Source organism: Vipera berus (genome assembly GCF_964194415.1).
Source record: "Vipera berus genome assembly, chromosome: 1".
Taxonomy (NCBI): domain Eukaryota; kingdom Metazoa; phylum Chordata; class Lepidosauria; order Squamata; family Viperidae; genus Vipera; species Vipera berus.
Window position 1 is genome coordinate 247,584,739 of NC_138202.1, and position 288,358 is coordinate 247,873,096.

Below are 288,358 nucleotides of genomic sequence, written 5' to 3' on the forward strand. Positions count from 1 at the left end.
CCAATAATCTCATTTCTAAAAAGGGTCATTTTTTAGGGTTAGGGTTTTGCTGGTATTTATGTGATTTGTGCAAGCACGCACAAACACCCATGGATGTATGAACGTGTGTGCAGCACACATAGCTTGTGTGAAGGTGTTGAGGAACAAATTGAAATAACAGGGTTTATGAATTTCATAGTGAATTCTAGTCCATTTCAGGAAATAATTGTGCAGTTTTGAAATTAACAGTCTATTACTCAAAAAACTTTCATGAATTTCTTTTTTCTCCCTTAATCTGCAACCAATTCCTGCTCCCAGACAGAGCATAACAGCCCCAATCATCTGAAGAAACATTTCTTGCCTGTACAATATGGAGACTTTGACTTGCCATCAGGAAGCAGCAGGATTCAGCAGAGGAGCAGTGAGCAATACTGCTTCACCATTATTTTGCCAAAACAAATTGGCACAGTGTAGTTCTGTTCAGTCTTACAGAGTTGTCTTTCTCATGGCTACCTAGCCAAATCTAATGATGATAAATTCATTTTGTTGTGCACCCATTAAAACATAGTGCACTAGAAGAACACAGAAGCGTCCCACCACCTGCACAGTTTCAGCGGAAATGTACCTACTGTAATGTCTACTCTAAAAAGCCTTTTTTTAATGTGGCAGTTTAGGAAACTGTTTAGAAATGTTTTCCTGAAAGCTGTCAGTCATCTGAGGTGTGAGAAACATTTCTAATCACTATCATTGCTGTTAGTTAAAGCATGCCCTAGATATATGAAGGCCTTTTGAGTGGGAGTATAAAGCTTTATCCTCGATTGAACATATTATATTTCTTAGAGAAATATTTTAAGTAGCTGCAATAAACTCCAGGGAATGCAGTTGAATGCGGCTATTACATTGTATGACGGCATTAATAATAATAGTCTGTGGACATAAATCAGCAATGTTAGCCATGTCATCAGCTGAAGTGGAGTCAGGGTTTCCGAATGTAAATTTGCAGAAATGTTGACCTTGAACTAATAGAAGTTTTGGGCAATTTTGAAATTGCCTGTGAAGAAATTGCAGCTGATTAGGAGATATTGTTGAGTCCTCACGATGAAATATGCATTCTGCCAGCTTTCAAGTCAAAAACCATAATTTTCAAAAGCTGTGGTCCCTTCTACTAGGCTTTGCTTAATAAAAGGATCTTTGTAGCAACACTAATTTTTAAATTCTTTATGGATCCTTCAAGAGGGAGCAGAACGGTGCTGGAGAAAAGAAGGTTCTTTAAAAAAAAAAACACACCAACCCCAGAAAATTCAATCAAGCCATGGCAGTATTTCAGGATGCGATAAGAAATAGCAGTTCTATAGAGGGACAGGGGAGAAGAGTGGGATGGTGAGCTTGTGAAGTTTAAACTGTTTGAAGGAGTGAATATAAAATTAAGCTTAATTATTTCCTTTCTGAGCAGCACTGTGTCTGCTTGGAAACCATGGTAACTGGGATGGCAAATGCTGGTACCTATTTCCTGAGAGATAACACTGACTATACAGTAGGCATTGCTCTTGACAACAGAGCCATGCCAGTCAGAGTTCATAGGCAGCTCCCAAGCCCAAAGCATCTGTCTTTCTCATCCTGTGCCAGAGAAGTACACAATTCAGTTTACAACCAGGGCACTCTTCTGTGTCCCCTCACAAAGCCTTGGATTTGCGCTCCTGAAGTGAAATGAAGTGGCATTTTTAACACTTAAACGCATGGCAAGTATTCCTACTAATTATAACCTATTAGTTTTGGCTTGTTGCAAGTAATCAAGGCCCCAATACACACAAGAGAAAGCACATGTTTCATTTGATTTTTACTTCAGTAACACAATAGATGAGATAGGCACTGAAGACAGAGGACATTAACATCCATCCTTTGTTGCAACCAGTACATGGAAATAAAACATTAGTTCTTCTCCATGGTTGTTATATCTGCCGATTCACGCCCAACAGTCTTGCCGAAGTATCTTGAATCCTTTTAGGAAAACATTAGCTGAAGTTTGTGAAGGCACACCAGATTATTTTATGGGTTGCTTATTGCTTCAAGTTACTTGTGTATACTCTGGGTTGAACACCTGTTTGGCACAATCTACAGTGCTGAATGAGACACACTTTGAGGTTTTCCACTGCGATTTTTTTAAACTTGTAGAACCTAAGGAAATGGATAAGTGTTCTTTGTAGTTTGAGCTTGATCCATATCCCTCTTGACTTTTGGGGGTAGCTAAGCAGGATGTGTGAGTGAGTGGATTTGGGACATAATAAACTCTTCTTTGAGAGATGAATTAGATATATAGCAATAGTGTCTGTTTTGAAGAAAGTAACACATTCCTTGTTGAAGATGTTTTCCCTAAAAGTGGCTATTTTTGATATTTTTCACTCAGGTCACCAAGTTTCCTTTTCTCCAGGAACTCAAGGTAGATTACATAAGGATTCTCAGTTTTTTTTTCAGCGTAGTGTTTTATTTTTCATTTTATACTTTTACCAAAAGAGCAATGAGAATATTGGATTGACAGGAAGGAAGTAGCCCCAATTTACCTTCTGAGGTTCTGTGGATGGATTTGAACTTGTGTGTCTAAAGTCCTAGCTGATCACAATGTCACACCGAATCTCAAATATGAGGTAAATTCTTCCTCAAACTGAGTTTGGATCTACGTAGGTTACTATATTAACACATCCTAGCTACTTTCTTGGCAACAATATAGAAATGGTTGCCATTCTTCCAGATAGTTTTTCAACTTCTCACTGTAGGTTTTGATGGTCTTTCATCTAAGTCCTAGCACGCAGACCTAGAAAATGGGATATTTTATCTATTTAAACTAAAAAAAATTCAAAAGTGTTTGTACAAATCAAATTAAAAACAAAACTAAACTTTATTGTCTCTGGATGAGCTACAGGAAAAAAAGATTCAAAGGAATAGTGCCTTACTTCGGTTTTTCATGAATGTCTCATTTGATGTCTAGCTGAAAGAATGAATAATTTTATTCAGTTTTTAAAAGGAAATTTAAAAGTGCCAGCGTGATCTCATGATTAAGACACCAAGGTAGAAGTTCAGGAGACTTGAGTTCTAATCCCGCCTTAGACATGAAGGCTGGCTGGGTGACATTGGCCCAGTCATTCTCTGGGTTGTGTTTTGGGGGAAAATAAGATGAGGAAGGAGTATTAGGCATGCTTGCTTTCTTGAGTTATTTATAAAAATAATAAAGGTGAGAAATAAATAAACAACAAATGATAAAATGAAAATAATAAAATAATAAGTATGCCAAAAAGCATTTCATGAAAATGACAGGCATGACTATCACAAAGGTACATCCATGGAAATACATTATACGGATCAAAACGCCCTGGGTCAATTCAAACTGAAGAAAAATAGAAATGCCCATAGATTGCAAAAGAGCAGAAAGAAAATTCATTAAGTGATCATAAGCATTCACACACACACACACACAGCAGCTCCAAGCCTTTAACAGCTTTGGTAATAATTAACGAGCTTTTCTATTGGAACTATTAAGATGGAAATGTATGCAAGTTCATAGCAGCTATTAAAAAAATCTGCACAAACATTAGCCCTCAAAAACAAGCATTCTGCCAGCACCATTTTGATGGGCAATTACTGAGCCCTTTAGGAAAACATGCCAAGAAATGAACAAAAGGAGTGACTAAGAGTAAAATTATGGCATTCTCCTTAGAGGGATTTAGACAATTAGAGTTTGATATCAAAGGAGAAATAGCAATTCAGCTAAATACTTCTCCAAACTCCTGTTTTTCAGCTTGCTCAACATACAGTACACGCTCTGTGTGATGTTTGAAATCCTTCCGTTGAAAGCACAGTTTTGCTCTAAATCACTAATTCCAGAAAGATATGGGACTGCCAGCAGGTGTCTGTATTCTGATTCAGATACAGAAATTGTCTTTGTAGAAGGAGAGCCATGTTAGACTACTGTACGGTGACAAAAAGAAAAAATCAGGAGGAGTCTAATAGCCCCTTTTCTAATTTGCAATTTTTAACATTTTTAACAATTTAACATAGAACGTCTACACTGATGTAAACTGAACTCGCATCCATCGAAAAGTTTCAGGCAGCCTCAGAAACTGTAATTAACACATTACAGTTAAACGGATAAGGTACTGGTAATCTGTCTCTCAGGTAATTTGTATCTGCATAACTAATCTTTCTTTCCCTTTTTCCCTCCCAGTTTACATCTGCCATCAGTCTAGCCACTGTGAATCAGATGAAGAAAATGTCTTGAACCAGCACTGCTATGTCTTAATTTTCACCAAGATGTCTTACCTCAAAAAATAAATAAATCACAGTTTATTCAGTTTATTTAGTCTACCTCTGCGAAAATCTGACCTGGAAATTACAACCCAGGTGGCCAGAAAGGCCCAACAGAGGCTTCACTTTTTCAGGGCCTTGCGGAAGAACAGGGTAGAACAACGGCTTATGACCCTCTTTTACCGGTCTACTATAGAGAGCGTCCTCTCGTATGGTATTGTGGTTTGGTATGCTGGTCTGACAGCCACGGATAGGAAGGCATTACAGAGGGTGGTGAGCACAGCACAAGACATTGTGGGCTGTCCCCTGACACCACTGGATGACCTCGCCAGGGCTCGCTGCCTTGGAAGAGTGAGGAAAATTCTCAGGGATGACTCACACCCTGGACGGTATCCACTCTCCTACCATCGGGTAGGAGATATAGGAGTATAGCCAGCCGCACCAACAGGCTGAAAAACAGCTCTTATCCATGGGCTGTTAGGCTTTTGAACAGAAAATATTTTTTATAAGCTTTATACATAATTGACTTGCAAGGCCGGTGCGTTGTGCAATTAGTTCACATGGTGTAATAAGATGGAGGGTTTGTGTCACTGTAAGTTGGGGTGGGGGCACGAAGGGAGGCTCAGCCAATCTCAATGTATACATCGTTGTACTTTGACAATAAAGGTTCATTCATTCATTCATTCCTTTTAGCGCTAATTGTGCTTCTATTTCAATAAGCTGAACAGGAAAAGCATGCTTTCTTTCATTTTGTAAATTATCGTTTTTAACAAAAGGGTTGTGGGAGATAGGTGAAGATTAAACCAGGCTTGGAAGACAGCTTGGTTTATAAAGCTATCCTGGTCTCTGTGGACTGAAGTGCCCTTATTGTTTGTGAGGACAGGAGGACCCCTACAATTTTAGGAGGGCAGGGATGATTGCACAGTCCTCAGCCTGCCCTTAGGCTGCTGGGAAGGTGACTGCCACCTGAGTTTTCATTCTCTGAATCAAAAGTAGCATTTTGCCTTTCCCCTGTCTAGTCCACCTGGTGTGCTTCATCCTGGCTTCCTCTGTTGACTCCATGCCAACTGGCTGATGTGTGCTCTGGTGTGTACACCGACAGCATCAGTTTTTGCTCTCTTCTTTTAATAGCTATTTTGATTTGGGAGGCTGGCCATGAAAGTTGTGGGGAGGGTTGTTGTTGTTGTTTTCAGATTCAGGAGCTGGCAGTTCTTTGTTGTTGTTTTTAATACATTTGTCAAAAAGGAGAGTAAAATTTTAGTCTCTTCTTTTCTTAAATTTTAACTGTGAAATTGGTAGGAACTCTGCCAAGTTTCCCATCCAGCCCAAGGGTATAAGCTATAAAACTCTGTGGTGTGTGTGTGTGTGTGTGCGTGTGTGTGTGTGCGCGCATGCACCTGTGCCTTAAAGCCAATGTTGACATCTGGCAACTTGTTTCCTAGGGGTGAGACTGTGAGACAGTGACTACTCTGAGGTTAAGTGATACCAAGCCTTAATTGCTACACCAAACTGGCTCTCTGTAAAACTATTATCATTTGTTATGATATTTGGATGATGAAGAAAGGGAATCCACCAACAGGTGGCATGTTAATCACATCCAGACATACACGGACAACCCTATGACCAAACTAGAGAGGGAAGTTGAAATCTAGAATATCAGAAATCACAAAACCTTTCTACCAACATTTCCAATAAAATTTCTGCAATTTTCAGTGTTCTCCTCTATGTATATCATGCAACCATTTCTTCTCTTTTCTCTATCATGGACAACAGCCTCGAAACTTGGTGTAAACATTTTAAAGATTCATGTAATGAAATTTAATGAGAACCAGTTTGGTCGAGTGGTGAAGGCACCGGGCTAGAAAACGGGAGACTGTGAGTTGAAATCCTACCTTAGCTATGAAAGCCAACTGGGTGGCCTTGGGCCAGTCACTCTCTCTCAGCCCAACCCACCTCAGAGGGTTGTTGTTGTGGGGAAAATAGAAGGAGGAAGGTGTGTTTTGTATGTACACCACCTTTGTAAAAACAATAAAGGTGGAATATAAATAAATAAAATAGATAAAAATGTAAACATTTTCAGATTCATACAATCTGTTTCATTATACAACCTAGCTCACATTTGCTGCGAGTCGTTTGGGTTTTTAGCTAAGAACACAGCAGCCAAAGGTATGCACATGTTCTGTGTCCAAATACATTCATATGCCCCAAAGGCTCATCTCTAACATTATCACAAACATTCCTCTCATATTCCATAGATATATTAAACAACCAAGGGCATAATATTAGAATAGAATAGAATAGAATAGAATAGAATAGAATAGAATAGAATAGAATAGAATAGAATAGAATAGAATAGAATAGAATAGAATAGAATAGAATAGAATAGAATAGAATAGAATAGAATCATAGTGCTGGAAGGGATCTTGAAGGTCGGCTAGTCCAGGGGTCAGCAACCTGAAACAGTGAAAGAGCCACTCGGAACCGGTTCCCTCACAAAAGGAAAAACTGGGAGCCGCAAAAAAAATGTGTGTGCATGCGCGTACATGCGTGCATGTGCAGAACAGGGTTTGACTGAAGAGTGGAGCCAAGGCAAGATATGCACCTACCCTGCATATTTGAATTGATTGGTTGAACTTTTTTAGTCCCACTTTTTTTTTTGGACTACACATAGCAAAGGACTGGGAGCCGCAGGAGACGGCTGAAAGAGCCGCATGCGGCTCTGGAGCTGCGGGTTGCAGACCTGTGGTCTAGTCCAAGCCCATGCCCAAGGCATATACCTTCCGGACAAATGGTTGTCCAATCTTTTCTTGAAAACCTCCAGTGATGAAGTATCCACAGCTCCAGGAGGTAAGCTGTGTTCTATTGATTAATTATTTCACTGATAGGAAATTTCTCCTTAGTTCCAGGTTAGATCTCTCCTTAACGATTTTCCACCCATTGCTTCTTGTCCTACTGTCAAGCATAGGAAATCAGAAGCCCAGGCAGTTCAAATGAATATAAAAGTTTACTGCAAACTCAAGTTCTCTACAAGAAACTGAACAACGACAATCTTTCACATTCATGAGGAATCTATTGAAAGCCAGCACTTTCCAAAGTTTTGTTTGTTATTATCTTTATAGCCTTTCAATCAGAACTCTGACAAAGAAACTCCACAGGCAACTTAGTCAATTAATCATTTTGTACTTTTTGTTGTTATCTTTCCGTTTGTTTAGTGCAGGGGTGTCAAACTCGCAACATCACGTGACGTGTCGTGAGGTATCACAACTTTTTCCCCCATTGTCAGCAATGGGGTGGGCGCAGCTTCGCTATGATGCATCTGGCCCTGGTTTAGTGGAACCTCTGGTTTAGTGGAACAACATTCTTCCAATAATTAGGCACCTGTGTGATCTTCCCATCCATGTGACACAACTACTCCTTAGCAAAGCCCATGCACGTTGCAAGGTTTCTCCAGCTATATTCTCTGTACATGCAACCATTTCATTTTTCAACATTTCCACATTTGTATGATTTCCTTTTAATCATTTTTTTCCCCTTAGACACAAACATTTACAGCAATCATTTCATTTCATTTCAGTCTTTGGCATATGACAATCATTGCTATATAAATCATTAAATTCTTTCTTCCCGGAATTGCTTCACTTCAGTTTCATCACTTTTATTCTCAGTCTCATTCACTCAACACCTGCGGCCGGCGTCAACTTCCCTCCGTCCAGTGCGCTCCCACAGAGAGGGCCTCCGATCAAAGAATGTCGATTGGTGGCCCCTAGGGGGAGGGCGTTCTCTGTGGGCACGCCAGACCTGTGGAACCGCTTGCCGGTCGAGCTCCGGATGGCCCCCGACCTTCACTCCTTCCGGCGGGATCTAAAAACGTATTTATTTGAGCAATCCGGCCTGGTTTGATGGGTTAGGGGTTGGGGTTTTAACTTGGTTTTTAATTACTGTATATATCGGGCGTAATATTTAATTGATTTTTAACTTTTGTACTTCGTTTCTAATATTTATTGCCCTGTACACCGCCCTGAGTCCTTCGGGAGAAGGGCGGTATAAAAATTTAATAAATATAAATATAAATATGGTAGAGGCTCCTTTCTGATCCCTTTCTACTTACGTTCAAGACAGTATTTGCTTTCATCAGCATTGCTCTGCATACTTACTTTTAATTTGAACTGCTCGTTCCTCTCTTTGACTACATTCTTTCCAAGTAGCCTTTTCTTTATATTCACATTATAATGTCTGTCAGGATATCTATGTCATCCTTACTTCTCTTGTATGCATTTTCTTCATACTTTGTCCTTTTGAACATTACTTCAGCTAGTATCATTTTTTTTATATACTCTCATTTTTTCTGTGGCACTCAGGAATGTAGCTCTTTTTAACAGTTTTCTGTTCTTTCTTTACATCCAGTTTCTATCCATTTTGTTGAGAGATCAATTCATCTAATATGTTTTTTTGTCTGGGTTTGTATTTTCTTTTCCTACAGTTCCTTTATTTCGGTTTTCAAAACTTTTACTTCTTTCTTTTCTCCCATGTATATTTCTTTTTCTCAGTGAACCTTGGTGGCACAGTGATTAAAGTGCAGTATTGCAGGCAAACTCTGCCCACAGCCTGGAGTTCAATGAGACTCCAGGTTGACTCAGACTTCCATCCTTCCAAGGTCAGTATAATGAGGACTCAAATTGTTGGGGCAATATGCTATTAATGCTTCTAAATTGTAAATCTCCCAGAGAGTGCTGTAAAATGCTATGCGGGTGAAACATAAGCCTAACTGCTGTTGCTATGGCTATCCACTTTTAACTGGACCAAATAACGTCTTCTCTCACATTCAGCACCTCATGGTAGCCTTTTATTCTTTATTAATGTAATGTTCTAAAGCTTTTATAATAAACATTAAACTTGATCATGCCTTTGGATTTATATTCATTTGTTTGCTATACATGTGTATAAAGTTTTCCACAGTGCTTCTTACTGCTGTGAGGGTATGAGGTAACATTTTAGCTTATAATAGGTATCCACCCATCTGCCAGATGACTTCTAAATAGGAAGAGAGGATGAAGGAGGAATGAGGTTGCCTTCCACTTTCTTAGTTCTTTGTAAAAAAAAATTGAACTCCACAAACAAAATAAAATCACTTTTAAGCAAGCAGCATTACTTTCTCTGTTATGGGCATTGTTGTGTGTCTGGTTCCTATTTATTTTTTTCCAATGGACTTGTAATTTATGCTCATTATGTGCATCCATGCTTCAACTGCACGATAAATCAACCTTCCCCTTTGTCCATAGCCAGTAAAACATCAATAAAATAGTATTAAAAGGTTTAGCAGATGGTACACCCTTATAGACAGGCAGCAGAAGATAAGACCATTCTGGGGGTTTTTTGAGCACAGTAGATTGTTGTGGACTTACTGTCTCCATGAAAACAAGGTAAGAAAAAAAATAGTATTTTCCCAGGGCAGGAGAGTGTATAACTGACAAATGCTCTATTATCTAGTATATGTGTAGAAGATGAATTATATAAATATATAAATATAAATCACCACATGTGTGCAGTATTTTGTATTTGTTAGGAAGAATATATCCATTTAATTTTTCTTCTCCTTTTATAGCATAAAAATAAAGCCTACAATGATTAGTCACATTAATGTCAGATGAAGACATGCAAAATTGGGCAGTAAATTATATTTTTCTTACAGCTTTCATTCATTTGTTAATCCTTAAACACAGTAGCATCAAAACAAAGACATCTTTGGGGGGATATTGTGCTGCTTAGATGCTTTTGCATTATAATGCCATATCTTAAATTGGGTGGGTTTCTTATTCCCAAAGAACAAGTTTCCAGTCCTTAAAGATACTAACCTTTAGAAGAACACGGACACCACCATACTCAGGAGCTTCACCTGAACGATGAAAGTAGTGTCACAAGCAGTGTGACAATGCAAGCTCTACCTCTTATAGATGCATGTGACGTGTATAACCAGGGCTTTTTTTGTCACAGAATGCTCAGAACGGAGTTCCGGCACCTTTTTTGGATGGAACCTTGTAGGGTAGGCAAGGTGGGGTGTATGACATGTGTGAGTTCTGGCACCTTTTTCTTTTAGAAAAATAGCACAGTGTATAACACATGTATAAAGGGGGCAATGTAGGGAAGTTATAGCATGCAAGTACTATTAGCTCTATAAATGTATACATTAAGCTTTACTAGGCAGTTGTAATATGCTTTGACATCTGCTAGGAAAAATGCAGAACTTTACTACAAGGATTTGGAAAAGGGATTAATAAAGATTATTTCCTTTGATACAAAGCAATGACCCCCAAATTCCTATAAAATCAATGGGCATCAAGGAAATGTAGCATTCTCATGGTAGTTAGGCAAAATAAACAAGTAAATACATACACAAGAAACAAGTAAAAGAAACCCTATCTATGGCACTTCCCCTGCTTGCCTAATTCTGAAGTCTGGCTTGTTAGAATATTTATTAAATAGGTTAGTTAAGGAAAGTGTTGTCACTTCTCCTTTCAAAAGTGATCTCCTGTCTCATTTTATTATCATTTGTTCCTCTTATCAGCTGTATAATTTGTTATGTACTGGGCTTATAGTAATACCACCTAACGGCTCTTCAGCAACCCAGACTACAAGTCTCCAGCACTACAATTGGCTATTCCCTAGGCAGCAATGGTTGTTTCAAACCTATTGGCTGCCGCCTAGGGGCTAGACTATATATTGCGGCTGGTTGCAGCCATTTGCTCAGTATAGATTCTGCACGAAATAAAATATGAGTTTCCCTGTACTCAGCTAACTCGTCTTCATTCCTGCGCCAAAGAACTCGCTATTTAACATAATTATTATCAGGCCCTTTGGTTTTCATATCCATTAGGCATATTATGCCCATGCATAGCTTACCTTTTCTTACAGTCTTACTCTATGTAAGAACTTTGAAATCCTGTGGCTCTTTTCCCTCTAAATCAGGACTCTCCAACCTTGGCAACTTTAAAATTTGTGGACTTCAACTCCCAGAATTCCTCAGCCAGCTCTTTTCCTGGCTAAAGAATTCTGGGAGTTGAAGTCCACAAGACCTAAGGTTGTCAGGTTGGAGATCCCTGCTCTAAATCCAGGAGACATAACTGTAACCTGCTAGCTTTGGAAATAATAATAAAGGATCAACAGATCCTTTTCAGTTGATGGTTTTTCATGGTTGAGTTCTCCATCATAATGGGCCTGGTGTCAGGGCACCAGTTTCTTGTGTTCTTATGTGTCTTATGATAAATTGGGCTTTTCTGACTGGCTGTTCTCATAATGGAAGCCGTTTATGAAGGCATGGAAGTAATTGCTACTGGTTTATGGCTTCCAGCACTGCTGCAAGGTGTTGCCATTTTTCCATGCTGCTTGGAAATGAACTGCCTGCAGAGAGAGACACGAATGAAACTATAGTTACCATCTATGAATCCTCTGGCTTTACTATAGACACCATGCAGCAAGGAGGTTGTTACAGTATTCATTCCATTGTTTCAGGACACAAATAGATGATTAAACACACAGAGAAACAGGCCTTCTTTCAGTTGCAAATCATACTTGCCTATGGTTATAACTCTTTCTTAAAACTTATAATAGATCTCACATATAGTAGATGTCAAGAAGGTGAAAGGTGAATGTGATTTTTAAATCAGGTTGTTTAGAGTCTTGGCATTTGCATTTCAGATACTTTCAACACAAGATATAGACAGGATCCCCACTGAATTCCACTAAACCTACTTCTGGGAAAAGAACTTAATTTTCAGTCCAAACCTAAAAAAAAGTCACTGCCACTATTTTTATCATTTCTGGGGCAGCTGTTGTTTGGAACTGCATATGCTGCAGCATTCTCTTCTTCACATTTCCAATTATAGAAACAGTTCACCCAGGAAAAATGTCCAATTATTGCCAACCCAATTTGAGAGGGATTAGAGCTTTTGGATTGTCTCTCACACACATTATTTACTTTTGAGAATTTCAGCTTCATTTCCGAACTCTTAGAGTAGTGGTCCTCAACCTATGGGCCACAACTGACTAGCACACACACATTCTCACTTGTGAGAGCAGCGGGCAAACGTGTGCATATGCGTTCTATTTGCGTGAGCGGCAGGCACACATGCACATCGTTTGTGCAAATGGAGCTGTCTGCGCATGTGCATTACCGGCCGCTCACGCAGAATGATTCCCCTCCCCCCAATGCTGATCTGCAAAGCCTGAAACGTCGGGGAACACTATTTTAAAACTCCGTCTACAGATTCTGAATGTTTTCCATTTCCAAGAACTTCAACATAAACACCCTATTTGCACCAGGGCTCTTGGAAACAAATAATATTACAGTGGATAACTGGCCATAAAAACATCACTGCAAATAATTATTTTTTCTTCCGTTCAGTCATTTCCAGTTTTGGAATACTGCCTGGACAAGTCCATGCAGTGTTCTTGGCCAGATTTTCCAGAATTGGTTTGCCATTGTCTCATTCCTTGGGCTGAGAGAAAGTGACTGGCCCAGGGTCACCCAGTTGGGAGGGTCACAAATAGCGATCACATGATCCTGGGTTGTTGCATCTGTCACAAATACATGCTGGTTGCCAAGCACACGAATGTGACCCTAGAGATGCTACAATGGTCATAAGTGTGGGGACTGGTCCTACCAGCCAGGTTTCTTTCTTTGTAAGAAACCTGACTCAAAACGGCAGGAAACCATATTCCTGATTTTTAGTAAATGAGGCTGTAGGATCCCCAAAAGGCACAAAGGCTTGGAACCTGGGCACAAGGCTGCAGAGTACACCATTCTGAAACTGAAACAAGAGGTTAAATCAGCCATGTCCCTTGGAAAGCTTTTGTGGCTGTTTTGACAATCCTTTGCCTGGAAGGCAGTCTCGGTGGAAATATTCCCTGCAATAGATGCAGAGACAACTGGGAACAGCTTTTGAATTGGCCAGATGAGCCTTGCAAGACACAGGATTTCATTTGTGCTAACTTGCCTTGCAAAATGCTTCTTTCAACTGTTTTGCACAGCCTGGTTATCTATCAAGACCATATGGGGGAATCAGCATGTTCCTCACTGATTTTTCCAACCCTGATTCTTTGTTTTTTTAGGTCTCCTACTGACCATCACTGAAGACTACAGAGAGCCACCATCAGAATACAGGTAATCCCCGAGTTATGAGCATTCGCTTAACGCTCGTTCTAAGTTATGCGATCAGTGCCCCCTAGTGTTTATGAGCAAGTCCCAAAATTACAAAAATTGCAGCACCACGGCAGTCCATGCTATGAGAGATTGAAAGATCCATGTGACTGCCAGGTGGGGGCTTCAGAAATGTAAAGAAATACTCCATTTCTGAAGCCGCCCCCCCCATTGGCAATCACACAAACTTTCAAATCTCTTTCAGGTCTCCTTTGGATAAAAAGTGTTTGTGCAAGGATTAGCTGCATTTTGAATAGCCCCACAGGTGCACAAACACTTTTTATCTGAAGAGAGACTTGAGAGAGATTGAAAGGTCAGTGTGACTGCCATAGAGGGACCTTCAGAAATGGAAAGGGACGCAAATCTCTTTCAGGTCTCCTTTGGATAAAAAGTGTTTGAGCGGCAGCCGGCTTGAGTTTCTCCACTCTGTCCAAATGGAAAGAAGCGGAGGCACAGAGTGGGATTGCTCTCAATAAGGCTGGCGCATGTGAGCGAGCAGCACACCTGCATCCTCTTGACAGCAATCCTACTCTGCACCTCTTTTTTCTTTTCAGAGGAAGCAGAGAAACTCAAGCTTCATTCCTGTCCTCAAACTAAGGCTGGCACACGCAAGCGAGAAGCGTACCCGGGCCACGGACGGCATTGGTTCCTGCGTTCGGCCGACTCCAATTCCATGGTTTGCCCCATAGGCGTGCAAACAAAGAAACACTTCCCCTCCCCCCCGGAATGGAAGCTTCCAGGGGCCCTGACCTCTTGCAGAGAATTTGTGTTTGAACTCACGCGATGTTACAACACCCAGGACCTTCCGTTGTCGACACCAAAAGCATATCTAAGCCGACTCTCCTCTCCCTCAAAGAGAAAGAAACTGTGGCAAAGAGGAGACAGATTTTGCAAGGCAAGTCTGGCATGGCAGGAAGGGAAGGGGAAGCAGTTGTGGGGAGTGGTGGTGGGGAATAGGGTGAATGTTGCAGAGCCTCTGCGGTCGTTCGCGAGGGGGAACGATTGCCGTGGTGCTGCAATATTCGTAATTTTGGGACTTGCTTGTAAACACTAGGGGGTGCTGATCGCGTAACTTCGAACAAGCGTTAAGCGAACGCTTGCAACTCGGGGATTACCTGTATATGATCCAGTGATGTTTGCATGAATTGTACCTATGTACTGGGTTTATATCCCACTTTGCTTTAAAGAGCTTATGAATTCAGCTTTTTAGCTCATTGCCATCCAGTTACTGATAATTAAAGTTAAAATATTTAGTCTAACCTACAGCCCTGGTATTGCTAGTGTCGCCTGTTCCAAGCTAGGCAAATCTGATCCTGCTTAGATTAGTGCGATATGATTAAATTATATTTTAAGACATTCAGTTGTAAGTTACCTGTAGTCTCTAACAGTGTCCTTGGCATTTTTAAGATGTGTGGACTTCAACCTCTGGCTGGCTGGGGAATTCTGGGTATTGAAGTCCATATACTATCAGTACTAGAAGTTGCCAAAGTTGAGAAACACTGGTCTATGGGCTCAACTAAGACAATGGCCCATTCTAAGTTGAAATTAACATTATCATCAGGCAGAGCTTTTATTGTAGATGTTTGTAATTTATCATTGTAGCTGTATTTTATATTAAGTTTTAAACTTCAACGAAGCTATTCTGCTGCTGGGTTTTGTGTAGAATTTCTAATTTCATTCTTCTTCATTCCATACTGCTACTAATTCAGGATAACACTATTTCATCTGAAGAAACAGATTCTATTCAATATTCGTCTATGCCATAATGAAATTGAAGGAGCTGCTTGGTGCTTTTTGGGTTTGGCTGCAACAGGATAACACAATATAGAAAATTGCCATTAGAAATCAGGGTTTTATGTATCAGTTCTAATGTGTATCTGTTTTTATTTTATTTATTTATTTTTATTTTAATTCCATTTATATCCCGCCCTTCTCCAAAGACTCAGGGCGGCTTACAAGCTTAGCAGATTAACTTACAAGATTAACTTACAAGATTAACTTGCGTGCTACACCAGAGGTGCTAATGAAAAAAGTCACAAGTTGTATGAGCAGAAACTGGGTCTTTATGTTTGGTATCCATAAATAGCATCTTAATCTGCTTTCACTCAAAGTATACCTATCTAGATTTGGGTTTCAGTTTCTCGGAGTATTTTAACCGATCTAGCTTTTTCTTTTTTCCAGATTCTTCTAGACAAAAGATTTGTCTTCGTCTTCCACACCTGATGAACTCTTCCTCCTCAAGAGAACCTCCAAAAGCAACTCACTAGTCAGTTTAGAGCTAATGTTGTGATAAAGGGTATCTTTGTTTGCAAATAGTAGCCTCTGAGAAAGTATCCCCAGGGACACACAAGTCAAAACAGAGAGGTGATACTTTCCAAATACTCCCCTATGGACTGAGAAAACTCATCAACCTTCCATCTCTGTTGCTAGTAGGGACAAATGACAAATAATGTGTATAAGTCCAGGAAAGGTTTGGATTCAGATCCCATTATCTTCCTATAGAAAAAAAATACATCTATACCAGAACTGGGGATAGTATACAATAGGTGGCTCAAATAACCAATTCTGTCTCCTTCTCTCTAAGTCTCACCAGGAGGTTTGCTCCAATTATAAACAACAGCCCAAAAAAGTAAGTAAAGGTAAAGGTTCCCCCGCACGTGTGTGCTAGTCATTTCTGACTCTAGGGGCCGGTGCTCATCTCTGTTTCAAAGCTGAAGAGCCAGCGCTTGTCCAAGGATGTCTCCGTGGTCATGTGGCCGGCATGACTAGACGCCAAAGGCGCATGGAACGCTGTTACCTTCCCACCGTAGTGGTCCCTATTTTTCTACTTGCATTTTTTACGTGCTTTTGAACTGCTAGGTTGGCAGAAGCTGGGACGAGTAACAGGTGCTCACTCTGTTACGCGGCACTCGGGATTCGACCCGCCAAACTGCAGACCTTCTGATCGACAAGCTCAGCGTCCTAACCCACTGAGCCACTAAAACAAAAGTACTGGAACTGAAAGGAGAAAAGCTGTATCTCGACTGTTATTTCCACACCGTCATAAAATACAGAACCTCCCCTCTTATCAAATACAGGCCCTGACTGAGAGGCTGAAATAATCTCGGCAGCCAAGGCAGATTTCATGGGTAGGATGCCAATAATTAACAATTGGATGTTAAGCTGAACAAGGTAGTTAAATAATTCAGAAGGAAAAAATACCTAGAATTAGGATCCAAAATTACCAAAACAGAGGGAAAAGGGCATTTGAGTCAAACTCTTAAACTCAAAATTAAAAGAACGCCATCCCTAACTTTAATCTTCCCCATTTGTATGCCTTCTCCTTTGTTGACCAAATACAAGAACTACCGATAGGCACTGGCAATTTTTCAGAAGGAAGATACAAATCTGTTTGGAAAGCTATTTGCAGAATGCTATTAGGGCAAAAGCTTCTACAGAGCTTCAGCTGAAAAAGATCAGGTACAAAGAGCCTGCATTTTTATTGTCTAATTCTGAGTAATGAACACGTGCTTTGCAACACATCATCCGCGAGGCAGCCAACATTTTTAGAATATTTAAGAAAAATTGCATGAGTTGGTGTGGGCACACCTCCCCCACTTCAGAGCTCCATGATCTGGTTGGTTTGCTGATATAGACGTGCCAAAGAAAATGCAGACACTACTGACACTGCATAAGTTTGGTTGATGGGGCTGGAAGAATTATTGTAGGTGTATAATTATGGCTGAACACTGACAAACTCTCTCAAGTTCTGTTTGAAATTTTTATTTGGAGTCCAGGGTTTTCTGGTCTTTGTAAGGAAGGAAATCCATAACGAATGGGATGAAGAATGTTAAAAGGTTATTCACATCCTTCAGTTCTAAAGAATATTTCTCTGCTATTTTCTCAGCAGTCCATGTCTCTGGAGAGCGCTGATGGTTGTTGAGAAGAGTCAAGGCTTCCTCTATCAAGATTTTGCCTTTGGGAACAGTCTGAATGTCCTGATAATTGAACTGTCCATCTATTACTGGCCTGTAATCCACCTGCTTATGTGGGAGATTTCTCCCTTTTTTTTCCCTCTAGAAAATGGAGAGAGAAAAAACAGTCACAAAAAATCTGTTAGAAATATGTTAGTCAATGTTCTATTTCTATACTAAAGAACTTATTTTTCATATAACCACCTGTAATGAAGTTATGAACTACAAGTAATCCTTGGGTTACAATGGCAATTGGAAGTGGACTTTCCACTGCTAAGTGATGCGGTCATAAAGAAGAATGTCACATGACTGCAATGGCCATTGTCATTGTTAAGCAAGGACTCACATTATCTAAACAGAAGTCTTTAGATGCAGGAACCAATGCCAATTATAGCCACCCTACTTATTTTCATGGTATCTAAATGCAAGCCTCCTTACTTTTACATTTCACCCAATTGGTTTTGGCCAAATGTTCCAGCCTGTCAAAAAAGCCTCAGTACCTTATTTCTATTTATAATTGATTATTCATGAAAATATTCCCAATCAAGATTTGTGCTTTGGGTAACCTAAATGACAAGAGGCCTTACCCATTAACACACAGGATAAGAGACATAACCTCAGAGGTGCATCTTTTCTGAAAAATAAAATGGCCAGTAACACCACCTAATCATGAGGGAAAAATTTTTTTACACCCCTCGTTATTTTTTAAAGAATTTTAGAAAACTTTAAGTCTTAGTTTGGGTAACTGAGGCCAAGCAATTAATTGTTGGGCAAAAGATGCAACTGGAAATCCTATAGCCTAGTGTTTTTCAAACTTGGCAAGTTTAAAATGTGTGGATTTCAACTTCAGGACTTCAGCAAGCTGGGCTGGGGAATTCTGGGAATTGAAGTCCTGACATCTTAAGAGTCACCAAGGTTAAGAAACACTGCAGCCCCTGTAAGACAGTGCCCCTTGCAAGTCATCAGTTAAAATTGCAGGCTGGGGACCAGCAAGGAAAGTGATCCTTCTTTCTCTTATCGCCACCTAGTGGGCTGCCAGAAGAAAGACTGTTTTTTCCCCGAAACGGATCCTTTGCAGTGAAATTAGGCTGAGCCGATGACCTATTTTATAGCATCCAAACACAAAGAATTTATAAACTGATATGCTAAGAGCTGTTCTTGCTTGAGAGTTTTAATTGCCGTGAAAAAGCTAAGCACAGGGTCTGCTTGCAGGAGTCTGCTGAAAAAGACCAGCTATGAATGTCTTATATATTACTGGACAACTGGTTTATCAGAATCAACAGATCATTCTTTGCTCTGCTACCATTTATTTTCCTTACTGGGTTTTACATTCTGACACTTCCAAATAGCCATTGAATTTTAAAATAATCAATGCTAGGAGAGTGAGGGGTTACCCTTTAAGATTTTTTTTTTCATTTCTCAAAGTTGCCACCAAACTCCCCAGAAATCTCTTTATAGATTGATGCAGGATTGATTTCTCTTTAAATACTGTAAAAAGATAGTGGAGGACAGCAGCGATAGCAAACACAGCCATGGTCTTTTTTCCATATAACCTCATGAAATATTAAAATTCAGACTAAAAATAACTACAGTGAGTGAGGGAGAAATGAACAGAAACAAGACAAATAAAGATCTAGGACAGAAAGTAGAGCAAGCTGCCAGAGGCACAATGAAGGCCAAAAAAAAAGGAATGGCATCTCCCAAGCAGGATATTCTTCAGCATTTCTTTCTAACTTCTAAACTCTGAGAATAAGCTGTCTATAGGGCCTGAACTTCGCTCATTCTCCAAATGCATAAGAGTTCTCTCCCAGGCCCAGTTATCTCTCTGATATAAAAGTCAACATCAATTATCTTAGAAATTAAGAGAAAGCCCTGTTAAATATAGATAACGTTATTCCTGAATAAACTTCCAGATATTTGGTCATCTATGAGCACTTTAATGTCAAATCCCAAATATAGGTAAGTTGTTCAGAGGCTCTTACTTTTGAATACAAGTAGTCACCAACTTATGACTACAATTGGGATCAGGATTTCCTTTGCTATGCAAAGGGTTATTTAAGTGAGTCCCATCCAATTTTAGGCCCCCTTTTTACCATGGTTGTTAAGTCAATCACTGCAATTGTCAAGAGAATCCAGCTTCCTACATTTATTTTGCTTGTTGGACTCTGGCTGGAAAGATTACAAATGGCGATCACATGATCACCATTTGTAACCTAGGTGCCCTGGTGGCGCAGTGGTTAGAATGCAGTATTGCAAGCTAAGTCTGCCCAGTGTGGAGTTTGATCCTGACGGGGCTCGAGGTTGGCTCAGCCTTCCAAGGTTGGTTAAATGTGAACCTAGATTGTTGGGGGTAATATGCTGACATTGTAAACCACTCAGAGAGCACTGTAAAGCACAATGGAGCAGCATATAAATCTAAGTGCTATTGCTACCCCAGGATGCTGCAACCATCATAAATACATGCCAACTTCCAAGAGCTCAAATGTTGATCACATGACTGTGGGGATGCTACAACAGTGTACATGGAAAGAGAGGTCATAAGTCACTTTTTTCAGCACTTTTGTACTTTCAAATGGTTGCTAAATAAATGTCTGTAAGTCAAGAATTACCCACGAGCATCTTTACATGCACTTCAAATTACCAGGAATTCTGATGCATTTGCAGTGCATTGCCAAAATAAGGGCAAAACAGAATTTTGAGCAGGTGAAATAAAAAAGACATTTGGGAAATCTGTGAAAGAGATTTACACTGACAGATCCTTGCATTTATTAGATAGATAAATGTCACTGAGAATGGGAAATATATGAGGTTAATTGCATTCATAAACTGAAAGAAATATCATGCACCGGCTTGTACTGATATAGATAACAAATCAATATAAGAATGCAACGACTGTATCATGAAAAACCCTGAAACTTCTTTTGCCCCCAGTTTTGATTTGTAAAGCTGAATTATCAGTGTGTGTGTGTGTGTGTGTGTGTGTGTGTGCAATTCAAGACTCTGTAACTCACTTGCAAGCCTGGATCACTGGAATCAACATAGATGTCCTTCAAGAAAGTAAGAAGTTTTTCATCTTTTTTCTTTATCTCTTCTTGGAAACTGGCAGACCCTGAAGAAAATAAACATACGAACCATAACTTTCTGTTTTTAAGAACAAAATAGCACAGTTCCAATAGAAGAGAATCTTTGTAGCTCAGGGCTGAACACTGAAGTCTTTTGGTGCTCTCTAACCTTGGCTGTTTCCTTGCAGAAGTTTCATGATCCAACTAGGTAACTCATCTAGTAAGTGTGGGGTTTGCTCCTCATTTATATATAGTAGCTTATCTTGCCAGTGTTAGTGGGGGTGTGGTTTTCTCCTTGGTAGCTTCTTGAATAGAATATTGTTTTCTAATTGTCTCCTTAATAATTCCTTTCAACAAAAAAGACCAGAACACATCCTCTTCAGCAGCCAACATCCAGATAAGCAGAGATCAACACCTAACAAACAACCAAGCAAGCATAAAAGAATACATCCCCACCAATACTGGTGGGGCAAGCTACTGTATATAAATAGAAAACAAACACCACTCTCAATAGCACTGATAATGTTACCTAGTAGATTAATGAAATGTCTGAAAGCAAACTAAGCTCAGAAAGCACCATGGACTCCACAGTACTGTTCTAAATGAAATCATAAAGTTTGTATGTGCATTTACTAACACAGACACCCCACATACACAGAGAGAGACAAATTCAGGCTGCTGAACTGCCTTTGAAATAGCCTATATTCTTAAAACCTGAAAACAATTATTCCTCTAACTTGGGTCAGAACCATGTAACGTGTGCTGAGCTCTGTCACTGTACGATATAATGGAGACATGGAAGACAAGGGGCAAAGAGGATTTTCTATGAAGTTAAATAGGCCTGTCACCTTAGGAGAGAAAGTTTATTTCTAACTCCTTGTCGGAAGGTGACAAAAGGTGATCGCGTGACCCTCGGGGAGACTGCAACTGTCATAAATATGAGTCGCTCGCCAAGAGGCTGGATTTTGATCACATGACCATGGAGATGCTTCAACGGTCATAAGTGTGAAAAAACGATCCTAAGTTGTTTTTTTCAGTGCCGTTGCAACTTTGAATGCTCACTAAACGAACTGTTGTTAAGGACTACCTGTGCCTGCTTCCTTACAGGGGCTATAAATTCGTTCTTTTGCAAACAGGGCTACTTCGGGTAAAGAACGGCAGACAGAAAAAAAAGGAGATATTCTTCAATCATTTGTATAGTTACATCTCCAGTGATGGCACAGAACCTCCATATCCACACGCTCTGTCTCGGCATCCTTGCACCTCAACTGCCTCCTAGACCTAGACTACCGTTCCCAGCCTGCTCATGGCTGCAGAGGCGCAGGCGGATGCTACTAAAAGTCCAACAAGTCGATCCCTCGAAAGGTGGGATCCAGATACTTGGGAAAAGATTTGGGTGAGAAATGTAAAATTTACGCAAGCCCAAAATTTAAGAGAGAATTTTTATAAAATGTTTTATAGATGGCATTTAGATCCCAAAAAATTAGCAAGTATGTATCCGAACTACCAGCCTAAATGTTGGAGGTGTGGTGGTGAAGATGCAACGTATTTTCATATATGGTGGACCTGTAAAAAGGTTAAAGCTTTCTGGATCAAAATTTGGTGGAATATGCAGAAGATATTTAAGAGAAGGATAAAGTTTTCTCCGCAATCGTTCTTACTGGGTATTATTACTGACACTACTGTTGTGGACACTAAGTTGATGTTGAATTTAATTACGGCAGCAAGACTTTTAGTAGGGCAATATTGGAAGAAGGAAGAACTGCCGACTATAGAAGAATGGACTCTAAAAGTTTCCAACCTGGCGGAAATGGCAAAGATCTCAGCGTACTTGAAAGACCATTCGCAACAGAGATATATTGTGGAGTGGAAAAAATGGATTGATTACATCCAGAATAAATATGAGACTAAAAAGTTTCATTTAGCATTTGAATAAGTATTGATGTGATATTTATATTGCTTGTAGTCATTTTACAAGAGTTAAAGTGCGATAGACTTAATAACTCATTGTTGTTAGCATATGGTAGATTATGATTGTTTTTACTTTTATACCTTGTATTTAGCTCTGGGAAGTCGGGGAGGGAGGGAGGGTTGGGCTGGGTCGGGAAGGGGTGGGTGGGTTGGGAGGGGTTGTTTTGTTAAAGATAAAATGTATTGAAAAACTTTTCAATAAAAAAAAAGCCGGGATCCAGAGTTAACGCACGCACGCACGCGGTTTTCCAAAACTTGGGAGCGAAAGGACGGTCGCTTCAATGTCACCAATGACACCGTGCCCTCGAAATCGTGGCCGCTTTTGTTTATGCAGCCCCAGACCGGACTCTGCCGTGCTGATCATTTAAAGGACAACGCCTGACCCAAGTCAATCTTCCCTTCCTCTGCAACAGGCCGGGCTCCCGTAGATGCAAAGGGAAGGAACCTTTTTGAACGCAGTGACAACAGTCCTTCCCTGCCGGGAGGGGGTGGAGATTGCCCAGGGAGATTCCCTGCCGGGACAGCGCCTGGTTCCCCCCCCCTCCCCCAAATGCTTTTAATCCAGCCCCTCCGTAGTAGAAACCAAAGGAAGCGGCGCAGGGCGTTTGCGCCCGCTGAACTCACAATCCGGCGCGGCAACGGCTGCGGCGGGGTGGCGCGGGGCGGGCCTGGGTTTCTTCTTGCTGATTTCCCGGTGCGCTCGGTTCTCCACGTTAAACTTGCTAAGCACGCGGGTCAGCCTGACGCCCATCGCACCGGCTCACGAACCCACCTCCGAACGCGTCGGGGAAGGTGTCCGTCTGGCGTTTGCGCAGAAGGCCGGCAGTCGGCGCACAGGCCGCGGCTGAGGGCGCCGCCCAGTGGAGCGGAGGTCGGCTTGTTCTAAAAGAGAAAGTCGAACTCGCTTGTTCGGAAATCCGAAGTTGACGCTCGTTCTTATTGTGAACTCGAGCCCGAGCCTTCTGGAATTTTTTTTTTCCCCCGTGTGAATCAAGGAAGGTGTGTGAGGTTGTGGAAAATAACTGGAAGTAGTGAGGAAGTTTAAAAAATAAAAAAGATATATGCTTTTAGTATTATCCTGTAATCATATTTTATATTAATCATTTTATAATCAATTGCTTGAGTAGATGCTTTGAGAATATGGGGGAAAATCCAGGACTCAAATGGAGGGAGGGGGAGAACAGGAGTTACCATGGGGCCCAAATGTGAGTCACTATCTAGGAATTGTTTTTAAGGACCTTCTGGTGCCTGGTACCCCTGGCAGGTGTAGAAGATGGGAGATATCTCTCATCTAGAATTGATAGTAGGGGAGGGATCTTATTAGTATAATGCAGGGGTAGGCAACCTCGGCTCTTTTATGACTCATGGACTTCAACTCCCAGAATTCCTGAGCCAGCCAAGCTGGCTCAGGAATTCTGGGAGTTGAAGTCCATGAGTCATAAAAGAGCCGAGGTTGCCTACCCCTGGTATAATGTAAGCAAACAGGGGCAGAGATAATGTATTCTGTTTAGGCGCTTCTGATAGATTGTAACCTCCAAAGCCTAAGCCCATGGGGCCATGGGGGGAGGGAATGGGGTGTCGCGATAGGATGTATAATAATATGTGATTTTGGAATTTGGGGTGTGGTTCAGTGTTTGGCTACATTGTTTGCCTTCCTGAATCCACCAGGCTTTGCAAACCGTTACTTTTTAGACTTTGTTGTGAAGTCTAATAAACTTCTTTTCTATTTGTAACACAAACAGAGTGAATTTCAATTTGTGACTATTTTTGTGTCTAACAAGGTGGACTCTGCGATCCACCTAGGGTTGGGAGGACCCAGACAATTGGGAAAAGAGGACACACCCTTTAACCTTCTTGGCGTCCGTGAGAAATATTACAGCGGAAAACTGCCCGGGGGGGGGAAAGGAGCTACACTTTTAGTATCCGAAAGAACAGTTTTTCAATTGCTGTATTTTTCCTACAAATCTTTATTGTCAAAAACGTGTCAATGATAATATAGAATCGACGATGACGCTCTTCAGATTTCACCACAGGAACCTATGAGAATCATGTCATCATTCCAAAGACTACAGTGATTTGAAGTTATGAAGGAGATGGACTGAAATTAATTGGAACCGCGCGTGCATCAGGAAATAAATAATGTCAGTCTCTAGGCTGTTGAATCTGTCACAGATGAAAGAAAGAAGCAGGCATTTTCACGATATCTCAAAGCTTTAATGACTACATACGAAAAACGTATGCTCTGGTTCTAAAAATTGATGCCCATTGAAATTAAAATATTGTGGAAAATAGTGTATTTTTTAAAAAAAATGGTAAAGAGTTGGACATTTAATTTTAAGACTATGCCTGCTAGACAGAGAACATGAGGACATCCCTTCCTTTTATTAGACATATGGTAACCTTAAATCCAAGGCTACCTACTCAGGAGTAATTCAGTTGGGCTTGGTGAGAGTGCATTGTTGGATAGAATTAAATTATGTAAACAATTGTAGAGAATTGGTGGTCTTTTAATCTGGAAGATTTATACTTTTTAATTTTTAATTTTAAATCTTTTTAATTTTCCCTAAATGATTTTGCTGACCGAGGACAATGGGGGTTGCAGCCCAAGAGATCTGAAGAACACCAGATAAGGCTGCAATGTCAAATCAGCTACATCAGGGCTCTCAACCTTGGCAACTTTACAATGTGTGGACTTCAACTCACAGAATTCATCAGCCAGCCATGTCCAAAAGCTCTAAAGTTGCCGAGATTGGAGAGCCCTGAGCTACATAATGTTTTCCAGAGGCTTTGGATTTCAGCATCTATAAGCCTCAGTTTTGTCTAAAGTTACGGCAATATAGGAATTGTAATTTTAAACGTTTGGAGACCAATGTTAGCAACCTAATCCCTTTGCAAGTGCAATTATTATTTTCCATTCCCAGTAAATACTGTATCATTGAATGTTATCCCAAAGATGCTTTTTCGCGAGGCAACTGGTCTTTCTTGTTTTTCTTTGAAGACGTTTTACGTCTTCAAGAAAGTCCAGTTGCCTCGTGAAAAAGCATCTTTGGGACAACTATGACCTGGATGACTGAGAATCTCCATAGACATACAATGTTATGATTTTAAACTACTGTACTGCTTATAGGTACATAGTATTACATGCTTTTATAAAATGGGTGGGGTTTTTTGTCCAGGTGTAACATCTTATAGGATAATTTAGGTACTAATCATTTTACCCTCTATTCAGCAAAAAGAAACTTCCAGAAAAATTTTCGAATATAGATAGGAATATCAATACATGCAAATGTGTAGATTTGTAGAAGTAAGACTCCTTTTAGTCAAGTTCATCTGAAAACTACAGCACTAGGTTCAATTGCCCATATAGTTTTCTTGGCAATAGTATGATAGTAGCTTCTGTGCCCTTGTTAGATTTATTTTCTTAAAAAAACCCATTTTAATTCACAGTCTGGGATTTCTTGGTGATCTCTATCTAAATTCTAATCAGTTCCATCCCTCTAAAAATGTCAGAATTAGCAGAGATGGCAAAATTGACTAGTCTTATTAGAAAAAGGACAGTGGTGAGATTCAAATATGCAAACGACTGGTTGTCTGTGTGGACTTCCAGAAGTCCATTCTGGGCCTGGGCAACAAAAAATTAGCTACCGGTTCTGCCGAAGTGGTGCGAACTGGATGAATCCCACCATTGAGAAAGGATGATAACCACCTTTATAAATGACTAGAGACACTTTGTGGACTTTTTGCTGTAAAAAAGAAAAAAATGAACTCGTGAAATATGAGTTTGATTATTAAAAAGGCTCAGACTATGGCAGGGGTAGGCAACCTCGGCTCTTTTATGACTCATGGACTTCAACTCCCAGAATTCCTGAGTCAGCTGACTCAGGAATTCTGGGAGTTGAAGTCCATGAGTCATAAAAGAGCCGAGGTTGCCTACCCGTGGACTATGGAAATAAGGAAATTATGTTGTAACCTTAGAGAGAGTAAAATATAAATGCATTTATACCTGCTGTCAAAAAGATTGGAAGCCACTTCTTCAAAACTTTTTTTCTTTTTTTCCTTTTCTTTTGTTATACCTTTTAAACTTACCTAATACTTTTACTTTCTTTACCCCCCCACCCACCCAAATTTGCATTGTATTTAATCTCTTAAAATTTTCTTTAATAAAAATTACATGTAATACATAAACAAATGAATAATCAGATCTATCCCTATTTACCTTTTTTTTTTAGATAAAGCAAGGTTGGTTAAATGCTGTTGCCTAACAAAATGGGATTTGGAAAAAGAAAAAAAATATGCAAACATATGTAGTTTCTTAGTGTAATATGAAGAATAATAATCTTAATGATGTCTGGAATAGAAAAACACTGGAAAAAGATACAAAAATTGAGAGGTGGCAGCTAATAGAAAGAAACATCTGATGGAGCTGACAGTGGCAGGCTTCCTTTCACTTCTATTGCTTCTCTCTCTGTCTGTCTCACACACAAACACACACACAAAAACACATATACAAAGAAGACAAACCACAAAAGGACTGTGATGCTTTAAGATTAGCTTACAGAGCAGTGTGAAAACGTATTAGATATAGCAAAACCTATTGTTAGCTTCTCATCATGACATATTTTCATTGAAAACCATTTCAAGCATCTTTGAGGGCTAGATTGCCTGATAAATGCAATAAATTAGAGAACATTTAATCTTGAACTAATTACTCAGCAATCTAACTCACCAAAATATAGTGTGGTTTGGCTTGCATGTCTTTGCTCCAGATATTTGTCCTTTGAATCAAAACTGGTTGTACAGTCCAAGAAATAATAATAATAATAATAATAATAATAATAATAATAATAATAATAATAATGGTGATGATGATGATGATGATGATGTTGGAAGGGTCATCTAGTCCAACCCTCTGCTCAGGCAGGAAACCCTATACCATTTCAGACAAATAGCTGTCCAGTTATGTTTCTTATAGTAGAGTACTCAGATTGAAAAGTTCTTTTCCATGTGTGGAGAAAGATTTCAGGCCTCATAAACAATTAACATTTTTGTTTCCTTTGTTTTTACCTGTAAAATAGTAAGTTTTTAAAGAGAAAACTGCCAAAGCTAAGCACTTTTGTCCATTTTAATACTAAAATGAATGAACCTTTATTGTCAAAGTACAACCATGTATACACTGAGATTGGCTAAGCCTCCCTTCATGCCCCCACCCCCAACTTACAGTGACACAAACCCTCCATCTTATTACACCATGTGAACTAATTGCACAATGCACCGGCCTCACAAGTCAATCATGCATAAAAGCTTATAAAATTATTTCCCGTTCAAAAGCCTAACAGCCCATGGATAAAAGCTATTTTTCAGCCTGTTGGTGCGGCTGGCTATACTCTTATATCTCCTACCCGATGGTAGGAGAGTAAAGAGATACCGTCCAGGGTGTGAGTCGTCCCTGAGAATTTTCCTCACTCTTCCAAGGCAGCGAGCCCTGGCGATGTCATCCAGTGGTATCAGGGGACAGCCCACAATGTCTTGTGCTGTGCTCACCACCCTCTGTAATGCCTTCCTATCCACGGCTGTCAGACCAGCATACCAAACCACAATACCATACAAGAGGACGCTCTCTATAGTAGACCGGTAAAAGAGGGTCATAAGCCGTTGTTCTACGCTGTTCTTTCTCAAGACCCTGAGGAAGTGAAGCCTCTGTTGGGCCTTTCTGGCCACCTGGGTTGTATTAACTTTCCAGGTCAGATCTTTGCAGAGGTAGACTCCCAGAAATTTAAAGGAGGAAACTCTCCACACAGTCCTCCCCGATGTAAAGTGGGGCAGGTTCCTCCTTTTTCCTCTGGAAGTCTAGCACCATCTCTTTCATCTTGCCGATGTTCAGGTGCAAGTTGTTGTTACAACACCATATGGATAGTTTTTGTACCTCCGCCCTGTATGCTGTCTCATCCCCACCTGTAATAAGACCCACCACGGTAGTATCTGCGAACTTAATTATCACAGTAGATGGGTCGGATGATACGTATGCAGTCATATGTATACAAAGAGTACAGGTAGGGGCTAAGCACGCAGCCCTGTGGTGAGCCGGTGCAAAGCTTCAGGGGAGTGGACAAAGCAGACCCAACCCTCACTGTTTGTAACCAGTCCCTAAGAAAGTCTTGAATCCAATTGCAGATGGAGGGGGAAAATTTCAAGTCAGTCAGCTTCTCGATGAGAATGCTCCGCAAAATGGTGTTGAAAGCCGAGCTATAATCAACAAAAAGCATCCTGACATAACTTCCAGGTTTCTCAAGATGACTTGCTACAGAGTGTAAAACAGTAGCTATGGCATTATCTGTCGACTTGTTCCCCCTGTAGGCAAATTGAAGTTTATCGAAATCCAGTGGAAGGCATGTCCTGAGATGTTGGAGAACCAGTCTTTTGAAGCATTTCATGACTACAGACGTTAATGCAACAGGTCTGTAGTCATTCAGGCACTCAACTGCAGTTTGCTTGGGGTCTGGGACAATGGTAGCTGCTTTCAAGCACGATGGTACACATGCCGTTTGCAAGGAGATGTTAAAAATCCTTGTCAGGACCCCTGCTAATTGGTCGGCACAATTTTTAACCACTATCCCCAGTACCCCATCTGGGCCTGTGGCTTTGCTGGGATTCACAGCCTTTAATACAGTTCTCACTTGGTCTTCAGATAGAGTGAGTTGCTGAAAATCAGAAGGCCGGCCAGCATAGGCTACGGGATCTGGTCTTTTTACCTCGTAGCGAGTGAAGAAGATATTCAGCTCCTCAGCCAACAAGGCATCGGTGTTAACCATGCTCCTCATACTGCCCTTGTGGTTGGTTAAGTGCTACAGTCCCTGCCACACTTGCCTTGGATTGTTGTCTGCTAAGTGGTTCTCCACCTTGTGTTTATATTGCTGTTTCACCATCCTAATGCCTCTTCTAAGATTTGCCCTGGCCTCTCTGTATGTGTCCCTGTCCCCTGCCTTAAAGGCAGAATCCCGGGCTCTCAGGAGTGTTCGTATCTCTGCAGTCATCCAGGGTTTACAGTTCCCGTAAACTCTAATGCACTTTTCTGTTGTTACACTATCAGTGCATGTTTTAATATAAGAGAGTACGGCATCTGTGTATGCATTCAGGTCTTGGTCTTCGAATACACTCCAGTCAGTGGTTTCAAAGCAGTCTTGCAACTGGCTGAGAGCACCCACTGGCCAGGTTTTGACACTTTTTGTGACTGCCTGAGTTCTTTTCCTGAGAGGAACATACTTTGGGCACAACAGGAGTGAAAGATGGTCAGATGTACCCAGGTGGGGGAGAGGGAAAGCTGTGTATGCTTGTTTCAGATTAGAATACACGTGGTCTAAAGTGTTCTTCCCTCCGGTGTGAACTTGCACATACTGTACAAACTTGGGGAGAACTGTCTTCAGACAAGCTTGATTGAAGTCCCCAGCCGCGACAAGAGCGCCCTCTGGGTGAGTTTGCTGCTGCCTGATGATGACATCATACAGCTTGGAAAGTGCCGTGCTGACATTGGCATCAGGTGGAACATAAACAGCTGTAATAATTACCACAGTAATTTCTCTAGGCAGATAAAAAGGCCTACATATAACAGTCATCAGTTTCACATCTGGGGAGCAATACGTGTACACTAATGTGCTGTTGACACACCAGTCACAATGTATATGCACACAGAGTCCTCCTCCTTTGCTCTTACCGGAGCCTTTATCTCTGTCAGAACGGTGAATGACTCAGCTTGTCAGCTCCACTGCTGCATTCGGTACATCTGGATGCAGCCAGGTCTCTGTGACAACCATCATACAACATTCACAGAGAAGCCTGCTTACTGCCAACTGTAGCTGTAATTCGTCAGTTTTATGGACAAGGGATCTGGCATTGTTCAGAAGAAGACTCGGTAATGCTGGTCTATGAGGCTGCTTTCTGAGTCGAATCAGTATCCCAGCCCTGCAGCCACGTTTTTGCTTTTGCTCCTTTCTCTTTCGCTTACGTCGTCTCCTCCCCAGCCTGAAGACAATCCATGGAGATCCTGGAGGCCTCGCTATGCAGTTCGGTATGTTATGGGACTGCTGAAAATCGCTGGTAATTCCAGATTGCCTTGCAAGCCTGATGTTTAGCAGCTCTATACGTGTGTAGGCTATTTAGCCCCTTGCACTACACTGTGCACACTCATCCATACACACACTAATCCAATCACCACACACCAGTACCAGGAGCTCAGGGCCGCTACGTGTGAACATGCCGCCATCTTGTGGGAAAAAAAAAGGAGATACAGGTAGTTTTCATTTAACCACAGTAATAAGTACTGGAATTTCTATTACTAAGCAACACAGTTGTAAAATGTGACATTGTGTGCTCATCTTTTGGGACCTGCTGACTTTCCCTTTGTTTGCTGAAAACCAAAAAAGGCTGCAAATGGCAATCATGTGACCATGGGATGCTTCCACATCATAATTGTGAGCTGTTTGCCAAGTGGATGCTGCAATCTCATAAGTATGACTGGTCATAAATATTTGTTCAGCATTGTAGTAAATTTGAATGGTTGTTTAACAAATAGTTAAGCAAAGACCACCTGTAGTGGTAATACCGTAGCTATCCAAATGATAATTGTTCATTTAATTAAATTTATGCATATATAGAAATTAAATTTATGCATATATAGAAAAACAGTGGGCAAATGGAAAAGAAGCAGCAGCTGTTATGCCTTTTTAATTGTTGCATAAGAGGTTGGCCAGCTCTACAACAGTTGTTATTGATCAGTTATGGAATATATAAGGACCCTGTTTTCTCTTGTGTGTGGCCCTAATAAATAATCAATAGGACATGTAGGCAAATAAATGGGGACTCCAATCTCCGATGGCACCTTTTCTGTTTATCTACTAATAAATGTGAGCCACAGATAATGCATAATTTTGATCTGGATTTGCTTGTTGCAAAAGTCACTTTTTTATTATATGTCGGGAAAACACAATGACTTTTCATAACACTTCTTCAATGTGATAAGTTGTTATACTAGTACCTAGCCTCAAGCACTTAACTGTTGGTCCTGCCAAGTGCACATCCTTACAGTATGTTTTTGCTGCATTTTTTTCTCTAGCCAATGGACGTTTTTCACATAGATGGTTCTTCAAAGAAAGAAAACCACTTTTTAAAAAGATACATAGTTACAGAATTTTGTCTTGGAATTTGCCTGAGGCTGCTTGCCCCATGTGAATAGAATAATACGACTAGTCATCAAAAATGACTAGCTTTCTGCCGGTTCTACAAGAAAAACATCTGGTGATATTCCAGCATATTACAGCTTTGTAAGAAGCAGTACAGTACTCAAGTTAGGAATATAACCTTTGTAAGAGAGTATTCTTGAGGTCAGTGGTTTCATGAAAGAAAATAAAGGTAAGCTTTATTCAGAAAACAATCTGGTGATACGAAGCCCAAGTAAAATTTATCTTCAAGTTACCTTTATCTTCAGCAAGGAGCTTATTTCTTTGATGGAGAGAGAGAACACGGTTTCTAAGTTTAGGTATCAACCTGGTATGCTAGCTTTCCAACATCCCCTTGCTGAACAAGAAAGATGTTTGAGGACACAGAGGGTAAATAAATTAAAACTGTTGTATAAAAAGGGTTTGGGGTCCAGTTTTGGTGCCTAAACTGCTTTGGTCCCCTTATTCATCTTTCAATAAGGAGAAAAAGAGAAAGAGAGAGAGAGAGAGAGAGAGAGAGAGAGAGAGAGAGAGAGAGAGAGAGAGAGAGAGAGAGAGAGGGAGGGAGGGAGGGAGGGGGAGGGGAGGGAGGGGGAGGGAGGGAGGGGGAGAGAGAGAGAGAGAGAGGAGTACATTCTGTTGGTTCTGTATATCTCTGCAATTTTGGATACCATATGCGCCATAGTATCCTGAAGAGGTTGTTCCAGCCACATGTAGATGGGGGGAAAGTTAAGTGATTACCTGAGTTTATCCACAATCAAAAGGGTACCAGCACCTATTTGTAGTTCACAATTATTTTCCCTCTAAGAGCAAATAACCATCATAATGTGACTTTAATTTAGCGATTTATCAACATTAGCACATGCATATGTTGATTATTTATTGGACCCTACCCAATAGTGAATGTGTTATCATAGTTTTAATAGCTGCTAGTCCAAATCTTAAGTGATGTGGCAATTACTGGATAAAATAAATGTCAATCCTGTGCTAGTTGGTATCTCTTGTTTGTAGTATTTCTCTTTTTAATGATTTCAGACAAACCTCAGGGGTGGGGATCCTTAGCATAAGTGTAGAGATCTAGCTGAAAGTGAAATTGTGGCAATTTCTAAACTGAAAAAGGAGATAGGCAGGATGCAATTTCAGCTGCATAGCTTCAGCTTCACACACAATACTAAAGCAAAGACAAGCAAATCACAATGTCTTTGTACAGTGTGTAATCTAACTAGCCATTACAAGTGGATCCCAAAGACATGATAGAAGGATGTTTATTAATTGGAGAACTGATCTATCTTTGGAGTATATATAATGGGCTAAGGCAGCAGCCCCCAACCTTTTTGGGCACCAGGGACTGGTTCCGTGGAGAGAGTTTTTTTCCGCAGACTGGAGAGGGTGTGGTTTCGTGTGCTGCCTGCATCCTGCAGATGGGGCTTCACTTATTTGCATGGCCCAGTTTCTAGCATGCCACGGACTGGTGCCGGTCCATGGACCAGGGGTTCAGGACCCCTGGACTAATGTGTTCAGACTGCATTACTCCACTATATTAGGGAATATAGGAAAAAGTAGCAATGAAGTCCTTAATGATCTCAGGAAATGTTTCTACACTGTATTTCAATTTAATATTAAGAGATGATTCACAAATGTGTAATCAGTGTGTAAGAAGAGCCTTAGTATCATTTCATCATTTGCTAAACATTGGCCAAAGCAATCCATCAAGGAAGCTGACAAGCAGAATATGAACTGGGGGGAAATTGGGAGACGGAAAAAAAAATCCAGCCTTGCCAAACACATGGTGCCTCCATCCCTAATTTGACCATCCCTCTTTTATATGTTGGGTTTGAAAAATATTAAAAAAGAGTGACCAAGGTTACAAATCTTATATGTTACCAATACGGTAAAAGGAGAAACTGACTGATGTTTCTTTGCTAGGCATTTTAAACATGGTTGATCTATGTTATGAACTACAAATACATTTCATTGGCTGCATTCATGCATTGTCTAAACAATATCCAAACCACAGTTAATCTTTGAATTACAACCACAATGGAGCCTAGCATTTTGGACATACTGTAAATTGTTTTGGTTATAAGTTGAGAAACTGTGTGACCAGACTCAATTGTATGACCATTTTTACAACAGTTGTAAAGGGTGACACTTCAGTCTAAACCCAAACAACAAATCTCATTTTGTAGTGTAAGGTACATCATCAATGTTGATGTATGGAATTAGATTATTACAAGAGTAATGTATGTGATAGTTATATCATATTACCAAAGCAGAAGAGGAGAGGCTATAATGATGGAAGAAGTCAACTAGTATATTTTCCAGATAATTAAATTGGCTAGGAACATGAGGTCCAATATGTTTTCAACCTCTTTTATTAGAAATGTCATTTTTCAAAAGAAAGCAGAAACTGTAAGGTTAGTTTTCCTGGACATATTCCTAACCAACAGAGAGGAATTAGGTTGAGGGACTAAAGCAGGTATTTGGGGGAACCGTGGCCATGTCATGTTGGATATCAAACCAAGGAAGATCAAACCAATGAGAGAAGTCAGTCATACATCATGAATTTCAGGAAAGCAAATTTTAATGAATTAAAACAATAGGTGGGCAGTATGCCATAACTTGAAATTTTAAATTTTGTCCTTGAAAAATTGTTATAGGGGAAAATATTGATTTAAGAGACCTGGATGCAATGGACATTTATATTGTTTGTATTATGTTATTATGCAAATAATCAAAAGATACAAGTATTATTTGTATAATACTGCTGTAAGTCATTATTCTCCAATTTAATGAACAATTAGGAGTAACAGATACCTTTTCCAGACAAATGGTCCATTAAAGTGCTGAAAGCACAAGCATCCCATAAAAAGGGCAAATGCAAAAAGCTTAAGAGGTATATGATTAACTTATAAATCAGCTGAGATGGAAAAAAGAATTGGAAAGGGAATGGAAGCAGGACTGCTAGATATGGAGGAGTACAAGCTGGTAACTCCAACCAAAGAGTAATAATGCAAAATATAAGGATTTGGGGTGTGTGTGTTATATTTGGATTCAATTAGAAAGATGGGGAAAGGAATAATGGTACCTGGGGGAGGAAAGGACTCAATAACACTATCTTCTCTCAACCACAATAGTGCCAAAATAGAACATTTCTGTACCTTATTTACAGTTGTTGTATATCAAGAAAACTTATTTTTACATGATTGAAAATGACCAATGGCAGATTTAAATAAGATTATCTAGGTTTATTCCTGGTTAGCACTGAGGACAGGGGAGAGCACCAAGAAATCTCAGAGCCACAGAAATAACAAAAGAACGCTTTTCCTGTTGTTGCCAAGAATACTACACTGATGTGCCCATATCATTCTTAAGAGTCCAGATTAATTTGACCCAAATCCAGAAAGCAGCCAAGAACCATATACAGTACGTATCTATGCAGAGTGAATGAAGCAGGTCTTCTGATCCCTTCTTTTCCTCTATTACTATCTAGTGGAGTGGCTGTTGCTAAACAGTTATTAAAGGAGAGGAGGATTAACATGAATCAGGGCTTTTTTTCTCATAGAACGCCCAGAACGGAGTTCCGGCACCTTTTTTGGATGGAGCCTTGTAGGGTAGGCAAGGTGGGTTGTATGACATGTGTGAGTTCCGGCACCTTTTTCTTTTACAAAAAAAGCACTGACATGAATTACTGACTGTTAGTAGTAGTGTAATGTGGCAACTAAAGCAAGAAACAAAAGAGGTAAAGGAAAGCCTTCCCCCCAAAAGCACTTTTGTCTAAGTGGTGATTCATAGTCATGGATTTAAGACATCAAACTACATATTAAATAAAACATATTAAGTATTGCTGATCAGAAGAAGCATTAGCAGTAAATTAAGAATACACCTATTATTTAACAGTGTGTTCCTGAAATGTCTTGTGTGAGTGAGTCTCAAATGTTTTGTCCCTATCAGATTATTTGGGATGCAATTATTTTTAATTGGTGACATTAATCTGAAAAAAATGTTATATAAGCTTATTTCAAATTCTCCAGAGAAATTTAGAAGTGCTGAATCTATTATGCTTGTGTTTTATCTGTTCACTACAATTGATTCTACCAATGAAAGGGAACAAATTTGTAAAGCTCTTCAGAGTTTGACAAGTAGGAGGTCCATGCTTGTAAGAATGAAGGAATGCTTGCAGTAAAGATATAGCAGCAGTCAGTAAATGCATTCTTTTTATAGCTGGGTGACAGTGGTGTCAGGCCTTAAAGTAATTGGTATTTGATGTAAGAGAATGTCCTTTAGGAATCAGGTCTCAAAAGCAATGAATCAGACTATAAAATCTGGGGAGTATATTTAAATAAATGTTGTATAACATTTTGTTTCTTTACAGCCTACCTGAAACACACACTCAATATACAAAATCTGCTTCTCCTTGAATGCACATTTTCAGTGTTCTCCTGTCTTCAATATTTATGTCAGATATGGGGAATCTATTTTTATAATCTGCCCAATATCAAATAATATGTCACTAATGATTTCATTTTGTTGACCACAGCTAAAAACTGCTCTATAATTTGTACAGTATGCCATAGTACCTTCTCCATTTTTTCTTAAATATTTTAGCATTTTAAGTTTCTCATCTTGTGGTTTTTGTCTTATTTTTGTCTTCTGGCCCATAATCAGAAGATTATTTTGTATATAAGTTTCTCTCCACTGATTGTTTTCAAAATTTTAAAATAAAACATTAGAATAGAATCCTAAGACATGACCTGATCACATCAAGCTGATATATGAATACATTACAGAAATGTGGACTATGATCTCTGTTGAAATCTACCAGATTATTTACTATTTCCTTTCCAAAAGTTATATATTTTTGAAAGTGATGATAGTGGTTGTTTTAGCAAGGACTTCTTACCAGTTTGCTACTTTCTAAAACTATCCATAAATAAGCAATAGAAGCAGTCTGTTTTCTATTATGGCTTATTGTTTTTCAATGTTTGTAAGAAACATCATAGGGGGCTAAAATATTGTAAAGATAACTAAAAGAGGTCATTATATCTAAAAAGTGATAAAATAGTTGAATTGGGAAAAAATATTATGAGCTTGAAACCTAGACCAAAATTGTGATGGAGAGAAAGATAGGATGAGGTTTAAAACTGTCTTCTCTTTTGCAGCTCAGAGAACATCACATATTGTCAGGACCCACCCTAAACCACGTCTTAGGAAGACAAAACTCTTGGAGCCAAATCTTAGTCCAAAAGGAATCTTTACTATGACATGCTTGGTTGTAGGAGGCGAGACAGGACTTAATATTTCCACGAAGTAAACCCTTATAAAGAGTTCCCGGTTTAACCCCCCTTAATCCCCATTTGGTCAGTCCCCCATCCTTCCTCTCGTATCATCCATCTCGTGGGAAAAAGGAAGTTAGGACCCTTTTGTTTATTGCTGTCTTCCGTGACAAAAGCCAGATGCTAGCCCCCCCTTTTGTTTCCCCAGTTCAAAAGGCTTCTCCTTTCCTTTGAAATGCCTATTGCCAGTTCAATCCACATCTATCCTCTTCTCTTCGGGAGATGGCAGAATCCATGGGATAATGTTTGAAACATTCCATTTATGAATATGATATAAATGGATTCTGACACATATACACTTTCAGTTCTGAGCTACATATATTTATACTTTTGGAATCTTTAACATTGGCAAGAACAGAACTGCACCTGAAGGTACCAGGCTAACTTAGAGAGGAAAGGGAAACTGTTCTTGCTGCCACAAGTCTTGTTCCAGGAAACACTTTCCTTTACTGGATTATATTACACACTGCTCTGTGGCTGGCTTGTACATTGTACTGGGTCATAGTTTTACTCTGGTTACCACACTGGGTGAAAAAGTTAAGATGGCAAATGCAACAACATGATCATGGACACTATGCTTTCATACACATCCTCCCTTGCAGATCATTCCTGGTTGATTAAATGAGTTGAGCTCACCTAATTCGTAAACCCTCTGCTACAAATAATAGCTAGGCCCACACTTTTCCTGTCTCTTTAGGGCAATCATTCTTAGTTCAGCCTCATCACAAAGTCTCTACTGAGATTCTCAGTCATCCAGGTCGTGCCTGTCCCAAAGGTTCTTTTTCAAAAGGCAACTGGACTTTTGTTTTTCCTTGAGGACAGTTTCACTTCTCACCCAACTGAAGAAGCAGCTTCAAGGAAAAACAAAGAAAAAGCCCCTTTTGAAAACTCACTTTTGGGTCATCACAGAATGATTTACTGAACGCTGAAGAAAAGTATGGGGATTGTCTTTTAAAGGAGAGCAGAGAAGTCAAACTTGATTCTCCGTGTGAATATGGGCAACAAACATCGATGTGGTTTTGTTTAAACAATATGAAAATGCTTTGCAACTGAACTTTTTTTTTAAAAAAAAAAGATTCTATAAATCCTTTTACTAAAACAAAGCCAGACACAACTCCTTGGTGTAGCCTGCAACAGATCTAAGACTTTTCATCTGAAGCTTCTCCCAACAAGGTCAGGTAGCAGGTGCGATTATCTGCTGAGTCTCCTGGAGAAAAGGTAGGGCAGGGGTCTTCAAACTTGGCCCTTTTATGACTTGTGGACTTCAACTCCCAGAATTCCTCAGCCAGCAAAGCTGGCTGAGGAATTCTGGGAGTTGAAGTCCACAAGTCATAAAAGGGCCAAGTTTGAAGACCCCTGAGGTAGGGTATACATCCAAAGAATGAATAAAAACACGTTATGGTCCACGGCCAAAGGAAAAAAAATTGTCGTCTGCCAGGTAGATTTCAATAAAAGGGTGTGGCGGGGGAACGAAACGCTATGCTTCTTTCCACCTTCCGCTGTCAAAAATGTCTCGGGCCGGTCCCGCCATCCTGGAAAAGGCCTTTGAATCCGCCTGCGGCGAGGCTTGTTTAATACAACCCGCCGGCCGACAAGCAGCGAAGGCAATTGCCGTTTGATCCGCCGTTTCTCTTGCGCTCCAAGCGGCCTCCAGACTCCGACTCCTCCTCCTTCTCCTTCTCCTCCTCCGCCTGCAGGTGAATTAAGACGACCTCCTCCGGCTTTCGCGGTTGCTAACAATGCGTTGTCGCCTCTGCCGCCGCTCCTGCGCACTGGAAAAAAGGGGAGCAATACTACTACGAGGAGGAGGAGGAGGAGGAGGAGGAGGAGGGAGAAAAAGAAACGAAAAAGGAAAAAAAAAAAAAGAGAGAGAGAGAGAGAGAGAGAGAGAGAGAGAGAGAAAGCGGGAGCGGATCTACTCCATCCTCCTGCCCCTGCAGCAGCAGCAGCCCGCCGTGTGCATTCAGCGCCGCTTACCCACAGAAGCCAGCTTCCCTTCTTCTCTCTGCTGCCTTCGGTCTCTTCGGCCCAACGAGATCGGAAGGAAAGGCCGGACCGATCCGGCTTGCAACGGGACGCGGGGGCTGCCCAGCAGTCTTGCTGCTCCCTTCTTTGGAGAGGTGAGACTGGGCGACGAGGACGGACTCCCCGCCCGCGCCGCCGAATAGACTTTCCCCGGGAAAAGCTCGCTCTTTTCAGCTTCCTAGGGAAACCAGGAGCCGCTTTTCCCAGGGAGCGGAGAGGGGGAAGGCGCGGGAGGCAGGACGGAGCCCCGTAAAAAGAAGGCCTGGTGGCCGAGCGGCTGCCGCAGCCCTCCACCACCAAACGCCGTCATTGCCCCGCCGCCGCATCAGAGAAAAGTCTACTTAGTTCCCCGGTTATTAAGCGGGCCGGGAGGTTTGTGTGTGTGTGGGGGGGGGGGGAGAGGTGACTTGCCCCTCAGCCAATAACGAAAGGCTTTGCCTCGGTTGCCGGGGCAACCTTCAACGGCGCCTGTGGGATACGTCGCCCTGCAACAGCCCTTTCAGTTCGTTTCACAACTGACTTCAGATTGCCCCCTTCACCACCCCCAAACACCACCCCCCTTTTTTGGGGGGGGGCATTGTAGCATTTCTTGGGAGGACTACTGGGGCGAGGTGTGTGTGTGTGTGTGTGTGTGTGTGTGTGTGTGTGTGTGGTGGTCTGGGGAAGGATATCCGGGCTGGGGCTCTTTGGGTGTCTCTTGACCCTGATTTTTTGAACATGGAATATCAAATGGCAGACTTGGCTTTTGGTGACTGGCCCCTTAGAGCAGGGGTCTTCAAACTTAGCCCTTTTATGACTTGTGAACTTCAACTCCCAGAATTCCTCAGCCAGAGTGCCTGGGTGAGGAATTCTGGGAGTTGAAGTCCACAAGTCATAAAAGGGCCAAGTTTGAAGACCCCTGCCTTAGAGAGCAGCGCTTTGCCCAGTTGAGTGGCGGGGAGATGCATTTGCGTGCTGTGCCTTTCCCAGCACAAGTGTTCAATTTGCCCCTGACGATTTCCATCATCTCAGCAATCTTCCCCCCCACACCTTCCTGGTCAAAAGGAAGGCCAAAACCCAAACCCCCCCTCCCCAACCCCCCCCCCCCAAAACGCACTTCTGGGGGAAATACCCTTTAAGAGAAAGAGAGTACAAGCTGAGGTTGCCAGGACTTGTTTTTCTGAAGCCCTGGTCTTTTGAGGAAAAATCTCTTAAGGTGTGGTTTGTGGTCTCAGGCCAGGTGAGAGGGAAGGAGGTGTCCTTGTTCGAGATGCCTTTCACATGGTTGTCATCTGGAAATGCGGATGCTGTTGAGCGGTGGTTCTCCTCTTGGATGACTGTTATTGTTTTAACAATATATAAAATACAAAAAGAAATAAAAATAGGAAATTAAGGGAAGGAAGAAAAGTGGGGTATGTGTGTGAAGAAAATATGAGGTACAAGGGAAGAAAGGGGGAAAAAGTGTATTCATTTTAGCACAGTGCTAGATAACAACATTCCAGCCTCAACCTTTTATGCATTAGTATATGACTAGCCATTTCTGTCACAACAAATTTATTTAATCGGCGAAACTAAAGTTTCATTTTTTTTCATCACAAGCACAAAATCCAGAAGTGATAGCCAAGTAAAAAAAAACATAATTAAATATATTGAATAAAACAATGTAACTATTTCTGCTTTATCTTCCTTGCTGTGGAAATATGTATTTCTATTTGCACTTTATAAACTATCACCATTTATATCAGGGGTGTCAAACTCGCTGCATCACATGACATGATGTATCCTTACTTTTTCTCCCTTGCTGGAGATGGGATAGGTGGAGCTGGGATGGGCTGGGATGGGTGTGGCTTCCCAGGATGCATCCAGCCAGTGGGCTGGCAGCTTGACATTCCTGATTTATACTAACAAAAGTCACTGTTATTTCAGATTCTTTAATCTTAAAGGGAAAAATACATTTTAAAACACTAAACTTTTCTTTAAAAACATTTCTGCAATCAAGACTTTCTAATGCATCTTTTTTTACTTCCCCTTAACATGCATACTTTAAAGTTCACTATTAAATTTAGATCACTCCTTCCAAGTTACCCTCATAGAATATTTTTTTCTTCTTGTATACATCCTTTTAAAAACTCTAAACTTTTCTTTAAACTAATACATCTTTTTCTTTAACTTTCTCTTAACACAGACACTCTCAAATACACTTTCAATAATATTTTACAAACTTTAGGAATTACTTAAGCATTATATATGCTGTAAAGGAAAAGTACATTTTCAAACTTAAAACATTAAGACTTCCTTTCAATTACAAATATCAAACTGATGAAAATCCATCCTAATTCCAATTGAGTCATTAAATTTAAGTCACTCCTTCCAGCTTGCCTTCATGGAGTAAAGTCTTTTTGTTCTCTGGAATGTTTGTCAAGTAATTTTTCAAGGATTTCTCAACCTTGTTAATGTCCATAAGGAAAAAGTCCCAAACTTGTCCTTTTAAAAGTTGCAGATTTTCTTGGAGCTCTTCTTTCAGTTGTGCTGGGAGGTTTATATTTAAACCATCGTAATAAGAGTTGGTGTCAGGTTTATATTCCAAAATTGCAGTTCAGTCCTCTACATTGTCAGCTACTTGTGAAATTGCCTCAGTGGTTTGGTAACTTTCTACACATACTTGCATCTCTGAAGTAGTTTGAGAAGTTTTTTTAAAAATCCTTGGAACATAGCTGATCTATGAACTGATGTTTTTCATTTAAAGATTTTTCAAATCTCTAATAATTTCTTCCTCCATTTTCTTATGTAGAGCAATGGTTCTCAATCTTTTCTTCAACATGGATCCCCTTTAAATACCTTTTGGGGCCAAGACCATGGCCACAGATCACCAATTCTTAACTCAAGATTTAAAACATAAAATTTCTTCAAGATTTTGTGGACCCCCCCCCCCCGTGAGAACATCACGGACCCCCAGGAGGTTGAGAACCACTGCTTTAGAGCTTTTCATATTGTAAAAAGCAGTATGATAACCTGTGCTGTTAGCTACATCAAACCAGTTTGAAGAATAGGCTTGATTTGACTGTTAATGGAAAGGAATCACATCCATAAAGTATATTCTTAAAAACTACTTTGTTCCCCCCTCCCCATGCTATTCTGGGGGAATGTACATAATTCTTGGGCTGCTTCCTTTATATCCAAATACGGATCATATCCAGATATTCTGGACTTTCAGATCATGTTCTGAAATGGGGGTTTCCCCTTTTTTTTCTTTCCCATTTGCCCTTTTAAAAACTTCATTATGGTACTATTTCCTGTTAGTTTCTCCTGCCTTTTTCCCTTATATTGATTGATCTGTGATGTACTTGGATGAGGAAACGTTCATGGAAGGCCATTTTGACTGGATTCGCATACAGTTATACATTAGGCTAAAGTGCAGTTGACTAATTTGTGTTTCAGTGTGTTGTGAATTGAAGCAAGAGAGTTAACTCAGTAAAGCTTGGTTTTGTTAATACATGCAATCAAATTCTTTGTGACGTTGCCAGTGCGTTGTTAATATGTCCAATCAACGTCTTTTGAGAAGTTGCCAATGCATATCGCGATGCATGTTGACAACTTCTCTTGTTTTGGGTGGTATTTATTTATAATGAGCTTTGGAACAGGAAGTTGGGGGATAACATTTCTTGAAGATCTAGAACTGGGGTTTAGGTCTTGGGTTGCTGACACCAGATAAAGAGATTACTGCTGCTGGTGGTGTTTTTATACAATACATTATAGTAGTGTATTGAACAGCGGTCATCTCCTGGGAGATTATAAAAGTTTTCTAAAAAAAATATGAGTGAGTTGGGGAAAAATGATGTTTAAACTTTTGTTTTCGAATAGTGCAGAAAGTCTACTGGAAAATGTAACAATCATTTATGCAATCCTAAGCAGTTCTTTGACTTGGGTCCAATTTTTACCATGTAATTTATGAAAACCTTTCAGGCTGAAACTCTAGAGTAAATATTAGAAATAAATATAGAAATAAACAAACATAGGGAAACAGCTTTGCACCCACCTAAAATTCTATGTATTCCAACATCCTGTTTCTATAGTGAGCCTGCCAAATTTGGAAAAATTGCTACGGGGACAAATAAGAACTCCTTTGCACTAATGCTCATCAGCCTTTATCCTGAGAGCCCTGTTGTACTTACTGGAGAAAATGTATAGCTATCACGATTAGTAGCTATTAATAACTTATTCTCTATGAATAAGCCTAACAATCTTTGAAAGCTGTCCAGCTTTAGGCTTATCACTTGGAATAGTAAATTCCATGGCTTAAGCATGCAGTATATAAAGGAGTCCTTGTTTTATTTATCCTGTTTGAAAAGATTGTTATAGATCTTCTGTTCATCTGCTTTCTTCACAAAATGCCTGATTTTAATGCTTCTTGTTGCTTCTCCATAAACCATATTTAGTTTTTGTTAGTAGCTACCGTAGTAGTAGTAGAATCTGGTTGTAAGGGTATTTTGAAATTTGGAATGACATGGATGCATAAAGCTCCAAAATTATGGAATAGATGTGGGTTTGGGGAAAGAAACAGAAAAAAATGAACAGGAATGGAGGTTATGGCAAAGTAGCAAAACTTTTGCTTTTGTCCTCCGGGAGAATTAGCCCACCATTTCTGCCACATGTTTTATTTTGGGGAAATTGGGGAATATAGGCTAAGGAGCAAAATGAGTATTTAAACACTCATATTATTTCTTAAAATTCCAAATACCACCCCCCCAAAAAAAATTCAGGCCTCAGACCCTTCACTTTCATAACAGGTTCATCCTCAACAGAATTCATCAAGTCTTTAAGCCAACAAAAGTAATAAATCTTTATATTATGGTATTCCTTTGGGTGTATTGTTTATGCAGTTTAAGCTTATTGATGAGAGAGAAGACCTAAGATGGCAATTCTTTGCCATTTTATCATTGTAATTTCTAGATAAAGCTTTCTTGTAAATAAACCCAGAGAATTGTTTACTGACTAGTACTAGTTTGGAAAGGCAGATTATTTACCTGTTGCTAGGCTGGTAAAAGCAACTGGCCTATTATTAGCTGTCTACCTTTTGTTTCCATGCCGGGTCATGGAAGAATACACTTCCAGGTTCCCTTAGATAATACGAAACCACATAGGTGATTGGGTAGGGACATAATCAACCCACTCACTTCTCTTGTCAGCCTGCTTATTTTACCCATATGGAATTAATGGGAACCATACATTGCCAGTGAAGCTGTGCATTTCAAGGGAAATGAAATAGCTGACCTTTCCAAACTTGTGTTTTTCTCTACCTTGAGAGTTATCAGCCTCTAATGTGAATGACACCTTGGCAATATGCAGAAGGGAATGAACAAGGATACCAAAATGGAAGATAGCTTCGGTACTTCCTTCTGATGATTATTAGATATACTTTATTCAGGTATACCAGCAAGTACAGAGCACATTTTCATTCTGTTTCCAGTGTAATGAGAAATTCCTGGGGGGAAAATACACAATAATCATCCAGGAGCAGTTCTCCAAGGATTAGAGTTGCTGAAAATTCGAGTTCCAGCATCACTGTGGTATTGTGTCTCGAAAGAATACCAGGGTTGATATCTAAATCTGTGGAGGGTTTGGGGTTTTTTTGCCTCTTAAAGAATCAGCTGCAATAGTTTGAAGTGCTAAAGCCAGACTGAAATCCTGGCTCAAATTTCTGCTCTACTGTATTTAGTTGTTTCGCGTACTGAAATACGACCTCAACTTTTTTGTTTTTGTTTTGATATTTATTTTGCTTTTATTTAAAAAGTGAAACAATTGATTTTTTTCAAATTGGGCTACAGTATTTTGGAAAGGATTTGAGCTGGTTTCTATCAAGATAATGAGAATCCTGAAGGAGGATTCTAGGGATTGAGGGGGCCATACCTTCGTTTCCCCCTCCCATACCAGAAAGCTAGTAAGAACTGATAGGAAATATTTTCGTATTGTTCATATTAGTAGTCTAATACTATCGGTTTGGATACTATCTTTTCTAAATTTTACCCTCATTAGTCTTTATATAGAAGATATATTTGCAAGAACAGGAATTAAAGATGTATTAACAAGAATAAGTTACAAAGTAATTTACTCCATATTCCTAATTTATCCTAATGTCATGACCCTGATACCAGGGAGAGGTTCATAAGTGGTGATTTGTTGTTTCCACCTGATCTAACAGCATATATTTTTGGTTGATTCTGTCTGACGCTTGTTTTGTTATTGGTTGATTTTAATTTTATTTATTAATAATATTACTTTACTTTTTGACATAATAGCCATTCAGATTGAGGCACTTGTCATAATGTCTCACAAGGCTTGAAATACCTAGTAGTAGTCGCTTGGTGCCAAATCTGGGCTACAGGGGGGTGATCAAAAACATCCCAATGGAACTGCTTCAAAAGTTCTTGGGTGCATCTAGCGGTGTGCGGGCGAGCATTATCATGAACAAACACCACACCGGAAGTCAGCATGCCCCGACGCTTGTTATGGAGGGCTCATCTGAGTTTTCGTAACATTTCACAGTAGACTTCTGAATTGATGGTCGAACCACGCTCCACGATTTTCACTAGTAGTACTCCTTTGGCATCTTCATATTTGGCAGGATTTTCTATGGCACCACTTCCGGTGTGGTGTTGGTTCACGATAATGCTCGCCCGCACACTGCTAGATGCACCCAAGAACGTTTGAAGCAGTTCTGTTGGGATGTTTTTGGTCACCTCCCCTATAGCCAAGTTTTGGTGCCGAGCAACTACAATTAAGGAATTTCAAACCTTGTAAGACGTTATGACAAGTGCCTCAGTTTGAATGGCGATTATGTCAAAAAATAATGTAATGTAGTTTTCTAATGTGTATAATAAAAATTCTGTATCTGCAAGTATCTGTCATTGATAACCAAATGGAAGTTTATTTCCGAATTGCCCTCATACTAATGAACCAGGGTAGACAGCAAAATCTGATGTTTCTCCCAATGCTCTCTCCTAAAACCATTTTTTATTTTCAAAGTTGTTATTTAAAAGTTAAGAAGATAGGAGTTTATTTAGCACTACATAGAAGAGAATGCAAAAATGATCCTGCTCCCCAATTCTCTTTCCACATTTGAAAACCGTTTGGGTCTGTAATTTGTTATACATATTTCTGTATTTCTGAAAATTATACTGGAATTTCTCATGTTTTTATAGGAATTCCTGATAGTTGCAAATAGAGTTAATACCCTCATTACCTCTGAAACATTTTCCATTATAGTCTGCATCATATGGAATCAGTGTAGATAAACTCTTTGCTGATATGTATAACAGTAAACCATAAACTCTCTATATAAACCAGAATAAACAGAAGGGATTCAGATAACATCAAACCACAAGTTTTATAGGCTGTGACATATGAATCTAGCCAATCTGATTGATACACTTTACAATAAAATGCAATTATTTAATATCATATTACCGTAGTTTCTTTCCAGCCTCAATAATTAGTTTTTTTCTATTATTTTGTCCTGTATTACTTTAATGAACAACATAATTCAAGGAAAGAATAATAAAATCAATGTTTTAACATTATGTGTTTTTTCTTTCTTTCACAAATAATAGAAACATTTTCGTAGTCTTAATATACTCTAGCTCTAAATGATTTTGAAACTGGAATTTTTATGTATTGCTTCATGGGTTCTGCTTTTATTTCATAGAATTGTAGCTTTAATCTGGTCGTAATGTTCTTCCTGGAGTGGAATGTACTTTTCAAGTCAGCGTCCCTTTTCCAAGTCATTGTTGTTCACTGCTGTGCAATAGATCAAAGCAGCTGGAATCAAATTTCCTACTCAGCAATGTCTACATTTATTAAGGCAATAATTGTTGGTTCAAGTGATGCTACCAATGGTAAAGAGGAGAACGTAAAAAATACTTTCTCTGTGAATGTCCAAGGTTTTTAAAAAGCCAGCATGTAGAACAAAAAGCAGGTTTTCAGAGTAAAATGGATGGTCTCTGCTTTTTTGTATAATATTTTACTAGAATATTCTAACCAATAAATCTAAAGCTGATGGAGTAATGGGTGGAGAACCATAAAATTATTGAATAATTGGATAGAGTAGTCATGTTTCCAGACAACCAATTCTGTGGAAAAAAAATCAAGGTCATACAAGCTTCTTGATACTGTATCAAGTTAGTGTTCTGATCCATCTAGTTCAGGGGTGTCAAACTCAATTTCATTGAGGGCCGCATCAGCATTGCAGTTGCCCTCAGGGGGCCGGGTGGGTATGGCCAGGGTGGGCGTGGCCTACTGGGTGGGCGTGACTAAAGTGCATATGGACTATGGGTGCCTATGGGGGCCTGGGCATGAGTGGGACAGATCTGAGGGTCTCTGGCAGGAGGAGGGTCTCTGGGCCAGGGCCAAGGCAGTGTGGGCCGTTCCCTCACTGTTTCCAGGATGGCTTCGCGGGCCGCATGAAACCACTTCGCGGGCCGGATCTGGCCCCCGGGCCTTGTGTTTGACATGTCTGATCTAGTTCAACGGTTCCCAACCTTCTCTATATCCCGCACCCCTAGAACACTTCTGATATATTCTCGCACTCCTTACAAAAGTTTGAAATAATGGCAACGAATTATGCACATACAGTATAATTTTGAAACTTCTAATTTAAACCCAGGTTTTCACATCCCCTGGAATATCGTCTCGCACGGTTGGGAACCCCTAATCTAGTTTAAGGCTGCCTTTGGTGAAGAGATTTCGCAAAGTTTCTAGCAGGAATTTTTTAAATGCTATCTGGAGAATCTAGAGATTGATCTCCTCCTTTGCTGAGTCTTTAGTAGCAGCATTGTTCTCCTCTTTACCAACTCCAATCAGAGAGGGATCTATACCTGTAGTAAATATTTTAGCATAATACCAATAGCAGCATAAGTTGCACTCGTAAGGTGCAACTTAGTTTGAATACTGTTTGAATACTGCCCTATGAAACCAATAGTATAATTTGCCCTCTGAAATTGTTTATGATCTTATATTGAATTTGTACATCATCCTTCAGATACATCTAACATAAATTCAGATTACGGTATTTTTGAAAACAGCTAAGTTTTAAGATAAGTTTCCTTCAGTCCTGCTGGTGAATACTTCACTTAAGCATCTATGTCATTTTCTTGGTTTAGACTGTTTGCACCATTCTCTGCTTTGGGAATGTTTCTAGACTTTTCAGTTAGCCTACTAGCCTGGTATAACCTACCAGTTACCAGGTATGGCCCTGTTTAATTTCTGAACCCTGATAATTTCAGCCAAGTGCTCTTAGCTGTTGTTTTCTTATTCACAGGTTGTTTGATTTCTATTCAGTTTGAGTCTTCTCTCTCAGGGCTTTTCAACCAGTGGTACGGGTATCACCTGTGGTACATTGGCACCTGGCAGGCGGTACGCAGCCATCCTAGAAAAGTAGCGGGGGAGGGGAATGAGCTGAACCGGTGGCAGCACCGCACAAGCCTGAGCGAGAGATGACTGGATCTGCAGGGCTGTCAGGGCTCAGTGGAGGCGCCAGGATCAGTGCCGCTTTCCAGCTGATTGGCGCTTCTTTGGGGCTGTCAGGGCTCAGTGGAACTGCCAGGATCAGTGCCAGGCTCCAGCTGGAGCTCGGTGCTGATCCTGGCGCTTCTGCTGAGCCCAGAAGAAGCGCAGATCATCTGGAAAGCAGGACTGATCCCGGTGTGTCTGCTGAGCACAGAAGAAGCGCCAATCAGCTGGAATGTTGCAGCATCTCCAGAGTCTTGTGATTTACATTCAGATGTTTGGCAACTGATTCATATTTATGATGGTCACAGTGTCCCAGGGTCATGTGAAGTGACCAAAACCTTCTGCAACCACCGAGCAGATGGGGGGGAATAAAAACCAACCCCCCCTCCCCCCGCCAATCCTCAAAAGAAATGCTCACAACAATGAAAACCTTGGACAGGAGAAAGAGCGCTGCCGGGCAGGCAGGCAGGCAGGCAGGTGTCTTGCTCAGCTGTGGCTTGGGGGGCACTTTTTTCAGTGCCATTGTAACTTTGAACAGTCACTAAGCAAACTGTTGTAAGTCGAGGACTACCTGTACTTTATAATTTTTTTCCTTTTTTTTTTGGTCATTTTTGACACCTTGCTAGGCTATTGGTGGTACTTGGATGTTGCCATATCCTAAAAGTGGTACAATGGGTGAAAAGGTTGAAAAGCCCTGTTCTATCTTCTTCAAATACCATTTTCCTTGAAACATCTAAGATGTTGTTCCATAGTCAGCTATTAACATAAAAGACTTTTCAGACTTTGTAAACCCATCAAAATATTGGGCTACATCTATATAAGAATTGAAAGATTAACTTTTTAAAATGAAAGCTACCATAATAAAATATGTAAGTTTGCTCTGATATAGAGTTGTACTAGAATAATTGGAGTCAGTTCTTGTATCTCCTGCATTTATGGCAATTTGATCCTATTCGTATGACCATGTGTGTGTTTCCATTCCTATAATTACTCATAGAACTAACAAAATATGTGATGTTCATTGTATTCATCATGACAAAAATGATGATAAAGGATAGATTTTGAAAGATTTTTACCGTGTAGTAAATGAGTGCTGAATTATGCCTTGAATCTGTGCATGGAATTTCCAGAGATGATGTTTTCTTTGATGTGGAAAGTTATGTGTTCTGGAATGTGCAAAAATAAAATTGCATTACCTTCACATGAAATGCACCTTCAAAATAACATGTGCAGATGTGTACTTAGATTAGTAAGAGTCATGGGGGAACAATTAGTGGTAAACTTGCATCATTCTGCTCTAGTTCTATTTCACATTCTTGCTGTCCTGGCAGATAGGATACAAATATCAATCAGTCAATGAAAAACCTCTTTAATTGTATTTCTACTGCTGTTTGAACTTTTCATGCTGCAATAACAAGGTTAAAGATGAAGTAGAATGGGGGTGGAGTTAATGACATTCAAGGGACTGGGGGGGTTGATATAGGAAGAAAAACAGTAATGCTCAACTCTTCTTTTTTGTATCTGTTGCTTTGTAGGATATTCTTAATGAATCAGTCATGAAGTTGAATGTTGTACTGTAAGCATCATTTTTTATGCCTCAAAGGTTTTACAGCAAGTGGAAGCAAGTATAGTTTGTGGGAGCTTCAGCAGAAAAGATGCATTGAAGATACGGCTCAAAATACGTACTGAATGTATACTGTGCTAAACTGGTTATGCTTTTTAGATTTTAACTAAAGAGAAGAAAACAGTTCTTAGAGATCAGGGTTTTGTCTTGCAAAAACATATTCTTTTAGCTTGCTACTAGACACCTATATGGTAAGTGGAAAGTATATAAATACAGTAGACCAAATTTTTATATTTCTACATCCAATTTTTATATTCAATTTGCAGTTTCAAAAAAGTATATGTGTGTTGTTGTTAGCTGCGAAGTCGTATCCGACCCATCATGACCCTATGGACAACGTTCCTCCAGGCCTTCCTGTCCTCTACCATCTTCTGGAGTCCATTTAGGCTCACGCCTACTGCTTCAGTGACTCCATCCAGCCACCTCATTCTCTGTCGTCCCCTTCTTCTCTTGCCCTCAACCTTTCCCAGCATTAGGCTCTTCTCCAGTGAGTCCTTCCTTCTCATTAGGTGGCCAAAGTATTTGAGTTTTAGCTTCAGGATCTGGCTTTCTAAAGAGCAGTCAGGGTTGATCTCCTCTAGGACTGACCCGTTTGATCGCCTTGCAGACGAAGGGATTCGCAGGAGTCTTCTCCAGCACCATAGTTCAAAAGGCCTCAATTCTTTGGCGCTCAGCCTTTTTTATGGTCCAGCTTTCACTGCCATACATTGCAACTGGGAAGACCATAGCCTTGACTATACACACTTTTGTTGACAGGGTGATGTCTCTGCTTTTTAGTGTGCTGTCTGGATTTGCCATGGCTTTCCTCCCGAGGAACAAGCATCTTTTAATTTTTTGGCTACAGTCCCCATCTGCAGTGATCTTGGAGCCCAGGAAAATAAAATCTGTCACTACCTCCATTTCTTCCCCATCTATTTGCCAGGAATTGAGAGGGCCGGATGCCATGATCTTGATTTTCTTAATGTTAAGTTTCAGCCCAAGTTTTGTACTCTCCTTCTTTACCTGCAACAAGAGGCTCTTTAGTTCTTCTTCACTTTCTGACATTACAGTGGTATCATCTGCATATCTTAGGTTGTTGATATTTCTTCCGGCAATCTTAATTCCAACTTTTGATTCATCTAGCCCTGCCTTTCTCATGATGTACTCTGCATATAAGTTAAATAGGCAGGGCAACAGTATACAGCCTTGCCGGACTCCTTTCCCAATTTTGAACCAATCAGTGGTTCCGTGTCCAGTTCTCACTGTTGCTTCTTGGCCTACATATAGGTTTCTCAAGAGACAGATAAGATGGTCTGGTATGCCCATCTCTTTAAAAACTTGCCACAGTTTGTTATGATCCACACAATCAAAGGCTTTAGCATAGTCAATGAAGTAGAAGTAGATGTTTTTCTGGAACTCCCTAGCTTTCTCCATGATCCAGCGTATGTTGGCAATTTGATCTCTAGTTCCTCTGCCTCTTCGAAATCCTGCCTGTACTTTTGGTAGTTCTCGATCCACATACTGCTGGAGTCTAGCTTGTAGGATTTTAAGCATAACTTTACTACCATGAGAAATGAGTGCAATGGTGCAATAGTTTGAACATTCTTTGGCACTGCCTTTCTTTGGAATTGGAATGTAAACTGATCTTTTTCAATCTTGTGGCCACTGTTGAATTTTCCAAATTTGCTGGCAAATTGAGTGTAGCACTTTTACTGCATCATCTTTTAAGATTTTGAATAGCTCAGCTGGAATACTGTCACCTCCACTAGCTTTGTTGTTGCTCAGCTTTTCTAAGGCCTACTTCACTTCACATTCTAGGATGTCTGGCTCGAGGTCAGTGACTACCTCATTGTGATTATCAGGGATGTTAAGCTCATTCTTGTATAGTTCTTCTGTGTAATTTTGCCACCTCTTCTTAATCTCTTCTGCCTCTGTTAGGTCCCTGCCATTTTGGTCCTTTATCATGCCCATTTTTGCATGAAACGTTCCCTTCATCTCTCCAATTTTCTTGAAAAGATCTCTGGTCCTCCTGATTCTATTGTTTTCTTCTATTTCTTTGCACTGTTCATTTAGGAAGGCATTCTTATCTCTTCTAGCTATTCTCTGGAATTCTGCATTCAATTGGGTGTATCTTTCTTTTTCTCCCTTGCCTTTCGTTTCCCTCCTTTCCTCAGCTATTTGCAAAGCTTCCTCAGACAGCCATTTTGCTTTCTTGCATTTCTTTTTCTTTGGGATGGTTTTGGTTGCTACCTGTTGTACAATGTTGCGAACCTCTGTCCATAGTTCTTCAGAAAACAGTTCTTAGAGATCAGGGTTTTGTCTTGCAAAAACATATTCTTTTAGCTTGCTACTAGACACCTATATGGTAAGTGGAAAGTATATAAATACAGTAGACCAAATTTTTATATTTCTACATCCAATTTTTATATTCAATTTGCAGTTTCAAAAAAGTATACATGTAACGTGATACTAAATGTTGGCAGATAATATCTCCCATTGGGCATTGATAGTGGCGTTCACTATTTGGCGTGAATATTTAGCCTAATTGCTTTTTGTAGCGATTGCAATATTCTCTGCAAGGGAGAGAACAGAAAGTCATTTTAATTCTAACCGTTTTTTTCTTTCCTTTCAGTTGGAATGAGTAGTGCATTTTTGTAAATTATTAAGAAGCAAGGGATTCCAAACAGTAAAGCTGAAAGATGCCATCTGAAGTGTGCCTCAGGTATAGTTCACAGTATCTGCCTCAGCCAATTTTCATTTTACAGTATATGTGTTCATGTTACCTACTAAAGGATGACAATACCACCATCTGGATGTGTGCATATCCCATCAAAATTACCCTGTCAACAAAGGTTTGTTTGGTAATGTGATAGGCTCCCTTGAATTTTCATGATAACTTTTCTCACAAAAAATCTTGATGTAAAAAAATGTTTGCTCTTTTCACTTTGTCAGCTTATTTGCATGTTGTGCATTCCAGCCTAAAATAAGAACTTGCAAATCATGGAGAGAGAAAGAAGGAAGAGAATAGCATTGTGGTGATCCTTATAGATCAGTCCTCAAAATTATTTTTTAAAAAAACATATATAAGCTAAAGTAGAAAGGATAATAAGATTTTTCACTCCTCCAAATTTGATTCGGTTAAACAATATTTTTACAATAGTACTAATAATTTTCCCCAGCTAGTTGGACTCTGTGTTGTTTACATATTGCATATGTGAATCTAATTATGCATGGTAAAAATGAAATGTGAACTTTGAATTCTGTACCTCTTTAGGTTTAAATTTGTGTCCAAAACTCTAGAACAAATGATTTACCACAGGAATTGCCTTAGATTTAAACTTTTGGGAAATTTTAGACATGCAGTTTTAATAAATTATTATTATGCTTAAACATACAACATGAAAACTTTTGTGAACTTTGGTTCACTTTACCAGAGTTGCATTTAATGAAAAAGCATGCTTTCTAATGATTTTTTTAAGTTGGAAAGATGTTACTAGATTAATTTTTTGCTTCCACGGACCAGCATGGTTTTCCTCTGTCAGTATTCCTAAGGGCTACAGTGCCTGGGAATTCTGGGAGATACAGGTATAGACCTAACATGACCAAAGAGTATCAGAGTACTGTAGGAATGGCCAACCCTGAGAAATCCAAAATGCATTTTTAGTATTACTGTCTCTTTATTCTGTAGCAAATTATTCTTTGTGATTTGTTAAAATATTTTTTCTAGCGTGTGTTTATTTTTGTTGTAGCAAAAAGTGTTGACAGGAACTGGTAGTGATACATAAATTATCTCAAGAAACGAGCGCTATATTTAGTAATACATTTCAGTACTGTCTGCCACTTTGCCCTCTCAAAAAGTGCATTATATAAAGTTGAACATTTCTAGAGTGTTGGAAAGAATGGGATATATTACCGTTTCTAGTGGCAATGACAATTGAATTACTTATATTCAGGGAAATTGGGGGAAATTGCTCACAAACATGCTGTTGGTTGACACTGTACAATTCTTATGCAACGTAAGAATTGCAGTTCCGTTGATCTGAGCCTGGTAATGATAATTTATGTATGGGCACATTGTGGATGTTTAGAACAGCTTTATTTGGTATAGAAGAATGAAATCTATTTTTGTCTAATGAACTATGGTAATATTTCTGTAGGGACACGGTGGCTCAGTGGGTTAGGACGCTGAGCTTGTCGATCAGAAGATCGGCAGTTTGGCGGGTCGAATCCTGAGTGCCGCATAGCAGAGTGAGCACCTGTTACTTGTCCCAGCTTCTACCAACCTAGCAGTTCAAAAGCATGTAAAAATGCAAGTAGAAAAATAGGAACCACTACGGTGGGAAGGTAACAGCGTTCCGTGCGCCTTTGGCATCTAGTCATGCCGGCCACATGACCACGGAGACGTCGTCAGACAAGCGCTGGCTCTTCGGCTTTGAAATGGAGATGAGCACCGGCCCCTAGAGTTGGAAATGACTAGCACGCATGTGCGGGGGAACCTTTACCTTTACCTTTAATATTTCTGATAGACCATAATATTGCAAATCTGTTGATTCTGTGCAGAAATAGAAAAAAATTAAAAATACTTTTATTTTTAATTGTCAGAAATAGTAGTAGTAGTAGTAGTAATTGAAGTGAAAAGATTATGGCATAAATAGACTGTTATTGTCCCAGTAATATTGACACAGTGGATGCCAAATAAAAAAAAAGTTTTTTACAGCACCTAAAAAATCTGTGCATTGACAAAATTTACATCTGTCAATTACAAAAGATTACAATACTTGCACCCGTACATTCATTGCAACAATAAATTATGACATCCTAGGTTCTTGGGAAGTACTTGATGTGTGTGAAGGCCATCACCAGCTAATGAAGTGGCAGCTATGATTTCAGATGTTGTGTATATAATAATAACAAAACATCTCCCTACTCCAGGCCCTTGAGAAGGGCTTGATATGTAGACAGAAATATCAAATCCAGTCTAAACATCTGCTTGACTGTCCCTCCAACCATAATAATGAATTCCTGTGTAATTTCACTTTACAGGGGAATTCTCAGGCACTTTTTTACATACATAAATAGATTACATATGTGGTAATTAAAAATCAGATAATTTAAAGCACATGAGTATATTTCATAGACTTTATTTTGATCCTCATGGTCCTAATTACTGTTTCATCTTTTGCAGTATTCAAGATATGCTGACTGGTCAGAGACTTTGCCAATCCAGTTCTCACAATGATGCTGTCCTGGCGGCTCTGAACCAACAAAGAAATGATGGGATACTCTGTGATATAACTCTAATTGCTGAAGAACAGAAATTCCCTGCTCACAAGGCTGTACTAGCAGCATGCAGTGACTATTTCAGAGTAAGTTAACATATGTTTGTATAGTATACGCAGTATAGTTATATTTTCATATAATTGTTACTTCTAGATTATTATAATAAATGTAAATTCCTTTTTCTTTAAACGACCATGTTGCTTAGTGTCAGTATAGTTCCGGTCCCAAGTTAAGGACTTTCTGTATAGTTGAACTAGATTTTCCCTTGCCCATAAATAAATGCGGTTCAACTCTTGGAGATCACTTTCAAATTAACTGCGTGATTGTATCATACTAGATCAGTCCAATGATAAGGGTTTTTTTCAAGATTTTCTATTATTCTATTTGTATTTTGTATATTGAGTTTGAAGTTTGCTTTTTTGATACATGTGATATACATAAGCATATGCATATGCATATACCTATTTCAAATGCAATAAAAAGCACACTGTGTGTGTGTGTATGGTATATGAATTAAATAAGTAATAATCACTTTGAGGCATTCATGAGCCAGAAAAGAATTTTCCCTGTTTGTGGTGATTAGAATGATTTTGGATAAAATGAAGGACCGAAGATCGGGATAAGATTGTAGCCTATTAGGGTTTGCAATATTTTTGAAATATTAGTTTTGTACTAGGAGGTATCCCTGGATTGGGGTAATTTACTGTATGGCTATTAGCAGGATTAGTCTTCTGTCAGCTAAATCCTTTTGTGAGCAGACCTGACATAACCTTAGTTATTTATTCTCTTTTAATTCTCAGCCTACACTGCACTTATATTACACACTCTCCTTACATTTTACAGACTGGTTTAGCAAGCTTCAATTTGATCAAAATGCAGCTGCCAGAATACATTTGACAGCACTTCCTTAATGAGAGAGGAATGACCATCTAAGCTTAATCACCTGCAATCATTGTTACTTGATTTTTCAATGCATTATAATTTCATTTGAATGGCATTATTATTCTACCTCTTGAACTTACAGGTAGTCTTCAGGTTATCACCCTAATTGGGACTGGAATTCCCATTGCTAAGCAAAACACTTATTAAGTGTTAAATGTCAGTTTAAAATGTTAAGGGTGTTGTTGTTGTTTTTTGGAAAATTTAAAATTTAAGTTTTTTTAAAAAAAAAACATTAAGTTGTTAAACATCGTGTCGACTGCACCGCTTAGCCACAGCAGTTCCAGACAGTGTTGTTATTAGGTGAGGACATCAGGTGATTGCAGTGTGCAACCTCCTGCCTCTTTTCCCATTGACTTTGCTTATTGTAAAGTTGGAGATGCCGATCATGTCTCCTGTCACTTGAAAGCTCCCACACCAATCCACGACATTCCCGACTTGGTCCCTCTGAGCCCTGAGCCTTGGTTCTTCCAAGGCAAGGGATGCTTTCTGGGAATCAGCCCATTTCTCCTGCCTTGCGGGAACTACCTCTGCTTCAACTCCCTCCACCCGCCCTCTACAGCATGGCCAAGATGGGGATGCCACTGCATTATATCACCCACTTTCCTTGTCTTTAATTTAATAATAATTTAATAATTTAATTTGTATACCGCCCTTCTCCCGAGGGACTCAGGGCGGTGAACAGGGCAATACATAGTAAAAAACCGAATACAAAAATTAAAAGCGATTAAACCATTATGCCCATAATAATTAATACATCTTAAAATTAGAGCTATTTATAAAAACCCAACCCCATCCCATCAGACCAGGCCAGCTTGTTCAAAAAAGAAGGTTTTAAGATCGCGCCGGAAGGACCGAAGGTCGGGGGCCATCCGGAGCTCAACCGGTAAGCGGTTCCAAAGGTCTGGCGCGCCCACAGAGAACGCTCTCCCCCTGGGGGTCACCAATCGGCATTCTTTGATCGGCATTCTTTTATCGTCTTCACCTTCCTTCCCGTTTTTTGGGCTCATTGACACCAGCTGTCCTCAAGCCCCGTGGTTTGGGGGCTCTGTGGGAGCTCATCTCTGCTCTTTTGATCACCCCGATGAAGATACCACTGTAGTCTGCTGCCGCCTCTGGGTCTAGCAGTGACAGAGCCCCTATGCTGTGGGGCTTCAGGCCATCTAGAGACCATTCAGCGGAGGGGAGGGGAGGCAAAGAAGATTACATAGGTAAACCAGGACAGTGGAACATAGCAGCATCACCATGCTGTGCAGGGCAGCTAAAAGGACAAACATTGGGCCGGGAAGATTGATGAGGGGATTTGAAGGAGAGGCAGTTCATGCAGGGCAAGAGAATGGAAGTGCAGATCGCTGCGATGGTTGTAAGTGTGGGGTAGTTGCCATGTGCCCAAATTTTGTTCACAAGAATACTACGATTGTTCTAAGTGCAAGGACAGGTATAAGTCCAGTTTTCAGTGCCATTCTAACTTTGAAAAGTTATTGAATACATGGTCACAAATAACCCAAAGGCTATCTGTATTGAGTCAGTTTTAGTCTGATGCTACTACGTTGTGTTTTGCTTTATTTTATTGACTGCATGGTTGAAAAGTGAAATGAAAGTTATACTATCTCTTGGAAAAATATACAACATTAAGTTGGATTAGGGTGTAGTGAGCCCATAATCTTGTGAAGAAGTTGTGGTATGCCAGAGCATTCAAATGACTAGTCATTGTGGTGCCAGAAGTAGCATATGTTGCTTTCCTGATATCCAACAGCATTATCAATGTTTGCAAAAACACAGCTTGTCCTTCAGTGCGAGGCTTTCACTTATGCGCAGTGTTGTGGGAGTAGTTTCCTATGGCTTTTTCACAAGCTGGAACACCTTATGTGCATGAAAAAGCCCTGTGGGTATAGATTAAGGCTGTGTGCAGACATTGCTTAGCCAGGAAAAAAAGAATTCTGTTTAGGAAGGAAATGTGCAGTTGTACATTTATGCCTGGCCAGCAGAGACCTTGCAGTTCAGGAGCCCCTCATAGCAGTTGCTACAATATTGTTTTTTATTTGGTTAAAAGTCCTTTTGTACTTGTATAGATGCATGAATATGCCACCGCGAGCAAAGGTAGATATTTAAGTTTAGATTGCTAGGCTCAGTAAGATTTTTAAAACAAAAGAGATGCTGCCAACACCCATCTTCCAGGAGTGCCTCAACCGGTAGGCATCCTACTACCCTGATATAGGAGAGGTAGCGTGCTCTCATGCCTCCTTTCTGATGATTAAAAAAAGTAAAATTGCAAACAAAAACAAAAACAAAAAAACCTTAATACTTTCAATAGCGCAATCTTCTGGCCATGTACAGTGAAACCAATGTCAGGTTAGGACTGGGGACACTCAGATTCAGCAAATTGAGTATTTAGATGGAAAGTCATCATCTTTCTGCCTAACTTTATAGGCTTAATGACAGATTAAAATGTAAGACGATCGTGTCTATGGTTTTAAGCTCCTACAGAAATGGAAGAATATCAATGTAATCATAAAACAAAATGTAACTCCAAAATTTGACTCCCTTGAAGCTATAGAATTATTATAGAATTGATTAGTAACTTCATTGGATTAGATCCAGATTGAAGGGAACTGTTCCTTTGTTTTATAAAAGGCACCACAAATTCTGCTCTAAGCTTTTTATCGTCGTTGTTTTTTTCATACAGTGTCCTGTGTATTTTTCCAGCCTTCCAAAGCAACTTTCCAAAAGACACAGAGGTTTATTGTGTAGGAGAAAAGAAAAATTACAGAAATAATCTCTTTGCCACGTGAATATTATTATTATTATTATTATTATTATTATTATTTATTTGATTTGTATACCGCCCTTCTCCCTAAGGACTCAGGGCGGTTAACAGTGACATAAATAACAGAATGCACAAATACAGATATTGAAAACAAATTAAACCCTAATTTTGCCCAAATGCAGAAGATAGTTAGAATAGAAACCTCTGTGCTATTTGGGAACCGGTCCATGTTTAACAAAAGTCTTTTTTTAAGGACTAGCAAGAGGGCAACCATTGTTTTCTGATTCTTAACATGAACATTATGCATAACAGTTTTAATGAATAAATATTTTATTTCTTCCCTTAGGCAATGTTCAGTCTTTGTATGGTTGAAAGTTGCGCGGATGAAGTGAATTTACATGGCATCACAGGAATAGGTTTAAAGCAAGCTCTGGACTTCGCGTACACCGGACAGGTATAATATTACAGTCCTTAATCAGTCTATAAAAGTTATACGAACCCCTTTTTCCAAATAACTTCACTCATAATATTGAAGAGATCAGTTGGGATAGGGAAACAATAAAGAGCAGGGCTTATGGAATTCCTTCAGACCCCTTAATAGTAGCTCTCTTCTGGGCCACATGTGTAGAAAGGATATGCTTGTCGTAGAATGGCGAATTGGAAAATTCTGATTCACTGTCCAACTGCCTTGCCCATAGGGATATACTGTCCTGGGGAGAAAAATGTGGACTTTCTTTCTTCCATAGTTCCCAACCCAGTCCAACTCAACCTTCTATCCTCTCCAATCTTGTGTTAATGCGGTTTTAAGAAGTATTCCAGTATATATCATTTAGCGATTTAAAAACTTTCCTTCTTAAGGGCAGAGCCAGTGACCATGTGTGGCTTTTGGGCACAAAAATGTAGCTCATGGTTTATTTATTTATTTATTTATTTATTTATTTATTTATTTATTTATTTTTGGGACTTATATGCCGCCCTATCTCCCGAAGGACTCAGGGCGGCTAACAACAATAAAAACAACAATACAAAAGTTAAAAGAAATTAAATAAACAGCCCCAATAAATAAGTTAAACTAAACAATTAAAATTTTAAAAACATTTTAAAAACCCTGTCGTCAGTCCAGGTCGGCCTGATGAAAAAGGAATGTTTTAAGGCCGCGGCGAAAGGACCGGAGATCCGGGGCCATCCGGAGCTCAAGGGGGAGTTGGTTCCACAAGGCTGGCACTCCCACAGAGAAGGCCCTCCCCCTGGGGGTCGCCAGCCGACATTGTCTAGCCGACAGCACCCTGAGGAGGCCCTCTCTGTGTGAGCGCACTGGGCGATGGGAAGTCGTTCCCGGCAGCAGACGGTCCTGCAAATATCCCGGGCCTAGGCCATGTAGGGCTTTAAAGGTAAGTACCAGCACCTTAAATCTCACCCGGAAGACAACCGGTAACCAATGCAGCTCACGTAGCTTGCATGCTGTTCCTGCCAAACTACTGATTAAACCAGCTTTTTTGTATAGAATCGTTGTGGATTCTAGTCCCTTTCCCAGTAAAACTAATAAGCAGCTATCTACAAGGAATGTTGATAGTGGCTATTAGGCCCATCTTGTAATCTTATAAGATGATGCAGTTAAAATGCTATTTGTGAATTATAAGCAGATACGAATAACAAATGGCCAAGGGAATGAAAAGAGCAGTTTATATTTCTTTGTTGTACCTCACCCACAGCCTGTTTGTAGCAGGCTGTAAATATTGCAAAATAAATAAATATTCAAACTCCATAAATGACCCTATTAGAAAATGTTCAAATTATCAAACAATTGCTCTTATTTCACACACTCATAAGATAAGGCTCTAAGTTCTGCAGTCTAGACCTCAACAATATGTGAACTGCCCGGATGTATAAGCTGGATCCATAGGTTAAAGGACAGAAAATAGAAAAGGCAAGGTAATTCCTGTAAGATATCTATTTTTGTTGCATTATATTAAAGCTTTTGAGTGAAAAATCACGACAATCTGTGGATAGTCCTTAAAACATGGGTGTACTAGACACCCCAACTGCTTATTGAAGATTTTGAATGATGACCAGGAAGTAACAGTTGGATTGGGATATGGAGCAACTGAATGGTTGAAAAGAAAGCAGTCCTCCATGGTGGTATATTTCCCCATTATTAATTTAAAAGCAGAAAGCAACAAAGGTTACTGGATTAAGAATAGAAATGGGAATTAAAACTTCTGGGAAAAACCTCAGCAACCTGAAATGGAGTGGTATGCCACTTTGATGTCTGGAAGAAGTTACAGCTGAATTTATCTTCAGAGTGTAGTCGCAAAAATTCACAGAGCTGTTAATTGCAACCATGAGGTAAAGATAAATCTTGGAGAAAGAGTACAATAATTCTGGACAAAATATTAGAATACCAAGGCGTCACACTTTGGATTTCTGAACTAAGAATCAGTTAAAAGCAAGCTGCCTGTTTCCAAATTAGATTCTAACTGGATTCTGCAGTTTATGACTATCCTAATGTTAACCATATATATATGAAAAAGACTGTTTTGTTTGCTTGCTTTTCCTGGAATGTTTTCCTGAGAGACCTATTTTCAAATGATATAAGCCACGGGTTAAACACAGTGAGATGTTTCTGTGCCCATGTGATAATTCAGTGCTAGAGTAACCCTCAAGGTACCACACAGGTGTAATTCAAAATACTTGTTAGCAAATGTGTGGTTTTGTCCATTCTCTTCTCCATACTTCTCTGAGGGCACAGCCATATACCATCTTTATCCTGCTGCCAAAATTTTTATCATTTGTGGAGGAGATGTCCTCACAAGAGATATGACCTCCCGTAAGTTATTCCCATTGAGAAAATGTTATCAGTTTGGAGCGGACCATTTGACCTACTAGAAAGTAAGGCATCCTGAACAATTGTAGGGAGGAGAAGGAAGTTGTGGAGAGCTGCTCAAGAAAGAAAAACTGATATTTTTCCTTCTTGGTTTAAAGGAAGCCATCTTTCTATAGTGTTGGGGTTTTATGTTTGTGGCTGCTTAGATTTACCTCTCTCTTAAAATCTGGATGAAACAAATGAACGGTTGCAAGAAAAACCTGGTAGAACTTAATTTGTCTTAGCTTCATTTGTCTGCAAATAAGAGAGCAGGGGCAGATTCCTGGGCTCACTTCTTTCAGGTCCTTCTCTCCTCCCGTCAGTCTCTTTGCCTCTACCATTCATCACTTCCAGCAGCCTGGTTTATTTACCTAGCTGCAAAGACAAGGCATGGATAGCTATTGGTTTACAACCACTCATTCAACTGTTTGAAGTTACAGCAGCACTGAACAAAGGGACTTATGATCTGTGTCTAAAGTTAAGGGTCGTTGCATCTCCCCCACAGTCATGTAATCAAAGTTGGGATGCTTGGCAGCCTGCACATACAATTGCAAGTCTTCAATTTTCCCTCCCCTTTTGGTCTCCTGCACTTCATGGCTCCTGATACCCTAACTGACCTTCACCATCTTCTTTCTCCCATTGCTGACCAAGCACGCCTGGCCAAGTCCTTCAATAGGCCCCTATGGGTTGCTGTCCTACAAACAGGTGGCTTCTTATTTCTTCTAAACTAATTCTGAACTAATCTTGCTTAAAGGAGTTTTGAAATTAAAACCCTAGGGTTGTAAGTGGCCAAATCCTGATTTATCTAATCCTGTCGTGAAACTCATGTAACATGTCAAAGAGGTCTTTTATGTTTTGTGTTATAAACATTATCTGCTGTATAAACAGTGCAAGGGGAGGAAGGGTTCAGCAAAGCAATATAACAGGTGTCCTGCTCAAATTCTTTTTATTATTATTATTTTTAATTTTTTTAAAATTTTTTTATTGAAAGGCTTTACAGTACATTTTTTAAATTCCCCCCCTTCCCCCCAACCCCCCCTACCCTCCCCTCCCCGACTTCCCAGAGCTGAATACAGGGTATAAACTTACAAACTTAAGCTAAAATATGCTAACAACAAAAATAAGATATTAAATTCTATCGCACTTTAACTCTCCATAAACATAACTATATTACTAACAAATAACAAATAACTAATAACACATCATATAAAACCACTACTTATTCAAATGCTAAATGAAACTTTTTAGTCCCATTGCTCAAATTCTTACATAGTTGTGAAGTTCATCCAATAAACCTCAGCTGATTACTTTCCCCAGAGTGGCATTTATTTTACAGAATTTATGGAAGGATAAAATTTCTAGCATGTGAAACATACATATAATGTGAGCTTCTTGTAGAAAACATGCCATGTAGATCGTGCACAATTGTTATATGATGCGGTGCACACTTTATTAAAATATGAAACTATGCTATAAACAATCAATTTACATTCTTCAAGCTGTTAGCCAAAAATAGTGCAGGTAGAGTTAACTGAAACAAAATAAAATAAAAATAAAACATTAATCCCATCTTAATTTTTTTGTCAATCATTGCTTAAGTATTTCTCCTTTTCTTGAAATATTTGAGATTATTGGTTATATTTATTTAAATAGTTTGATTTTTTTCATTGATCTCTCGATTTTTTTTCTTAAAAGCATACTGTATTCCAAATGTTTAAACCTGTCTTTGAAATGTAAAGCAGCCATAGCTGTTTGAATTTAGTTAAGTTTCTATTATGAATATATGCAGACTTTTTTTTGGTAATACAGCATATTCTGTTTTGGGTCTTTCTTTCCTATATAGTTGCCAAAATTTCACTTTTCCAATGTTGTGGTCCTATCATTTTAAATCCTAGTAGATTGTGATACTTTTTTACTATGCTCTCTTTTCTTTTAGTATAATCTCTGATTATACTAAACATATTTATGGTTTCAATTCAATTTTTATTTTTAAGATGCAATGCACACTTGATTGTTCATGAGAAGCTGATCCTACTGTGTTGTATTGACAGGTGTCTGGTGTCCTGTGCTGCATATAAAATATTTAATTAAACTTACTTTACTTAAGCTTAAGTATTTAATTACGCTTATTTCACACAAAACCCTATATCATTCTTTTACTTACTTGCTTATATATTTTGGATAGTATGAAATTAAACATTTCTTTTCTGGAGAAGGTGGATATCTTGAGACCTCTAGTGAAAACATTGGGTGTTGCAGGGATTTAGTATTAAAAATGTGAATTGGAAGGTATCTGATGAAGATTAAATACTTCCTGTTCATTAAAGGCTGGATTCATGATTCATGAGAATTTATAAATGATTTAGGCAGCTTCATAGGAAAATCACTCTATTGAGAAAGAATTATATTGAAATGCAGTCTTCATATGTAGCACTAATATTGCAAAGATGTGTAACATTTCAACATCACTGTGTATTTTTTGTTGTTTGATTAACCTTTATTTAATCTTTTTGTCAGCCTGGTTTTACAACTTTGTTTCAGAAGCATGCAGCTAGTAATGTAGTTTTCGGGAGGTAGCTGGGAATATAGAAAACCGCTATATACCCAACTTTGTCTATCGAATGGCAGTCACACAACAAAAATATTTTCTTGTGCTGATGTTTACCTTAAAATTATTTGGGAATTCTGATTGCCCTAACCTTTTCCCTGAAAATCCATACTTATGGCAAGTATGAATTTTTACTAATTAAAGCTGGTGCAGTGGCTACAGTTGCTCTTAACTGAGATAAAAATTGGCCATACCTAATAAATTCTGAATTACTGCATTGTCTTGTTAAGTCTCAGAAATCTTTTTTAGTAGCATATTTTGCCTAACACTGCTGGAGCACTTTTTAAAGTCTGTTTCATGTACCATGCATGAAAGACGCTGAAACTATGCACTGAAATTATTATAATAGACAATTTCTTAAGTTAGGTTGTGATAGGTTAATAAAAATAACTTTCTTTTTTTTATTGAAAAGTTTTACAGTACATTTTATCTTTAACAATCCCCCCCTCCCCCCACCCCTACCTAACCCTCCCTATCCCTCCCCCCCATTCCCCCTCCCCCCCCCACTTCCCAGAGCTAAGTACAAGGTATAAAAACAAAGAACAATCATAAACATCCATATGCTAAAAACAATAAACTATTAACTCTATCGCCCTCTAGCTCATATAAAATGACTACAAGCAATACTAATGTTACATATAAAAAGAAAAAAAAAGGAAAAAAGAAAAGGAAACTTATTCAAATGCTAAATGAAACTTTTTAGTCCCATATTTGTTCTGAATATAATCAATCCACTTTTTCCACTCCATAATATAACGTTCTTGCGAATGATCTTTCAAGTAAGCCGAAATCTTTGCCATTTCCGCCAGGTCAGAAACCTTTAGAGTCCATTCTTCTATAGTCGGCAGTTCCTTCTTTTTCCAATATTGACCTATTAATAGTCTTGCTGCTGTAATTAAATTCAACATCAACTTAATGTCCACAACAGTAGCATCTGTAATTATGCCCAGCAAAAACAATTGCGGACAAAACTTTATCCTTTGCTTGAAGATCTTCTGCATATTCCACCAAATTTTTATCCAAAAAGCCTTAACCTTTTTGCAGGTCCACCATATATGAAAATACGTTGCATAATAAAAATAACTTTCTTAACCATTTCCAATCTCCCATTGACATGATTTCCCAAAAAGATTCACACACATGATGGCAAATATACATGTCCCAAGGTAATATTTCAGAACCCAATCTAGGTCAGTCACGGGGACCAGAGGTTTAGACCAGTGGTTTGGGCTCCAGCACGAGTACGCAAGCTTGGAAGACTAAACCTCTGGTTCTGATGACCAGTCCAGATTGGATTCTGTCACACCACATGATATTCACCTCACACTAAAATATGTAACGTGAAACCATTTTCTTTCCCTCGGATCTCTATAAACCAGACTTGATTTATTCATTGGAACTTCATGAATATTTTTTAAGATGTTCCTCTGCTTTTAAAAGCTTTTGACATAAAACAGAGCCTGTCTGCTATGATATGATCAAGCAGTCCAATGCCGTAATTAGATTAATTGGATTGATTTTAAAATTAAAAAGATAAAATGTGGTTAATTTAAAAAGCTTTTTATTTTTCTTTATTTTTTTAATACTGCCTCATATGTTTTTGCACATGGATCTGAGAGATCCAGCCATGCATGGTAATATTACATCTCCATATTGTATTGACCCCCATTAATAACTAGAACCTATGAAATTTTGGGCCTTTATTGCCTCAGTATTGGTCTTCATTACTTCTTTTTTCAAAATAATAATACCAAATTAAAACCAGAGAGGGTACCGCAGTAATATTGCATATTTTTGGGGGGATTAGCTTTCTCATTAGGCAAAATGAGACTGTTTTTGTATATCATAAGACAGCAAACTGATGTGATCATCTTCTTTTACATAGATCATCTTTTTTTTCTGCTGCCACACACTGCTGGCTCATATTTAAGTGATTGTCCACTAGGACTCCAAGGTCCTTCTCACAGTTACTGTTTTTGAGCCATATTTCGTCGAATCTGTACTTGTACCTTGGTTTTTCCTGGCTGTGTAAAACCTTGCTTTTCTCCACATTAAACTTCATGTTGTTGGATAGGGCCCATTTGTGATCACCCAGAGCACAGCACAGAGGCAAAACAGTCAACTGGCAGTTCAAACTCCTTTATTTGCTCCAATTTTCCCCAAATGTTCCCACATTTCTGGCAAGCTGCAGAACAAAGTAAGTTACACACACCTTCAGCAGCCTCTGGCTGCAAGTAGTTTCACAAGTTTTTAACTCTTCAGGCAGGGAAAGTGTGTGTATGGAACAGCAGTCCTCCTTCAGGTTTTGACTCTCACACAGTTAGATTAGAAGAGTAATTTACTCAAGGCCACGTAGATAACAAGGAAAGAAACATACATCCAAAATCTTAACAAGTCTGTGGAAATACAAGCTTGCCTGAGCAGTTTCAGAAGAGAAGCCAAAGTTCAATCCGAGGTCTTTGAACACTAAATCAAGTTTGTCAGCCAGTCCAACAGTAAGAGTTTCAGGGTTTCCAAGCAGAAATCACAACACAGAACAAGAGATCAGAGAGTTGTTTCCAAGATCAGCAACGGCACACAAAACTCCAAGCATTCAGCATTTGTTCCCGACAAATGCCCCTCCCCACAGTGTCTCCTTAAGTCTCAGTCTCCAGGTGTGCCTTGTGGAGAGGGGCGGGGAGCTCTCCTCTTGAGTCGTTGAGCCTGTCTGCATTGTTCCCTCCTTCTCTCCACTCTTTGTGCTCTAGGATCAGGAGGGGGTGGCCCTTGCTCATCACCTGAGTTCAGTCTCTTATGTTCATTCTGTCCCAATCCTGAAAGCCCCTGGCCTGCCTCAGCCTGCTCTTCCCCACATTACTCTGAAGCTACAGACACCCCTCCCTCGACCTCCATCGGCTCTGGTTCCAGCTCATTTTCCTCAGCAGACTCAGTCTCCGACCGGAGCATGACACCATTGTTAAAGTCTGTCAAGATCTTTTTGGATTCTGAGCTTGTCTTCTGGGTTGTTGGCTATTCCTGCCAGTTTAGTGTCATCTGCGAATTTCATGAGATCCCCTTCTATTCCCTCATCTAAGTCATTTATGAAGATATTGAAGAGTACTGGGCCTAAGACAGAACCTTGTGGTATTGGTGTTAGGCTGGTTGGTCTGTAGTTTCCTTTTTTGAAGATGGGAACCACATCAGCTCTTTTCCAGTCCTCAGGTAATTCCCCGATGTTCCAGGATTTTTGAAAGATATAGTACAATGGTTCTGAGATGACATCTGCCAACTCCTTTAGAACTCTGGGATGTAAACCATCAGGTCTCAATGATGTATATTTGTCACGATCAGATAAGTGCTCTCTAACCATTTTCTTGTTTATTTTAATTTTTATTTCTAGTCTGTCTTTTATAGTTAGGTTTTTGGTAGATTGGACTATAGTTTCTTTTTGCGTGAAGGCTGATGTAAAGAATGAGTTAAGCAACTCTGCTTTCTCTCTACTGCCTGTTATTTCCTTGCCATCATCTCTCTTAAGTGGACCTACTGTTTCCTTGACTTTTTTCTTGTTATTTATATCTTTAAAGAAACTTTTTAATATTATTTTTGACTTTTGTTGTAAGTCTTTTGTTCATTCTGAGCCTTAGCTTTCCTGACTTCATCTTTGCAGATTCGGGCTATATGCTGATATTCTGCCTTAGTTTGTGCTCTTTCCATTTTTGCACTCGTCACTTTTATCTTTCAGTTTATCAGACAGATCTTTGTGCAACCATGCTGGTTTTTTCTTGGTTTTCTTGGTTTTCTTTTTCAATGATATTGTGCTGGATTTTGTGATCATATTTTCCAGAGTTTCCCACACTTCTTGAGTTGTTTTCCTCTTCAGGATTTTCATCCATGAAATTTTTTTAGGCTCTCTCTGAGATTGTTAAAATCAGTAAAGTTTAAGACACTGGCTGTATTATGTTCTATTGCTTGTGTTTGCATTATATTGAATTCCAATATGACGTGGTCACTCTCGCCCAAAGTTCCAGCTATTTCAACTCCTCTATCACTTCTTCTCTGTTAGTGAGAATTAGGTCTAGTATAGCTTTTCCTCTAGTTCCCCCCTCTATCTTTTGGATGACAGAGTTGTCAGCTAGGTTGGTTAGGAATCTGTTTGATCTCCCACTTGTTGCAGAGTCTGTCTCCCACATGATATCAGGGTAGTTAAAGTCTCTCATTATTACTGCGGTATATTTCCTCTATACATTCAACTCGGAATGAAAAAAAATGATTATAAGTTTAAGAATGTAAAGAATTTGAGGTAAACAGTGAAAAGCTAAATATGTTTTTTGATCTAAGAAACTTATAAATGGATTAATGGTCCAGATAAATTTGGAATATTGACTTTTACTAAGTGTTTGGAATTAACTAAAATAGTTTCTTATGGGAAACAGGCTTATTTTGGCTATCCTGGCTATTGTAAATCACAACAAAGGTAAGTTATTTTATGATTTTAGAAACTGAACACTAGAGGGGACTAAAGATTCTAAGCAGAAGAGAGAGAAAATGCAAGCCTGTTCTTGATGTTAGTTAATACTGGAACTTACAAAATGCTACAAATATTATCAGAAACGTTAAAGGAAATCTTTAAAGAATGGAGCCAGAAACTAGTAACTACAATATCAATAGTCAGTAATGTCTGCTTCTGTGGATAGACTACTGTATGTCCAAAATATATTAATGAAGAAATGACAGATGTGAACAAATTTCGTCTGAAAAGACAGAGAAAGTACAAAGTGTAGAACTACAAATGACTGTTCTAGAGCAGGGGTCTTCAAACTTGGCCCCTTTATGACTTGTGGACTTCAACTCCCAGAATTCCTCAGCCAGCGTGCCTGGCTGAGGAATTCTGGGAGTTGAAGTCCACAAGTCATAAAGGGGCCAAGTTTGAAGACCCCTGTTCTAGAGAATAATTTGGAAAAGGACCCTTTACTAGATACATAAAAGAAACTGGCTGAAATTTTAAAAACTAAATGGAAATACAGACTAAGTCAGCCTCTAAGTGTTCTCTTATTGGATCTACAAAAGAGGCTTGTTCCATCCTTGAAGAAATCTGCAGTGGGATAAAGAAGATTAACGATAAATTAAATCCCATGACAATATTTGAATTAAAGATTAAGGTTCTTAGAAGTAAAGGAAAGAAATAAAATTGATTTATTTAATCAAGGTTAAAATAACACATTGTTTTGCACAGCTGCGGTAACCTTTCATGGACTTTTTGTTGATACCAGGATTGAAAAATTGATGCTTTATGGATCTGCTTATTAAATTATCAATTAATAACAGATGTTTAACAATTTATGTGTAATCTTGTAAGGGCGAATAGTTACTAAATTTGTTTATTTATCTGATGAAGCTTAGAAGTCATTTTTTATGTATTTTCTTTTATTATATTTCTTTTTTTCCTTCATCTTTTACTGCACTTTTTATTCCTTTTTCCATTCTTTTCTCTATTACTTATTTATTATGCCATTTGAGTTTAGTTGTATTCATATTTACTGTTGTAATAATTTTTTTTATTAAAAATTACATTAAAAAATAAGAAATGATACTTTGCATGTTTTCCAGAACATTTTTACAGAGAAATTTTAAAGCTTTGATTTTGTTTTCTTTGCTTAAAGGTTCTGCTGGAGCCAGGTGTGATTCAGGATGTGCTTGCTGCAGGTAGCCATCTCCAGCTGCTGGAAATGCTTAGTTTATGTTCACACTATCTTATCCAGGTAAGGATAATAACATGGATATTTTTCTTTGTTTTGCTGAGAGTTCAAATGCTATATAAGGATGAATTTCAAAGTACAGTACTTGTAGCTCAACGTGATAATTACCATGAATTAGCATGTATTTGTCAAAGACAAATCTTGCTAGACTAAGATTTAATAGATAATGAGTAAGGTGTATCTTTAATAATAGATTTAATAGATTGTGAGTAAGATATATCTTTACCTCAGTAACCCATTTGACAAAGTTGTAATTGGTAACAATTAAGTATGGGCTTGGTGGTATGATAATGAAGATAGTCTGCCTTGAAAATGTGCTCAAAAACTATATATGTGGTTGGAGGAAATACTTACCAAATTGAAACATGGAAGGAAATTGGGCAAAATAGCTAATATACTAGAAGGGAGAATTAAATTCAAATACTCTAGAAGACAGCAATAAAATTCAAATCTGTCTTGATAGGTTAAAGAAAGAGGCTGAAGAACCACATGACATTTAACAATTTAGTTATTCTTAATTAAAGATATTTCCTATAATAAATACTGACTTTCATTAGTCCTACAACTTGAAATGAAAAGCATTCACAATTAAATTCTTTTTGTTAAGCTACAGTGGTGGTGATGCATTCAGGCTTATCTAATCCATTTTTTAAGAATTTCATTACTAGCATTTTAGTACAATTTCCTGCTCCATGCAGAGATCCAAATTACATGATTCACAATAAATGAAAAAAATAGCCTCTCAGGGAATTTTTACAACTATTACTCGTAATGTTTTGATTTTTTCCTTAATATTAAACTATAATAAGTTTCATAAAGCTTAACTAGATTGTTCCATGTCTTGACATAGTTGATGCAGAACATATTTTTTCTTTGTGACATCTTTTTAGGTACTTATAGAAGAGTTACTGTTATTCATCCATCACCACTATCAATTCTATTCACATATCTTTTAATTTCTTTTATAGGATTTATTTTCAAGTCTTCTAATCGTACACATTGTTCTACCTGGCCTAAATCCTCTTTAAAGAGTGGTGGTCTCAGGTGGACAAAATACTTAATGTGCAGTATGACCACTGAAAAATAAAACATGATCAATACTTCTATTTGGTAACTATACTTTTAAAATTTGGCCGAAAATTGATTGATGTATTTTACATCCATAATACCTTGCTGATTTAAGGTCAGTTAATAATTACTTTTCTAATACCTTTTTTACAAATATATATATATATATATAATTAATATATAGAGAATTGATATCACTTTCACTTTATTATATAACTAAGGTTACAAATATGCCAATGATATTCTTAAAATGAGGAAAATTAAAACCATGATCAAAATATCAAAGTTATAACTTTGATATATAATCCAGGGAAATCATGGATATTTGTTTCTTCCTTTAAATTTAATTTGTTAATCTGTTTAAAATATTTAACTAGGACCACCTAAATATTTAATCTGTTTAAAATATTTAAACGGAACCACCTAAAAGAGCAATTATTCCTTTTCATGGGGATAGTTTCAACCATGTCTTAATATCTTATTTCCTCTGGACAATACATAAATATTTTTGTCAACTAAATATTTTCCATTGATTTTCCTAGAGGTAATTATCTTCATCCATTAGGACCTTCTTTACAATTAATATATCATAGTATTTGATTTATTCCTATTGATTATATAAACAGAACATTTACCCTATAACTATGGAGTCCTTAGTGCTGTACAAGGTTGTTTGTTCGCTTGGAGATCTTTCCTTATCAGACTAGATAATATCTTCAACACTGAAATATTATGTAGTCTGCTAAGGAAAGATCTGCAAGCAAACAGCCAAACTCAAGGAACACTAGGAACTTCACAGTTCAACCCTGAGCTACAGCATTAACTGTTTAATTTCTGCAAATTTACAGAAAGAATGTGGATACTCATTAAAGATACTATTATCCATATATATACAATAACAGCAAGTTACATTCAAATTTGGGTAATGAATTTCTTGAATTTCCCCAGTTTGTCTTATTAAGCATAGTAAGGGTTTAACATGAAATTTAAGGGAGATAAAGGAATCCTTGATACATGCCACTTTGCAATTTAAGTACCAGTGAGATAATCCCATTATTAATTACTTGAGCAGAGGGATTAGAATAATAAACTGCTATGTATGAAATAATTTTTGTAGGAAATCAAAACTTTTACCTTTCTTGAACTAAAAACATAATTTGCAGGACTGTATATTGAAACCTTTTTCTGCATTCAACAAAGCTAAAAGTGATGCTAAGTGTTTACTAACAAAGCTAGTATGTAAACTAAGTTTAATTTTATCTGGGTCATGATGTATTTATAGAATCAGATTGTGTAATATTGTTTATTATAGGTAAATAAACTTCTCTAATCTTCTTGCAATGCATCTGTTAAAATCTTAGCAACAGCACTTAATAGAGATAGCAGGCAATACTGTGCAGTGTTCGGGTCCTTATCAGCTTTCAAACTTTCAGTTACTTAAGCTTCATAATAAGAAAATGACAGGGCCTTCCCTCCCACCCCCAATAAAATATTTAATATATTTTCAAAAGCATAGAGATTCCTTTTTTTATCACATTCTGTAGATTCTCCATCTGGCCCAGAAGTCTTTTTGGGTATTGTTATGTCAATAGTATCATAGATTTTCTGCAGTGTTATAGATGCAACTAAATTCTCGGAATTAGGATTTCTGGATAATTTATTGCATTTTTAAAAAAAAATCCTTGTTGCCTATAACTCTATTAGGGCAGCGCAGTGGCTCAATAGTTAAGATGCTGGGCTTGTTGCCTGGAAAGCTGGCACCCCAAGTTCAAGACCGGAGTGTCACATGATGGGGGGAGTTCTCGTACTCACCCCAGCTCCTGCCAACCTAGCAGTTTGAAAGCATGCAAATACAAGTAGATAAATAGGTACCACCTTGGTGGAAGATAACAGCGCTCCATGATGTCATGCTGACCATATGACCCCAGAAATGTCTATGGACAGTGTTGACTCAATGACTTTGACACCGAGATGAGCACTGCTCTTTATAGTCGGCAACGACTCGCAGAGTGAAATCTACAGGAACTCCTTTTTTATAACTCCATTTGCTGAAATATAAAACGTAAAACTTGAAAATTAATTTCATTATAATTTCTATGAATTGAATCTTTTTAGCAGACATTATGTTACCTTTTTTCAGATGTTTTCGATGAAAAACCAATAACTCTCTGTTCCAATATGTTTGTTTCATTGGTTTTTATGAAATACTCATTTCCAATGCATATAATTGATCTGGCTGTAACTTAAAGAATCTAAAACATAATATACATTCTGAGTTTGATTTGTAGAATACAGTTTCAGGGCTTCTTTTAATTGCAGTTTTCATATTCTATGCTGCAGCGCACACATCTTTTTCCTCCAGGAGGTGTAGGCTATTATCTCACCATAAATATATGCTTATCCCAATCTGCCCTCTCTATTTATTTGAGGGGAAAAAAGAGTAAAAAAAACCTGCACTATATCTTTTTTTGCAGTTGTTCAACAAATTGAGAGTCTTCCAGCAAAGAATTATTAAAATATCATCCAATGAGATTCTACTTTTCAAAACCAATGATAATACTACTGGTGTGTGATCAGAAATGAGCTTGTTTAATTTAGTTTGTTATGGTTGTAGATCAGAGTAACTTCAAATAATAAAATAGGTACATCAAAATTGAAACAGAAGTAAAATAATATATCAGAACTCGTATGAAAATTACATTAACTTAAATTACTTGCATGTACGCTATCTGAAGCAACTGTTTACATTCCATCATTGCCAGTATAGAGAAACTGACTGTATTTCCTGACATTTCTACCTCCTGATCAGCTCACAGGAGACTGAGAGACCATTGTTAATCCTGCTTAAATACTGGGTTGTGATGGGAGAAATGCATACAGACACACAGTAAATTTCTCTATAAAAGAATACAGTGCAACACTGCGTGATCTACAATTTGATCTTCCCCTATCTAAAAGTTAAGAATAGATGCTATTCTTTAGGAACATTGCAAGATCTGTTCTGTAAAAGAGCAGACAGAAGAGTGGGGCAATGTAAAAGCTCTTCTTATAAATTACGTTAAAATTAATTTTAAATGAATAGATAACACATGCTACGTGTGCTTGAGTTTCAATGAATGCTACTCCAGTCTCTGCTGAAAGGACTGGGTTTGGGATGCATTGTGGAACCAGAAATAAATCCTTTTGAAAACCTAATCAGACAACTTCTAAAAAACTTCTTGTAGTCACATGTTTGAAAGGCACAAGATAGCTACTGTATACTTCCAACTTTGACTTCCAACCCTTTCTTTTTTTTATTAAAGAGTTTTACAAAAAATTTTTTTACAATACATATCCCCAAAACCCACCCACCCCAAACCACCCCCCTTCCCCCCCCCACTTCCCAGAGCTGAATACAGGGTTATAGATATAATAATCATATTCTAACTAATATTATCCATTATAAAATTAACCAAATTCATAATGTGCTTTAACTCCCCTTTAACATAGATACATTCAAATTATTAAGAACATAATAATAATAACTTAAACAAAAATATAATCAATACTAATACTAAAATTAATAACAATCTAAAATCTACTCATAAGCTAAATGGAACTTTTTAGTCCCATATTTATTCTGAATATAATCTATCCATCTCCTCCAAACTGAAATATATCTTTCTTGTGAGTGATCCTTCAAATAAGCAGAAATCTTAGACATTTCTGCAAGGTTCGATACCTTAAGTACCCATTCTTCTGTAGTAGGCAAACTATCCTTCCAATATTGTCCCACCAGTAACCGTGCTGCTGTTATCAAGTTCAACATCAAATTAATTTCTTTAGTATCATAATCTACAACAATACCCAATAAAAACAATTGTGGAGAAAACTTTATCTTTCTCTTAAAAATCTTTTGAATGTTCCACCAAATTTTAATCCAAAAAGCTTTTATATTTCTACGTCCACCACCACATATGAAAATAAGTAGCATCTAAACTACCACATCTCCAGCATTTAGACTGTAGGTTAGGATACATGTTAGACAACTTTTTGAAATCCAAATGCCATCTATAAAACATTTTATAAAAATTTTCTCTTAAATATTGAGCCTGAGTAAATTTAACATTTCTGACCCAGATTACCTCCCAAATATCCAACGGAATTGGTTCCTGTATGTTTTGTGCCCACTTTATCATACAATCTTTAACCAATTCCGTTTCCAAGTCCAATTCAATTAAAACATTATATATCCTCTTTATATGCGCACGATTTAAATCTCTAATTCGTTTTGCTAAATTTTCATCTGTAATTGTGGACTTCCAACCCTTTCTGTTCACTGGATGTATAAGTTACCTCCTTTCATATGAAAAAGACTTAAAATGTCCACTCTCCATTAATCCTGTTGGGAAATTAATACATATTGTAATTGTTTTTCCATGCAGGATTCATACTAATTGTTCCTGCATTTTAAACTAGTTTCATTTAAAAGTTGCTTTTTCTTTCATGACTATTTTCCCCCCAAGATTAATTGTTGAAGCATCAACTTTTGTCCCACATTCAGAATTCTCATTTATCTTTTTTCATTCACTAATTTCTCAGTTTTCATCATAAACAAATCAGTCGTGCTTTTTGGTTCATTCCTTTTTTCATATGTATGTCTAAAATAGAGGTCTTCTTAAACTCTGTATCTGAAATGTATCATTTTCTCAGAAGATGCTCATCTCTCCTCATTCTCATTCATTCTTAGGCTCCAAATGGCCTAGGTTTTTTTGTATTCAGTTCACATTTACTCAGGATGCTATGTGTTTTTTCTCCAGACTCACTCCCTGTTCTTCCATTTTCATCATTCACTAGAACGCAACAAGTAGTTATCTTTAATCTAAGGTTTCATACTTCATCAATACCAAACTGGATGATAACAATACATACTTTCTATTACATATTATATAATCTTTTTTCATTTAATTTATGCTTTCCCTGCATGTATTCTTCAATTCTATTTCGTAAAACCAAACTATCTTCATGTATACCTATGGTATTATTTGTCTTTTTATTTTACAAAACCACAACATATCTATTTTGCTTGTCTGTTTTCCTTTATTCATTAATTTATGAGGGAGTCCTTGGTGCTCTCTGAGCTTGGCTGTTTTCTTGCAGACATTTTGTTACCCAAACTAGGTAACATCATCAGTGCTGATGATGTTACCTAGTTTGGGTAACAAAATGTTTGCAAGAAAACAGCCAAGCTTAGAGAGCAACAAGAACTCCTCATTTCAACCTGGAGCTACAAATATTTTCCTTTTTTGGTATCATTAATTTATGCCTTTTGTTAGATACAAATTACAATATGTTCCATATGCCTTACTCATCAGTGGATAGCTAATTGCCTTCTAGCTAATGATGATGATAATGCTAAAAGGGAATATAATGGTTAGTTTGGGCATCTTTTATCCAAAAGCCATGGTTAACCCGAGTCAGGGTCTCATTCTTCTATGCAGGATAAGCTCTATAATGTTGAAACTACTTTGCAAACAACAATATAATATTGTTTTCTCCATTTCATTGCTTAGGAGGTACATGCACTGTCCTGATACTGAAGGTGTAGTCAAAGCTGAACCATTCCAATGCCTTGGACTGGCCAGTCCTTTGCACAAAATTTGGACCATATGGTTCTTTCTATTTAATCTCTTAAGTTAAGTTCTGTTTGAATTCATTTTTTTAAAAAAACAATTTAATAATTTTTAAAAAATAATTATAAAAAGTAATTAAAATTTAATAAAGCAAAACAAGAAAATTCTAACAGTGTAATGTTAATTTCCACCAAATAAAAAAGTCCTAATTTACAACTGTCTGCAGGCTTTGCGTTCAAGCAGTTACTTTAACTAATAGATTTCACAGGGTGGACAATTCTTTTCCTTTAAAAAAAAGTCAAATAGGACATAGGAGTCATTGGATAAAGCAACCTCCGTATGGATATGCATCAAGAACTTGCATTTGAATATTCCTTGTTTCTGGTATGATGAGATGATATTGAACTGTACATTTTTCATGCAATATATGCTTTAATTTATATTTCTTGATAAGGAGAACTGAGCAATATATTAAGAGGTATCCCATAACTGCCATCACATTTCAACTAAGAGAAGTTGCTTGCTTGAAGAGCAGCATCAGATTATAAAGAGTTCCTGAATACCCAAGAACTCTTTTTTTTTAAGAGAAATCCCTGTTATTATTACCAATGAACAGTAGATGGCAGTATGAGCCTACTAGTCTGAATAAATTAAGGCATTAGAAAGGGGGGGAAATGAAAAGAAATTATTTATTTTGCTCCATATTAGTCTTGTGACCTAATCAGTAAAAAAGTCATTATTCACACAACACTGGGCAATATGCATTGTAATTTTTAACAAATAATGGGGAACTGTTAACGGTTTCACAGGAAATACAGCCCTGTCTTGTGCAGCAGTGGTCATTTATCATTGCACTTTGTGAAATCTCTCATTTGTTCTAATTTGAATGTAAATGACTCTAAGGTTTTACAAATAAGGTGACAGACTCACATAAATGTAATTGCAGGGTTCATCTCTCTCTTTTTATATATCACTCATTAAGTTATGAATTAAATACATCGTATTAAACCAGGGGCATGTCCAATGATGATATTGTAATGGCAAATTACTCCATGCTATTAGAGGTGTATTTTTTATTCATGGACATTAATTTGTCATTAAACGGCATTAGTTTAGCACTTTTATGTGGGAGACGTGACCTGAAAGAGGAGACCTGCTGCTGTAATGCAAGAGAAGAGAAATATGAATACCGGATACATGTCACTCTTTAAGCTCTTCAAATGAAATGGAGGAAAATTTATATCAGCTTCTCTAGGCCTATCCACCCACATGAACAAATTCTTTTTTAAATTGGTTTTTATCCATGTTCAGAGACACCTCTGAAGAACGAGTGGCCTTCATTTTTAAAATCCCGTTTCCCATTCGAAAGATACAGAGAGAGGTTAAGATGGGGAAAACATTAAGTTCATCTCCACAAGTCTCCCAGATCTTTGCTGAGTTTTGACTGATTACTCCTTTCAGCAATCAAAAATAGAGAGAATAATCTATTTTGCTTTTAGTAAGGAAAAGTAACTTATTTGGTGGGCTATTGTTGTATTCTATAACAATACTGTATACCTGAATAGAAAACAAAAAATCCAAAGCATTGCCTTCAATTTTTTTTTTAAAAAAACACCTATTTGGATTTAATTGATTCTTTCAGAAATATTTAAGCAAAAGTTAAATTCAGGGCTTTTTTCCTCATAGAATGCTCAGAACGGAGTTCCGGCACCTTTTTTGGATGGAACCTTGTAGGGTAGGCAAGGTGGGTTGTATGACATGTGTGAGTTCCGGCACCTTTTTCTTTTACAAAAAAGGCACTGGTTAAATTGATAGGAGAAAGGAAGACTTTTGGCATAAGGTACTAACGTTTAAACTCTGTCCACCCTTCCTTCTCCTCAGTTCTGCCACTGAAGAAGGATTCACAATATATTTGGTGGGATCTGTATGCACCAATAATTAGTTGCATATCAATGGTTTGTGATGGGCGTATACTAAACGTGAAGAAAGATATTATAAGTGGGAGGAAAATGAACCCTCAAGTCCTAAGGTTTTTCAGTCTCTAACCATGATAAAAAAAAGAGAGAGCTTCCTTTTTCTAGCATTCTTGAGGCACTGAAGGAGACAAGGTGGATCAAGGTTAAAAGCACTTGGGAGTGCGTAAATTAAAGCAAAGTATAGTTAGTACCGAAGTGACAACAGGCCAAATACTGAAAAGAGAAGCAAAAGCAAAATGGAGAAAAAGAAATCAAGAGAGGGAATACGGGAACGCAAGGGATGCATCTGAATCCTTAACTGCACTCATGGGATAATAATACCATTATATTTGCCATTGTCTCTAAGATTAAGTCTTTCAGGACATTTACTCAAATACCAATGGTAATGAATTGAAGATGCCAGAAAACACTTAACATTTGGTCTAATTCCTTTTTGTGTCCGTGGGTTTGCGCCCTGCAAAGCATTTCTATTCATAGAGGTAAAATGACATTTAAGACTTTGAAGAGTTGATATAGCTGTAATGTTTCAATTCCTATTTTCACTAAGACTGACTGATTCTCTGAAGCATCTCTATGAAATCTTAAAAAAAAATCATAGAGAATCTTAAATGGCTTCTGTGAAATCAGTTGTAGGCTTAAATTTCTTTTTACCGCATTTCGCATTTAGTAAATCTAAAAAATGCTATGTTCTTCCTCTCTTATCTTCAAGCATGCGTATATGTATTTGGGACAGAGGGAAAAATTATATATATTTTATGTATGATTTCCACATAATTTTAGTAAAATTGTCCACTGAATTACATGTGTTTATATGTACCGTATATTGGAAATGGAGCAGTAATACCTTGACATACAATTGTTCTCTAATCCAAAAATAAAGCAGGTGGAGTAACAACTGCCTTGGATATTAATGGCTTGGAGCAGCAATGGAATTCTAAAGCTGTATACACTTTTTCTGTCTTAATTATGCATTCATTAGAAGCTTTTATACCCAACAGAATAAAGTAAATATTTTTTGATCTCTGTAGTGTGCTCCCAGATTGTAGATTTGCACAGCAGGATCTTGATAATCTGAATAAATTGTATTTCCCCAAGGAGTTTATCTTTCAAATAAGGTCATAAAGAAGTACAGCCTCTCCCCATAGTTCTCCTTGTGTTTTTCTTTCCTTTTTATAGAACAGCACACAGGAACAGAGGTATATTGTACTCAGTTCAGTTGTGTGTGTGGTTGTCATTAACTTTCATTTATCAGCCTGTTATTGATATACATCCTTTTCTGTAGCATATGCAGTGATTAAAAAAACAAAGGAAAAACAAATGTGAAATAATGCTATAAGAGAAAGCTCATTTGTTGTTATCTTGTGTGGTGTTTTACATCCCTCTTACTGTGTGTGTGTATGTTTATGTCTGTGTGAATGTACACATTTCTACTGTAAGGGGCATACCTATTTCGACCTGCATGTCATGTAAATGTATAAAACACGTACAGCATTATGAAATATGAGAAACAATTGAAAAATATTATGGTAGTTAATTCATATTGCCAATCGAATATGAGAAAATTATTTATCAATTGTTAAATTGCTCAGCAAACTATTCTTATGCATGTTTAGTCATAGCTAAGGCTCCATGAATTCAATAGTATTTCCAGAAAAATGTTATATTAACATTGATAAGTGTATGTTTTATTGTTTATGGTAAACCTGTAAGACATATTGGTGGTTGGCACTACACAAAGTCTAATCAATAATAATACTGTATTGTAATTATAGTACAGCCATTGTCAGTTTTAATTATTATGTAATCTTTGCACACTGAATACATGTTAATTTGTATAATAAATAAATGAGCAATGTGTACATGATTTAAGCAGGGAGAATAATATCCCTCCTTGGAATTTGTTACATTTAGTAGGCATAGTTGGGATTGTACCATGAAAACATAAGGACAGCAATTTCAGTTTAGTTGCATGCTCTGTTTTAATTATAAGCAAAGTAAGCAAGGTAATTATAACACAAACTTGTTTATTTATTACTGCTCTTTGTATGCTGCCTGCTAGTGTGAGTGTTGAAAAGTGCAATAGCCTGTTTTCAGTAGTGACTGTGATGGATGATTAGCAGTGGGCTTGTTTACATGTCAGACTTAAGAGTGAGCCTAAAGACTAGTGATTCTGTGTAAGATTTGAAAACTGAATGGGGAAAATTGGTGTTTCCTGAAGTTTTCTGTGGTATTACAGTCCTACCTAAAAGCAACAGAAGATCAACATAAGGGAATAGAAATTGGAATGCTGGCTGTTTAGTTGGAGAAAGAGGATGGTGCAAGAATGTTGAGGTGGTTCAATGTAGAAGATTAAGGGAACAATGGAATGTGCTTGGGAATCTCTAAAATAAGTTACCTGAATGGGTGCAGAAAATTGTACAGTTGCAAGAAACTGCTGTGACTTGATTACAGACTGGGTTTTTGGAACATATGATCATTAGATTTGGGCAATGCTTGAAATTTGATTCAAATTACGTTTTATAAAATACTCCTTTTGAAACAACATTTTGAAACAATTTCTAGCATTGAATCAAGTATCTTTTAATCTTTTCAGAAAAAAAATCAGGAATGATTGGGATTTGATGGCATTTTGATTTTGTAAAGTCTCAAACATTGTAAGTGTGGACTAAGTACAGGGGTGGGCTGTGTGATGTCTGACACTAACACGACAATTTGGAGGCTGGTGTGCTGTCTTTTTCTCATCCTTGCAATTTCTAATTTATAAGTGGTGGAAGGGCAATATTCCAAAAATGTATTGTGATGATGATACCTTTGAACATATCCAACTGAAACTGTGGAAGGATTAATTTCCTCAGAAAGGTTTACCATCCCTGTTATTTTCACTCAGTTATGCCTAAAAAGAAGATTCTTCAGGCATTTTGATGTTTCCTCAATACAACTTAACATTCTTTTATCAAATAGAAATTTGAAATGTGAATCAGTCTGAATCAAGTCAGATTTCAGATTTTAAATTCAAACTGGAACTTGTCTGATTTAGATACTCCAAATTGTTGCTAGTTTTCACTGGTTACAACCCATGTCACTTAAATAGTGTAATTGTACAATAGTTTAACATATGTAGGAGATTGCACTTCTTGTATGAATATCCTTGGTCCACAGGAACATAGGCAAGGATAAGAACCATTCTGGTTAATAACTTGAACTTTCATTTATGAATAGTAACGTACAAAACTTTGGGCATTCATTGTAACATACAGAACAAATAATATCTTTAAAAGAACTATCACAAATTTTGGGCATTCATTTCAATGTACAGAACACATCTGTCTAAAAGAACTATCACAAATAAATACATTCATAGAATTGGAAGGAGCCGTTCAGTCCATTGAATTTAATCTTCATAAATAGTATGATCCAGATTGAAGTGATCCAAACAGATCTTCTAGCCTCCAGTTGAACACATTCCAATATAAATTAGCTCATCGTGTTTCTTGGTATTTGGTTCCATTATCAAATTGCTCTTACTACTAGGACTTGTTTTTTAATTTTTATAATCAGCCAGAATCTGACTTCTTTTAACTTAGCAGATGCAATAAAAAAGCAAGTTGGAATTGGTTTGCTGGTGTGGGGAGGTCCTGAGTGAGAAGGGTCTTCAAAGATGTTAACATGGCAACATTTCATGGCGAATGTGAAAGTCAACCATGAGCAAAGCCCTTTGGATGATTTTGCGGTTCAGTGTAGGCTGCTTGGCTGTCTAGAATTGGTTGTGAACCAGCATTGGAATAACTGCAGTTAAAGACTTCTGATCAGCTGTTTGGTGGTATGCAGCGATAAGTGGAGGCAATGCCATTCATCTAATGAACACTTGTCAGTAGTGTGCTGGCAACAGTGATGGAACTGACTGTGTTCTTCAGGTGATGGTGGCTAGTTTAGTTGGGTTAGCTTTTCCATTTCTACTTGTGGCGGTGGTGATAGCAAGTCCAGGGCTACCTCCTTAGAATTTTGATGGGCGTGAGCACCCAATGACAGTTTTGAGTAACACTGGGAGCATGAATAGTATGGCATACTGACTACAGGATTTATTTGTGTTTTGTGTTGCTACAAGGCCCACCACATTGGCTGTAGCTATCTTATCTTTTAACAGAACTCAAAGGCATTGATAGGTTTGTTGACTGTTCTATTGTACAGGGGCACCATAGTTTTCCATTTTCTAGTACCGAAAACTGATTGAAGATAAGAATAGGACCTGTGATCCACATTGAAAGTGGGCATTGTTGGACAGTGTTGAATGGTTGTGTCTGGGCTACATTTGTTTCCCTTAGTGAGAGACATAGAGAATGATAGTGATTCCCTCAGTACTTCAGGTAGGCATTTCTGAATATAATGTAGTACTCTAGCTATCTTGAAGAGAGAAAGGGTAGAGAATGATGTTGTATCTCGAAAACCTGGTGAAACAACCAGTTGAATGTTTGTGGCGTTAAGGGGGTCCTTTGTTCAATAGGAAAAAGGATAAGAATTGGGGGAGCTAACGTACTGCAAAGAGGAGCCAGGCAGTAACACAGTGGGTGGGAAATGTGGTGGAATATTCAGCTGATGAAGCTGCATGCCAAAAAATGGTATGCCAAGTTGGCATGATGCATACAGCTGATTGGATAATCTACTTTTCAACCAGCAATAAGCCTTTTGGAAACATAATGATATAATAACAATTAATCATTGGCGTTAACTGAAGCATGGCTTAACGTGATTACCTGAAAGGGTTAGAATTTGGTGGTCCTGAAGAAGTGAATAGGGTCCTTGTGACTGAAATGCAGCCGCCTGTGTATTAGACTTATCCCTCCTAGTTGAATAAGGTTTCCCAGGATATATTTGTAGTTGCCTTAAAGTACATCCAGGTGGTGTTGATTATTTCCTTGAGGGATGGACTGGTTTCTCCAGCTCTTAAAAAGTAGCAGTCTGTCCTGTTCTCAACATTAATAATAATAAAAAATCCCTCCATCAAGCAGTCCTGGACAATTTTAATCCTAAAAAGATAGACAGTTTGCATCTCCACTGGCTATAAAGGAATGAGATTATGCAGATGTTTTTCAGTTGGAATTACAGTACTGGGCTAGTATTGATTGCACTTGTAGATGACCTGTACAGATGGATTATAAAGCTAGATAGCTCAAGGTGGGGAGAGAGGAATTTTGAGCTCTGTGCCTGCTTGGATTTTGGCAGTGGAGATCCAAGCAGGCACAGATCAGCAGGGAGCTCTTTCAGCTAGCCCCGAGAGATGAGAAGGAGTCCTCTCGGCAGGCAGCAGGAGCTTGTAAGCTTCCCTGCTGGCTTCCCCATTAACTTTCTGGGGAAGCCTGCAGAGAAAATTGCAGATGACAATCACATGATCATGATCATAGGGCACTTGGCAGCTGGCTGAAAGTGAAAAAGCACTCAGATTGTGATCATGTGTCTGCAAGGGAGGATTGTAACATTTTGTGATGGTCATAAGTGTTTTACAGGCCCCAAAGCCCCCTTGTGAGGCTGTCGTAACTTTGAATAGTCATTAAGCAAGGATTACCTATATGCTTGTGGCTTGCCTTCACGTGTGCTGTATTTTTGTTGCAGTGTGTGTGTTGTTTTGTTATTTGTCATTTTGTTTTATCCTTTTAAGCCTACTGTATGTCAGCACCCAGAGTTGCTGTTCATTAGTTCAGTGGCAGTGGCTATATAAATCATTTTAAAAAAGACCTTAAATCCATTATTCTATATTCTGTTCTCTGATATGAAAGAAAACATGCCTCAACTGTCTTCTGTGTAATACGATAGTGAAAGGGGCCTATCATGTCTCCCTTCACTCATTTTTTTTTCAAGGCTGAACATACCCAGTTCCCTCAATGCCTCTTTATTAGGGTTAGTTTCTAATCTCTTGATAATTTTTGTGGCTGGAAATTTGCTTCATTTTACAGTATTATTATTGAAATAAATTACTTTTGGGGGGTCCTTAAAAAAACAAATATATATCTCATATATATTAAAATGTGATGTGAAGAGGCAGATCGCGAGGTCACGTTTCAAGCAATGGATTTAATATACTATTGGTATGAGAATGCTAAAGAAAGTTAATCTTTTCAAAACTTTCTATACTGTTATCGTTATGTTTCCAGAAATCTTATCGCTGATTGGAAAGTAGGTTATCTGATCAGCTTTATGCATCTGACCAATTGGCATGCCACTTTTGGCATGCAGCTTCATCAGCTGGATAGCAGGGCATCGCAGTGTATAATTTTAAGCTGAACAAGTGATTGGTATTACAGTGACAGTAATTCTGTTATAACAGACTGATCGTTTCCAGGGTTTAGAATTCAGAAGTATCATTTTTAGTGTTCAAAGGACAAGGATACATTCTAATATGAAATCATCATCCCCATCAATCATTGTCATCACCATGTGAGGGAAAAACTTTTTTTGTTTATTTTTATTGCTTTTAAAATAATAACAAAAAAAGAAAACACATAGGTAATTATAATACAAAACCATGTGTTCCCAAAGAAAAAAATGCATATAAAGTGCTTACAAAGAAAAAAAGGAAAAATTAAAGTATAATATATATCATTATTACAGTTAACAATTATATTTTATATATACATGTCTAATGTAAATATGATTCAAATACACACACACACACACACACACACACACACACACACACACACAGAGTAGGTTTTTAATATATGTAGCCCTTGACTTGCAACCACAATTGGGACCAGAATTTCCATTTGCTAAGCAAGGTGTTAAATGTCTATTCTATTCTATTCTATTCTATTCTATTCTGTTCTGTTCTGTTCTGTTCTGTTCTGTTCTGTTCTGTTCTGTTCTGTTCTATTCTATTCTATTCTATTCTATTCTATTCTATTCTATTCTATTCTATTCTATTCTATTTCCAGTGTTACAATGTCAGACTTTTAGCTGCACTAAGGGCACAGAATACATTTATGTTGCCCAGTTGTCAAATTCCATTGTATACAGGTATGTAATTCAAGAGAATATTATTCTCTGAAAATGTTAACTTTTGTCACACAAATATATAACATACACATATACATATGCATACATACATACATTCCACTACTTTCCCCCTAAAATCGAATAAGTATACAGCATTGCAAAAGCATGTTTTAAAGATGTATTGGCCTTATTTCATCCACACACACACACCCCAAATGCTCTTAGACAATCCTTTTCTATCACACATAATGGAGTCTAACAATTTTAAATATTATTTTTTGTGGCATAAATTGTAGTTTAAGATCCACTGTAGAAGGAAGTTCTGGGAATTGAAGTCCACATATCTTAAAGTTGACTGATTTGGGCACTCCTGGTGTAGGCACTATAGGAATCTCTAATCCTTTATTCTGCAGATTTCTTAGCATCTTCTTATCAAATTGATTTATTGATAACAAATATCTATAAAAAGCTAATAGCAGATTTTTTAATTTTAAGGTATTTAACAAATTCTAGTATCTCAAGTGGCTTAGAAGTTGAAGATGCTGCTGGTCCAAATAATTTGTTAAAAGAGTTCTAGCTGTAAATATTGCCATTGGCTTACATCTTATAAATGATATTTATCTCTTAATATGTTAGACTTAATCTTCATTGTCTATCAGTTGATCCAAAGTCAATATCTCCACTTCTATCCACTTCTTACATATTAACATCTTTTTCCCAATTTTTAAAATTGGGTTTTCTCATAAGGTTAATTTAGAATGGAAAAGGGAGTCAAATCTTCTTTTAAGCATTACATTCCAGATTTTTCTAACTGACATATTTTTTTCCAGAAATACTAGACTTCTAATATATTTAGACCCTAATCCTGTCCATCTAACCAGAGGTGCTGTATATATGTATATTCCAAAGTTGTCCAAATTGGAATATTAATATCAATTATTGGCTTTGAGGTTTTAATACTTGAGAATAGGTAAGCAGGATGATATGGCTCCAGACTTGGAAAAATGAATCTTCCCTCATTAATTGGTAATTGCATTTTTTGTAAAGATATTCTTGGGATTGAAGAGTACCTTAGAAATTTTGTAAGCAAACAATTTATTTTGTGAAAATATTTTCCAGATACTTGAACTGGTATTCCTCTCAGAATATAAATTAATCTGGGAATAATATTCATTTTGAAAGTGTTCATTTTTCCCCAAAGGGTGAGGTTTAATGACTCCCTTCTATCGATATTTGAAGAAAATTCTACATTTTATTTATATTACTGTACTTGTTACTAATTTAGTTGTGTCTTTTAGTATACACCTAGGTAGACCACATGGGGCAAAAATGATAAATGATAACAGTTGAGAGTGCTTTTTTAAAAAAGACAAATATGGTAATTCCTGTTAATAATATAGCTGTTCACATTGACCAGGATTGGAAAGCTATTCTAGTTGTTTGTATTTTGAAAAATAATAATAATGTTATTAATGTCATTGACAATGTTATGTGCCATATCACACTCTGCTCCTGAAAACTTTGAATTTTGTAAATGCGTGATGTGCTATGTAAGATATAAACCCCAAAGATCCTGTTTGGGTCTGATTGCGTTAGTATTAGCCTTTGATAAGGAGTGCCAAAACAAACAAACTAACTCAGGTTAGTTGTTGTTCTTCTTTATATTCTTTTTGGTTTTGGTGCTGAGTAGAAAAGAACAGCAAATGTTCTCATAAAGGACACAAAAGAGATTTATTTTGTAGAAGAAATCAGAGCATTTAGCAATGTTGATTTGAATATTTTGGAAATGCATTTCCATCTGTTGTTATCCCCAATATAGCCAACATTTAATCCATAGAAACAAATTCTTTCACATCTCTATCTGTAGTTGTGTTGTGAGATGTAGATAGTGATGATATAAAATTGCAGTAGTAGTTTACTCTAGGTTTAGTATGCTAAAATATGTTTATTTGTGGAAGGGCAACTTTTTAAGTAGAAGGGTAGTTCAATCTGAAGTTACCTTCTACTATAATTCTTTAAGATTTTACTAAATCCTCATTCCTTCTTAACAAGGTGTGTATTTTGTTTTATCTGCCCAGGAATTAAATAGCTTTAATTACTTGGACCTTTATAAACTTGCTGATCTCTTCAACCTCAATCTGCTGGAGAAAGCCGTGGTTGATTTTTTAGTGAAACATCTCTCAGAACTACTAAATAATCACCCTGACGAAGTCCTGGCACTGCCATATTGTCTCATCCAAGAAGTTTTGAAAAGCGATCAACTCACGTCACTCAGCGAAGAACAAATATGGCAGGTAATGTACAAAGAATGATTAAACTATTGAAAGACCAGTATTGTATATCCATAGCTAGGGAACTAATTATTGATTGACTAATCTTATGACCATATCAAATCAAATCAAATAAAGTAGAATATAATGTCTATTTCCAGAATAAAACAGGTAAAAGAAAATGCAATACTATGTATTGTTATTATTATTATTATTAGTAGTAGTAGTAGAAGTAGTAGTAGTAGTATTTAATTAGGACATGTACTAAACACAAAGAATGTATACTGTATATCCATAAGCATTTCTGAAAATCAAAATGCTACAGCAAATGACAAGAAACAATAAAAGAAAAACATTAGGAATTAATTATTAGTGTAATATTAATTAATTATTGCCCCGAGGAAGCACTAGGGGGCATTCTGAAGTCTGCTTCACCCCTTTGACAAGAATGCAAGTAGAACTTTACTGTTCCAGAAGGGAAGGGAGGGGTTGATAATACTGAAAACCTTCATATGCCAAGAAGGGGCTCTAAAATGGAGCAGGGGTTAACAAATACAGCTAATTGGTTGTGGGGGGTTATATTCTCAGCTTTTGCTGCATAGCTTGTCTCTTTACATTCTTAGCATAAGAGGCTCTTGGTATTCAATACAGTCTACGTTACAGTTAGAAAAATATGCAGGGATAAGCTGAAGTACTGTATGTTTTGCCACAACCAAAAGTAGAGATTCAGTTCATTTCTCTTATATTTAGTAATATTTGTGTATGATAACTTATCAATAGCAGTTTCCTTGAAGAGCTAGATATATATCCCTGATAATTAATTTTTGATGAAGTTGATGTTGGAGGAAGTGGCTGATAAATGGGCATGTCGACATGATCCCTTAAATCCCATAACTCTCACAGTGGAGATTCTCTGGAATGTCCAAATTTCTGAACTGGGCTAAAAACATAAATAGGCTCTGTCTGACTAAATTGAGTTTCTTAGTAAGAAATCTTTGTTGTATGTATTGGGCTTTTCAGGACTCCAAATTCAAAGTAAAAAAAAGATGCTTTGGAGCATCTGGGAATATGCAGGTAGTACCTCTCTGTAGACGTAGCACCTAAAGGCAGGACAAGAAGCAAGGGATGGAGGCTAATCCAGGTGAGAACCAACCTAGGAGAAATTTCCTGACAGAACAATTAATCAGTGGAACGGTTTGCCTCCTGAAGTTGTGGGTGCTCCAACACTGGAGGCTTTTAAGAATAGATGACAACCACTTGTTTGAAATGTCATAGTTTCCTGTTTGAGCAGGAGGTTGGACTAGAAGAACTCCAAGGTCCCTTCCAACTCTCTTATTGCAGGTACTCAAACTAAACACATTGTTTTTCCAGGATTGTGCTGAAGCTGCGGAGGCCAGCTGCATAATCCTGGCGGGAAAGGGCAGCTTCTTTCAGAAGTTGCAGACAGGTGCTATGCATGAGCGCCCCGTGCACTCTGAAGCACCTTTTTTACCTTTGAATCTGAAGTGTTGCACGGCACTACTAAGTAGTATATGAGGATCCTCATCTCTCTGCCCTGGAAGCATCTTATAACAGAAGCAGAAACTGCTTATGAATGGTGGACTCTGGCTGGAGATCTGCTTGCAGCAGAGTTTTAGTTCAGTGCCATTGTTTTGGAGCCATTCAGCAGTTCAGATTTTCTCCTTCTTCCCTTACTTCGAGCAGGAGGGCAAAATTCACATCTCCAGGGGACAAAAAATTGAGTTTACCACGTGGGAAATTCAAGCGTGGGATTGTCAGAAAATACGTCTTATACTGAAATGCAGTAGCAAGACCGTTTCCCCAAGTCATGAAGCATTGTGAGAACCTTGTCTGTTTCTCCTCCACATGCTGCATGTTCCCGACATGTCTGTTTTTGCAGTTGTGCTCCTCTGCTGCATCGCATTTAGTACTGCGAACAGGGCGTTTGGTTATGACAAAAGTGCTGCTTTCCGAGTAACAGCAAATGCTGCACTGGCCATTCTAGGTGTTATTTTAATTGCCTTACTAATGTTGTTACCTAGAATCTTTAAGCTGTTCTATTGCTGTGGGCAAAATGAATGAAACCAGAATTTCATTCCCGGACCTCTAGAATGAATTAAGACACACATAAATATTTGCCAATTTAGGCAGTAAGTAACTGTTTTTGTTTTATCTTAGTAAATAAGCAATTCCTTCGCAGTCAACCCAATACATGAAAATCAAATCAGGGCTGCTCTGTTGCCTCGAGTGTAGTTAAGTTCATCATTTTTGTTAAGGTTATACTGGTAAAGCAATATACCATGGAAGAATCTAATATTCAGCCCAGGGTGAAGATTGGGTATGCCAGAGGATTAGTGTCAGGGTGCTTTAGAGAAGTGAAACTTGATATACAGGCTGGAGCCAGAGCTACAGAATCTCATTAAATTGCTGAATTGTTCATTACTGAGCACTCTCCCTTTAATAAAGTGCTCATTGACTTTGACAAATCCCCATCCTGTCTCTTAAAGGACAACAACAGGGTAAGAGGCATTGGTGAGGAAGGGGGCTACTGGCTTAAATTTGGGTGGGGACAGTGATGGAAAAGCAGTAGAAAAGCTGATGAATACTTCTCTCGTGTGTTAAATCGGTGAGGTGTTGGTAAAAGCCAGCTGCAGCCATGTTGTGTATGCACATACATGAACAGGAGGAACTCTGATTTAGTATTCCCCCCCAAGGCATCATCCACTAGTTCTGCTTCCAGTTAGCATCAACCACAAATTTAATGGTGTCTCTGCACGTTCCTTTTCCCAAGGGCAGGGCGCTTGGAGTGGATAGCAATATTGCCTAGGCATAAATAATTCCTACACTCTTGTCACTGAAATGATAACTCATATTCAGTATACAGGCTGAATAATTTAGAAGAAAAATATTTATCTTGAATACTGGTAAGGCCAGGCTATAAACAGATAGGATTGTGGCTAACGTGGAGTTGTGGTCACATGATCCTTGTGTAGATAGTTTCATGGTTTATTTATTTATTTATTATTTGGATTTATATACCGCCCATTTCCCGAAGGACTCAGGGCGGTTTACAGGGCAATTAAAACAATACAATATACAAAGTTAAAATAGAATTAAATTAAATAGCCCCGAAAATTAAAACTAAAACCCCAAACCCTCAGTCTAGGCCGGCAAGCTCGAATAGCCAGGTTTTTAGGTCCCGGCGAAACGAGCAAAGGTTGGGGGCCATCCGGAGTTCCACAGGCAGCTGATTCCAAAGGGCAGGTGCGCCCACCGAGAATGCCCTCCCCCTGGGAGCCGCCAGCCGGCACTCCCTGACCGGTTCTTAGATTGCCAGGGAATGTCCCTTGTCTGTGAGGGCCAGTAAACAAGTGCTAATGCTGAAAAATTTGGTAATTGTTGAAATAACATTTTTTAAAAAACAAATTCTGGGTAGAATTTGAATGTAAGAAAATGTTACTATGCCAGCATTAGCATACTTGAATTCTTATATGCTAATGGTTTTGTTTCTGATGAGAACACAAATGCCTTGTTTTCAAAATCAGACATCAGTGGCATATCACCTTGCAGACTATGACCCAATAAAGGTCACATCTTTTTATAAAAGTATTTTAGGACTTGCTGTGTTTAACATCACAGTTAGAGAACACAGTGTAGAAAATTACAACATATATATATGTTTTCCTTTGTTAATTTTCAAAGTCTTGATCAGGAAGTAAGATAACTTAAGAAGAAAAAGACAATCTTAAGAGCTATTGCAATTTCACAGCACTTAGATGGACTATAACAAGGATTGTCTGTTGCAAAAACCTCAGGACAGACAAGAACTGATGGGTATCAACTGTGCTCTAGATGTTTTGGAATTCTGGCTAATAAATTTCTGCAAGCCTAAAATATTATTAATATTGTTGCTTGGTTGCATAATTATCCAGATGTTTAGCCTGGATTTGGGATTTTTATCTACCTATTGAATCCTTCTCAAGGACGTAGGATAAGCAGATGTTGTTGTTAAAGATACCATAGCAGGATGTAAGCTGTTCCAAGTAGAGCTGCCTTTTACAATGTACTGATAATTTTGACAATGCGAATGGTATTCAAATGGTACTTCAGTTGTTTTGGGATTGCACCCAAGGTGCCTATTACTATTGGTAGTATCTTTGCTTTCTTTTGCTCCAGTTGTTCTACTTCCTATCTGCAGTCTTTGTATTTTGTTATTTTCTCCCTTTCTTTGTCTTCTCTTCTGCTGTCTCCAGGTATTACAGTGTCCATTATCCATTATTATAATTTTTTGTCTTTCTTATCAACAGCTGTTAAATCTAGGGCATTATGTGGTGCAGACACAGACACAGAGACCCACTTCAATTGAAAAGTATGGCTTTATACGCAGGGCTTTTTTTGTCATAAAACGCTTAGAACGGAGTTCCGGCACCTTTTTTGGGTGGAACCTTGTAGGGTAGGCAAGGCGGGTTGTACGACATGTGTGAGTTCCGGCACCTTTTTCTTTTACAAAAAAAGCACTGTTTATACGATATTCACAGAGGTTGAGGTGGCAAAAAATAGTTCCTCTTGTGGTTTCTTGCTTTGTGGCTTATGTGATGTGATTTTTTTAAAAAAATTCTCACAATCTAATAGCCGTACTTCAGAGACCATCCTAGATGAGGAAAGTTTAGTTTGGGAGCAAGACATTTCTCTCTCCTCTGCTTCCTCCTTTCTCTGTTGGAAATATACTTTGTTAGAATAGGTTATGCGTTCACAGTTCTTGATTCTGTTGAATAGAAAATATTAGGAAGAGAGTGAAATAGAAGGAAGTAACAGCACAGCAAGCAAGTAACACTGAAAGACTGAAGCACAGAGGTTTGTAGGAAGACAAGAAGTCAAATCATGAAGACACTCTGTGTGGGTGTTCAGAATCGTGGGAGTTCTGGTCCAAAATACTTGAAAGACCTTAGATCACTTATTCCTTACTTTATTGAATATGTATTATTGTGTTGACATAAAACATTATATCTTTTGGTTTAGACAGCTAATTTGAAGGATAGTACTCCAAGGAATGATGAGTTTGGAAATAGGAACTTAAAAGGACAAGATTTGAATTTGATTCAGATGTTAACTGTATGTTTGGCTATTTTGAATTTAGAATAGATCCAGATATGTCATAGTGTGAAATCCTTATTTTCAGAAAGTGTCTTTATTCTGCAATTCTGTGGTAGGTCTACATTCTTTGCTTCCACTTTTATTTTTAGATTGTAGAAAAACCATAAAAATGGAACAAATTGTTCAGTGTCTTCTGTCTGGTTGCACCAGAAACTGTTGGCCTGCATACATTCTTAATATGTACTTTGATTGATTCTAGGTGATTAATTCTTGGTGTTTTTAAATTGAATGCAGAATTCCAGAGAATAGCTAGAAGAGATAAGAATGCCTTCTTAAATGAACAGTGCAAAGAAATAGAAAAAAACAATAGAATAGGGAGGACCAGAGATCTCTTCAAGAAAATTGGAGAGATGAAGGGAACGTTTCATGCAAAAATGGGCATGATAAAGGACCAAAATGGCAGGGGCCTAACAGAGGCAGAAGAGATTAAGAAGAGGTGGCAAAATTACACAGAAGAACTATACAAGAACGAGCTTAACATCCCAGATAACCACGATAAGGTGGTCACTGACCTCGAGCCAGACATCCTAGAATGTGAAGTGAAATGGACCTTAGGAAAGCTGAGCAACAACAAAGCTAGTGGAGGTGATAGTATTCCAGCTGAGCTATTCAAAATCTTAAAAGACGATGCAGTAAAAGTGTTATACTCAATTTGCCAGCAAATTTGGAAAACTCAACAGTGGCCACAGGATTGGAAAAGATCAGTTTACATTCCAATTCCAAAGAAAGGCAGTGCCAAAGAATGTTCAAACTATTGCACCATTGCATTCATTTCACATGCTAGTAAAGTTATGCTTAAAATCCTACAAGCTAGACTCCAGCAGTATGTGGATCAAGAACTACCAGAAGTACAGGCAGGATTTCGAAGAGGCAGAGGAACTAGAGATCAAATTGCCAACATATGCTGGATCATAGAAAAAGCTAGGGAGTTCCAGAAAAACATCTACTTCTGCTTCATTGACTATGCTAAAGCATTTGATTGTGTGGATCACAATAAACTGTGGCAAGTTCTTAAAGAGATGGGAGTACCAGACCATCTTATTTGTCTCTTGAGAAACCTATATGCGGGTCAAGAAACAACAGTGAGAACGACACGGAACCACTGACTGGTTCAAAATTGGGAAAGGAGTCCGGCAAGGCTGTATACTGTCACCCTGCCTGTTTAACTTATATGCAGAACACATCATGAGAAAGGCAGGGCTAGATGAATCAAAAGTTGGAACTAAGGTTACCGGGAGAAATATCAACAACCTAAGATATGCAGATGATACCACTGTAATGGCAGAAAGTGAAGAAGAACTAAAGAGCCTCTTGTTGCAAGTGAAGAAGGAGAGTGCAAAAGTTGGGTTGAAACTGAACATTAAGAAAACCAAGATCATGGCATCTGGCCCTCTCAATTCCTGGCAAATAGATGGGGAAGAAATGGAGGTAGTGACAGATTTTATTTTCCTGGGCTCCAAGATCACTGCAGATGGGGACTGCAGCCAAGAAATTAAAAGACGCTTGCTCCTGGGGAGGAAAGCCATGGCAACCCTAGACAGCACACTAAAAAGCAGAGACATCACCCTACCAACAAAAGTGTGTATAGTCAAGGCTATGGTCTTCCCAGTTGCAATGTATGGCAGTGAAAGTTGGACCATAAGAAAGGCTGAGCGCCAAAGAATTGAAGCCTTTGAACTATGGTGCTGGAGAAGACTCCTGCGAGTCCCTTGGACTGCAAGGCTATCAAACCGGTCAGTCTTAGAGGAGATCAACCCTGACTGATCCTTAGAAGGCCAGAACCTGAAGTTGAAACTCAAATACTTTGGCCGCCTTATGAGAAGGAAGGACTCACTGGAGAAGAGCCTAATGCTGGGAAAGGTTGAGGGCAAGTGAAGAAGGGGACGACAGAGAAGGAGGTGGCTGGATGGAGTCACTGAAGCAGTAGGTGTGAGCCTAAATGGACTCCAGAGGATGGTAGAGGACAGGAAAGCCTGGAGGAACGTTGTCCATGGGGTCGCGATGGGTCAGACACGACTTCGCAACTAAGAACAACAAAGGTGATTCTGACATAATAAATTACAGTATGTTCTGCTGATTTTAGATAGTAATCCTATAATCCTAAACATACAGATAGTAGTTAAAATATTAGCACAATGGCTACATTTGAATATGTCTTCTAAAGCAGAGATCCCCAACCTTTTGGGCACCAGGGTCCGGTTCTGTGGAGAAAGGTTTTTCTGCGGAAAGGAGAGTGTGTGGTTTTGTGTGCTGCCTGCATCCCACGGATTGGACTTTGCTTGTTTGTGTAGACCGGTTGCTGGCATGGCGTAGCCCAGTACCGGTCCACGGACCAGGGGTTGGGGATCCCTATTCTAGAGGTCTCCCTGTTTGTTTTCTACAGCACTGAAGGAAAAAGAGTAGCTCAGCTTCAACGTAAGATATTCAAGGTATTTTTAAAAAGTCTTTGATTTCATTAGGATTTAGTTGCATCTAACCTCTCAAGGCACCACTTCTTGAAACCTCTTAAAACTGGTAGAACTTAATTTTTTGTCTCATGGATTTGGGAGCATGCATACAGTTTATGCAATCGCCTTTAACCTTTTTCACAGATAAAATTGTTTTATATCTTTTATAATGATTTTTTAAAAATTATTTCACCAGTGTTTTCCTACTTAAACTGACATAATAGGATATTCTTTCCAGGTTCTTCATAAATTTATTTTTGAACACATACACCCTTATAACCAAGTGATAGTTAAAAGAAAATCTGCCCCCCCCCCTTTTGATTTTTATTGTCTGTTTTATAGATCAAGCAAGCATTGCTGAAATGCACTGTTTTGCTTCATTTAGATAACTACCATATTTAAATGGTCATTGCCAGGATTCAGAAATGTCCCTATTTTGGTGTGCTTCCTCTATCCTGCAAGTTTGAATATCAGAGTGTAACTAACATATGTTGTGTGGTTTTATACTTTGGTCTGGTGTTCTGAATGTACATACATGTAAATAAAAATTCATTAAAATCAAAGGGTTGATTTCAAAAGGAATATTTTTTAGAATTTGAGGTGGAGTTTTTTTTTTAAAAAAATTAGGTGCTTCAAAAGGACAGTGGCTTAATTTAGCTCTTGATCAGATTGTCTCTTTTTCATCTCATGTTGAGAGTTCCCCCCCCCCGCATTCTGGATGGGGTGATTGGTTCAAGATCAATCCTAGCAAAATCAATCAAGTAGCTGTGGTTGCGGGGGACCATCTGGAATCAGGAAGTTTCCATCTTTGGCTCTAAATGAGACTGCACTGATCCAGGCAGACCTAATGCATAATTTTGAAGTCCCCCCCTACTTCCTGAAGAACAGGTGGCATTTGGGGGTTCAGAGAACCTTTGTACAAATCTATCTTTAACACCAGTTGCATCCATTGCAGTGTCACTCATGCCTTAGTCACCTCTCATCTCTATTACCTGAAAATTTTCAACCTGGAGCTGCCCTTCAACTACTTACATGGTCTAGATTAGAATGCAGCAACCTGAGCAGTTACAGTGATACTCATCAAATTTGCAGACAACACCAAGCTGGCAGGAATAGCCGATACTCCAGAAGATAGGCTTAAAATACAGGAGGATCTAGACAGACTCGAACACTGGGCGCTATCTAACAAAACGAAATTCAGTGGTGAAAAAAGTAAGGTTCTACATTTAGGCAGGAAAAATCAAATGAACAGGTATAGCATAGGTGGTACCTTGCTCAATAGTAGTAACTGTGAGAGAGATCTCAGAGTCCTAGTGGACAATCACTTAAATATGAGCCAGCAGTGTGCTGCAGCTGCCAAAAAAGCCAACACAGTGCTAGGATGCATTAACAGAGGGATAGAATCAAGATCAAGTGAAGTACTAATACCACACTTGGAATACTGCATCCAGTTTTGGTCACCACAGTGTAAAAAAGATGTTGAGACTCTAGAAAGGGTACAGAGAAGAGCAACAAAGATGATTGGGGGACTGGAGGCTAAAACATATAGGGAATGTGTAATGTATTGATGTAACGTTAAAGTATAAAGTTAATAGTTCATGTTAATCTTGTGAGGTAAATAACCGTGAGAGGAATACACGCAGCAGCTTTTGACAGCTGTCAAAAGCTGCCGCTAGCGAATGCGCAAGCGCGACAGCTGACAGCTCTCAGCTGTCAGCTCAGCCACCTAATACGCAAGCGCAGCCGCCACGAGGAGTCCGAGCTGTCAAAGACCTGACGCAGCCGATTGGGGCAGCAGTTCAGGCGGGAGGAGAACGAACTGCTGATTGGTCTAGCCAGCTGGTGGCTAGCTATAAAAGGGCAGGAGCGGAGCAGATGATTGTCCGGTACCTCAATAAACAGTTGACTTAAGCCTGCTGTCTCTGAGTGGTCCCTGAGCGAGTCACTTCAGAATGGTTGCTGGAATTGGGTATGTGTAGTTTAATGAAGAGAAGGGTGAGGGGTGACATGATAGCAGTGTTCCAATATCTCAGGGGCTGCCACAAAGAAGAGGGAGTCAAGCTATTCTCCAAAGCACCTGAAAGCAGGACAAGAAGCAATGGATGGAAACTAGCCAAGGAGAGAAGCAACCTAGAACTAAGGAGAAACTTCCTGACAGTTAGAACAATTAACCAGTGGAACAACCTGCCTCCAGAAGTGGTGAATGCTCCAACACTGGAAGTTTTTAAGAAGAGACTGGACAGCCATTTGTCTGAAATGGTATAGGGTTTCCTGCCTGAGCAGGGGGTTGGACTAGATGACCTCCAAGGTCCCTTCCAACATCATCATCATCATCATCATCATCATCATCATCATCATCATCATCATCATCATTATTATTATTATTATTATTATTATTATTATTATTATTATTATTATTATTATTATTATTATTATATGCTTTAGTGTTCCCATGAAACCCCACTCTTTTGCAGAGGGTATTGGTTACTCCTGACCTTCCAGGTGCAATACAACGTGCTGCTTATTTGTGAGATCACTTGTCTCCGATTATTTCTGCCCATCTGATAAGATCTGACAAGATGGGCATGATCCAGATTTCTGCTGTGAAAGAGTGCCATCTGAATGAATAAATGAATTTCAGATATTCTGGCTAAACTTTAAGATTAGCCCAGGGATGAGATACTAAGCTTTTAACTTTGTAGAGTCTCATTCAAAGCATTTTATTTTGGACTGTAATGCAATCTGTTGTCGGAACCTTAGAACATAGGAACATATTTTTCTACCAAAAGGAATATTTTATTATAGCCTTGTGATAATCATCTTGTGTGTTGAAATTTTAAGGAAAACAGATCCCCCAATTGGCTATTGCAGCTGTATGATTAGAAAATTAAAGCAATGTAATTGTAGCTGCATAATCTCCTCTGATGCTGAGCTTTAGTCCTTGACTGGGCAATTCATAAAGTGCCCTATTATTTTCTGTCAGCTCTTTGATGATGTTTTTGTTCTGATTGGAGAAGGAAAAATAATTCTTATTTGTAGTGTTCTGTCTCCTTTCCTTTCTGCAAAAGTTGAGCCCATTCCATTTTTTTTAACCTCACAACAAGCTTATGAGATAAGTCTGAGAAATAAGTGTACTTGGTGGTTTTTAAATGGACTGATCTCCATCTTTGAATGCAATTTGTCTTTTGTTGATTTCTCCAACCACACAAATTTTGTCTCCTTTGTTCACTTGAAAAGTAGCCTCCCGAGGAGGAGATGGACAGACTGTCAGACTGGCAAGAGTTCTGAGACTCCTGACGTTATTTCTTTCCAAACTTCTATTGCTTTGGAAAGAATAGGAAGGACTCAGGGGATATACAAGTAAAGTACAATAAAAAGTTGCTGTTTCGCCAAACAGCATTGGTTGCTTTCCCTTCACTTTTAGCTTGGAGAGGTGAAGAGCGCCACAGAAAGCTTTTAAATATAGAACACAAGTCAGACTTGAAACAAAATTGTTCGTGGTATTATAGCTTCATTGTATTATGCTGTCTTTCCCATAACACTACAGCTAGTGTTCACTGCAAGAATTTCAAACGGTTGGTACATGGAATACAATGCAAAGCAGGTCAGTAATACTGCTGAAGGATGATCTTCTGCTCTTCAGCTATATACAGCTGCTTATTGCTACTGCTGTTTCTGCTGTAAGTCAGTGATCTGTTAAGCATCTTTGATCATGGGATTTTTTTTACATGCTACACAATGATTTCCTCTAGAGTCTAGACACAATCAAATCAAAGTTAAGCATCTTTAAGTCCCATTGATTTCAGTGGGAAAGAGTGAATTGCACACTAAATGGCTTCCCATGGAAACTAATGGGACTCAAGCATATTTAAATTAGACTGGATCATGCCCACTCAACATTGCTACATTTACATATCTTCCAGTAGTTAATAAGCCTGGAGGCACGCTAATATTGCTGTAGCTACAATTAAGGGTAGGTGCGTGTAAAAGGACATGGAAATAAATTCAGTTTGCCGGGTAGGTACAAACTAAGTAAATTTATAAAATATGAGGCTCTTTGAATTAGCTTCACCCTTCTTTCTCTGCTTTGCCTTTCTTCAGATACAAATTAATCTCCTCTGCTAAGCCTCTTGTTTTGCTGCAGTGTCCTGAATGCTGATGTACTGTGGGGATATACGATTGGCTAGATGTATGTGATGCAGCTCAGGAACATAAAGGTGTCTTGCAGTTTTCCACTTAAAACACCTACTTGGCTCAGTGATAAAATGAGGTTGCCTTTGGCCCTTTTATTTTAATTGTTACTAGAATCTTGAGAAACAATGTGGTAGAATTATGCAAAGCTAGCTGAGAGAGTTTAGGAGCTGGAGTATGGGGTTAGTTACTCTACTCTACAATGCTTGGAATATTCCCTTCTCCTTTCCTCATAATTAAGAGCATCACTTAGTCTGTTGGCTTTAATTCATAACAGATTAAGTAAGAATGTAGTTCTGAAATCAGCAGCCCCAATAAAAATATGGGTATGTTTGTCTCTGTGCGTGTGTATTCCAGAAATGTTCTCGGCTTTGATTATTTTTTCCCCCGAGAAGAGAAAAAAAACATCATAAATGTATCACTTTAACACTGAGAATGGCAATACATTTATTGTTGAAGAAAATGTTTTGCAGCACTCTTTGCACATTCATTCTGGTTGCTATTGCTCCCTTTCCATTTTCCAAACTTTCCTGACATTGTGAAAACTGTTGTCTGAAATAAACTGCCTGGTTAATCAAACATCACGGCAAGGTGAGGTCACTGGAAGTCAGTTATCTTGTGACTGGGTTTTGCTGAAATTATGCTGAAGGCGCACTTAAAGCCTGCACTTGGAGCAAGGGGAGGAGGCAGAATCCTACCTGTGTTTTTATAACTCTGCACTGTCAGAACTCATAATAAGTCAAATATTCTTTCTGAGGTACTCGAGGAGGAGGGGAGGGTGGGGGAAAACCTGTAAATTTAAGAGTAATTTCAGATTGTAAATGAAAAAGAGAGGCACGGCTGTTCATTTGCACCAATCATGCCTTCCTTTCATCTGCTCTGATTAGGCCTGGTGCGGTTTCATCAGACTACTCCATCACGGAGCTGTCACTCCAGCCGTCTGTTGATTGAAAACAATCAGGGCTCTGATGGCACAATTATTCTGACCCTTTAACTAGAGGCTGCTGTGATAATGAAAGGTTGATTATGATAGTTTGTGCCTCTTTCAGTTTGCCAAGAAGGTTAATTTGGGCATCAGACGGATGTTTAATGGGCGCTTGCTGGCTACACTGAGGTAAATGAGAACGTGCAGCCTTCGATATTGCATGGATATAGTTTGGCTGCCAATCATTGTCATTTTGAGTTTGTGCCTTGCACTCTGGAAATCACTTTTTTTTCTTTGGGATTTAATTTATTCTGTGCCCTGAGGAAGTTCTTTCACTCCCTGACCTTCACTGTGGCTTCCTCTGCTCTTAATTTTTTTTTTATTTCCTTGCTTCCCTTCTTGGGCTCCGTAGATTATATTTAAAGCCACAGCAGATCTAGTGAAACCCTGCTTCCCTCCTCCCCTTTTTAATCCCCCCCCCTTCCATGGTTGTTTATCATCTGTGTCTGGCACAGTCTTATTTTGCTTTTTGTTTCATGCTGTAGAATAAGAATGTCAAAAATTATTGTGGAAGGTATTTTGCTTTAAATAATGGTATGCTTCCCGGAATATTGCCAGGGATCTTTGTGAGGTGGTAGACTTGTATCTGTAATATAAAAACTGGGACAGCAGTAGAAAAAAAAATGAAAAGTTTTCACACAATTGCTCCTGCGAGCCACATGGTTGTTTTTTTCCCCCTCTGTAGTGGTGAAACTCGGGTGTGGGTGAGAGGAAGAGAGAGAGAAATTCTGCCCATCTGATCCTATATCACATTCAGAGAGGCAAATAAGTAGTTATTAAGAATGAAATCAGGCAAAAAAAACAATAAATAAAGACCTTGCTCTTTGAGAAAAAAAAGCCTCTATTAAAGCGTGCTCTTTTGTTTTCATCAGGTAGGTCTTCACCAGAGAGAGCTTCAGGTGTAGAAAATGGGAAACTGAAAGACTTGTTTCTGTTAGTGGTGCTCCTCTGTAAAACGGTTTGGAGGCTTCAGCTGGTTCCAGATGCCACCACCTAGTCTTTGAAGGGTTGGTTATTCTGCATAGAGTTTCAGCTCTCTTGCTAGTACTGTGGCTTGCCTCCAAACCCCTTGATACAGCACTTCATTCCCATTGGAATCAGTGGAACAAAATCCCAGTGGATTTTTCCCCATTGGTTTCAGTGGGGTATGTCAAGTTCAAATATTATCCAGTGCTTTCTTCTTATACAACCGTATTTATCATAGCTATACGGCACTATCAATGTCCAGCAAAAGCATGTATATGCCAGAAAACAAATCCTGAGCGTGCTTCATTCTACTACCTGTGATTGCTAGCGCTCAAATAATTTATTGCATCTAATTCATCGTCGTCGTGTTCATTTTGATCTTTTTAGCATGCTTTGTACAGTATACCTCAGTGGTGTACCTGTCATTCAGGAGTTAGAAAGTTACCTATATGCATTAACAATGACTCCAGCCTAAAAATAAGGGAATGTAAAATCATCAAGAATGAACAAGGGTCTTATATATAGTATGGCCAATGGAACATAGAATAATAGAATTAGAAGGCACCTTGGAAGTCCTCTAGTCCAACCCGCTGCTCGAGCAGGAGACCCAATACCTCAGTAGATAGGTACATATCTCAGTAGCGATGTGGTTCTTGACATTTTTTTATCTTGCTTTCCCAAGCTTTTTGTGCTGTTCAAGGAAATTGTAACTATAATCCCCAAAACATCCAGTGACCATGAATAATGTGTACACCTCCCAGAGAAGCTTTCTTCAATCTGGTGGCATGCAAAAACGTTGAGATAATAACTCCCATAATGCTCAGTGAATGTCAACACTGGACACTATTGAATGTATGGGAACTTTAGAGACAAGTTGTTCAAACACAGACCCAAATTGGAGAAGGCTGCTCTGGTCGATTGATTACCAATATAAGGTACATTAGTCATTATGGGAAAAACTCCCATGTTGCCATGTGTTGTTTCTTCTTGTTTATGCAGGGCACCCATTATCTGAATGTTTTCTAAGACAAGACGGCCCTGTTATCATACATTAATTCTACACAGAGTCATCGTTATTTTAGGGGTGATGAAGGGATGTTTTTATATATGCAGCAAGATTAAATTTGGGAGTATAATTTTTTGTTGATAAGTTGAATAATTCAAATATGTATTTCTCACACCGAATGGTGAATAATGTAGATAAGATCATTTTTTAAAATGTTTTTCCTCCCTTCTAGCTAGCTTTGAGATGGCTGGAACACAACTGCCGATATCAGTACATGGATGAACTTCTACAGTACGTTCGATTTGGGCTTATGGATGTGGATACACTGCATACGGTTGCCCTCTCACACCCTCTTGTCCAGACTAGTGAAACTGCAACAGCACTGATCAATGAGGCTTTGATCTATCATCAAAGTATCTATGCACAGCCAATATGGCAGACCAGAAGGACAAAACCTCGCTTCCAGTCAGACACTCTTTACATCATTGGTGGGAAAAAACGGGAAATATGCAGAGTTAAAGAGCTACGATACTTCAATCCTGTGGACCAAGAAAATGTTCACATTGCGGGGATTGCAAACTGGAGTGAGCTGGCTCCCATGCCAGTAGGAAGAAGCCACCACTGCGTGGCTGTAATGGGAGATTTCCTCTTTGTAGCAGGTGGTGAAGTTGAACAAGCTACTGGCCGCACATGTGCAGTACGGACTGCTTGTAGATATGATCCCCGTAATAATTCCTGGGCAGAAATAGCTCCAATGAAGAATTGCAGGGAGCATTTTGTACTTGGGACTGTGGATGAATTTCTCTATGCTGTGGGAGGCAGAAATGAGCTACGTCAAGTTTTGCCAACTGTTGAACGATACTGTCCCAAGAAGAACAAATGGACTTTTGTTCTGTCCTTTGATAGGTCCCTTTCCTGTCACGCAGGATGTGTTGTGGATGGTCTTCTTTGGATATCAGGTAGAAAATGTTTCACCCGCAACTTTGAAGATTAAAAGCATGACAAAACATGTTTGTATCAGTGGCATTAGTTTGGGGCCACATGCCTTGGAAAGGTTTCCTTTTGTTTGCTGGAAATTGAGTTTTAAGACAAGGGACAAGTGGTATAATATTTCTGAGCTACAGATACTCAGCAGTAGGTATTCAGCACAAAGCAGAGGAGTTGTACGGCCAGAGAATTGCATACAGGGATAATGAAAGTGCAGTGGCTGCTGAACAAAGAAATTGCAATTTAAATAGAAGTGTCCCCAGCAATTTATTTTAAACATTTTTGTATTGGCCCATTAAGAGGAAGATGCATGTATCCTTATCTCTTGATGCCAATAAACACACTGATTCTTTTTCACAAAATTGTTGGATTTAGTACACCTATCCTACCAGTAGTTGAAGTAACATTTTTAAGGCATGACCCTAAAGCAAATATAGTTGCCTGTCAGTGTTCTTCCAGAGGTACAGAATTGGTCATCATGGCTTATTTGCAAATAATAATAATAATAATAATAATAATAATAATAATAATAATAATAATAATAATAATAATAATAATAATAATTTATTATTATTTAATAAAAATTCACCATTAGTCAATTGCAAAAGGCAGCCTTACTAGGAACTGCTTCCATCCTGCGACAATATCTATAATACTATCAAACATCCACATCTGCCTATCCCAGGTCCTTGGTAAGGACTCGATAGGTAGACAAAAATGCCAAATCCAGTCTGAACATCTGGCTGACTGTGCGATGATTAATAATAATAATAATAATAATAATAATAATAATAAAAAATTTGTAAGCCACCTGATTGTGAACAGCTCAAAAGAACAATTGCATTTGCTACCATTTAAAAATGGTAAAATGAGAATAAGGTAATGAAAATGAACTAAATATAAGGGAGAAGAGTACTGAACCTAGGAATAAGTGTCCTATTTTCAAAAAGGAAGATTGAATAGAAACAGAATGGACAGAACCCTTGTAATCCATAAAAAATAGCTGCTCAAAATGATTTAAATTAGAATTCCTGTGAATGTTTGAAGAATGTCCATCCTCTCTTACCCTCAAAGAATATTGAAGCCTTCTTGTGTAACGGTGGTGATGATTAAATATACAGTTTGTTCCTCATCAGAGAATAGCAGAGGTTGTAAACTACACAAACACAGAACATGCCCCTCCCTTTTTATAGTGTAGTATGGCAACAGGAGTATGCCAGCATTGCTCTCAGCAGTGATGCACGTTGTGAGTATAAATTTTGACCTAGATTTCTCCCAAAGAATACTCAAAAAGAGGAAAGCATCTATGTTGGTCAAATTTTAAAAAGGGCAACAAGGTCTTCCATTTACCTAAAGAAAAAGTCAGATTGCAGGCAAGACCAGGAGCAGCATGATTAAATGAATTTTTTTACAAAAATATTGCTGGTAAGCAAGAGTATTTCTTATGGAGAGGGGGTTGAGAGGGATTGAATTTGAGCAGAATTGGCTCAATTAAAATACTGCCAAGCTAGTTCATTTTAAGATAATTCAACTGAAAAATTTCCTAAGCACCCCAAGGCTCGCTCCTACAGCATTGATAAGTCACTTTATGCCATTGTATACGATACCAAAGGCCTCTTTCAAAGAGCAATAACCAGAGGGCATTTTGGTCTATAATTTCTTGATGGTATATTTAGAAGACCTGGTGAGCCCGTGTAGTCTAAGCACATAACCGACCCATCAATCCTCCTGGCATACAAATGGCCTGCAATATAGTTATGTATACCATGGTACAAGCCAGGCCTTTTTGATCCAATATTGCTTGTTTTCCTTAGCTTTTCTTTCCCGCACTTACATAATATTTACCCCCCACCCCCATCCCCAGTTGTCGGAGGCAGCAGCAAGAGGAAGCGCTGCTGCTTTCTGCTTGTGGGGAATCTGCTTAGCTGTCATAAAGCACAAGTTGGGTAACCAGATGCTTGAGAAAGCCCACAAGTGTTCTTTATTTCCTCCGGCTATGGCCTCCCTGCAATAAGCATTCAGCAGTAGGCTTTAAACTGTGTGACTTTCCACGCCCTGCTAATGTGTATTTATTCTCATTGTTTTTATTGGCTTGGAGCATTGGGGATATGAGCAGAGGCACATACCGATGCTTCTTTTGTCTTAAGACACATATTGATCAAATGTATCTACTGCTCATCAGAGAACTTCAGAACAGACAAGATTTCTGCATTTTGTTTTATATGCGTCGCTCGTTAAATGCTCCCAAGACATTCCTATTTGTGTTTATTATCTGGCTATATGTTTTATAGATGGTTGGTTGGTTGGTTGGTTTGGTTTTTTAATGGATCTTAAAACCTTGTTAAAAAGGTTCCCCCGCACATGCGTGCTAGTCGTTTCCGACTCTAGGAGCCAGTGCTCATCTCCGTTTCAAAGCCGAAGAGCCAGCGCTTGTCTGAGGACGTCTCCGTGGTCATGTGGCCGGCATGACTAGACGCCAAAGGCGCACGGAACGCTGTTACCTTCCCACCATAGTGGTCCCTATTTTTCTACTTGCATTTTTACGTGCTTTCGAACTGCTAGGTTGGCAGAAGCTGGGACGAGTAACAGGTGCTCACTCTGTTACGCGGCACTTGGGATTCGACCCGCCAAACTGCCAACCTTCTGATCGACAAGCTCAGCGTCCTAACCCACTGAGCCACCTTAAAACCTTGTTACCTCCTAGAATTCCTTGACAAGAATAAGCCAGAAAACTATCACATGTCTGCTCCACAATATCACTTCCCCTTTCTACCATTCTCTTTCAATAATCCACTGTCTATGGTTTTGGCATTATTTTTGTGGAGGTCTTAAAGTAGAAGGGAAACTTTTAACTCTTCAGATTTCCTTTTTTTAATTGAATACTGTCTAATTAAATAGCTACTATGATATACAGGTGAAACTCGAAAAATTAGAATATCGTGCAAAAGTTCATTTATTTCAGTAATGCAACTTAAAAGGGGAAACTAATATAAGAGATAGACTCATTACATGCAAAGCAAGATAGTTCAAGCTGTGATTTGTCACAATTGTGATGATTATGGCATACAGCTCATGAAAACCCGAAATCCACAATCTCAGAAAATTAGAATATTGTGAAAAGGTGCAATATTCTAGGCTCAAACTGTCCCACTCTAAGCAGCTAATTAAGCCATAACACCTGCAAAGGGTTCCTGAGCCTTTAAATGGTCTCTCAGTCTGGTTCAGTAGGAATCACAATCATGGGGAAGACTGCTGACCTGACAGTTGTGCAGAAAACCATCATTGACACCCTCCATAAGGAGGAAAAGCCTCAAAAGGTAATTGCAAAAGAAGTTGGATGTTCCCAAAGTGCTGTATCAAAGCACATTAATAGAAAGTTATGTGGAAGGGAAAAGTGTGGAAGAAAAAGGTGCACAAGCAGCAAGGATGACCACAGCCCTGAGAGGATTGTCAGGAAAAGGCCATTCAAAAGTGTTGGGGACTTTCACAAGGAGTGGACTGAGGCTGGAGTCAGTGCATCAAGAGCCACCACACAGAGAGGGATCCTGGAGATGGGCTTCAAATGTCGTATTCCTCTTGTCAAGCCGCTCCTGAACAACAAACAACGTCAGAAGCGTCTTACCTGGGCTAAAGAAAAACAGACCTGGTCTGTTGCTCAGTGGTCCAAAGTCCTCTTTTCTGATGAGAGCAACTTTTGCATCTCATCTGGAAACCAAGGACCCAGAGTCTGGAGGAAGAATGGAGAGGCACACACTGCAAGATGCTTAAAGTCCAGTGTGAAGTTTCCACAGTCTGTGTTGATTTGGGGAACCATGTCATTTGCTGGTGTTGGTCCACTGTGCTTCATTAAGTCCAGGGTCAACGCAGCCGTCTACCAGGAGATTTTGGAGCACTTCATGCTTCTTTCCGCAGACGAGCTTTATGGGGATGCTGACTTCATTTCCCAGCAGGACCTGGCACCTGCCCATACTGCCAAAAGCACCAAAACCTGGTTCAATGACCGTGGGATTATTGTGCTTGATTGGCCAGCAAACTAGCCTGACCTGAACCCCATAGAGAATCTATGGGGTATTGCCAAGAGAAAGATGAGAGACATGAGACCGAACAATGCAGAAGAGCTGAAGGCTGCTATTGAAGCATCCTGGTCTTCCATAACACCTCAGCAGTGCCACAGGCTGATAGCTTCCATGCCACGCCGCATTGAGGCAGTAATTGCTGCAAAAGGGGCCCAAACCAAGTACTGAGTACATATGCATGCTTATACTTTTCAGAAGTCCGATGTTGTTCTATGTACACTCCTTGTTTTATTGATTGCATGTAATATTCTAATTTTCTTAGATTGTGGATTTGAGGTTTTCATGAGCTGTACGCCATAATCATCACAGTTATGACAAATCACAGCTTGAACTATCTTGCTTTGCATGTAATGAGTCTATCTCATATAATAGTTTCCCCTTTTAAGGTGCATTACTGAAATAAATGAACTTTTGCACGATATTCTAATTTTTCGAGTTTCACCTGTAATGGAAAAGATGTTAGACTAGAGCAGGGCTAGGCAACCTTGGCTCTTTTATGACTCGTGGACTTGAACTCCCAGAATTCCTGAGCCAGCTGGCTCAGGAATTCTGGGAGTTGAAGCCCACAAGTCATAAAAGAGCCAAGGTTGCCTAGCCCTGGACTAGAGTAAGGGAGACACACAACCGTAGCCATGAAAACACACTGGGTGAATGTGGGACAGTCACTTTTTTTCATCCCTAACTCAAGGATTGTGTCCTAGGGAACATAGGAGGTGGAAGGACTGCAGATGCCTTTGTGAACTCTTGAATAACAGGTGGAATTTGTGTGTAATAAATAAATCCAATACAAATATCTCCCTTTACGAATAGTGAAGAATAAAAAAAGTGTCAGCACTGAACCTTCCTTTTTTAATATACTTGGTTAAATTTCTATAAAAATAAAACACATTAGAAGGGAAAAGATGGGGGAAGGGAAGGTGCAAAGGAATAAAAGAAAAACAAAAATAAAGGAAAGCTTCTAACTTTCTTTATCACTGTTACAAATATAACCTTCAATAACTTTTTGATCTAAAATTCAATAATCACCAATATTTTCTATAATGACAGACATTTCTAATTATCAGTTCCCAAAACTCCCTCTTTATGACCCTATATCAAATCCTAATATGTAATATTTTTTTTGGTTTCCAGCAAAAAAAAAATCCCTTTACCAACTAGAAGCAAAGTTAGACAAAATCTTTTCCTTAATCAAAGTAGCTAATTTCACCATCTCAATCAGGTTCATTAACTTCACCATCCATTCTTCCATTGTGGGAGTCTGTAAGTCTTTTCATCTGTGGGCTTTACAAAAGTCTCACTGCAGTTATAATCTGTAGAAACAAAGTCCCATTTTTTCCCCTCTAAACTGCTTACCTATCAAACCTAAATCTCTGGTTTCAACTGTACCTTTGTTTTTAAAATTCTCTGAATTAAGTATGTATTTGATCCAGATAACTCTTAGCCTCCTTATATGATCACCAAAGGTGATAAAAGGTGCCTTCAGAATGATTATATTTCTGACTTATGTTTGACACACCATTTTTATATATATTTGACAATTTAAGGTGTTAAATACCAACGATATACCATATAGAAATTCTCTTTCAAATTATAGTTCAAAGTGAATTTCAATAGCAATAGCACTTAGACTTATATACTGCTTCACAGTGCCTTGCAGCCCTCTCTAAGCACTTTACAGAGCCAGCATATTGCCCCCAACAATTTGGGTCCTCATTTTACCGACCTTGGAAAGGAATGGAAGGCTGAGTCAATCTTGAGCTGGTCAGGATCAAACTGCCAAACTGTTGGCAGCCGGCAGTCAGCAGAATTAGTCTGCAATACTGCATTCTAACCACTACGCCACTACGGCTCAGTCCATACACCACATGTTTTCCCATTGATCTAGTATTATGACATATCCATTTTTTTGTTCTGCTTAATCAGTCTTTAATATATTCATCTTGTATATTTATTTTCCATTATCAATAAACGTTTATACATCCTAGCAACTATGTGCTCATTATTAGTACTCAAATCTAGTTCAAATTCAGTTTTCTTATTTGTAAACCAAAATTATACTTATCCAAGTTAAATCTTTCTAATCATTGGACATAAAAAAAAACATTGACATGTAAAATCCTCCCTTTCAGCACTGAATCTTTGTGATCCTTTAACCTAAACCCTACTTACCATCCTGGCTATCATAGTTGCAAGCAGATACTTGTGGCAGAGTGAAATATCTAGGGAGCAATAGCTTGCCAAACACGTTCTAGGTTACCAAGTATCTGATTTATGCCATAGAGATTTTTTGAATGAAATCTAGATATGTAGAACCAACACATAGCACTTCGCAGCTATCCAATTCTGCTTTGTATGATTGCTTATTTCTGGGGCAAGGCTGACCTCTTTATTCCCACATGGAATCTCCTACTTTGTCAATATTCTTACAAAAAAGGAGAAATGGGAACCTTTATCATGTGAAAGGGATCATGGGGGGGGGGTTTCAATGATTTTCTGAAATTGAAAGAAGACATAGCGGGTCTCCCAAGAAGGTTAAATTCTTGAATATTAAAGGAATTTGCTGATAGTTTGACTGAATCTAGCTATCTTTGACCTTCACAAACCACTAAAAATGAGAGCCTGGAGAGCTGTAGAATAATCAGTTTAACATCAGTTAGGAAGAGTCCAGAATAGATTGTTTTCTAAATGTTTAGAGATTGTTTTTCAATATAGTACTTAATTGAAGTCAGCATGTATTTGTCAGAACTTTTTTTTTCATTTTTTGATTGGGCCACTTCCTTCTTGGAGATTATAGCCATTTGAAGCATATAATCTATATAAAGGTAAAGGTAAAGGTTCCCCCGCACATGCGTGCTAGTCGTTTCCGACTCTAGGGGCCGGTGCTCATCTCCATTTCAAAGCCGAAGAGCCAGCGCTTGTCCGAGGACGTCTCCGTGGTCATGTGGCCGGCATGACTAGACGGCAAAGGCGCATGGAACGCTGTTACCTTCCCACCGTAGTGGTCCCTCTTTTTCTACTTGCAGTTTTATGTGCTTTCGAACTGCTAGGTTGGCAGAAGCTAGGACGAGTAACAGGTGCTCACTCTGTTACGCGGCACTCGGGATTCGACCTGCCAAACTGCCGATCTTCTGATCGACAAGCTCAGCGTCCTAACCCACTGAACCCCCGCGTCCCTATAATATATATACTCCAACTTAATTTCAGCAAAACAAGGTAGTTCAGTAAGGGCTGGATGGCATCCCTATTTGGTAAATCTACTTCTTACTTAAAAACTGTACTCAGTAAAAGCTCATCAATATTTTTTCATCAAACTTCAGGAAAGTGTTGAATGTACTATATGGTCCTCTTCAACTTTGTTCTTAATAATTTGGATGAAGTGGTAGGACCAACGCTTACCTTATTTGGACTGGACAGCTAATATGCTGTATTAGATGTATAAATCAGGGTTGCCCAAGATCTTTTTGCTATCCTCAGAGCCACTTTATCTTTGTTGTTGTTGTTAGCTGCAAAGTCATGTCCGGCCCATCGCGACCCCATGGACAACGTTCCTCCAGGCCTTCCTGTCCTCTACCTTCTTCTGGAGTCCATTTAAGCTCACGCCTACTGCTTCAGTGACTCCATCCAGCCACCTCATTCTCTGTCGTCCCCTTCTTCTCTTGCCCTCAACCTTTCCCAGCATTAGACTCTTCTCCAGTGAGTCCTTCTTTCTCATTAGGTGGCCAAAGTATTTGAGTTTTAGCTTCAGGATCTGGCCTTTTAAAGAGCAGTCAGGGTTGATCTCCTCTAGGACTGACCGGTTTGATTGCCTTGCAGTCCAAGGGACTCGCAGGAATCTTCTCCAGCACCACAGTTCAAAGGCCTCAATTCTTTGGCGCTCAGCCTTTTTTATGGTCCAACTTTCACTGCCATACATTGCAACTGGGAAGACCATAGCCTTGACTATACACACTTTTGTTGACAGGGTGATGTCTCTGCTTTTTAGTGTGCTGTCTAGATTTGCCATGGCTTTCCTCCCCAGGAGCAAGCGTCTTTTAATTTCTTGGCTACAGTCCCCATCTGCAGTGATCTTGGAGCCCAGGAAAATAAAATCTGTCACTACCTCCATTTCTTCCCCATCTATTTACCAGGAATTGAGAGGGCCGGATGCCATGATCTTGGTTTTTTTAATGTTAAGTTTCAACCCAAGTTTTGCACTCCACTTTAGGTTAGGTAGAGCCAAAGCCTTGAGTTCCTTTTTTAATTTCTTATGAAGCTTAAAAGAGTGAAATGAGCAACAAACCATGAAGTAAGGCATCCATTTAAATCCATAACCTCACCTTCCCATAAGTAATGCTCATTGTTAGATTTATATCTGGCTCTTCCTGAAGGATTCATAGCAACCTATATAGAGATCTCCATTTCCCCCCCCCCCCAATAACCACCTAAGTAGATTGGCCTTGAAGAGATTGAACCAAAAGCTAAGGACAATCCATGTCTCTCCAGCTTACATTTTGTGATGATACCTTAAACATCAACAAACAACATCTGCCTATCCCAGGTCCTTGGGAAGGACTCGATAGGTGGATGAAAATGCCACATCCAGTCTAAACATCTGACTGGCTGTGAACCAACCGTATTAATAATGCTACTCTTAGTTACAAGAAAGTTGCTGCCTTTTGTAGAAGATACAAAGTACAATTATATTTTGATACCTTTTTGTGCTGTCATATTTGGAGAGTTATGAATTATTTATTTGTATGTATTTGTCAAATTGGCACTGCCCATCTTTCTCTCAGAGCAGCGCTGGGCAGTGTATAGCTAAATGTGTAAAAACCATATAAAAATAGAGGAGTGTGGTAAGAACAAAATTAAAATATCTTATAAGGCAGGAGGAGGACCTTAAGGCAGGGGTCTACAACCTTGACAACTTTTAAGACTTGTGGACTTCAGCTCCCAGAATTCCTCAGCCAGCTGCTGGCTAAGGAATTCTGGGAGCTGAAATCCACAAGTCTTAAAGTTGTCAAGGTTGCAGACCCCTGCCTTAAGGCACCGAACACCCTCAGGGTTGCGTGCTGCTCTGTGATCCCCAGGCAAGCGGGCAGAGCCAGGTCTTCAAAGTCTTTTGAAAGGCCAGGAGAGAGCAGCGTGTTCTACAGAAGCCGTCCTCAGCCTTTGCAGCTTGGCAGCCCAGCTGGAGGAAGGCAGTGGGGAACTGGGTGCCCCAAGTGGCAGGCCGGCACACACGTGCATGCAGCGCTTACACGAGTGGCAGGCTGGCGCAAGCAGCAGGCTGGCGTGCTCATGTAACTTGAGCTGTGTGTGTGTGTGTGTGTGTGCGCGTATGATCCATCCAGCCACTCATGGTCCAGTAGTGGGCTGTGGCACAGGGGTTGGGGACCGCTATTCTATAGGGCGGGGAGAGTAGCAGAGAAAGCTTTCTCTGCAGCTCACCTGACTGTTATAGTTTATTTCTAAAAGTATCTTGATAGCATAGCATCATTGTTCCCTTTCTTCCTTTCAGAAAGTTGCATGAAGAAATTAAAGCAATTGCTCTTTTTATTGTCCCAACCTACAATGGGAAAATACTTCTTTTTCTGGTACAATTTATACATTTTCTATTTACTACTGATCTTCTTTCCTTCCTTCCTTCCTTCTTTATTTTCATTTGGTGTGGCCTACAGTATTCTGCAAGTGTGGCCATCCAAAAGGTTATTATAGGCTTGTTAAATAAGAATGGGGGAAATTGAATTTTCCACTTTTTTTTTGGGGGGGGGGGAATGGAACTTTTTAAAAAAAAAAAACACAAAACTTTTGCTCTAGCACTTAGGATAAACCTAAGTGTTGAAAATGGATGCTGATAGGAAATTGTAACATGAATGTCAGACAAATCTGTAGAAAACTGTTAAGATGCATATTATCCTCCCAGGGAGAGGGTGGAGGGAGACAGAAGGAGCAGAAGCAGCAGAAAGCAAGGCTACCAATCTATTAAATATACTTGTTGGCAGGGAAGGCATGGGATGTCTCTCTGCAAATGCAGTGATTGCAGGGGGCAATGTAGCAGCATGTGGCAGCCTAGCTTGCGAGCAGACAAATCAGCTTGATGACTTTCAAAGCCAGGGATTCTGCTGCAGGCAAGGGTATTTGATCTAATGGGTGGGGGATTAAAACATATAGAGTGTGCTACTCATTTCACTCCTATTTTGTGTAGTCAAATCTGTATGCAAATCCATAGCATCTCATTTTGCTAGATTTTTTTTTAAAAGGATGCTAAATAAGTATCAGTTTTAGGCATGCATGTGTATGTGAAAAAACTAAACCTCCAGAACAAGAGTGTTCCAATTATAAATAAATGTATACCATATACTCTGAAGAAAATATTTTAACTGCACCCAGTCTGACAATTATGCTTGTTACAAAAGCACAGCGGGGATTTGTCGGATTTTCATTCCCCAAAAGCTTGTTTTAAGAAAATGTAGAGCCCATTTTTAATCTTAGTTTAAAATACTATATGCCCTTTGCTCATGTTCTCTGCAATTACTTATCTTCCAGCTTTTCTGGCCCTGTGCTGCCTACCCCACTCCTCTACACGCATACGTAGATATACCACTATCTCTGTTTCAACCAACAGCAATAATTTCAGTCTTGTCTATAACTTCCGTGTGCTTGCTGATCTTTTAACCATCTTTATATTGAATTTTTATGCCCTGCTTATATTTTATTTTATTTATTTATTTTATTTTAATTCCATTTATATCCCGCCTTTCTCCGAAGACTCAGGGCGGCTTACAAGCTTAGCAGTAGCCTTCATTCTATGTATATGCCTGCTTATTAGGGCTTTCACACACACCCCAAGCGGCATTATTACAAAGTCAGCTTAATTGCCCCCAACAATCTGGGTCCTCATTTTACCTACCTCGGAAGGATGGAAGGCTGAGTCAACCTTGAGCCTGGTGGGATGCGAACCTGCACTAATTGCAGGCAGCTGGTGTTACTTAAGGAGGCATTAGCCCAGTGCTCCACCAATGCTCTCAGGACACAATGGCTATGCTGACTAACAATTTAGGAATATATAGTCCCAATATATTCTGAATGCCAGTATACCATGTGTATTAGCTTGCAGGATTATAGATTGTGCCCTTACATAGTAGAGCTTGGCCATACTTGGAGTAAAACTATATTTTGATTATATTTGTGGTACATGGGCCAAAATGTGCCAGAATTAATTGATACTGCCTTTATTATAGTGAAGGAATATTGAATATGATGCTTGTATGATTTAAGCTACTAAATCTATTTATTCCGTCTTTTTTAAACTAAAAATGTTAGGTTAGAATCTCAGTTGACTGTCAAGATGAGTTTCTGTGAGCCCATTTGGGGACCCCCCTGACAAATTTTATTTATTTTATTTTAATTCCATTTATATCCCGCCCTTCTCCGAAGACTCAGGGCGGCTTTACAAACTTAGCAGTAGCCTTCATTCTATGTATAAGCCTGCTTATTAGGGCTTTCACACACACCCCAAGCGGCATTATTACAAAGTCAGCTTAATTGCCCCCAACAATCTGGGACCTCATTTTACCTACCTCGGAAGGATGGAAGGCTGAGTCAACCTTGAGCCTGGTGGGACTCGAACCTGCACTAATTGCAGGCAGCTGGTGTTACTTAAGGAGTTGAACTTTGCAACTTCGAAAATGGGAATAAATAATAAACAGCCCAGATTATACATCAAAATAAAAGGCATGTTCTATGTTTGTGACACGAAAAGAAATGAGAGAAATGTTGCAGGATTGATGAAATACAAGTATAACAGTAGATCTGTAGATTTAATTGTGGATGAAAGGGATAAATGTGTGTCAGTCAGAAACTGGTTTTTCTAGATTGTTAGATAATGTTCTAGCCTCGTGTCGTGCTTCAGTGAATGATGATAATGAAAAATAGGATAAATTTTAGGAAAAATAGCATATCATTCTGAATGAATGTGATCTTTGGCAAAAAGTCGCTCCATTAGGTGAGACAAATTGATGGGTATTAATGAGATGAGAGTACAAAAAGAAGATGGGACCGGTCAGTCACTCAAGGTGAATCAGAATGGTTACTCAGAATATTTGCTTAGGAGATTTATTTTCAATGCATAGTTTAAACAAAAGCAATAGATATGAATCTTAGAAGCATAATTGGTTAATTCTTTACGATGTAAGGCAGAATCAGTGAAGGATGGGGGTGACGAAAAAGAAAACAAATTACAGGGAAAGCACAACTCACAAAGTACAAGGCTTGTCTGAGAAAGTATTACAAAATACATTAATCTCTCAATGGAATGTATGGAAAATGGATGTAAGAAAGGAATGTTTGGAAACTGCTTTGAACAGAGTGAAAAGAATTACGTTACAGAATGCCAGAGATGTATCTGCAGTTCTGCTAATGAGAAGCATGAGAAAGGATGCTTACAGTGCAATGATGAAGTGAAATAAACTGTGGATGATACCTATAAGATAATGATTGCTGGGAAAAATAGGACAAAGGAAACATGTGAATTGTGTAGAATTTTTTTTAAAAAGCTGCAAAGATTTTAAAAAGGCCGAGAGTATGTAAAGCAGTTTTGAGGGAATAACTTAAAAACATGTTTTGGAACTGGATGAAAAGGACCAAGCAATAAGCCTCTAGCAGAGTGAATGGAAACAAAAATAATGAAATTATTTAAAATGAAATTGAAGTAGGGGGATGCCAAAAGAGGATTTTCGAGATTTGTAAAGGAATGAGAGTGATTCATCAGAACTGAATAGAAGTAATGCTATAAATGTTAGTGTTGGGGGTGGAGGGAATAACTGTATGCTTTGAGACTATTGAAAAATAGTAAGACCACTGGTATTTATGGAGAAATACTAAAATGATTTTTGATTTTTTAAAAAGCTGTACTCATGACTGAGAGTAGAATGACTCTCTCATACAAGGCGAAAGGTAACAAGAGTGAAATGTATATACATGTTTGACAGAATTTGGGGACATCAGAAGATCCTCTTGCTGGCATTTGTAAGGAATTTGTTAAGTACTTTGAGGAGAAAAATTACTCATTTTTATTCTGACCTAGATATTACATTGGCCAAGTGTTCTATGAGGTGACAGAAGTCTTCTGAGGTTCTTCTGAGCCCTTAATGCTTAATTTTCCTGAGGAAAATCAACAGAATAATCTATGGCACGCTGGCTGAGGAATTCTGGGAGTTGAAGTCCACAAGTCATAAAAGGGCCCTGCCTTAGAGTTTTAAAATAGACTTTAACCATATTCCGTTGCATTCCATTATTTGAAAGGTAGTATGTTTCTAACACCAGACTGAATTATTTTTCAAGTGTAATAGTACCTATTTGTGACTAATAGGGGAGTTATTTCCAAAGACATTATGGTTCTCCTAAAATAACCTAGATTGTCAACGTTCTGGAAATGAATCTTTATTTTAGCAATTGAGTCATTAACATTTTGTGGCATCGCAGAACAGTCAGTAATGGAAAAGAAATGGTTGATAGGGACTGACTGATCAGTTTATAGTTGATATAGTTTAACATTGCCATATATATTCATGAATAAACCCACCCACATATATAAATCAATCCTTGCATTTTTAATAACAACAACAACAACAACATGACAAATGCACCAGCCATGAATAAGCCAACCCATTACATGTTCATACACTTTAATTTTCACATTAGGCTTATCTAACAGTGGGACATTTTTCTTGATATTTTAATTGGAAATTTGAGGGCAGATTTATCCATATTTAGGTTTTTCTATGAGTATTTACAGGTTATATGGGTATTTAAAAAAACTAAGGGAAAAACCTATTGTATATATTCATGGAGAAGACAAACCCATTTTTCCCCATTAATTAATTAATTCCATTAATCTAAAATTCTTGGCTTATTCACAAGTAAATATGGTATATGTAATAAATCTTAAACTTTAAAAAAGATTTTTAAGGTTTATTTACCATTAAGGTAAAGGTAAAGGTTCCCCCGCACATGCGTGCTAGTCGTTTCCGACTCTAGGGGCCGGTGCTCATCTCCATTTCAAAGCCGAAGAGCCAGCGCTTGTCCGAGGACGTCTCCGTGGTCACGTGGCCGGCATGACTAGACGCCAAAGGCGCACGGAACGCTGTTACCTTCCCACCGGAGTGGTCCCTATTTTTCTACTTGCATTTTTACGTGCTTTCGAACTGCTAGGTTGGCAGAAGCTGGGACGAGTAACAGGCGCTCACTCTGTTACGCGGCACTCGGGATTCGACCCGCCAAACTGCCGACCTTCTGATCGACAAGCTCAGCGTCCTAACCCACTGAGCCACCACGTCCCTTATTTACCATTACACATTAGAAAAAAATGCTGCATATTTTTATGAGTTGGCTTATATAAGAGATCCTTCTGTAGCATATATACATACAAATACTCTCCCCCCACACACATCTCCATACCCCCACAAAATGCACTGGTTGACCATATTCTTAAGTTTTAAAATGTGTGTTGTTATACCGGGCAATGATTTGAGCCAATCAAATCCGCATAAGTATATTATTAACTCACAAATAGAAGAATAAATAGGCCGGAAAGACTTCTGAACTCAGCAATTTTCTTTTCTGCATTAGCATGTTTTCTTATTAGTAAATAATTTGCCATGAAGCCTTCCCAACTGGGTTTAATGTTTGTGTAACCCTATAAATGTTTGTTACAGGAGGAGTAACAAACACGGCGCAGTATCAGAACAGGCTAATGGTGTATGATCCAACCCAAGTAAGTTTATTTGCATTATGTTAGTCAGCCTCTGCTTCTCTTCTGCACCATAGTTTGTGTGAATTCATGTGAGAGCCCAAATGCCAAAAGACATACAGCTTTTCCATCTTACATGCTGACTTCATGTTTCGTGTGCTTTAAGGTGGTGGCAGGGGAAAATATCTTATTTAATTGTGCAGAATCCCCCTGCAGCCAGGTGCTGTCCATCCTTGTTTGCTGAAAGAATCATGTTCTTGAGCTTTATTTTTTTATAAATTAGTGGTGGTAAATATAAAGTTTCGGCTGAGATTAGCATCCTGTATAGGCCCGGCCCTGCTCAGTTTCTTTTGTTTTTTGTTTTTACATGGAATTCCTGAGACTGAATCTTATCGATTAGCTAAAGTCCCCAGATTAAGAATGAGTTCGGTTCCTAACTTTATCTTTAGCCCAAAATTGTATGTGAGTCTGAATTTACACTCAAAACTGGAATGCCTATTACTAAAAAGGGCAAATGTTCTTGTCCTCAGTTGAGCCATCAAACCGCTAAAGCCATGCAATGCACTCAGGAACTGCTGAAAACCACTGAAAACAGGCTTTATATAAAAATGTATGGTTTCAGTGGTTTGTCAGGAAGAAGAGGAAGGAGAATGCCATTCACCATTTTTTTTTAGAAACAGACCAGGTTACCATGTTATCCAGAAGAAAGGATAACAGGCCCTTCATATAGCGACCACTGGCGAGAGTGTTGGACAGAATTCCAAAACCTGTGCTCTGCTTTTTCATATTATAATAATAAACCTTTATTGTCAAAGTACAACATGTGTACATTGAGATTAGCTGAGCCTCCCCCTGTGCTCTCTCCCCCCAACACACAGTGACAACAAACCCTCCATCCCACCACACTATGTGAACCAACTACACCACACACCGGCCTCCCAAGTCAACTCTGCATAAGATTACATCCCATTCAAAAGCCTAACAGCCCACGGATAAAAGCTGTTCTTCAGCCTGTTGGTACGGCTGGCTATATTCCTATATCTCCTACCGGATGGTAGGAGAGTAAAGAGATATACAGTAGTAAGCATTTCTCCTGCCGAACTGCTTCCCTTTGGCCTCAATTGGACATGTACAGCCAGAATGCTTACTTTGTATGCAAAGACTTGTTCGTGTGGTAAATGTTGCCCCTGCTTTGAATAAAGGCTATCTCTGTTTAAACATTAAAATGTCAAATGCTCCCCTTTTTCATGTGTGTGTGTGTGTGTGTGTGTGTGTGTCTTTCTTTTTTTTTTTTGTCTGCCACGCTCTCCCATGGGCTGCCACGTTTTGGCTGCTCCCAAACTCCATCCCCACAGGCTGCGCTAACAATGAAAAGGCAGTGAGTCTGTGCTAGCATTCCTACAGTGAGGGTTGCTTCGTGGTTCTACACACATACGTTTTTTGTTTTTTTTAAAAAAAGATTCTGCTGGCAGATTGTCTGGTGGGCGCTCAAAGCTCCTTGCATCTGCGTGCGTCTTGCACGGAATCTCAATAACTCTATCTCGTTGGGTGCTTGTGCCTGTTTCTGCTCAAGGCCTTTGTGGTGTGCTGATAATGTCTACCATCTGCCACTGAGCACATCGCTACCTGCCAACAGGCAAGCTGGGGTGACCTCTGCTTCTTCACTGCTGATTAGTATTCACACGCTGACTTATTAGGAATGACCCCACCAGCCCCCTCCCCTATTTCTTTACCTTTGCAGTGCTTGGCGGCTTACCTGGCAGTCACTGCTGTGAAGGAAGCTAAAATATAATCAGGGGATGCAGGCAGGCTTTGCAAAGCAGATGGTGTCTATGGTCCTGTGTCAAGGGAATGGACTGTAAATGCAAATATTAATTTCTCCCAATCAGGTGCTGCATAGTAGAATGGATAGCTATACATTTGGAAGGGCTACGTAGAACAATTGTTTTCTGACTTCTGCTCTTTGACACTCAACAGACAGCTCAAAATAGTTTCCATGCTGGCCTTAAATATTGCTTCTCATCAAAATGATGCAGTATTTTAGAAATAATAGAAAATTGGTCTTTTTTCGGTCCGGGATGGAATGTCATTAAACTTGCATTTTTCAGCGGCAAACAAAAAAAGCATTTTTTTTGTTTCTTTTCTTTAAAAGAAATGATGCAGTTTTATGCAAGATGTATTTGGATAGCAGGTGTTATGAGTGTGCTTCAGCGTGCTAGTCAATGGAAAATCAACACATCTAAAATGTTCATTGTGTGTAGGAATTAAAGTTTTCTTTTGTCTGCTTTTGCAGAATAAATGGCTCAGTCGCAGCCCCATGTTGCAGAGGAGAGTCTACCATTCCATGGCTGCAGTTCAAAGGAAACTCTATGTTTTAGGTGGAAATGATCTGGATTACAACAATGACAGAATTCTTGTCCGCCACATAGACTGCTACAGCATAGATGCTGACCAGTGGACCCGGTGTAATTTCAGCATGTTGACAGGCAAGTGTTCTTAGCAGAATGTGTCAAAGCTATAGGAGAAATCCTATTTTTAATTTGATGTACATTAAAAAAAGGCTAGATCTGATTAATAATTAGAGAGATAGCAGGAAGTATCAAGGCTGTTGGCTAGATTGTGAAGCTGAAACAACATATATGATATCTACGAAGGTGGCAGTAACAAAGCATTTCCAGATTGTTTTGAGGAAAATTACATGTCCATGTCCATTAAACCAGGGCTTTTCAATCTTTTCACAGATTGTACCACTTTTAGGACATGACAATATTTGAGTACCACCAGTGCTTAGCAAGGTGTCAAAAACTGGATGCCCCCGCCCCCTCAAAAAAAGGAAAAAAAGTACTGGTTTTAATTCTTCAGTGGCGGTTCCTTTGCTCAATCACTTTCCCTTTGCACTGACAAACGTATGACAAATTTATCCATATTTATTAATATGCACCACTACCTTGGTGGTCAGGTGGCTGGTCGGCCCTTCTTCCTTTCTCCTCTATTTTTCATAGCCGCTACTCCTTCATTGAGCTCTTTGCTTGTCTCACAGAAGCCACTCTTCTCTCTTCTCTCTCTCTCTTTCCCCTCACTGCTTGTCTCACAAAAGCCTCTCTTCTCTCTTCTCTCTTTCCCCTCACTGTTTGTCTCACAAAAGCCTCTCCTCCCTCTCTTTCTCCATCCCCTTCTTTCCCCGTTGTCTTTTTTTGTTCCCTCCTCCTTTTATATCCCCTCCTCTCTCCTCTCTCCCCCCTCCCCCTCTGCTCTTCCAGCTGTGCCACTCTCTGGGGTTCAGGGAGAGCTCCAGCATTGGTCATCCACTCCCTGGCTGGCCATTGTACACAGCACTGATCAGCTGGAGCTGCACACATCAATCCTGGGGCCTCTGCAGCTCCAACTGACTCTCTCACTCCAAGGCCTGTCTGTTGCTCCGAGTGACAGCAGAGGCTGCCGGAAACGCCGAAAAGCTGGAGCTGTGCATGCTGATCCTGGGCCCTCAGCAGAGACCCAGCAACACCGCAGCTCCAGCTGACTCTCTCCCAGGCCTGTGCAGTGCTGCCACCACTTCAGCTCATCCCGCCCTGCTACACTTGTCTACTTGGCATACCACCTGCCAGGTGCTGAAGTACCACCAGTGGTATGCATACCACCAGTTCAAAAGCCCTTCATTAAACCATCAGTTGAGCTTGATTTGGAACTTTGTTCTTCTTTCTCTGAAAAGAGAGCTCTGTCTTCATGACCACTGCAGTGTCTTGCACCTTATATAGAATACTTAACATTACAAACATAGTGTCAAGTTCTCGATAGATATGTTGTGATTCAAGGTCAGCCTGTGGGTTCGGCAGTTGGGTCGGACGATTCAGAGGAGGAGGAGGGGGGTGTTGGAGAGCCTCCAGAGGATAGCCCTGAAGCTCCGCAGAGCCCTCAGCCAGGCCCCTCCCATCTGGTTACGACGCAGACCCAGCTGTGTGAGCCTGACAGCGTGGATGAAGATGACCCACAGCTGGCCCTGTTCAAGGACGCCCGACGCAGGAGGCAGTCAATCAGGAGTAAACAGAGGAAGGCAATGGGGCACCTCGGAAGTAGGCAGAGAGAAGCCACGCCTTGAACTGTTTAAAAGGGGAATGTGTGGGAGGGCTGGTTTGCTGAAGGCAACCGTTTGAATAGCTCCTGTTTCATGGTTCGTGTTTCTGTTTGCTCTGTTTGCTCTGTTTTATGTTAATAAATTTGGCAGGCTTAGTTCCAGCCTTGCCGTTTTGTAAAGGGGTTGTCCCTGCCTTTTCTGCAAGGCTGGTACAGAACAGTTTGCCTTCAGCCTTCCACCCCTTATTATTATTATGGAGCAGCTATGTGCTGAGAATGCCCAGCTCACCCAGCAACTCGCTTTGTTGGCAGCTCAGGTGGCTCAATTGCAAGCTCAGGTCCATGCTGCACCCCCACCATCACCCCCACCCAGGAGAAAATGCCAAGTTGCGATGCCGGATAAATTTACTGGCAATCCAGAACTGTTTCCTGCTTTCCTGGGACAATGCCAGCTCTTTATCAGCGTGAGAGCAGCTGATTTCCCCACTGACCGGGATAAGGTGGCGTTTGTGTTAAGCCTTCTTTCTGGTGATGCAGCTCATAGCGGCACGCCTCTGCTGGCTCAACCTAGTCCATTGTTGGACAACTTTGTGGGGTTTTGTGATCATATGCGTCTGATGTATGAGGACCCTATAAAGACGCAGACTGCTACTTGACGCTTGAAAGCTCTGAGGCAGGGTCAACGCCCCCTACAGGGCTATATCAGCGATTTTCGGCTGCTTAGCCAGGATTCTGCCTGGAATGAGGCTGCGCTTGTGGATCCCTTCCAGGATGGATTGTCGGAGGAGATGTTGGATAAGCTGGCCCGTGTGGATATTCCCTCAGACCTCAATGGGCTGATCCATCTCTGCCTGCGGCTTGATGCTCGGTTGCAGCAGCGAAGGAGTCGCCGTGCCACCCCACAGACCCCTGCAGCCCCTGTTGTGTGTGAGACCCCAGTTCAAAGGGAGGAGCCAATGGAGCTGGGTGCCGCCAGGTCTCGTCTATCGGTGACTGAAATGAACAGACGACGATCGGGGGGGTTGTGTTTTTACTGCGGGGACCCTGGGCATTTGGCTGCTTTTTGCCCAAAGAAGCGACAGCGGGCATCAGTGACCGAGTCTGCCCCGAGAAAGTCCCTACTTTTCTGTCGGGAAACGCCCCGAGCCCGATCTAGACGGTGTGATAGATCGGGCGTCCCACAACAACACTGAGCGACGTCTTTCCGATGCTGCCTGTGGACCTCCACGGCATCTGATATTGGAGGCACGTCTGATCCTTCCTGGCAAGCCAAAGGGGATTCCAGTCCATGCCTTAAGTGACTCTGGGGCCACCACAAATTTTATGGACTCAGCATTTGTGGCCAAATGGGCTGTTCCCCAGTGCCTGGTGGATCTGCCTATGTTAGTGGAGACTATCGATGGTCGAGTGCTCCTGTCTGGGCCAATTACGGCCGCCATGCAACCATTATGTATGGCCATCAGTTCCCATGTGGAGGCCATCCAGTTCTATATCACCTCAGATCTGCATTTCCCCGTAGTCTTGGGACTGGCGTGGCTTCGGGTGCATGATCCACAGATCTATTGGTCACAGAACTTGGTCACCTTCCCAAGCTTGCATTGCGTGGACCACACCCGCCATATCTGTGCCGGCCAGGTGGAGGGTTCCCCAGGGGTTTCCTTGCCTCCCGAACTGTCCAACTTTGCTGATGTGTTCATCGAGATAGAGGTGGATCAATTACCCCCACACAGGCCCTATGACTGCCCCATTGATTTAGTCCCTGATGCGCCTCTCCCAGTGGGGCGTTTGTACTCCATGTCGGACCCCGGGTTGGCTGCATTGCGGGACTTTCTGGAGAAGAATTTGGCTCACGGTTTCATCCGGCCCTCGTCCTCGCCAGTGTCTGCACCCGTGCTCTTTGTTAAAAAGAAGTCCGGTGAATTGCGGCTTTGCTGCGATTATAGGAAACTCAACGCCATCATGGTGCACAATCGTTACCTGCTGCCCCTCATCCCCGAACTCTTGGACCGACTCCGGGAGGCTAAGATCTTCACGAAACTGGGTGGAGCTTACAACCTCGTCAGGGTTCGACCGGGTGATGAGTGGAAGACGGCGTTTGGTACTCATTATGGACATTTTGAGTACACGGTGATGCCGTTTGGCCTGACCAACGCCCCCGCCGTGTTTCAGCATTTTATGAACGACATTTTCTGGGATTTGTTGGATCAGTTTGTCGTGATCTACTTGGACGACATCCTGATCTACTCCCCGTCGCGTGAGGTGCACCATCAACATCTCCATCAGGTCCTGCAGCGACTCCGAGAACATCGGCTGTTTGCCAAGTTGGAGAAGTGCCAGTTCTACCGGGTGACCATCGATTTCCTGGGTCACCGCATTTCTCCTGAGGGCATCGCAATGGAGCCGAGTAAGGTTGAGTCTTTGCAGAGTTGGCAACCCCCACGTCGCGTGAAGGATGTTCAGCAACTTCTTGGGTTTGCCAACTATTACCGAGCTTTCATCCCTGGGTTTGCTGCCTTGACAGCCCCTTTCACCCGGCTCCTGCAGAAGAAGACTCGGTTTCAGTGGAACGCTCCAGAACAACGGGCTTTCCAGACTTTGAAGGAAGCCTTCATGAAGGAGCCCATCTTGAAGCATCCTGACCCTCAACGGCTGTTTGTCGTGGAGGCGGACGCCTCCGACATTGCCATTGGGGCGGTGTTACTCCAGGCAACGACGCCCAGCGGTACCCTCTTCCCTTGCACGTACCATTCACGAAAACTGAACCCTTCGGAGCGCAATTATATAATCTGGGAGAAGGAGCTGCTGGCCATCAAAGTGGCATTCGAGGCCTGGAGGCATCATCTGGAGGGAGCGCGGCATCAAATCGAGGTCTGGACGGACCATAAATTTGGAAAGCCTGCAGACCGCTCGGAATTTGAACCAACGCCAGGTCCGGTGGTCTCTTATCTTTGCGAGGTTCGACTTCCGAGTTTGGTACATACCTAGCGGGCACAATCAAAGAGCGGATGCTCTGTCCAGGAAGCCCGAATATTCCCGAGTGGAAGACAAGCTTCTACCCAGGACAGTGATCCCCGTTGAGTCTTTTGCTGCGGTGCGGGAGCCGGTTGATATATGGGCTCAGATCCGGGAGGCACAGCAGCAGGAGGTGTGGGTGGCTCAGCGGAAGGAGGAGGTGGGGCCAGATTCTCCTTGGACGGTCACAGATGGACTCTTGTATTATCGTGACCGGTTCTACGTTGCAGAAGGGCCACTCAGGGGACTCATCCTCAGCCAGTGTCACGATAACCTGGCGGCGGGGCATTTTGGCCTGTTCAAGACCCTGAACCTGGTCTCCCGTACCTTCTGTTGGCCCTGAGTCTGACACGACGTCCAGTCCTATGTCACTTCCTGCATCCCATGCAGGCAGGCCAAGTCAGCGACAGGGGCCCTGCCTGGATTACTGCAGCCCTTGCCGACACCCAAAAGACCCTGGGTGGCTGTGTCCATGGACTTTCTGACGGATTTACCCCCGTCCTCTGGTTTTACGACAGTGTATGTGGTGGTGGACATGCTGACCAAGATGGCGCATTTCATCCCCTGTCGCGGCTTACCGTCAGCCCGCGCCACTAGTCATATATTTATTCAGCAGGTGTTTCGGCTGCACGGCCTCCCTGATAGAGTCGTCTCTGATAGGGGGGCCCAGTTTACAGCTTCTGGCAGGAGTTGATGCATGCGTTGGATATCAAGATTTGCCTCTCGTCCGTGCATCATCCTCAAACTGACGGGGGAACCGAGAAGGTCATTGGTATTCTGGAACAATATCTGCGCTGCTTCATCAATCTGCAGCAAAACAATTGGGTGGACTATCTGGCCATAGCTGAGTTTGCATTCAACAATTCGCAGCATACCTCCACACAGATGACACCGTTCTTGGCCAATGTGGGATATCACTCCCGTTTTTTCCCCCTTTCTCCCGTGGACTCACCGGAGCCGGCAGCGAACGACTTCATGGCAGAGTTACAGGCAATCCATCGATTGGTGCGACATCAGTTAGAGAAGGCCAAGGCCGATTACAAAAGGTTTGCTGATTGGTCAAGGCGGGATACGCCTCCACTATCGGTGGGAGATCAGGTCTGGTTTTCCACCAGGAACCTACCGTCAACACGGCCAGTGAGAAAGTTAGATCACCGATATTTAGGACCGTTCCCAATCGAGGCTGTCATCAATCCGGTTGCCTATCGCTTAATTCTGCCACGTTCCCTGCGCGTGCACCCAGTTTTTCATCGGTCTCTGTTGGTCCCCGAGCAACCGGCCTGTCCGAGCGGAACCTCCCCCATCAGGACCTCGTGATGGAGACAGCACCCCCGAGTACGAGGTCGCCAGCATCAGGGACTCCCGTTGGCTGAAAGGTCGCTTCCAGTACCTGATTGAATGGAAAGGCTACGGACCAGAGGAGTTCACCTGGGAGGACGCGACCGCTGTTCATGCCCCTGCTTTGGTGTCCGCTTTTCATGAACAATTTCCTTCCCGACCGCATCCGGATCGGCAGACCCGGGGGAAGGGCCCTGCGGTGCGGGATAGTGTTGTGATTCAGGGTCAGCCTGTGGGTTCGGCAGTTGGGTCGGACGATTCAGAGGAGGAGGAGGGGGGTGTTGGAGAGCCTCCAGAGGATAGCCCTGAGGCTCCGCAGAGCCCTCAGCCAGGCCCCTCCCATCTGGTTACGACGCAGACCCAGCTGTGTGAGCCTGACAGCGTGGATGAAGATGACCCACAGCTGGCCCTGTTCAAGGACGCCCGACGCAGGAGGCAGTCAATCAGGAGTAAACAGAGGAAGGCAATGGGGCACCTCGGAAGTAGGCAGAGAGAAGCCATGCCTTGAACTGTTTAAAAGGGGAATGTGTGGGAGGGCTGGTTTGCTGAAGGCAACCGTTTGAATAGCTCCTGTTTCATGGTTCGTGTTTCTGTTTGCTCTGTTTGCTCTGTTTTATGTTAATAAATTTGGCAGGCTTAGTTCCGGCCTCTTGCCGTTTTGTAAAGGGGTTGTCCCTGCCTTTTCTGCAGGGCTAGTAATAGGCTGGTACAGAACAAGATAGAACCAAATAAATCAGAACTCCGAGGCTAGAAGCTTCCTCAAAGAACATTTTTATTTGATATTGGCACGAACAAAAGTGAAACCAAGTCTAAAATTTCCTCCAAAGAGTTACACTATTACGAAGTCAAACTTCCCCACCCCAATGTTATGCAATCATCCATGTTCCTCAATAGAATAGCTTGGCGGGCTTTCTAACAAAATGCCCAACCCTCTAACATAACCGATAGAATAACCTTGGTTCCCATGGGACACAGAATTGTTTAGACTAGCAAAGATACTCTGCACCCCCTCCCATTCATGTGGCAACCTAGAACGAGCAAGATGGCTGCAGCCAGTTTTGTTGTAGAGTTGACACATAGTTGCATGCAAAACATTTTGCCAGAAGTAACCTTTTTAAAGAATCAGCTGGCAGGCCAAGTATGTATTGCATTTGCAGAAAAACCTATAGTCCTCTTGTGCATATTAAGTTAAATAACTTGAGTTACTGGAAACATACTGTAACAGCAATAGGTATGCGGTATTGTGCTGTACAGGCATTCTGACATTTAATAATGTTAACAAAATTTATGGTTTATTTTTCTCTTATCAGGCCAGAATGAATCTGGAGTGGCTGTACACAATGGCAGAATATATTTAGTTGGTGGCTACTCAATTTGGACAAATGAACCCTCAGCATGTATCCAGGTAACTTGTCTTTTTGAGAGCTTTCAAATTGTTCTGATGAGGGATGCTTTGGGAAGGAATAAGAAAACAAAACATTTAAGAAAACTATTGGATCCTTTCACTAATTATTTTTATGAAAATGTTTAACTGGGATGCGTAATGGTATAGCCATGTACAGTTTTATATTAAGTGTACTTAATCAGAAACTTTAGATCATCACCCAGGAGTTTTTTTTGGTGAATTTCTGATAAAAAAAGTTGGCATGAATATTACAGCTTCACTGCATGTTTGAATTTTTAGAATATCACTTAGCTTTAGGTGCTTTTTATATTCAATATTCTTGTTTAGATAGTGTACAATATTCATTTTAATTATGTAGTCCACAGTGGATAAAGAGAGCCATTCTGATATAGTGTTCAAGGCACTGGGTTAGAAACTTGTACTTGCCCCATTTAGGCTCAAAGCCAACTGTCTGTTCTTAGGCCAGTCACTCTCTCTCAGACGTAGGAAAGAGGCAATGGACAAACCACTTCTGAAAACCTGGCCAAGAAAACTGTAGAGACTTGTCCAGGCAGAAGCCAAGAGTCAACCCTGACTCAAAAGCACCACAACCAAAGGAAACGTGAATGGGACCTCACCTTTGGTATTTCTTATATGAGAATTTGTAGTTTGCTTTGAATAAAATAGCATAGACATAATCTTAACCACAGGTGGCACAGTGGTTAGAATGCAGTATTGCAGGCTAACTCTGCCCACTGCCAGGAGTTCGATCCTGACTGTCTCGAGGTAGACTCAGCCTTCCATCCTTCCCAGGTTGGTAAAATGAGGACCCAGATTGTTGGAGGCAACACGTTGACTCCGTAAGCCATTTAGAGAGTGCTGTAAAGTCTATATAAAGTCTAAGTGCTATTGCTATTTTTCCTTACACAGGTGGTGGATGTTAGTAAGGAAGGGAAAGAAGTTTTCTATGGGCCTTCCCTTCCTTTTGCTTCAAATGGAATTGCAGCCTGTTTTCTTCCAGCTCCTTATGCCACATGCCCAAACCTGCAGCCTTTGCAAGTGCCTCATCATAAGATGGGCAATGTGTGAGACAAGGAAGCTGGCCACAAAAGAACAAGCTACTTCATTCATCCTGATTGTGTCTTTACATCAACAAAATTGAATGGTTGTGGAATCTAATCTTGTATTAAGTGCAGTAGAAGCCAAAAAGCAACAAAAGATGGCAGAATTACACCGGTCTCTGGTCTTCAAGTGGCTTTGACCATGTTTGCTTATTAAGAATCTTTCTCCAAGTATTCTGAAAAACATTTTTTTTGCACTTTAATCCCTTGCCTCCATTTTTGTCATTTTCACTGCCTTGCAAAACAAGTATATGAAGTAAATTTAAAGAATTCTACCTTTCAAAATGTGGGCTAATAAGCTACAAGGAGCTTGGACTGTTGAATTCTTGAAGGTTTTTTCTTGAGGTTTTGTCCTTGGAATTAGAAATGTTGAAAATATATACTGTTGTGTCAACAACCTACTTGTAACGGTGCTTGTAACTTACTGGCTATTTCTCATACTTGCCTCACAGATCATACAGGGGCTAAAAACTGAACAGTCATATAGATATAGTTTACCTATGGAAAAGGCAGACATGTGGCACTATAAAGAAGTCTCATAAAGCAGGTGTGAATACGACCTGCTACTTTGATCTTGTATGTTAACTTGCGTTGTTGTCTCCTAAGTAATGTCTGGAAACCATAATTTTTTAACATGTTGGAGAAAAAGTTTAATTTTACCATTTTTAGTTGTAATAGCTAATATGTAAACAACACCATGAATTTTTAAAATTAAAAGGCTTGCTTACGAAACAATACTACCAAACTTATCAGAGTAAATTTTAAAGGAGTAAAAAAACTGTACGGAATGTACAAAGATGTTGAATTTAAGTTGATGCAAATTTGAGAGGATCTGCTTCAAGTTTGAAATGAGCTAGACCAACCAATCCTGGAAGCTATTTGAGCCCAGAGGCTTTTAGGGTAATTAAAAAAATGTGTTCATTTCAAATTTGGGGAGGAAAAATTCAACTTAAAACAGAATTTCAATTTTATTTGAAGTTTTGCATACCACTGTAATGTTCTATGTTTTCTCCAAAAAGATTCAAAATACATCTGACTGGACAATTAAGATTTGATCTGTTCCAGCTTTTGATGCTATTTTGTGTAGTTACTAGAGCTTTGTGGTCCAGTTCTTAAGGTTTTAATAACCAAAAATGCTTTCCTTACTCAGTTACATATTATATGGGTTTCGATTGTTTGACATATCATTACAGCCAAAAAACAAGCTATGACCAAACAAGTGCACCAAGAAATGCAGTAAGCAATGAAAACAAAATGTCCAGTGCTTTCTGACTATGAAGAAATCCAACTTAATTTACAATTTTGCAGTTGGCAATCTTCCAAATTGTTAATCATATGCAACTTTGGTAACCTGTACCTGAAAATGTAGAATTATCATCCAACATTTCACAAGCTTTGGAAATTATACCATTAGATTTTTTCAAAACCAATAATTTGATATAACACAAAGGGGTATGTGAAATCTCATGCCCATAGGTGCTCTCCATGTCTCAAGAAAACCAAATGTCATAATTAGCAATTAATGATTTAAGGATAAATAAAACACAGGAACTAAGAAATCTTGAAACCTAAATCAAAATTGGTAAATTTATGGAGATTGGGGGTGGGAAATGCCATATTACTTTTTCACATTTCTCCATAGTCAGGAACAGACTATGGAACTCTTCCCTTCCCCAAGTTTCTTTGGCAGATAATTTTTCTTCCACCATCTTGAAGCACAGCAGCCAGCTTTACATCCAAGTGTCTTATCTACCAGTAGATATCTGTTTTTTGACTAGCAACGCTCCACAGGGTATCAAGCGGAAAAATAATTGTCACTATTGGAGTCCTTAAGATACTAGGGAGTGAACCTAGATCTTCAAACAACTGTGACACACGTTCTCTTCAAGGAGCAACGATGATCATAAAAGAAGAGAGTAAAACATGGCTGTAATTTCTTCCCCCGCCCCTTTTAAAAAAATAATCCTCAAGCGTATGAGCCTGAGCTCATTCTGAAAAATAATACATGCCTCACAATATTTCCAGTTGTTTAGGCATTATAATTTCATATTACTGCATTATGAATTTTTGATTCATTCAAGAGTCACTTAGGTGAGAGGGGAGGTATAGAAATGCAATGAATAAAGTAACTAAAATGAATGCCTGAATCTTTAAAAAAAAATAGGAAACTGCCATTTTACACTTGTTTTAATATTATGCAGGGTATCTACAGTGATGTTTTTATCATTAATAACTTCATGCCCAATTTCTTATATACTTTGAAATTTATTTGAAAGAGATACCACATTGATAATTGTGTGCCCACCACAAATTTGTAACCTGCATGCTTGAATATGCTGAGTTATAAAACAAATCAATATATGAAGAATTTCAAACAAATGTGCCTCCATTCAACACCACTGGCATACGTGCATAGTCTACAATAAAAAAATAACATTTTTCACTATTTAATGTATTTACTGCATTTCTTTTGTTTATATTCATATTCATAAACTATAATTTCCCCCATTAACTACTTGAGTTTGTAACAGAGCAGTGGAGCACATAGAGGTGCTATTTCTCTATGCAGTAAACCAACTTAGGAAATCACAGCTGTTTGCATATATATGCAGTTTTCAAGCATCTTTACTGACATTAACAAAGTTGACATCTTTATTGACAATTACTGTATTGTTTCAAATTTCAAACCTGGACTCCAAAAAGACAGACCCACATTAATGACATTGCCAGGGGCTCCACCAACACCATAAACTCAGATGAAAACTAGGTCTTCAGAAACGTACGGAATGTTTGAAGGATGGGAACCCCATGTATCTCTGTTGTGTGTTGTTCCAAGAGTGCCTCTACACAAGAGGCACACTTCGTGTCAGGTGGAGATAATGTGAAACACCTATTACAGTTCACCCTGCTGCGTTTATACAGATTGTCTTCAAGGGTACTCTCATATGTAGCATGTTGCAATTGTCCGGGCATTCTGGTCATAGTTGAGGAGGACATATCAGTAGAAAGATCTTTCTGGCCATAGCTGCCACTTAACCTTGGAGATGTAGATGGCAGTCCAAGAGGGGACCCTCTTGACATGCAATTTCACCCAAGAGCAAAAATAAAAATGTCCCAGATGTTGGCATGATTCTTTCCAGACAGCTTAGATTACAGTTCTACAAACTACCTGAGCGTTGGTCTTGCAAAGATTTATAGGATCTGGAGCCTGGATTATAGCAGATTCCCAACTTTGGCTTTATTGTACTTAAGAAACTTGGCATCAAGAATCTAGCACTTTGATCAGTAGGTTAATGAACACAGTATAGTTTTGAGTGGCCTCCATGCAGCTTGTAGGTATTAGAATCTAACAATCTCTCAAATATTCAGTCATATTTAATTTCTCTGTACAAGACAACTGTAATCCTCCTGTAAGACAATTCTTAGACTTTTGCACTTGTAATTTTAACAGTATCAAGGCCTGATCAAATATACTACTGTACAGTATTGGTCAGAAATTCAATATCATATCAAGGAAAAGCCAATTGAAAATGGGAGTTATAAAGTTACATCTTTGATGGCATTACTATTAGTAATAATATTCAGCTCTAAGCAAAGCCTAAATATGACACTTTTCTGTCAAAGAATGACATGAAAATCCATGAGAAAGTATTTCTGAATTTCTGGGTCTTTAACAAAGCATCTGTCTTCTGCTAAGATTTGCAAGGCTATTATGGGAATCTTTGGAGTCTCAATATGCTTGCTTTTTTTATGGAACGGGAAAGAAAGTGGCTTGCAGTGCTACTACCCCCAAAATAAAGTATTAGTGCAATTTAACTACGGTAATGTGGCTGACCTGGAAGAAGCTACATTAATGATAGCTTTCATCCAAGTTAATATCAGTAAACCAACTACACATATCAATTAGCTATGAAAAAAGAATAGTCTGGGAGAAAACTGATAGGTTTTCCAGTGCAGCTTAACAAAACACAACAAAGGTGTAATACATTTTTATTGAAGTCTGCAATCTCACATTCTGTGGAATTGTACCTACAATTCTGTGCAAGGCACACAAGGAAAGTAAAACTCCATTATCAAACATTGTCAAATGCCCTTGGTACAGAGATCTGATGAGCACATGGAACGCCTGAAGCTGTTTGCTTCCTAACCATTTTCATGCCTGTCACAGTTAATTTTGGCATATCTATCTTTCTTTAGACACCCGTTTATTTAGCTAAGAAATTATTAATAAAAATATGAGTACAGCATACACATCTGTTTTCTTGCTGAACTGTTCCATTTAGGTGAGCATGTTGTACCTGGAATAACCTGCTAGGGAAGAAAAACTTCATAAACACCATTTAGATTTTTTAAAAATGCTTCTTTCCACGATGAAGGTACATCTTTCACCCCCTGGATCTCAGAAGCTTTTGTAATAAGGCAAAATGCCTCATCACTTATGTGAAATAAAACTCTCAAGTAATTTAAGACACAATCTTCATCTTTACAACAATAAAAAAATACAGGATTTGACAAAATGGACTTGCCTATAATTGTAAATGATGGCAATTAGTATGAATTTTCAACAATTTATGCAATATCATAGAAAATCGTTTGATGGTTAAGAAACTGGGCTATTTATGTGCGTACTGAATGTTTTCTTCTGCATTGCTAAAATGAAAGTGGATCATATTGGTAGCTGGATTCTTTCAATTTGCAGGGGAATTAGAAGTACATTGAAATACATAGCCTTAACAAAAAGCATACAAAATGCTAAGGAGAGAAAAAGACACGTTCTATCATTCAAATGCCCGCTGTAATACATAACATACAAATGAAGCGCTACAATGGTAATACATAAAATCCAAATGAGAAATGAAAACTTTTAATGGACTGAATCCTCAAAACCTTCACAGCAACAATTCTAAAACTTGCTTTCGATCTGCATCCTGACTACTGAAAGGGAAAATGGCATTTCCATGGGGAGGATTCTACCAAATAGGTAGAAGCATTTACCTTTGCAGAAAAATCTGAGACTATCATGTAACCCTGAGCCTTCTACAAAGTTTAGGAAGTACACATTTCGCTAGTAATAAGCCCATTTTAAAGCACCTTATTTATTTTATCCTGCCTTTATAATGTATAAATTGAAGATAGTGAGTGTACACAATACTCCTTTGTCCCTCTATTTTCCCCACAACTCTGTGAGGTGGTTGAGCTGAGAATGATTGGCCCAAAGTCACCCAGTTGGCTTTCATGCCTAAGGCAAGATTAGAATTCAGTCTCCTGGTTTTTAGCCTTAACCATTAGACCAAACTGCCGATCTATATGTATAAATTGAATAGGACTTAAAGGTCAGGTTTGCATCTGTTGCATAATTTGTCTGAACCCAAAATTCATTTTGGGACTTGCTAGAGTATATTAATCTTAAGCTGTTTCTCTAAAACCCAGTCTTAATCACTTACATTTTCACACTCTACCTAAATATAAAAAGAAAGAGCAAGGATGATCATTCTGTATAACTTGAGTGTGGGCAAAGACTTCATGGTTGTAAAGGAAGCAGATAAAGAAAATGAAACATTCATGTCCTTCTTGAATATTTAGATGACTCCTTTCTAACTGCACATTATCCTCTGCTCAGGACTTCTTGACCATGATTTACCACCAATGCATATATCACCTTACATGAATAATAACAAAACATTATGATAAAAAGATTTACTATACCGTAGTTTACAATCTAATAAGCCTTAGAATGGTCACACAGAATTCAATAATTAAACCTTCACTCAATAAGCAGAACTTAAATCAGAATTAGACACTTCTACCGAAAACTAAATTCATCTCCTTGGAAATAAGTGAATTAATATTGTGGTTCAAAACTTTATAAAGGAATTTGTCATAAAAGCAGTTATTTAAAACAGAATAATAAAATAAACATAAAACACTTGGGACTTTTTATGTACCCAATTAAATTTTAACATTTTATATATTTCCGTATATTATTGCCATTTATATTTTGCCATGTCATGTGAACCATGCAATTGTTCAAATTTTCTCCATTACTTCTCAACACAATCAGCCCACACAGATTTATAAAGCTTCTCTGCAATAGTTAGATGTATCTGTTCCCTGAATCCACAGGCAAATAATCACTTCAGTGATTGTATAATACAATGTTAAAAAGATGTGTTAATAAATCTTTCAACTGACTAGTCATTCAAGAGTAATTTTTCATGAATTGAGACTCATAAAATTCTTTAAATATCTCAGCTAAGTATTAATTACACTTCAAATAAAAGGCTGGTTAAACAAGCTGTTATAATGTAACTTCTATTTTCCTACAAATCAAAGGCTTCACATTCAAAAACCTAATGCAAAAGGCAGATTTCTGTTTCGCGTCTCTACTAAATGGTAAAGACTCAGATTTTGAAAGCCTCTCACCTGAAGAGGGTTTTTAAGAAAGGCTTTTAGAAATGAAGGTCTTTTGAACTGAATTAAACTCCTCCAAGGTGTAGTTGCTTACAAGAGACTACAATATAAGTTCAGTAAATCTCTTTCATAAATGAAAAGAACATTTTGACTCCACACTATTAAGTAGCCTAAAAGAAGCTTTTAGTCACTGTAGTTCCTGATGTAATAACAGTTGAGTTAGGGAAGAGATAATCTGCTATCTTTACATAATAAAACCATAACAATAGAAAGTTTTTGTGACAATAATTGATGGACACAAAAGAGAGTCTCTGGTTATTAACTGAAAAGTTTCATTTCACCAGTTTTGCCACTGAGTCAATATAGCAGCCTATTACAAATGAAGGGTCTACTTGCCAGATATGGCAATTGCATAATTTATTGAGCGAGCATCCATACAGCAATACAGTGACCTGGTGAGCAGTTTTTATTATTGAATCAGTTCTTTGGTATTCAAGAATAGGAACACAACTCAAACTAGTATAAGGATAACGCAGAACAGGTTAGAGGTTGACTTCTGGCATACACATTTACAGATTTTAAAACAGGGGCAATGCTAGGACAGCTCTTACAATTCCGCGCAATGCATACACAAGATCTTCTGTTAACATAAGGTGCTCAAATTTCTTCACCTCATCCTGGCCTTGCTCATGTGAAGTGTTGGCATGCAAAACATTCAGGATGTCAAACTGAAAGACGTGACAGGAAAAGAATGCTGACTTACTGGACCAGGAAAAAACGTACTGCTGAAGATTGTATTTCCAGCTTCTTTTAAAGAAAGAGGATCCCAGCCAATATAACCATTTTTTTATTCTTGGCATAGCCTTCTAATAGTTCTGACAGGTTGTAATAGCACGGAATGTTCATGTCAAACAAAAAACATTCAGGATACTTTTCATACTTTGCTCGAAGCATTAAAATATTAAATCAAACCTGCCTATGTATTTTTAAAATGTGCAGAAACATTATGTACCTATACACAGGAAATGTGTTGTCTGCATAAAGAACCAGTATTCTACACACACAAAAACCAACCAACATGCTGCTAATAGGACTCATTTTCCAGTTTCAGTATCTCCATGTGTCCAGCTTCTGTGAGGTGAGATAAAAGTCTTTTGTAGGCTTCTCTGTTAAGGATAGCAAACAAACAAAAGATACAACATTTTAATTAAAACTAATATCACAGAGCTTAAGAATCAGTCATATCATTCTTTTGCTATTGCAAGCAAATTGACAGTATTTTTTTCTATAATTTTGTACTGTCATGAAATTATTACTATTATTATTATTTTAGATATTTTTTTTAGTTACTGAAGCAACAGCTTGAGAGCATGACAACTTTAAGCGTTATTTCGATCAACCTCCTCCCTTACTGTTAATGTCACTACATTAACAGATGTTCTAGTTTAAACACCACTATAATTCGCAGGCATTTTGATCTAGGAGCTGTATTGCAACATTAGCTTGACAAAAAGCTCTGCTTCAGAAGTCAGACTCAGTATTGTGAGCAGCTATGAGAGAATTTCCTTTTTAAAACAAAGAGTACAAGTCTCTCTTTCTAGATTTACATTCTCTAATCATCACTGGGAAGAGTGGTCTCCAACCCCAAAGAAGTCTTTTGTTCTTATAAAGTGACAGCCATCCAACTTATAAAATATTTATTTTCAATTCATTTAATTAAAATATTCTTTCCCCACTTTTCTCTTTAAAGAGCACCCAAAAACAGCTATGTGTCAATATGAAAACTGTAGGGCAGGGGTCTTCAAACTTGGCCCTTTTATGACTTGTGGACTTCAACTCCCAGAATTCCTCAGTCACGCTGGCTGAGGAATTCGTCCACAAGACATAAAAGGGCCAAGTTTGAAGACCCCTGATATATATGAAAGAACTAAATGGAAAGAACTGTGGACAACTCCTGCCTGAAAGAAATATGCACCATCCTTCAAACACAGCTTTTATAAAGGATGAGTGAACATCTCTTTGTTGCTCTAAAGCAACAGTAATCCCCAAACGTACCTTTGCAAGGTGTTTCTGCCAAGGCCTTGTTTGTACTCTGAATTCCTCAAGGCCTCAGTCATAGCCGGAATCAGATGGATCACCAGAGACTGGTCCAGAACCGCTACTGTTTCCAAGATGCTATAAACCTGATTATCATACACAGTAGTGTAATCTTGAATAAACTGCCTGTAGGCGGAAAGAAGGGTATTTATCACAAAGATGCCTTTTTTCTTTTCAGAAAACAGGCTCAGACTAAGAAACGCTTGCTTTTATTTGAAAAACAGTCTAGGAAGTATCTAAATGGATCCTATCTGGAGGTAGAAGGAAAGTAACAAATGCACACAGCTGTGAGTGTGTACACATGGTCATACACATACAAATATATAATTTATAATTATAGTATAAATATATATGTATAATTTATAATATATAAAATGTGTATATTACACACATAATTGAAAGCATGTCCAGAAATTCAACAATACACGAAATCATAATTTGCCCTAATCGCAATTTAGAACAGGGATGGAAAAGTCCCTTCGTTATACAATTCTGAGGCCATTATCAAAAATCCAGCTTGTATCCTCAAGAGCCATCCCAATGAAGGACTAAATCCTGTTTAGAGTTGTGTAAACATGCCCTTCTTAATCCTTAGGTCCCTCATTTCCAAAAGTAACGCTAAGCACTTCTTTCAGTACCAATTGTTATTAAAGCTCTGTCATGTTTAATGGAATTCCCAATCCAAAACACTGTATTCTTATTTTAATAGCCATTTTATCGGCCCGCCTTCAATTATTTAGCAAATCTAAATTAAAGCTGTCTGTATTCTTTAAGTGTATTCTATATGAATCATGAAAAGAAGCAGTAGCCTTTTTATCTGTTCACTTGATTGTATGCCCTTCTTTTTTGCTTATGAATCAGGACTGATCCCAGGCATTGATTGATGGACAAATCAATGCAGTTTCCTTTTTTGGAAATTTTGCCGCCTTTTACCTAGAGCTGACAGAAAGTGACAGACAGAAAGTGACTAGTCCAAGATCATACTTTTGGCTTCTACAGATATCCCTTAACTTACCACCACAATTGCTACTGGGATTTTAGTCCCTCAGCAATGTAGCATATAGGTGGGTCGTCAAGTGTTCAATTTTATAGCCATTTGGTCATTAAGTGAATCACATGTGCATTAAATGAATCCAGTGTTCCACCTTGACACTGCTTGTCGGAAATTAACTGGGAAGATCACAAATTGTGATCACATGACCACAGGACACAGCAACCGTCGTAAAGGTGAGCCAGTTGCCACAGTTGGATGGAACCCATCAAGTAGCTCCTTTGATTGTGTGTTGTTGCCAGGGGTTATTGTTTTTTATTCTTTTATATTGGGTTTTTATTGTTTGTAAGTTGCCCAGAATCACTGAGAGTGAGTGGACAGCCACAATTCTTCTAAATAAATAAGTGCCCAAGTTGCAACTGTATGACTGCAGTTGTGTGGTGCAATGGTCGCAACTTCAAGAACAGGTCATAAAGTCACTTCTTTCAGCATATTGTAACTCTAACTATCTTTAAACAAATGGCTGCAAGTCAAAGACTATCTGTATGCCTAAAACAGGATTAAAACCCTTAGCACTTAGACAAGACAAAATCTTTCTAGTTTGGGCTAATCTGAATTCATTTTTGAAGTTAGTTAGAGATTTTTGGTAGGGTAGTCCCTCCACAGAAGCTCAGAAGCTAAACCCGCCCTTTGTTTTTGATCCCTGTCAATGTGCCTCTAACTCACTAAAGGTGTTTGCGGGTGTCAATTATTCAACCATGCTGTATAGCAGTTTGAAGCATTTATGTTTTCAATCTACAGCTCTGGATTTTTGGGGAATCTCCTGGAGCAGATCTGGGAGTGCGCAGCCAAGAACCAGAAAGGGAAAAAAAAACATTGTACAATGAGGAAGAAGTACAGAAGAAATGCAGTTCTATTCAGCAGTACAAAAATGAGTAATCCAAGTTTAAACGATCAGATCTGCCCTTTTATTCAGAACAGAAGAGTGATTTTACCAGCAATCCGTACTTGCTATTAATTTCTTCTCTACCTGTTACAATTGAAGGTGTTTCTGACAGAACAATACTTCTTAGAAATCTAAATATTGCTTCTCAGAGTACTCAGTGTTTCAGAAGCTGCCTGAAAAAGAATATTTAACATGGAATGGATTCTGAAGCAGGCACAGAGAATTTGTTCATGGACCACCGTCAACATTGTTAGGTCAAGTATTTGCAGCTAAATAAAAAGTCTGGCAAGCCAGGAGGCATACACATTTTTGCAATAAAAGCAAACATATAGGCAGTTCAGCAAAACTGTTCAAGATGTTGCATTTCAGTAATCTGGTCCTGGGGTAATGAAGTGTGGTGTCCAAATGTAGGGAACTAATTTACTATGACATAAATGTGGCAAGCCCATGACATTTTTAAATTTAGCAGATTGGTAAAATTTGCCTTGCAGTGGCAAGAAGGTGAATCTAAAGAAGTCTGAGACAATTTTTTTTCCCCCTCACAACTGGACAACCAGCGACCCCTGGGGTCATAGCTTCAGAGATATTTCCTTCCCATATTTCTCAATGCCTTCAACAAAGGCAGAGCTTGTAATATACCTGGAAAGTTCTTAAAAAATTCAGCGAGATATTCGGAGCTGTATCTGCTTTGAAGAAAAGCCCATGTTGAACTGTACAACACAAACATTAGCACAGGAAATGTTATAGGAGATTTTGTATGATGTCATAAATTACTTCATGAAATTTTTTATCCTACAAAATGTTTTCTACACAATTTGCCAAATTTCAATTCCATTGGGAGTTGTGGGGCCCAGATTTTGGACACATTCTGTAAGCTAGCCCAACTGAAGTATCTTGGTTCAAAACTGTTGCCCCAACACGCATCATTTTGCCCACTTAATGGTTATTTGAACGAGTGTTTTAGTAGTATGTAGACAGATGAAGGAAAAACAATAAAATGGCTGAGGTCAGGGGTATCTGTAGGGGATGATCTAAAAAATCAAGATGGTGGCCACAATTGTGTAATCAATCCATCTTCATTTTTTGGATCATCCCCTGAGGATAACCTGGCTGAGATGCAGCAATGGCTTTGCCTGAAGATGACAGTAAATGGATGGAAGAATCCTTTAGATGGCCATCCTAGGACTATAGAAAAAAATCAACCACACCATGGGAATGATGTATATAAGGTGTTTGGAATTTAAAACATTTAAGCTATTCCATTTTAAAACATTAAAACATGTTATTTAGTTTTTATTTATTTTAAATACTTCAAACATTATACTCTCTCCTCCTATTTTCTCCATATAGGGAAAGATGTGAGAATTGGGTAAAGAGGGTAAATAGTCCAAAGTCTCCAGATGGAGACAACACCTTAATCAGTATGTCAAACTAGCTTTCAATTTTAATTTTAAATTGGAAACAGCTGATCCAACTTTGTTGACAGCATTCCAACACTGTCCCAACCATATCAACTGTCTTCTGATCTTGAAAGTTTTGAGCTTGAGACATTTGCAATACGGACAGACAATACTGAAACATTTACGGTGAAGTCTGAACAATGCTTTCTGACTTTGAAATGTTTCAGTACCAAAGCACTCTAGATACCTCTACTGTGTGGCTATTTCACTGATATTTAAGGCATCACGAGAGTGTAAATCCAAAATACCTGGAAAGTACAAAATTTGACAAGGATAACATGTACTAGGAAACAGTAACATTTATTCCCATGCTACACAAAATTTGATCTCATAAATTTCACGCTCCTCCATTACCTGTAGGGTCTCGAAAAGTCAGGGAGACCTCAAGCTATTAACTGTGAAGCAAAATAATCTTAAGTTTCGTTCCTTGACTTACAACCATTCATTTAGTGACTCTTTGAAGTTACAATGGCACTGAAAAATGTGACTTATCGCTAATTTTTACACGACTGTTGTAGCATCTCTACAGTCATGTGATTAAAATGTGGGTGCTTGACAACAGGCACCGTCCCAGGGTCACGGGATCCCCATTTGTAACCTTCCAGCCAGCTTCCAACAAGCAAAGTCAAATTTGGCTTTCCAAATTTGACTTTGCTTGTTGGAAGCTGGCTGGAAGGTTACAAATGGGGATCCCTGTGCTTAATGGCCACAGGATTCACTTAACAACTGCAGTGATTTGCTAAACAACTTTGGCAAAAATGATCAAAAAAATGAGATGAAATTTCACTTAAAAACAGCCTTGCTTGACAATGGGACTTATGGGTTCATAGCCGAAGACCACCATACCAGTTCTCTTTACCACCTTCAAAACTCCCAGCCTAAAAAGACTTTACATATTTATTATTATAATAAATCTGCAGATGACCCAAGAATATTTGTCAGTGAGAGAGCAGTGTTGGAGGAATTGCACGGTAGGATTTCACACGGCAGCATATAATTCTGCTTAAAGACGAAGCTTCAACATACACCAAAACTCCTTTGTTTTCATGACTGCAACTGTGACAATCTTCGCCCTAGTACTGAACATCTACAGGGAGTGGGACGTTCGTGTGCTTCCTGATTTGTTGGCCAATCCACACACAATAAACCATCTTGCCAAGAATGAAAATATATAAACAATCCACATCAAATTATGTTAGGGATAATTAGTTGCTTAAAAGAACATGTTTTCTGTCGAACGCTTGCAATCACTTGGGTGCCAATTGGCTAGCATTCTACTTACCTAAACACAGAAATCAGCTGGGCGGCAAGCTCACCTCCTGGCCTTGCTTGGCAGCCTTCTACCAAGTACTGCAGTATCTCCGCAGAGAGTTTTTTAACTGCAAGAGACAAATTGCACTGAGCCTCTGAATAGCTACATCAAAAAGAGCTCTAGGAAGTTTATGGAATGATTGGGGCTGGAGAAGGGACTGGTTTTGGCACTATGATTCTGAGCGACTCAAGCCTAACACATGTAAAAGGTTTAAAGGGAAGGTGCCTGATGAGGTAATGGAATAAATGGCCACTAAACACCTGGAGACCAAGTTTATATAGTAATCTTTTAAGGCCCATGGAACTATAGAGAAAGTCCAGCTCCTTCGAGACATAATTCTCTTAATTTTGCTCCATAGAATCTTGAAAGGGCACCTGCTAAATGTGTCAGCTTAGAAGGTCTGTTCAGGCCTCATCTTTCTCATGTGTGCATATTAGCAATAGCAATAGCATTTAGGCGTATATACCATCCCATAATACTTTACAGCACTCTCTGAGCGGTTTAAAATGTCAGCATTACTTGCATATTTCCCCCAAGAATCTGGGTCTTCATTTTACTGACCTCGGAAGAATGGAAGGCTGAAGACAACCTTGAGCCCCATCAAGATTGAACTTGAGACTATGGGCAGAGTTTGCCTGCAATACTGCAGTTTAACCACTGTGCCATATTAACCTTAGACAAACCATTATCTCTCACCTTTGTTTTACCCAATAAACTAAATAGTTAAAATGGTAAACTAAAGTATTTTGAATTTTAAAAATACTCTTTAACTCAAGAGTTGTTACCACTAATATAATGTGAATATTTCAGAAGCATGACAATTAAATCATTGCAACCACCAGACCAAACAATTCTCTTTCTAGAGGGAATCTTGATTAGCAACTTAATTCAGGGTCTGGATTCAACAGTGGCTGAAGTGCTGCTACCCCAACTTTATGGCCTCCTGTATTCTAGGGTGGAAAGCTATGGCAAATCTAGACAGCATACTAAAAAGCAGAGATGTTACCCTGCCAACAAAAATGCATATAGTCAAGGCCGTGGTTTTCCCAGTTGCAATGTATGGCTGTGAAAGTTGGACCATAAGAAAGGCTGAGTGCCAAAGAATTGAGGCCTTTGAACTATGGTCCTGGAGAAGACTCCTGCAAGTACTTTGGGCAGCAAGGCGATCAAACCGGTCAGTCCTAGAGATCAACCCTGACTGCTCTTTAGAAGGCCAGATCCTGAAGTTGAAACTCAAATTCTCTGGCCACCTAATGAGAAGGAAGGACTCACTGGAGAAGAGCCTAATGCTGGGAAAGATTGAGGGCAATAGAAGAAGGGGACGACAGAGAATGAGGTGGCTGGATGGAGTCACTGAAGCAGTAGGCGTGAGCTTAAATGGACTCCAGAAGATGGGAGAGGACAGGAAGACTTGGAGGAACGTTGTCCACAGGGTCGCGATGGGTAGGACACGACTTCACAACTAACAACAAGTAGTATTCTGTTAAAAGCTGTTCTAAAGAGCATTTTATTCAATGAGGTCCTTTTTTTCTTTTCTGCATAAGAAGCAGTTCCAGGCAAAGCAGCCAATCCTCATGAACTGAAAGTTTGGAACAGGAGGTTCTACATGACATCCGGTTTGAGCTCAAGATAAATTTCACAGATGTGAAACTTGCTTGTGGAGGAAAATTAGTCGTACAGGTAGTCCTCGCATAACAATCCTAAATTAGGACAGGAATTTCTGTCACTAAGCAAAGTGTTTGTTAGACAAAATATCACATGACTCTGCTGCTTAGTGACACCAATTCCGATAGTCCCAGTTGTTAGACAGGGACCATGGCACTGTTAGGAGAAGACCTCACATTTCTTCTGCCTGTGGAAAATGCTAGTTTCCCTTCTTCCTCCCTAGCCGGGCCAGTGAGCCCCCTCCTGCATAAATCCTGGGCTCATGCAGGAGGAAGACAGCGAATGTCAGCCAGGAGTGGCAAGGGTAAGTGGCCACAGATGGCCAAAAGCAGATATGGAGGGGAGTTAAGCAGGTGGGGGGAACTGAAATGCACACCGTGGTTGTAAATGTGGTCCCGCTGACAAGTGCCCAATTCGTGATCATCTGACCACACTGTAACGTCAAGGACCAGTTATAACTTCCGTTCGTTTATTCCTATTACAACTTCAAATGGTCATTAAGGGAGGACTACTTGTGCCTCCTCGAGTGCCAGTTAGCTGTCACTAATCAACACAGCAACCCAATAGGTGGTTGTCCTATTTGTCCTTGCATATCTCTTACATAGCTAGAAAGCTTTTCATTGTGTCAGTGCAAAACCTGTTTCTCCTCAAGTTAATTCTGTATCAAGGGTTGTAAATTAAGCATTTGGGATTTAAGAAATAAATGCCAGAATCTTTATCAATTTAGGTCTCATTATAGTGATGATCAAACGATGCCAGTGGCTAATTCAAGACATTAACTACCTACTACAGATGTAAGACCACTGGCTTGCATGCAAGCTCCCAAGTCTATTGTCAGATTGGAAAATCTTCTTTATATTCACAACCATCAGTATACATTATCCTTGTACAATTGAAGTCTGTGACCTGTTTCTTATACTTTCTGATATTCTAATGCACCATACATAGACAACAAAGGAAGCTACCAAGCTTACCTTGGGGCTCATTAACCAATAGGAGGCACTTTAACACAGAAGGCAGCAATATCTCAACATCACATATTTCAATGTTTTTGGTCCTTTGCAGTGCTTCAAGAGTGAAAGCCAAAACTGATCCTAGGCGAGAAGGAGGGGCATTACCTTTGAACTGCAGATAATTTTCACTGGAAGGAAATAAAAAGTGATCAGTCTCTCTACCATTCATTAGGATAAGTAATGAGAATTAACGTGTTTGTATATTCTTCGGTTATATTTTCACCCAAGTAAGGTTTACATATACGCAGTGCGTTCTGATGGAACTAAACCCATCCAGTTATTTTTCAGCTAAAAAGTTCTGATCATTTACACACACACACACACACACACACACACACACACACACACACACACACACACCAACAATATCATGCTTGTATTGCTTTCAAAGTAAAAGACACCAAAGCTTTTTCTCCACCAATTTAGCTATTAAAAAAAATTAAATACCAACAGTTGATTTTTATTTTCTGGACACTACCTGATGACTTGGACAGAAGTCTTGTGTAGATGTGTGGCTTCTGGGGTGGCAGCCAAACTGCACAATGCCAGCAAGATGGGGTGATGTCCTGCTCGAGATGACTGAAGAAGAAAGCGCCCCAAATACTGACGAATCACATCCCGTAGCAATTGGTTCAAATAGGCACTCTGAGTTTGAGACTGGCAATGGCAACAAATAAAGGACAAGCCCTACAGAAGGGGGGGAGGGGAAGGGAAGGGGGAAAAACAAACCATTTGCCACATTCAGATTGTGAATGCCTTGGTGGAGCAGTGGGCTAATGCCTCCTTAAGTAACCCCAGCTGCCTGCAATTAGTGCAGGTTCGCATCCCACCAGGCTCAAGGTTGACTCAGTCTTCCATCCTTCCGAGGTAGGTAAAATGAGGACCCAGATTGTTGGGGGCAATTAAGCTGACTTTGTAATAATGCCGCTTGGGGGGGGGGGGGGCGAAAGCCCTAATAAGCAGGCATATACATAGAATGAAGGCTACTGCTAAGCTTGTAAGCCGGCCTGAGTCTTCGGAGAAGGGCAGGATATAAATGGAATTAAAATAAAATAAAATAAAAAAATGCAAAACATCACTATCCCCCGCAGGACATCAAATGGGTCTTCTGAAAGTAAAATATGCTGCAAATGGTGAGAACTGCTGAGAGCATCACTACCCCAAAGTGTCTTAAATTTCCAAACATTATCAAGTGGGTGTTTATTTCTTACAATGTACAAAAAGAGGTAGCTTTAAAAAAAAACAACTACAAAACCAAGAACTTACTTACTATCTCTGCATTTGCTATCGGAGCTTGGTCATTTCCATTTGCTTCGCGCCATTGTCTAGGGCAGGGGTAGGCAACCTTGGCTCTTTTATGACTCGTGGACTTCAACTCCCAGAATTCCTGAGCCAGCATGGCTCAGCATGGAAACCTCTCCCTTTCCCCTCAGCATGGCTGGCTCAGGAATTCTGGGAGTTGAAGTCCACGAGTCATAAAAGAGCCAAGGTTGCCTACCCCTGATCTAGGGCCAAGAGTCTTTTTCTAGAGACAGGCAGGAGGGTTGCCATAAAGATAGCAATGACCTACTGTATTAACTTAGGTCATGTACCCAGATGAGGAAGACGATCCCTCCTGTGACTGAGGGTGAGGAATTTGAAGTATCTTCTGACTGTTTTGCTCCGTTCCTTTTTTATTTTTGATCACGTATAGTTGGGCAAAGATTTTATTTTTTATTCATTTGCATCCTGCCTTTATTATTTTTACAAATAACTCAAGGCAGAGAACACATTCAACACAATTTCCTCCTCCTATTTTCCCCACAACAACCCTGTGAGTTGGGTTGGGCTGAGAGAAAGAAAGAGTGACTGGCCCAAAGTCCCAATCGTCTCGTTAGGCCCCTTAATGAGAATTACTGAACAATCTTTTTTATTGTAAATAGAATGTTAATATTTACATCCTATTACAAGTCACAATGGCCTTGTGAGGTCCCTTAATGGGAATTATTGAACAATTTTTTAATTGTAAATAGAATGTTAGTATTATATTACCGATAGAATACTGCTATTAATAAAATAATGAATACTGGCATTCATATTCTTGATTTAATGGTATGTTATATTAAATTTTTGATATATTTTAAATAAATGGTAATTGCGGTAATGAAATGTTTTATATACAGTAAATTATTTTTCTGTACCATATTGTAAGTATAGTCTATTTTCTTGGAAATATATACCATACAAATAAAATCAGCCATGAATATGATCTCAGACTATTTCAGCTTTGTAGTGGTTAACGTGCTGACCAAAAACCAGGAGCCTGAGTTCTAGCCCCACTTTAAGCATGAGAACTTGACTGGGTGACTTTGGGCCAGCCACTCTTTCTTAGTCCAACCCACCTCAAATGGCTGCCGTGGGGAAAATAGGAAGAAAAGGTACCATGCATGTTTTCCACTTTGAGTTACTTACAAAAATAATAATAAAGGCAGGATAAAAAGCTAATCAATCAGTCAATCAATCAATTTCAAAGATTCATTAGGTAAAGGTAAAGGTTCCCCCACACATGCGTGCTAGTCGTTTCCAACTCTAGGGGCCGGTGCTCATCTCCGTTTCAAAGCCGAAGAGCCAGCGCTTGTCCGAGGACGTCTCCGTGGGCATGTGGCCGGCATGACTAGACGCCAAAGGCACACGGAACGCTGTTACCTTCCCACCGTAGTGGTCCCTATTTTTTCTACTTGCATTTTTACGTGCTTTCGAACTGCTAGGTTGGCAGAAGCTGGGACGGGTAACAGGCGCTCACTCTGTTACGCGGCACTCAGGATTCGACCCGCCAAACTGCCGACCTTCAGATTGACAAGCTCAGCGTTCTAACTCACTGAGCCACCACGTCCCTTTGTAAAGATTAATTACATGACTCCAATTTTTTTTAACAAAAAGAAATATTCAAAATACGTAAAATCACACCTATTATATATAAAATGAAAGAACATATTCCGTAATAAAAGGGAAGAACATTGATTTTTCTTTCCCTACACTTTTGCTCCTTCAAGAGCAGACTGGAAGAGAATAATTGGCAACTTAAATCATTAGATGAGTTAAGACAAGGAAACATAAGTTACTCTTGGTTTCAATATACCCAACTGAAAGCTAGGTGGAAGTTGGATCAGAAGGTTGGCATCACAATTACAGATGAAAATTTAGTAAAACAAATTAGAGATTTAAATTGTGCACATATAAAGAGGATATATAATGTTTTAATTGAATTGGACTTGGAAACGGAATTGGTTAAAGATTGTATGATAAAGTGGGCACAAAATATACAGGAACCAATTCCGTTGGATACTTGGGAGGTAATCTGGGTTAGAAATGTTAAATTTACTCAGGCTCAAAATTTAAGAGAAAATTTTTATAAAATGTTTTATAGATGGCATTTGGATCCCAAAAAGTTGTCTAACATGTATCCTAACCTACAGTCTAAATGCTGGAGATGCGGTAGTTTAGATGCTACTTATATTCATATGTGGTGGCCTTGCAGAAATATAAAAGCTTTTTGGATTAAAATCTGGTGGAACATTCAAAAGATTTTTAAGAGAAAGATAAAGTTTTCTCCACAATTGTTTTTACTGGGTATTGTTGTAGATTGCGATACTAAAGAAACTAATCTGATGTTGAACTTGATAACAGCAGCACGGTTACTGGTGGACAATATTGGAAGAAGGATAGTTTGCCTTCTATAGAAGAATGGGTAATTAAGGTATCGAATCTTGCAGAAATGTCTAAGATTTCTGCTTATTTGAAGGATCATTCGCAAGAAAGATATATTTCAGTTTGGAGGAGATGGATAGATTAGATTCAGAATAAATATGGGACTACAATGTTCCATTTAGCTTATGAGTAGATTTTAGATTTTTATTAACTTTAGTATTAGTATTGATTATATTTTTGTTTAAGTTATTATTATATTAGTATTGATTATATTTTTGTTTAAGTTATTATTATGCTTTTAATAATTTGAATGTATCAATGTTAAAGGGGAGTTAAAGCATATTATGAATTTGGTTAATTTTATAATGGATAATTTTAGTTAGAATATGATTATTATATTTATGACCCTGTATTCAGCTCTGGGAAGTGGGGGGGAGGGAGGGGTTTGGGGTGGGTGGGTTTTGGGGATGTTTTGTAAAAAAATTTGTAAAACTTTTCAATAAAAAAAAGAGCAGACTGCCAAAAAGAATTTTTGCTACTTGCCCCATGATCTTGCAATCCGTGTCTTCAAGTAAATAGCTTATAGAAGAAGTTGAGCTATGGAGATAGTGTACTAAAGGGGCTATCATGATATTAAGATGTTGTTATAGAAAAGTGGAAAATTGTGGAGCCAAGTTTTAATCATACTTGCTCCTTATGGGCAGAGTCCTACTGAGTGTTCTTATGAATCATCATGAATATCCATGAGAATTGCTGAAGGGAAGATGTTAAGATCTTCAAGGAAGAAACACCATGTTACTTGGGAGGCTAAAATGTCTGGCACATCATACCACCTGGAAACTATGAAGCTAAGTTTCAACTACTATTCTTCAGGGCTTCTACCTCACTCTTCTTGCATGTCCATATTAGGGGAAGTCTTTATTTCAGTCTCTTTAGTGTACTCGTAGATCACCAGCCTCTGGGAGAAAGCTCAGTCTACAAACTCAGGAATTCTGGCGGTTGAAGTCCATTAAGTCATAAAAGAGCCAAGGTTCCCCACCCCTGACCTAGGTGATCTGTAAACAACATGCCACCTTTCAAATGCAATCCAGCACTTGAAACATTTGAGACTTGATCTGAATGGTCTCAAGGAGACTGTCTTTTTTACCCCAGACCAAATTCTACTTTATAGAGAAGTTGGTCCAGGGGTTTAGCCACAAAATACCTAATAGCAGCTTGGATAAACTGGAATCCCTTTGTGTTCTGAAATGTTCCTTGAGCTTTCTGACTCCATATAATTACCAGATGAGTTGAAAAACATCCTTAGATACCACCTGCTTGAACCTCTACCTGTTAATGATCCAGGTTAGGCTTCCAAGTCTGTTTAGGTATACTTAATTTTATTGAGGCCTAACTCCAGCTGTTACTCTCTACAGAAGAATGATAAAGATCGGTGTGGCCCCCTTTAACCCATGATGGCATTGATTGGATCAGTGCATAATCTAGGTATAGCAGCATTAGTGTGTGCCCATCTGTAACACTTGGCTGGTGAAATTTTATTTTAGTTAAAAGATTGACAATGCAAAAATTAAGTAGCCATGGGACAACTTACAAATAAATTATACAATTTATTATACAATCATATAAATTTTCAATGTACTATTATTTGGCCTTTAATAAAAAAAATGTCTAGCTAAAATGAACAATGGGGCTTGCTTTTTGTATATCTGACCAAAAATTCAATTATGTAATTCAATCGTGCAGGAATAACTGGCATAAACTTTGTTTGCATAATTGATAAAAGAACTAACCTGAATTTAAAACAAAATAAAGTCTTCTTTTGGGATACTAGTTGTTGAAGATCACTTATCCATGGTTAAAAACACTTTTTTCTCATCTTGCTTCTGTCCAATAATTTTATGTTTTAAGTTTAGTATTTGGAATTAATATTTAAACTCCTCAAATTAAAAAAAGGAAAAGCAATGTCGTGAAACCTTTTCTGAAGGACCCCCAATATTTTACAGCTTATTTTAAAAACTGCAAGTGCTTTGGAATATTCATTTCTGATCCTTTTTCTTATTTTATGTGGAATTTATGTTTGTTTTAGCTAAAGTAAAGAATTTTCCGTTCATGACTTTTTGTTTGTTCTGTGCATTTTTTCCTCCTATCTGCCTAAACAGATTTTGTTGAAAATGCTTTCAAAGATTAACAGGAACAGAAGTAAATCATGAGCCTCTTACCATAGGGAGTTATTATTGGAGAATTCATGAAGAATCTTATATTGAATCCATACCAGCAAAATGATCAAGTGAGAATTAGCATGTTATCAGCAGAAGAAAGCTCTACCACTGCCATTGCCATCAAGCAGTACTGCTTTCCAGGGCGACCAAAGTGGTGGGGAGGGGAGTTGAAGCACCTTAGCAGTTGTAAGTGTGCATAGGCTGCCAGGTCCCCAAATTTTGATCATGTGACAGTGGGGGAGGGAGTATTGCAATGGCTGTAACTTCAGGGACTGCTTGTTACATATCGTATGTTCAGCATCATTGTAACTTCCAATAGTCACTGACCAAATGGTGATTCCATAATCGGTGAATTATAAATAAGCTATCATTTGCTTCACAAGTGCAGTTTTCATTTTTTAAAATTACATAAGGGAGAGAAATGTGCCTAAGCCGGGTATTTGAACAAGGACCAAATACTTTTGAGATAATTAAAATCAAGAACTGAGCAACATGTAATCATCCCAAATCTTACTGTAGCCATGAGTTTACCTACATATGCGTATACTCATTAATACTTATATTACTCAAGCACACACATGCTGTAGATTTTTTTAGCCCAACTTTATTACTTTTATAAATAATTCAAGGCGGCAAACATACTTAATACTCCTTCCTCCTCCTAATTTCTCCACAACAACTCTGTGAGGTAGGCTTGCGCTGAGACAGTGATTTGCCTAAGGTCACCTAAAGCAGGACCAGAACTCAAAGTCTCCTGATTTCTAGGCCAGCACCTCAACCACTATATCAAAGTGGTGCTTCTGTGTGTGTGTGTGTGTGTGTCCCTGTGTGCGTGCTTTCAAATGAATATAATATAGAGAGATATAGAGAAACCAGCGCACCTGGAGGAAAAATGGGAGATTCTCACGAATGGCAGCCAACATCACTGCAGGTAACCCTTTATCCTGCTGAAGCACAGCATGGGGCAAAAGCAAACAATCTATAATCCGGAACAAGAGGGGCTGTGCTTTGGAAGTAGCCAATATGGCTGCCCAGGATTTCACAAGGCATCCTGTTGAAATAAAACCAAGAAAAGCAAAAGTCAAAATTGCAAAAAGAGAGATGAAGCATGAACAAACCTTTCTGCCGGATTCCATTTCTACTGGTAACTATAGCAACTACTGTAGTCACATTTCCATGTATCCCGCTTAATAATCCTGGGGATGGTGAACGTCCATTTATACAGTGAACTAAAAATGAGAGTTGCGAACTTTGGACTGAAGCCAGGTATGTCAAGGAAGAGTACACTCAAGGAAATAATGCTAACGTATGCCGCTTTTGTACTTTATATTTACTATTTGTTATGATCATTTCTAATGTCAATTACCTTTGCCTTTTAATTTTCATCAAAAGCAGTAACATAGTTGGCTAAGAAATGAACAAATAAATATAAGGCAAAGCAAATGTTATGAATGCACAAAACATTCAGCAATATATTTTGAATCCCCCTTCACTTCCCTAAATAGGAAATATCACTAGGAAAATAAACAGAAACCTTACAGAAAGACAGAGCCTGTATCAGAACAGAATGCGTGACCCAATTTTATTTCTCAGTAACTTTTTAGGTCTGTACAGGAAAATGAATCAAAACTAGCACTATCGATTGACTCTGAATACCACAAGACTAATAAATTGTCTATTCTGGGAATGACAATATCACACAGCCCTAATAGCCTGAATTTCCTTCTAAGAGATATGTTTTCTTATGCTGCTCTTCCAAATAACTATAACTGAAAGAGTGAAAGGTATAAGTTACAATATTTTTATTTAATGTATTTTATACTATTCCCTAAGTTAAGAGTCTTAAAGTACAACAGATATTAAAAAAGAATGTTAGTTATTAGAAGAAAGAACAAAAATTGAAATTAAGTAATATTTTTCTCTCCCCCCACCTTTTTAAAAGACAACCTGGGTGAATTTTTTTTAAATAAAGGATGTAATAGTATGCAGCTCCCAAGAACTAAGGGAAGCATTCCAAAAAAAGGAAGGAAGGAAGGAAGGAAGGAAGGAAGGAAGGAAGGAAGGAAGGAAGGAAGGAAGGAAGGAAGGAAGGATCTTTTGAAAACAGTCCTCAGGAAAGAGCAGAACTACTTTCAGTAATTATAAGGATTATTAGAGATTATATGGGAAAAAGAACTATTGGAATCATAGGGCTGAAAGGGACCTTGGTGGTCTTCTAGTCCAAACCCCTACCCAAGGAAAGAGTCTTCAGTGTCCTGGTCACCAGCTGGTACTATGGTGTGGTAGCTGTTAACAGAAGCTGGTAGTAGTCATTGTAGCTGTTATATCACCGGCACATCATTTTGCAACACAGACAAAGCGAATGAGAAATCTCCCCTCCAGCTTCCCTTTATATAGTAGAATGTTGCTTGGATTCAAGTCCTGATTCTTTTAGTGTACCTTACTCAACTGCTCCCCTACTTGAACAATAAAGGTAAAGGTAAAGGTTCCCCCGCACATGCGTGCTAGTCCTTTCCGACTCTAGGGGCCGGTGCTCATCTCCGTTTCAAAGCCGAAGAGCCAGCGCTTGTCTGAGGACGTCTCTGTGGTCATGTGGCCGGCATGACTAGACGCCAAAGGCACACGGAACGCTGTTACCTTCCCACCGGAGTGGTCCCTACTTTTCTACTTGCATTTTTACATGCTTTCAAACTGCTAGGTTGGCAGAAGCTGGGACGAGTAACAGGCGCTCACTCTGTTACGCGGCACTCGGGATTCAACCCGCCAAACTGCCGACCTTCTGATCGACAAGCTCAGCGTCCTAACCCACTGAGCCACCGCGTCCCTTTTACTTGAACAATAAACATTGGCAATTTTTGCAGTTAAAGTGTGTACCTATCATGCCATAATGTGATCTTTCCAAACAAGCAAGAACTCTATAGTTTCTCACTGACTTCTAGAAGGAAGAGACAGGAAGGAAGTTCATAGGAACTAACCTGGCAAAAGAGAAAAAGGGATGACTGGTGAACTACGTCGAAGTAGGCAGCTGTGGAGCTGCTGAAGTTTTTAACCTGTCCAGACGAGCCAGTCATTCTAAGTGAATGTGGTCTGGAGAAGAAGGGAAGAAGAATGGGAGGAAGCATTATGATGCGGGATATTAACCAAAAAAGGGGGGGGGGAAGGGAAATCATAAAAAAAAATCATGTTCCAAAGAGGAATAAGATGCTATTTGCCAAGCTGAAGAAGAATAGCTAATTAAGTCTAGCTAACGCCTTTCCTTAAAAGCAGACAGGACATAGAAATTGCCACATACTTACCGGCTAGAAGCAGAATTTTTTACTTTCAAAAAAGGATCAATAATATGGTTTACTTAGCTACACTAAAGGAGCTGGTCCTGAATCCAAGCAGCATTCCAATGACACAAAGGGAAGGAGGAGAGAAAAGTTCTCATTCTGCTTGACTACTTGCAAAACAGAATGTTACAAAAACAAAAACTTGCAACATAATGTACACCTCACAACCAGTAGCCTTAAGGCAGACATGTCAAACACAAGGCCCGGGGACTGGATCCGGCCCGCGAAGTGGTTTCATGTGGCCTGCGAAGCCATCCTGGAAACAGTGAGGGAACGGCCCCCACTGCCTTGGCCCTGGCCCAGAGACCCTCAGATCTGTCCCACTCCTGCCCAGGCCCCCATAGGCACCCTTGATGCGAACGATGTAAAGCTGGCCATGCCCACCCAGTAGGCCATACGCACTCTAGCCACGCCTACCCAGTAGGCCACGCCCACCCTGGCCATACCCACCCGGCCCCTTGAGGGCAACCGCAATGCTGATGCGGCCCTCAATGAAATTGAGTTTGACACCCCTGCCTTAAGGCATTGTATGGCTTGTATGGAAGTGTACGAATGGTCAGTCTATCTTCATTCTGGGAAAAGATATGTGTCTATACAAAGATAAGAATCATGAAGCCGATAGTTTTCCCTATCATAACTTTATGGAAATAAAAATGTAGGATAAAAAGGTATTATTGACATTTGACATTTCTGAACTTTATTAATGAAGATCAGAGAGAATTAAAACAAACCAACCAACCAACAAAACAACAACAAACCACGGGTCTTCGAAGAAATCCCGAAATCAATTAAGACGCAAATAACCAGATTCAAATTATAATATTTTGGATGGATTATGTGAAGAATTAGTGAAGACTATGCTAGGAAAAGTGGAAGGAAAGAAAAGAAGAGGACAGCCCAGCAAAAAGATCGCTGGACACAATCACAGCAACAACGGGTGCAACACAGGGGATCGGAAGGGCCAAGACTGAGGACAGATCTTCCCAGTTGCTAAGATTTATTCTCAACTTGTTTCAGTGTGCTGCAGAAGGAGTTTCTGAGAACCTCAACAAATGCATATCCCAGCAACGTCTTAATGAACATAGCCCCATTTGCACTGTGTCTCCTGGCTGGTTTTTTATTGACAGACACTTGCAAGGGAACCAAAGGGCAACCTGGCTTTTGCAGGTTAGAAGTTCTTCCGCTGGAGAAGTTGCCTTGAAGCACTGATGCCAATGGCTTTGTTTTCTATTGTTGATAAGGGGGGGGGCACTAAACATGATAATTACCTATTATCTTGTAAGTGAGATGGAGTCCTTCTGCAGGGCCTTTCTTTATTAAGTAGGGTTTTACATATTTTAATATATCACCAAGATATTCTAATGCCTTTGTCACCATGACTGATTTTTCAGGCAGATGCTGAAGTCCACTGTAATTTTTTCCAACAGCCTAAGAAAACATGGGAGAAAAAAAACAACAATGGAGAGCAATTCTTGATATTGGCATGCATCTATCCTATTAAGATAGGATAGGGTATTTTCTAATTCTATGCCTCCAAAATTGCTACTTATAATAAACACCATACCTCAATGAATTGGAAAACAGCCTCCTTAGGATCTTGTTTGTAGACTGACTCGTCAACGTGAGCCCTTGAGAAGATAGTTATTATTTCTGGTAGTTTGAATATCAATCTTGTAAGTTCAGTCAGTTGTTCCATATAGGCCTTATCTATTTATCAACACAACACAAGAATTTGATGTGACTTAGCATGGGACTTTTCCATCCTTAAGACAGTTCCTTTGGCATGGTGAACTGCAACTTCTACAAGGGGAATATATGAATTGTACTCTAACACCAATATTGGTCAGTTGGATTTATATACTCTATTGTGTTTCCGCGAGGAGCACAAAGCAGTAAACTCAGCACTTCCTAGTCCATTTTTCTGAACAACTACAAAAACCTTATAAGGTTGAGTTGGGAGTGTAATTGGCCAAGTCACTTAGTGAGCGCTGATGGCAGAGGGTAAACTTGAACCTGAGCCTTACTAGTTCTAGACTAATACCTTAATCACTGTACCAAGTTTAGATTCAAAAGACTGCAAAAAAGCAGTTTTGTTTAAAGCACAGATATTTCTTGGAAATTTTAAGATGCTATGATTGTTAGTCAGCATTTTCCATCCAACCCTTTGCTTTCAGAGGGTTATCAACCTCTCTCTTTCCATCTTTGTTATTCCCCCTTGCAAACATCTGTGTACTTCAGTATACATTAAAAAAGAAAAAGAAAAACCCAAGCCCACTAACATTTCTACATTATATCCATTACTCAAGTCAACCAAGCTCACCAGTTCAGGTGAGATAATCAAAGATCAAAATCTAAAGTACATGAAATGACCACTAATCCATCTGTTGTCTTTTACCCCAGGTTACTTTCAGAGGTGTCTTGCCCTTTGCTTGAAAATATAATAAAAAGAACCACTAGCATTAATACCTATAAATACAGATTTTCAACTGCCCTACAGTAAAATACCCTCTCACATGAGTTAAAATGTTTTGAAATAATTTATCAAATTTAACCTGATTTCCAATAAATTACATTAGTCATCAAGTTTGTTTTTCAAATGAACACGCTTACTTTAAATTAAATTTAAAATTAAGCAGCTAATCAATTAGCCAAATAGGCAAACATAAACTGGAAGCATAATAAGGCAAAAAAAGTGGTAGAGGTGACAGTAAACTAACGTTGTGCACATAGTTGAAAAGACTTAGGTTTCTATTGCTGCTGATCACATATAAATCAATGCACATACTAGTAGTCTGGTCAGCATCTGTTCTGATCAAAGTCTCAGGAGGCTGATTGATAAACATTTGTAAAATGCATCGAAACCATGACTGAACAAACAAGGATTGGTAAGATGAATGACCCATGCCAGTAAGAGCTTCAGCCAGGGCACTGTATAGAAAAGAAAGCCAATAAAGAAAAACACATTAGGTAAACAGAAACAGACGCGGTGGCTCAGTGGGTTAGGACGCTGAGCTTGTTGATCAGAAGGTCGGCAGTTTGGCGGGTCGAATCCTGAGTGCTGCGTAACAGAGTGAGCGCCTGTTACTCGTCCCAGCTTCTGCCAACCTAGCAGTTCGAAAGCACGTAAAAATGCAAGTAGAAAAATAGGGACCACTACGGTGGGAAGGTAACAGCGTTCCGTGCACCTTTGGCGTCTAGTCATGCCGGCCACATGACCATGGAGATGTCCTCGGACAAGCGCTGGCTCTTCGGCTTTGAAACAGAGATGAGCACCGGCCCCTAGAGTCGGAAACGACTAGCACGCATGTGCGGGGGAACCTTTACCTTTAAACAGAAAAGTCAGTCTTTCTCCTTGATTTGTATCATTATTTTTTATCAGTAAATGATTCCAAGAACTCCTGCTTCTAAGAAATGCCCTGTATGCTCTATGGCACAGAATACCATGCCTTCTCCCAAAACTGGACAGAACTGACCCCTAAACCAATTTGTGCAATGCAACTGCAACAAGATCTAGGATATCAGAAGATCTAGGATATCAGTTATTCCCAGTTTTCTAAATAGTGCTTCGTGTACAGCCAGCAGAACAGCTGGAAAATTCCCTGCAGCTTGCATAGTCCAGGGAGTTAGGAAAATCAATGAAAATATAATGCAACATAAATGTTTTCAGGAAAATTAATATTATAATTTATCGGAGTCAGTCCTCCTGAACTATTGAGAAGAAAAATGATAATTCTGTTTGGAAATGCAATTTAGTGTCCTTAATCTCTAACATACATCTATTCCCTTTCTTCTCCATTACTCTCTCTTCTGACACCCCTCTTTTTTCTGACATTCCTCTTTCCCCACCATACATCTGTTTCCTAGCAGACTGAGAAGAACTGTCAGACTTGACCAAAGCATGACAAAATGACTGTTGAAATTGGATTATTTAATGCATTGAAAGGATAATATTGGCACTATTATTTATGTAACTGAAGAAAAATCTAGAAAATAGATTTTCAATCCTGCTTTTACAGAAATTTATAATAAAAACCTACATGTTACTGCAACAGAAGCAGAAAAACCAAAGTTATGCAAATACCTGCTTTTATTCAACCAAGATGTTGTATGGCTTACCTATTTTGTATCAGATGAGTTAGATACCTGGAAACCAGCTGTGGGCAAACCATGTCATCCCATCCAAACAACTGCATCATAGATATAACTGGCTGAGGTTGGAGATCTGGTGTACATGTGCTGGGTAAATCCAGAGCTAACAAAGTCAAACCTGTTTTTAAAAAGAAAGTGGGTATGTGTTAGAAAAGCAGAGAAGTAGAGAAAACCTACATGCTTTGTATACCACTGATTTTTTTAAAAAAATACTAAGATTCCTTCCCCATCCCCAGCAAATATAAATAATTTGAAATCTTGAGCAGAGCTGCAAGACATACACTTCAGTTTTTCCTGCTTGCTGTTTGTATCTTAAAATCTGTTTCCACCAGCTGCTATTTACTTCCAGGAAATTCTACTGTAAAAAATGAAAGAAACTGGAAATAGGAATCATAAAGTGAGATGGATTATGCTATATGTTGTCAAACCAGCTTCATGAGTCAGACTTACTCTCTAGCATGGGTCAACTCATGCTATTTATAATCATGGAGTTAATTATTATTATCATCTCTGCGGACATTTGGGGAGATAGGAAAATGATATTGGCACTAATTCTGTAATCAAAACGAGTTAAAATTTAACTGTGCTATGTCATTTATTCATTCATTGAATATGTATTAAGAAACTTATACTTTCACTGTTCTTTAGCATTTTAACACAAACACTGCTATATTCTCAGTGTTATTAATGATTAATTATATAGGGTTTTTTAAACCTTTTTAAGCAATTATGCAAGGAAAAATTAGAGCCACTGCTTTAGCGTTGTGTCCATACGCTATTGCATGCCAAGGAAGTGGGCAAATATTTCTTTTCCATTGCATTTTATTCCACCTGCTGAAGTTCAAGGTCTTTTTTTCATTAATGACAAGGATTTTAAGGATGCATATGTTCAGTTCTTAATTCAGGTTAAGGAAAATGTATTTAAATTCAAATCTATCTTTTACAAGTAATACTGAAATGGATTCAGTGAGGTATTATAACTAAATGCAAGCCTTCTTGCGCTAAGTTGAAATATACAGTTAGTATACGGGAATTTCATGGAAGAAATAGTACTATATTAAAATACAAAGATGGGCACAGCTCTAGTGAAGTCAAGGATCACCACTTCTATAGTTTAGTTGCAAGATGTTGTTCCATCTGCTAGGATTTTGATTCTTACATTATAAGACTCCAGAATATAGGGTGTTATTTTTTTATTAAAAAAGTCATACAAAATGTATTTGAAATCTTACTTGATATATTTACCGAACAGTGAAGATTATGATAATCCTAGAGAAACTCGAGGGAAGGGAATCTGTAGCAGCAAGAGACTGAACAAACTCATTTAAGCACAGAGAATGCGTGAAGTATTGAACAGGATGACATATCAACCATTAACGTTGCTTAAGATCACAGTACATATTATTTCAAATATAATGAACATCTAACAAAACGTGCCACCCAATTTACGGATCCGAGGGACCATATGAATCAAGTGAGCACTCTACTAAAATGAATATATGACTCTCTCTTCCCACTGAGGTATACACATGCATCTAAAGGCTGGACGCGCCTACAAGACTCCCTACTGTTTGCAGATAAAGTCTACTATATTCAGTAACAACGTATTTAGAAACGGGAAGAACGCATCACGGTCACAAGAAACATGAGAACATGTTGGGAGTACAAACCTGCAGCGGTATCTGCAAGCTGAGGAGGGGAAGACTTCGACATCCTCTGGCCCTTCAAGTAGGGAAAGAAATTTCTCCAGAGAGCTTTGGCAACAGCAAGGTGGTGCTCTTTCGCCACCGATGAAGGCTGTGCGTTGGGTCCCTGGTTTAACTGCTTATGTGCTGTTCTAAGAAAAAAAATAAAAGTAATACGACCATAAAGACTATTGTCCTGGGAGGAAGAGTAATTGATTTTTTTAGATGCCTTTGGGATGGCTACTGTGCATCCTTCCTAAGGATTTAGAAATCACCTTTTGTAATTCAAAACTTGATGGATACAAGCAATTTGATGGATAAATGATGGCATATTAAGCACCGTAAAGTTAATGTTAATTATTGATGTCAGCCATTAATTATGCACCTCTTAATATGTCAGGCCCAAATGGGAAACAGGCAGTTCTAAAATGAATGTGCGTATTTATCAAATGACAAGTAAGCACGCTCACACTCCCAATGCCAAATCTTTCATGATTTGTTAATTTTCTTTGCACGATGTACAGAAACTGGGTCAGGCACAGAATATCTATGAATATTTCCCCCCCCCCTCAAAAGCACTTATCACTGAAGTTTTCTTTTTGCAGCCCCAGTAGAGATAAGTGAATAAAAACAAACAAACAAAGATTAACCCTTTTCAAGTACGTGGCAGCAGTGTTCATAGCACACTGAGGACCAAAGTTACTATTATATCTAAAGTCAGTCCTTTACAGAGACAATGTGGCATGAATTCAATAACACATTCAATTTTCTTTGATTCTGCTAGTACAATTCCTACTACTTAATCTAATTTGGAAGTTGTGACTTTCTAAAGGTTCAATAGAGATTTGTCTGCAGGGAATCGGTTGGAGGAGGGGCAGGAAGCATTAATAAATTTGTCTGGCAGACTAGAAAGCAAGGCATTGCTGCTCTTGGACGATCCACTAAATAACATGCTTATTAAAAACAATTCGTAGAAATGCACTATCATTCCTGCTCCTATTTATCTCGTGGTCAGCTAAATTGAGATTGCAGATTAAGGTACTAGCAGTATTATTACATTTGCTTTATTAAATTCTATAAACAGCAGAGTAAAATCAAAGGCAAGGCATAAGTCAGTGGCAAACTACAAGAAAAGGCAGTTGTCTTTAATCTCCTTCAGCTCATCACTGACAACCAGACTGAAATCAGAAAAGGACTTGCATATTTGTGAATTTTATCCTAACTCCTCGAGAACTACGTTTCTTTCCACTGTTATTATGCTGGCTTTATTTTTTATGGGACCAAAGACTGTTGTGATAATTTGCTTGGAGTTATGTTAATTATTTAAGCAGTCTTTTTAGGTCTACACAGTCCATAATAATCTGTGGCAAAAAAAGCCTGTGGAAACTCCATTCTATCTGTATTCTCCTCCCTCCCTTTGGATTGTACAACGTATATATCTCTTGCCCTATCCATCTCTGGCAACTGCATTAGTCTGCCTGAAACAGAAGACTTTGTAATAAAATTATAAATTGCATCTGCGAGGAAGAAAAATGTGATGAAAATCACAAGGAAAAAACCCCACAGAAACAGATGCTGTATTGCATGTCTGCATCGGTCAAAGAAACAAGACTTATGGTTGACATTTAACATTATGGACCTCTCCTTGATAAAGAAACCATCTGAAATATATAAGAGAATAAATAGAGACACACTATATAACATCTGTTTTCTGGGTTATTTATCTCTCACTTTGGAGTCAATATAGCTTGTTTAGGTACTTTCTGTTCTTTCCTAATTGAAAATCAGCCCTAAATCTAAAGATGGATTAAAAAAACTACTTTTAACTAAATTTCTAAGAAAAAAAATTTATTTTGATCCTAGCAAAACATGGATTTCAAAAATTAATATATATTATTTTTGTTAAAAATATGGCCTATTATTTCCCTATGGAAAAATTTGCAAAGAATTAACCACTAGTTAGCTGCCTATGTATAAATATTTGCATAAGCTTTTTTTTTTTGCATAACAGCATCATACAAAATGCTTTTTTGAATTATTGGCCCATCTTCTGGAGTGGTTTTTCATGGGGTATCAGAGGCTGCAAAAATCAAGTTGTACTGCAAAATCAGACCTAGGCATTGCTTTAACGGAAGAGACCCAGACTAGTAGTTTGAATGGGAAGTCAAAAGAAGACATGCACAAATAACCTCTGTACTATTCTAAATACTAGTATCTGTATTATTATCAGGAATCAAATTCAATGCAAAGGAGATTTTACCTTTCAGTGAGAATCTCAAGGGATGTGCCCCTTAAAATACCCAAACATATAAAGGTAAAGGTTCCCCCGCACATGCGTGCTAGTCGTTTCCAACTCTAGGGGCCGGTGCTCATCTCCGTTTCAAAGCCGAAGAGCCAGCGCTTGTCCGAGGACGTCTCCGTGGTCATGTGGCCGGCGTGACTAGACACCAAAGGCGCACGGAACGCTGTTACCTTCCCACCGTAGTGGTCCCTATTTTTCTACTTGCATTTTTACGTGCTTTCGAACTGCTAGGTTGGCAGAAGCTGGGATGAGTAACAGGAGCTCACTCTGTTACGCGGCACTCGGGATTCGACCCACCAAACTGCCGACCTTCAGATCGACAAGCTCAGCGTCCCAACCCACTGAGCCACCGCGTCCCTATCCAAACATACATACATGTTAGTGCCCAAACATACTAACATGTATGTACCCAAACATACATACATGTTAGTGCATGCCTCAAACGTACGTGTAACCCTTTGGATCTTATTCATAGACAAATGGTTACTTTTGTTGTCATCTGCCTGTTTTTCATAATGAAAAACCTGTAATTGCTATTCACATATGTATCTTCAGCTAACAGAGATCAGAAAATTAAAGAGGCATTATTGTGATACCACATATCTTTGCCAACTGATATTGCCTCTTTGCAAATTCTTGGCATATGAAAACTTTAAATACCATGCAAAAAATCTTATCAGGCTGTCACAACACATTCACTATACAGTTATAGGATTCATATTCAACAGAGATGTATGAGAGATATTACAGGTTTAAACAGTAAAACTATTCACTCTGGAAATATACTTTAAATAGCATATTTATAGAATCTAAAATGTTAAGACTAATTTAGATTTTAAAAGGTATATAAACATGAATGCGTTTCCACATCATCATTACTCTAAAACTTGTCACTTAAAACACTTCTGGATTTAACACTCCAACCTATCCCAACAATCCAAATTATCTATAGAAAATAATCGCAAATTGTAAGAAATGTAACTGCACTGGCAGAATTTTGTGTCTTTTAAATCACATAAGCAGGAGAAAGTTTTTGCCATCAATGTGATGGGACATTGGATTCTCAATTTATGAACATATGTAGAAGGAAGAATAAATGTTCTGCATCACAAGAAACTACATGCCATAGGGTATGCTCATTTACAAATGCCAAAGTCTTGATTTTAATATATAAGAAATAATTATATATAATAATTAATATATAAGAAATAATTATATATAATAATTAATATATAAGAAATAATTATGCAAATTATTCATTGAATCAGAGATAGCAATTGTAGACTCTTGATTTTAATATATAAGAAATAATTATATATAATAATTAATATATAAGAAATAATTATGCAAATTATTCATTGAATCAGAGATAGTAATTGTAGACTCAGCAGTGACCTACAACTGGATTATGGTTTTGTTAAGAAGTACATTTTAAAGGCTCAAGTATTGATTACTTTGTGATGGCTGTGGAAAGTGTTGAGTATTTTAAAATTGGGATTATTTTTAAATTCTGTTAGATCCAGTTTTGAACCATGGAGTAGCTGTAACCATGATCATACAAAGGAAAAGTCCATTCACCTGAAGGTATGTGGAGAGGCTTACTTTTTTTGCCTCACGTTGTCATGTAGAAAACCAACAATCTAATGTTCCTTCATCTCCTAACCAAACAATGTTTTAGGAGATATCCACCATTGCTCACACAAACTTTTCTCAAACATCAGCAACTACGGAAGAGCTAATTTTCTCTCTCTCTCTTCCTCCTTCCTTCCTATTTATTTTCTATCTAAAAATATCTATATAGGTTTACTAAGCCTATATGAGGCTCTTAAAACATCTTCCCTCCTCAAACTAATGGATTGTGAGATCAAAGCCATCATCAACCAATGCTAACTGGTTACATTAACTGGAACATGTTTTACAACTTCTATCATGAGCATTAACGAATTTCAACACCAACTAAGCAATAAATTCATTCAGGGACTTGTCTTTGGGAGGAGGGGAAGCTATATGTAGGTGAAATGTTTCACTGAGACAAAAACATTTTGATTTGCCCCATTTGTATGAGAGAAGAAATTCAGCAATCTCTGCCAATATATTTTTATTACCAAATAATTCTTTAGAAGACTATTCAATAAGACAGAAGACATTGGATAAATGCTACATTTTTATTCTGAACAAAGCTTATCCATCATAATCCATTTTAGTTATAATACTGCTTTGTGTCTAGGAGGATGATCATTAACAGATTCCATATTATTCTGTTTTCTCATATTTGTAAAACCAACACATGGAATGTTTATACATAGGAGTACAATAGATAAACTGTTTGCCCAATGTTTAATCTGAATTCTGTTACATTAAAAATTACATTTAGTGATAACTTGGGAGGCTTATCTAAAATATATATATAAAGATTTGACAATGGACTATGTGTGCACCTATGATCTCAAGTTATGGACCTTTTACTCTAATGTATATAATTTCTACCTATAAGTAACAGAATAGCATTACATATTTTGGTTAATTTACTAATGCAAATGAATTACTAACTTCTTGCACTAAAAAGGGCGACTTCCGGTGGCGACGCGACGCTGAAAGACAGCCGTTTTTGGGCTGCCCGCTCTGCAGCTGTGTTTTTCCATCGTAAACAGCGTCGATCAGCTGTTTAGATGGATTTGAAGCCCCCTCCTCGGGAGAAGAGGAGGGGGTGAGGCCCCAGGTAGGGGTTGAGCTCTCCGGGCCGCCTGAGCTGAGAGCTTGGGCGGCTGAAGGATGAGCCCCCCCGAAGCCTGGGTTGCTCCGAGCTGCGCAGTGCCTCTGCTCTGGGATTTTTGGAGCAGAGCCAGGCGTTAGCAACCACCCCTGCCAAAAGGAAATACTTTTGATTATCAAGATGCAGGCAGAGCGGTACAGGAGGTCAAGGTGAAGTGGACTCTTTATTTTTACTCTCTAGCTCAATGGATTTTATAGCTTTAAAGTGAAAGTGCGTAATAAGTGAAAGTGGGGGAAGATGGCGGCTAAAACTTCTAAAGCTCTTCGGAATGCGGGGTCTTCCCTGGTGCAAGAGACCTCATTGCAAGCTTTGCTTCCTCCTGCATCTCCCCCGGTATTGACGCTTAAGGATTTACAAGACGCTCTTGGAAAGCATGCACAATTGATGTCTGATATGATGGATGAAAAGTTGAAAAAGCTGGAGGAGAAAATGGAGGAGAAAATGGAGAAATTGGAGAAGAAGATGGAAGAGAAGCTGAGAGCAATGAGGGTGGACATCTTGTCTATGGTTGAATCCGTAGCTGAATGTGTGCTACAGGTGGATATAAAAGTGGAGGACCTCAGTCAAAAGAACTCTATATTAGAAGCAAAGGTATTAGAAAATGAAAATATAAGGGATAAAATGGACGAAGAATTGAGCCTTGTTCAGTATAATCAGATGCAGTATGCTATTAGAATTAGGGGTTTAAAGGAGAATGGTAAAGAAGATTTAAAGCAGCTGATTTCTGAGGCTCTGGAAGGGGTACTGGGCCAGTCAGCATCTGAAATTGAGGGAAATATGGACAAAGTTTTTCGTGTAAATTCATGGATTGCAAGACAGAGGAAGTTACCCAGAGATGTGGTGGTCTATTTTACAAAGAGAGTAATTAGAGATGAAGTCATTCAAGCTGCTTATGATACTAATTTGGTAGTGGCTGAGCAAGAAGTTTTGGTTTTAAAAGAGATCCCTCCGAAGATCCTAAGGAGAAGGAAAGATTTTGCATTTCTAGTACAGGAACTTAAGAAACGTGATATTAAGTTTAGATGGGAGATTCCAGTTGGATTGGTGGCGACGCACGAAGGTAAAAGACATCGTTTGGTTACTGTGGCTCAGGCACGTGATTTTTATAGTAATGTGTTAAAAGCAACCCCCCTATCATTTTTGGAAGCTGCAAAAGGATACGGTGTGGGAAAGCTTCAAGATGTTGCAGATAGACAGACAGAGGACAATGGTGTTGGAGGGGATCAAGTCACAGTCTCATCGGTTGCTGCAGGAGGCCAGAAGATGACGCGTGCCGCCCTAAGAAGAGCGAGACGAGAGCAAGAGCAAGACCAGCAGAAAGTTATGGAATCTTCAAAGTGTGCTTACAGTGAAGATATGGGAGGAGAGCGGTCTAAAGAAGTTTTGGGGGTCATGACAGAGGTGCTCCAAAAGTTTTGGGGCGTTAAGATTGCTGATTAAATTTTTAGATTAGAATGTCAATGGAGTAAAATTATTATAGAGGAGAAAGAAAGTTTTTTTTTTTAATATTTTACACAATTTAAGATTGATGTTATTTGCTTGCTAGAAAAGTATATTAGGGTTATGGACTTAAAGTATGTGTTGAACTAAGAATGGGTATGTAAGCTCCTAATTAACAACAAGTTGGCTTAGAGATTGCCTAAATCTTTTTTTTATATACTCTTTTTATTTGAACTTTTATTTGAACTTAAGGATGATTTGGAACTGCGAGACATTTGGCGTGATACATGCAAGAACTATTTTTGATCATAGTTTAGTTTGGTCGGAGATTATTAAGATTAACAGAGATAGGCGCTTTTGGCGCGTAACTGAGAATTTGTTTGGAAATTAGAGAAAGGTGGGAGAATGCAAATAGCAGGTGAAAGTTTTTTTTTCTTTCCTTATTTTTTTGAAATTAATATGAATAAGGACTGGGATTAAGAAAATTTATTTTGAGTAAAGCTCTTTTTCTGTTTTCCTCTTTTTCTTTTCTACTTTATTTGTAATATTAATATTGTTTGTACTCATTTTATATGAGCTAGAGAGAGATAGAATTTATAGTTTATTGTTGATAACATAGGGGTGTTTATGTTTGTTTTTCGATTTTATGCCCTGTATTTAGCTCTGGGAAGTCGGGGGGGGGGGAGGAGGGAGTGGGGGAGAGGGATAGGGAGGGTTGGATAGGGGTGGGGGAGGGGGGATTAAAGTCAAAATGTATTGTAAAACTTTTTAAATAAAAAAAAAAGGGCATGACAAACTTAGCTGCTTTCCTTAATGTTTTTTTTTACACATGTAAGTGTGTCTGAAGGAGTTTACTGAGAAAAGCAATCCAATATTTGATATATGTACTCATAGATTGTAGGGACGCAGTGGCTCAGTGGGTTAGGACACTGAGCTTGTCGATCAGAAGGTCGGCAGTTTGGCGGGTCAAATCCCGAGTGCCGCGTAACAGAGTGAGTGCCTGTTACTTGTCCCAGCTTCTGCCAACCTAGCAGTTCAAAAGCACGTAAAAATGCAAGTAGAAAAATAGGGACCACTACGGTGGGAAGGTAACAGCGTTCCGTGCGCCTTTGGCATCTAGTCATACCGGCCACATGACCACGGAGATGTCCTCGGACAAGCGCTGGCTCTTCGGCTTTGAAACGGAGATGAGCACCGGCCCCTAGAGTCGGAAACGACTAGCACGCATGTGCGGGGGAACCTTTACCTTTACCTTACTCATAGATTAAAGTGATAAAATTCAAGAAAAGCTTTAACCCTTTGATTGTACTGATCAAGACTAGTCTGAAAATTGCTGTCAAAGATGAAGAAGTTCTTCTTCTACAGATCCCATATATACATCATACAACTGGGCCATTAAATACCAGTGATATGAAAGCACCTCCCACCATGTTGGAAAGTAATAGGGTACAATATCTGAAGGATGTGGGATAGGCTTGCTAGCTACACTGATCTACCTAACACTTAAGTCCCAAAGGTGCTTTTTCAAAAGGCAACTTTTCCTTGAAGACTTTTCACTTCTCATTCTGAAGAACTGAAGAATCTTGGATCAGAAGGAAAACGTCTTCAAGGGAAAACAAAGAAAGTCCAGTTGCCTTTTGAAAAAAAGCACCTCTGGGACAACCATGACCTGGATGACTGAGAGTCTCCATAGAGATCTAACGCTGAGGCAAAAACAGCTGGTAATCTTTGCCCAAGAAGACCAGCTCAGCTTCTGGTTTTATGAATGGTGTTTGTGCTGCTAAAATGAGATTCAACTTCTGATATGAAGAGTCTTTTATATTGGCAAACCAGCCTCTGACCATTCTAGAAATAATAAGAGCTACATACATTACTCTTTAAAAAAAATCAGAGGGAACTTACAGTGATTTCATATAAGACAGAAAATATGAGAAATACTATACAAAATAAGTATGAGATATAAATAGTGTGGGAGGAAAACTAGCTGAGACAGGTAATGATAGTCTAGGTTTTTAAGTTAAGGTAAATTACTAGCTAGTCTACTAATATAAATGCTGCAGAGCACTGAAAATGGTGGTTGCTCTCTCTCTCTCTCTCTCTCTGTGTGTGTGTGTGTGTGTGTGTGTGTGTATATATATATATATATATGTATGTATGTATGTATGTATGTATGTATGTATGTATGTATATGTATATGTATATGTACTGTATATATATTTGTTTTCTGAGGTTTTCGCGGGTGTTCGTATGTGGATCTTTGGTTATTCGGGTCTTTCCCCGCGTAGAACTAAAGGTGTAGGAGCGACGTTTCGACGGAATCCCATCTGTCATCATCAGGCTGGTGGCTTCTGATATATATATATATATACATATATATATATATATATATATATATATATATATATATATATATATATATATATATATATATATATATATATATATATATATATATACAAACACACACACACACACATTGCTAAGAAAAGCTACCCTCTTTTTTTAGGGTTAATGGATGCTTTTGTCAAGATTTTAGGTCAGATTAACCTTTTGCTCACAATAGGGTTGTTTATTGGTTTTATTTTTACTGACTTTGAATGAATCTAAAAGAAAGGATGGGGAAATCAATATGAAGCAAGACAAGGCTCTCAAGCCTCTGGCTATACTTGCTTTTGGTTTGGACTCACACACAGTTTTGCAAACGCTGAGATGGAGGAGGATTAGCCTGCTTGTGTTGAGTAAACTGATGATACCCAATGAACAGTTTCTGTTGTAAACCCCTTAGGATGTGCAAAGCTACACTAGTTGGCATTAGAGCAGATAAGCTGTCGAACTAGCTGTAATCTCATTTAGACCTGAGCTGATCCTCCTGTCCTTTTACTCCACAGGATCAAGGAAAACCACCAAGCAAGCAGATGTATTAACAGCAGCACTGCTGGCTGGATCTGACAAATGTATCATAAATTCCTTTCTTTGTGAAAGTTTGCATATAGCTTGAACTGAGCCAGAGAAATCGATGGATTGCAGAATTTATTAGTACTCTTATTATTGCAGGCTATTTTCTATTTATGGAAGGGCAGCTATTACCCGGTAGTTCTGGAAACTTGATCTTGCGTGGTGACCGTTTCCTCTTTCCACTAGCACTTTTTATTCTTGGTTGTGGTTCAGGATTTACAGATTGATTAATTAATTTACAGATAGTTCTCGCTTACTGACCACTCATTCAGAAACTGTTCAAAGGTGCAACGGAGCTGAACCAGTGATATGACCGGTCCTCAAAGTTTACAACTGGTCCTCCAAGTTCTGTCCAAGCTAGTTACCCCCCCAGTCACAAAATTGCAATTTAGGCACTTGGCATGTGTCCTGTGGTCACATGATCACCATGTGTGACCTTTGCTGCCAGCTTTCTACAAGCAAAGTCAACGGGGGAACTGCCAAGGAAAGCTGCATGTCCCTCTGGTAAATTCTCCCCAGGTTTTTTATTTATTCGCTACCATGCTAACAGATCTTCGGTGTCAGAGTCACCCTCTTTACTGTCTTACACCAAGGGTCCCCAACCCAAGGGTCGCAGCCCACTACCGGGCTGTGATCTGTTTGAAATCAGGCTGCAGGAGATGGGCAAGCACACATGTGTTTGTGAAGCTCCACTTGCGTGAGCAGAGTACATTTGTGCTCACGCGCGAAACTCCGCTTGTGTGAGTGGAGGGAGCATGAGCAGGAAGCTCCATTTGTGTGAGTGGAGTTTCGCGCATGAGTGTAAGTGCTTCCTGCTCACGAGAACGGAGCTTCACGTGAGTGCAAGTGCCTTCCATTTGCACGAGTGGAGGCCACACTTCCACTCGCACACCCCATGCATTGGGCTTTGCTGCCCAGCTGGAAAGGTTGGGGAATGCTGCTCTACATCACAGCAGGTGGCTGCATCTAGTTGGCTTTGACGTATTTTTAATAAACCAAGAAGTATCAGACCTGGTTAAAAATTTGGTAGATTATCAGAAAATCTGAAAGTTGTAATCTAGACTTGAAAGGTGGGGGGGGGGGGGAAAGACGAATCACATCTGTACTATTGCCAAGAAAACCAAACAGCTGGTTCACATGACATTAGCTTGACTCTGTTTTTTCAGGCTAAGACTAAAATTTCTCCACATTTCCCATGTGGCTGAGTGGTTATCAGTATTCCCAGAGTTGTAGCTCCCCCCATGCTTTCTGTCCTCTAACTCCACAGCACATGGGCATTATGAATAGATGGTTGATGCCACCATTATATGTGCTTTCATACTTAGTAAGAGAGATCTGCAGATCACAATCTGACAATCTCAAATAAGAACAAAATCAGTAGGCAGTTTTTTTCTTAATATTTTCACATACCCCCACACAAATGCAGGCAGAAAGCCATACAAATCAAAGTGAAGAATCTTGCTTGAAGAATTATAATCATAGTTATGCTGAAAAATCCAAATAAGTGGCACAATGCTCAAAAGAGTAAGAGGTAAATGCTACTTCATGTCTATATCAATTTCCATGTGCTTTCACAAAACAGGCATGCAGGTCAGACATATATTACACAGGGCAGAGAGGTCAGGTCACATGTGTATTACAGATGCTGCAAATTGCCACTGACCCACTGTAGACAACTATAGCAAACATGCCCTTCTCGTTAATCTTAATCTACCTCTCTGGTATATTTGAGCTGAATGCAGCCAGAAGAATTCACATTGTTCTTCAAGATGATCTAGCAATGAACAGTTCTTGTTTGAATAGGTCCACCACAGGATTCAACTGAGGATTGGCAGGTGCTTCCATGGGCAACTCTAAAACCTTCACTACAACATGGCTCAAAACAACCATCCCTGCTAACATAATGTCTAAATTTAAACTCCTTTAGACAATGATCTAAAGCCATGAAATTCAACACTACGTCTTTCTCTCTCTGGTCTGAAGAGACATAGTAACATCCAATTCAATTTAGCTATGTGACAGAAATTACTTTATAGCTTCTGCACTATCACTTTAAAGCTGTCTGATATGTTAAATGTTTCACCTCTTGCCCACTTTTCCTTCGGAAGTAAAGGAGTCCCATTTAACATAATCACTTAATAACTGCAAAGCGATGGGTATCAGAACCCTAATTCTTCTAATATTTGCCAAACCCAGCTCTTTTGTAATAACAATAACACCATGATAGCAAACTGTAAATCTGTGTAATTATAGTTTAATTGTATTGTGAGGCATGCATTAATCACAAAGTTTAAGTGCCAAGGATAGAATTATAATAATTCTGTAAAACAAATTTAAGCTAGCTAAGTAGGTCAAAACCACTAGCATGCAACAGGAGACCTTTGGGAATTTATCAGTTAATGGCTATTTATGTGCAAATGAGTGCCCTACAACCCTCCAAAATCCTGTGTAGCCGAAGGGTATTTCTGTTAACCAGGAGCATGCTTAACTGCTGAGGCATAAATTAAACCATTTATTGGAATTATTTTAATTCCTTTCCACCCTCATTCTCACTGCACAATTTACAGCGTTCATTTACATGGAGATGGAGCTACTAAGGACTTTCCAGAACAGTTCTTGTTTAGGGGGGGGGGGGCAAAAAAGTTTTTATTAAAGCAGTAACAATCACTCAATCTTCTGACCTTCTAAAAGGTGGCTGGAGTCATTAAAAATTCCAGAGGTTCGGTAGGGCACAAAAATGCAACAGGAAAAAGGCGCTCTTTTGAAATGAACTCTAATTAAATGGAATGCAGCCTTCCATCCATGTGAAATTGAACAAAAATAACAATGAGCATTCTGTCAACTGCATTTTACTGCCATGTTCCTAAAGCAGAAATATGAAAGGGAAAAAAACTTGCTTAAAGAAACAGACAAAAAGGGTTTTATTTTTTTTTATTTTTTTAAAAGGAAGATTTTATTTCTTTTAAGGCAACAATGAAGTAATACTGAAGTTTTGCTAATTAAGTAACCTTGTGAGCAATCCTGAAAAACAATCTGGCCCTTTGCTTAATCTATCATCCAGTTCCAGGCAATGAAACTCTTCTTCTCGAGAGGGAAAATTTTTGAAAAATTGAATTTTTCTTCCTTCTGATGGTCAGTTTATTCTTTTCAGTTTTTGTGTCTTCACTAGACCTTTTTTTAACATACATATTTGGTTGTGTTTGGATTATAATCTTCCTTTGGTGACCTTCTTAGCGTCAAAAACAGGATATATTTTTATTAAGTGAAGGATTGTAAGCACTGACATATACTTATTTAAAAACAAAAAAATCAATTTGCTTTATTAACCTAACTCATCTGCTCGCCATCAGTCTGAACCACAGAATTTATTTCTGTGGTAACTCTAGCTCCATTTCTATATTCATGAATCACTAATAAAATCTTCATAAATTTAAAATCTGACCTGATCTACTTGTTTTGATCCAAACATTTGAATTTTTGCAGATTCACTTATCTGTCACACATTCTTGGAATTCAACATAAGGATTACTTGGACACTGCATGTTATAATCAAATACAGTTAAGAGCCCAAATTCCAGACTTTAATGTTTCCTTCATACAATGTCAAGAATGGTACGGTAGGTTAATTTGACATTACTTGCATTGTAAGCAAGAACTGATACAAAGATAAGCTCCATTAACTCATAAAGTTTTCATGGCACATACAACATAAGATTTGCACTGGGAGGTCTTACAATTAGTTGACTATGTGGTCCCCACTGACTGAAATAGAGGTAGTCCTTGACTTATAATGATTCGCTTAGTGATCATTTGAAGTTATAATTGCCCTGGAAAAAAAGTGAATTATGTCCATTTTTCACACAACCATTGCAGCATCCCCTTGGTCACATGATCAAAATTCAAATGCTTGGCAACTGACTCATATTTATAACAGTTGCAGTGTCCTGGGATCACATGATCACCTTCTGAGGCTTTTTAACAAGAAAGGCAATGAGGAAGCCAGATTCACTTAACAACCGTGTTACTGACTTAACAACTGCAGCGATTCACTTAACAATTGTGGCAAGAAAAATGGGGCAAAAGTAACTTAACAAATGTGTCACTTAGCAACATAAATTTTAGGGTTAATTGTGATCGTAAGTCAAGGACTACCTGTACAAAATTATTCCCTGGGAGAATGAGAAGAGAAGCAGAGAAGAAGCATGAAGCATGGTCATGCTTACCTGAAAGGAAGATAATACGAAATTCAAGACGACCTCTAAGGAAGACTTGAGAGAAATATTTAATACACATGTCAGTGTGCACACAAAAGCTGCACAATACCATTTTCCTCCCTAATGAGAAGGAAGGACTCACTGGAGAAGAGCCTAATGCTGGGAAAGATTGAGGGCAAGAGAAGAAGGGGACGACAGAGAATGAGGTGGCTGGATGGAGTCACTGAAGCAGTAGGCGTGAGCTTAGATGGACTCCAGAAGATGGTAGATGACAGGAAGGACTGGAGGAACGTTGTCCATAGGGTCGCGATGGGTCGGACACGACTTCGCAGCTAACACCACCATTTTCCTCATCTTGTTAAAATTAAAGATTGCCAGCTGAACTCAATTCCAGAAATCCAACCCACCAGTACAATAAACCATGTTGAAAGCCACATTTTAACAAGAGGGTTAGGGGGAAAAATAAACTGATACTAATTAAATTATACACTAAAGTCAATTGTCTATGTATAAGATACTTTGTTTACAAAGTTAATTGATGTTCGGCTGCATATGCCAGTTGATTTCTTGCATATACCATTCTCTCACACAAAAATGTACAAGGATTCCCCCCCCACACACACGTATACACATTTTCCTTCTTTCCAGAAACAATAGGGAAAAAGGAAAAAAGAGATTGGTTAAGAGGAAGAGGTAGCTGCATAGAGAAGAGAAAAGAAAGGAAACATAACTGACTAATAAGGCATGGTAACTAGAAACGGAAAAGAGAAAAAAAAGTGCAGGTGCAGATACAAAAATGGTTTGCTTGGGTATCATAGAAAAAAGTTAAAGTTTTGAGACAAACAACCTAAAAGTTAAAGTTTTAGGCCAAGCTTAAAGTGAACCCACATGTTGCAGGAACAGTACCTGCAACTCTGCACTTCTTGCTTATTCCTTAATTTTCACAGCAATCCAATTTCCCAATTCCCAGCTGCTTTGGAGAAAAAGAATCTGTCTTCCTCTAAGGCCACTTATTGATTCATTTCCATATAATTCATAACTTGTTGCTTGCATGCCGCTGATCCCATATTTACCCAACCTGATACCCTCCAGAGGGGCTGAACCTCAATTCCCAAAGGTCGTCCTGGTCGGGAATGACAGAATTGAAGCTCAGTCCAGCTGTAAAGCACAAAAGGAAGTTGTTATATGCTACAATATTTATAAAAATAATTCAGGAAATAAACCAGTATTTATAGAAAAACAAGCCCTATGCCTCCACGTATGCTATGTGCAGGGTTTTGTTTTTTTTAAGGAACCCAATCATCATGCGAAGCATTTAAAAAAAAATAATCCAAGGGAGATTTCAGGATAAGGATCTAAAATAGTAGGGAGGAAAAAAAAATATTTTTCTAATTGCTTTGTTCCAGTTTTGGAAGTCCTCGGAGTATTTATTCTGAGGAATCTGATGCAAATGAATTCGCTGATGGTGGAGTTTCTGAAATGCCAAATGCCTACTTGAGGGGATGAAATAAGACCCCCTAACCCCCCCCCCCCGCCAAAAAGAAAAGGAGAATAAGCTGAACTTTTAAATAAATCCATGACAGAGAGTATTTTAACCCATCTGTTATATATTCCACAGCTTACAAAATTCCATTTTCAACAAAAATGCTATTTCATCCTACACACTTGACTAGTTATTTCACGTATCTCCTGATCAGTTTTGGGTTGTTGTTTTTTAGTCACATTTTTCTCTTTCCCAATCCCTAATTTTGGAACACTGAAAACGTGAGTAATACCAACTTGCCCAAGCCTCTCCCATTAGCACCATTAAAGAAAATGGTAGGATGTAGCACCAACCCTGTCAGCAGCTGCAGCCAGGATAGTTAGAGATTGCTTTTATCATTATACAAGCCAGATGACTGTTCTCTAATCCAACCAAAGCTAATAAGTACCATCAACCTGTCACTTCCTACATTTCAAATTCTAACACTGCAGCATCAAAGAGTTGAGGTTTTTGGTGTGGTTTTTTTTTTACATTTTGATTTCTTTTGCTGGTTTCCCCCCCAGTTCTCCCACGGTGTGTTCGAATGCAGCATTCGCACACCGGGGTTACTCCCAGCCTGAATAGCAGGCATCCCCTACTCACTGAGCTCATCTGCGGCCCATGTGCTAAGCAATTTAGATCCAATCAGCCCTTATTTAGCTCAAGAGTAATGAGTAGCATAGTGACACAGACTTAAGCCTGACCCTCAGGACACTGCTCATCAAGCAGTAAAACTGTGACAAAAATCATTCATCTTCCACCCGCTGGCAAGAAATAATACTCACACTCACTGTATTACTTTTCAAGGTGAGGGGGGAAGGGGAGTCCTGAATTTTCATGATGCAAGACATTAATTTGCACAAGGCTGAATTCTCCTAAACCCCCCTGTTGCTATGAGCTCACCGGGGGGAAGAGGCCTTAGGAGACCGAAACGGAATAAAGAAAATTGCTTTGGCTTTCTTTCATTTTAAATAAGCCTTAAATCTGACAAGTTATCCTAAAGACAAGATACATATAACACATCCATATACAGAATATAGACACAAATGTGTGCATGTAAATATGTCTGTCTATTTTGTGGGGTTTTTTTTGTGTGTGTGTGTCTCTGTGTGTGTATTTCTGCTGTGTATGGAATATATATATTTAGTAGATCCTTCCCGTTAATCAGCTGAATCCGTTAATTCAAATTTAGAGTTCAACACAACTGTTTTTTTTTAATTGCCTTGGTTCAATGAGAGGAAAAAAAAACTTGCACATTTCAATAAAGAGCCATTTTCCCCCCTCAGCAGCTGCAAAGAAAGAAGTATGAAGAAGGAAGTTCATTCAAGGGAAAAAACAAAACAAAACACTGTAGCTTTGAAAGTGGAGTGCTTCAACCAGAAAATAGATGTACATTGATGTTCTTCAGGGATCACATATTTCCCTAAACAACTATGAGCCATGAGCAGCAGGTGCTTAGTGTACTTTCAAATGGAAAGTACTTATTTTTCTTAAAGCATATTTTGGTGGATTTATTCTTTCACAACAGTTAAGTCATGTATAGCTGACAGGTAGGTTGCTGAACAAGTATAAGAGCCGATAAAATGGTTACAGCAGTGCGGAAAAGGAACATAAGAAAGTTCTGAAATTGTAGAAGTCTGAGGAAAGGGCTATAATTTCAGAGTTACCATATTGGCTAGCAGTATTTCTTAATCTTCCAGCAAGCTATTGCAGTGCAACACATCTTTAAGAGGATACAGAGTCAGGAGAAGAGATTTAGTAACTCAACATTCCAATATAGATTTATTCAAAGAAGGTAAAACTAAATCCTGTAAAATAGCTATCTCCCCCCCCCCCAAAAAAAAAGCTTGGAACCTTTCACAGGTATCAGAAGGCAAAAAATTCTTCAAAATTCTAGAATGCTGGAAAGAAAAGAAAGTGTGCTCAATTTTTGTGTGGAGAGTGCACTCCAAGGGGAGTACATGTGTCCATACTAGGGCTGCGCAAGACATTTGAAAGCAGAGCTTTGCAAAAGTGTTGGGTTATTATTGCTAGACAGACACCATGAAAACCAATAGTCTTTGCACCTAAGAACCGCAGGGAAAAAATAATTAACTAAATTAGAGCCAGTTAATTATGTTTGATAAAAGGACCATTGTAAAAATCTTAAGATTGTTATAATGGTGAAATCTGATCTCAGAATTTATATTCCAAAGGATTTACTATATTAGAAAAACGTATTTAACAAACTAATACTGAACGCCTAAAATATATTCATTTTATATGGAGAGAGAACTTCCTGTTGGGTTCTGAGAACATCCCACAGGACAAAAATATAAGGATACTCTTTATCCCTTAGCCCCCCCTCCCCCCTGCATGACTATGTATTCCCATAATATATAGGGGGAAAAATCACATCTGCCTGAAAAACAGGTGTACTGCACCATTAATGAAATTATTCTTTCTCTTTCTTATTGTTGCTTTAGCTATAGCCTACCTTTAAAAATGAGAGGTTCTAAAAAAAGGTGGGGTTAGATTGAGGAGCGGTCTGGGAGATGGCCGTTTTTAGGAAATTTCCACCAGAGCCTAAATAAAGAAAAAAAAATCCACATTTTCGTCAGGTGTGAAGTTCTCATGCATAAAACCTCAGAGAACCATCAGGCAGATAGTTACATTTTGTCAACGAGTAATCTTATTTTTTTTAGTTTTAAGATATATTACTTACTTTCTATCCACATGATTCAGTATTTGAAGTTACTTCAGTTTCCAAAACATGTCAGTGTAAATACTGCATATAATTTGTAGTTTTCTTTCTTGTATTCAGTATGCCACAAGCTTTAATGGCCACGATATCTATTCATCATCTTTTTTACAAATGAAATTCATGTTCAAGGAGGTGTCTCAAAGGTGCTCTTTCAAAAGGCAACTGGACTGTTTTTTCCTTGAGGAAGCTTCATCGGTTGTGATAGTGGGGAGATGGAAGGATAGGTACTAATCAAGGAGATAATTTTCTTTTCTTTTTTTGCTACCATTCTAATTGGACACTCAAAGTGTGCTCTGAAAGCAGGGACAATTTTAAGAAAATGGATGGAGAAGACTTTTATGCTACTTCTACTCCAAAGAGATTTCATCAACGGAGGTTTTTTGATATCACCCAGATTTTCTTATATTAATTCTAGAGAAAAAAATATGCACACCTGAACAACCGAAAAAGCTTGTGAAAAAGATGGACTTAACCACTTGTAAAATAAATTTAGGAACCAAGAATTTGGTTACCTGAGAAGAGAACAACAGAAGCAAGTGCTGTCTGTGTAAAGTAGACCACCTAGTTAGCTGCTGCAAGAAAATTCGCACAAACTGATTACAAAAACAGTATGAGAAAATAGATGCCTTGGGTGCAATCCCAAAAGAACTGGAACACCAAAATCACCATCAGCCAGTTGCAAAAGGCAGCTTTACTTGGTGCAGCTTGCCTCCTATGATGATACTTTAACACCATCAAACAACATCTGCCTATCTTAAAAGGTGAAATTTCCTGACAGTTAGAACAACAATTTGCCTAGAACAATTAATCAGTGGAACAACTTGCCCCCAAAAGTTGTGAATGATCCAACACTGGAAGTTTTTAAGAGACTGGGCAGCCATTTATCTGAAATGTTATAGGCCGAACCAGGGAGTTGGACTAGAAGGCCTCCAAGGCCCCTATCAACTCTGTTATTCTATATTCTGTATTCTATCTTAGGTCCTTGATAAGGACTTAGTTTGTAATAAAAATGCACAATCCAGCCTAAACATTTTGGGTGACTGTGCGACAACCATAATAAATTAAACTTGTATGCTGCCTGATTCTCAATGACTGGTTATATGCAGTAAGATTAGAAAGAGTTTAAACCAGGGGTGTCAAACTCAATTTCATTGAGGGCCGCATCAGCATTGCGGTTGCCCTCAGGGGGCCGGGTGGGTATGGCCAGGGTGGGCGTGGCTAGAGTGTGTATGGCCTACTGGGTGGGCGTGGCCAGCTCTACATCGTTCGCATCAAGGGTGCCTATGGGGGCCTGGGCAGGAGTGGGACAGATCTGAGGGTCTCTGGGCCAGGGCCAAGGCAGTGGGGGCCGTTCCCTCACTGTTTCCAGGATGGCTTTGCGGGCCACATGAAACCACTTCGCGGGCCGGATCTGGCCCCTGGGCCTTGTGTTTGACATGTCTGCTTTAAACTGTACTGATGTCACAGGACTGGGTTAAGAACAATTCAGAAAGAGTTGTCATATTAAAGGTTTCATGACTACCCTTTGAGGTAGTCCACACAAGAAGCACAGCAATCAATACAACTTTTATTCTAAGATTACCTTGACAGAATCTTGCAAGACTGAGTGAAAGTATTTCTCTTCTCCTTTCCTTTTGCTGTCTGGAAAACTAGGGAAGGTTCCTTCTGCAACGCTTGCCATGTGCCCTCTCTCCTTCTCTGGACTGAGATATTTTTTACATAATAATTGTGCAGTCCGTAGTTCTGTCTTCTGTCTCTCAAGGTCATTCACGCTTACCATTACAGTTCTACACTTGGTATTCTAGTAATTTATGCACACAAATATAAGAAGCTGCCTTATCGTGACTGGAATCTATCTAACCTCAAAAATAGATTACCTGAATTTCAGAAAGTAGGCCTGTGCAAAACTTTGATTCAAATACCTGAATCAAGCTGACCTTTCAAACGCAATTGCTACAATATAATTTGAAACAACTAATGAAATCAACTAGATTTTCTGATGTCAACTAATGATTTAGATTCATCAACCCTAACAAAGAGATTAGTCTCAACCTTACCCATAAAGAAGTACAAATTTATCTGAGTTTCCTTGGCATACAGACTATATGCCCTTCCACTATTAGGCAATATTGAGAATTAATAGACATTACTTTCTAGGATTAATGAGCTAATAGTTAATTATGCTGCTTTTCTTTGACATATGCACGAATGACCGAGAAATGAATTAATGGTTTCTTCTCCTAATTTAAGATTATCTCCTTTAGTTGAAACACACTTTATTCTAAGCTAAAATTAAAATTTGGAATATAAGAGTAAGAAGTATGACCTCCTTTTTGGAATGATAGCAAATTGCTTTGTTATAGGTTGTTGTTATAGGTTTTCTTATAAACAGCCAAATGACCAAGTAATGGAATGTGGATGAAGTCAGGCCTGTTCAACGTACCTTTCTGATCATAGCCTAGAAACCCAAAAGATAGATAGATAGATAGATAGATAGATAGATAGATAGATAAATCTATCTATCTATCTATCTATCTATCTATCTATCTATCTATCTATCTATCTATCTATCTATCTATCTATCTATCTATCTATCTATCTATCTATCTATCTATCCATCCATCCATTTATATAGCTGCCCAACACACAGTGACTCCAGGTGGCATACAATATTAAAAATCCTTAATTAAAAAATCATAATTAAACCCTTCTACCCCCCACTTTGGCATAGGGAGCTTTTTTAGATTATATTAAAAACAAACAAAGAGAGAATCAGGCGATGTCCCTAAATCACGGGTGTCACGTGACATGTCGCAACGTATTACAACTTTTTTTTTGCATTGCCAGAGCTGGGGTGGGCATGGTCTCAGCATGATGCAACCAGCCTGTGGGCCGGCAGTTTGACACCTGTACCTTAAATGATATCACCAAAGGAGAGAAGGGAGAATTTTAATTGGGCCTTGCAAAATTTTCAAAGGAGATACTTCTCAATATACAATAGTGTGCACAAGCACCTCTTTTGGAGTATTAAAACAGCCATATCATTTGCCAGGCTCATGGGGCTGCTTCAAAAGCTGTTCCTCGCTGTTTCTTTGTATGTCCCAACCCTCCTAGCTTTTCATAAGGGCCTAAAGATGTAGCTCTGCCAATTGGCTTGAGGCTCCAGTGGGGGATCAATGCACTGGAGGTGGTTGAGTAATAAACACGTCCCACCTCCCCCTCAATCCATCCCCGCCCTCCCCCATGTGTCTTTAGTTGTAAGATATAATAATAATAATAATAATAATAATAATAATAATAATAATAATAATAATAATAATAATAAATTTTTAAGGATACCTGGTTGATACCTAGGATGCTGGCAGCAACCTGTGTCAACCATTAGTGCCAGTCAATTTGAGTGTTCAGTTGACTGAGTTTCATGTTTTATGAATAAGTTTTATATAATAATAATAATAATAATAATAATAATGATAATAATGATAATGATGGTGTTGGAAGGGACCTTTGAGATCATCTAGTCCAGCCCCCTGCTGAGGCAGGAAACCCTATACCATTTCAGCCAAATGGCTGGCCAGTCTTTTCTTAAAAACTTCCAGTGTTGGAGCATTCACCACTTCTGGAGGCAGGTTGTTCCACTGGTTAATTGTTCTAACTGTCAGGAAGTTTCTCTTTAGTTCTAAGTTGCTTCTTTCTTTGGTTAGTTTCCATCTGTTGCTTCTTGTCCTGCCTTCAGGCGCTTTGGAGAATAGCTTGACTCCCTCCCTGAGATATTGGAAGACTGCTATCGTGTCACCACTAGTTCTTCTCTTCATTAAACTAGACATTTCCAATTCCAGCAACCGTTCCCTATATGTTTTAGCCTCCAGTCCCCTAATCATCTTTGTTGCTCTTCTCTGTACTCTTTCTAGAGTCTCAACATCTTTTTTTACATCGTGATGACCAAAACTGGATGCAGTATTCCAAGTGTGGCCTTACCAAGGCATTGCAAAGTGGTATTAATACTTCACGTGATCTTGATTCTATCCCTCTGTTAATGCAGCCTAGCACTGTTGGCTTTTTTGGAAGCTGCAGCACACTGCTGGCTCATATTTAAGTGATTGTCCACTAGGACTTCGAGATCCCTCTCACAGTTACTACTATTGAGCAAGGTACCACCTATACTATACCTGTATATTTGGTAATTTGATATTAACATTTTATGTTTTAATTAAAATGTAACCATAAACTGCCCAGGGTTATCCTATGGTAAGATGGGCAGCCAATAAATTTGATAACTAGACAGATAAATGTGTGCATGCACAGCTGCTTTGCTAGGCTGTAGGTTACAAAATATTTCTTTTGAAGGCTTTGCACGGCTTTAATTTCACTCCCTTTTCTTCTTGAATAAATTTCTCCACTCATTTCTGAATATATTAAGCATCATGGCACTTTAATTCTTTTACTGTTAAAAACTGCATCTGAAATTTTAAAAAGCTGCAAAAATGGTGCCAAAGACTGCATGCAACCCACCCATTTCAGAGTTATGGATTAAGGACTGAGAAGACCCCCATTCAAAGTTATGAAACTTACTGCCTGGCTGGGGTCCATTTAGTATATCAGCCTATTTCATGAATTTGTTGCGAGAATAAATTAGAAGCAGTGAATGTTATCTTGAGTTCTTTTACACAAATGGAGTAGAAAAAAAAGTCTAAGACCTATTTCCTTTGTCTCCTCTGTATTTCTTTTAAATATAAAGGTTAAGTGTGTAGAAAAAGGAGCTTTGAAATGCTTGCTTTGGAGAAAAAAAAAGGAATACTTACAAGACCTTTCTACTCATACTTTATCTCAAGAATTTTTTTTCATAGTATATTATAAACCCTAAAAAATAAAAGGGGCTATAGCACAAAAGTTGACTATCCTTTAACTGCAATATGGATGACAAGAATTAAACCACAATTTTGGCTACCTATCACTTTGTAAAATGAAAAAAAAGGAAGAAAACCTTTCAATTTCTACAATCATTTCAAGTAGAATGCGATTACCAAATGTCTATATGATACGTTAAAGGGGACTGGTACAACTATTTGACATTCTAAGCTTTAAATACCAAGGCATTTAGTTAACACAGCGAAGTCAGTATTTTCATAATGCTACTTAATCAGCAATAAAGGAATGCTCCTGTGAGCCATCATCTTGGGTTAGCAGAAAAGTGGCATATGAAGTTATTATTAACTAACTGCCTACAGGGAGCTGCTTCTGTCTTTAATCAATGATCTCACTTCCTATCTACTTGCAAATTCTGACAGCCATAGAACTATTACACTCAATACAGTTGGCAGAGATATTACATTTATGCAAGGAGTTGATATCTTATTCCCATCTGGATCTTGAAGTAGAAAGGATTGTTACAGTGAGGCATTTTCCCCTTTGCCAAATCAGAAAGGCAAACCAAGAATGCAAATGATTAATCTGGCCAAAGATATTGCTCTGTAATCCAATTCTCCCCATTGACATGTGCATACACACATCCATCCCCCCACGCACCCACCCACCCACAAAATAAAGTGCAGTTCTTCTATAGAGATAGATAGATAGATAGATAGATAGATAGATAGATAGATAGATAGATAGATAGATAGATAGAGACAGACAGATAATGTCGTTCAACTCTAGAGCCAGGAGAATACTCTGATCATGACAAAGAGCTGATGTTAACATTCTGCCCAGGTCGCTTTGGATAGTGAGATGAGTGTCATATAAATTTATTTAATAAAAATAAATAAATTACATTGCCACTAACAAGTACAAAATGCAGATTTAGCATGTAGCCTCTGCTGTGAATTGAGCTCAATAACCTGGATCAAGTCCATCATAGCTATGGCAGCCTTGGACCTCTGAGGTGCTTCTGACTCTGAGCCCAGAAACAGCCGGCTGAAATCTCCCAGAGCCATCAGTCTCTAGGGAACTCCACTGTCAACTTGGTCACCGAGTCAAGGAGCTCAGGCAGAAGCAGTTGTTGTTGTTGTTGTTAGTTGCGAAGTCGTGTCCGACCCATCGCGACCCTATGGACAATGTTCCTCCAGGCTTTCCTTCTATCCAAGTGACATTTACTACGGTTGATCAAACGTTTGTTAACATCTGCATTATTTTTTAAAGCACTTGCTGTTCTTCCTTAAATCGAGAAGTTTATTCATTTACTTTTAAGGACTATTCTGTGTTCATAGACTATTCAAGGCCAACGGACCGGCTAAGTAAGATAATATGCATGGCACACTTCAGAAGAAACGAAGAACAAATGGGTCCAGCTTCTAGATGGTTTTTGTTTTTAAAATACCAACTTAAACCAATTTATAAAGACTCTCCTAATAAATCACCTGCACTTTGTCAAATACTTTATCTTTGTTTAAACACAGCCTGGGGTGGAAAAAAAAATCAGCTGTCCTTGGATTTCTAAGCTACTGACAGGAGAAGTCAAACTATTCAGACAGTAACAAAGTACTTAAGGTAAACATGTAGGTGAGTTTCCTCTCAGTGTTCAGAAAGCGTATTTTCTGCAGTCCTACCCCCAGTGTCCAATCGATAACTGCCTCATTATGGTGTATGGCAAAATGATGGGTGAAGATGACTTCTAGCTCTCCTAAAGAAACTTTTAGCCAAAAGAGCTGCCTCCAATGCAAATCATGAATAGAAATATGCTTACCACAAAAATGAAAATTTGGAGGTTTCTAACGATCACACAAATCAAGGGAAAACGCATTTGGTTTTAATCACACACCTCCCCCTTTTTGTTTTTTTCCAACTAGTCACGGTTTCTTCCTTCCAATGTATACTTTTTAAACAATATCTAACTTAGCTGATGTAAAAATTGTACCTGACCTTTCTAAGCCGTAGTAAGACTCACAAAAGCATGCAAGCTCAGGAACCAAGCAGTCTGATTGTAGTAGTAAGATTTTTTTTTTTTTTTTGCAATGTCCCTCAGCAGTCTATCCTTACTGTGGTAGAATCACTGAAATCAACTCTCTATGAAGAGAGTCCACCTCTTGTGGAACCCATAATATCATCTGAGGTGCCTTCTGTCACATCAAGAGAGCAGAAGAATGGAAACTATTTGTGTTATCTTATTCTCCTGTAAAGAAGATCTGACTAGTTTTAATTATTATGTTACATGGCCTGGAAGCCTCTTAGAAGACGAAGGATCAAATTTAAGCACGAAGAACAACTGCTGCCATTCATGGAGAACATTGGAATTTAACTTCCCTGCTGTTTGTTAAATGTTTGCCATATATAGCAAATGAGGGAAGAACCTGAAGTATGTAGATAATACATGGGGGAAAAATAATGATCAAAAACATTGGTACAATTAATTTCATATTCTTCTACTCCATTTATTTCATGGTGTGTAATGCAAGATCCAAACTGAAAGAGTATGTTAAAAAATATTGTATATCTTTTTCCCCCTAATTGTCACTAATTATACATGCACATCTTCACTTATCATTGTTATCCGCAAGTAATGAATATGCATGTGTCTAACAGCTCTTACTTACCTATTTTTATATCAAAAAACCTGAAAGCTTCCAAGCTTATTTCAGCTCCTCGCTACATATGTTGGCCAAATGGGTCTCTGCAGATGACAAAATGTGTGTGAACACTGCTCTTTAGGGGGAATTCTATCTCACAACCATTTTTGTCTGCCCTCAGATTTCTTGTCCATTGTATTTGGTACTTTCTCTCTTTACACGATAATTGTTATATTATTTCAATTGCATTTATATGCTACTTAGATAGTTGTAAGGGAAAAGGGTGGTTCAGTAAAATTTTAATAAATGCATAAATAGCGCGCCACATATATTACCGCGAAGGTCTGTTGAAATCAATAAAAAAGGAATTTCAGAAAACAGACCTAAAAAAATTCTCACCTCAGCCTGAACAAAACGGCTTGCAGGAAGTTTAACACAGCGGCCAGTTCAGCTCCTCGGCAACCGGGCAACAACATACTAAACCCATCACTCATCAGCTTTTCTTCAGAAAGGTTCAGGTATAAGCTGCTTTCAAAAACTTCTTGGACCCCATCGACATACGTGGAAAGCAGCCTCCAAAGGTTTTGTTTCTGTAGGAGGTCATTTCTTGCAACTAAAAATTCTTTTGCCTTTTCACAGAAAGCCACCGAGAGTGGCTCAGCAAGTATTCCGATATCCATGCTCTTGTCAATGTATGTTAAGATGAAAGCAAAGTACCCTTTCCAGATGAGACCTTTCTGGGTAACACTGGTAGAAGTGGGGCTAAGGAAACGCAGAAGTTCCATCATGCGGCTAGCCACATCTTCTGTCTCTGCTAAGGCCGCCAGCACCAGGAAAAGGTACAAGAAATTTTGAAGTCCAACTTCTGTCAGTTCACACATTCTTTTCTGGTGGAATTTCGAATAAATTCTGCATTATAAAAGAAAACCCCCAAATTTGTTCCTTTAAAATTTGTTTTGAATTTATTTATTTCATTTATTTGTTTAAGGCATTTACTGTATATACCTGCCCATCTTCTAACCAACTCTGGGAGGCTCCCAATCAATTGTTCTTTGAATTGATGATCCCTGCTAGTTTTAGTTCCAAAGAACTTTTTGATGGAAAATGATGTTGAATGAATGAATGCCTTTCTACTAAAAATGTATTACTGTATGCGTATTTCTTCAACATTCCACTTTGTTTATACCAGTACATTCAGAATAAGGAACAAAAACCTTCCACAGCATAGGAAACTTTAAGATATGCCTGGCAAGTGTGACGGAGCTAATGTAAATCACAAATGTCACATGAGAAAGAGGCACTGTTGAGATTTGGAACAAAAGTTTTACTTCTGTCTACCTTTCATCAAACAGAAGCTGCTAATACATGAAGCATGAATAATATATATGTGATGTCCTTTGGGGAGAAAGTGAAAATTGATTTAACAAATCTAGTAAAATATTATTATCAACTAAAGTTTTTCCTGATGTATCATCAATTGAAGTTTTTTCCTGCTTTACAATGAACTTTTTTTATACACTGGTAAAATTTATGAGTCTTCTACAATCCAGTCCTGTTAGGAGCAATTTGACTAAAATTACCCATTCTCTGTTGTCAATATGAAGGAATAATCCCAACAAGTTTTTAGAGCAGCAAATTTGGAAAACTTTGTTCTACATTTTTACTGGGATCTGAGAAGAACATTTAAGACTGAATGTGTCATGAGAAAAGAACAAAAAAGCAAAAACATGGTGGTTTCTATTGATCCTTTTCTGGACTGATCCATAAACTTCTGGATCATCAGGAGTGCGGATTATAGCATCTGGAAGGCAGTATCTATGAATATAAATCTTAAAAAATGGATGCTTCTAAAATAAGACAAAAAGTGTCCACAATAAAAAGGACATGGTGGATGAAAAATCCTAGGTGGAAAACTATTAAGCTGCTCAGAGTAACCTTATAGGGGACATGGGCAGGATAGATAGATAGATAGATAGATAGATAGATCCGCATACCTTCCTTTGATCTGCTTCCATGGATGAACTCCATTGGTCTTGCCTGCTTTCTTCATTATTTGTGCCAAAATGCGAAGAAAAAATTGGAAACTGTTGCAGGATACATACATGTCAGGTGTATGTACATCACTGCAGTAGCTCTTTATCAACTCATACATAGACAAGGGTGTCTTGCTAATATTTGCAAGACCTTTGAGGCCAAACCAAGGAATGGTAAAGGGATTGTTCTGCAAAAAAAAAAGTTGCATAGTATGGCAGAAACTTTCTTGTTTCTTCCACAAGTTATTTTATCATAACCAATCAGATGTCTAATAGCCGAGGAAGTAAACAGCTCTCTAGCTTTAGATCGTAAATCACCTAATGAATGCTAGTTGGGGATCCACTGCTCCTTTCTTCTCATCACCACAACAGCTGAAAATGAAATTTCCTATATTTGGCAACTAGGTATTTATTTAATATATTTATTGAAAATATGTCAATTTTTTAAAAAACATATTACTGATCTGAAAGAATTTCTGTGGTACAGTGCAATGCACACTGAATGCATATATAAAACTGATCATTTGTTTTACAAAACCTAGAATGATTATTTGCCAGATAATAACAAGGTGTAACAAGTTTAAGTTAAAATATTTCAAATATTGTGAACTTGTATTGTTGTTGGAATAAAATAATGTAAAAATTAATAAACCTACCACTTAACAAAAAGCACTGGAATACTTTTTTAAAGAAAAACCTCCAAATTTTAGATTTTTTTTAAAAAAACATATTCACTAACCAGATTTTTGCTGTAATGTTCCCAAACTATGGTGACAATAGTGAGATTTACATCCCAGATGTGGCTTAATGTCAAGCAACACTGAAGATGCATCCGTAATTGTTCTTCTAAAATTCCAGCCTAGCAGACAAAACATTAAGATGTTATTCATTTAAATTTTTTTTTATCAAGGTTTCCATTTTATAAAACCTTGACCACCAGTCAAATCAGAAGGATTCACATTTAAGGACTTCATTTTATGACTACTGCTTCTGGCTTAAAAGGAAATTCTGTTAAAACAATACGCAAAATAGAAAAAAGCAATTTGAGAAACGATGGTACTGTTATCTACTAATCTCCATGTATATTTTTTAGGCGGCTGAATCATGACATACTTGAAAGATAATTTGGAGTTTAATTCATGGTGAGACTATGTCTAAGCATGCTCCAGCAAAATTGTTTGGGGCCAAAAATAGTTCCTAATGCCTAGGAAGGAGCATCAACAGACGCAAAGGAAAAATTCTAACTTTCTAGCTACCATGAACATGACAGAATTAGCTCACTTATAGCGATTCTTTATTGTAACTTTAAATGCCAGCATTCTGTGAGCTATAGTATTTACACATTTGCCAGACAGTTAAGACTGTAGCATTTTCAAGAACAGAAATAAAATATAATCCTTGGTCACTTGTACTGGAACTGGCCAACAGAAATCCATTTTTAAGGGTAAAACAGAATATTGATTTAGGAACATTATTTCACACCTTGGCTAAGACCATTGATCATGATAAGTTATAAATCGTGGTTATTAAATACAACAGTAGGTTCAAAAAAAATCTTTTTTTTTAAAGTTTGGCTTGATATATAAGCACAATTTTTTTTTTGATACAAATGTTTGCTTATCTTAAGAAAAACTATTCCTCCTTTATATACAATCATATATTGTCTACATGGACAGGCCAAAAACAAGGCAGTATTTAAAAATAAATGCTTACTTGCAATGAGTTCAATTCCAAGGAAACTTTCTACCCGACCCCAACAAGCAGCTACATTTTTTATTCTTCAAATCTCAGCAACATACAGTAACTAAACTTACTCTATCACCATTTTAACCAAGAAAGACCAGCCAAATTTCCTAAAATACATTTTAGAGTACAGTACTATATGCTATGAAATTATATTTTACAGTAAAATGTGAGGGAGGGGAAGGTTTAATAACCATTCGTATACTTTTCCAAAGGCTACATAAAAAAATTATAAAATATTTTTGAGAATATATGTTTGAAAATCACTTTCATTCACCATATAAACAATTAAAACTGTTGTTCTTCCCTAACATTTTAATTTTCTTCTTCTAACACTAATACACCCACACCCACACCCACAATGCTATGTTCATTGTCACAGAAGTAAGTTCCACTTAATTCAAAGAAACTGTGATAAATATACATAAAATTACACCTATCACTTTAATTAATTAATCCCACCAGGCTCAAGGTTGACTCAGCCTTCCATCCTTCCGAGGTAGGTAAAATGAGGACCCAGATTGTTGGGGGCAATTAAGCTGACTTTGTAATAATGCCGCTTGGGGTGTGTGTGAAAGCCCTAATAAGCAGGCATATACATAGAATGAAGGCTACTGCTAAGCCCGCCCTGAGTCTTCGGAGAAGGGTGGGATATAAATGGAATTAAAATAAAAATAAAAATTAGGATAATATGCAGAGTTTTGCTGATACAAAAAAAATGTGAATTTGTGCTAAAATTCTCACACAATTTTCTTCCTCTTTGTTGTACAGGGCTAATAGATCTTTTGAATTACAGAATTTGAGGCTGAATCTTTATGGGGATGGGGGACAAACAGGAACAACAACATGGTACAACCGTCTTCCTTTAACAGGAAGCTTCATAATATTTCAGTAAATGGAATCTTGGATAAATTTTGAATTCATTTATGGAGTAGTTAAAAGTCAAAAAGTCAAAACCCTTTTGCTTGACTACGTGGCTAGCTATCTTTAGCTACGCACAAAACAATTAAAAACAAATTATTTATGTAATGGTTGATACTAAATTAGCATTTATACCATGCAACCAAGAACAAATTCACAAAAAACCACATTAATATGTGCAGCATACTTAAAAGTACTTTTAAAAGGAGGTCACTTCTGACCTCTGGGCCACAAAGTATTGCATTAACAGCTCTGCAGAAAGAAAAATGATAAGGTATGAAATGAGAGCTCAAAAGCTACAACCTTATCAGCAAGAGTTTGATTCAAGCCTGTAAGACAAATTGCTCAGCAAGTCAAGTCACCTTCCTGCTGTGATGAGGATATAGCTGAATTTTCAATGCAATAGACTATCTCCCTTATCACGTCTCTCAACTTGATACCCTCAGATGCAGTATACATTTTCTAAGCATCCTGTTCTTATTTGGAATATATCTTGTCGAAGGAGCCAAGTAACACGTCCAGGATAATTATCTCTACCATGCACCTTATCTGACAATTTATCTTCAAAAAACAACATTTAAGAGTATATCTTCTAACAAGAAAAGAACTATGTAGAATCCTAGCTTAAAAGATCAACAGGGATGGACATATTCAAAATTAATTTCAGAAAGAAAGTGAACGAATAAGGTACATTAAACCCCTTGTCCCCATATTTTGAAGCAGCCATCATCAAACTTTCAAGTTATTATTAAAATACTTACTTGATTATTAACAGACTGTTTCAGCAGATCTTCAACATAAGGCCAGTTGGATTCTACTGATTTCTGAATGGAAAATAGTTGGAAAAAATAATTAATATCAGTAACAATTACCCTTTAAAAACCTATTCATTAGTAACTTATACTGAAGTCAATGATCTCTCAGCTAACTAACAGGATTGCAATCTAAATAAACTAGGCAGAGGTTATATTTCTGACCTGGAAAAAAAGTGAGTAAAAGCACATGAGGACAGAGGTAAATAAAGATATGCAGGTTTTACAGAAAGAAAATAGGAAGAGCTCCCTCTTTCATAAAAGTAGCTCCTGGTTCACTGAGTGAAGCTGACTGGGAGAGGTTTCAGGACACCCTAAAAGAAGTATTATTTCATAAAGTGTATAAATAAAATATAAAATTTACTATTATAAAATTGGCCGACTTCATGACCTAATGACCTTAGTGGTGGTCGCAAGTGAACTCATTGTTAGTTATGGCATGATTGGCTAAAACCATCATAAAACATGGTCACGTGACTGCGGGGGGGGGAACAGGAGGAGGGAAGAACTGCTGAAACTTCTGGTCTTAACTCCATCTTTGCAAGTAGGCTGTAACTCTGAATGTTTATTAAGCAACCATTTGTAAGTTGAAGATTATATGTAGACAAATTCATGAGAGTTTGTTTAATGCCTCTCCTATATCACTGGCAATAGTTTCTATTGAGAGTTATATTCTACGACTAATGAATTTTCTGTATGTACATGATGGAGCAACTAAAGCCTGGGATTCATTCAACATGTTTCTTCTCATGAATATATCTATGACCTGTAAGTGAAACTGTGAAACTTTTTCACTATTTTTAAAATTAGTACCTAAAAAACTTCTTTCTATCCTGTTCTTCCTATCTGCATTTCTGAGCCTTGCAGAGAACAAATTCATTTTGTTTTTGTTGGAGTAAAATATTTAATATCACCTTTTACCTAGAAGAAAAAGATCTTCAGAATGCATAAATATAATATAAATTATCCTTTAGGTTCTAAATTCATTGTGTCTACTATACTCTATTTAAAGCAGGGGTGTCAGTCACAATGTCATGTGACGGGTCGCGACGCATCGTGACTTTTTTCCATTGCTGGCAATGGGGTGGGCGCAGTTTCGCCATGACGCATCCGGCCTGTGGGCTGGCAGTTTGACACCCCTGATTTAAAGGATCAAGAACACAGCTAATTTCAATGGATTTCATATGAATCACAATTAGCAATTAATTAATTTACATATTTTTTCTAAGGATCATAGCCAGCATGTGTTATAAGTTAGTTTTCCTACAATTCTTAACCACAAGTGGTGTTAATGAAATCTACCAGAAGATCTAGAAATGATTACTGCCCTCTCTGATTTGCTCTAGGTTAATGAGGAATAAAGTATTAAGCCCTTCTGTTTACACAAATCAAGTTTATAAACACAGTTCAAAAGGTTTTCAAGTCTTGAACTAAAATTCCCCAACAGTGATAAAATGACAACCATTTTCTATCTTTAATAAAAAGTGCTTTTGCCTTTACAATATAGCAGACATGTCAAACACAAGGCCCGGGGGCCAGATCCGGCCCGCGAAGCCATCCTGGAAACAGTGAGGGAACGGCCCCCACTGCCTTGGCCCTGGCCCAGAGACCCTCCTTCTGCCAGAGGCCCTCAGATCTGTCCCACTCCTGCCCAGGCCCCCATAGGCACCCTTGATGCGAACGATGTAGAGCTGACCACGCCCACCCAGTAGGCCATATGCACTCTGGCCACGCCCACCCAGTAGGCCACGCCCACCCTGGCCATACCCACCCGGCCCCCTGAGGGCAACTGCAATGCTGATGCGGCCCTCAATGAAATTGAGTTTGACACCCCTGCAATATAGGGTTTCATAAAGCATTGCAGAATATTCACTTCCTTAGTATATCTGTCATTTCTGCCTAAGGAAAACACCTGTGATACCATCTGGCAAACAAACACACATGTAGTTCTGAGCTAATAGCATAAAATATGATTTTTGCATTCATTTGTCATGTAACCTAAAGAGACAACTTGAGTTGCAACTTTAAGTGTTTAGGCAACATTTCTTTTTAACTCTTCTTCTGGTTCACTTGTTGAGTGGCTAAGCTGCTCAGCTGGAAAGCACTCTTTGCTTATCTTAGAAAGTATTTTAAACTATTCAAAGGTAAGAATATTTAGTTCAAAGTCACTCAAACCCCCTTTGGTAGCCCTGAGCAGCATTAAAATTGACCCCTGCAATGTTCAAAAGTTGTAATATTTCTAATTCTATTTGGTTTTTGAAATTTATTATGAATATAGCCTTTAAGAATATGATAATGCAGGCTCTTTGGGTGTTAGGAAAAGACACTTAAGATCTATCTGTGTTTTACAAATTTTCAAAAAGTTATATATTTTCTTAGAGAAATTTGACACTTCCCAATTTTTGATCCAATGCAAATTACTACCACTAAATATTTATTTATTTATTATATTTATTATTGGGACTTATATGCCGCCCTATCTCCCGAAGGACTCAGGGCGGCTAACAACAATAACATACAATAATACAGAAGTTAAAATAAAAATTAAAATTAAAGGCCCCTGTAGAATAAATTAAAATTAAAATAAATTACAAATTAGAGTTAAAAATTAAGAACATAATTAAAATCCCTGTCAGTCCAGGTCAGCCTGGTGGAAAAGGAGTGTTTTGAGGCCACGGCGAAAGGACTGGAGATCTGGGGCCATCCGAAGCTCAGGGGGGAGCTGGTTCCATAGGGCTGGCGCTCCCACAGAGAAGGCTCTCCCCCTGGGGGTCGCCAGCCGACATTGTCTAGCCGACGGTACCCTGAGGAGGCCTTCTCTGTGTGAGCGTACTGGGCGATGGGAAGTCGTTCCCGGCAGCAGATGGTCCTGCAAGTATCCCGGGCCTAAGCCATGTAGGGCTTTAAAAACTGATGGATATATCAAGGTTTACTAAATAAATGATAGCAAACGTGTCTATATTCAGCACGAAGCCAAAACCAAATAAATTATGTAATGGTATACTGCAGGGGTCAGCAACCTAAAACAGTGAAAGAGCCACTCGGAACCGGTTCCCTCACAAAAGGAAAAACTGGGAGCCGCAAAAAATGCGTGCACATGAGCATACACGCACGCATGCGCAGAACAGGTTTTGACTGAAGAGTGGAGCCAAGGCGAGATATGCACCTACCCTGCATATTCGAATTGATTGGTTGAACTTTTTTAGTCCCACTTTTTTTTTTTTTTGGACTGCACATGGCAGAGGACTGGGAGCCGCAGGAGATGGCTGAAAGAGCCGCATGCGGCTCCGGAGCCGCGGGTTGCAGACCTGTGGTATACTGCAATGTGCAAATAGATAAACCAGTTCATGTATTTTTGAAGCTGCACCGATCTTTCCTAAATTTGTTTTTAATATTATTTATGAAATGTTATTTTAAACTGAAACCATGTAAGTGTGCGTATGAAATCCAGTCTGTTATAATGTCAAAGTATTGGTGACCTTTTTAATAATTTCAATCTTCAAATACAAGTATACATTGCCAAAACAGACAATCCGAAGATATAAAATAATTGTTTTAAAATATCATACAGGAAATTGCCAATTAACTAAAGGTAAGGCAATTTAGGATAGGTAGTATGTGTTTCTGGCCTGCTTGAATAATCCAAGGTTTGGAAACTAACAACAGAAACAGCTTTTTGGAAAAGAAATAAGTGAAGAGGTGTGTTTGTACACATTGTACAAACATGTTGAGTTTTTCATGTTGTACATGTTGAGTTTTCCACTTCTGAGAATTTAGTGGTTGCTTTAGTCTTTATGCTTGCAGAAGCCAAGCAGCAGCAACCAGACCACAAAAATTAGTATGCATGTTCCCACTAAGACTGATTATTTATTAATTTTGGTTTCCATTTTTATTAATTTTCAAAAGTTATTAATATTAAGCACCCAGATTTCATTATGGTGTTCAAGGTCAGTGTAAATTCATAGCGATAATTTACCAGACATTAGGATTTCATAGACTGGCTTCATATAGAAACAAAGTGATGCTTTTATTAAAAGCAGCTCATTAAACAAACCCCAATTGGCTGGGGTTATAGGCCATTGTAAACCAAGCCAAATTGTAGTATGGCTTGATCCATTTCTCTGACCAGCTGAAAATCAGAATCTAATGAAAACAATGCTTAAAGAATGATAACAAATGTAAAATTTCACAAATAGAATATATACCTATAAAAACTACAAGTCAACTAAATGCAGTCAAACCCTCAGTGCTTAACATATGCATTAAATAAGCATATAGTTATAATATTGTTTTCTCTGGGGTAAGAAATAAGATGCAGAGCACAGAAAAGAAATAAATTCAAGAAATTAAAAGCTTGGGATTTCTCCTTTCTTTAAAAAAGTTAACAGTTAGTGGGGTGGGAGGGATTTGGGGATATATTGTAAAATTTTGTTTTTGTAAAACTTTTTAATAAAAAAAAAAGTTAACAGTTAGAATTACTTTTCGCCCAGTCAGTTCACTGTATATCTCCACAAATTTCTACCATTCAAACCATCCCTTCTTCCATCCCATTCATATTTTGCTTCATACACTGGTACTTGGTGTCTTTTTCAAGATGTCATCAGCTCTACTGATCTCTCAGTTTTGCATTCAAATCACATTTCCTATATTCAGCGCCCATACATTCTTGACCTTATCTCTTCTTATTTTACTGCTTAAATACTTCCGCATACAGCTAACTTTTACATTTCTCCCGACATACCTCTCGCTTCTAGATAACGAGGGCAGCAGACATGTTGTTAAACCAGAACCATTTCTGCTTCTTTTGGTAAGCATTTCATATTTCAGACCAGGGGTGTCAAACTCAATTTCATTGAGGGCTGCATCAGCATTGTGGTTGCCCTCAGGGGGCCGGGTGGGCGTGGCCTGGGTGGGCGTGGCCTACTGGCTGGGCGACGCTAGAGTGCATATGGCCTACTGGGTGGGTGTGGCCAGCTCTACATCGTTCGCATCAAAGGTGCCTATGGGGGCCTGGGCAGGAGTGGGACAGATCTGAGGGTCTCTGGCAGAAGGAGGGTCTCTGGGCCAGGGCCAAGGCAGTGGGGGCCATTCCCTCACTGTTTCCAGGATGGCTTCGCGGGCCACATGAAACCACTTTGCGGGCCAGATCCGGCCCCCGGGCCTTGTGTTTGACATGTCTGTTTCAGACCATATACCATTAGCATTGGCCCATCTTAAAATGTTCTTCCTTTCAAATACATGAATTTATCTACTTGCTCTAGTTTTTCACTACTTGTCTATGACTTGCAAATGCTCGCCCTCTTCTCTCTGTCAAGCACCACCACCTTGGTCTTTGATACATTTTTAAATCCATCCTTCTTGATGCATCAGTCCAACACTCATAGCAAACCATTTTACTTCTCTGCTAACAATATGGTTTTATTTATATACAAAAGCATACGTATATTCATCTTCTCACTATACACTCAAGGAGAGAAGCAACCTAGAACTAAGGATTAACTTCCTGACAGTTAGAACAACTAACCAGTGGAACAACCTGCCTCCAGAAGTGGTGAATGCTCCAACACTGGACGTTTTTAAGAAGAGACTGGACAGCCATTTGTCTGAAATGGTATAGGGTTTCCTGCCTTAGCAGGGGGTTGGACTAGATGACCTCCAAGGTCCCTTCCAACTTATATTATAATTATTATTATAATTATAATTATAATTATAATTATTATTATTATTATTATTATTATTATTATTACTCCATCAACACAAGCATTCTCTGTACATTTCCCCACAAATACATTGAACAAGCAAGGGGACACGGCACATCTTTCTCTTTTTCCCTGCTTAATGCTAAAGCATTTGCTAAGCCTTCCATTTGTTCTGAAACCCATCCTTTATCTATCACTCTTCCATTATCTACCACTTTTATTGCATTCAGCCGCCAGCCTTCAATAACATAATCATTGCAAAACATTCCATAATTCAAGATTACTCTCTTTATAATATGTTTTGCCTAAATCAACACATGTTCTTTTTCACACTGACACACTCTCAATGAGCTTAAAGAATAAATATTTTTAAAACAGGAATGTAGCAATTAAAAACACCTGTAGCCTTTGACTGTTAACATTGCCTTGTTACTAAACTGGTGCCTGTCATTTCACTTTTTAAAGAAAAATATAGCAAGCATTTCTGTAGGTAGGATAGGATTAAGATCCCTGTATTTAAGATGAATATCCCTGTATCTCACATTTAAGAAATTTACATGCCATTTTGTTCACAAGTATTAAAACATTTGGGAAATTAATGAAATATTAAAAGCGCCTTACAAATATTCTTTGTGGAAAAAAGACAAACTTACCTTTTCATCTATATATCCATTCCGGTCAATACGATAAAGTGAAGCCAAGTGGGTTATAATCCACCAACTGAAACTCAGTAGATCCTTGCATGGAATTGATTCAAAAGCAGACACTGCACCAGTACCATTGTTTTTTTCGAACACTTTATTCAGAATTTTATTCAGCCAGTTCCAAAAAGACTGTAAAAAAACAACAACAGTTTTTAAAAGGAATCCTGCAGATTTCAACCATCTGCTTTGCTCTTGAAGAACTTGTCTTATTCCTTTTTTTTTTGCTTTATCAGATAGCAGGTTACATAGGGGCAGATTCTGAGGCTGAAATAGAAAACAGTCTGATCTTTTTCCTAGCTAACTTTTTAAACATACCTTTGGATGCACTTTCATTTTTATATAGTCACATTTCTGAGTGAACATGTATACAAATGCACATTCACACAGAGACAAATATTTCCAGAACAGGGAAAAATCCTCTGATAGCCAAACATTAGTTCTTCTAATGCAGGGGTGTCAAACTGCTGGCCCGTAGGCCGGATGCATCATGGCCAAACTGCACCCACCCCATTGCCGGCAATGGAAAAAAAGTCGTGATACATCGCAACACGTCACGTGACGTTGCGAGTTTGACACCGCTGTTCCAATGTAATTCTACTTTTGATAATATACTTTTCTTAATGAACTCAGCTTCTGCATTGGACAAGGATATATTAATTCTTTGACCTTCGCTGTAGACCTAATATGATTTAGAGTTCCCATGAATGCAATCTGAAATCCAAAATATACCATTAATAAAAATGGAGACCACATTGGGGACAACCTAGTGAGAAAGGGCCATTTGACATAGGACTGTAACAAAGTAAAAGAGTAAAATCAAGTCTCTTGATTGTAAGAGGCAAGAAAACCCCGAATAAATAAAAGAATCAAATCAAGTTCAGCTACATCTCAATCAACAATTTGTGAACAAAGCTTTATATTTAAAACCCAAATCATGCAACTAAGGTAGGGATAGACAATCTGGTGCTTTCTAGCTATTTTAGATAGAAACTTCAGTTTATAACTATATAGTTTAAGAGACCACCTTTAGATTATATAAAGAACAGAGTATATTTTCAGTATAATCAAGAAAAAAGACAAACTAGATGAGGGCAGTGATTTGCAATTATTTGGGGAAAATAAAGACAGGTTTCAGAATTCTCCAAGATTGTGTTTTGTGATTACTTAAACTCAGGTAAACTGCTCAATTTTTTTTTTTTATTTTTTTTTAAAAACCCCAAACAAAACCATTCTAGCAGGATGCTAGATTAATACACCCAACTTTAGCTTTTATTCTTTATAGTAATAAAATCATGGATCCACCACAAATAAGTACAAACATTAAATGACAGTAAAATAATGTAACAATACAATACCTTGCCACCCCATGTAATATAATCAATAACCAATTGCAAATGTATTAGGATCTAATCTGGGTCAGTCACTGAGACCAGAGGTTTAGTTTCCTGAGCTTTTGGACTCGTGCTGGAGCCCATCCTCAGGGAACGTCTTTCTAGCAGAGTACACACACTTTAAAGTTTCCTTAAAATGGACTCCATCACGAGTCTGAAAACTCAGAAGACTAAACCTCTGGTCCCAGGGACTGATCCAAATTAGATCCTGCAACATTATCCTGAGATGTGTATATTTGTCTTCATTTCAAATGTGTGCACAGTTGGTGAAGCAGAATTTCTATTAGCTACAAAGTAATTCAGTTTGGAATAGTGAAGCCCACAAAACACATCAGAAGGGAGAGGCTATGAAGAAGCTATAACTATTGTCTGGATACGCAGTATTAATTTATGACTTACTGTGTTTGCCTGAAAATAGGACCTACCCTGAAAATAAGCTCTAGCTTAATTTTTTTGGTGGGGGAGGTCTATCATAAGCCCTATCCCCAAAATAAGCCCAAGCTAGGGCAGGGGGATGGAGCTATCCCACACGCCCTGCACCCACTTACAGTTGCAGCCAGGCCTCCCACGTCCCAACACGTCGGCCCACTTCTGCTGCCACTCATGCATGCGCATCATCCCCGGCCTCCATTTCACCATCAGAGACCTTCAGGAAATGCCTCTGCAGCTGAGAATGGAGCTCTGGATTGATGCGCGCAGTGCCCCATGACCTCCATTTTGCTGTCAGAGGCCTTCAGGAAAGGCCTCTGAAGCAGAGAACCAGATTGACACGTGGGCTGAAGAGGCCTTTCCTGAAGGCTTCTGATGGAAAAATGGAGGCCGTGGAGCACCATGTGCATCAATCCAGAGCTCCATTCTTAGGTGCAGAGGCATTTCCTGAAGGCCCCTGATGGCAAAATGGAGGCTGGGGGCAACACGCGCAAGTGGCGGCAAGCGGCCGCAGAAGAAGTGGGCCATCTGGGCAGGGCTGTCGGTGCTGCCGCAGTGAGGTGAGACCATAGAAAAGGCATCTCCCAAAAATAAGACCTGGTGCCCCTTTTGGAGGCAATAATAATAATAATAATAATAATAATAATAATAATAATAATAATAATAATAATAATAATACCACCATCGCATCTTATTTTCGGGAAAACAAGCTACTGCCCCAGGGCCAAATACCAAAAATTTTAACTATAAATTTTTAGTAGGGGGAAGGATGGCTTATTGTGCTATTGATTCTTTAAGCAACTACAGTCCTAATGATTTCCCAACTAAGTCTCAATGGATGGTTGCCTTACTCCTAGTCTGATAATATCCGGCAATACCATGCTGAAAAATATTTGACCATGCTGGTCAACTAACATAAACTTCTTTAAAGTTTATAAGGAAAAAAAGCACCACCTTTGATACAAGTTTGCCTATGGGGTAGATAAAATTGTTTGATATATTTGTCAAACCATGAATTTCTGCAGGTTTCCAACACAATTTGTTTTGTGAAATGTATTCATGCTGGGAATGTAACAATTCCTACCTCTGTAAGAGATGTTTTATTTCTGTGGTCAAGCAGATGAATAAGCAGAACCCACAGCTCTTTTATACAGATACAAGTATAGTGGTGAGTAATAAGAGCTTCAGAGAGCCTAACCTGCAACAAATAACATTTTAACTCAGAGAAAGCAGAAAACATTTATACATGAACAAATGTCAGAGATGGAGGAAGCAGTTGAAAAATATCACTGAAATACTTAAAGGTAAATATGAAAAGATTAAACCATCCAGCAAGTAGTAGAAATTTTTTCTTTCTTTTTTTCAAAAAAAAAAAAAAAAGAAGCTGTCAGATCTTTGTAAGCATGTGCTTGAAATCCAAATTTAAATGTGCATTATCTTTGTAGTGTTATAATTTCTTTGCCTACTGCAATTTTTGCAGAAGTGACTCCCTTTAAGGAAAAAAATGGATAGGTGTTAGCTTATGTGTGTATGTTAGAGAAAAAGAGAAAGAGACTTACCGGTATCTAGATCTGTCAAAACTACTGGGAATTATTTATGTGCCTAATACTAGGAAAATGTTTCAGGAGCATTCACCTCAATACGATTCATACACATTGATCTTTATTGATGAGGAATTATTGAAACTGTCCTACTGTTAAGACTTAGAGAAGGTAATTTTGGTGAGTTCCTTCTTCCGGTTCCATTGTAGAAACCCTTCTGACTCTTGAAAGCAATTTTTGGAAGAATGACCTACTTAAAAATCACATTTAAATAATAGGTAGGGTTATATTTGAGATTTCAACTGCCACATTGACCATTATTAAATAGTTCATAAGCAAATCTGTTTAACGTTCATATAATTCTGGAATTCTGGGAAAATGCTTTTAAAGCTAGTACACTAAGCCTATGCTTTATAGATCAATACCACAATCCTCTCTATATTTTCTCAGAATCCAGTTTGCCGAATTCAACAGAGCTTGTTCTTGAGTACTGTGGTTATTTAAGATTACCCATCAGGTATTAAGGGCTACTATTCAGGATGGTTGACATGTTGGTTGACTCAGCCTTCCATCCTTCCGAGGTAGGTAAAATGAGGACCCAGATTGTTGGGGGCAATTAAGCTGACTTTGTAATAATGCCGCAGGCATATACATAGAATGAAGGCTACTGCTAAGCTTGTAAGCCGTCCTGAGTCTTCGGAGAAGGGCGGGATATAAATGGAATTAAAATAAATAAATAAATAAATTATAATTAGGGCGGGATATAAATGGAATTAAAATAAATAAATAAATAAATTATAATTAAAATCTTAGTGATAGTAAGACATCACTATCTGTTAAGCTCTATCATACAAGAAAACCAACAAGGATCATAGAATAATTCAAATAAAAGGAACACACAAGAAAGAACTTTTTTTTCTACTCCCCACAGCATCAGCATGAAAAAGAAAAAAAAAATAAAGTCACGGACTCTGAATAAATGATATCTTAGGAAATTTCTGCAGCATTAACTTTGTAAATTCTGAAAGTATGAGAAAACTATGTTATTGCTAAATAAACCAATATTTTCAAATTATTCCTATTTATAGAACCTATAAATGCACAACTTTAATGCCATACATGATGGAATAAAAACACTACATTGTTCGGAAGCAATGCAATATTTCCTGAACTGTTAGTCTGCCATCTTTAATCAAATGAGTTATACCTTGATGTACCAGCAGGTGGTAGTGTACTCACATATAGCAACTGAATACCACTCCCCTTTTAAGATTTAAAAAACAAAGTTTCATTCCATTTTGCATTACATTTGGAAAATAAATACTTACTTTCTACATGTCATGTAGATTTGCCCTTTATCCAATTCAAAACTAACCTATTTGATAGTTTAGAATTAATTAGCTGAATAATTTATTTTGCACTTGGGAACTTTGGAAGGTAAAGGAAACAATGTATAAGAAGGATTTATTAAACAAACCTTTTGGTTTTTTTTTTAAAGGCTACTAAAAATTGTTTGTGTGTTTGTGTGTGTGTGTGTGTGTGTGTGTGTGTGTGTGTGCATGCTTCCTCCACCCCACATTTTATAACAAACGTACAACTAAAATTAGGAGATAAATGGATATAATAACTCTTGAAACCAGCTCTTTTGCTTCCTGTCAGAGTGCAAAGACTGTTGATCTCTCTAGAGTAGGGGTGTCAAACTCGCAATGTCACGTGAAGTGTTGTGACGTATCACAACTTTTTTGCCATTGCTGGCAATGGGGTGGGTGCGGTTTCGCTATGAAGCATCCGGCCTGCAGGCCTGGCAGTTTGACACCCCTGCTTTAGGGCATTAGGGCCATAGGAAAAGACGGAATATCGGGAGATTTCCATTTGCCAAAGACATCACTCACTTTTATAGTTCATAGACTTCATTTCTGTACAAAAGCACTTCTCATCAAACTGCATTTTCATTTAACCACCTCACTAAGCTGAATTAACAGTGATAAGATGAATTTATCCGGGAAATACTATTTAATAAATAGATACATTTCTACTGTTTCAGAAATTTAGGCAACATTACTGTAATATTGAATAAAATTGTAATACCTTTGAATACTTCTTAACTGACAAACTTATCAGATCATATAAGAGGTTTCCACAGTGATCTTCAAACAAACTGATATTGGTTAGATTTTCTCCAGTTAAATTGGTAAACCTGTGAGCATATATGGTTTGCTCTAGAAAAACAAATAAAATGAGAAAAATTAGCTTAACGAATGCAGAAACAGAAATGTATGTTTTCACTGCAAAAACAAACAACTGCAAGCCAAACCTATAGTTGTTCCTTTTCTAAATTTATCATGCTGTAAATCTCAAAATTTGTATCAGCTGGCTGTATCATTTGTGGGTGATCTTGGAACCGGTCACTCTCCCTCTCTCAGCCCAACCCATCTCATAAGGTGAGTGAACATACTTATAATACACCTCACCTTGTTGTGGGGAAAATAGAAGGGAGGTGTACTAAATGCGTTCACCACCTTGAGTTATTTAAAAAATAATAAAAGGCGGTATAAAAAAATAAATAAATAAATAAAAAGGTTGATATCACTGTGTCTTTGTAGCAGGATGAAAATGTCCAGTGTTGGTTTCAGTAACAGAATCCTGATTTAGATGGGTTCCTTTTGTAGGGCCGTGCAAAATATTTAATTGCAAACCATTTCCCCCCCCCAAAAAAAAGTTTTAAAAAATCTTACATACCATACTCATCTATACAGGAAGCTAAATTGGTCATGACTCAATTAATGCTGATTCCATTACTGTAGCTTCGTTAGTTTCCTCTAAGCATAACTAACTTTGGTCCAAAAATTTCTATCGCAACCAAGGAATCCCTTTATTCTATTTCATCCTCCATCAGTGCATGCCTCAAACGGCCTCGGTGAGAATTCTCCAAGTCTTTACATTTGGAGATTGCTCAGGAACAGAGAAAGGAACAGGAATGCCGTTGTCTATTAATGTTCAGTTAGAAGTGAAGAGAGGGAAGGCATTATTGGGGAAGCACCACTGTCTGCCTGGGTAGGAAGGGAGCTTGGGAGACGGGAGATTTATATCTGAAGATGGTTGAAGTTATGCATTTCCCCAACACTGCTGTTTCTAAGGCTGCCCTTTGCCCCCTTTTTCTCTCTGACTACTAAAATGTAGAAGGCAGAATAAAACCAGTATTCTGGAAGGAAGGCACTGTTACGTAAATAGGTCCTCATAACAAAAGCACCCCACACTAGCTTTTATTGCAAACTCTTAAATTCATATTGTTAAATGATGTACAAAGGTCGCAATCTAGGATTTAGCATTGTAAAACATAATAATGATGGATGTAAAGTTGGAAATACCTATCTTTTCTCCTTCAGCCATGTGTTAAAATTAGCTCTCCCAGTGAATCTGAATGAACTTTTCCTACTATAGTACGTGACCTTCAGTGTCTGCCCAATTCAAAATGTCACCCTCTCCCTATATTTTGCAACTCCAAGAACAAATATTTAGGGGTAGAGTGGACTGAGTACACTGAATGCATATTGAGTAAATGTGAACAGGGTGCCTTGTTGTCACTTAATTCATACCTTTTTATCAATTATTAAATAAACTTGTGGAAGCAGAGGGAGGTACAGAGAAGTAAGCAATAAGTGGCATTCATCTATCATTCAGCAGCTAAGATTGACAGTACTCTACATCAATGCTGAATGATGTCTGGTTACCACTGATCCCTTTAAAATGGAATTGTCAATCAAGGAATTGTTTTTAAAAAAATCTGAGAACATCTTTATGCTTCATTGGCCGTAGTAACTTGGACCCTAAGAATAGCCATTTTTGACACCACAATGCATTTCTAAATATTGTATTTTGCTGGATAGTCTTAAGAGAACTTGCATGAATAATTTTAAAAATACTACAGGATAGTCACATGTGAGCATACATTACATCATGTGCCTTCAAAATATTCTTAAAACTTCCCTAATAAAGGTGAAGATAACTGTAAAATTTAGAATTGTGCTGTAATATTAATAGACTGTTGAGTGTGCAATTTGTATAAGGACCTTTTACCCTTTCAAAATACAGTGAAAACAAAATGCATTTGTAAAGAATTAAGTTAGAAATTCCATCAAAATCAAAAGGACAGTAAATGTTTATTGATTTTAAATCAATAGGACAAATAATAAATGGATAGATGCATTGACCTTTTAATTGATTTATAAGTGAAGTTTTGCTGTGAAAATATATAAATCAACTGAGTTCTTTATTGATTTTTTAAAATGGGGCTGCACAGATATAGATGAATCAATCTCATTAAAACTGTTTATAATTTGAGGACTGAGAGATTATAGTAAGAGAAAGTGAAATAGAAATAACCAATTTTAGGATTTCCCAAGCTGGTTCCTTCAGGATATTGTCTGGATTTAAACATATTAGACTTTGATCTCCATAATTCACTGCCATTTTGCTAATTTAGGATAACAGGAACTGAAGTCTAACATATTCTGGCGGGCACCCGGAGGGGGGAGACGATCTTCCCAATCACCAGATATCAACATTAAAAAGTAATCTGATCTTCTCTGTTTTATTTAGCTTCCACAATTTAAAAACATGTTTGGATTCTCTCCCTAAATAGCAAAAAGCAACAGGAAACATAATCTCTTCCCATACTTCAGCTTCTCTTGTATTTCCTGGTGAATTACTTGGAAATATTTTTTTACTGCACCTCCCTGAATCTTGAATATATGTGTTACTAAATAGTCTTAACAACCATTGTGTAAGCTTGGGTCCTAACAGAGCTGTGGGCAAATGAACAGCTGTAAAAATTGAAACTGTACATAAATAGTAAGCATTTTAAATCCCAATTTTGCAAGCAAAAATAAACAAACCGATCAAACTGTTTTAATCCTAGCTAGTATATTTAAATGTTTCCCATTATATATGAAAATTTGAACTTTTAATGTCAACTTGCTAAAGCCTGGACCATAAAGTCCTGGTTTTAAGAATCTTAATAGATCTACCAGCTACCAAACAAAATCCCAGAGATAACGGAGGTACCATACTTAAAAATATGAAGATTGATGTAAGAAAGTGAATATGAAGAGAGAGTAAAGGTTGAAGATGCCTGATATCAATAATATAATCCACAACTTCTTCCCTTCCTTTTGTAGATTGCATCACTTTTCAGGTTTGTCCATCCCGTCATACATATAAGGAAGCAGAGCAAATGCTGTAACCTCTGAGTAAAGAGCCAGAGCTCACTAATTAAAAACAAGCTTAATTTTGTCATTGAAAATTGTACAGTTAGTCCTTGAGGTATGACTATTTGTTCAGAGACCAAATTTACAAGGATACTGAATGACTAGTAGTTATACCCAGTCCCTAAACATACAGCTGCTGCAGCGCCTTCAACATTGAAATTTGGGCACTTGGCAGCCCTGCAGCATTTATGACCACGGGCGCTTTTCAGCTCTTCCATCCACCTACCTCCCCCCCCAACTTCTGCTGATCCTGCCAGCTTTACCACCCCCAGATAACCTTCACTGTCTTCTCCCTGCCACTGTTGAAATATAACCGACTTCTCTGTTGGGCAGTTGCTGACCCTGCTCAGTTTTTCTTCCCAAGACTGTGCTTACCTCTTGTCCAAATTGTGTGTAGCCTACTGGTGAGGGTTTTGGAAAGCAGATTGTGTTGGCCAGGTCAGCAGTGGCAGATGTGGTGGAGTGTATGGGTGGCCCAAAAGGAAGAGATGGGGAGAGGTAGGCAGATGGGTGAGATGAAAAGAAGGCAGTCTCTTATCTTACCAAGGTTCAGGGCTGGGAGGGACCAAATCACGAGTAGCTTGGATTGGTTGGAACCTTGGCTAAGGACTAGTGGGATCTGCAGAGTTCAGAAAGAAGTGTATTTCATACTATGAGAAACAGTATTAAATAAACTTCTTTCTGAAGACTACAGAATATAAACTCTCCTTGAGACTATTGTTTTAGCAATTATTTGCAGGTACTGTATTTATCCTTCCAAATCCCAACATACAAATAACACAAAAGATATAAGCCAGGAGACTCACTTTGCATCTTTTCACCAAGAAGATGGAGGATTTCTAACACTGACCAGTGAATGTCTATGTACAAATGCAGCAAGTGCCATGATGGAGGAAATAACTACATTAAAAAATATCCAAGAAAAATACCGTACGTTATATTTTAATTTATATATGCAGAATAAACTGTGACATATAGATTTTTAAATGAACTGGCTCTCCATGTGCTGGAAACGGATAATTAACGTAGTAGGAAAGATGTAATATTACTAAAATGATGCCAAATATCGTCACTTTTTAAAGGGTTGTATGTATCATGACTCAACAGAGAAAAGACAATTTTTTAGTTAAAAAAACTATAAGATCATGCTATGACTATTGCAAATAGATATCCAGTCATTTAAAAATTATAGCACCACTACATGTAGTCCTCATTTAGTGACAACTGGGATCGGCAACTTGGTAGTTAAGCAAAGAGGTCCTGAAGTGAAACTGCAACTATGCTTACAATCTCACTTCAGTTTCCTTTGCTTTACAAATGTGAAGGTCATAAATACAAAAACTGGTCGCAAAGTTAGTTTCAACACCATTATCACTGTAGTCAGTGGTGGGATTCAAATACCTGAACAACCGGTTCTCTGTGTGCATGCCACTTTGGAAGTCCGTTCTGAGTCGGGGAGGATCCCAGACCCAGTGTGGCCCACCGGAAGTACCATATTTTTCAGACCATAAGATGCACCTTTTTCCCCCAAAAGTAGGGGGGAAAACGAGGGTGCGTCTTATGGTCCGAAGGTGATCCCACCACTGACTGTAGTCACCAAAGACAAGGCAGTTGCTAAATGAGAATTCTCTGTATATATAGTATATTTTTATCTTCAGGAATGTTTTTTTTCATTTTTATCTCAGCATACATTTAAACTAAAATATTCTGAATTTCCTATATATTCAATAGTGATGACTTAATATGCTACTAGAACAAATTGTTTTGGGAAGCAATGATGGGCAATTCAACACTTCTGAATTCATGGAAAGGGTGAGGATGCTAAGTACTTTTATACAGGTCAAGTACAGTGTCCTGTGGAAGTAGGATTCTCCATCTTACTAGCCACAGAGAAACCTCTGGAAAATTTCCTAAAATAATGGAGGTGAAGAAAACAAAGGCAAACTGAACTTGGGCTGGGACTTTGAGAACTGAATGAAAATAATGTGCAGAGACACTACTCCCCCTCCCACTCCTAAAGGCACATGTATTTTAGAAGGCAGACATCCTAAAGTACAGTATCTCACACATGCATACTGGAGATAAAATCTTCCCCAAATTCAGAATTAATGGGGAAGAAAGACCAGGACCTGTGTATGAAATTCAACAGGCTGGATGACAAACCTGCTGGGGGCTGGCCTACAAATTAGAGATCTTCCATATCTACGCCAAAGGATGAGCCTTAGTAATATCACTTCTTAAGTCATCACTTAATAATGGTACTGACTTTGTGCCATATCTTATAGCATTCCCCTGTGGCTTCTCTTCAATGTCCCAACATTTACAAATAATGTATTCTGTATTTTTGCATGATCCTCATGTTCTGATAATATTGCTTATAAGGAAGAAAAAGACAAGACAACCTTTGCTTGAGGCAGAATGGGATTTCCTTCTAAAATGCAAGCAGGGAGGTCGCACAAGTGGCCAATATGCAGTGTCAAAGAATAGAGTTCTTCAACAATCAAGGAGGGGAGTTGTGCTTCTTGTTTCTCATATGGATGGAGCAACTCCTCTTCTGTTTCATGTGGCTCCAGATACCTGAAGAAATTCAGGGAGACATAGGATTGTACACATATAAAAATATACAGAATAGATGAAACAAGACTTGGCACCTCACCTGAAGATGAAAACTTTCACATACTGCAGGAACTCAACACATTTTTGTCTCATATTATGTGCTTCTAAGTGAAGGTTCGCAGCTTGACCTGAAATAAATCAGAAATTAAGGATGTAGTTTTAGGGAGTATGTGCAGTGCCCAACTTTACTTGATCTTCGTATTAAGGATAAACCACAATACATATTATCATAATTGTATATTAAGGGGAGCCCCTGCCCCCAAGCTGAATTACCCACACCAGTTGAACAATTTATTACTTTATAAGTAACTCAAGAGAGTGAACGTACAGAATACTCCTTCCTCCTCCTATTTTCCCCACAATAACAACTCTGTGAGTTGGGCTTAAGGAGTTTTTCATCCCCACAGCAGGACTAGAACTCACAATCTCCTGGTTTCTAGGCCAGCTGTATGACCCACACATACAAATAGATTTTTCTGTAGGTTGTTGAATTTTCAATCTTTCAAGATGATGCACTATGTAGTATATATTTTTCATCAAGTAGGCAGTCCCAGGTTAAGAATGCCTGACTTAAGAGCAACTCCCTATTACTAAAAATGGCAGATAGCATTCTCCTTCCTCAAGTGATGAAGCACTAAAGCCGCATATTATTTTCAAGATCCACTGAAGTTGCATGTTTTTAATATACAGCCTGTTTTCAGTGGTTTTCAGCAGTGCCTGAAAGCAAAGCACAGCTTCAGCGCTTGGCTTGAGGAAGGATAATGCTATCTTCCATTTTTAGTAGTAGGCAGTCCATTTGTAAGTCTGAGTTCTGACTTAAACACAAATTTGGGTTAAAGACAGAGTTAGGGGAAAGAACTCATTCTTAACCTTAATTTGGGACTGTCACTATGTGTATAGGACATGATAATCGGGAACATCTTCAACATAACACTGATGGAGCTGTTTAAATACATTTCCATGTCAGGATTAGGGAGTCCATTGCCCAGTTTCCTTTATCTTTCACTATTAGCCATGGTGGTAGGAGACTAATGGGAATTTTAATTCAGAGACATCTGGAGCATCACAGCTTCTTAATCTCATATTCATTTCAGAGCCTATCAATGTTGTATGTCTCTTTAAAGACATTTATGGAACTTCTGCTTTATGGCTGCCCACTCAGAATATGCTATGTGGTTTAAGAAAATGGCAACATCTTTATCTACCAAGAAAAAAGTATAATTGTATTCAAATTACTAAGATTTGTTTTTTAAAAAAATAGGGATGTGAAATTTGTTAGCTATATCACCCAGCATCAAGATTTCTTTTCTTTTGTGTTCCCCTTCTTTTTGTCCCAGAAGAATCATTAAGGCATTATGCTCCCCCCCCCCCGCCGACACACAGCAAATAAACTAAACACAGCATAACTAAAATATATATTCAGAAAACTAATTCCTTAAAAACAACTCAAAATTCCTGGGTCAAAATATGTCTCTCACATGTAAGGATAGAGTGAAAAATAAATATCTATCCAATTATTTTGTTGGATTTCCAGAATCCGTATAGGATGGAATTTTGACAGTTTTTTGAAATCGTTAACAATCAGGAATAATTACTGTGCAAGCAGTCCCCAAAATTTCTGGTTCCACAGACTGGGGGCAGTGGTGGGGTTGGTTTCATGTGCGCAATCTAGATCCCATGCATATGGAAATTAAGCTTCATGTGCTCACCGGCTGCTTGTGTAGCCTGGCTCCCAATAGGCCACAGCCTGGAACTAGTCTGCAGACCAAGGGTTGGGGACCTCTGCATTATCATATTAAAAATGTATATCCATATATACCTGTATATATAGGACAGTCTTGGATAGGCTCTAAGTATTTATCTATGTGTACACACACACACACACACACACACAATTTTATTGTACAAACTATTATAAGGCACATATAAACTAAAAATATTTTAAAATTTACCAAAATCAGATGAACTTGACCGAACAAGGTTTTCTAATTTGTATATAAATTGTCTGTCAGAATTAAAAGAAAAAGATGTTACTGGAAACAAAAGCATATACACAAATACTATATTCAAATCATACATGTATCTCCGTACATAATCTCTATACATACATACCGCCCATGAATATGCACATACATTATACTTGTTAAACTACTTTTTTTTAAAAAAAAAACCATTTACCTTTGCCAATCATCCATGCCCACAAGCTTGCTAGCCTAGGTAAAGCATCTCTTCAGAGGAGGATGGACTCTTCAAACTTTACTAGGGGTTTATAAACAGCTTTAGCTTCCATTAAAGTTCAATAACAATACATTGTAATAATATACAATGTGAAAGTCCTCAGAACAGGATAGTTGGAATAGAATAGTCTATGTTTTAAGAAATATGGAGCCACATAATAACCACAATATATTCCAGGAATAATAATAAAAAATCATACCTCAATAATCCAAAGAGAAGTGTACAAGATTCAACCAAAGCAATTTCAGTAACCCATTGAAAATCAAATAATTCCACAATGTCCTTTTCATAATCAATTGGAAAGGGATCCAGCTCCAGTAAAATCCTAAGAAACAAAGTTAACATTGTTTATAGTTCCTTGAGCAACATCCATAGGCATTCTTTAAGTGGGCACCCTCCAGGTGAGCAGGACTGCATCTTACAACTAATTCCAATATCCACACAACTGGAAGGTTGCACACATCCATTCAATTTATATTTTATTAATACATCATAGCCTTGCTCATTAGTGACCAAGGTAATGGTTATACTTCCATTGGTGTATGTGTTCGCATTCACTCCATTTTAGAAAGCCCTTTAAAATTAAATTGGGTACCATATAAAAAAATCTAATCCAAATGTAACTACTTATTTGCTGCTTAAATTACTTCATGTACCCCATAAATGTTCAGCTTTGCAGCACTGTATATAATCAACTTTCTTAACATGAAATGCATTAGGGATCTCAGGAAGTGGCTCTCCAGTTCAGGAAATCTGATTTCCAGATCATGTCATATTTATTTATTTATTTGATTTGTATACCGCCCTTCTCCCGAAGGACTCAGGGCGGTGAACAGTGACATAAATGTCAAAATGCACAAATACAGAAAATTGAAAATAAATTAAGCCCTACTGCCCAAATGTAGAAGATAAATTAAAACCACAATTAAAATTAAACCCCTCAGACCAGACCGGATTGCTTAAATAGATATGTTTTTAGATCGCGTCGAAAGGAACGAAGGTCGGGAGCCATCCGGAGCTCAACCGGTAAATGGTTCCATAGGTCAGGCGCGCCCACAGAGAACGCTCTCCCCCTGGGAGCCACCAAGCGGCATTCTCCGAACGGTGGCACCCTTAGGAGGCCCTCTCTGTGGGAGCGTACCGGGCGGAGGGAAGTTGATGCCAGCAGCAGGTGATATATGTCCGTCCCATAGTATTTTTTTTCTGCATTGGTTATGGGAGATCCCAATTCTTCACCCTAGCACACCTGACTGCACAGCTGATAAGTATATTTGAGGCATTTTGGTTGTTTTCTGTATTTTACAGTCATTGTCACTTCTTGCCATTGTATTATCACTTCTATACTTCAATAAACTAGCTTTCGGTAGCGATTCGTTTTCATAAAATCAATCACAATAGCCCAACATAAGCACACAAATATACTCCGGTAATCCAGAAAAGCACAAACGGCAACTGGCCTACCCCTTTGAAGAAAGCATATGAGTTGGGAAGGGGGAAAATGTTGTACTCTCCTCCCTTTTCCTTCCAGCAGCGTAATCTCATGGCTTCCAGTTACTGATACGAAAAACATCTAATTGGGTACCACCACTTTGTTAGCCCCATAGAAAAGGATCGCTTAAATGAAATGCAAGCTGTACGACATTATCTTGGAGGGCCACATGACACTGAAGGGCCTGATGGTTAGCTAATTTGAAGAAGCAAGGGCTAAAGAAGTGAGTGAGCTCCAGCCAGCTAACTGGCAATGAACATGGGAAGGTTTAAGACCACCTCATGGACCACCACAGACCTGCTTGAGAATCACTAATATACAGGTAGTCCTAGAGTCACTATCACAACTGAGTCCAATATTTCTGTTGCTAAGTGAAACGTTTGTTAAGTGAATTTTGCCCCATCTTACAACTTTTCTTGCCACATTTGTTAAGAGACTCACTGCAGTTATTCACATGGTTGTTAAGTGAATCTGGCTTCCCCGTTGACTTTGCGTGTAAGGAGGTCTCCAAAGGTGATCATGGGACCCCAGGACATGGCAACTGACATAAATATGAGTCAGTTGCCAAGTGCCCGAATTTGGTCCATGGGGATGCTGTGACAGTCATAAATATGGAAAGAAACAGTCATGTCAACTTTTTCCAGTGTTGTTGTAACTTTGAACTGTCACTAAATGAACTGTTGTAAGTCGAGGACAACCTGTAAAGGCACCAGGTTAGGGAAGTCTGTCTGAGGCATAATATCTACATTCTACATTTCAATATACAGTGTTTTTGCTGCAGAACTTTGTCCCTCTTATCAAGAGATTCCAAAAGCAACACATATTTGTTAAATTTATATGCTGCCCATCTCACTATCAAGCGACTGGCAGCATATACACAGACCAACCACATAAATCACCTACAGGAAAACTAATTCAAGGCCTGTGTGTTATAGTGCTTTGAATCACTAGTACTGGCCACAGAATCAGCATTATAAATATGTTACTTATATAACATAGAGTCCAAACTAAGCAGAAAAAAATCTTTTACAGATATTCATACCATAACAGTAATATAAAAAAATTATCCCCAAGATCTATTCAAACAAAAGCCGAAAACACTAATGGGATCATAGTGGCACACAGCAGCTGTTAGAAGCAGCTAATTAAACATTCCAAATTCTCAGTTCTGCACATACTCGCACACCAGGGATTTTAATACTATTCCAAGTAATTATGATACTGGAACATTCTTAGTAAAATCTAGCTTGTCTAATAGTATGTTCAAAATAAAAGTCCCACGAGCAGCATTTTAGGTCTTACATACCTCTTAAGAGAACCACTTGCTAAATAAGAATCAGGAGAAAAGCTTTTTCCTTCACTTTTAAGGTCAGAGACACAGGAGAAAGAAAGAACTCTGGAGTAATGACCTTCTGTTTCCATTGCGGCCTCTAAGCTCTCAGTAAGCGAAGAAGGCACGGAGTGAATGCTGGAGTCATCATCCATTGTTCATGCTTCTCCCTGGAAAAATAAAAACATGCAGCATACATTTTTCCATATGTTTGTTTTTCTGAATTATCAGAACTAAATCTTACCTATTAAAGCAGAATGTAATAGATTTCCCACAAGGACTTAGAAATATGTTGAGACACAATAAGTTTTCAGATCAGCTGAGCATCTGAGTACATCAGAATCCCAAAACTATCAACTACATTTATTGCGTAGGCTGAAACATAACATTAAATTAGCTGTAGATTAATATTTACAGTTGTTTTCCAGATGTATTGCAGTAAAATCGCATCATTCACAACCAATTGTCAAGGTTAGCTGAGTAATGCAGATTATAGTTCAACATATTGCATCTCGATGGCATTATGCTGGGGAAAACCAAAACTGTAGTCATAATAATTATAAGATAGATGCTGGGCTCTTACGTGTTTCCTTCTTTTCTTTTTACATAGCAATGAGACTGAAAGCATTTGTTTCCTTTTTAATTAATCAGTAGAGCATCAATTCACAGAGTTTACATAGTTTGCTATGCCATTGTGCAGCTTTGTTTTTCATTTGGGATTAGTGTGATTTTTATTCAGTTTATATTCTGACTTTCTGTCATAAATGAATAAAGTTAGAACTCAGCTAATTTTACCTTAAATCAGCTATGATTCAACAAGCCAACCCTTAACATTATGTATGAACTAGATCAGCAAGTGCACCAGATGCAAGTTCTTCACAATGCCATAATTCAGTATTTATTTACATTATGTTACTGAGGTCAAGAGAAGGGGACGACAGAGAATGAGGTGGCTGGATGGAGTCACTGAAGCAGTAGGCGTGAGCTTAAATGGACTCCAGAAGACGGTAGAGGACAGGAAGGCCTGGAGGAATGTTGTCCATGGGGTCGCGATGGGTTGGACACGACTTCGCAACTAACATCAACAACTGAGGTAGATATCACATTCTGGGGAAGAGCTCCTGGAATGTCTCCATTATCAAAGATTATGATAACACCTACAAAAAAGTGGGCTTCCTCAGTGGTTTGTCAACTTGAGAAGCATTCTCCTGGATCAGTTTTGTCAGGTTTCCACCTTACTATCTTTTTCTGTCCCTAAGACTCTCTTTCAACTTTCTCATATTTGTTCATTACAAATTTAATCTTGCTGGTACATTTGCTCTGTTCTTGGGATTATTACCTATTAATTTATTATGAATTTTTAAAATGTATAGTCTATCTTTCCCTTGATTGACAGGAAATCTCAAATCACTTCAATAAATGCATAAATAATAACTAGATACGAAATAATAACTACTACGAAAAGCAGTAGTAATAGTCCTATAAATATTTTCAGCTAGGGATGTACATATATAAGAAGTGGCATTATTTTTAGAGAGACAGCAATTCTAAGGGAACTTGGAAATGGAATTAAAAGACAAATCTTCCACCAGTTCCATCTTATGCTGATTTTCCATCATCAGTTTAAATGAAATCCCAGCATGAAAGGGATAAGGGACAGTGGGGAGCCCTTGTTTTTGTTTCAAGTGTCTGTTCATATTTCCTTTCCCAATTAATTTTAATCAGAACAAAAATATTTACATAGGCTTCAAACTGATATACTCTTAACTAATGGGCCTCATTCTGGAATCTTTCCAGGCAGTGACTCTATGATACTGAAAACCTGTGTGTGCCTTTTAACAACTAGAAATTTCAGATTCATAGATGTAGCTGCCCACCTTCACTGACACAGGATTTCAGCTCAGCTGTCAGTTCAGAGCCCAAGAGCCAGACTACTACTATATGTACTAACAGTTATATTTGACAGATCACACACATTTGTACCAGTGTGTCTCTGTACAAGAACAAATATTTGATCAGAAAAGTATATTCTTCCAGATATTTTATTAAAACTACCTTCTTAAATTAGCACTAAACTGGGTCAATTGTAAGATAATTCACAATTCACTGCTAACAGTGAACACTTATAAGGCCTTTTATTATTTAAGAAAATGGACTGTTAGGTTAAAAAAATGACATCTATTTAAACAACTTTAGTGAGTGACTTTCAGTACTACCGTAATGCTCTCTAAATTTCAGTCAGCAAGAACGTATGGGTAATGAAGTTCAAAGCAAGGTAATTTTTCTCCTTGTTTACATTCAGAGATTAATCTGAGTTTCAGATAACAGACGCTATATCTTGAGCCATGATTCTATTCATCACATCTATAAAGAAGTACTCCTTACTCAATACAGCGATTCCTAGGAAACGTATTTCGGTGAATCTGCTTGTTAATCTGAGGTTTTTGAAAAGTGGAAACTGCCAGAAGGCTGGACCTTCCTTCCCCAAAGATGGGAGACAATCTATTACACTTTTGTCCAACCCAAACGCATATACCGATGCACAGGATCCCCACTCCCGTCATCACTAGTCATTATTTCCTTGTGCGAGTCGGCAGTCACAGAACTTGTAGTCCAAGACAACTGAAAGGCAAATACATACCCACTCCGTAAAGCAGGGGTCTTCAAACTTGGCCCTTTTATGACTTGTGGACTTCAACTCCCAGAATTCCTCAGCCAGGCACGCTGGCTGAGGAATTCTGGGAGTTGAAGTCCACAAGTCATAAAAGGGCCAAGTTTGAAGACCCCTGCCGTAAAGCAACAAGCGAGCATCGGTGCTGCAATAAATCGCTGCGGTGGACAAAATCCCGAAACTCGCTTTAGAAGTCGGACATGCAAAACAAAACTACCTGGGACAAAAAGCGCTCTTTTCTCTAACCTTCGCACAGGGCAATGTGACAGCGGCGTGTGCTGCAAGGCGCCGATCCTTTCACAACTATCACACTTTCTTCCGCGGAACAAACTGCGGCCGCGTATCCGCCGCCGCCGCCGCCGCCGCCGCTCCGTAATTCCCGCGCAGAACCGGCCCTGCGTTACTGCGCGTGCTCAGAGAAAGAGGGGGGGGGATTATGACGTATCACTTTCTAACTGGACACGGGAGCTTCCATTAAAGGCTTTCCCCCTTTTCTCGCTGCGGGGGAGTTTCCGAGTGGAGGCGGTCGCGGGTGAAGAGTCGTGTGACCCCGCTGGGTTACTTTTGAAACTGAGCGGTTTCTAGAGATGCGCTTCCTTCCGCTGATCAGTTCAGTTCCGGGGGTTCCACGAGGTTTCTGCCAAGAAGGGATTTCTCAGTTTCACACTAGAGAGAATTGCAGTCAGATGGTGTTTGGTGCGATCCCAGCCCGGTTTGCTTTGTTAGCAGAAGGTGCAAGTGGGGTTAGTTCAGATCACCGTTCATTTATAGTCCAGGGCTCTTCAAACTTGGCCCTTTTATGACTTGTGGACTTCAACTCCCAGAATTCCTCAGCCAGTATGCTGGCTGAGGAATTCTGGGAGTTGAAGTCCACAAGTCATAAAAGGGCCAAGTTTGAAGACCCCTGACTTATACGAACACGGGACTAAGTTTATCCAGCTTTACACTGTTTGCTCAAAGTGGAAATCATAGGTAGGATTAATGCTTCGGAGTATAGGCGGTCCTCGATTGACGACCACAATTGAGCCCAGAATTTATGTTGCTAAGTGAGAAACTTGTTACGTGAGTTTTGCCCCATTTTACAACTTTCCTTGCTACATTTATTAAGCAAATCACTGCAGTTATAAAATTAGTAACACGGTGGTTAAGTGAATCTGGTTTCCCCATTGAGTTTGCTGGTCAGAAGATAGCAAACTATGATCACATGACCCCGGGACATGGCAACCCTCACAACCAGGAACCAGTTGACAAGCATCTGAATGCAAATTATGTGACCATGGGAATCCTGCAACGGTCATAAGTGTGAAAAATGGTCATAAGTCAATTTTTTTCAGTGCCATTGTAACTTCAAACAGTCACTAAACAAACTGTTGTAAGTCGAGGACTACCTGTATGCGTGCTGAGCTGACCCTAGTATAGGTTCATTTTTCTCTGTAGAAAATTATGACATAAAAGATGCATAGCTGGCCATGGGTCATGCAGTTGTACAACATAAGTCCCTGCATTCGCTGATGGTGATTGAATTCCAGATACAGTGAGTGAGTTCCCAAAGTATAACAGCAGATGTTTGCTTTTAGCTTTGGCTTTGTATGAGTCCAGCTGTTAATGTCAGCTGTATATTGTACCATGATTTACAGCTTTCAGTGCTGAGTGTCTGTTTGTACAATACACTAGGCCAGGGGTCGGCAACCTGAAACGGTGAAAGAGCCACTCGGAACCGGTTCCGTCACAAAAGAAAAAAGTGGGAGCCGCAAAATGTGTGTGTGCATGTGCTCATGCGCAGAACAACAGGCTTCATTGAAGAGTGGAGCCTAAGGCGAGACATGCACTGGCCCTGCCCCCCCCCACCTGTCCAGCTCTCTGCAGCTCAATCTGAGGGTTGCCTCCGGCTTAGCATCTTCTGCTACTTCACACGCGCAACCACTTGCTCTCACACCCTGCCACCGCCCAGCAAACGGGGCAACCAAGGTGGGAATCTCCCTGGCATTCTGGCGCTCGCCTGCCTCCCCTCCCTTGCCTGCAAACTCCTGCTGCCCCCACCTCTCCACCAGGCAACACCCGCCAGCTCCCAGGCGCCTCGTGAATTGCCCTCCAGACTTGGTCAGCTCAGGAACGGCGCAAACCCGCCACCCCTCCCTCGGTCCCCTTTTCGCTGCTATCCTCCCGGCCATCGCTTCAGCACATGCCCAGCCTGCCCGGCTCCCTTTTCCACAGTGCTCCCTTTGTTCCCTGCTGAACTTCCAACTCCCATTCATGCCTGGCTCTTGAGGCACCGCTCACAGTAGAGCAGCCGCCCGGCACCTCTTGCCACGTGGTGCCTCCTGCGGATAACCCCCTCCGCTTTCCTCTGGCTGGACAGAGCGGCTTCCCAGGATCACCGCCTTTTGGTAGCACACAAATGGCATTGCCCAGCAGCGGCTCCAAGGCCAACCGAACACGGGAAGAAGGGTTGTAGTGGGGAGGGGAAGGAAAGGGTGTGTTACCGCAAAACAGGTGGGCCGAGCAAGAAAGAGCCCGCCTGGGGACACCATAACTGCAAATGGAGCGCGTGGGTTTCAAACGTACAACTGAGCGTAAACGCGTGCCCTGGGCGCCCTTTATTTTGCTTCTTCGGCGGAGGAAAAGGCATAGGAGGTGCTTTTGCTAACCTCGGCCCCTCGCATGGCTTTGATTATGGTACCGCACACTCGTGTCCTGCTTTGGCATGAACATTGCCGAACATATGTAAAATTTAATTCCCAAATAAAAACAAAATCTCTGAAGTAATGAAAGTCTCTCTCTGGGAAGAATCGGAGTGTGAAGAGTTTTTCTTCACACCTCGCACCTCCTTCTTCTGCTGACGGCAGCATCGCCCACACCCGCTTGCCGAGTACTGACTGCCCTGTCGCCATTTGTGCAAGAACCCGGAAGCATCCCCACCCCCGTATGGGGATCCGCCTGCCTCCGCCGCCCTGTTCTCTCAGCTGCCTGGCCCGAACGAAGGGGATGGTGGAGGCTTGCAGAGCTGCTGCCTTCGTCTGCTTTTCTTTCAAGCCATCCAGCCTCTGCCGCCCCGTTCTCTCAGCTGCCTGGCCCGAATGAAGCAGCAGCTCTGCAAGCCTCCACCCGCCCCCCTTCATTTGGTCCAGGCAGCTGAGAGAACAGGGCGGCGGAGGCTGGATGGCCCGAAAGAAAAGCAGCCGAAGGCAGCAACTCTGCAAGCCTCCGCCCCCCCCCCCGAACAAAGATTAGCCGAAGGCAGCAGCTCTGCAAGCCTCCGCTGCTCCCTTCTCTCAGCTGCCTGGCCCGCACAAAGGGGGCGGCGGAGGCTTGCAGAGCTGCTGCCTTTGGCTCCTCTTCATTCGGGCAAGCCAGCTGAGAGAAGGGGATGGCCAAAAGGTGGAGGCCGACAGGGGAAGCTTCTGAGACCCCCGGTGGGCACCCCCCCAGGCTAGCAGAGGTGGTGGCAGAGCAGGGCTCTTCCTCCGCTGCCGCCCTTTGCAGTCCGAAGAAGCAAGGAGGTTTGTGGGCAGTCCCACAAACAGCTTGTGGGCAGTCTCACAAAACAAAGAAGTTCAACCAATCAATTCAAACTTTGGGAGGTTGTTTTTTTTTGTGAGCAGTTTGAATTGATTGATGGAACTGTTTTAGTCCCACTTTTTTTTCAGAACTGCACATGGCAGAGGAGGACTGGGAGCCGCAGGAGACGGCTTAAAGAGGTGCATGCGGCTCCGGAACCGTGGGTTGCTGACCCATGCACTAGGCTAAAATATGATTGAGAATCAATGTGGATGTGTATGAAGCCAACTAGCAAAGTTAGGTTTGTGGAAACCCATGGTTTGAACCATGGATTATTGGTGAATATAGCAAATTAGATTTATTCAGGGAGGTTGAAGCAAATGGTGCACTGAGTCTTTTTTGCTTGTCTTTGCTTCATTGAACCCAAGCCTGTTTTTCTCGAGTTCTTTGACTTTTAGAATCCTAGGGTACAAAGAAAAAATATCTGCTGCAACCTGCATGGTGTCAGGAAGGGCATCCAACTAGTAAACACTTAGATCCATCTAGTCACCCTGATTCTACCCCGAATTAAGGGATTACAGGATCATGAAAAGGAGTTTTTATCTTTTAGACTTAATTTTGTCTACTCCTCTTTTGCCATACCAAATGGGATTAAAACTATATCTTATTGAAAAAATTTAAAAGGTATTATCCAGGTCCCATTTACTTGAGGGCTACATTAGAGCAACACTCAAGAACCAGTGATGCACTGCAGGCCCTCCAAATATCTACATGGTTTTAAAATGATACCAAACAATATTTCAGAGTATTGTGAGCAATCAACAAGTAGTTGTCCTTTCAATTTTTTAAAGTAACATGTTATAGATCGGCATTGTATCCACGGGTGAGGAACAAGTAGCTCTCCAGAGGTTGCAAACTGTAACTTGCAGCAGCCCTAGCCAACATAATTATTGTTGAGGCTTGGAGCAGTCATGCATTTAAATATAGAGAGGGAAAGGTTCCCCAACCCTTCATTTAATCCATACTTAACTGGTAAAAAATTCTGAGCAAGCCTGTGCATAGGGATTATTTTGCCATATGAGTATTCAGTCTCATATTTCATCTAGATAAGTAATCCTTTTCAAGTGAACAGTTTGCCAATATAAGCATATTAACAGATGGAAGCAGCTAGCTCTCATGAAAAACTGGTAAAAACTTATGTAACTCTCAAGCTGCAATTAATAACATCTCTGCTAGGTTGAAGACAGAGTTCCCCAACTCTGGGAGTGAGATGGAAAGATTCCACACGAATGGCGGGCAAACTCAAGGCCCGGTAGTGGGCCACAGCCTGGGGTTGGGGACTCCTGGTTAAGAGATTGCATTTATGCACTTTGCTACAAGCCTTAATGTGGATTATTTGATTTTAATTTATTGTGGTTTATAAACACAATCTTGGTTTGTAGCATAATGCATGTCTTTTCAAACTGTGTTCTGAGAACTTGATGGGGCTCTTTGACAGACTAAGATTTTAACAGAAAGTTCACTCAAAGTGAGCCAGTTTGCTATCAATAGAGCCAGTGGTGGGATTCAGCCAATTCACACCAGTTCGGCAGAATCGGTACCTAATTTTTTGTTGCCCAGGCCCAAAATGGACTTCCGGAAGTAGCATCCACACAGAGAACCAGTTGTTCATATATTTGAATCCCACCACTAAATACAGCCTTGTCTCTTCATTATGGCTTCTAGGAATTTGGGTTTAATAACTAATTGGTTCGACAATCTACCGTGTTTCCTTGAAAATAAGACCCGGCTATATATATATATATATATATATATATATATATATATATATATATATATATATATATATCCTCCAAAAGATGTACCAGGTCTTATTTTCAGGGGATGTCTTACCCACTTACCTTAGGACTGCTGCAGCCAGGCATCCCACACTCCAACACCTGTCACACCTTTGCCCAAGTTCTTCTGTGGCTGCTTGCAGGCATACACCATGTGCATTGCACCAATGCCACTGCAATGTGTGGCTCATGCCGAACGCGCCGGTGCCGCTGCTCATAGCAGGAGGCCATGTGGCATGTTGTGCAGTGGCACCGGTGCAATGTGACACATGGCCTGCCATGAGCAGTGATACAGGAGCGATCGGTGCAACGGGTCACGCAATCTGCCATGAGCGGTGGCATTGGTGTGATGAGCCGTGCACCTCCTGCCGTGAACTGTGGTACCGGCGTGATGCGCCACATAATAATAATAATAATAATAATAATAATAATAATAATAATAATAATAATTTTATTTATATACCGCCCTTTTCCCGAAGGACTCAGGGCGGTGAACAGGGCAAACATATAAAAATACAAAAATACAAAAGTTAAAAAAGAATTAAACACAATGCCCAAGCTAAAACAATAAATAGATATATTAAAAACAACAGTAAAATCCCAACCCATCCCCCATCAGGCCAGGCCGGCTTGTTCGAACAAGTGAGTCTTCAGATCGCGTCGGAAGGAGCGAAGGTCGGGCGCCATCCGGAGCTCGACCGGCAACCGATTCCATAAATCCAGGGTGCGCACAGAGAAGGACCTCCCCCTGGGGGCCACCAGACGACATGGTGTGCAGCTGCAAGCGGCCACAGAAGAACTCAGGCAGTGACACGACAGGTGTCGGGGTGTGGGAGGCCTGGCTGCAGTGGTTCTAAGGTAAGCGGGTGCGGGATAAGACCTATCCGAAAATAAGCCCTAGCTTGATTTTTATGTGTGTGCCTCACCCCAAATCGAGGGCGTATTTTGGGGGGTAGGCTTATGGTAGGCTTATGGCTTATGGTCTTCCCAGTTGCAATGTATGGCTGTGAAGTTGGACCATAAGAAAGGCTGAGCGCCGAAGAATTGAGGCCTTTGAACTATGGTGCTGGAGAAGACTCCTGTGAGTCCCTTGGACTGCAAAGCGATCAAACCAGTCAGTCCTAGAGGAGATCAACCCTGACTGCTCTTTAGAAGGCCAGATCCTGAAGTTGAAACTCAAATACTTTGGCCACCTAATGAGAAGGAAGGATTCACTGGACAAAAGCCTAATGTTGGGAAAGATTGATGGCAATAGAAGAACGGGATGACAGAGAATGAGGTGGCTGGATGGAGTCACTGAAGCAGTAGGCGTGAGCCTAAATGGACTCCAGAGGATGGTAGAAGACAGGAAGGCCTGGAGGAACATTGTCCATGGGGTCGCGATGAGTTGGACATGACTGCAGCTAACCACAACAACAACAACAAGGCTTATATTAGGCACACATGTAAAAATCAAGCTATGGCTTATTTTTGGGATAGGTCTTATTTTGGGGAAAAAACAGAGTAAAAAGTTGGAAGACCTCTAGCACAATGTGTAGTGCAAGCCAACTGATTTAATTTAATAAGACCATCTTTAGATAAAGCATGCTTTAGTACACTGCACAAAGCCAGCCAGCACAAGAAAATATTCTGAGCTCTGCTGATTTTGATGGGAATATTGTTACTGCTTGGATGACCTAAATGTTCTAGAGCACATCTTCCAGGAATGAGGAATAGAATGATGTATTTCAGAAAGTTGTCAAGCCTCTAAAGTCCCATTGCTACACCAGTAGATTCCCTGGATTCTTTATATCAGGACTTTTCAACCAGTGGTACAGGTACCACCTGTGGTACAATGGCACCTGGCAGGTGGTACGTGACCATCCTAGAAAAGTGGTAGGGGAGGGGAATGAGCTGAACCGGTGGCAGCACCACACAAGCCTGAGCGAGAGATGGCTGGAGCTGCAGGGCTGTCAGGGCTCTGTGAAAGCGCCAGGATCAGCGCTTCTTAGGGGCTGTCAGGGCTCAGCGGAAGTGCCAGGATCAGCGCCAGGCTCCAGCTGGAGCTTGGCATTGATCCTGGCGCTTCTGCTGAGCCCACAAGAAGCACCGATCAGCTGGAATGTTGCAGCATCTCCAAGGTCTTGTGATTTACATTCAGATGTGTGGCAACTGATTCATATTTATGACAGAGTGTCCCAGGGTCATGTGAAGTGACCAAAACCTGCTGAAACTACCCAACAGAGGGGGGGGGGAAATAAGAAGCAAAGGACCCCCCCCACCCCCACTGCCAATCAAGTTTTTGACACCTGGTGACACCTAGGTGACTGGTGGTACTGGGATGTTGCCATATCCTAAAAGTGGTACAATGGGTGAAAAGGTTGAAAAGCCCTGCTTTATATTCTCTCAATTGTTTTATTTTCCATTGCTTTCAGTGGAAGTAAAAATTGTAAAAAAACAACAAAGTTTTTAGAAAGTGTTCAAAAAGAACCAGAAGAAAGCAATACCCTTCCCCCAGCTTGTCTAATTTATCTGAGAAATAGCAGAAGTTTGTCACTTGCACTCCCTTTGTACCTCTCGTTTACCATTCTGCTGTGAATGATCTAAAAGTTTCCAATTTCCAGTGAGCAGAATTGATTATTTGATCGTGATTCCTTTTATCTTGAAAGTTTTCAAAATACTAATTCTGTCTTCTGGCGTACTGATGACAAGGAACGCTGAAGAAAACTTTTACCCTAGTGATGAAGTTAACTTTCCTCTTGCCACAACAGAAAGTAAAATAAGTTGCGCAACTCAGGAAACCTTTTTTTTTTACAGTTAAGTAGATGCTTTTGCTCTAAGAGTGTAAGGCAATATCTCTCTTCTTTTTCAGTTTTTAAGTTGCCATGGTTAAATAAATCTGTACTCAGGATAACTGATTACCATATGCAGATTTTTTTGCACTGACAGCTTCTTTCTCTCTGCCCCCCCACCCCCGTGTCTGTCTGATTTTTATTCCACCTTTCTTCTCTCTCTCTCTCTCTCTCTCTCTCTCTCTCTCTCTCTCTGCATGACGAAGCCAAAACATCTCCCAAACAAAGATTCCAGGTAATTGCTTCAGGCATAATCGGGGAGCGGGAAGGAAATACCCTGTTAAAGATCTTAACTGTAGCTGGTGGCTCCTTTTACCCCCTTCTCCAGCTCAGTTTTTTAAAGTTCCTCTGGATGATGAATCTAGTCAACAGAATCCATAGTGGATTAGCAACGGCCAGCGGTGCAATGGATGTGTTGAACTTTTGTTGCTCTTTGACATTTAAAAAAAAATCACCAGGGGGGAGAACATGTTGACAGAAATGCTGCATTCCAGCTGGGATATTCTCTTCAAGACAGCAGATCCAGTGTGTCTGCTAAGGAGCAGTGTGCTGGAGTTGGATTTAGTAGAAAAAGAAGATGTTGGTGGTGGTCGGGATCTTCGTAGAAGGCAGAGACCAGAGGTAAGCAAACTGTTTCAGTGTTCTTGTTGGGTTTGAAAATCTTTTCTTTTTCAACCTTAATGCTAAGGGGAAGCGGCATCAAGGATGCCTTAGATATGCTTCATGGATCCCTGTACTTAATTTGCATTAGGAATGCCTGATTTGTAAACAATACTTTGTCACGGATTCTTCTCAGCTTTTCAAACAAAACGAAGCAGTCAAGTTAGCTGGTTTTGTGGCATCATGCTTGGTGCAAAAAATTGGATGCCAAGCCTTACTGTACATGCATCAAAACCACCTTTTCTTAAATGGTTGGATATGCTATAGATAATGCTGTATTTGGATGTATTATAGAAGGTATGTTTTGATTGTAGTTCAAATGTTAGAAATTGTGTTTAAAATAACAGTGTTTTTTAACTATGACTTTAGAATAGAAGCTGCAAATGCTAGATAATTAAAAACAGTATTTAGCCTGGCTGTTTTGCAGCCAAGGAATAAGGTAATAAATTTTATTGCACTAATCAGACTCAAGATGTTCTCTGTGTTAATTGGGTTAAAAATTGCAGTACTTATTAGAAATTCTAATTTCACAATGCAGCACTGACAATAAGCCCAGCCAGTGAATTATTCACATCTTTAATTTGCTCACTTAATGACAGTATGCTGTAATCAGAGTGCAGCGAAGGCTTCCTATGCATTATGTATGATGCTCAAGACTTTAATGCAGGACATTATGAAGCTCTCAGTGGTTCAATAATTAGTTTTCCACAAGGCAGGACTTGGATGTTCACAGATAAAAGTTCTAATATTGAAAAACAGTAGTGATTGATAAAACAAACTAACAAAAGCAAAGGGAAAAAAAAGCTTTTTTTAATTGCAGATACCTGGTTTAAATCTTACAAAATCTGAAGCAAAAAGAATGGAATAGACCTCACCTCATGACACTAACACAGAAGGTTGCCTCTGACTTACTTTCCTCTTTTTGATTATGAAGTAGATGGCAGCATCAATTTGTGAATTGTATTTGGGGGTGGGGAGGCTTGCAATGGGCAATTAGTGCAGGTTCGCATCCCACCAGGCTCAAGGTTGACTCAGCCTTCCATCCTTCCGAGGTAGGTAAAATGAGGACCCAGATTGTTGGGGGCAATAAGCTGACTTTGTAATAATGCCGCTTGGGGGGCGGTGAAAGCCCTAATAAGCAGGCATATACATAGAATGAAGGCTATTGCTAAGCACATTGGTTTGTGCTTAAATTGTAAGCCGCCCTGAGTCTTCGTAGAAGGGCGGGATATAAATGGGATTAAAATAAAATAAAAAAGTAGTAATTTTTGCAAAGCTTTGCAGTCAGTATTAAAAAAAATACTGTGTCTGAAGTTCAAGTTGATATTTAACTTAGAAAAAGAATGAAACCCCTAAGCCAGTCAGACTTGGTCTCATTGGTCAGTTGCAACAGTCCCGATGTCATCTTCACATCATAGGTCTCCTTGTGGCGAATGTAAAGCTACCCTTATAAACATGGCAGGTCTAGTATTTTTCCACTGCATTTCAGGAAACTGCAATGAACTACTATTGCTTGAGGGTCCTCTTGAATTCATGACTATTGCTGGGAGGGGAAGGGTGAAACTAATCAGGAGGACCTTTGCCTAGTTCTGGCTGATGTACTATTTGTAGCCTTACTCGGGGTTCATGCATCTCACATTAGTTCATGGCTTCATCATTACATGTTGAGACTGCCATGATACTACATATAATACATGCACCTATTGCAAATAGGAAGTCTGCGTAGAAATAAAATGCAATGGCCTGTTCAGTCACTAAGTGTTAGGAGCATATAACATGAAAGTTATAGGCCTGCACTGGTTGTCAGTAAGTGTACATAACTGTTTTTGATCTATAAAGCCCTGAATGCCTTGGTGACTAAGTATTAGCAGGACATCCTCGTCCTATCTGACATGATTTATCCTGTACAATTGTCTCAATAGGCTGCTGACAGTGATTTTAATTAGGATCCGAATTTTATGGAACAACCTTTTGGCAAATTGGATTGGTCCCATCTATTGTGTTAGCGTGTTGTGTGAACAAGACCATCATATTTAAGCTGTAACAAGGTTTACTTGGGCCTACCGTATTATCTGAATGAAACAATTGTGATTGTTTAGAGCCGTGGTGGTGCAGTGGTTAGAATGCAGGACTGCAGGTTAATTCTGCCGACTGCTAGCAATTCGAGTTTCACTGCCTCAACGTTGACTCAGCCTTCCATCCTTGCAAGGTCGGTAAAATAAGGACCCAGATTGTTGGGAGCAATATGCTGACTCTATAAACCACCCAAAGAATGGCTGTAAAACACTGTGAAGCAGTATCTTAATCTAAGTGTTATTGCTATTGCTACATTTTGCTATTTATTTGTTTAACTTCTATCCTGCCTTTATTATTTTTACTAATAAGGCAGCAAACTTATCCAATATACCTCCCTCTTCTCCCCGCGACAACAACCCTGCGAGGAAGGTTGGGCTGAAACAGAGTAACTGGCCCAAGGTTTACCCAGGTGGCTTTCATGGCTAAGATGGGACTTGAACTCACAATCTCCTGCTTTCTAGACTGGTGCCTTAACCACTAGACCAAGCTGGCTCTCTCGGGGCTTAATGTGTTATGCAAGTCCAGCCATTTCTGGGGTCCCACAGTTCACAAATCAGCAGTCTTTGGCTATACAAGTGGTCCTTTAGAATGAGAATTTCCATTGCTAAGCAATGTGGTCACAAATCTTAATATCACACAGCCACGTTACTTAACAATAGTAGTCCCGTTGCTGTTGTGAAGAAAATTCTTAAGCAAAGCCTTAGGTGAGCACCCACCCCAATCCAAGCCATTCTGGGCTTGATCCCTCTCAGCACTGAGCCTCGGTTCTTCCAAGGTAAGGAACAGCCTTTCCTTCACATTCCCTCAACTGTCTTATTTTCCTTCATCTCTTCCCTGTTGGCTGCCCTGCACCCTGCCTCATAGAGCACAAAGCAACCCCAAAACCATGACAGCTGCTTGTCATGATTTTTTTAGCATATTGTGGCAGCAAGAAGCCCTGAGCTGTGGTGCAGTATGAAGCTGCAGCTCTCCATGGAAGTCTCAGCTGCCCCAGCTTGGCCCAGCAGCACAACGTAAAAGCCACAGCATCCCAGATACTTCCAGGTGTATGGCGCAAAGTCCAGCCGGAGTCTCCCTTGCCGTCTTGCATTCTGTGGCTCCTGCTGCTGTTGCTGACCTTTGCTATCTTCCTCCCACTGCCGATGTGGGGCAGTTGGCCCAGAGGAGGCAGTTCTGGCCAGGCTAGGCTTTCTTCTTGTGGCTGCTCATGCCGTTCTCCAAATGGCACACCTGTTCTCATGAGACCGGGGGAAGATGGCCTCATGTGGAAGGTCAGCTGGGCTTGGCAAGACCTGAACAGCACAGGCAGCAGAGGCAACTGGGGCTTTGTGTTCTGGGGCTTGCGTGGCTGACTGTGGTGTGGGGCTTAAAGGGCATTTCTCAGTGCAGAGGCAGAACTGGGATCGAAAATGCCTGGAAATGGTGGCAGCTGACTGAGAGTGCTGAGGGCCCTGAGTCTCTACTTCATCACCATCCCTGCCTTGCTGCTGAGCAGTGCTGCTATGCAGAGGGGCTATAGGGCATTTGTGGGAGGGAGAGGCAGGTGGGGGCAATTGAAGAGGCACATGATTTCAAGTGTGGTGGGTTGCCAGGCACCAGAATTTTGATCATGTGACCATGGAGCGCTGCAGTGATACCATGTTTCCCCAAAAATAAGACCCGGTCTTACATTTTTTTTGCTTCCGAAAGAGGCATTAGGTCTTATTTTCAGGGGATATCTTACCCACTTACATCAGGACCGCTGCAGCCAGGCCTCCCATACCCTGTCACGCCACCGCCCAACCTCCGTGGCCACTTGCAGCAGGATGCCACATGGCACGTCGTGCCAGTGCCACCACTTGCAGCAGGTTGCCAGGTGGTGCATCATGCCTTGGCGGCACGAGCGGCAGCATCAGCATGCCATGCCATGTGGCCTCCTGCCGCGAGCAGCCGCCAGCAACCAGAAGTGTGCCAGCAGTCATGCAGGCTCCTGCTGGATGGGAGCTGTTGTGGTTGGTGCAGCAGCCGTGAGGCAATACAGGTGTTGGGACATGGAAGGCCTGGCTGCGGAGGCCCTGAGTTAAGCGGGTGTGGGGTACTTGGGGCAACTCCACCCCCCATGCCTGCCCTAGCTTGATCTTTACGTGTGTACCTCGTCCCACCTTGTACAACCAGACGGTGGGATGGAGTGGGCGGGTTCTTAACTAGGGCTTATTTTGGGGGTAGGGCTTATATTAGGCGCACACGTAAAAATCAAGCTAGGGCTTATTTTTGGGATAGGTCTCATTTTCAGGGAAACAAGTAACTTCGGGATTTCGTCGTAAATCCCTTCATTCAGTGCCACTTTGATTTTGACTTGTAAGTTGAGGGCTACCTGTATTGTTTAACTTCTCTTCGCTCTTATCCCCTACCCCATCCCATGAAAAACAGGTTTGAATCACAGAAATCTTTGCTAAAAGAATAGAATATTGAGGAACTGCTTCATGTTTAGTCATTCTGCAGTTCCTCTCAAGCGGCTATTGCTTCTAAGAGGAGACGTAACAGTCATCCTGTGTTACTACAATTTTGGGTACAAAGTAGAGAACAGTAACCAAATTATGTATACCACAAAGGAAAAAAATGGCTCCCTGCCCAGCCAAACTTCAAGCAAAATTGTGTACTGGAATTAGTTTCTGCTTTCATTTCTGATTCATTGTCATCTGAAGCACTTAGCTTTATCTGACTGGTTTTATATTACAATTGCCTTCAAATTGATTTGAAGGGTTTTGAAGATGAGCATGCGCGCGCATGGGCACAAACACACACACACACACACAAACACTTTTACCCTATTATACATTTGAATCAGATCCGTGTTGATTTGTTAATTAGTGCTTACCTCTAATGTCAAAAGATTTCTGTGCTTTATACTTGTGTTGCATTTGAGTGAATTAGATCTCTTTAGATGTAGGAATATCACATTTTAGAGCTAATCTTTCTAATTATTTATTGGTTTAAGAAAATAAAATACTGAATGCAGATATAAGTACTAAAAATTTTAGAATGCAAGGCAAGGATTTATCTAACAATAGTTTTTTCTAGAACTCGATTGTTATAGTTGTGCTTGTTATATTTTAATTTCAGTAATAGCTTTGCTTTGTATATGTAGAAATCCTTGGCTTTTTTAAAAAAATAATATGTGTATCTTTGTTCTCTTGAGATGTTATTGCTTCTCATGATGGCTTTTTTTTAATCATTTTCTTTTCTGAAGAATGGATTTGCCCTTGGGGACTGCTTTTAGAAAGTCCTGGGAAATTGCTAGCATTTCTTTCTATTGCTATTAATTTGAAAGAAATATTCCTTCTTTATGAAATATTTCATGCATATCCAGAACTGAGATCCTGTGATACCATATTATTAGTTCATCCTGATTTTAATGAAAATAATGGGGAAGTTGTGTATTTGGATTTCTGTCCCTGTGTGGAGAAGTAAGAGATCATACAGTATATACCTGTAAATGTGTGGATTTTGCATGTTAAATGCATGTTGCATATTCATAAGAAAGCAAAGTCATAACACTTCTGTGCTGCTCCCTAGAAAAAATATATGGGCCTATTTATGAAGTCACCAATATATCAGCTTAACTCCAGAGAACTTCCCTATTGGAAGGGATGGCAGTGTGGGTAGTTTTCCAATTTGAGTATTCTTGCCTTAAAAATAAAGAAAGTGCTAACTTTGCTACAGTTTAGGTGCATTCCAACACAATTCTTATTCAGCTAAATCTTCATAAGCCCACTGTGATGCTGTCCGATTAATTAGGGCAACTATTTTGTTGTATGTTTTGTTATATGTAGTATTTATATATAGTGAAATGTGACATTATTTCTGTATTATGTCTACAAAGTTATTCCCTTGCAGGCAATATAGGAATCTTTCAAATAAATAAAAAGAAGCCAATGAAATGCAACTGCACCCTTGATGTACACTGTGTTCTAGACCAGGGCTTTTCAACCTTTTCACCCATTGTACCTGTTTTATGATATGGCAACATCTGAGTACCACCAGTCACCTAGCAAGGTGTCAAAAACTTGATGAACAAAAAAAGGGAAAAAGTGATGAAGTACAGGTAGTCCTCGACTTACAACAGTTCGCTTAGTGACTGTTCGAAGTTACAATCGCACTGAAAAAAGTGCCCCCCAAGCCACAGTCGAGCAAGACCTGCCTGCCTGGCGGCGCTCTTCCTCCTGTCCAAGGTTTTCATTGTTGTGAGCATTTCTGTTCAGGATTGGCAGTGGGGGTGGGGTGGGGGTATTTGGTTTTTATTCCCCCCGTCTGCTGAGTGGTTCCAGCAGGTTTTGGTCACTTCACAGGACCCTGGGACACTGTGACCATCATAAATATGAATCAGTTGCCAAGCATCTGAACAAGACCCTGGAGATGCTGCAACATTCCAGCTGATCGGCGCTTCTTCTGGGCTCAGCAGAAGCACCAGGATCAGCACCAAGCTCCAGCTGGAGCCTGGCACTGATCCTAGCGCTTCCACTGAGCCCTGACAGCCCCGAAGAAGTGCTGATCCTGGCACTTATGCTGAGCCCTGACAGCCCTGCAGCTCCAGCATCTCTCGCTCAGGCTTGTGCGGTGCTGCCACCGGTTCAGCTCATTCCCCTCCCCCGCTACCACTTTTCTAGGATGGTCACATACCACCTGCCAGGTGCCAATGTACCACAGGAGGTACCTGTACCACTGGTTGAAAAGCCCTGTTCTAAAGATGCATAGGCCTTATTGATTGGGTTGGATTGGATTGGATTTGTATAGCTATCTATCTCACACAAATGTCTCTGGATGGTACACAAGAATTAATACCAAAGAAAACCGCAACATACAATCCCTAGCACTCAATGATACTAGCACCCCCCCCCCACACACACACAACAGGAGACATCATCTAACTTCCTGACTCAGATGCCTGGGGAATCAGCCAAAAGGCTAATAGAGTTGGGGGCCATCCAAATGGATATGATTGGGAGGGGCAGTTGTTCCATAGGGCAGGGCTTTTCAACCAGTGATATGGGTACCACCTGTGGTACATTGGCACCTGGCAGGTGGTATGCGACCGACCAGCTGGAATGTTGCAGCATCTCCAGGGTCTTGTGATTTACATTCAGATGCTTGGCAACTGATTCATATTTATGATGGTCACAGTGTCCCAGGGTCATGTGAAGTGACCAAAACCTGCTGCAACCACCCAGCGGACGGGGGAAATAAAAACCAAACACACTCCATCCCACTCCCACTGTCAATCCTCAACAGAAATGCTCACAACAATGAAAACCTTGGACAGGAGGAAGAGCGCCGACGGGCGGGCAGGCAGTTGTCTTGCTCGGCTGTGGCGTGGGGAGCACTTTTTTCAGTGCCATTGTAACTTCACACAGTCACTAAGCAAACTGTTGTAAGTCAAGGACTTCCTGTACTTCATCACTTTTTTCCTTTTTTGGGGGTGTCATCAAGTTTTTGACACCTTGCTAGGCGACTGGTGGTACTCGGATGTTCCCCTGTCATGGTCCGACCATCATCTCCTGCAGCTGGACTTCCGTTATGCCATCCCCTGCCGCTGGGCTGCGGAACCAACCAGATGGTTCCACCCCAGGCGCCTAATGGACCCAGAACGGTTCCAGATGGTGCTTGGGTCTATACCCATCGCCCTCACTCACAGCCCAGTTGATGCCTTGGTGGATGCCTGGGAAAGGGCGGCCACTGAGGCACTCAACTGTGTTGCACCCTTGCGACCCCTGACCCGGCGCAGATCCCGTTGGGCTCCATGGTTTTCTGCGGAGCTCCAGGAGATGAAGCGTCAGAGACGGGGTCTAGAGAGCGATTGGAGGTCCAGCCGTTCCGAATCTGACCGTTTGCAGTTAAGAACCTTCATAAGGTCTTATCTTGCGGCGATGAGGACAGCGAGGTCTAATTACTTCGCTGACCTCATCGCGTCCGCAGATAATCGCCCGGCTGCCCTGTTTAGGGTGACTCGCTCCCTCCTTAATCAGGAGGTGAGGGAGGAGCCCTTGCAGGGGCGGGCTGAGGAGTTTAGTCATCATCTGACGGACAAAATCGCTCAGATCCGGGCCGGTTTGGACTCTAACTGGGCAGAGTCTGATGTGGAGGAATTGGACAGTCTTGAGCATGTTATCTGGACTGAGTTCGACCCTGTTTCCCCTGATGATGTGGACAGGATTATGGGGAGGCTGAGTTCCACCACCTGTTTATTGGACCCATGTCCCTCTTGGCTGATTTATGCGGCTCAGGAGGAGACACGAAGCTGGTTCCAGGCAGTAATATCTGCCTCTTTGAGTGAGGGTGTGTTCCCCGCTGCTTTGAAGGAGGCGATGGTGAGGCCCCTTCTCAAGAAGCCTGCCCTGGACCCAGCGATTTTAAACAACTATCGTCCTGTCTCCAACCTTCGCTTTTTGGCGAAGGTTGTTGAGAGTGTGGTGGCGCATCAGCTCTCTCTGTTCCTGGAGGAAACTGATTATCTGGACCCGTACCAATCGGGTTTCAGGCCTGGGTACAGCACGGAGACGGCATTGGTCACGCTGGTGAATGATCTCTGGCGGGCTCGGGACAGGGGTTGCTCCTCTGTCCTAGTTCTATTAGATCTCTCAGCGGCTTTTGATACCATTGATCATGGTATCCTATTGCGGCATCTCAGGGGGTTGGGAGTGGGAGGCACTGTCTTGCAGTGGTTCTCCTCCTATCTCCTGGGCCGCTCGCAATCGGTGTTGACGGGAGGGCAGAGGTCTGCCCCGAGGCCTCTCGTTTGTGGAGTTCCTCAGGGGTCGGTTCTCTCTCCCCTCCTGTTCAACATCTATATGAAGCCGCTGGGCGAGATCATTCATGGTTTCGGGGTGGGGTATCATCAGTACGCTGATGATACCCAACTTTTTTTCTCCACCCCGAACCAACCCAGTGATGCCCTCGCCGTGATGTCCCGTTGCCTGGAGGCGGTCCAGGTCTGGATGAGAAGAAACAGGCTTCGTCTCAATCCTGCCAAGACTGAGTGGCTGTGCATACCGGCATCTCGGACTAACCAGTCTATTCCATCTTTAATGATGGGGGGTAAGGTGTTGCCCCCCGTCGATAGGGATCGCAACTTGGGCGTCCTCCTGGATTCGCGGCTCAGTTTTGAAGACCATATAGGAGCCGTGACCAGGGGGACCTTTGCCCAGGTTCGCCTGGTGCGCCAGTTGCGGCCCTACCTGGACCAAGATGCCCTGCGCACAGTCACTCATGCGCTCGTGACCTCCCGATTGGACTACTGCAACGCTCTCTACATGGGACTGCCCTTGAGGACCACCCGGAGTCTTCAGCTGGTGCAGAATGCAGCCACGCGGGTTGTGATGGGGGTTTCCCGATACTCCCACATAGCACCTCTGCTCCACGAGCTGCATTGGCTTCCGGTTGCCCTCTGGGTGAGATTCAAGGTGCTGGTGATGACCTATAAAGCCCTAAATGGCTTGGGTCCGGGATATCTGAGGGAGCACCTGCTGCCGGCATCAAGCTCCCTTCGTCCTGTGTGCTCCCACAGGGAGGGTCTTCTCAGGTTACCGCCGGTAAAAGATTGCCGGCGGACAATACCCAGGGGGAGGGCCTTCTCTGTGGGTGCGCCGGCCCTTTGGAACCAGCTGCCTGTAGAGCTTAGGACTGCCCCTGACCTTCGCTCATTCCGCCGGGACCTGAAGACCTGGCTCTTTGAGCATTCTGGCCTGGACTGAGAGTATTAATTGGGGTTTAATTTAATTTAATTTAATTTAATTTAATTTAATTTAATTTAATTTAATTTAATAATATTTATATACCGCCCTTCTCCCTGAGGACTCAGGGCGGTTCACAGGGCAAAAGTCAAATACAAAGTACAAACATTAAAAAGAGATTAAATAATTGCCCAAGTTAAAACAATTAATACAATAATAAAACCCCAAAAATAAAATTAAGAGTACAAAAAAAAAATAAAAAAAAATAAAATAAAAACCCCACCAATCCCCATCAGGCTAGGCCGGCTTGTACAAAGAAAAACGTCTTGAGATCGCGACGAAAGGAGCGAAGATCGGGCGCCATCCGGAGCTCTACCGGCAACTGATTCCACAGCTCCGGAGCGCCCACAGAGAAGGATCTCCCCCTGGGCGCCACCAATCGACATTCTCTGATCGGTGGCACCCTGAGGAGGCCCTCTCTGTGGGAACGCACAGGGCGCAGGGAGCTTGATGCCGGCAGCAGATGTTCCCTAAGGTACTCCGGCCCCATGCCATGAAGGGCTTTGAACACCATTACCAGTACCTTGAATCTCACCCGGAAGGCAACTGGCAACCAATGCAGCTCACGGAGCAAAGGTGTAACGTGGGAGTATCGGGAGACTCCCAACACAACTCTCGCGGCTGCATTCTGTACCAGTTGGAGCTTCCGGGTGGTCCTCAAGGGCAGCCCCATGTAGAGAGCGTTGCAGTAGTCCAGACGAGAGGCCACGAGCGCATGAGTGACCGTGCATAAATCATCCCGGCTAAGATAGGGCCGCAACTGGCGCACCAGGCGAACCTGGGCGAAAGCCCCCCTAGTCACAGCTCCTATATGGTCTTCCAAGGTGAGCCGTGAATCTAGGAGGACTCCCAAGTTGCGAGCCCTATCTACGGGGGGTAATAGTTCACCCCCCATAGCAAGAGGTGGAATGTCCGAATAGACCCGGGATGAAGATATGCAAAGCCACTCAGTCTTGTCGGGGATGAGTTGAAGTCTGTTCCTCCCCATCCAGACCCGAACCGCCTCCAGGCAACGGGACATCACGTTGAGGGCATCACTGGGGTGGTTTGGGGTCGAAAAGAAAAGTTGGGTATCATCCGCGTACTGATGATACCCAACTCCAAAACCACGAATGATCTCACCCAGCGGTTTCATGTAGATGTTGAACAGGAGAGGCGAGAGGACCGACCCCTGAGGAACTCCACAAACGAGAGACCTCGCGGTCGACCTCTGCCCTCCTGCCAACACCGACTGCGAACGTCCCTGGAGATAGGAGGAGAACCACTGTAAGACTGTGCCTCCCACTCTCAGTCCCCTGAGACGCCGCAGCAAGATACCATGGTCGATGGTATCGAAAGCCGCCGAGAGGTCTAATAGGACTAGAACAGAGGAATATCCCCTGTCCCGAGCCCTCCAGAGATCATTCACCAGCGCGACCAATGCCGTCTCCGTGCTGTGCCCGGGCCTGAAACCCGATTGGTACGGGTCTAGATAATCCGCTTCATCCAGGACCAGAGGGAGCTGATGTGCCACCACACTCTCAACAACCTTCGCAAGAAAGCGAAGGTTGGAGACAGGCCGAAAGTTGTTCAATACAGCTGGGTCCAAGGCAGGCTTCTTGAGGAGAGGCCTCACCACCGCCTCTTTCAAGACGGCGGGGAAGCTACCCTCACCCAAAGAAGCCGATATAACTGCCTGGAACCAGCTGCGTGTCCTCTCCCGGGCTGCATAGACCAGCCAGGAAGGGCACGGGTCCAGTAAACATGTGGTGGTGCTCAGCCTCCCCATGATCCTGTCCACTTCCTCCGGAGTCACAGAATCAAACTCATCCCAGGTGGTATCGACAAGACTGCCCGTGTCCTGATCGCCAGACTCTGCCCAGTCAGAGTCCAGACCGGTCCGAATCCGAGCGATTTTGTCCGACAGATGCTGGTTAAACTCCTCGGCACGACCCTGCAAGGGATCCTCCCTCACCTCCTGATTTAGGAGGGAGCGAGTCACCCTGAACAGGGCGGCCGGGCGATTATCTGCGGACGCGATAAGGGTGGCGAAGTGGTTAGACCTCGCCTCCCTTATCGCAGCGAGATAAGACCTAATGTGGGCTCTTAGTCGCAATCGGTCGGATTCGGATCGGCTGGACCTCCAACCGCTCTCTAGGCCCCGTCTCCGACGCTTCATCTCCCGGAGCTCCGCAGAGAACCATGGAGCTCGACGGGATCTGCACCGTGTCAGGGGCCGCAGGGGTACAACCCGGTCAAGAGCCTCAGTGGCCGTCCTTTCCCAGGCTTCCACTAAGGCATCTGCGGAGCTGTGAGCAAGGGAGGCAGGTGGGGACCCCAGCGCTGCCTGGAACCTCTGGGGATCCATTAAGCGTCTGGGGCGGTACCATTTAATTGGTTCCAAACACCCACGGCGGGGGGTGGCAAAACGGAAGACCAGTCGCAGGAGATGATGATCGGTCCATGACAGGGGCATAATAATTGGAGAGCCCCCACCAAGATCATCTAACCACCGTCCAGATAAGAAAACTAGGTCAAGGGTGTGGCCTCCCTCATGAGTCGGTCCCGAAATTACTTGTGTCAGGTCCATGGCCGTCATGGAAGCCATGAACTCCCGAGCCAACTCAGATGATCCTCCCAGTTTAATTGGATTCTAATTGGGATTTTTATTTATTCAAGGTTAATGTAATCATTTTAATTGTTTTTAATTTTTGTAATTGTTGTATTGTTTTTTAAACAAACCTTGTGAACCGCCCTGAGTCCTACGGGAGAAGGGCGGTATATAAGTTTAATAAATAAATAAATAAATAAATAAATAAATAAATAAATAAATAAATAAATAAATAAATATCCTAAAAGTGGTACAGTGGGTGAAAAGGTTGAAAAGCCCTGCCATAGGGAAGATGCTACCACTGGGAAGTCATCGCTCTAGGGCTCATCAAGATGGCATGATTGGATAGAAGAAGCCCTCTGGACCAGATCCCATGGAGGGGAAAAGGTGGTCAAGTTCCTGCTCCCATAGTTTATCATATAAAACTATAATTGTTGAATGCACTGATATGGGGTAAGATGGGCTGAGACAGAGTTATTGGCCCAAAGTCACCCAGCTGACCTTAGGCATGAATGCCAGATGGATAACTGGAAGAGAAGGAGTATTAGGTATGTTCGCCACATTGAGTTATTTATAAAAACAAGTTGGGATAAAAATAAATAAAATGAATAAACCAACAGTCTTGAAATTTCACATATCCGAGGAACTCTTCTCAATGTGAAAAATCGGTGGCCTTAATAAATATTTGAACAAAATGTTACAATTAATATTGCAAAGATACATTTCATACAGCGTAAACAGAAACTGTCTTGTTGAATCCCATGATTCCCCGGAACACAGTTTGAAGACTGCAGTGCTAAATTATGATTTGTTTTACTGTGTTTTATTGGATAAAGTACAATTCCCTTGGTTCACCTAACCTACAAAATTGTATCAATCATGGTGCCAAACTATGGTGATTAGGTTTATACAACATCCTAAGCTTTAGATGTGCAAACCACACTGTAGCTTAGTACAAAGTGCAAAGCTGTTTTACTTAAAGGTATAAATGTTTTACTTCACAAGAAGTTAAATCAATGTAATCAATTATTAAAAATACTGATAAGCTGTGTTGTAAATACATTTGATTTAAGGGTTAAGGCAGAAGACTAGAAACTAGAAAACTGAGAGGTCACTCCAGTTCTTCCTTAGGCATGAAAGGCGTCTTGGTGAGTGACCTTGACCCAGTCACTTACTCTCAGCTTAACCACCTTGGAAGATTGTTGTGGGAAAAATAGGAAGAGGAAATAAAATTGTGTATGTTTGTAGGGACGTGGTGGCTCAGTGGGTTAGGACGCTGAGCTTGTCGATCAGAAGGTTGGCAGTTTGGCGGGTCAAATCCCGAGTGCCGCGTAACAGAGTGAGCGCCTGTTACTTGTCCCAGCTTCTGCCAACCTAGCAGTTCGAAAGGACGTAAAAATGCAAGTAGAAAAATAGGGACCACTACGGTGGGAAGGTAACAGTGTTCCGTGAGCCTTTGGCATCTAGTCATGCTGGCCACATGACCATGGAGATGTCCTCGGACAAGCGCTGGCTCTTCAGCTTTGAAACGGAGATGAGCACCGGCTCCTAGAGTCGGAAACGACTAGCACGCATGTGCGGGGGAACCTTTACCTTTACCTTTTACCTTATGTTTGTCTTGCGTATAAAAGAATGAAAGTGAGATTTTAAAAATCTAATAATGAATAAAATAAATTTATCATTTATCTGTATTTTCCTAGATCTTTAATGCTTTAATTTCTGTTAGTTTTTCTTACAGACAACACAAATGTAAATTGTAGTTTAGATCCCTAAAGGCCATAAAGTTCAGCTGAAATTCACCAAACCTGATGACTCAAAATTCAAATTAAACTTCTGGCATATGCATCCTAATCGTAAAGATAACTGAAATCCTTTTGACAACATCTTGAAGATATCCAATTTTTCTGGCTGTTCAGTATAATCAAAGCATGTAAAACAGAGTAAATTATTTTAAAATAGGGTATTCTGTAGCAATCTGTGAGTTGGCTCTTTGCGTTATTGAAATTTGGTACATAGGGAACAATACTAAAAGATCACAGCTGCTTGATGTTGCACAACAGGAAAAAATGTAAGAAAATATTTGATTGTGATGATTCTAAAAAGCTCATTTTGGGGAGCAAAGAATATTTGGAAGTGAAGTGTTTTTCTAATAAAAAGAGAATTTTAAAAAATTTAGTTAAACTTTTAATTAGTGAATACTGTATGTTCCATTGCAATTTTCAAAAGTTCTTAGAAGTGAATATTTGTGTTATAATTCTCCAATCCATTTCTTAGTCAAAAAGCAACCTTTGCCCTGGAAAGATTGGAAAAGTCTTTTTGAGAGCATCAGCTTTCTTGAGAGAGCCATCATATTCAATGATATTGTCAACCATTTCTCTGTCGCATTGAAGTGAACGGGGTGAAGGAATTAAATGAGGACAGGGGAAAGGCACTTTCCCTCATTGGATTCATCCATACATGATGGTTGAATTGTCTGAGAGTTCACATGATAGGATGCCAGACAGTCTTTAGTTGTGGTGTATTGTCACCTACAGCTTCAGCCATCATGTAAATGTAGCATATGGTACTGGATATGGAGTTCTCTACCCATCTATGTTTCCATAAAGAAAAGATGTCATATATAAATGGTCTATTGCAGTCTGAAATAACTGAAACTTTCTGAAAAATTATGATCCGATTTGCCAAGTCAGGAAGGAATGACTGCTTTTTTCTTTTTGTTATAGGAAACAATCTTCTCTTATTGTTGCTGCTGGTCCTCTCCTCTGCAAAAAGAACTTGGCTTCACCAATAGAAGTATTCTAAGGCTCTAATATAATCAGTTGGGGAATCCCTTCAATGATAATCATAAGCAAAGAGCCAAATATGGCTTAAAACAGGTGTGTCCAACATGCAGTCCAAGGGCCACATGCAGCCTTGAACACAGCTGGTAATGAGGCCGCACAAAATCATAAACATGATGTGATTTATATAAATTAACTATATTACTTTTTCCCCCTGAAAATAAGATCCAGATGGGCTGGACTTAGATCTCTTATTGGTGTGGACTTGTGACTGATGATGCGTTTGATCAGGGGTCTCCAAACTTAGCAACTTTTAAGACTTGTGGACTTCAACTCCCAGAATTCCTCAGCCAGTGTGTGTGTGTGTGTGTGTGTGTGTGTGTGTGTGTGTGTTACACAATTCAAGAACCTAAAGATCTTTATTTTGAATTTTAAAAGATATTTAAGAATCTTAAGTTTCTATAGCATATTTTTTTTTATCCACAAGTGAAGGAAAACAAGCAGTGCATAGCTTCGGGAAGTCTTTCCAAACCCTTAATCATAGCTTCACTTTAAACTGTGTATCAGTTTAGAGGAGTCAGCAGCAGTGCAGGCAACTGCCTAAAAGCCTTTCCCATAAGATAAGTAGGGAAAATGTTTCAGGGTGGGGTTTTTCCCCCCTCCCCATTGCCCTGGCTGGATCTGGCCCACTTTCAAATTCAAATTTTCTTTTGCCATTTTTCCCCCTACATGCCTCCATGCTATTCCCTGTGATGTCCAATTTGCAGAGACTTATGCTGATGGACCGAGTGTTACCCTTTTACATATGAGTGATAAATAAATAAATAAATAAACCTTTATTGTCAAAGTACAACATGTGTACATTGAGATTAACTGAGCCTCCCCCCGCCGTGCTCTCTCCCCCCAACACACAGTGACAACTCCCTTATCAGCCACTTGTTCAGCAGCCACACCTACAACAGTGCCAAATGGATGGAAGGTATGACAATTCCTTGAGTTTTGTTTATTTCAGCTTGCAATAGCAAACATGCTCACTATCTAAGGGCTCAGCAACTGGCCTGCATTTCTAATCTTTGCAGTGTCCCATGATCACAATTTCCGATCTTTCCTGCCAGCTTCCCACAAGCAAAGTCAATGGAAAAGCTGGCAGAAAGTCAGGTTTCGCGGTCATCTGAGACTCTTGCTTAACATCAATAGCTGGAGACCTCCAGGATAGCCATGGTAAGTGGCAAGGTCACGTGATGTTGCACTTTATGAACATGTTGCTTAGCGATAGAAATTATCGTCCCAATTAATCAAGGATTACCCTGTTAATCAAGGATTACCTGTAATTTCCCCCCCAATACTTCCTGTCTCAATTGTTAGAAGTATAGATAGTCCTCAAAATGACCATTCATTTAGTGACTGTTCAAAGTTACGATGGTGCTAAAAACAATGACTTATGACTGGTTCTAGCACTTACGACTGTCACAGGTGACCAAATTAGGACGATTGGCAATCAGCATGCATTACAATGATGGCAGCATCCTAGGGTCATGATCACCATTTGCAGCCTTCCCAAGTGCTCCCAACAAGGAAAGTCAATAGGGGAAGCTGGATACATTTAACAACTGTTAAATATGGTGAGTCACTTAATGACCATATCAAAAAGATTTTAAAATTGGGCATGACTCACTTAGCAATGACCACTTAGCAGCAGAAGTTCCAGGACTAATTGTAGTTGCAAATTCATGTATTAATAAATGTATTAGAGAGAAATTAGATGGCCATCCATTGAGGTGTTCTAGTAATGGGTTCCTACACCAGGCAGAGAATTGGACTTAGGTGAGCTCCAAGATTTATTCATGTTTATTTATGTATTACATTTATATGCCTCCCATTTCACTTTGAAAAGCAGCCCTGGGCAGATTTTCTTGATGTACATTTTACATCTTACTGTCAACTTCTGAAACGAACCTGGCTGAAGCCATCATTGTCATTCTAAGTTGCCATGTAGTTGGGGGGAAGGGAGAAAGGAAAACGAAAGTACTGATAGATAAAACACGGAGCAGTCCCCTGGGAACCAAGGTCATTCCCGCAGGTGCTGGAAGGAGGAGCGAAGAAATGTCACAGAGCCTGCCAATTGCTTTCATTGGGCAGCATGATGAATAGCATAGTAGAAGGAATTGTTACATTTAGTTTAATTGAAGTTGGTTTCACTTTTGACCCTGCTGATATTATGTATCCAATAAACATGGGCTTTGAGGAAACTTCAAGCTTTGGAGTTCAGCTTTATTTGGCTTCATTAGTCGGAACCTTGACACTTACATTTTATGATTCTATCATGGTTGTAAGAAATGTAATGAATGGAGTTCCTGGGTTCTTGATTTAGCTATGTTTTCTTTATCTCCTGCTTTAATTTTTCTAAATAAAGATCCTGGTATTATTTGGAATGAATGTGTTGTGTCCCCAGCAAATATGGCTAGTTTTCCTTTACACTTTGATCGCAGGTGAAACACTTGGTTACATCACTGTAGCCTGAAGCCATTAGGTAGTCCTTGTATTTTTATTCTGTGATCAATGAGATGCCGTAATAAAATAGTCACACTAATATATCTGAAGAGCCAACAAAAATTTGGATAATGCCTCTGAATATATAATGACCTAAGAGGCTTTTAGATAAGATAATGTCTAGACTGGAGCTCTAAGCATACTTTCTGTTATGGATGCATGCCAGTGATTTTTTAATAGGGCTGAAAGGTTATAGAAAAAGCAAATGTCTTCTACTTGTGGCTGGATAAATGCGACTTTTGTCTTTGAGGTTTTCCTGGGATACTTTCCTAGACTATGCCAAAGGATGTTAAAAATGAGAAAGAATGGTTTGCTCAAGATGAATTAAGGCTGGTTTTAATGGAAGATGTGCACATTCAGCTTTTTATTTAAAATACATTATTTGTACTCTTGGGTATTTATTGAAAAGATGCATCCTTTGATCAGTATCTTTAATAAAAGGCAGAGAAACAGTGGCTGACTTTGAACGTTATACTCACTCAATATTTGCCTGCTAAATAAACCACAAGGGCTGGGTTTATCCAAACTGCTAAACAAAAGAGCGCAAGGAATAACACTGCTGGAGTTGCTTTATTAAAATTTCTAGGATCCCTCGTCATTAGCAAGCTTCCTAAGGTTACTGTAAAGAATTAACCAATTTTAGAAGACCTCTTCCAGTGTTAAACTGTAAAGCAATAGTTCGTCATGATTTCTATGCTAAAACAAAAGTAACTAAATTACATTATGATTTAGTGTACTGTAATGTAAGAGGAACACGGTGGCTCAGTGGGTTAGGACACTGAGCTTGTCGATCAGAAGGTCGGCAGTTTGGCGGGTCGAATCCCGAGTGCCGCATAACAGAGTGAGCATGCCTGTTACTCGTCCCAGCTTCTGCCAACCTAGCAGTTCGAAAGCATGTAAAAATGCAAGTAGAAAAATAGGGACCACTACGGTGGGAAGGTAACAGCGTTCCGTGCGCCTTTGGCGTCTAGTCATGCCAGCCACATGACCACGGAGATGTCCTCGGACAAGCGCTGGCTCTTCGGCTTTGAAATGGAGATGAGCACCAGCCCCTAGAGTTGGAAATGACTAGCACGCATGTGTGGGGGAACCTTTACCTTTACCTTTTAATGTAAGATAGAGAAGATTATTATACCAGTATAGATCAGGGACTTCTTAAGGCCAACCAATATAGCCAAATAGTCATTTGCTTATAGAAGCAAGCTAGCCTGTAGAAGTAGGAGGAAGTGACCAAGTATTTATATACAGGAGCAGTAACTTATGTGTAGGCTTTGATATCTATGTTCAGTTAGGCAGATCTGTGTGCATATGGTGTTATCTTGGTATGCCATAAAGAAAGGAAATAGACCTATTGTATCTGTGAGTTTTCCTCTGAATAATGGGCTGGTTTTCTTGGCTAGCACTGCAGGTCGCCAGCCAACAAATAGTAAGCTGGATGCCTGTCACAGCAAGGAATTCTTTTTACCTACAGTATATATAAAGGTATAAACTGTAATTCAGTCAAAAGCTTGGCTCAGGTAGAGAGCAGGGATCCAATACACAAAGAACAAATCCAGTGGACAAGTCAAGAGAATCCGTAAGTTCAAACCCAGAGTTCAAACCTTGGCACAGCAAGGTAAACATCACAGAGCTGAGAATTGAAAAATTATTCTCCAAGGGAGTGACACCAATAAAATGGCCACACTGGGCCTCCACCCAATACACAGCTGAGACATTTAACTCCTCAACATTGGTTGTTCTGCAGGCTTGCTTCTTGGCAAGGGTCTCTATGGAGTTCCATGCTTTGTTGTTGAATCTTTATCACACACCTCGGGGTAGGATTGGGTAACTGGCTTCAGAGTTTGAGTGGCTATTAGTGCTTGTGTGATGGCTGCATTGGACCTCGGTTTGGAGGAGGAGTTGGATAATGAAAGTCCACAGGCTGAGGTCTGTCCAGCATTGAAAGGGCAGCTGACCAACCAGATGGGAGCCACCTACTGGAGAGGAGCAGCTGTGGAGGGCCAGCAATGATAATGGACTACAGACCACCTCTGATAAGGAACAGCTGCCGCCCCCACCCAATCTGCATATGTGGAAAGTGGAGCAGAGGGAGGCACAGAGAAGGTCGGTGAGGTTGCTTGTGAGGAAGCAGCCCCATCCCTCCTTACAAGGATGGGGCAATTTAGCCAGACACTGGGGGAAGTTATGTTTGTTGGAAACTCCTGTTTGCTTTGAAATACACCTTCCCAGTTTTCGTGGATGCTACCTTGAGTATCTTGGATGCCTGGCAAGCATCTCTTCTTCTACAAAATCTACTCAGACTCATAATGAGACTCAACTATTTTAAAAATGAATTTGGTTCTTTCAGTCTCTCAATTTTTAAAATAATCTAAAAATAACATGTTTCTGTGGGATAAAAATCAGTGCTAATGTAATCTTGCACCCAACTCCAACTTTTTTCAGATCTCAGAACCACATCTGATTATTCCTACTGATAATCAGTGACATAATTTCCCATCTTTTTGAGACCAATAGGTGAAAATAATAGTCCCATCCCTTATCTGGGTTTAGCACAGTTAAAAAAAACAATTCTTTCCCTGCCTCTTCAAAATTTGAGAAAAGTCAGAGAACCCACCTTTTCCCTTAGATTAAAAGCAGCCCAATGTGCACAATGGATAATATACAGTGCTGAAGGGAAATAGCAAGAAATATGCCATTTGTCAGGAGATTATAGATCTGTCAAGACATCATGTGGCTACACTGGCTACATATAATCTGCCAAGCCAAGGTCTAACACTGAAATTGAGTAAGAAATTAAAGACATGAAATATAGTTAAATTCACTATTCCTTTCGATCCTTGCAAGCCGTCCTTATGCCAGTGTAGATAGTCCTCAACGTACAAATATTCTTTTGGTGATCAACATTACAACATTAAAAAAGTGACTTATAATCAGTCCTTGCACTTTTATGACTATTGCAGAATCTCCATGGTCAGGTGATCAAAACCTGGGCACCATGAGAGTTGCAGCATCCTGGAGTCATGTGATCATCATTTGCGGCCTTCCAAGCCAGCTGCCAACAAACAAAGTCAACGGGGAAAGATAGATTTGCTTAACAACCACATGATTCACTAAACAGCTGCAGTGACTTGCTTAACAATTATGGCAAAAAAAAGAAGGGAACATTGGAAGCAATTCACTTAACAGCCGCCTTGCTTAGTAATGGAAATTTTGATCTCATTTGTAGTCGGGGATTACCTGTACAGTGCTTCATATATTACCTTTTGTTCTCCAAATTCCTCCTTTGTTTTTGGATATCTCATCTACTTCATGCAAATATAAATATCTCTGTCTTTCTTTTCTTCTTAGCCCATTCACTCTTCCTTCACACTTGCTTTGCTGTTTGACTGTATTCTCTCTGTATGACCAAAACACCTTAATGCAGTTTGTTTTGCACTGGCACTTAACTATTAATATTTATATTGTATTCTGTGCACAGTCATCCACAGTCCTATCTCTTCTCATTTTTTAAGTACCCCATTCTCTTTGTATTCAGTTTAGATTTATGTTACATTTATAATTCATCATTACAAAGTAGTCAGAAGCACACATCATTTTATGTTTTTCAATAAACAGTTCCTCACAATAGAATATACAGAGTACAGCTCATTACTTTTCCAACTTTTGAACCTCTTCAAGTTCCCCAATCCATATTTCAGCAAATATTCTACCAAGATCACAAATCCAGCTTACTGTAGTTAATTGTCATTTGTGCATTCACTGGAGGCATTTGATCCATTTTCCTGTCAAATACATTTTTTCCTGGTATATGTTCCTTGTTGCATCATACAGTCCATCTGACATTTGGTGTGACTCATTTGGGTTCTCAGCCAATAATAAGACACCGGTTGCATACAAAACTAGGTGTCCATTCAGACTCTCACATAAGTATTATCACCATCATATTTATGCACATATATATTACATATCTAAGCACATCTTTATCTTATTCCATACTGACGAACCATTCCTTTTGCATTTAATTTGTTCTCATGCCTACTGGCATGTACTGCCCAACAATCAAATATTAAGACTGTATTTGCATAAAATATTCCATAATTGAAGCTTACTTACTTTTTAATTTTATGTTTTATCTAAATCAACAAATACATAATAAGGTTTCTTACATTAATCTATTTCTCAATAACCTTCTGAAGAGCAAAAATCTGGCCTGTTCATTTCTGCCTGGCACAAAAGCTTCATTGCTTTGCCAAGTTTAGCTCATTGTCACTTGTACCCTATCAATCAGAATTCTGCCAATCTTCTCAGTACATTCAACAAACTAATTCGTACATTGTTTTTGCATTCATTCTTGCTACTCTTCTTTTGTTTATGAGGAGCAATAAATGTATTCCATTCACCAGGCACAGATATACCAGATTAAACAAGTTGCACAGCCACTCCATAAGCACTGTATCCATATTTTTATTTTTCTCCATTTATATCATCTACAGCTCTTGCCATTTTAAACATTCTCACAGCACCTATGACTTCATATGTTTTTCTTGAACACTAACATTTGTAGCATTCATTTCTCTTCCATATCACTGTCAATTTCGTACAAATTTCTGAAATACTCCTTGAGGCATTCCTTCACTTTATTTTAACTCTATCACTTTATCAGTTTTATTTGTAATTCCATTCACAGTACTCAATCTCTTTTTAATCACTTTTTAACCATAATAATTGCCTCTTTTAATCTTAACCATCATTTGCCCTTCCTGATTACACTCCTTGCAGCTATTTTTTTTTATTTCTATACACATGATACACATAGTGCAGTGTCTTTATCTCATCCTTGTTTTTCAGCAAACATTTTCTTATTTGTTTTTCTAATCCACTGTCTCTCTCACAGCATCATTCTAGCAAGCATCCTTTTACATATTTCATTAGCATAAAGCCACATATATCTGTGGCCCTTTGTAATATATTTTTACCATATTTTCATATTCTCTTTTCTTACTTTCACTTTTTCTTCATTCTGTTTGGCGGTCAATCCATCTTACAATAGTTCAGAAGAAAACAGCCTGATCTGACTGTGATCAAATCAAAGAGTTTTATTTCTGTTGTGCCACCACTCTGCTGAACACCTAATTACCACAGTACTGTCTTATGTCTAAGGATATTTACCCATGTAGTATGGCTGTATTTCTATTATCATTCTCATTTTTTCTACTACCTTCTCCCTTTGGTATCTTATGATTATATTACTTTGTTGTTTGTTTGTACACTGAGAGCTTATGCACTGGAGACAAATTCCTTTTTGTGTCCAATCACACTTGACCAATATCTGTTCTATTCTATTCTATTCTATTCTATTCTATTCTATTCTATTCTATTCTATTCTATTCTATTCTATTCTATTGAGAAATCCTACACTTCCACTAATCTTTCAATAGTTCATCATACACTATCAAATAATTATGTTTTAAGCCATGTTTGAGATTATATTCATTCTTTTGCATTGTATGTATGAATACACACAGTCTTAAACCATGTATTCAGAAAAAAAACATCTTTTTCTAAGCAAATCCTCACCAGACAGTAATCATTTTCATTAATTTGGGGGATTCCAAACAGCCCAGTCAATTTTTTTCTGTACTTATTTTATTCTTCCTATCCATCCATATTACCCAAAATATTTTTTCTCCAAATCACATTCATTAAGGCATTCCATATTTCCCTCCCTACTTTATTTCTGATCCTTTTATGATCCTCATTCACTGGAGGAATACATGTAACTGTCACCAAGCTGCATGCATTTCAGCATCATTATGATGGTGAGGGTGATGTCCCACTTTTTTATATATAATTTAAAATATCATACATAAGGCACTCACCTTCTATTTCTCCATAACAATCTTGTGAGGTGAGTGGGGCTGAGGGAGACTGACTTCCATATGGATCAACAAGAGCTAAATGAAACCAGTTAATACTTTTCATCATACATTTCAACCATTTCATTAAAAATTAAACCTAAACGTTCAATTCCCTCTATGGATTCATTTGCTTCGCAGGATCTTCATTTAGCTCTAATGCATCCTTCCCTTTTTTCTTAGTTTTATAGAAACATAACTTCTTTTTCTGTCTTTAATTTTATTTATTAATTCATGCTCTGTACCATTGCTCTGAGTGGCACATACTGATATTTTACTGAAAGCAACAATATTGATCACAATTCTTGTGTTGTCACTTGAACTTTTTTTGAATAAATCTTAGTAATCATAATTCAGAAAAACTAGTTTCCTTGCCGATTCTTTTCCAGTCATATTTGCTGCTACAGAGTTCTAACAATCTTCCATATACCTTGGTTGTCCCCCGGTAATGCACTCCAGAAGGCTTGAATCATGGTGAATGGAGACTTGACAAAAGCATTTGAAATACAGAAGGGTATTTTCCATGTACCTTGGTTGTCTGCAGATACACACATTGATATTGACCTCTGCTACCTATCATGTCATTTCACATAATGGTTTTTAATAAGATAGAAAATGTAGACTACCTTACCAGCCTTAGTCATACCACTGACATATCGGTAGTCTTTCACTTATGACCATAATGGAGCCTGGAATTGCAGTCATCACAATCATAGATCAAGGCACCACGGAACCAGACCCAATGTTATGACCATTTTTACAATCATTGTAAATCATAAAGCAGTCATAAAGCAAATCACATGATCATTAAATGAATCCATCATTTTGAATGGGTTTTTTTCCCAGAAACCACAAAACCAACAGAAACTGGCAAAGAAGTCACAAATTGTGATCACATGACCGTATGGCACTGCAACCAGTCATAAATGTAAACTGGTTGTCAAATCCACGCAATACGATCATGGGAACATAGGGGCTGGGGCTGGCAGTCATAACTTCAAGGATGCTATAAGTAACTTTTTAAAAGTCCATTTTAACTTTGAACGGTCATTAAATGACCAATTATAAATTGAGGAGTATTTGTCTGCAGCTTTCCCTGCTAACAATAAAGACCATAGTAGTCAATTTGGGCAAAGTTTGGGCAGTATGTATAAGCTTAATCTCAGCATGGTTTTACCCCAAGCTGTTCTGTCCCAGCCTACATGAGTCCTTGTTATGCTCACAAGGAAAAAACCCTCTTCCATGAAACAGGCAGGAGCCGCAAGAAAAAAACAACCCCTTTTATTCTCACAGACCTGAGTCAATGGCCAAGGCAAAAAACACAGTTCACAGAAACTCGATCCTCAACACGAATGGTTGCCTTCAGCAATCAGCACCTCCCACACTTTCCCTTTTATAATGCAGCCAAGGCGTGGCTTCCTAATGCCTTCTCCTTTGCCTTTGGAACTGCCCCATTGCATTTCTCCATCCTGCTTGCTTGTCTTGTCGGCGCCTTTGTGCATCCTGGATTTCTCCCAGCTGTGCTTCATCACTGTCCAACTCAGCCTCCCAGCACAGCTGTGTCTCAGCCTCAGCACGAGTAGAGGGGCCAGGCTCCTCGTCCGACTGTGAGTCTTGGAGCTGCTCAGAGCCTTCCTCTGACTCTAATGTCACTCTGGGCCCCTCCTCCTCCTCTGATCCCTCAGGCTCAGCTGCCAGATCCACTGGCTGGCGAGGAATCACAACACAAGCATACTCACGCTACTCCTATGCAACCTAGGAGTTCTAGAGTCTTTTAACCCACCACTGCAATATACATATGGGATACTGATAACACAGAATGCTATTGGGAACAGAGATTTAATCTTCCTCTTCTACCTTAAAAAAATCTTTGCTTTCTTTTGTGTATTTAGTCCTTTTTCGTCTTTCATAATTACATAGACACCAGGAAAAGAAAAAGGGACTCAATTTGCAAGCAGGAAATGTTCTATTTATTCTTAATGTAACAAAATCATTTTTCATCCTTTTATTACAGGAAGTTTTAAACGTGTCGCTACAAACTAATAATGCTAAAAATGATAAAGTCATTTAAATTATTTTAGGAGAACAGTTTAAAACGTTTTTAATAATTAATATGACCTGCAATTGAAATCCAAAGTCATTTTAACGGCTGCCTTGTTAATGCAGAATTGTTTTAATTAAATTAAAATCAGGAAGCTTATAAGGAAGCATGGTTTAAATTTCTTCAACCAATTCCTTTTGAAGGTAGAAGAGGGGAAATATATGACATTATAAAGTGCCTTAAGTAAAAATGTAGGCAGTGCAAAAGGCAATTGCAATTTCATCTTATCAGGTTCTTATAAAATAGAAACTTATAATATATAAGAACCTTATAACTGATTGATTTTGTAATCAAATAAATTCACTGAAAAAGCAAAATGGAGAGGATTGCTTTACAAGTTTGTAGATGTATAGTTCAAAATTCAAGAATGATGTCTTGGAACTGAGGATAGGAGTGGGAGGTTATCTTTTTTGTTGTTGATGATGATGATGCCTTGGAAGGTTTTAATAGTACTGGATTCCTCTACATGTAACTCCCCATTCAGCAAAGTATAGTTAAGTGTCTATATAATTGTAGGCTATAACCAATAACAAAGATAGCTCATGGAGGTGTGCATGAAATGGAAAACATGTTATCCTTGAAATGTAAAAGAAGCAACATGTTGTGGAAGGTTCACTTGGCTGATTCATGTTGGATAGAAATAAAACCTGCAATACTGGACATTTCTAGGGTTCTGCCAAAACCACATTTTGCATGAACATGTTGTGAGCACCCCTGCTTGCCATTATTGATACAGCCAGTAACAAAACACTCATGCACTGTACAAGAAATTGAGGTTGTCCCTATCATTTGCTCTAACCTTGTCCATTATCCTGGTTTACATTTGTATTTTTTTTTTTGAGGAGGCAGACAGACTTCCAGACCAAGTACTGAGCTGTGGCCAGCCACCATTTTTATTACCTAAGATTGCACGTGGGACCTGTTTGAATGTTTGTAGATGAAGGTAATGCTAGAAGCTATTGGTTTGCTTTGTAGCATGCCAACTCCTAATTCATTTTTTAAATATAAAATTAAATGTCAGGGCAGGTAGCCCAGGAAGCCATAAGAGATTATCTAATCTGTCCTGTTCAGTTCTTGGGGATTGGTACTTCTGACTTTCAAAAGCATTGAATAAAGCTATCTCATATGTAGACAGGTGCGGAAAACATACAGAACAGAGGTCAACAGTGTTTTCATTTATCTCTTCCATTTTGACACTTTTGTCAGGGAATTAGGAAATCAATGGACACTAATTTCATTGGCAAGGATTACAGAGTACATGAGAAGGAACAAGCACAGTGTCCCTGTTCAAGGACATTTTTGAATAGAATTGAATGCCTTGGGGTAGCTTGCTGAGCTCATTCTACACTCCTCATATTTTAATTTTGTTTTATTTTAGCTAGGAACTCACCATATTTTTATTTTTTTTAATTAGGGATTGTGCATGATGAAAAGATTTAATTTGCAACCCAGTTTTGGGTTAAGCTATGCATTGTTTTCAATGTTGCCTGTGCTTAGCGGCTGATACTACTATAATATTTCACTTTGTGGCAGTTCCTGTGGTCTATGTAAAATTTTGCTTCTGAATTTTGCATCAGGTTTATGAACAAGAACCTTAAAGGGTTTTTGAGAATTGTCTAGTCGATCACCCTCCAAAATGAATGTTGGAAGACTTTCGACATGTCACCTTTCAGGCTTATTATACATACAAATTTCATGTTAAAACTTTATCATGTTTTTTTCTGGATTTTTAAAAGAAATAATCCCTTCTATGTGGGTAAATCTCACCCCATCATTAAATTTCATATTACTCCAGATATTTTTATTAACATTAATATTTCAAGTATTATACCCATAAATATCTGAAAGATTTAGTAACTGCTTGTTTCAGGAAGCAGATATGGGAAGTTATCTGATTCAATTTGTTTCACCTCCAAATAAGTCCATTGGCAAAATCCCTAGGGTAGTGAAAGACACAATTCTAGATGAGAATTTCCAGTAGAAGGTACATCCAAAAACATTTAGCTCTTCCATTGTTTCCCACTTAAAATTCTGTATAAATTAGTCATTGATTTATATTTCTATGGGTTTTTCTACATCAGCAGATGCTCTTATCTGCTAAAATCATTTAGAGTGATAAAATTAAAACAATAGTAATATCATTAAATACTTCATTCTTAGATTCTTCACTTTTCATTAATCAACAAAATCACTTCATTGTATAAGAAACAAAAGGGAATGAATGGATGGACAAAAAATTACTAAAAGATTTGGAGGGAGTTCCATGAAAACTGAGCCACTTTATGCATTTGAAGCATGTAATTTTGTGTGAATTTCAGCTGAATCCATATCATGACTGGTAAAATAGGGTCATGATGATGGGAAGATTATACATGAACAGAGGAAGGAAAACAATCTCAGCATAAACTTAATTATCCAGAAGGCAATTTAAAGATAGGACCATTAGTTATGTTAGACCAATGGTAACAATGGCATTTGATGGCTTAGAATGAATTAGAATATAACCTGTTAATTGTTTTGATTAGCTGACTTCTTTATTTCCTGAAGTAATCAAGGGTATTATTGCCCCAATAAAAAAAGTTATAGATGCAACTCACAGTTATAAATTATAGCAGCTTTGGCTTAGAATTTGAACTAGTCTTTTTGACAATACCATACTGACATTTATGTCACATTCTTTCGCTTGCACTAATATATGCATGCATAACAAGCCATAATCTATTAGTGAAATTTACCTAAATGGTATTTGAATTATTACAGAGGCTGAGCTTATTTAAAACTTGCCAACATTATATTGATTATTGTAATCATAAAACAAAGTCTGACATAAATATTTGGAGAAAACATTCTGAATTTTCCACATGGAAGAACATAGTAAAATATTTAAAACTAGTTTGTTAATAATATATATTTTGGATTTCTTTCATTGAACAAATTTGTTGGCATCATTCTCCAGTCAAATGGACCTATTTTAGCCATTGATTTGCTTTTGAGAAAATAATGGCTAATATACGGTTGTTGAATGGTTTAACCAAATTATATTAATTAAGAAATTGATGTGAGGTAAGACGCGGTGGCTCAGTGGGTTAGGACGCTGAGCTTGTCGATCAGAAGGTCGGCAGTTTGGCGGGTCGAATCCCGAGTGCCGCGTAACAGAGTGAGCGCCTGTTACTCGTCCCAGCTTCTGCCAACCTAGCAGTTCGAAAGCACGTAAAAATGCAAGTAGAAAAATAGGGACCACTACGGTGGGAAGGTAACAGCGTTCCGTGCGCCTTTGGCGTCTAGTCATGCCGGCCACATGACCACGGAGACGTCCTCGGACAAGCGCTGGCTCTTCGGCTTTGAAACGGAGATGAGCACCGGCCCCTAGAGTCGGAAACGACTAGCACGCATGTGCGAGGGAACCATTACCATTACCTAATGGTGCTATAAAACAGTGTTTTCAGGATATTGTTATTACTATGAGGACTATCATAGCTGTATCCATGTGGTTTACATCAGACTCAGCCACTGATATTTTAAATCTTTCAGTAGCCTCCTTCTTCATTCCTAAAGCTATTGGAAACCTAAAACACATATGTTATTGAAACTTCATTGTTCCTAATTTTAACTACCTGTGATGTAACTTACTAATGGAGGCCAACTGCTATGGAAAATACTAGTATAAGTAAAGGAGATATAGTTACTATACAGTTGAACTCCAATTGGTTTAAATGGAAAAATAATTTAGGAAAGAATGGCTATATAAGGATGACATAAATGATATAAACCTGAGGCCCCCAACCTTTTAGGCAACAGGGACCGGTTCTGTGGGGAGAGGTTTTTCTGCAGACTGGAGGGGGCATAGTTTTGTGTGCTGCCTGCATCCCATGGATGGGGCTTCGCTTATTTGTACGGCCCAGTTGCTGGTATGTTGCGGCTCGGTGCTGGTCCATTGGACTGGGGGTTGGGGACCTCTGACATAAACCATCAAAACCAGGAAGATACTAAGATTTTCAGTGAACTGAATTATCACTATAGAGAAAAATATTAATATTTCAATATATTTCAAGGGCCTGGAGGTTCTTTATGCTTTTATTTTCCTTAATCATAAACATATAATTGAACTAGAAGCCAATATCCATCTGGTTACTGTCTGGAACTTTCATTAGATTCTTTACTTTTCTTGATAAGAAGTGCTATAGACTCAGTATAAAATACAAATGATCTTCTGTTTTCTAGGAATCTTGATAATTGTTTTAAAAACAGTGTCAGCAAATAAATGGTTGGATAGCTCATAGTTATACCTATTCTTATGTTCTCATCAAAGATTTGTGGAATGAAAGTCACCATGGGAAAGGCGAAAAAGAATGAAGCAGCAGATGCAAAATCAAGCTAGGTTTGAACCTTTTCATCCATAACTTCAAAATGTTTTGTGTAGCTTGCTTCTCTCTGTCATTGGGATCTGAACCAACATAAAGGGAAAGTAAGTTAGCAAGGTAACACTGACAATAACTGAGGATCAAGAATGAGTCACATAAACAAAAAGCTTAGAAGCACATAAGTAATTGTTTGAGCCGTTGTTGTCTTCACAGCAAGTATAAAGGCAGGGACAGTTTTTCAAAATTTAATAGTATGAGGCCTCTGCTGACAGCATGTACCAGATGCTGGATTTCCTCAAGGTTGAATGTGATTATAGTACATACTTACAAAAATTGCAGGCAGAGATTAAATCGTAAAATAATGAGGTCTTCTCATCAAGCAGTGTATTTATGATTAGCCCTTCTTTTGTCTCTAAGCTACAGTATGCTTCTGTTTTTTTTAAAAAAAATATCCAAAATATACATGGGAAAACAGTATATGAGTGAGTTTCATGGAACTCCTTTTATGAATTGACTAGCTTTTTTAGTATTTGAAGGATACACTGAAAAAAGATTTCTATATTATTTCTGTCAGTTTTAGATTTGTCTTTCTACAAACTTTCTTGAGTTTGTAGCTTGGGACAATTCCTTAGTTAAAATTATTATTGTAATATAGTTCAATCACCAGGTTAACTGGAACAATATAGGTAAATATCTGATAAGAGTTTGAAAAGGTGTTCTTATTAAAAAGAAAAGCTAAGAGCACAACTTGTTGTATCTTTTGGATAAATGGAAATATATTTCATTGGAAGAGAAGTAAAAGCTAACTCAAAAGCAGATTGTGGTAGAAGATAAGCAACATCAAACTCCTGATGATGACTGGGTATGTCAGAATTAATCTTGATAAATGGCTGGCAACCTTTTCAGTGAGTACCACCACAAAATGTTGTTCATGGTATCAAAATATAAACATGTCCAAAGTCTCATGAGATTTCAACCTTAGAAAGTTTTGCTAAAATACTTGTCAACATTTGTAACCAGCTTCGGATCATAACATTATCTCATGCTATAATGTTCAATATTAAATACATAAATAAAGGCCAAATTTCCAGTGTTATGACGTTATAATTGCATTCACCCATACATCTAAATTTGGTTTGTTTGGACTTCCGTGGTCTCTGGTTGTTTCCTTTTTTATATATATATATAAAAGTTTTATTAATTTTTAAGAATTGCAGTCTTTAGTGCTTAGTAAACAACATGTTACCTGGGTTCAAATATTTAACATTATCTTCTTCAATATAAATCTGTTCAATACTACACAATCCAGAATTTTTTCCCCTGATCCTTCTTGTTAGGCATATGGTGTTAGCCTACAATGTTGGGTTGAAAATATATTAACCATGATGTTATGTCTTTAAGATGTTAATTGGCCAATGGGTGTGTAAGTGTTCTCATAGCCATAAGAGGGAGCTAGTAACGTAGCTTCTTTCTCTCTCTGAATTCACTGCTCTCTACTATTACTGTTTTTGCTCTGTTACTGTGGTAAACCTGAACTGTGTATTGACCTCTGGACCGGTAAGAAGACTTTGTATTTTGGATTACTCCTTGGACTGTTGCTATTGTGTATGACCTGGACTGTTTATTTTTGACTGTGCATTTTTGTTTTTACACCACCTCAAAAGTAAACTACTTTTTGCTTTTACAACTAAGTGTACTCTTGTGGTTACTGTGTGACTCTTACTGCTCTTAGTACCCTTCCTTGTCTGTGCAACTCTTTGGTAGCACAAGGAGACCTCTGCACAAAAATACCTTAACACTTCTTCTCCATATTGTTTCCATTTCCCCCTCATTACAATTTTTGGTACTGTTAATGTATACAGAGTTAAATATAAGCATCTTCACCATATTTTACTAATATCATACAAATAACAATAATATAAATTCATAAATCAAGAATGTCAATTCATTAATCAATGTCCTGTTTTTCATGCTCTTGTTAAGGTTTTATTTCCCATCAGTATTTGAAATATCTTTATCAGTTATGATTTTCTCAATATTAATTACATTTATATAGCTAAAACTTTTATTCATATCAATGCTTCTCTTATCTTCATATTTCCCATATCCAAAAATGATATCTTAATTCTAAATCATATCTTTAATTATAAAAGTCTGATTATATCTAAGGGTCATCCGTTCTTTTAATCTTATTCAAACAAGTATTTAAATATATAATGCCCCCTCTAGAAGGTCAAATCTTCTGTTTTTTAAATCTGACTCTCGCTTTCTTTCTTTGCCAAGTAGCTTTCCAAGCCAGGGCAATTAGATCACCCAGGAATTTTCTTTCTGTTTTTGTAAAAACTGCTTGGCACGAGGAAGATAATTTAGGTAGAGTATTTTTGGGTTGGAATTCCGCCCATTTATATTCCTTAAATAACTCCCAGTTCCTTTCTCCCTCCATTTCTCTTTTCATTCCCTGTCTCCCAAGTTGTGACATTTCTCCTAACAGCTCTATAATCCATCTTCTTCCTTGCCATCAGATATATTTTGCAGACATAAGGGGTAAAAGGTCTTTTACGTTTCCATCTCTAAATCCATTTCCTCTGTTTCGTCTTCTGATTTCTGGATTATTTATTCATACTTTGTGGTTGTTATTTGGAAACTTTCTAGTTGTAGATTTAATTTGGAGATTTGCTCATTTATATTGTCTAAATTGTTTTTAGTCTCATTATGATTTCTTTTTATGTCCTCTTTGCATTCAATAATTGTTTGATGAATTAGTGATAGCATAGAATATATTTCTTACTTAAAGGTGTTTGTTTTTTTCTTGAGGCACCATTCCTGGAGATCCTCTTGTATCACCAGTCTCAGTAAAAGTAGATCAAAGTTTCCTCTACTTTTCTGGTCTTTATATGTATAATCCAATAGATTCCAAAGTATAGGTTCAGTCCTGAAAGCATTATTTTATAGTAATTCTTTGTCTGAAGTATCCAAGAATTGTCAATTAGGCAAGGTGGTAATCCACAATGTTCGTAGTGTTCAAAATGTTCAATCTCTCTGAAAACAGTTCAAAAGTTTCTGCCAGCCATGTGTAGTCCAAGGTCAAATTTTCCTTTCTCTCTCACTAGCTCTTGAAGTTAAAAATCCAAGCTAAGTAGGTATTTATAATCCAAGAGGTTCAGAGTGATAAGTATGCCAAAATATTTTCCTTTATTGCCAGCTGTTCTCCAGGAATCACCAAGTAGCCAGGAAACAAATTATAGTGCTATACACAAATCCACCTCTAAATGTCAAAGACCATTTTCCACTCTTAAATCAAAGGATTAATTTCTTATATTTTGCCTCAAGGTTTTTTTTAAAAGAGAAAATCTTATCAATTATCTTAGTTCTCAAATTTATCACAACTGTAGTTTTATGTTATTTCCACTTCAGTATTGTATGTTTCTGTCCCCCATAAAATTAAAATGCTGCTTCTGTTTAAATTTGGAGGTTTTTAGCTTCTTGAGACCCTTTCCCAGGAAATTCAGTTGTAAAATAGTAAAGAAAAGATAAATATTCTCACCTAGTTCCAAACATGCTGTTTATGATGTATTAATTGGTGCTTGTTTCTTCTTCAGTTGTCAGCAGCTAATGGCTGGCCACAGGAATGTAGATGGTCTTTCCCCTGCTGATTTGGAGGGCTTTCCTTGGATTGAACAGAAAGACTGCTGTGTGATCAACAAGGCACCCCTCCTCTTCACTGCCTCTTCAGGGTGATTTTAGGCCCTTTTTTCGGCCCCCAGCAGTGCGAAATCGGGCACGGAAGGCAGTGCTCTGCCTTCCTGTGTCCCGGTCCGATGCAACACAAACCGGAAATCTCTCTGGTTGTTTCCTTGTAGACGTTTCATTACCAAACTAGGTAACACCAAAGAAATTTGGATTAGCATTTAATAGATGAAAAATAGCCTCAAATCTATATTTTCTTATCTCCTTTGGCTTAGATCCATAGAAGGCTTTAGAAGGGTCTGCTTCTAGTCTTGATCAATTATAGTTTGTTGCAATGTAGGAAATGGAGTGTTATCTATGATTATCAGAACACAATCCAGCTTCATGCTGTAGGTTATAAAATGTGCTTGTCTTTTTACAATTGAACTATTTATTCCAATTCCTCAATGGGCCATGCACATACAGTAAAATCTTTAAGTGGTCACTTTGTTCTAACAACATAGGTTTTGCGCTTTCTTTTAATAAGTTTCAACGCAACTCAAGCCTTCCTCTCAACTTATATGTCTCAAAAACCATTTCTGACCTCTAATCCAGTCTTCCTTTGAGAATAAATAAATAAATGGCTATGGTGTATGCTTGTAATTCAACAGTTACCAATACCTGTATCTGGAGACTTATAATTTGAGTGATGCACATCTGTTGATTACCCTATGAATTCTAGAGGAAATGTATGAGACAATTAATTTAGGCAAACAGTTTTGAAGATGTAAAGTCCTGTTAAAGAGCTCGGGGATTACTCAGTCTAGCAACATGCACTTTATTAATGTATATTGTTAAATATAACAAAAGTCTCCTGAAATGGACCCAGCTAAATGTATGCATTTAAAGAATTTAACTGATTTATGGATGGATAATATAGGAAGACTACTATTATAAATGGAATTAATTAATATGTTGTATGTAGGTAACATTTTGGACTGAGATTACTTTTTAATGTAACCAACACCATTTTCAGTGGACAGAATCCAATCATATATTTTCATGATTTTCATGATTCATATATTTTCCAGCAGTTCCTGCCACATATACACTCCATCAGTTTTCAAATGTAGGTTTTGGGGCCATGGAGGGATTGGGGCAGTAGAGATTGGAGACAGTGTCATTGCCTGAAAGGAGATAATATTATAGATTTAATAATCAGGTTATTAATTACAGTTTGTATTAATAATCAGTTTGCTGGTGTATCTTTATACTGATAAGGTTTAAATAAGGTTTTTGATATGCAACAAATATAAGAATGTTTATATAAAAATGTTTCCTGGAGATAATTGTTATTTCTTATATGTAAATCCATTTCTTCCTCACTCTTAACTTGAATCTAAATTTCCACTTTCAAGGATAGACATTATGATTGTTTTAACTTTTCAAGACCTTATGAATATGTAGCTTTCTCAGAACATGCCTTGTTTGATTGGAGAAATCAATTAGATGGGCATTTTGAAGCTGATTTTGTCCTCTAGGGTACCTTCTATTTACACCAGACACTAAAACATGAGCTGGAATTCAGTGTCCTTTGTTAATGCTACATATCTAATTTTATCATGACCATATGATGTATGTAATGTATGTATGTAATGTATGGTAGGATATTCCTAGTAAAATCTTCACAGGACTTAATTCCCTAAACCCTAAGTCCTTCGGGAAAAGGGCGGTATATAAATCGAAATAAATAAATAAACTCTGTAGTGTGAAGACTACTACTACTATATCCCTCTTTTCAGCTCCTCCTCCCTGTTGTTTCCTTTCCCATTTCCTTTCCTTTCACTTGTCTGTTCAGGCAAGTTTGGCCTTGGAGTACAAAATGAAGCAGGGCACAGGCTGATAGAATTTTGTCAAGAGAATACAATGGTCATAGCAAACACTCTTTTCCAACAACCCAAGAGACGGCTCTACACATGGACATCACCAGACGGTCAACACAGAAATCAGATTGACTATATGCTCTGCAGCCAAAGATGGAGAAGCTCTATACAGTCGGTAAAAACAAGACCAGGAGCTGACTGTGGCTCAGACCATGAGCTTCTCCTCGCAAAGTTTAGGCTTAAACTGAAGAAAGTAGGGAAAAGCACTAGGCCACTCAGGTATGAATTAAATCATATCCCTGTTGAATATACAGTAGAGGTGACAAATAGATTTAAGGAATTAGATCTGATAGACAGAGTGCCTGAAGAACTATGGACAGAGGTTCGCGACATTGTACAACAGGTAGCAACCAAAACCATCCCAAAGAAAAAGAAATGCAAGAAAGCAAAATGGCTGTCTGAGGAAGCTTTGCAAATAGCTGAGGAAAGGAGGGAAGCGAAAGGCAAGGGAGAAAAACATAGATATGCCCAATTGAATGCAGAATTCCAGAGAATAGCTAGAAGAGATAAGAATGCCTTCTTAAATGAACAGTGCAAAGAAATAGAAGAAAACAATAGAATAGGGAGGACCAGAGATCTTTTCAAGAAAATTGGAGAGATGAAGGGAACGTTTAATGCAAAATTGGCATGATAAAGGACCAAAATGGCAGGGACCTATCAGAGGCAGAAGAGATTAAGAAGAGGTGGCAAAATTACACAGAAGAACTATACAAGAATGAGCTTAACGTCCCAGATAATCACAATGAGGTGGTCACTGACCTCGAGCCAGACATCCTAGAATGTGAGGTGAAGTGGGCCTTAGAAAAGCTGAGCAACAACAAAGCTAGTGGAGGTGACAATATTCCAGCTGAGTTATTCAAAATCTTAAAAGACAGTGCAGTAAAAGTGCTACACTCAATTTGCCAGCAAATTTGGAAAACTCAACAGTGGCCACAGGATTGGAAAAGATCAGTTTACATTCCAATTCCAAAGAAAGGCAGTGCCAAAGAATGTTCAAACTATCACACCATTGCACTCATTTCTCATGCTAGTAAAGTCATGCTTAAAATCCTACAAGCTAGACTTCAGCAGTATGTGGATCGAGAACTACCAGAAGTACAGGCAGGATTTCGAAGAGGCAGAGGAACTAGAGATCAAATTGCCAACATACGCTGGATCATGGAGAAAGCTAGGGAGTTCCAGAAAAACATCTACTTCTGCTTCATTGACTATGCTAAAGCCTTTGATTGTGTGGATCATAACAAACTGTGGCAAGTTCTTAAAGAGATGGGTGTACCAGACCATCTTATTTGTCTCTTGAGAAACCTATATGCGGGTCAAGAAGCAACAGTGAGAACTGGACACGGAACCACTGATTGGTTCAAAATTGGGAAAGGAGTCCGGCAAGGCTGTATACTGTCGCCCTGCCTATTTAACTTATATGCAGAGCACATCATGAGAAAGGCAGGGCTACATGAATCAAAAGATGGAATTAAGATTGCCGGAAGAAATATCAACAACCTAAGATACGCAGATGATACCACTCTAATGGCAGAAAGTGAAGAAGAACTAAAGAGCCTCTTGTTGCGGGTGAAGAAGGAGAGTGCAAAACTTGGGTTGAAACTTAACATTAAGAAAACCAAGATCATGGCATCTGGCCCTCTTAATTCTTGGCAAATAGATGGGGAAGAAATGGAGGTAGTGACAGATTTTGTTTTCCTGGGCTCCAAGATCACTGCAGATGGGGACTGTAGCCAAGAAATTAAAAGACGCTTGCTCCTGGCGAGGAAAGCCATGGCAAATCTAGACAGCGCACTAAAAAGCAGAGACATCACCCTGTCAACAAAAGTGCGTATAGTCAAGGCTATGGTCTTCCCAGTTGCAATGTATGGCAGTGAAAGTTGGACCATAAGAAAGGCTGAGCGCCAAAGAATTGAGGCCTTTGAACTATGGTGCTGGAGAAGACTCCTGCGAGTCCCTTGGACTGCAAGGAGATCAAACCGGTCAGTCCTAGAGGAGATCAACCCTGACTGCTCTTTAGAAGGCCAGATCCTGAAGCTAAAACTCAAATACTTTGGCCACCTAATGAGAAGGAAGGACTCACTGGAGAAGAGCCTAATGCTGGGAAAGATCGAGGGCAATAGAAGAAGGGGACGACAGAGAATGAGGTGGCTGGATGGAGTCACTGAAGCAGTAGGCGTGAGCTTAAATGGACTCCAGAAGATGGTAGAAGACAGGAAGGCCTGGAGGAATGTTGTCCATAGGGTCGCGATGGGTCGGACACGACTTCGCAGCTAACAACAACAACAACAAAGTACATGTACACACACAGACACAAAAGAAGAAAAATAAAAATACGTTGAGTATCCATATTCTTGGTAACATTTAGACTCACAAAGGAATTGTATTCAGAAAGCCATTGTTATTATATCTAATAAACTGTGATCAGATATGAAGAAACATCCTTTGTTAAAAAGGTTTTTTTTGTTGCATCCCAATTTTCTTAGAACATCATATAAATTAGAAAAAATACAATTTATATGGTGCAGAGTGCCATCTATGGATTACCTTCATGGCTAAACATTGATGACACTGAAATAATTTTTAAAGAAAATGTTTAAAAAGGAGTTTTAGCACAGAATATTAGAAAGAAGAATATGCAAAAAAATGTTCAATATTCATGGAGTTTCAGGAGATTCATCAACTCCCAAGTCATTTTCCATAACTTTTTAAAATCTTTCAAGAGTCTCTGTCATACTTCTTACAAGAGTTTAATATAATATTGATGAGATTCCCTTGTGATTAAATGATATAAATGTGTGCCATTCCTCAACATGGTTAATGGCCTTAACTTGATAAGATATGGATAGTTTACATAGAAATGTAACTCATTTCACTTGTACCTAACTTGTTTGAAACCAACGCGGAACTTGACCAATCATTTTGCAAACTATATTCTGCAGAGACAGAGTTTTCATCAATAATTAAGTATCTAATTTTATAAAATCCAGCTATCATCATATTCTGTATTTTACAGATTTATCTTAATGGGAACACTCAAGGAATGGGGAAATGGGACAAAGATACCATTTTCATAATTTCTGTACTTCTGTATAAATAAGTGCTAAAGATGATTTGAGATAGTAGACAGTTTTCCAAATGCCAAAGAGGAATGGTATCACCCTTGATTAGAAGTGTAATACTAAGGCATTGTTTAACAGTATTCAAATTCCTAATGACATGAATTGTCTTAGTTCAGGGGTGTCAAACTTGCCGTGTCACATGACGTGTCGTGACTTCCCTTTGCCGGAGCTGGGGTGGGCATGGCTTCTGTGTGACACATCTGGACCATGGGCTGGCAGTTTGATACCCCTGTCTTAGTTGAAAGACTTGAAAATGATTTGCTTTGTGATCCTTTTTTATATTATATGGTTTATCCTAGCTTTTTAAATAATTATGTACAGTAATATATAAATGGAGAAAAAATATTCACTGTATATGAAACTACGGTAAGTTGTAAGAAGTGTAACTGGGAATGTGTGAAGCAAAAATAGATTTTTAAAATAATAATTTTAGTTGCAGCTGTTCTGCCAAGGAATGCTAAATAGATATTAGCATGACTTCCAATCTTGCGCAAAACAGAGTTATAATTACATTTCTTTAATTGATGCCAATCTATTGTAATAATTACTCTTAAATATCAAAATTCATCTACACTGATATAAATTCTGCTACTTCATGAAGCTGTTTTTATGGTTGTATATCAGAGTTAATTTATAACCCCGATGCTGCATAAAACATATTTAATTTAAATTGCAATTGAGTGTTTTCTTTAAAATCAATTTGGTTGTTTAAGAAAAATGAACAGATTAATTATAATTACATGGTTTCTGTTTTTACATTAAGACTTGAATATTCTTCTTTTTAATATCTTTTGCTAATACTTCCATAATAACATTCAACAAAATAGGCAATATTAGGTGTCCCTATTATCTGAAAATAATCCATATCCAATCCATTGATGGTAATTACTGTTTGTGCATGTGAATATAGCTGATTAATTATAGAAATATACAAATCCCATTTCCAAACAATTTTAAGTAATTTACATTTCTTTCTGTCAAGCACAAAAAATATCTGAAGACAGCAAAATGAACAGAAATTTGGTGTCTTTTAGCCAGTGCTTTTTTTGTAAGGACGCGGTGGCTCAGTGGGTTAGGACGCTGAGCTTGTCGATCAGAAGGTCGGCAGTTTGGCGGGTCGAATCCCGAGTGCTGCGTAACAGAGTGAGCGCCTGTTACTCGTCCCAGCTTCTGCCAACCTAGCAGTTCGAAAGCACGTAAAAATGCAAGTAGAAAACTAGGGACCACTACGGTGGGAAGGTAACAGCGTTCCGTGCGCCTTTGGCGTCCAGTCATGCCGGCCACATGACCACGGAGACGTCCTTGGACAAGCGCTGGCTCTTCGGCTTTGAAACGGAGATGAGCACCGGCCCCTAGAGTCGGAAACGACTAGCACGCATGTGCGGGGGAACCTTTACCTTTACCTTTACTTTTTTGTAAAAGAAAAAGGTGCCGGAACTCACATATGTCATACAACCTGCCTTGCCTACCCTACAAGGTAGGGTAGAGAAAAAGGTGCCGGAACTCTGTTCTGAGCGTTCTATGACAAAAAAGCCCTGCTTTTAGCATACTGTATTGCATTTAATACTCTTTTAATTGCTCCAGGGTATTTCTTTCAGGAAGAAACTCAAATTGATCAGGAGATATAATTCCTTGCAAACAAATTTAAAGTTGTTATACATAATGCAGTTACCTTTTAAAACTTTGGTATAACAATGCAGATATAGATCTATATAATAATGTCTGCCTAAAGTCTTTATTTGATTTTGGAATGGTCAAAAATCCGGTTTGTTTCCAAGATGCTGGAATACTGTAATAGGTTCTGTTATATCTGTTATACAGTTGGCACAGATATGATTTATTATTTTTAAATAATATTGTACTATTCATGTCCAAAATCATCCTTATCTGGAATTTCATCATTTAGTGAATGTGTTATGGTAATGTCTATTTTAATTGTTTGTTTTTTAGTTAAGATAATATTTTTGCTTGTTGAATTGAGTAAGTTCAAAGTTTCCTAGGAAGTCTATGATCTCACTTTCTCTGAATTAATGGATTCAAAAATAGACCAGTAATATTCTGCATGGGTGTGGCTATGTGTATTGAATACACACACAGACAGTCACGTGTGGGTGTGGGTGTGCTTGCTGGTGAGGACATTTTGAACATTCACCCTGTCCTTGGAAGTTTGGATGGCCTGTAACTTCCTAGCTTGCTGAAAAGCACTTAAGATCTGGATTTTCCCTCAAACACTGGGATAGGGTGAGGTGCACTAGACATTTTAAGGAGGGACTGCATATGGAAATTAACTTTGGCGCCAGGTTTTTAATATTTATGGTTTAATACAGGGGCCCCCAACTCCTGGTCCATAGACCAGTACCGGGCTGTGGCATGCCAGCAACCGGGCTGCACAAACAAGCAAAGCCCCATCCGTGGGATGCAGGCAGCACACAAAACCACAAACGCTCCGGTCCACGGAAAAACCTCTCCACATAACCAGTCCCTGGTTTAATAGATATGTATACTATTCTGTTTTATTATTGATGCTATTTTAATTGTCGATTGGGAGCCACCCAGAATTCAGTATAAAATGGGTGGCTATATAAATGTTTAAGATAAAATAATGAATAGACAATAAAAATAATAAAATACATTGTAGATGCTCAACCAAAATGACCACTGGTGGGAAGATTGGCGTGCCAATATGCAATATAAAAAATATTCTATACTACCTATTAACTATTTTTCTGGGGAAAGCAGCTCACCTCTCCTCTTCTTCCAACACTATTACAACTATTATTCTTAAGATATGAGAAGCACAGAGTTTGGTGGGGCCATATACTTTATCCAACTTGATTCTTCTCCCAAGCCTTGGATTGAATGAATGATAAAGTCCTTTATAATTTGGTGGGGCTGGGATGGTTGTTTTGTCTGGATGTTTGGGATTTCCCAGTGGTGTTATGTTGATGATTTTGACTGCATAGCATCCAGAGTCATTGCACAGCTCAATGGCCTTATTTTGTACATTAAATAAATAAATAAAAAACATGTAGTACATTGCCTATCCCTACTAATGTATAGAAAAATAGTAGTTAAGGTTACTCATCACAAGCAGAGTTACTCCAAGACATTTTGCTCTCTGGTCCCATTCTTTGCACTGAAAATATTTTACTCCTCACAAGACTGAAATAATATCAGCGGTGAAAGCCATAGGCAGTTTAGGACAGTTTCACAAGCTTGGTTTAGGAACCACTGATAATGCACATACAATGGGGCAGAAAGAATGCGCTTGAGGAACAGGGAGAAGCACAACCAAGAGGACATTCAGATAAAAGAAATCTGAGTCAGCACCGAGATGTGATCTGAGAAAGCGTCTCAAACATAAGCCTCTCTAGTTTTCATGAAGGTAAGTGAAAGGGGGGGGGGGAGAGAAGATATTCAGACATTCAAGATTCTGTTATTGTAACCTTATAATAAAGTGGTATTAGCTTACTAGTTCTTGTCTTCTGACAGCAATGCCAGGGAAGAGGATTGGGCTTCTAATGGTAGAAGAGACAGAAGAGGATATTTTGGCTAACAGCTGTTCACAAAAATGACCAGAATGAGACTGAATGGAGAGAAAGTTCGTGTTTATCCTTTGCTTTTTTTACCCATCTTAAGGCTTCAAAGAGAAGAAAAAAACTTGGCAGAATGTATAGAAAGCTCCCTAAAAATCTAATACTTTAATAAAAAAAAAGACCCAAGAAGATATATTTTAATTGTTTGTACTAGCCATTAAGCTGCCAATATAATTTAGACATTAGGGAAAAGATGTAATTACTGCATTGTTAAAAAGGTAAAGAAATAAATAGTTCGTATGATGTGATATTTTTGCATCCTATTAAGTTCCCCTTTAAATACTAAGACATGCCATTGAAAGAAGATATTTCATAACTAGAAAAAGAATTAATTGGGTTTCCTTAAACCATTGTTTTGTTTTTGCTTATTTCTTTGGATTGGCAAGTCCTAGGTTTTATTTGTTTCAGACGGAGGAAGAATCTCTTATTCAGAAAATGAAAGCAAACTTCATACCTGAGCCAAGGCTTACATCGTTTCAAAAATTCCTGATCGAAAATTCTGTTTTATATTTCAGAGCACCAGATGCCTGGCCATTTCAGATACTTCTCCTCTTTTTGCAGCAATGATTGTCAGCTTCCACCAGAGAGCAGAGCGGCTCTATTACCCAAGTCTTTTACACCCTGGAAATGAGTGGAGACAGCGACACAGCCAGATCCTGGCCAAACAACATGGATTGCAGTTCATTTCAAAGGTCAGCGCATATTTAAACTTGCTTCATTACTTCCACCTTTATGCCTGAGATTTTCATTTTTTGAAAATCTGTTTACCAAGGGTCCTTTAGAGACAGAAAAAAATGAAAGTGCTGAGTCCTATTTTCATTTGGAGATATCAAGCTTTTTATCAAATTATAGTGGTGGCGTTTCAGAGTGTTTCATATCTGATGAAAAAGGAAATCCAAAAATAATTTTCTCTTTATTCAGGAGTCTTTCAGCCACCAGGACTGTTTTATTTATTATTTGATATCCATGCACTAGTCAATCATTTCTGAATTCAGACAAGAAAATAGTTTTTTTAATGGTATTAAAAAAGTCCTAAAATGTGTAGTATTGAAATGCTATTTTTATTTGAAGCATAAAATTAGAAGCTTGCTTCTTGCTCTCCTCTATGTATAATATTGGTTTTAACCCTAATAGGTTAGACTGAAGCTGTGCACTTAAGCAAAGCCTCTTGTGTTAGTTAATTAGGGGCCCTGGGCCTCCTGCATATGTGTACATTTATCTTTTAGCTTTCATATTTTGGGCTGCTTCTATCCTTTGAGGCACTTTCCATGTATCTTTGCACTGAAACATTGCTGGTTTCACCATGTGTGCCCCCAATCAGATGCACAGCATTCTTTTAAACAATACTGTTTCGTCTGAATATAACTGGTCAAGAATAGATCATCCTTTTTTTCGTTTATTAATTTAACAGAAACCTTAGACTGTTATCTAACCTGGTAATATTGTATTGGAGGAGAAATAAGCACACACACACACACACACACACACACACACACACACACAAAAACATATATACACACACACAGAGGGACCTAATTTCTGACCATGCAGTCTTTTTTGTTTTCTTTGAATATATAAAAGAAACCAAAACATGCATCGTGTGATAGTCGTTTATCCCTTTTAAAATTATTTTCCCCCTCTTGGATATGCTCAGCAGCCATTGCTTCCTTGAATAAATTAATCCTCACAGCTCTCTTCTCAGGGTTTCTCATTTCTCTACAGTGCATTATGAAGATAAGGAGAAGGAAGCTGAAAATGGCCTTTGTGATGACTCTCCTATAGCACCCTAATATATCTGATGGTCATTTTTCTAACCCTTAATTTATAGAGCTTGCATGCCAGTATCAAGTGTAAATAACATTGGCACATATATTTGCTATCTGCTCTACATCTTATGACTCTGGCAGAGTTCAGTCATGACACAGATGATATTGGCCACAGCTTCTAAGTGCTGTCCTTGATGGATTCTCCTACTTCATCTGCAGCAAAGAGTGAAGTAAAACTTGTGAAAATTGAGTATAAATTCATATGCTCTTGGTAATACATGTTTGGTATGGGTATGGGATATGCAGCTACTACTGGTAATTATAATTGTCAATACTTGATGTTCCTTCTCGGAAGTTTGACTTAGCATTTCTGTGAGGAAAAAAAGTGTATTCTGGCACAATCCATTAAATGATGCATTATAGTAATGATCCAGGACACTAATCATGCATTATATTTGATTAATAATGGTTTCAGTGGTTAGGGTGACTACTCCAGTATTTTATGTTAATAAGATTTTAAAACTTTGTTATACAATAGACTTCCACATGAGGTTCCTTAAGTCCTGTTTTAAGCATGATTTCCAGGTAAAAGGGTAAGTACTGCACTGATATACTGCATGGTTTTGTTTTTTTAAAAAATGGTAGTTGGATTTTTAAACTTTCTTGGTTCATTTAATCCTTATTCTGTTCAGAGCTATCATTGAAACACTACATGCACGATAAAAGAAAAGAGAAAACTAATATATTTCTTACTGTCATAATAAGTCAATGTGCCTTTTCTCTGTTTTGTGTGAGCGATGATAAAACAACAGCCCCTGTGGTATTTAGGGGCTTATGGTCTTTGAGCCACAAGAAGTACAAATGCAGACTTAAAGATTCATCTATGATTAAGCTTAATAGTTTTTCAAACTTCTTGTGGCTTTCAATAAGCCACTCTATGTGCTTTATGATAATGACAGTAGAACATGTATTTGACAAAAGCATTGTGTTAAAGTCAGTACAGCTAATGTGTCTTAAAAAAACAACGACTAAAGGTTGAATTCTCAGTCACTGAAGCTGAGGATGGAGCTAATACGAAAGGAAAGGTTATACCCACCTCTCCTAGCTTATGAGATGGCAGAACTTTGGTATCAGGGGAAGAATCTAACTAGCTCTCCAAGATCAGCAGAGAAGGGAGAAAGTGATGATTCTGAGTTTGCCCACAACCCAGCAAATCACTCAGTAACCCTTTGCCCCAATTTAACAGAGTGCCAACTGTGGTGACCTGAAAGCCTGAAAGAATACCTCCCCTATGTGGGGATAAGAAATTATGAGAGAGACCCCAATAGACCTGCCAGAAGAACTGAGGCTGATTTAGGGTGGTTGACATTTGAGCTGGCAGACAAGATGACTAGAGGCGGTAACATGGCTGACAGCTCCTAGAACCCAATCTTCCTGCATCAGGTAAGATGTTGGCTGATGCCATCAGCTAAAGGTTTAACCTGGAGCTGGACCATAAGGGTCTACCACCAATTGCTCTTCAGGATCATAAGAAATACCAGGGAGGTTTTTCCCCCCTAGTATTCTATCCAAGGACTTCAGAGCCCCAATCTTGGATACTCTTACTGAAATAGCCAAAGGGAATGGGCTTAATCATGCAAAGCCAACTCACTTTCATTTGCATCTTCTGCTTAACTAGATATGAAAACTTAGCAACATATTGCATTGACAGGACAGTGATAATCCTATCTTTTAAAAATTATGGTTTCTGAAATGGAGTAAAGTTGTTTATGTTGTTTATGTTTATGTTTTATTTAATTTATATACCGCCCTTCTCCCTAGGGACTCAGGGCGGTTCACAGGGCATATAAATAAAATACAATACTATACAAAAGTTAAAACAAAGATTAAATCAGTGCCCAATTAAAAAAACAATAATGCAATCTAAAATGACAATTTAAAACACAGCTCCCCCATCAGGCCAGACCGGCCAATTCAAACAAATGGGTCTTCAGACCACGACGGAAAGTTCGGAGGTCCGATGCCGTCCGGAGCTCCACCGGCAGTTGGTTCCACAAAGCCGGGGCACCCACAGAGAAGGCTCTCCCCCTGGGGGCCGCCAGTCGACATTCCCTGACCGGAGGCACCCTGAGGAGGCCCTCTCTGTGGGAACGCACAGGGCGGAGGGGAGTTGAAGCCGGCAGCAGGTGGTCCCCGAGGTGTTGTTTTACTCTTTCCCTAAGCCATTTCTGAAGCAAATTATCAGGCAAGATTGCTAGTCCTTCTGATTATTTTTTTTCATTAAAGGCATGCTCAGTACAATTACAGTGTATTGGATATGCTGTTAGATAGGTATCTGACTCTGCACCATCTGAACAATTCACTGCCATGGTTTCTGGAGTTTTGGATCTGATTTTAACAAGTTGGGATTGGGGTAATGATAATAAGGGCAGTCAAGATTTCCTAGTGACTTTCTTGAGTGTGGTATCTTCATAGATGTAGTCTGTGAACAACATTTTCTGATCCTACTGCACACATTCACACTTTACAACCAACAATAAAATCTACCTTTTTCATGAGGTCTCATCACTAAGAAGGTGGAATGGTAGGCATGAATGGAGCCAGACTTTATTAAAGGATCCATTGTTTATTTAGATAATTCAAACCTTCTATATTACTGTTTTGCTCCCTATTTTAAAATAATAATAAAACACATTTTCAATCTTTCTTTTTTACAGAATGATTTGTGATTCTACTGTAGGTCTCCTGAGAATGGTTCTTTTTCTAATTGAGATTTTAGCATTCTGGTATGGTAGGGTTTGTTTTTTAACTTTTCTAATAGAAATATTACTTTTTCTTTCTTTTTATAATTGTGAATATAGCTGTGCAGATTTTTTTTTTAAAAAAAGGATGTTTGGAACATATGCAAAGCAATCTTCAAATAACTGAAGCAGCTGTATTTTCTCCCATGCTTGCGTGGCTATTCTGTAAACTACTTTCAGCTGCTTCTGTGTAAGTGTACATGCACAGCTGCTTTGCTTTGCTATGAAAAAACAAAGGAGTGGTTAAGACTGCCAATGCATCTGGAGTTAGTTGGGAGCAGCTAAAGAAGTAACTGTGCATCAGGGAAAAAAACATAGGAGCTTCTTATGTGCTCCTACACTTCTAAAGGACTTATTTTGAAGAACGTTGAACCATCCTAATAATAAATGTATCTGCCTAGGAAAGGAATCTTAAAAGGGGAGAAAGATTATCGTCCACCTCTTGAAAATGCTTTGGCATCAATTGACTTTTCCAGTATTGACTTTGACTCTTTACCTTAGATGCTACATAAAATTAATCTTCAGTTTTGCCTGTTTTTAATAATATTTAAACAAGGGACAGATAAGAAGTCTGAATTTTACATCTTTCCTGGCAGAGAAATTGACATGAAGTTAATTGTGAGAATGTATCTATCTTATTTTTATATGTTCAGCAGTAGTGGAGAATTCTGGGCAGAAGGTGGTTCTTAGAGAGGGAATACAAAGCTGAACCATTTTTCTCCTTGCAACAGTTCTAATTAAATTCATTTCTCTGTAGATGCTCTTTGCATTACAGATACAACTCCATTAGCATAAAGGGGAACTTTGGTTAAAATGCAAGTAGTAACTAGAGGGAAATTATTTTTTATCAAGAATATGGAAAGAAGACAGATTCTGCCCCCCCTACCCCAAATAAATTTTAAGACTTCTTAGGCTTCCTTGTTGTTTTTTATACCGTATTTTCCGGCGTATAAGATGACTTTTTAACGCATGAAAATCTTCTCAAAAGTTGGGGGTCGTCTTATACGCCCAGTCGCCTTATACGCCAGAAAATAGTAAATCCTCGGGAGCAGAGACGTTAGTGGAAACGGACAAATCCAGCGCTCGAGAATGGCGAAAGACGGCCTCCTGATAAATAAAGTGACCAGCCCAACCAAGGCTGAGGCTCCAGCTTACCGGCGTCCTAGGGCAGCAGACCCCCCCCCTTTTTTTTGGAAGGGAGTGGGAGTCAAGCGCGTGCCGAGCCGCTGGCACTCGGCGAGCACGAGAGCTCAAGGGAGCGTGGGAAGCCAGGTGGAGGCCGACCTGACATGTTTGCGCGGAGCTGAGCTTCACCTGACCCTGGGAGTTCGACTTCAGGGCGTGGTGCCGTGGCCAGACCTACAGCAACACCTGCCCGGGAAGGCGCAGCTTGGGAATTGCAACAGGCAGACCGCAGCGGAAAGCTGGTGCTGGGGCTTCAGCAACCCGGGGTTGCCCCTCCGCCCTGAAGTAGAAGGCGGCCTTTTGAAAAATAAATATTATAATATGTGCGGGGTTTTTTCCCTTTATTTCTTTTTCCCCTTTCTGTATACTCCAGCGATAACTTATGCAAGTGAAAGGAGGAAAAACCCCGAGTTTGCATTTTCTTGGAAAACTTTAGAAAAGCACAGCAAAATGCAGGGGAGGGTAAACGGGCTTCTCGATCTCAGTGCCACGCAGGGCTCCTTCTGGTTTCTAGTTACTTGGAAACTCAGGGCTTTCTTTGAGGGAATCTCAAACTTGCGGCGCAGGGCTGAGCCCGTTTCTTTCACCACCACCACCCGCCCTCCGCCACCCTGTTCATTAACTAACCTACGGAAAGAACCGCCTTCTTTCAGACCTGGTGCCTTCCTGAAGTGTTGGGCCACAATGCTCGTTGCTCCTGGCCGAAACAGCCAGCGCGTGTGGCTGAAGTAGAAGGGGACGCCAAGGCGAGAGGAGACGAGGTTTAGGCGAGGCAGAGCAAAGCTGATCTCAAGGCCAAAAGCTCTTGATAAACCTTCACCTAATTGAGAAGCAGCCCTGACTTCCTACTTACCCGTATTTTCTGGCGTATAAGACTTTAACCCATGAAAATCATCTCAAAAGTTGGGGGTCGTCTTATACGCCCAGTCGTCTTATATGCCGGAAAATACGGTAATATAAAATAACCCACATTAAAGCCTATTTTAGTTTGGCCCTAAGTATTTCTACTTTGCCAGGTAAGTAACAGTATTTGGCTAACATTGCCTGAAGTCAGAAAGTTAAGCAAATAACAACTGGTTAACACTAGGATAATATTGGGACTATAGGTAAACTGAAATGTTTACAAAAACCTTCATGAAAAGGGCAACAGTAAACTATCATATTTTTGTCAAGAGAATTATATAGAAGTGACCCTGTATTCACCAGTAATCAATCTTGATTCAAAGGAAACTTACCTTTATCAGGGGTTATGCCCAAGATATGATGAAGAAGTCAAGATAGGAGTGGCTACAGTTTTTTTAAAATGTGTGTTGCATATGCCATTCAGCAATTACTTATTTTCCTGTCTGCTAAGTAATTCTTCTTCTGAAGTTAGTGTTATGTACTTAGCTATAGTCAAGTTCCTCTTAAAGAAAATCAAGGGTTTCAAATAAGCTTGGTTTGTAGCCATAAGTATATAGCGGAATATTGATCTTTGGATCTTTTTATCTTTCAATGATTCTGCTTAGATAGACTCATCCGTTGAAATGTAGCCTTTCATAGTTCATATCTGGACTATGGTTTCTTCAGCAACCAAACCTGCCAAATTCTGTTTGGCTTGCTAGCCTTTATTTATTTATTTATTTATTTATTTATTTATTTATTTATTTATTTATTAGATTTATATACCACCCTTCTCCCAAGGGACTCAGGGCGGTGTACAGGGCAATTAAAATATAACATACAAAAGTTAAAAATAGATTAAATTAAATTTAGCCCCAAACAAAATAAATTAAATTATGAAATTTAAAACCCCAATCCCTCAGTCCAGGCCGGCAAGCTCGAATAACCAGGTTTTCAGGTCAGGGTGAAAAGAGCGAAGGTCGGGAGCCATCCGGAGCTCCACAGGCAGCTGATTCCAGAGGGCAGGTGCGCCCACAGAGAATGCTCTCTCCCTGGAGGCCGCCAGCCGGCACTCCCTGACCAACGGCACCCTGAGGAGACCCTCTCTGTGGGAGCGCACGGGGCGATGGGAAGTTGACGCCGGCAGCAGGTGCTCCCATAAATAATCCGGACCCATGCCATTTAGGGCTTTATAGGTTATCACCAGCACCTTGAATCTCACCCGGAGAACAACTGGGAGCCAATGCAGCTCGCGGAGAAGAGGTGTTACATGGGAGTATTGGGAGACCCCCATCACAACTCGCGCGGCCGCATTCTGCACCAGCTGAAGCCTCCGAATGGTCCTCAAGGGCAGCCCCATGTAGAGAGCATTGCAGTAGTCTATTTGAGAGGTCACGAGCACGAGTGACTGTATGTAGGGCATCTCGGTCCAGATAGGGCCGCAACTGGCGCACCAGGTGAACCTGGGCAAAAGCCCCCCTGGCCACAGCTCCTATGTGATCTTCCAAACTCAGCTGTGAGTCACGGAGAACGCCCAAGTTGCGAGCCCTATCTACGGGGGGGTAACACCTCACCCCCCATAGTTAAAGATGGAATAGGCTGGATTGCCCGAGATGCCGGTATGTACAACCACTCGGTCTTGTCAGGATTAAGTCGAAGCCTGTTCCTCCCCATCCAGACTCCAGGCAGCGGGACATCACGTTGAGGGCTTCACTGGGTTGGTTTGGGGTGGAGATGAAAAGCTGGATATCATCAGCATAATAATGATACCCCACCCCAAAACCATGGATGATCTCACCCAGCGGCTTCATATAGATGTTGAACAGGAGGGGCGAGAGTACCGACCCCGAGGAACTCCACAAACGAGAGGCCTCGAGGCCAACCTCTGCCCTCCTGCCAATACCGACTGCGAACGACCCAGGAGGTAGGAGGAGAACCACCCCCTGAGGTGCCGCAGTAAGATACCATGGTCGATGGTATCAAAAGCCGCTGAGAGGTCTAATAGGACTAGGACAGAGGAGAAACCCCTGTCCCGAGCCCGCCAGAGATCATTCACCAGCACGACCAATGCCATCTCCGTGCTGTACCCGGGCCTAAAACCCGATTGGTACAGGTCCAGATAGTCAGCTTCCTCCTGGAACAGAGGGAGCTGATGCGCCACCACGCTCTCAACAACCTTCACAAGGAAGCGAAGGTTGGAGACTGGACGATAGTTGTTCAAAATAGCCGGGTCCAGGGCAGGCTTCTTGAGGAGGGGCCTCACCACTGCCTCCTTCAAGGCGGCAGGGAAGCTACCCTCTCTCAACGAAGCAGTTATCACTGCCTGGAGCCAGCCTCGTGTCCCCTCCCGAGCTGCATACACCAGCCAGGTGGGGCACAGGTCCAATAGACACGTGGTGGAACTCAGCCTCGCCATAATCCTGTCCACCTCTTCTGGAGTCACAGGGTCGAATTCTACCCAGATAATATTCCCAAGACTGCTCGTCTCCCCTCCGTCAGACTCCGCCCAGTCGAAGTCCAGACCGGCCCGAATCTGAGCGATTTTGTCTGCCAGATGCTGACTAAACTCCTCAGCACAACCCTGCAAGGGCTCCTCCCTCACCTCCTGATTAAGGAGGAAGCGAGTCACCCTAAACAGGGCGGCCGGGTGATTATCTGCGGAGGCGATGAGGGCAGCAAAGTAGTTAGACTTCGCTGCCTCCATCGCCGCGAGATAAGACCTCGTAGAGGTTCTTAACCGCAATCGGTCAGATTCAGACCGGCTGGACCTCCAACAGCTCTCTAGGCCCCGTCTCTGACGCTTTATCTCCCGGAGCTCTGCGGAAAACCATGGAGCCCACCGGGATCTGCTCCGGGTCAGGGGCCTCATGGGCACAATGCGGTCGAGTGCCTCCGTGGCTGCCCTTTCCCAGGCCTCCACCAAGGCATCGACCGGGCTGTGAGCGAAGGTGGCAGGCACAAATCCAAGCGCCACCTGGAACCGTTCAGGGTCCATTAGGCGCCTGGGGCAGAACCACCTGGTCGGTTCCGCAGCCCAGCGACGGGTGGCAAAGCAGAAGGCCAGCCACAGGAGATGATGATCGGTCCATGACAGGGGTATAATAGCTGGGAAACCCCCTCCCAGATCATCTAGCCACCGACGAGATAAGAAGACAAGGTCGAGTGTGTGACCCCCCCATGAGTCGGGCCCTGAATTACTTGGGTCAGGTCCATGGCTGTCATGGAGGCCATGAACTCCCGAGCCAGCTCTGACGAGCCCCCCAGGGACGGCAGGTTAAAGTCCCCCAGAACCATAAGTCTGGGCAACTCAACCGCCAACCCCGAGAGGATGTTGAGGAGCTTGGGCAGGGCTGCTGCTACGCAGCTGGGTGAGAGGTACACCAGTAACAAACCCAAGTGAGCCCCAGGGCTGCATCTCAGGAGGAGTGACTCACACCTGAGTATCTGGACAGTGGCGGCCTCCCGCGGACATAAGGTCTCCCTCACAACCACTGCCACACCCCCGCCCCTACCCTGAGCCCGGGGCCGGTGAAGCACATGGAAACCTGTTGGGCAAAGTTCGGTCAGAGGGACACCTCCCTCTGGGCCCAACCAGGTCTCCGTAATGCAAGCCAGGTCCGCACGCTCCTCCTCGTCCAAATCTCGAATGAGAGGAGCCTTAGTAACTACAGACCTGGCATTAAAATACACCAGTCTGAGCTCAGGGGCCTGCTCACCCCCACCCCTGGAAACATGGGTCAAATCCGGAGGGTCAATGCACCACCGCTTAAAGACAGCGGGGGTGTGCTCCCCTATGTTGATATGGCCCTCCGTACGGCCACCTGCTGCCGTTCCCAATTGTCGTTGGGATCCGCAACCCCACCCCCCACTCTGGAGACCCGGAGGCACCCAACCCAAGCCCCACCCCACCGTGACCTGTTCCGAGCCTGGATTGAACATCGGTTGGTGGAAGCCCCCCAAATTCCAACCCAAACCGCGATCCAACCCCCCTCCCTAATCCCTTAAAATATTTTGATAAAAAACAAACCAGGGGCCTCTTCCTAGATTTAAACCAGAGGCCCCTGTCCATGCCCAACCATCCCTCAGGGTCCCAACAATTGGGCCCGTCATCAAGAGGAGAAGTAGAAAGAAAAGCGGGTCACACCCAAGAAGGGGGGGCACCCCTGAGGGCGCACAAGTCCGTGCATGTATAGTGTAGGCGAGGCATAGATTATCCATGTGGGTCCAGCAAAAGGCAGTCAGATGGTAAATAAAGATGGAATAAATCAGAAGGAACATTGAAGTCCAACACCACCAGTCCAGCTCCACTCTCACTCGAGCTGGATACCTCCAAAACAGGTCAACCGTCCTCTCACCACAGCCACAGGCCTGATCTGGGAAGCAGAATGGAGTCCAAGCCCAGGGGAAAAAGGCATACCCTCGCAGATCTCTCACCTCCAAAGAGAGTAGCAGATGGTAAATCTAAGCCGCCCTCTCACAGCGACTCATCACCCCGGGTCCTTCTGAGTCCTTGGGGTCACAAGAGACAGGATGCACTAAGCAGCAAAAATATGTCCAACGAGCACTAAGGCCATTTGATGACACGGTTGGAGAGATGTCCCGGCTGCAAACAAAGTCCTTCTCCATACAGGCGAAAGGGGCCAAGCAACAAGCGGGCACGACCCCGGGCAATGCCATGCTGACAGTCCTGTGTCTGGCACACCCAACCACGAAGGGGAGGGCCATGGAAGCCACAACTCCAGGGCACGGTTGGCAGGCCAATGCTAGCCAAAGACAGGCCAGCACACTGCCCCCCAGCCACGAACCTGGCAGACAGCCAAAACCGTCTCAAGTCCCTCAAAGGTAGCAAATCTTGACCGGCATAGGAGTCCCCCACCCGGGTCTCCTCCTCGCCGGCCTCCGATAGTTGCCTTAGGACAGGCAGGGGGAACAGGTTGAAGTCCCCCGCCAATCTTCCGCCAGGCCCTGAACTTGGCCTGGCTGGCCTCTCTGGATGCGGGTGACGCAAAGATGGTGCACGCCGCCCGGCAGCCAGCAGCAAAGTCCGTCGCGCACACGTGCTCCAGGCCGCCAGGTATCCATGCTGGAACGAGCCGCGGCACTCCAACTCCCCCCTTGCCGCAGTTCTTCCAGCCGCTCCAAGCTGCGGCTCTATCAGCCCCCCAAATCAGCTGATCGGGGCATTTCAAGCCGCGGCTCTTCAGGCCTCAGCCACGGCCTCTCAGCAGGCCGCCGCAGTTCCCAGGCCCCATTTCGCTGATACAGAGGGCAACAGCGCCACGAAAAAAGCGGCGGTGAGGCAATCTGTCTGTCTCAGCACAGAGACAGCACAGAGGCTAAAGAAATGCCTCCCTAGGGCTCCCCATACTGGAACTAGAGCTGAAACTCCTCATGGAGCTCAGCCCAGCACATCCACCATCATGGACATGCGCATATCAGTTTTCTTCTATATCTCTTCAACTTCAGTCATAACTTATCTTTTCCCAGTCCCTCAGTCCATTTCAACTTCCTCTCTTCTCAGCATGAGAACTTCTCTGTGTTTGTGGGTATGAGAAAGAGAATAAATGTGAGTGTCTGTGTGTGTGTGTGAGAGAGAACCATTTCTACTTCTCTTTCAGCTCTTTCTCAAGACTAGAGCTCTCGGCTCCAAGTGTTGATATTGTAACCCTTGGAGATCACTGGATAAAATGGCAAAATGTACATGCTCCATTCAGTCAAAGTCCAGTTTGGGGATCAAATTTAAACATGCCCACTTTTCAGATTTCACGGTATTTTGGAATATTCTCACTTGGCTGTTACTACCACACCATGTGAGAAGATAAAATATATCTCTTAAGCCAGACATGTTAAACTTGTGACATCGTGCAACATATCGGAGCTTTTTCGCCATTGTCGGCAATGGGGTGGGCGTGGCTTCCTGATGATGCGTCCGGCCCGTGGGCCGGCAGTTTGACACCCCTGTCTTAAGCAATATATATTACTAAATTCTTTCAAAGCTCTCCTATCAATCAACATAAATACACCTGTGGGCATGTACACATACCCACAAATATATCTGCAGTAGGAAGATCTATTGGCTTTTGATATAGAGTGCTAATGTATGAAGCATTTCAGTTACATGATGCTTGTGAGAGGACCCACTGAATACCAGAAGAAAGAATATTTTTCTTTTCAGAATTTACACGGAATATAAACTTGACTGGATTCTTCTCAACTGTTTTAAGAGAAGAGGCATCTTTATTTTAACAGAAAACGATAGTGTGATCATCAGTGACCGTCTACTTGCAGAGATGAAAATGAAGAACGGTTATTTCTCCTCTTTCATGTAAGCTCTTTGGCATTTCTGATACTTGTCATTTGTCTACTTACATCTCCTTCATGTCACTGAAATGGTTTAGCTTTACTGTTGTCATTGATCTCCTAAACCAGCTGTAGCTGAACTTACAGCAGGCGTGTCAAACTGCCGGCCCGCAGATCGGATGCGTCATGCTGAAACTGTGCCCACCCCATTGCCGGCAATGGGGAAAAAGTCACGATACATCGCACGATGTCACGTGACGTCGTGAGTTTGACATGTCTGACTTACAGCAACTTCAGTCATGATGGCCAGTGCAAGGGATATTTCATAGAACATTGCGTTGGAAGGCGTCTTGAAGTTTTTCTAACTCCCTGCCCAAACAAATGGCTTTGATTGATATTTTTAATAAGACTAATTGCTAATTAGAAGATAGCAAGTTCTCAGTGCACTTCAATTTTTGATATCATAGGATAGTCTTGTTTTTCTGTTAGGGGGACAATTGAAATTAAAAATCAAAGGTGTCAAAAATCAAAGCGGTGTATCTATGTCTGTGCATTTGTGCCAATGCATATCGCCAGAAACATATGCCTATGCATATGCTTATACTTAAAATGAAAACTAATTTGATACAGTCTTATTTAACATAAACTATTTTTCAGGGAAAGCAAATATGTTGCATATGTTCTCAGTCATTCTCTGGAATCTTCCATGAAAATGATGTCTGTGGAGTACATTAAATTAACGCTATGCTTGGCCTGATGGGCTACTCATACACTCCACATATAAGTTAAGACATATGTCTTTTCATGTATGTTCAAATAATCATCGTACATAGTATTCATGACCAGATTTGTTCTCATGTCTCTTTGCACAAATTTGTGACCAAAACTTTAAAAAGGAAACACACAAACGGGTTCTCGGAGTCTGTTAACACCAGTTATAAAAAAGAGATCTGGGCTTATTCTGACATTTTATTATTTTTGTTTCTTTTTAAAAGAGATAGTCAATGTCGCTTGCAACTCTGAAAGACTATGGATGTGGCTCTGTCCCTCCAAAGCTGCTGTTTAACAGCAAGGAAAAAATATTAAAGACACAAGGAATAATCAGATTTGCTGTGTTTAAGTTAACATTGTTGAATTTTAATTGGATTTAAATTAATCAAATTCAGATCTGCTCCTTCTTTGCAGCGGCCTTGTCTACCGTTTGGAATGCAGCCTTTGAAAAGTGAAATGTGCCTTCCGTTTGAGAAAGCTGCTATTGCTCTGCTCAAGCAAGTTCTTAATGATTTTTCATTTTTCTCCCCAACATCAGCAATAGCCACTTCATGTGTTATTCTGAAGCCCTCCCATATCGTAAGGCTGAACAGTAGCCCTTCCACGTGTAGGTCTGATTTCACAGAGATTTATAACCAGGAAGTACCTTCAGATGGGTAGTATCTTGTTCCAAGGAAGACAGTTTCAGAACTAGTAGTGTGGGCTCTTTCCAGATTTTTTTCCCCTAAGTTCAGCATCATTTATAAAGCACCACATTGATTCTTGATGAAGGCACTGGTAAGAGAGCAGTTATTCTGGACAAAGGTCAATAACTATTGAATCTATTCCTAGAACTCAGAGCATCAGATGTATATGTCTGGTAGGTATTTGTATCTCTTTCAGTTTATGTGAATGGGCATGTTTGTGTATTTGCAGTCTTTGAGCAAACACCTGTCCTTTCCTTGGCTTTGCTGGGTGGCTAGCACAGCTTCATTTGCCCTTTGTACATGTGATTAAATATTAATTAGGCTTCTAATATGAGCAAGTGAGTTCACAGACTCAAGTGCCATATAAATAATGCATGAGGTACCCGAAGGCTCAGCCTGAAAAGCTGATTGGCCATCTCGGATTTGTATAATTATGAAGTTTCATTATTAACAGTGGAGGCACTGGAGAGATTTGCCTAGCTTGAGGGACTTTGAAAGCATAAGCTGTCTCATTAGGGAAGAGGGGAATAAGGCATAATATGCAAACTTGTTAGCGAGAGGGATATATATATATATATATATATATATATATATATATATATATATATATATATATATATATATATATGTGTGTGTGTGTGTGTGTGTGTGTGTGTGTGTATGTATAAATTAAGCTCAGGTTTTTAATAGGAGGTATGTGTAAAAGCGAGGGGGGGGAGTAATGAGAATGTAGGCATATATAAAATAATTCAAGCAAATGGAAAGATGAAATTCAAATAGGGAAGTTTGTAGCATTACCTTTCATCGTTTTCCTTTTATTTGGAGGGCTCTTTTTGCTTCAAAGCATTGAGACTTCATATATAACCATCTTTAATATTTTACTGAAAAATCCACAGGTAGCTTAATGGGTTCAGCAAAGTGAGAGGTAGGGAGGTATGAGAGAATGAAGACTGTCCGGGGTTCTTGCTAGAATGTGTGTTGTGCATGCAATTAAATCTCAAGGTCAAACAATTTACAGACAATTACTTTTCTAACATCTCTAGAAATGCCTGCTTACACGTCTTTAATTTTAAATGATACTGATATTCCAATTCTCCCCAAAGGTTAATGCTGACTAAATCCAGCTGTGACCTGACACGCAGCGACAGCACACTGCCTAATTATCCTCTGGATAGTCATTTACTTTATACCATTAAAGGAATAGGTCGAGAAGATGATTTAGAAGTCTAGGGAAAAAAATGCCAGTCTTACTTTTTTCTTGAAGAAAGGATGGGCAGCAAAAGTAAAAATAAACCTCTTATAAAATGTTATCCATTTGCTCATGATGGCACAATGTTTTTTTCAGCTTTTTTTTTCCTTGAAGGGGAAAAAAACAACACAACAGGTTAAATTGCTAACTAGTTCATTTTATCCATTGCTGGTGGTGTGGCAATAAATGTCAGTGACAAATTTTGTACTTGTCTTGAAGAATGAATTAAGTTATGCACAAAAGCTGCGTAGTGCTCTTTTTTTAGGATGAATGATTTGCAAAAAAAAAAGTGGGGGGAGTTTGATCTTTTGGGAGAAAAAAAGATTATATCGATTAAAGGCCTTTTCTATTGTAATGGAAGACAGGTAGTGGTTTAAGATAATTTTAACAGTTACCACCCATGGAGACTGCAGTCTTTTGCTAGAAATTTTTAAGAGCTCACATCATTTCATATACCATGACTATTATCATAAGGCCATTTGTAATGGTAGAGAAAAAAAACACAATTACAAAAAGAGACAACTGTAGTATTTATTAACTAAAGTAAAAGTTACTCTGTTTTGCCCCATTAAGGGACTTTTTAAAAAAAATATACATACCCATTATCATCAGCGTATTTCCTTTTTTTAAAAAAAATAGTACTGTCTATTAAAAAGCTGAAAAGACCAGTTTATTCAGAAATTTGTTTTGGATGATAGGACAAGAATTACACAAAGAACCCACTTCTCTTTTTATATATGCAATTTTATTAAGTTCCATTATAAAATAAAAATACAGAAAAAACTACAGTTAGAAAGCTAAGAGAAAGGAAGAGAAAAGTACAGAGAAAGAGAGAGATAGAGGGAGAAAGTGGTGGTGATTTCCAACTTTTTTTCAGCTCAGTAAAATAATAAAAATATACAACCTCAACCTTTTGCTTTACATTTCACAACATTTCAAGCCATTTCTATAATAACCAAATCACCTTTAACATCCACCAATTTATTCTTCTCTGTACAGTTAAAGCAAGTAGTCGCCTACATTGGTGGAAGTAGATGGTGGAAGTAGATCGTCACTTTAATGACAATAGCAAAGGTATCCATTCATGTTGTCTTATAAAACCCAGATATAAACCCAGTCCAGAATTTTACCTGGAAAAAGACATGAATAGACCACATAAAGTGACTATCTGCAGCAGGGTTGTCAAACTGCTGGCCCGCAGGCCGGATGTGTCACACAGAAGCTGCGCCCGTCCCATTGCCAGCAATGGCAAAACGGTCCCGATACATTGCGCGACGTCATCTGACGTCGTGAGTTTGACATGTCTGATCTACGGTATATATGATGATATTTCAGGGTAGTAATTGCCTTTATGGTGTAGCTAGGTTAAAGTGCTTTGGGATGCTTAGTTGACAATGTTGCCAGCTAAGAAAAAGTCCAAAACTGCAAAGATCAAATTATAGTGGGAACATGGAATATAAGAAATATGAACATGGAAAAGATTAAACACATTAACTACACATTGAAATCTTAAGCATCAGTGAATTGCAACCGACTGGGATTAGAAATCAGAAGTCAATACTGACAGAAGACAATATTGTTTATGACTCTGGACATGGAAAACAAAGAAAGAATGTTGTTGACTAGGAAAAATACAATCAGTAGCCAAATAATATCAATTAGACTTAGTATAAAAGTTATCCAAATTTACATTGCATCTACTGATGCAGTAGAAGAGAAAGTTAACAGATTTTATGGTCAACTTCAACCTGAAGTTGACAAAACAAGTAAGGACCATAGGCTGCTTACAATTAGAGATTGGAATACCAAAATTGGAAATACTGAGAAAAACATAATTGGGCTATATGGCCTGGGAAATGGAAACAAACCAGGAGAACAACTTACCAATTTTTAGCAAGCCGTGATTTATGACTGCATTTGAGTTCAGAATTAAGCATAGCAAATATAAGCCAAGTCATCACATGACCAAATTCAAAGTTACAACCATTTTTATGACAGTCATTAAGCGAATGCCACAGTTATTAAGTGGACACTGTTGTTATTATGTCAGTACCGCAGTTGTTAAGTAAATCTGTTTTCCTCAGTAGATATTTTTTTGCCTGAAAATGGAAATAAATACCAGAAACTGGCAAAGGAAATGTCACAAATTGAAGTCACATGATTGCAGGATGTTGCAAATGGCCATAAAAGTGAGCCGGTTGCCAAGCACCAAAATGTGATCATGTAACCACAGGGAGGGGGGTATGGCTGTTGTAATTCCAAATGGGTCGTACGTATTTATTTATTTATTTATTTTTGGGACTTATATGCCGCCCTATCTCCCGAAGGACTCAGGGTGGCTAACAACAATAAAAACAACAATTCAAAAGTTAAGAGAAATTAAATAAACAGCCCCAAAATAAATTAACTAAACAATTAAAAATTAAAACATTTTAAAAACCCGTCGTCAGTCCAGGTCAGCCTGATGAAAAAGGAAAGTTTTGAGGTCGCGGCGAAAGGACCAGAGATCTGGGGCCATCCGGAGCTCAAGGGGGAGTTGGTTCCACAGGGCTGGCACTCCCACAGAGAAGGCCCTCCCCCTGGGGGTCACCAGCCAACATTGTCTAGCCGATGGCACCCTGAGGAGGCCCTCTCTGTGTGAGCGCACTGGGCGATGGGAAGTCGTCCCCTGCAGCAGACGGTCCTGCAAATATCCCGGGCCTAGGCCATGTAGGGCTTTAAAGGTAAGTACCAGCACCTTAAATCTCACCCGGAAGACAACCGGTAACCAATGCAGCTCACACAGGAGGGGTGTAATATGGGAGTATCGGGATGCTTCCATCACTATCCGCGCGGCCGCATTCTGCACCAGCTGGAGCCTCTGGGTGGTCTTCAAGGGCAGCCCCATGTAGAGAGCATTGCAGTAATCTATCCGAGAGGTAACGAGTGCATGAGTGACCGTACGTAGGGCATCTCGGTCCAGATAGGGGCGCAACTGGCACACCAGGCGAACCTGGGCAAATGCCCCCCTGGCCACGACTCCAATATGATCTTCAAAATTGAGTCGTGAGTCCAGGAGGACGCCTAAATTGCATGCCCTATCAACGGGAGGTAACACCTCTCCTCCCATAACCAAAGATGGAACCTCTTGGACAAGATGAGATGCCGGTACGTAAAGCCACTCAGTCTTGGCCGGGTTGAGCTGGAGCCTGTTCTTCCCCATCCAAATCCGTACCGCTTCCAGGCAACGGGACATCACATTGAGGGCATCGCTGGGTTGGTTCGGGGTGGAGATAAAAAGCTGGGTATCATCAGCATATTGATGATACCTCACCCCGAAACCACAGATGATCTTGCCCAGCGGCTTCATATAGATGTTGAACAGGAGGGGAGAGAGTACCGACCCCTGAGGCACCCCACAACTAAGGGGCCTAGGGGTTGACCTCTGCCCTCCTGCCAACACTGTCTGCGAACGGCCCAAGAGGTAGGAGGAGAACCACCGTAAAACGGTGCCTCCCACTCCCAACCCCTGAAGACGTCGCAGCAAGATACCATGGTCGATGGTATCAAAAGCTGCTGAGAGGTCTAAAAGTACCAGGACAGAGGAATAACCCCTGTCTCAGGCCCGCCAGAGAACATCCACCAGTGCGACCAATGCCGTCTCCGTGCTGTACCCGGGCCTGAAACCCGATTGGTACGGATCCAGATACTCAGTTTCCTCCAGGACCAAAGGGAGCTGCCGTGCCACCATGCTCTCAACAACCTTCGCAAGGAAGCGAAGGTTGGAGACAGGGCGAAAGTTATTTAAAATAGCTGGATCCAAGGCAGGTTTCTTGAGGAGGGGCCTTACCACCGCCTCTTTCAGGGCGGCAGGGAAGCACCCCTCACTCAAGGAAGCATTGATAACTGCCAGGAGCCAGCCTCGTGTAACCTCCCGAGCCGCATAAACCAGCCAGGAGGGACACGGGTCCAACAAACACGTAGCTCTGGGGAGGTGTGTTATAATTTCAAATGGTCATTAAATGACCGGTCATAAGTCAATTCATTGTTAACACAGTCTTCCAACTCTCCCCTCCCCCCCAAAATGGTGCTATAAACATGGGCATCACCAGATGCAGTACATAAAAATCAGATTGGCTAAATTATTGGTACAAGGAGGTGGAACAGCTCAGTTTTAATCACAAAAGTACGGCTTGGAGCAGAATAAATCACAAACTGCTCCTTTGCAGATTACGAGATAGCTAACCAGTATTCACAACATAATCTTTACCATATACCTACAATCTTCTAGGAGAATATCAGGAATTGATTTAAAGTCTTGAATCTCTTTGAAAGGGAGCCAAAGTAACTACGGAATGCAATCCAAGAATTTAAAGATAAATGTGGAAACAGACTGACGAAAACCAAGAAACAGAAGAAAGCAAACTGGGTATCAAAACAAATTGTGAAAAATTCCAAG

At 39.6% G+C, this 288,358-nt stretch overlaps 3 protein-coding genes across 5 annotated transcripts; 1 reads left to right on the top strand and 2 right to left on the bottom strand.

Moving 5' to 3' along the window:
• Positions 1-16,997: 16,997 nt before the first annotated feature.
• Positions 16,998-23,272, bottom strand: NDUFAF4 (NADH:ubiquinone oxidoreductase complex assembly factor 4). Of its 2 annotated transcripts, none has more exons than XM_081314879.1 (3): positions 23,079-23,272; positions 20,433-20,530; positions 16,998-17,523 (listed from the first exon to the last, which is right to left on the bottom strand). In XM_081314879.1, exons 1-3 carry the CDS (start codon positions 23,203-23,205, stop codon positions 17,230-17,232), a joined length of 519 nt encoding a protein of 172 aa, XP_081171005.1. In that variant the 5' UTR covers positions 23,206-23,272; the 3' UTR covers positions 16,998-17,229. The 2 variants fall into 2 exon arrangements, with proteins under 2 accessions (XP_081171005.1, XP_081171006.1); XM_081314880.1 differs by lacking the exon at positions 23,079-23,272 and adding an exon at positions 20,653-21,746.
• A 15,366-nt stretch (positions 23,273-38,638) lies between these two features.
• On the top strand, positions 38,639-129,894 carry KLHL32 (kelch like family member 32). 2 transcript variants are annotated; one of them, XM_081312792.1, is made up of 11 exons: positions 38,639-39,119; positions 52,743-52,832; positions 55,296-55,476; positions 59,443-59,550; positions 70,207-70,305; positions 88,024-88,239; positions 103,197-103,923; positions 118,725-118,783; positions 121,053-121,245; positions 128,491-128,585; positions 129,495-129,894. In XM_081312792.1, exons 2-11 carry the CDS (start codon positions 52,810-52,812, stop codon positions 129,651-129,653), a joined length of 1,860 nt encoding a protein of 619 aa, XP_081168918.1. In that variant the 5' UTR covers positions 38,639-39,119; positions 52,743-52,809; the 3' UTR covers positions 129,654-129,894. The 2 variants fall into 2 exon arrangements, with proteins under 2 accessions (XP_081168918.1, XP_081168919.1); XM_081312793.1 differs by lacking the exons at positions 118,725-118,783; positions 121,053-121,245; positions 128,491-128,585; positions 129,495-129,894 and having other exon boundaries at positions 103,197-104,284.
• A 6,293-nt stretch (positions 129,895-136,187) lies between these two features.
• On the bottom strand, positions 136,188-214,471 carry MMS22L (MMS22 like, DNA repair protein; the record flags this gene model as incomplete). The annotated part of the gene is made up of 24 exons (XM_081315321.1): positions 136,188-137,262; positions 138,152-138,319; positions 142,873-142,969; positions 145,542-145,708; positions 146,059-146,267; positions 152,368-152,537; positions 156,087-156,246; positions 156,383-156,525; positions 157,604-157,746; positions 158,935-159,085; positions 160,638-160,804; positions 186,503-187,012; positions 188,098-188,324; positions 188,876-188,995; positions 191,562-191,624; positions 197,965-198,144; positions 200,920-201,033; positions 203,465-203,595; positions 207,450-207,543; positions 209,046-209,220; positions 209,300-209,387; positions 211,212-211,264; positions 211,697-211,822; positions 214,293-214,471. 24 exons carry the CDS (start codon positions 214,469-214,471, stop codon positions 137,181-137,183), a joined length of 3,717 nt encoding a protein of 1,238 aa, XP_081171447.1. The 3' UTR covers positions 136,188-137,180.
• Between the last annotated feature and the right edge of the window lie 73,887 nt (positions 214,472-288,358).

What these genes read in the sequence shown, in the direction of transcription:
- NDUFAF4 (XM_081314879.1), bottom strand. Translation starts at nt 23,205, where the DNA reads ATGGGCGTCAGGCTGACCCGCGTGCTTAGCAAGTTTAACGTGGAGAAC. An exon ending in AGCCGTTGCCGCGCCGGATT is followed by an intron (nt 20,531 to 23,078) that starts GTGAGTTCAGCG and finishes TATTTTCTTCAG; the next exon opens with GGTCTGCCAGTTTCCAAGAA. An exon ending in CCAGTGATCCAGGCTTGCAA is followed by an intron (nt 17,524 to 20,432) that starts GTGAGTTACAGA and finishes TCCATTTTCTAG; the next exon opens with AGGGAAAAAAAAGGGAGAAA.
- KLHL32 (XM_081312792.1), top strand. Translation starts at nt 52,810, where the DNA reads ATGCCATCTGAAGTGTGCCTCAG. An exon ending in TAATTTCAGCATGTTGACAG is followed by an intron (nt 121,246 to 128,490) that starts GCAAGTGTTCTT and finishes TTCTCTTATCAG; the next exon opens with GCCAGAATGAATCTGGAGTG. An exon ending in AACCCTCAGCATGTATCCAG is followed by an intron (nt 128,586 to 129,494) that starts GTAACTTGTCTT and finishes TTCCTTACACAG; the next exon opens with GTGGTGGATGTTAGTAAGGA.